Genomic DNA, 288,358 nt, shown 5'->3' on the forward strand with positions numbered 1-288,358 from the left:
CTTCTTTTTGTGTTAAACTAGTTATATTAGGTGGTAAACTTTGATTTTTTTCCCTGTTGAAAGATCCCTGGAATGGACGGTTTGCTGGTGAACATGGATGAAAAGTGCCCATTTAATATCTCAGCCTTTTCTTTGTCCTCTATAATTATCTTGTTGTTATCGTTTTTTAAGGGGCCAATACCATATGATTTTTTCATTTTGGCATTGATGTACTGTATGTTTTAGAACCCTCCTGTTAGTTTTTTTTCTATTTTGTTGGTCACATGACTTTCTGCCTATATAATCCAGCTCCGCCCTTCTTGCCTTGCTGGACTTCAGTGTTTCATTTACTCTTAAGCTAGCCAGGTGCCTTGTACCTAACTCTGTAGTTTGCTTGGTCCTTGGACCACTAGTACTTTTTGTTTGTTTGTCTTTGCTCTGCTACAATTTCTGCTAGGAGGTGTCCATCTATATCCCAGTCCTTAGTTCTTGTAGGGACCCCTCCCTTATATCTATAGGTCTGCGTTCAGACTAGCCGAGGACTTTGGCGGGTCTGTTCACAAGGAACAGGTCCCCCGCTGCATCGAAGGGAATCAGCTTAGTCTTATTGTAGGGACAGTTTTCCTTTCTTTCCTTAGTGCTTGTAGCAGTTCATAACAGTATGTATAAAATTTTTGGGGATTTATTTTAATGTCGCTGGCGATTTGTTGCTCTGTAGATAATTTTGCTAGCTTGATTTCTTTTTTACATTTCATATTTAGGTCTTTATACTCCTAAAATGCTATTTCTGTATTTTCGGCCTTCAAGATTTTGAATGCCCTTTGTTTTTGTCCTATTAAACTTTGTACTGTCTTATTTATCCATAATGGTTTCTTTTTATTCCTGGACATTTTATTACCAGAGGGTATAAATTTTCTTCCAGATTCTAGTAATATTTCCTTAAACATGCCCCATTTACGTTCGGTATCCCTAGTTACCATGACATGGTCCCAGTCTACACGATTAAGCTCTTCCCTTAATTTGTTGAAATCAGCTTTCCTAAAGTTTCAAGTTTTTGCATTTCCTTTTTGAAATGTTTTATTGAATATTACATTGAAACTTACCATATTATGGTCGCTGTTTCCCAAATGCTCCCGGACCTGTAGATCTGAAACAGTATCTGGTCTATTTGACAGAACCAGATCCAGCAGATTACCTCCCCTGGTCGGTTCATCTACCAGCTGAGAGAGGTAGTTGTCCTGAACTGTGGATAAGAACTTGCAGCTTTTAGCACAACTCGACGATTCTATGTCCCATTGGATATCTGGATAGTTAAAATCCCCCATAATAAGGATCCTATTATTATTTGCTGCCTTTTAATTTGTTCCAGAATTTGTCCTCTACCAATTCAGCTATATTAGGAGGCTTGTAACAAACTCGAATTAAAAGCTTTCCATTATGGCCATCCCCATGTACATTTACCCAGACTGACTCTACATTGTCGCAGCTCCCCCCAATGTTGTCATTGAGCACAGGTTTTAAGTTGGATCTTACAAAAATACACACCCCTCCACCTTTTTTGTCTTTCCTGTCCTTTCTAAATGTAGTGTATCCCTCCATGTTTGTCACCCAGTCATGGCTTTCATCCAGCCAGGTTTCCGTAATACCCAACACATCATATTCCGTGACCGACATGAGAGTCTCCAGTTCAGCCACTTTGTTTGCGAGACTTCTTGCATTTGCCAGCAAACATTTAATACCATTAGCACATTTGTTACTCCTACTCAGCTCCCTACTTTCCTTGCGAATCCTAGCCCCCCCCTAGATCCTCTATAACCCCTGCTTTCCCACTCTCTCTGTCTACTCGATCTATCCCCTTATTAGCACGAATACCCTCCCCCCAGATATAAGTTTAAAAGCTCCTCCATCCGTCTGACCATTTTTTCCCCCAGTATAGCTGCACCCTCCCCATTGAGATGCAGCCTGCCCTACTGTAGAGCCTGTAGCCAACAGCGAAGTCGGCCCAGTTCTCCATGAACCCAAATCCTTCCTTCTTGCACCAATTTCTGAGCCACGTATTTATCTCCCTAAGCTCCCGCTGTCTATCTAGTGATGCTCGTGGCACCGACTGTATTTCTGAAAACACCATCTTGGAGGTCCTGGCCTTCAGCTTCTCTCCTAGTTCCCTGTAATCATTTTTAAGGACCTTTCACCTCCCTCTAACTTTGTCATTGGTACCAATGTGTACCATGACCGCTGGGTTTTCCCCAGCCCCACCCAGCAATCTGTCTATCCGATCCGCAATATGTCAATAAGAACAAGGAAAACCATTGCATGAAAAAGTGTATCTGAACTTTTACACTTACCACATCTATATGCTATAAATGTATGTATATATATCTATATATATATATAGATATATATACATATATATATATATATCTATATATACACTGCTCAAAAAAATAAAAATAACACATCCTAGATCTGAATGAATGAAATATTCTCATCGAATACTTTGTTCTGTACAAAGTTGAATGTGCTGACAACAAAATCACACAAAAATCATGAATAAAAATCAAATTTATCAACCAATGGAGGCCTGGATTTGGAGTCACCCCCAAAATTAAAGTGGAAAAACACACTACAGGCTGATCCAACCATGATGTAATGTCCTTTAAACCAAGTCAAAATGAGGCTCAGTATTGTGTGTGGCCTCCACGTGCCTGTATGACCTCCCTACAACGCCTGGGCATGCTCCTGATGAGGTTGCGGATGGTCTCCTGTGGGAACTCCTCCCAGACCTGGACTAAAGCATCCGCCAACTCCTGGACAGTCTGTGGTGCAATGTGACTTGGTGGATGGAGCGAGACATGATGTCACAGATGTGCTCAATCGGATTCAGGTCTGGGGAACGGGCGGGCCAGTCCATGGCTTCAATGCCTTCATCTCGCAGGAACTGCTGACACACTCCAGACACATGAGGTCTGGCATTGTCCTGCATTAGGAGAAACCCAGGGCCAACCGCACCAGCATATTGTCTCACAAGGGGTCTGAGGATCTCATCTTGGTACCTAATGGCAGTCAGGCTACCTCTGGCGAGCACACGGAGGGCTGTGCGGCCCTCCAAAGAAATGCCACCCCATACCATTACTGACCCACTGCCAAACCGATCATGCTGAAGGATGTTGCAGGCAGCAGATCGCTCTCCACGGCATCTCCAGACTCTGTCACATGTGCTCAGTGTGAACCTGCTTTCATCTGTGAATAGCACAGAACGCCAGTGGAGACTTTGCCAATCCTGGTGTTCTGTGGCAAATGCCAAGCTCCTGCACGGTGTTGGGCTGTGAGCACAACCCCCATCTGTGGACGTCGGGCCCTCATACCACCCTCATGGAGTCGGTTTCTAACCATTTGTACAGACACATGCACATTTGTGGCCTGCTGGAGGACCTTTTGCAGGGCTCTGGCCGTGCTCCTCCTGTTCCTCCTTGCACAAAGGCAGAGGTAACGGTCCTGCTGCTGGGTTGTTGCCCTCCTACGGCCCCCTCCACGTCTCCTGGTGTACTGGCCTGTCTCCTGGTAGCGCCTCCAGCCTCTGGACAGTACGCTGACAGACACAGCAAACCTTCTTTCCACAGCTCGCATTGATGTGCCATCCTGGATGAGCTGCACTACCTGAGCAACTTCTGTGGGTTGTAGAGTCCGTCTCATGCTACCACGATTGTGAAAGCACAACCAACATTCAAAAGTGACAAAAACATCAGCCAGAAAGCATTGATACTGAGATGTGGTCTGTCGTCCCCACCTGCAGAACCACTCCTTTATTGAGTGTGTCTTGATAATTGCCTAGAATTTCCATCTATTGTCTATTCCATTTGCACAACAGCATGTGAAATTGATTGTCAATCAGTGTTGCTTCCTAAGTGGACAGTTTGATTTCACAGAAGTTTGATTTACTTGGACTTATATTCTGTTGTTCCCTTTATTTTTTTGAGCAGTGTATACATTTATATATATAAATATATATAGTACTGTGCAAAAGTTTGAGGCAAATGTGGAAATAGGCTACAAAATAAGCATGCTTTCAAAAATAAGTGCTATTACTTTACTTTTGTCAATTAACAAAATGGAAACTAAATGAACAAAAGAGAAATCTAAATCAAATCGATATTTTATGTTGTCCACCCTTTGCTTTCTAAGCAGGATCAATTCTTCTAAATTGGCAGGGAGGCTGTTCCAAACATCTTGGAAAACGAACCACAGAAAGTCTGTGGATGTACGCTGCTGAAATCCTTTTAACAGACTCAATGATGTTGAGATCAGGGCTGTGTGGAGACCATATCATCACTTCCAATATAGTCTTCATTGGCATAGGCATTGTTTTGGGTTGTTGTCCTACTGCAGAATAACTTTGCAGCCAATCAGACACCTTCCTGGTGGTATTGTGGCATCAACCTGGATTTCTCTTTATTGAGGACACCATTAAGGCTGCACCAAATTCCAAACTCTATTTGCTGAAATGCAGCACTAGACTTGCAAGGAACCTCCACCATACTTCACTCCTTCTGACACTCTTTATTATACCACTCTCTGGCCCTTCAGCAAACAAACTGCCTTCTGTTACAGCCAAATATTTCACATTATGACTCATTAGTCGAGAGCACCTGCTGATATATTTCAGCTCTCTTATGTTTTTGTGCATAGTTGAATTGCTTGGCTTTGTTTCCATGTCAATGGTATAATTGTTAGCCACAATTCTATCATGAAGACCACTTCTGGATAGACTTCTCCGAACAGTAGATGGAAGTAGCTGGATCCCACTGGTTACTTCTAGTTCTGAGCTGACGGCACTGCTGGAAATCTTCCAATTTCGAATGGAAGTAAGCATGATGTGCCTTTCATCTGCTGCATTAAGTTTTCATTGCCGACCACTGCGTCCTCAACATTACCCATTTCTTGTGTCATCAATGCTATGAAATACAGGCAGATGCTTAGCCTTCATGAAATACCATCAGGGAGGTGTCTGATTGACTCCAAATATCTTCTGCAGCAGGACAACGACCTGAAACATACAACCAATAACAGTAAAGAAGCAATCCCACTAAATGTTTCATTCAATATGTAGGCATGTAGTGTAGTGTATTAATATGCTCACCTACCACTGCTCTCTCCAGTGTCCAGCGCTGTTCTCCTCCTCTTATCAGTGATGTCACCACAATTGCAACTAGCCGCTCACTCTATACTCTATGCATGAGCCAGAAGTCTCTTTTAGGCTACGGCTCCGCTATCAGTATTTTGTCAGTATTCAGTCAGTAATTTTTCTCAGGAGTGGGAGCAAAAACCAGGTGAGGAACAATCAGAGAAAAGGTATAATAGAAACAAGTCACCAATTCTGCATTTATCACCCACTCCTGGTTTTGTCTCCCACTCCTGAGAAAAAATACTGACCAAATACTGATAGTGGGGCCGTGGTCTTATAGAAACAAGTCACCAATTCTGCATTTATCACCCACTCCTGGTTTTGTCTCCCACTCCTGAGAAAAAATACTGACCAAATACTGATAGTGGGGACCTGGCCTTACAATGACAGCCCATGGAGCTTCATTTTGACACGATAAAGTGATGATATGGTCCCAACAAAGCCCTGATCCCAGCATCGAGTGTGTGGGATTACATTAAGAGACCCAAGGGTTTGTGTAACCCTACATCAACAGAAGAAAAGAAGTTGAGCCTGAAATTAAATGAATATATTTTCTCCAAGGCTTAAACAAAAGGAAGGACATTTTATAACTAATGAATATTTCAAGTAGTCAGACATTAAAATCCCCATTTCATAAAATGTCATGTTGCTTCAGTGATTAATGTACAGTCAGGTAATTTTATTGCCTCTTACATTTTCATTGACTGTCAAATGAATGTATTGGTTTTGGGAAATGTAATACGTTTGTACAATATTACAGAGGCGTAATGTAACTGTTATTCAATATTCTGTATATAAAGTGACTAAAATGTCATTTTTATGTTTTAAAGTTACAAGTATAGGTGTGATTGGGGACATGGTGGAATAAAGAACTGGTGTTGTATATGGAACATATTAGGTTACTTACAATTAGAGCAGGTGTCTAGCATAAATTAAAACTTTCACACTATAAATACGTGTTGCCTACACAAAGGTATTTCCTGAAAAAAAAAAAACCTAACAAGCCAGTGAATGTCAATGGGAACCTACTTTCATTATAAAATAGTAACTGGTAGGTGTCAACACACTTAATAATTTATTTCATAGTAACCGATTAATAACCACGAATGTGCCTTTTAACACCAGTCATTAAGGAGCTTTAGCCCTCAGCGATGATTAAAACACTGATTAAGTGAATAACAAGGGAAAATGCCACAGGTGACGGCTGTATATGACAGCTGACACCTTGTTGCATCGGTCTCAATCATGGCCGCTTAACCCCGTAGATGTCGTCGTCAATCATGACAGCGGCAACTAGATGGTAAAATAGGGAGATGGCTCCCTCTTAACCATATTAGCACCTCGACATCTTGGGTGCCAATAGTTCGCACGGCAACCTGAGATCATGTCATGACCTTGGGTTACGGGGGCCTGGGCCCTGCCATCAGCAGGGTCTAACAGGCTGTGTCAGTGGGAAGCTGATAAGTCTTATGCACTGCAGAACATGAGTACTGCAATGTATAAGATTAATGATCAAAGTAAAAATGTTTATGTCTCATAATGGGACTAAGTAAAAAAAAAAAGAAAAAAAGAGGCAAGACAAAATCGCGGAAAGCTGTGTCACCACTAAAAATGCAGCTTTTATGGAAAAATAAACAAAAAAAATGTACACATAATTGATATCGCCACATTCAAAACAATACTTCGCTATGAAACTTTCACACTGTTCATTCCATACAGCAAACATGTTAAAAAAACAATAAAACAAAAAAAGTATAGCTTTTTTATTACGTCACAAAAAAATGAATAAAAAGCAATCAAAAAGTTGTATAAAATGAAATAGTAAAAATAAAATGGTATCAATGGAAACATCATTGAAAACAAGCTATTGTATGGTTCTGCCAGTGAAAACATAAATAAGTTACAGCTCTCAGAGTATGGGGATGCAAAAATAAATATATTTTTGTAGAATGTTTTTAATGTGATGATTCCCACCATGTGTTCAAACGATAGTGTATAACCACATACAAGATACTGCCATGTACCTTTCTCCTATAACCCCTTGTGTGAATTAAATCTTTGAGATTAAAGCAACATTTTAGATCAAAATATATAAACCTACAAATAGATGCACAACCAAGGATTATCAGAAAATATAAACATATTTTATTGAAACAGAAATTAAAAACAAAAAAACAAGGGATAAAAAAATGCACATTTTTTCATTAATCATGTATTAATAGCGACTTTGATGCATACGCTCTCCGCCAGTCTGTTCCACCTGTGTGGATTTTTTATCCCTTGTTTCTTTGTTTTTAATTTCTGTTTCAATAAAATGTTTATATTTTCTGATAAACCTTGCTCGTGCATCTATTTGTAGGTTTATATATATTCCCTCTGTGACTCAACATTTATGTGACTGGTTGTTGCTTTGTTTCTAACATTTTAGATGAAAAACCTAACATGCCGTTTATAAATATCTATCTTGAACCCGTAACGACATTTGTAATTTTCTTTATTTTTAAATTTGATACTGTTCTCCCTATCCTGCGAATCCTCATATGTGCATTTTTTTTATTTTACTTTCTGTGATGTTTTGTTTGACGCGAGTCTAACGAGTCATCACAGGAAGACGGCACTACATTCTCCCTTCGATCACCCCGCCTGGCAAAGTTTCTTTCATTGCTCAACTGATGACATCCGGAACCAATAGCGCTGATAGAAGAGGTGGCAGAAGTGCCACCTTCTGTCACCACTGACCCCCAGCTTGTTTCTCTGAAACCTGAAGTCATCAGGCAGCGATGATAGAAGCAGGGTGACACCGGCACTGCCCACTGATTTGTATCAGGGCGGTGATAGAAGCAGGGTGCCACTGGCCACTGACTTGTATCAGGGCGGTGATAGAAGCAGGGTGACACCAACACCGCCCACTGATTTGGGTCAGGGCTGTGATAGAAACAGTGTGAGTGGCAGCAGCGTTGCCCCACAGCTTCTATCACTGGCAATGAAACTGAAACATGAAAGCGCCACCTACTGATGATGTTCTGTTTTAGGCGGGGTGATAGAAGGGAAAAGGGAGTGCCCTTCTCATGATGACTTCTTGTTTGGGACTCCCCTCAAATGAAATGTCACAGGAAGTAAAATGAAAAAAAAAGAAGAAGCACAAATAACGATTAACATGATGGGAATAAGCATAGGGAATTTTAAAATGAAGCTAATTACAAAAGTAGTTAGGGGTTAAAAAATATATATTTATAAAAGGGCATATTAGGTATTGGACAGTCCCTTTACATTTTTCAATTTCACGGCTCCATCTTATAAAATTGTGTGACGTATTTTGTGGATACAAAATGCTCACCACACCACATGCAATTTCCTTTCCAAGCACTGCCCTATGGCAAACATTTGTGAGAAATTGTGGAGTTCATTTTTTTCTTTTTACCTCTCATGAAAATTACTAATTTGGGGCTAAAACATAATTTTACTGGAAAAAATACATTTTTCATTTTCACCTACAAATGTTATAAAGTTTTGAGAAGCACTCATAGGTACGAAATGATCCGGTCACACCTAGATGAATTCCTTGAGTGATCTAGTTTCCAAAATGGGGTAACTTTCTGCTGTTCTTCTGTTTTGCAACCTCAGGGGTTCTGCATATCAGACATGGTGTCTGTAGTCTATTCCAGCCCAATTTATGCTCCAAAAATCAAATAAGCCTTCTTCCTTTCAGAGCCCTGCTGTGTGCCCAAACTGCAGTTTTTGACCACATATGGTGACGCACCCCTGGGCCTGTGTCGCACAGCGTTGCGCATGCAAGAGCTTAACCGGAGCCGGATCTGTTGAGGGTTGTAGTCTCGTGGCGGTGACCCGGTCCGTGCCCAGGGAGTCAGACTAAGTGGCGTTGTATTAGCGGTAGATGTTGGACGACTACGCCACCCGTTGAATGCAGCGAAGGAGCTGCCGCTGCAGGGCAGACCGCTGAGGCCGGTGGTAGGATTGTGCAGCGTGATAGTATCACCCCCAACGGGAGGGGTATGGCCTCAGGGCAGCCGACGTGGATGATGGGGGTAGCAGGAATCACTCAGAGACGATGCGGTGTAGTTCAGGGTCTTTACTGGTGATAAAGATAGACCCTCCCGGAGTACTGGCTAGCGATCGGGGCCTGGTCAGTCCTTGAGCAGATGGGATCTCCCCTGGCCAGGCGGAGTTGTAGGCCTCCCAAACTGACTGTACTCTTCTGGCTACCTTGCTAGAGGCGGGTATAAGTAGCCCACGTCCCTGAGTGTACCTTGCGGTGCTCACCCGTATGGCCGGTGACTTGGGGCCTTCTAGTGGCGTCCGCTCCACGACGGCGGTGCTGGTCCCACGCGTGTGACCGTGCCTTCGGGTTTCTTGGCCAGAGGACCTGAAATCCCCTGCCGGGCGGTTTCTGCTGCTGGGTAAAGATTAGTCCCCACAGCCTCGGACTCCGGGTCCGGTGATAGCTTCTCAGTCAGGGCGAGCTCTGCAGCTGCCAGCCCCTGACTCCTTATAGCACTGCTCCCACAGAGCTCCTGATGTTCTTTTCCTATATCTGCTGCTCTTCTCTGTCTCTACTTCTTCTCTACTCACTAACCCTGCCTCAGCCCTAGGTTTATATAGGGGAAGTTCTTCCCCTCCCAGGACTGGGCAGGAGGTGTGGCATGCATAGGATCCCTGACCAAGAGACCTCCCACCTGCTCTCAGACGTAATATCTCTATCACTGTGGCAACCAGACCCCTGGGGTGTCACAATGGCATATTGTCACGTTCGGTAGAAATTGTAAAATAAATCTTGGGGTGAATTTTCTTCTACCTCTAGTGAAAAATTTAAATAAAAAAAAAGCAATATTTTAGTGGAGAATAAAATATTTTTTTCATTCTAATTTCCGTTAAAGGGGTTGTCCCACAAACAGTTTAACTAATAGATCTTGGAATAATAAGTTCCACAATTAAATGTGTTACCATTTTTTCTTGTGTTGAGAACATCTTGTAAATGTGCCACTGCTATATACTGTTCTTTGCTGTGTCCAAACATGCAAAGCTGCTCCAGTTTATGTTCAGCACATACTACAGCTCCTGGTCTGGGAGTGAGTATACAGACGAAACAGCAGCTACTGCTTTCTGAGGTAGCACACTTCCCTGCCTGAGATAATAGGAAACAAGTGTTTCTGTCACATCTACAGTCCTATGTACCTTGTATACTTCTGGTGGTGACCTACAACCCACAACTTGACGTACTGAGATAAACTGCTAAAAAAAACTTCACCACATCCTACACAAGGATGACCGGCTAAAAACAATACTCAAAGGCCATCCCTTGCTGTGCTACAGGCAACCTCCTGTAAGAAACATCATTATCTGAAGTTCAATGCCCTCGATACACCAAGAGGAATTTATCCTTGCAATGTGAAGAGCTGCAAAACCGGTGCTCATGTAGGGACCAAAGACATCATACAGATTCCCAACACACAGCAGGAATATAAGATTCCCGAGACATTCACATGTTCCTCTTCCAATGTGGTGTACTTAATTCTGTGCACTATATGTCCTATTGGAGATCTCTATGTGTGAGAAACAGGACAGAAACTGAGAGCAAGGATGAGGTCTCATCGCCACAAGATTACAGATTAAAAAAAAAAAAAAACATTTACCGGTGGCCAAACATTTCTGCGATCCATGATACAACATCAACAATATTAACCCCTTTACCCCCCAGGGTGGTTTGCATGTTAATGACCAGGCCAATTTTTACAATTCTAAGCACTGTCACTTTATGAGGTAATTACTCTGAAACGCTTCAACGGATCCCACTGATTCTGAGACTGTTTTTTTGTGACACATTGTACTTCATGATAGTGGTAAAATTTCTTTGATATCACTTGCGTTTATTTGTGAAAAAATTGGAAATTTGGCGGAAATGTTGAAAATTTCACAATTTTCAAAATTTGAATTATTATTCCATTAAGTCAGAGAGATATGTTACACAAAATAGTTAATAAATAACATTTCCCACATGTCTACTTTACATCAGCACAATTTTGGAACCAAAATTTATTTTTATTAGTGCGCTATAAGGGTTAAAAGTTGACCAACGATTTCTCATTTTTCCAACAAAATTTACAAAAACATTTTTTTAGGGACCACATCACACTTGAAGTGACTTTGAGGGGCCTTTATGACAGAAAATATGCAAAAGTGACACCATTCTAAAAACTGCACCCCTCAAGGTGCTCAAAACCACATTTAAGAAGTTTATTAACCCTTCACGTGCTTCACAGGAATTTTTGGAATGGGGAAGAAAAAAATGAACATTTAACTTTTTTCACAAAAATGTTACTTTAGACCCCAATTTTTTTATTTTTGCAGGGGTAACAGGAAAAAATGGACCACAAAATTTGTTGAGCAATTTCCCCTGAGCACGCAGATACCCCATACGTGGAGAAAAAACACTGTTTGGGCGCACAGCAGGGCTTAGAAGGGAAGGAGCGCCATTTGACTTTTTGAATGTAAAATTTGCTTGAATAATTAGCGGACACCATGTTGCGTTTGGAGAGCCCCTGATGTGCCTAAACAGTGGAAACCCCCCACAAGTGACACCATTTTGGAAACTAGACCCCTCAGGGAAATTATCTAGATGTATGGTGAGCACCTTGAACCCTCAGGTCCTTCACAGAAGTTTATAACATGGAGCTGTGAAAATAAAATTTTCACATTTTTCCCACTAAAATGTTTTTCAGCCCCCAGTTTTGCATTTTCATAAGGGTAACAGGAGACATTGCACCATGCAACTTGTTGAGCAATCTCTCCTGAGTAAGCCGATACCCTATATGTGGAGGAAAACCACTGTTTGGGTACACGGCAGGGTTCGGAAGGGAAGGAGCGCCATTTGACTTTTTGAATGTAAAATTTGCTTGAATAATCTAGATGTGTGGTGAGCACCCTTAACCCCCAGGTGCGTCACAGAAGTTTAGAACATGAAGCCATGAAAATAAAAAAATCTAACTTTTTCCACAAAAATGATCTTTTTGCCCAAATTTTTTAGTTTCACAAGGGTAAGAGGAGAAAATGGAATCTAAAAACTGTTGTGCAATTTCTCCTGAGTACGCCAATACCCCATATGTGGGGAAAATACACTGTTTGGGCGCACCTCAGGGTTCAGAAGGGAAGGAGCACTGTGTGACTTTTTGAACACAAAATTGGCTGGAATCAAGAGCGGACGCCATGTTGCATTTCGTGAGCCCCTGATGTGCCGAAATAGTGGAAACCCCCACAATTGACTCCATTTTGGAAACTAGGCCCCTCAAGGATTTATCAAGGGGTATAGTGTACATTTTGAAACCAAAGGTACGACAGAATTTGATAACATTAGGTCATCATATTGAATAAGTTGTCATTAGTCTTGAGCGCAAGTGCTCGCTACTTGAGTTTGCATCGGGTACTCGGGTATGCACCAAGTATCACGGGTGCTCGAGTGACATGCTCGAGTCCCTGCCCCGCATGTTTCACGGTTGTTAGACACCCCAAAAAAAACATGCGGGTATCGCTCGTGCATGGCAGGCGATCCCAGCAACGTTTTTTTGGCCGTGAAGCATATGGGGCAGAGATTCGAGCATGTCACTCGAACACACGCGATGCTCAGTGCATACCCGAGCACCCGATGCAAACTCAAGTAGCGAGCACTTGCGCTCAACACTGGTCGCCATATTGCCATCATTTTTTTTTTTACTTTTGAAAAAATCCCAACCCCAACTCTAATACAACCCTAACCCCAACCCTAGAGTTTATTTTTTTACATCGTTCCTCGTGTGGTATAAGTAATTAGATGACTTTATTCTTCCGGTTGGTGCGATTACAGCGATACCAGATTCATATCGGGTTTTTATGATTGACAGCTGTCACACACTAAAAGACGCTTTTTTTGCAAAGACTAGTTTTTGCATCACCATATTTCGAGAGCCATAATTTTTCCATATTTTGGCCGACAGAGTCATGTGATGATTTGTTTTTTGCGGGACAAGTTGATGTTTTTATTGGTACCATTTTCGGGCACGTAACATTTTTTGATCGCTTTCTATTCTGATTTTTGGGAGGCAGAATAAACAAAAACCAACAATTCAGGATTTTTAAAAAAAAATTTTTATGCTGTTCCGCGTGTGGTAAAATTGATAATGCAGCATTATTCTTCGGGTCAGTACGTTTACAGCGGTACCGCATTTATATTGTTTTTTTTATGTTTTGGCGCTTTTACACAATAAAAACGATTTTCTAGAAAAAATAATTTTTTTATCTCGCTTTATTCTGAGAGCTATAACTTTTTTAATTTTCGGAGCTGTGTGGCAGCTTGTTTTTTGCGGGACAAGATGATGTTTTCAGCAGTACCATTTTTATTTCTATTCGTCTTTTTGATCGCGTTTTATTCCATTTTTTGTTTGGCGGTATGATGATAAAAACTAAGCAAAAAAACATGCTTTATTTATTTCTTTTACCATGTTCACTAAAGGGGTTAACTAGTGGGACAGTTTTATAGGTCAGGTCGTTCCGGACGTGGCGATACCAAATATGTGTACTTTTATTGGTTTATTTTTTTTTTTCATAATAAATAAATATTATGGGTTCAATATATTTTTATTTTTTGGAGATTATTTTTTTCATTTTTTAAAATATTTTTACAATTTTTTTTTTCACTTTTCTACTTTTTTTTTTCACTCTTACACATTGTCCCACTATGGGACTTTCACATTTTTCAGCTTGATCGGCTGCATGGCATAGAGAGCAGCAGCTCCCTATGCCATGAAACCTGTCAGCGCTGCACACAGGGGAGACATTACTTTGGTCGCTCACTGCGCATGACCAAAGTAAAGTCCTGCCTCCTGGAGACCCGGATGTTGTCATGATGACATCGGGTCATCATGGCAACATCCGGAAGCCGCCGCAGACATCGCTGGACGCCGGCAGGAGAGGTGAGTATAACGATCATCTCCCCCCTTGCCACCGCAATGCTGCGATCGACTGCACATAGCACCGGGTGTCTGCTGTGACAATCACACAATCGCTTGTGTGCAGGTGCGATCGCAGCAAGCGTAATAATACGTAGCTGGTCCATAAGTCCCAGGGCACAGCTACATACTATTACTGACAAGGTCGGAAAGGGGTTAAAGTTGTCATGTTAAAAGGCAACTTTTAATCACACAAACATTGAAGGGTTTGGGAATACAAACTTATTACAGTCTTTGATTCCCTCCACACAGGACTAAATCTCTGGAAGCTTTTTGATTTACTACAAAATCTGAATAATCTGCTCCAGAGACAGTGAGGGCACCAGGCCTCTGATCTTACATGGATATTTGGACCATAAAACTTTCACACTACTAATCTAATCTAATTAATGATTAGTGATGAGCGAGCATACTCGCAAGTACTCGGTACTCGCCCGAGCATCTTAGTACTCAAGATGCTCAGAGCTCGCCGAGTACTTGCGAGATGCTCGGGCGGATGCTCGGGTCCCCTCCCTGCATGTTTGGCGCTCTTTAGAGTGCCAATCAACATGCAGGGATTGCCTGCCACTCATTGTAATGCCGCAGCCATAGTGGTTGTCAGTACAACTGTTAGGTCTTCCCGATTTTGGTTGTTTTTTAAAGACTCTGCCGATAACCCCAAAAAGGCCATTTGCACCACCTGCCAGGCCATCATTAGCAGGGGTGGCAAAACTAGCAGCCTGACCACCGCCAACATAATCAGGCACATGGCAGCAAAGCACCCAACTTTGTGGGCTGAACACCAGGGTCCAGGAACAGTGTCTGCGGGTGGGACCATTGGTTCTTCCGCTGTTGTGCATGCAAGCCAATCCCCTGTCCATGGTGCATGCGAAGATGCCTCCTGCCCTGCACCTGTCGTTGCACACTCTCAAGTAGCAGCATCAGGAAGCACGTCCACGTCCTTGTCCCAGTGCAGCGTTCAGTTGTCCATACCCCAGTCCTCGGAACGCAAGCGTAAATACGCAGCCAACGCCCCACAGGCCACGCTACTAAATTCTCACATTTCACGACTACTTGCGCTCGAAATGTTGCCTTTTAGGCTCGTGGAGACGGAAGCATTCCGCAACCTGATGGCGGCGGCAGTCCCTCGGTACTCGGTACCCAGCCGCCACTATTTCTCCCGGTGTGCTGTCCCCGCATTACACAAGCACATGTCCCAAAACATTAGCCTTGCCCTCAACAACGCAGTTAGCGGGAAAGTCCACCTAACCATGGATACGTGGACAAGTGCTTGTGGGCAGGGACGATACATCTCGCTGACGGCACACACTGGGTTAACATAGTGGAAGCCGGGACCCAGTCGGACCTTGGGACAGAACACGTCCTCCCGACGCCAAGGATTGTGGGCCCTAGGTCAATCAGGGTTGCCCCCACGGTCTACAGCTCCTGCACCTCATCCTCTTCAGCCTCCTACTCTTCAGCCTGCATCTCTGAAATGAGCACATCAGTCACAAGCTGGAAGCACTGCCTCGGCCAAGCGGCAACAGGCTGTGCTGAAGCTAATATGCTTAGGTGACAAACCACACAATGCTGAAGAGTTGTGGACAGCTCTGAGTCGAGCAGGCAGATCTGTGGCTCACACCGCTGAACCTACAGCCAGGCATGGTCATGTGTGACAATGGCCGGAATCTGGTGGCGGCTCTGAGTCGAGCTCACACGCGTACCATGCCTGTCCCATGTGCTTAACCTCGTGGTTCAGCAGTTTCTCAAATCCTACCCAGAGCTGCCGGATCTGCTTGTTAAAGTACGCCGCCTTTGTGCCCATTTTAGAAAGTCACCTACAGCTTCCGCCACCCTTGCCGTGTTTCAGCAGCGTTTGAAGCTTCCGACTCACAGACTGATGTGTGATGTCCCCACGTGTTGGAACTCTACACTGCAGATGTTGGGAAGGAATTGTGAGCAGAAGTGGGCAGTTGTTGAGTACCAGCATCAATAAGGCCGTCGCTATTCAGTTCAGACTCCACACATAAGACCTGAGGAGTGGACATGGATGTCAGACATATGTACCATCCTCCAAAACTTTGAGGACTCCACCAAGATGCTGAGCGGTGATGACGCCATAATTAGCATCACCATCCCACTTCTCTGTCTTCTGAAATGCTCTCTGCTCACAATCAAAGAGGATGCATTGCAGGCGGAGCACGATGAGATGGAGCAAGGAACCATACAGGGTGATTACACACAGCCCATCCTCATCTTATCCCAACGTGGATTGGGTGACAATGAGGAAGAGTAAGAGGAAGAACAGGAGCTAGTTTCATGCGCTATAGACGGTACTACCTGCACAGCTGCCATGCCGTCTGTTCAGCGTGGATGGCCAGAGGACAGAGAGGAGGAGGAGGAGAGCATGGTCAGTCATCCTCTTGGTGAGGACACGGAACTCTTGCCTGTTAGCAGTCTGGCACGCATGGCTGAGTTATTAAAAAAATTCCCATCTAAAAACGCTGGCGGCAGAGGTCACAGTTCGCTGGACAACCAAGGAGTACAGGTGAGAGAGACACAACTTCAATCCAGCAGAGGCAGGGGAACTGTCAAAGTTCTAGGAGAATTTTCTCAGCCCTTCCCATCGCACAGGCCCTGAGGCGCGGGGTAATCTCACAAGGAGTGCAAAGTTTGGGAAGATGCTGAAGGAGTACCTTGCCGACCGTACCAACGTCCTCCGTGATTCCTCTGTGCCTCATAATTATTGGGTATCCAAGCTGGATACGTGGATTGAACTGGCTCTCTATGCCTTGGAGGACCTGGCCGACCACCAGCGTTTTATCAGAACGGGGTTTTAGTGCCGCTAGTGGAATTATAACTGATAAGCACACCCACCTGTCAACTGAAAATGCTGACAGGCTGACTCTTATAAAAATGAACAAGGGCTTGATTTGGCCAGACTTCTCAACACCACCGAATGATAGCAGAGTAATATAAACTCAAATCCAGTGTCTTTTTTTGGGAGGTGTATTCCCATGCACCTTTTCACACCCACACATGGGTATACGCTTCCTGATTTTGGCTATTTGCTCTTGTCCTCCTTCTCCTCATCCTCCACCACCATATCACGAGGGTGAACGTGGTTCGTGATGCAACACCCACATAATCATAGTGTTTATGATGCCCGTAAAAATTTGTTCATGTATACCCCCCAGGGGTAAATTTTTGTCAGCCCATACACGTAGTACATGGGCATTACAAGTATAGGAGGCCCGCTCCTTTCTAATGGGAACATTTTTTTATGAGGCCCTCCTCCACGTCTCTTCCACGGGGCATTGGAGTGCCTCCAAATTTTTGGCAACCCTTGTATTCACTGCATAGGCAAACATAATGGGAGACCCACTTCCTAATAATGGGAACATTGTTTTCAGGAGGCCCTCTAACCTCCACGTCTCTTCCAAGGGGCATTGGAGTGCCTCCAAATTTTTGGCAACCCTTGCATTCACTGCATAGGCAAACACAATGGGAGACCTACTTCCTAATAATGGAAACATTGTTTTCAGGAGGCCCTCCTCTAAGTCTCTTCAAAGGGGTATTGGGGTGCATCCAAATTTTCAAAGTGATATTGGGGTGCGTCCAAATTTTGCGCAGCCCTGCATACGCAATAACAGTATAGGAGACCCACTCTTTAGTAATGGGAACAATAAAACATAACCAGCTGATGGCTCTCTAAGAATAGTGAGGGCCGACTGCTGGCCCTTTAAGAATAGTAAAGGCCGCCTGATGGCCCTATAAAAATAGGCTTTTTGACTTTCAGAGTCCCTCCTTCATAAATGAAACACGATGTGTCTGATGGTATCTCACACACCACATGGCCAGATAAGGTTGTAAAATGTTAAAATGAAAATTCCTGGTGAATGCACTTGTCATGGTTGAAAGCAATGCAAAAGTGAAAAAACGCATCAAAAACGCTACGTGCGAACATAGCCCAAGGTGTGGAGGAGCATTTTTGTTTTTGGTTATTTATTTTGCTTTATATACAAGTCATTACCCTGGAAAGGATGTTCCTTAACATATTTCCCAGGAAAATCCATTTTTGTTTTGTTTTGGTATGTTTTATTGTGAGTCCGTAAAAGTGGCGTAATACCTCTGACAACGTTGTTGACAGAAGTGACTTGGGAGTCAGAAATGCTTCCAGGGGTCTTCCCCATGTAATTTGAGCACTGTTCCTATCGATTTAGGCAATTTTTAGGCCTTCTGCAGACCGCAGGGGGGAGCCGCCTGAAAAATGCTCGAGTTTCCCATAGACTTACAGTACAGACCAAAAGTTTGGACACACCTTCTCATTTAAAGATTTTTCTGTATTTTCATGACTATGAAAATTGTACATTCACACTGAAGGCATCAAAACTATGAATTAACACATGTGGAATTATATACTTAACAAAAAAGTATGAAACAAGTGAAAATATGCCTTATATTATAGGTTCTTCAAAGTAGCCACCTTTTGCTTTGATGACTGCTTTGCACACTCTTGGCATTCTCTTGATGAGCTTCAAGAGGTAGTCACCGGAAATGGTCTTCCAACAATCTTGAAGGAGTTCCCAGAGATGCTTAGCACTTGTTGGCCCTTTTGCCTTCACTCTGCGGTCCAGCTCACCCCAAACCATCTCAATTGGGTTCAGGTCTGGTGACTGTGGAGGCCAAGTCATCTGGCGTAGCACCCCATCACTCTCTTTCTTGGTCAGATAGCCCTTACACAGCCAGGAGGTGTGTTAGGGGTCATTGTCCTGTTGAAAAATAAATGATGGTCCAACTAAACGCAAACTGGATGGAATAGCATGCCGCTGCAAGATGCTGTGGTAGCCATGCTGGTTCAGTATGCCTTCAATTTTGAATAAATGCCCAACAGTGTCACCAGCAAAGCACCCCCACACCATCACACCTCCTCCTCCATGCTTCACGGCGGGAACCAGGCATGTAGAGTCCATCCGTTCACCTATTCATGGTTGTTGGAATCAAAGATCTCAAATTTGGACTCCTCAGACCAAAGCACAGATTTCCACTAGTCTAATGTCCATTCCTTGTGTTCTTTAGCCCAAACAAGTCTCTTCTGCTTGTTGCCTGTCCTTAGCAGTGGTTTCCTAGCAGCTATTTTACCATGAAGGCCTGCTGCACAAAGTCTCCTCTTAACAGTTGTTGTAGAGATGGGTCTGCTGCTAGAACTGTGTGTGGCATTGACCTGGTCTCTAATCTGAGCTGCTGTTAACCTGCGATTTCTGAGGCTGGTGACTCGGATAAACTTATCCTCAGAAGCAGAGGTGACTCTTGGTCTTCCTTTCCTGGGGCGGTCCTCATGTGAGCCAGTTTCTTTGTAGCGCTTGATGGTTTTTGCAACTGCACTTGGGGACACTTTCAAAGTTTGCCCAATTTTTCGGACTGACTGACCTTCATTTCTTAAAGTAATCATGGGCACTTGTTTTTCTTTACTTAGAACTTGTATTATGGCAAGAAAAAAGCAGCTAACAGTCTATTCAGTAGGACTATCAGCTGTGTATCCACCTGACTTCTGCACAACACAACTGATGGTCCCAACCCCATTTATAAGGCAAGAAATCCCACTTATTAAACCTGACAGGGCACACCTGTGAAGTGAAAACCATTTCCCGTGACTACCTCTTGAAGCTCATCAAGAGAATGCCAAGAGTGTGCAAAGCAGTCATCAAAGCAAAAGGTGGCTACTTTGAAGAACCTAGAATATAAGACATATTTTCAGTTGTTTCACACTTTTTTGTTAAGTATATAATTCCACATGTGTTAATTCATAGTTTTGATGCCTTCAGTGTGAATGTACAATTTTCATAGTCATGAAAAATCTTTAAATGAGAAGGTGTGTCCAAACTTTTGGTCTGTACTGTACATTGGGCTCGTTGCTCGGGTCAAGCACCCAAGTATTCCAATGTGCTCGACCCGAGCATCGAGCACTCGAGCATTTTAGTGCTCACTCATCACTATTAACGATTCATTCTTTGAGCTCAGTTTGTTTCTTTATTTAAGAGTCCATTTATTATGTCAGGTCTCTGCACTTTTTGTGTTGAGGAAGAGACATAAGAAGGCTTGAAAGCTTAATTTATATTTTTGTTAGCCATTAAAAGGTATCATAACTACAAGATTATTATCTTGCTTTTATCACTGAGAGCAAGCTACAGTCCTATGAGCTCATCATAAATTAAGTCAGTGATGTAGGAGCTGAGCTTATGTGACACTGTCTTGATTCATGATGAGTTCATAGGACTGATGAGGCAGCAGAAACACTCACTCCTGTGATAAAAAAAGGAAATGTGTTACCTGAGGTAATGAAATGTGTTATTTCAGAAAGTAGCAGCTGTGAGCCCCTGTGTTTTGTCAGTATACTCACTTATCATAAGAGCCTTATGCTTCCTCGCCACCTGGCCAGGAGATGTGGTACTGCTCGGCATGGTCAGACACAGCCATTGCACAGTACACAAGAGCACACTTATAAGATTATCTCAGCATAGCATTTTTTTTTATTTGCATCCAATTGTAAAACTTAATTATTATTCCAAGATCAATTAATTAAAATGTACTTTGTTCATGGGACAATGCCTTTAAAGGGAACTGTGCTTTTAAGTAACTTTTTAGAATAAGCTGTTCTGTGTGTTCATTGGGAATAACATTATTTCTACCCATTATGTGACATATCCTACATACTTACCAGTTTTCCGTTTTGAATGCTCTACCTGTAACTTGCAATCTACTATTTGCTAAGAGGGGGGACAAGAGCTGCAATGATCTCTCCTACATACAGCATAGCAGACAGGTGGGTTCCTGCTCTTCGTTCACTTATTAGCTCACAGACACGAACTGCAGTAACATGTAGGACAATAAACAGCAGAGCTGAGCTGTCTTAATCTGTATCAAACTCTGCTGTTAGGTAAAACACTTGTTACAGAGCTCTGCACGATGTTCTTCTGTCTACCTCTGTATGTTCCCTTCCCGTTCTCATCCCTTCTCTATATAGGATAATGAGGTGTGTCACACGACACCTGCAGCCTTCTCCTCTGAGCAGGACAGACTTGAGCTGCTTTCTCACAGTGGATGGTGAGTTCAGGAGCTGGGGGTGCAGGAATAGTGTCTGGTAAGTGGGGAAAGAGGATGATTTCTCATATAAGATACATTACAAAGTTTCTTATAATTGTCAGTACTAGTGATCTATGTAAAGGTTGATGGAAGCACAGTTCCATTTTTATTATGCAGCACCTGAAGGATTAGCAAATTTACTGACTGCAGGTAAGAATAATTTGAGTTTTTAAAATGGTACCACATCTTTGGGTATTCTAATATATAGGCCCCTCAAAATCAGCTATGCCTGATTACAACTAACAGTTTTTCAGCTTCTATCTCCCAGGCAGCCAGTGTGGGGAGTATGGTCAGTACAGCTGAACTGACAGCACTATGAGAAACAACCTTTAGATGCATTTCTTAATGAGACAACACTAAGCGCTGATGTACTGTGTTAGTTGTAATCAAGCACAGCTATTCAGTGAGATCAGGAGACCATTGTAAGTCATTACATGTCTCGCACTGGTAACTCCCCCTTTCATTCAAAATAATCTCTGGAGGCAGACTCTCAGGGAGACTTATGTCCAGCCCAGCTCACTTACATATTGAGAAAAACGTGTATTTCTCTGGAATAAGACATAGGATCGCAAATATGAAGTATCATTTTATTCAAGTTTCTAAGACCTGCATGCCTAAATAGACTGCTTCGGTGGATTGAGCCTCTTGGCAGATTCTCCCATTGATCCTTTTGGTAGCTTTATCTTTTTTTTTTTTTTAATAAAATTTCAGATATTTTCATAAAAAAATGCAAAACACATCGACTTGAATTTACTGCTAACAAATAGTACAATATGTCACAAAAAAAAACTATTTCAGAATCACTTGGATATGTTGAAGTTTTCCAGAGTTACTACCGCATAACGTGACAATTCAGATTTTAAAAATGTGACTTGGTATTTAACCTGTTCAGGACTGGGCCATTTACCACGGTTCCTGACCAGGCACATTTTCGAGTATTTTCGTACAAGCAGTTTAAAATGTGTGTTTTTCCCATTTAATTATATTTTTACAACCACAATGGGCCACTAAAGTACATTTAAAAACGTGTTCTCTATTTTATAACAATTATTTTTAAATATATATGACAAGTTTCTTTTTATGGGGGGTGGGGGTGGGGATAGTAACAGTGATTTTGTTTTGACAGTAACTTTTTTTAATTTATTTTCTGCTATTTTTATATATTTATTAATTTATTTTATACAATGTGCCACCATAGGTTCTTTGAGGGGCATTTCAAAGTTTAAATATTTCTATTTTCATCCTACTTTCCTTGTAACTCAGGTTGGTATATTAGCCCCTGTTACAGAGGAAATGCAGCCTCTTGGCTGCATAGTAGAGCTGACTGGGTCTTCTATGATCCAGGAGCTCCTTCAGCCTCCATATACACAGGGATCATATAACAACAGTCTATGAAGGAAGCGTCATCAGCGCTTCCTATTACTGAATACACAGTTCATGTTCAGTGCTAGTTATACAGCGATAGAGAATACTACAGTAAATATACCATCTGCGCCTTCTCTATATGGATTCCGCAGCTAAATGACATTTTGGAATGTCACTCTAGAGTAGGATGTGGACCGCCCGGCATTTAAAAGTCTGTAGGCGACCTGGAAGCAGTTAAGATCAAAATTGGCTCAGTCACGTAGGTGTTAAATAATTTGATAAAGTATAGCGTCATTATAATTATAAACCCAATTAAACTATTAAAAACAATAACATGGCAATGCACAAGTAGGTAAATAAGTTGTGATTAACAGGTTTCAAGACATTTCAGCAGGTTATAGATAGTGTGCAAGGAGATGTGAGAAGAGCGTTTCAACGACAACTGGTTACTATTCCTTTTATCAATTGGGTGTATGACTGATTTGATAGAGTCAAAATATGAAAGAACACATCCACAACTTGTCACACCTATTAATGTATTTATATTTTTCTAGGAGGAGTAACAGGGGATAGGGAAAAACAATTGTAAGAGTTTCAAGGTTTTCTTTTTTAGATTATGGGGAATACAATTTACTAAAAAGACAAGTGAAGAGAGCCGACAGGCCCTTTTTACATTGAAGAAAATTGCAAAACTGCAAAAGTCAGTATATTACACCACCACGTGCATGGGTCATGTTTTGTCTTGTTGTCTAGTATCATTGACTTGCCTAATGTAGAACCAATTTTAAAAAAAAATTTAAGGAAACGTAACCCAAAGCAAAAACTGCAGAGATGAAAGTAAACAACAAAGTGGAAGCAAATATTTATTTGATATGTGTCATACACCTTTAAACTTCTCAATTGCAGTGGATTAAGTTTGCTTTAAGTTACTTGAAGGGGAGAACCTTCAAACCATATCACAAAAAAAGATATAGAATTTATAGCCTGATCTCAATTTCTCATTCATTATACCTCAAGTAATAGGGATACATACATTTAAATATGAAATTCATCTGATTCTTACAAAGGAATACACTGAAGTTTGTTATTTGACAGAAAAGCCCTTGTGTTAAAAACAAAATCCATTCAGTTTTACTTTATTCCACCCAGCTTAGATTTAGGCATTGTGCAATAAACGCAAACATGTCAGAGACTTCCTCAATCACTTTGGCAGTAGGCTTCCCTGCCCCATGGCCAGCTTTGGTGTCCACATGAATGAGAAGAGGATTGGTTTGCTTCGCACTGCGACCCACGATGTACTGTAGAGTAGCTATAAATTTTAGAGAGTGTAATGGAACAACTCGGTCATCATGGTCAGCCGTGAGCAGCAACATGGCTGGATATTGCTTCCCATCTCCTTCAGGCACCTTAATGTTATGAAGTGGTGAGTATCTGTAATGAAAGTTCAGAAATGACAAGAAATATATTAAAACACAGGTTATACAAGCTGACCTACAATATTCTGGCTTCACCGATACATACTTGCACCCAAATATGTGGCCAACGAAAGGAGACTATGGAATATCAGAACTGCTGGCCGATGGCGTCCTACAGTGCTCTATAACAGCCGCTGACCGTATTATTATTATTTATTTATATAGCGCCATTGATTCCATGGTGCTGTACATGAGGAGGGGTTACATACAAAATACAGATATCACTTACAGTAAACAAACTAACAATGATAGACTGATACAGAGGGAAGAGGATCCTGCCCTTGGGGGCTTACATTCTACAGGAACGGGGAAGGAGACAGTAGGTTGGGGGGGTTGCAGCAGCTCCGGTGTTGTTGAGGTGGCAGCAAGCAAGGTCATGGCAGGCTGTAAGCTTGTTTGAAGAGATGGGTTTTCAGGTTCCGTCTGAAGGATCCAAGTGTGGCAGATAATCGGACGTGTTGAGCTACAGAATTTCATAGGATGGGGGATATTCGGGAGAAATCTTGGAGGCGATTGGGCGAGGAATGAATTAATGTGGAGGAGAGAAGGAGGTCTTGGGAGGACCAGAAATTACGTAAGGGAATATATCGGGAGATTAGTTCAGAGATGTACGGAGGAGAGAGGTTATGGATGGCCTTGTGGGTCAGAGTTAGTGGTTTGAACTTGATACGCTGGGCAATTGGGAGCCAGTGAAGGGATTTGCAAAGGGGGTTAGCAGAGGAGTAGCGAAGCGAGAGATGGACCAGTCACGCAGCAGAGTTAAGTATGGACTGGAGGGGTGTGAGAGTGTTAGCAGGTAGGCCACAGAGGAGAATGATGCAGTGGTCGAGGCGGGAGATGATGAGAGCATGCACAAGCAGTTTAGTAGATTGAGGGTTGAGGAAAGGACGGATTCTGGAAATATTTTTGAGCTGGAGGTGACAGGAAGTGGCGAGAGCTTGGATGTGGGGTTTGAAGGACAGGGCAGAGTCAAGGGTTACTCCGAGGCAGCAGATTGCCGGCACAGGGGAAAATGTGATGTAATTTATTGGGATAGAAAGATCAGGTGGGGAAGATATGCGAGATAGGGGAAAGATGATGAGTTCCGTTTTGTCCACATTGAGCTTGAGGAAGCAGGAGGAGAAGGAGGATATGGCTGCTAGAGATGCTGGTATTCTGGACAGCAGAGAGGTTACGTCAGGGCCAGAGAGGTAGATCTGGGTGTCATCAGCATACAGATGGTACTGGAAGCCATGGGATTTTATGAGCTGTCCCAGGCCAAAGGTATAGATTGAGAAGAGTAGGGGTCCTAGGACTGAGCCTTGAGGGGCTCCAACAGAGAGGGGGCGAGGTGAGGAGATAGTGTGGGAGTGGGAGACGCTAAATGTGCGGTTAGAAAGGTATGAGGAGATCCAAGATAGGGCAAGGTCTTTGACGCCGAAGGAAGAGAGGATCTGTAGTAGGAGGCAGTGGTCAACTGTATCGAAAGCAGAGGACAGGTCAAGAAGAAGGAGTACAGAGAATTGTTTGTTAGCTTTGGCTGTAAGTAAGTCATTGGTGATTTTGGTAAGGGCAGTTTCAGTGGAATGGTGGGGGCGGAATATGGATTGTCTTATCGAAGAGAGAGTTAGATGAGAAGTGGGAGGAAAGTTCAGCGTGAACGTGTTGCTCAAGTAGCTTGGAGGCAAATGGGAGCAGCGATATGAGGCGGTAGCTGGACAAGTCGGTTGGGTCGAGGGATGGTTTTTTGAGGATGGGCGTGATTGTGGCATGTTTGAAGGCAGTGGGGAAGGTACCAGAAGTTAGTGATAGGTTGAAGAGATGGGTTAGGGATGGGATGAGTGTGGGGGTGAGGTTGGGGAGGAGGTGGGATGGGGTCGAGTGCACAAGTGGTGAGGTGTGATTTGGAGAGGAGACGAGTAAAGTCTCTTTCCGTGATGTTGGGAAGGGAGGTTATGGGGGAAGGGCAATGGTGTGGAAAACAAAGGGGTTGTGGTGGTCGGACAGTAAAGACTTGCAGTGTTTGGTCAATCTTGTTTTTGATTTGTGTGGCAAACTCCTCAGCAGAGATGACGGAGGTCAGAGGGGGCAGTGGAGGGCGGAGGAGAGAGTTAAAAGTGTTGAATAGCGGTTTGGGGTTGTAGGATAGGGAAGATATGAGGGACTGTAGCAGAGAGAAGACTAACAGAACATTTCTGCAATTTCTTTCAATATGAAAGATGAGGTTTAACAAAAAAGAAAAATCAGTAAGTCCGTCATGTTCTCAGCACTTGTTATCAGTCTGTACTAAACAAGGCCATCGAGCTATTTCTCACTGATACCTTCCTTCTACAGAAGAGAATTAAATGACAAACGATGTTGATTTTTTCAAGAAGCACTTTTATCATCCTGTCAACAAAATAACTTAAAAAGATCTTTTTAATAAGACTCTGAATAATAAAACATACATCAATCATCGCTTTTTATATCTGCTTGCCATTTTAATCTAACTTTAGATTATGTACATCTATCAATCTATACACATTATATATTTATTTGAAACTTTATTTCCTTGTTAAACATGGAGCATCCCAGTCCTTCCAGAAAATAATGGATCATATTCTAAATTAATTTGCAAAAGGAATAAAAGTTAGCTAAAACCTTAAAACATTTTTAACCATGTGACGTGAACTGTAACTCTCATAATCATAGAAAATTACAGAAGGGACAAAAAATAGCTGACTATATAATTTGCATAACAGAAACCATTTCTATGGGTGGATACATATGAGCACCCTTATCCACCTATCCAGACAAGGATTTATTTGTGAGTTACAACCAGTATCCTCTCACTTCCCCAGTTAAGAGGAGGCCTGTCTTGGCACATAGACAGGTGAGACACAACTGGGACCATCCATATAAAAGTTACTCCTTTTTGATCAAAAAATATTAACCAAACACATTAAGTTTTTAAAGTGTAGTAATAGTGGAATTCATGTATTCATTCACTGCAATGTGGTGATATATAGTGTATGTATATGTTTACATGGGAAATGTCTGCAATCAGCACAGATCACCTGTATAGCAAGACCACTTCTAGGACAACCCTTTCTCAATCTGAATGTTTGGCACTGATAAAATAAAAACACTTATATTCACCTCCCATGCCAGCACCTTTCTAGAGGTGTCTGTCCTCACGTTCCTGAGGCTCATGTGAGGTTGTTATGACACGCGAGTCCTGTGTCCAATCAGCGCTGGTGTCACTGTCCCCGCCTTACAATGTATTGAACATCAATATGAAGTCAGGGCTGCGGCTGCTCTCTCACTTCCTCTTGATGTTCGATTTGTCTGGAGACAGTGACGCTAGAGATGATTGGGTGCCAGGCTCACGTGTCATAACAACTGCACAAGAGTTCCGGGAACCAAGTGCTGAACCCGCTGGAACGGCGCCAGCATGGGAGGTGAGTCTAAGTGTTTTTATTTTATTGGTGAAAAACATTTAGATCGAGAAGGGGTTGTCCTAGTAGTAGACAACCCCTTTAGGTGTTTTTCCACTTCTTCGATCATTCGTGTGATCACATGTCTTGTCTCCTTACATCTACATTACAAATGATGGATAGATGCCGGTTTAAACGAGGTCATGTGCTGCGGACAAACAATCTGTCTACATAAAAGGATGATCAAAGATAAATGAGTGAATTATTGTTTGATTGCCGCACAGATTTATACTGGAAAATTATTGTGAACAATTGTTTTAACAAAAGTTCATTTAGATGATTATTGCCCAGTGTAAAAAAAACTAAGGGGCTGATTCATCAAAACTTTTATGTCATGAAAGCTGCCGTAAAACGCCTTGAAAAGTTGCTTAATTTTTGCACAATGCGGAGTTGTGCAAAATTTTGTGACTTTTGACATTTTCACACCAGTTTGAAGCAGATCTGCAAAATTGAGCGGAGCTGGGGAGTACCCGGAATGGGCCAGAGCATGGCTACACACGTCTGTGAAATTCATCAATAGTGACGGTGCCCCTGACTGGAGCAGCAGTTCTGGCGAGGCATGCCACTTAGACGATGGCCATCGTAATGAATCATCCCCTAAGACTTAATCAAATTATTGTTTGCAAATAGAGAAGATTTGGGCAGGGTCATATCTTTCCGGAAGTGGCAGATTTGCAAACACACATCAGCAAATCATCTAAAAAGTTGCAGAAAGTCATCTAAACAGCTTCAAGCCTCTCTGACTATACAAAAGATCATCCATCGTTCATGTCAACTAAGCTTACACAATAAGTAACTGGGCAAAATGCCATTAGTGGAATAATAAAAATTGGCAAGCAGCTACCATCCAAGTCTAACATCAATGTTTAGCTCACATCTCCAAAACCACCTGGATGATCTCCATACCAATTATATAATGGTCTGGGGACTCTCAAACTCTTTGGACAACACAGACCCCATGTCTCCATAAAAAAACAGGGTATTCCACAGTGAGAACATCTTACTGACAGTTAACGTCTCAGGAACTAAGAAATGTATTTATGTCCTGTACCAGAATAAGAAATAAGAGTATCTGCCCATCTGTCTGCCATCAGAAACTGAACACGAAAAAGGAAACAAAATACAAATCTACATCCAGGTTTTGATAGGGCAAAGAAAAGCCCCTGAAATCATAGTTGCTAACTACCTGCCTGTTCTGCACTGTGACAATCTTTTCTGGCTCAGAGTGGTCACGGACCGCTCCTGCAGAGATTCTCCTGCTCCCTGTGACATCACGTTGACAAAGCACTTCTTTCTCTTTCGCTATGCTCTGTTGACGGGGCGTTACTGCATACATAATGCTGATCAACAGTCAATTCCATGCTGCCTAACTGCAGTAAGCTGGATGTCAATCATCATCACATCAACTGTGATGCCCCTCACCTCTTTCTTTTCTGCTCTTTCGATGTGAAGTCAAAGGAATCCGGAGAGTCACTGCCTGAACTGGCAGAGATCGCCACCGGGCAGAACAGGCAGTTAGTCAGCAACTACCTGCTGGTAAGTTCTTGGCCCCATTGAAAAAAACCCCAAAAAAGTCCCATATAACCACTTTAAGTTTAAAGGTGTTGGTTACTCTTAAAAGTGAATGGTCAACTTTGATAATTTTCAGGTCATAAATGGCTCTTATGAAAGGGTTGTGGTACAGTTTGGAACATGCAAAAGTATCTCATATTGAAAGGATGAAAGGATTGTCTGAAACATGGATAAAATCTATGAAGAAGTGACAAATGGAATCCTAACACTGTATAATGTACTCGCTGTGACTCCACTATTTCTACATTCCTGGCACTCACCATCTGATCGCTCATATGCAATTTGTATACTTGCGATTGTGTGTCGTGTCGAAAACTTTTTTTTTTTTGTTTCTTTCAACTGAAACCATTATTACACGTCCTGGACCACACTATCTTGCTATGTTTACTCCTGTCTCTTTCTGTATTGTTCCATTTTGTATCACAATTGGAGAACACACTACATTGCATGCAACATATCCACCAAAGCTTTTCCATCTGCAACATGGAAATAACAGGACTTGTATAAGAGAAAAGATTCAATGATAACTTACTTTACTATCTAAAATAAAATATTTAGCAAGTCTAGAAAGAAATGTAAAATTCTTACTTGTATAGCCATTCAAAGTGTTCTTTATTGTCGGAGCACCCAAAGTCTGTGGTCCATGCATGACCAATAGTGAACTTGTGGAACTTCAACATATCCATCACACCAACTTGGGCAATGGCGCATCCAAAAAGCTCTGGTCTCTGATTAGCACACGCAGCTATAAAATAATATTAACACATATTTTATACATTTAGATGCCTCATAAATCATGCATTGAGGTAAATGCAGCAGATTAGCACTTCCCATCAGAAAATCCCCATCTCATTATCTGTACTATACCTTCCAGATTCATGTTCAGGAAATTGAGGAGTGCAAATGTATTGGGATCTTTTCCAACTCAATACTGAATGTAATTTGCAGCTTTCCTAAAACTTACTACCTCGTCCACAAAAAAACCCCAAAGTAAACAACAAATTCAACTACTGCTGAGTTGCAATAATGAAACATCTATAAAATATAGTAATATAAGTGGGACACATGCAGACAATTTATCTGTACAGATAACTAGCACAATATAAAGTGGTATTTCAATCTTCATGGCATTTGCTATGAAATAGATGTGATAGATCTTAGACCTGCACCTATGTAGACTTCTGGGTCCCTCAAAACCCATCCCACCTTGTATCTGTTGGGTGAAGCTTAAAAAAAATAAATAAATAAAAAGTAAGAAAGAATAGAGAAGTGGGAACACATCTGTGTAGCTTTTTCCATTCTGTTCTTTGGGAGAGGGACCCCAGTTCTCAAGATAAGTGTGACTCCCAGATGTGGGGACAATGAGGTACTGCCTCCCAAAGAACAGAATGGAGAGCAACACACGTGTACCTTTCCCATTACCTCTTCATTCCTTCCCTTCCTGGATACAGTGCCTGGCAATAGTTTTACCAAGCAGGATGGGGGTTGAAGAGATATCCATCTTTTAGATATTTGTGGCATATGCTATGCATAAATGACTATAATCGAAATACCCCTGTGGCTCACTAGTTAGCATTGTTGCTTTTCAGTGCTGGGGTCCTGGGTTCAAATCCCACCAATGACAACAAGTGCAAGCAGTTTGTATGTTCTCCCCGTGTTTGTGTGGGTTTCCTCCGGGTTCTCCGGTTTCCTCTCATACTCCAAAGACATACTGACAGGGAATCTAGATTGTGAGGTCTATAAAATGCTTTGGAAATTAATGGCGCCATATAAGCAAGTATAATAAATAATGTTCAATTTACAAGCAACAACATTTTATGTAGAGATATATAAATAAAGAGGCTGTATTGTACTAGATCTGGCGTTACGTTCCCAAAAAATGTAATATCTGTCTGATGAGGATTTAGGTGTTTCCAGCTTAACCCTTTGATTGATATCCATTCCTGGAGGAGAACATATTGGATTGCTTTACTTGCTGTTACTATACAGTGGATATAAAAAGTCTACATGCCAGGTTCTTGTCATGTAAAAAAATCAAATCAAGAAGAATAATATCAGAACTTTTTCTACTTTTAAGCTAAGTGCCCACGATGCAGAAATGCTCCGGATTTTTCCTGAGCGTTTCTGCATCTCCCTGGCAGAAAAAACACATGCGGATTGTACACGCGTTCTTCCTGCCAGGGACAAGCTGGAAATGAAGCATTTTGATCATGCGATTTCACATGCGGTTGTCAAGAACTTTCCAAGCGATTTTAGCATCACTTGGAAAGTGCTTGACAACTTGGTCACACTATATAAATCCATGCAACCGGCATGTTAAGTTAGTTAAAAAAAAAGAATAAAAATGGTAAAAAATAAAAAAAACATTATACCCACCTTCCGATTGCGCCCGATCTCCTTCTCCAATGCGTCCGGTCTTCCCGGTGTCTCGCGGTTGTGTAAAAGGACCTTCCATGACGTCATTTAGTCATGTGACAGGTCACGCGACCGCCGACGTCAGCAGTCGCTTGACCCATCACATGACTAAATGACGTCATGGCAGGTCCTTTAAGACCATCGCGAGCTGCCGGGGAGCCAGGACGCATTGCTATGGAGACCAGAGGCCATCAGAAGGTGAGTATAATGTATATATTTTTTTTAATTCTTTTTTTTTACAGGTACTATGGTACCGGGTCTGGAGGAGAGAGTCTCCTCTTCTCCAGACCCAGGTACCATCCGCACAATGAATCGCTTAATATCCGCATGTGCACATGTAGTCATGTGGATATTAAGCGATTCAATGCAAGTCAATGGCAGTGAAAACGCTGCGATTACGCAAAATAATTGGTAGTGCTGCGGATTTTTCAGCAATGATAATACGCAGCGGAAATGTTATCATTGGGGAACATTGCAGACCTTCTACCAAGCGATTTTTAAGCGTTTCTGCAGCGGAATTGCCGCTGCGGAAACGCTTAAAAAAAGCATAGTGGGCACACAGCCTTAATGTCACCCATAATCTGTACAAATCCATTGAGAAACACACAAATCATTTTGAGGGGCAAAATAAAAATAAAATAATGTGGTTGCATAAGTGTGAACACTTTTATAATTGGGGATGTGGTTGTGTACGGAATTAGCCAATATCATTTAAACTCGTGTTAGATAGTAGTCAGTACACAGCTGCCATCATTTACAGTGATTCGGATTAACCCCATATAAAATTTAGATGTTCTAGTATGATTTTCCTGACATTTTCTTAGTTGCAATTTACATCAAAAGCCATTGTCTGTAAATATGCTTGTGACAACGATCTCCAGTATTCTTCACATGACTGGCTTGTGGGATTGTAAGAAAAGGCTTCCGCCTTGAAACCTAAGAAAAAGATCCAAGTCTGGCCATGTTTTGCCAAAGCTTACATTAAGTCTTCCAAAAACATATGAGAAAAAGTGTTATGATCTGATGAGACCGAGGCTGAACTTTATAGCCATAATTACAAAAGGTATGTCTGGTGCAAAGCTAACACTGCCCATCACCAAAAGAACACCACACCAACAGTGAAGCATGGTGGAGGCAGCATTATGTTTTGGGGATTATTTATGGCCATTGAAACTTAGCTGGAACTCGAACTTTAGTCAATGTGAAGGGAATTATGAACAGTTCCAAATATCAATTTTGCATCAAAATCTTTAGACCTCTGCAAAAAAGCTGAAGATGAATTCCACCTTACAGCATGACAGTGATCCTAAGCATATCTCCAAATCAACAAAAGAATGGCTTTGCCAGAAGAAATGGGTTTTGAAATGGCCCAGCCAGAGTAGGCAAGGATTGGCAATTCTAGATGTTCCATTCTGATAGACTCCTACTCAAACAGACTGAATACTGTTATAAGGTAAAACACTACTACAAGAAATTATTGGTTTAAGGGTGCGCATATTTATCACCAAAAAATAATTCTTTTTTTTTCAATTGAATTGTACAGATTATGGGTGACACAAAGTGGAATAAGTTCTGAAATGATTCTACTTGGTATGACTTTTATACATTACAAAAATCATGCATTTTAACAGGACTGTAGACTTTTTATATTTTTTCCATTTGTATGTGACTGAAGAGAAAATTATCTAATAGAGAATCATGGGCAATTTGTAATTTGTGTTTTGTACAATGAATTGTTATATATTTCAACAGTCGCAGTTTTTATTTTTTAAATTTCTGATTATGTGAAAATGGACTTGTATTTATGAGAAATAATTCTATGGATGCTAATAATTATCAGAAGAATGAAATATTAGCACAGCTTTTATAGCTTTTACATATTAGGAATGTATATATCCAGGCCAGATTTCAGATGAAAGGAAAAGGGCAATGCCTACCCTTGTACATATATTACTGATAAAGGACAGAACAATGAAAATGAAACCACAAGGGAGCACAAGGATCCTTGAGCTTGTCTCCTAGTAATAAAGATAGAAAAATCTTTGCAGTAAATGTCAGATCTGGAAACATGTGTAGGTCAGCTGCTAAGATGGCAAGTAATTCTGTCCTACAGAAAATATAGGTCTTTTCCCAATAGAATTAGCCCATTTCTAAGTATGAAGTAGTGTTCCCTTATAGAAAAAAAAAGTGTGTATATGTGTATACACACACATATTTTAGCTGTACTCTTATAGAAACACACCCACATTTTTTTGCCTAAAGGTACAGCTAGTTTATGTATATAAACAGCATATATTTATACATATATAGTTTGTAAATTTTACATATCTATACAATAATATACAGCCAAACCATAAGAGTTTTCTAATGCGTTACGTCCCTGATGACCATTTTTACTTTGTTCTGAAGAAGCATCTAACAATCTAACCGAACGTGCTCGAGTGGAGTAAATAACGCTTTTTCCATGTGGAGCAAGGAAAAACAGCTGTGAACCCTAGTGGATTAATACAAGATACACATGTGATCTTAAAGTGACATCAAAGCGTCCAATGATTCCCAATGCAATAGAAATAAAGTACTCATACAGACATTGTATTATAGGAAGAGAGCTATAGTGGATACAGGAAGCTAATATAATCCTAACAGCATAGGTTAATCAAAAGTAAAGTACATACCAACTAAAAGGCCACCATTTGATCCTCCATTGATAGTAATTTTCTCTGCACAGGAGTAGCCTTTCTTCACTAGATATTGAGCCGCACACTGGAAATCATCAAAACAATTCTGTTTCCTACCCATTATAGCAGCTTTAAAGGGAAAAAAAGAAAAGAGCGTAAGTAAAGCCTTACATGAATGTTATAATTTAATCCTATTGACTTTAATGCAGTTTAGTCTAGGTTATAATTTAGGAGATCAATGAGGAGATCAGACTCTGTCATTAAATGTTTCATGCTGAGAAAAGTGCTCTAAGCTATTGTGGGGGCGTATTCTTTTTTCCCCTGCATGTTGCTGCTTGCTGATGATTGGTGAAGGTCTTGCAGGGGTAGATGTACATATCCTCAGTGATAAATGTCTGTTAGATTTTCAACACAGACACTATGGGAGGCAAACAATGCAACATTTTTATTGGAACCCAACGGTAAAAAGTGATTTTTAGCCCAAAGCACATGCATTTAATGTCTCTAAAGTACTCCATAATTCATATTCTTTCTATAGTAAAAAGTAACACTAACCTTTATGCCAGGTTTCGCCATACTCTCCTCCACCTCGGATATTTGCAATAGCAAGAATGCCACCTAAATGTCTTACGAATATCAACCTGGAAACACTGGAAGTAGACAGACAAAATAATATGTGGACAAATTCAGAACAGACCTTTATTACATTTGATTTTTTTCTAATGTTTTACCATCTTTAAAAGCAAGTATTGTGAAATAATCCTGCAACTGACATCAAATGTCTTCAACATACATAAAAAAATATAAAGATTTAGGCTACATTCACACAACTGCATGACACATTCATGTGCTGTCCATATGTTTTCTCGGACACCACACAGCCCATAGAGTTTTATGGATCTACACATAAATCAGTGAAAAAAATGGATCCATGCATGAGATCCGTGAGACTCGGAGCAGCTCCTATACTGATCTATGTTTGGGGATCAGACTCGGCCATCAACACTATGGGAAGCTGTGTAACAAGGCTTCCGTTTTGTCTCCTTGTCTCATGACATCTATTGCTTAGTGTTATATTTGAATAAAAACATGACCTTTCAGGGGTCTTTTGTATTGGCTTTAAAGCAAGTACACCTCTTTAGTGAAAAAATAATGGATGCAATATGGATGAGACAATAGTGAAAATTCCTCCCAGATGGTAACATTAGGATGTGTGAATGTAGTATTCTCATTTACAAGATGGGATCCATACCATCCTCTCCACATGTTTAGTATTTCCATAAGGAAAAAAAACAGAAGACACCAATCTGTACTGTGTTGTTTTAAGTGATGCCAAGAGATCACAAAAAAGAACCTGAAGAGAGTTTCCATATATATAACCAAATCTTTACAGTCAGAATCTACACTCTACAAGGGCATAGATACTGCCGCCATGACTTGTTTAAAGGCTATCTGTACTCTTAAAATATAAAGCTCATCAGATTTTAAATTAGATGTGACTCATAATAAATTACATTTTCTAATACACATTTTGACTTGTTTTTCTAATTCTCTTGAACTCAAAGAAAACTACACAAGTGATGGCGCTGTAACCACTCCCCCTCCGCCTTGACTGACATCTCTGCAGGGTGTGTGTGCAGAGCAGGATGTCAATCACACTGTCGCGAGCGCTAATTGATACAGGCCCAATGACTGGAAGCGACCGGCTGCAGGGAGAATATAACTTAATTTTCTCCCTGTAGCAACTCTTAGACTGCCGAACATGTTTAAATCGGTATATACTTGCAGATATCACTATGTCTAAGTAAATATGTTTTATTTCTTTTTGCTGACAGCTTTGCTTTAAAATGCTTTTTTTCTCCACTAAATACATCAAAATGTATGATCACTCTGGGGGCCTGAATTATGGGATTCATACCGATCCTGAGAACAGTAGTCCTCAAAGCCCTGTGTGGAGCAGTAATGCACATGTAAGACCACCACTCTATTCATTGCTACAGTACAGACTGAATGGCTATTTTTGTGCGTCCCATAAATGTGAATTGAGCGGTTAGTCACGCATGCACACAACGGCTTCATTCACAAAGGGAACACGGGATCTTACATTAGAAGCATGATTCCAGCGATGCAATAGAAAAAAACAAAAAACGCTGGAGTGGTGCTTTAAGTTTTGAGGTCAGGTTACAGAAATGGAAGTGTTCTATATAGATGAGTCTTCCTTTAAGTTTTATCTTTTGTAGTACAAAATGGCACAATAACAAAACAAAAAAACATATCTGACAGATGCTGTGTCAGCCATCTGTCCCCAGTCTCCTTAACAAATCTATACATTTTCTGTACACCTTTTTTTTTTTTTACTGGATATCCCAACATACAGTACACATCTGTTAAGTGACTCTAACAGATGACACTCATTGGCCATATGTCCCTATAGGCTCAGATGTTAAAAAAAAATTACACATTTAAAATAGACGTGTTTATACTAGTTGGCATGAAAATGTTTTTGTATCATGAGAAATCAGAGTACCTAACAAAATGCAGGCCAATAAAGATGGACACATCTATAACGCTTGATTCCCTATGGTTGTGCAGCAAAGGAACTGATCAAAACTATCAATATATTCTTCATACTGGCATTCTGACTTTAATCTCATTCAGAACACATTCTCCCTTGCATCCGTGCACTATCTGTATCCGGGACACTGATAAATCAATGTAAAACTCTTACCTGTAACTTGGGGTGATAGATATGTTGAAACCACCATAGCCATACAAAAAGGCAGGGTGAGAACCATCCAAATTAATGCCCTTTTTATGAACAATAAACATTGGTATTTGGGTCCCATCTTTGCTAGTGTAAAAAGCCTAGAAGAAAAATAGAATATTACACTTTAAAGGGATTGTCACTACTTTGATATTCATGACCTTTCCTTAAGATTGGTACTCAAGGTGTCTGACACCTGGCATCCCCATTGATCATCAGTTGTCAGCCCAAGCCAGACGTAGACAGGGCATGGAGCGGAGCAGCTTGGCTCCGTACACTGTTTTGTGGCTAGGGCCACGGTTCTTGCACTCCTCTCACTGTGGCACAATTGGAGGTAGAGCAGGTACACTGGGAAGACTTTACTCACCCCTATTCAAACTTGGTAGATTTATACATAAAACATGCTATAAGGATCAAAGAAATCTTTACAGCACTGATCAGCATCTGTTAGGCAATTATAATAGTATTTTTATAAGTCTATTTTATAAGTCTATAATAGTAATTTTGCAAATTACATTTCGAGCATTATAAGGAAAAGAAAGAGTTTGGTCACTTTTTAAGACATAAAAGTAGATTAAAAACCACAAAAAAAACCAAAACAAAACAAAGCAAAACAAAACTGTAAAATGATTAATGCACTAAAAACAAACCCGATGTTAAAGTGTACTTCATGTGGCTCTCAAATAGGAGTACCATTAGATTCAGAGATATTGCTAAGACTAGCATTTCATACACTAGTCTAAACTCAAAAGGCCGGCTTCATCATTTGTGTTTTTTTAAAGTCATATTTCTTTTTCTAACTTGAGGCATTCATTCATTGACGAATTTTTGCCCACAAGGGTCATAAGTTTTGTGCAAAGTAAAAAAAAATGATCTTTTTTCTTTCTTTGACTGCTTTTACGGATTTTTAGAGCAAAATGTTGAATGTTTTGCTAAATGTTGCAAAAACCGTTCAAAAATTTCTTTGAAAAGTCGCAAATCAGGTGAAAACTTCTGGAAACCCTAAACCATGCCCACAGTAGAGAACCAAAAGAAAAAAAAACAAAAACAAAAAAAATAATGAATACATATAAAATAGACTGCAAAAAATGTGCAAACGTAAAGATGAATTTGGTACAAACAAAAGAAAGAAGCAAAACATTAAAGACTTGGCAAAAAAACCCAGATGCTAATGTAATAATGAATGGGGCTCAAAGTGCACTGGGATTATTAGGTATCTAATTTATTAAGATGTGCAATCCTCATCTATCGCTATCGGTGTGCCACAAAGTGAAATTTACACCTCCTAAGCCTCAGCCATTTTTGCAGAAAACAGTTGGGTATATGGACAAAGTAAAAGTCAAGCATAGGGTTATCTGTTCACACCCAATACAAAAGAAATATTTCAATGTATCTAATATTTAGAAGTATTGTCTTGATACATAAGCCCAGCTGTAATTATTACAGAGATAGCCAAAATAGGAACAAAGAAAAAAATGTGGCACTCGCCCCGTGGCTAAAAGTTTTTCCTTTATTATATACCAGGTGGAGGATAGAGACAGAAAAAAGAGCGATAGCCGTTTCACGCTCCCAAACGCTTCATCCAGGCTCTGTTATCAGCTACACCAAATCCCCATTATGTCCTTTTTTTGCCAGGTGGATGGAAGCATTTAAAAAACAATTACATAGTAACACACAATTTACATAAATAAACTTCCTGTCCGGGATCGAACCCCAGGCTCCAACACGCCAGGCGGGGAAACTCTCCACTATACTAACAAAAATTACGAATCCATTAAAATTCAAATGTTTTCATGTATTTTTTAGAAAGGGACTTCGATCGTTTCTATCATTTAACCCTAATGGTCCCAAAGCTTCCAATCTTAGAATTATTTCCAGCTTGCTTTTGTATTAATAAATGTCTGCCTCCCCCAGAGAGCATTATAGAAAACTAGGAGGAAAAAACAGTGCAAAAAGGTCTTATCTGGGAGAAATAAAAGTGTTTAAAAAGGTTATGCTAACCTGATTTAGTTGTGTATATACAATACTTCCATGACATGTAGATCCAGCTGCTGAAGATCAAACCGAGGAAACACAGATAAACGGGATTTGTGGATGATCCGCGCTGCTGGTCAATAATATTATAGATCCAAGTCCAGACAAGTGGTAATAGTGGTTAGTGTGGATAGTGTCATTGATAATGTCCACCTCCACATCGAGGAACCGTGATGGGGACGCCTATAGCCCCAGTTTTTGTTAACTTTTTTTGGCGGAATTTGAAGATCAGATGATCTATCATAATCCATTTTTGAAGCGCTTAAAATTATACCTTTGATATTCAGATGATGTGTTCATTATTTGGGCAGGCTCTGAGATACAATTCTTCGAATCCGTTAACTATATAAATGATAATAATGTGAATATGCTTTTTACTTACAAAATGGTAAAAGGCAAAATTTAATTTCTTAATGTAGAGGTGGACATTATCAATGACACTATCCAAACCAGGGAGTTCCGCAAATCTACTGCAACAAAGTCTTTACTGAGGTATAACAGCTACCATCAACAGTATGTTAAAAATTCCTTACCATAAGGGCAATTTTTGAGACTCAGACGTATTAATGATAGAGCTGATGAATTTATCAAACAGGCTACTGAGTTACAAGACAGATTTAAACAAAAAGGGTTATCCTGAAAAAGTAATCAATGAGGTATTTGAAAAAGGCGAAACATATGGAGCAATGCTCATTATTACTATATCGTAAAAAAAAACTAAGGATAAAAAGTTTGTGATTTCATATAAAATACAAACAGATCTGTCCTCTGAAAAAACTGGCATATATTAATAAATGACCAGACACTGGTTGAGGTTGTGTTTAGAAAACCAATCATATCCTTTAGGAGATGTACTGATTTAAGGGATATTTTGATAAAGGGGAAATTTTCATCGAAAACTAATACGAATTATTTAAATGAAACATTACAGAGAGGGAATCACAAATGTGGTCACTGTAAGTATTGTATGCAGTTAATCAATGGTTCGCATCTCCAAATTGGACATTCATGGGTTACGTAAAACAATTCATGACCTATAAAACCAATTGTGCAGTTATTTGAGACTGCGGTTTTCACTATATTGGTAAAACAATTCGCCCTATGTTCAAACCTTTTAATGAACATGTGAGATCTTTGGAAACAGGTGTGGGTTCACCATGCATAATACAACATATGCTACAAGTTCATAAAGGCAATGCACAAGCAATGCGATTTGCAGGAATAGCACGGGTCGACCCCCTGCCATCTTGGAGAAATAGACACAATTTATTAATACAAAAGCAAACCGGAACTAATTCTAAGATTGGAAGCTTTGGGACCATAAGGGTTAAATGATAGAAACGATCTAAGTTCCTTTCTAAAAAATATATGAAAACATTTGAATTGTAATGCATTTGTGATTTGTGTTAGTATAGTGGAGAGTTTCCCGCCTGACGTGTGGGAGATTGGGGTTCGATTCAAAGACAGGGAACTTATTTATTTATGTAAATAGTATGTTACTATGTAATTGTTTTTTATATGTCTCCACCCACCTGGTGAAACAGGATATAATGGGGGTTCGGTGTATCAGATAACAGAGCCTGGGTGAAGCGCTTGGCAGCGTCAAACGGCCGCCGCTCTTTTTTCTGGCAGCATCCTCCACCTGGTAAGTGATAAAGGAATAACTTTTTAACCACGGGGGGAGTGCCACAGTTTTATCTTTGTTCCCATTTTGGATGTTGCCTGTGTCCTGTTGAGCACCACACGTGGCGACCTATCCTCTTTTCATTTATTACAGAGATACATTGCTACATTTTAGAGTTTACCGTATTCCTTCCTATCTACCCTGAAGAACAAAAGCCCTCAGCTTTGATTGCTCTTCATGATAGCGATAAGTTTGGACACTGCACGTTTCTTCATCTGACCTCGGTTATCCTAAATACAATATGAGCTTTCCTGTATTCCATTTAAAACTTAAAGTTGCAGATATTACTTTGCTGTATACAGATAAAGTAACAGATCAATTACTCTTTAGCAACATGATATGAGGCTTTTAAGAAGACTCAATGCAGAGATCTCTTGACAACAAATCCAATAGTGTACAGCACTAGTGCATTTGAGCAAGCAGTTTGTTAAATTGATAATAAGCCATAATGGGAAAAGATTCCATTGAAAAGGACTGAATGGACTTTGTAGGAATAGTTGAACTCCGAATATTAAGAGTATGCAATAGAATAGATGGACACACAGCGGAGGGTTATAGTTACTGTTTAGACCATTCAGAGAAAAGAATCTGGAAGGTTTGCACAAGCTCAGTTCCCTAAAGACATTGTTAAACCTCAGACTATAAATATATATACAGTGGGGGAAATAATTATTTGAGCCCTTGCTGTTTTTTAAGTTTACCTGACACTGACAAAGACATGAACAGTCTATAATTTTAAGGGTAGGTTAATTTTATCATTGAGAGATAGAATATCCCCCCAAAAATCAAGAAAATCACATTGTATAAATTAGATAATTTTTCTTGCATTTTGCAGTGAGAAATAAGTATTTGATCCCCTACAAACCATTATGAGTTCTGACTCCTACAGACCAGTTAGACGCTCCTAATCCACTCATTACCTGCATTAAAGCCAGCTGTCTTACATAGTCACCTGTATAAAAGACTCCTGTCCACAGACTCAATTAATCAGTCAGACTCTAACCTCCACAACATGGGCAAGACCAAAGAGCTTTCTAAGGTGTCAGGGACAATCATAGACCTGAACATAGCTGGAATGGGCTACAAAACCATAAGTAAGACGCTGGGTGAGAAGGAGACAATTGTTGGTGTAATAGTAAGAAAATGGAAGAAATACAAATTGACTGTCAATCGACATCGATCTGGGGCACCATGCAAAATCTCGCCTCGTTGGGTATCCTTAACCGCTTCCCGACCGCCCACTGTATATAAACGTCGGTACTGCTTGGGCTCTGTGCAGCGCCGACGTTTATAAATGGTCGGTGGTCCCACAGCGCTCAGGACCCCCAGGGTCATGCAGGCGCTGCGGTTCAGATCAGTAGCAGTGACAGGGGGCATCATCGGGACCTGACTGGATCAGGTCCCAATGATGTTAACCCTTTGCTATTTTCTAGATGCCGCGATCAATAGCGATTGCGGCATTTAGAAGATAGTGAGAGGAGAGGGGGTCGTCTCCGACGGCCCCCTGATATCTGAGAGGACCTGCCGTTGTCATGGCAGCCAGAGGTCACATGACCACCCCCGGGTCTGCTATGTACGGAGTCCTGCTAGGCTCAGCCTGCAGCTGAGTCTAGCAGGAGATAATGACAGTTTTATACTGTCAGCAGAGCTCTCATGCTGTTAGAACTCTCCTGTTAGGTTTTTTCTATCTTGCTGGTCACATGACCTTTTTTGCCTATTTAATCCTGCTTCCCCCTCCTGGCTTTGCTGGACTTCATTGTAATTTCTACTCTTAAGTTAGCCTGGTGCTTAGTTACCTTTCTCAGTCAGTTTTCCTAGTTCTTCGGACCTTTATGTTCTATGTTGTGTGTTTGTATTTTTCTGCTACAATTTCTGCTAGGAGGTGTCCTACTTTATCCCAGTCCCTAGTTCTTGTAGGGATCCCTCCCTTGCATCTATATGTCTGCGTACAGACTAGCCGAGGACTTTAGCGGGTCTGATCGCAGGATCAGGTTCCCCGTTACATCGTAAGTATTTAGATTGGTTCTATTGTAGGGACAGATCTCCTTTCTTTCCTTAGTGCTTGTAGCAGATCATAACAGTAAGTCCAGCCCAAATATATCTCTAAGGAAAAACCTCCAGTTTCCATCATGGTGTCGGTTCAGGATTTGGCTCAACGCCTGCAGGGACTCTCTCTGGAGGTGGCCGAGCTCCAACAACACGTGAGTAGCTGTTCTGGAGCACATTTTGTGGAGCCAAAGGTACGTTTGCCTGATTTATTTTTTGGTGATCAATAAGAATTTTTTTCCTTTAAAAATGCTTGTTTGTTGTATTTTCGTTTGAGACCCAGATCCTCTGGTGATGAATCACAGATCATAGGGTTCATAATGTCACTTTTGCGCAAAGAACCTCAGGGATGGGGCTTTTCTCTTCAACCTAGTGATCCGTGCTTTAGATCAGTGGATAGTTTTTTTTCTGCTTTGGGTTTGTTGTATGATGATCCTGATCGTGTCTCATCAGCTGAGACTGAATTAAGACGTTTGAGGCAGGGATCAGGTAATGTGGAAAAATATTGTTCTCACTTCCGTCGGTGGTCTGCCCAGGTGGGGTGGAACGATTCTGCTTTGAAAAGTTTGTTTCTTGCAGGGCTAGGTGAAAGGGTTAAAGATTTGCTGATTGCTTATCCCACACCTGGAAACTTGCAGGAGGCAATGCAATTAGCTATACGGGTGGACAGGAGACTGCGTGCAAGGGTTAATGAGAGTAAATCCTCTGCCATGTCAGCTCCGAGTCTTGAGAGGGTCTGTACTGACACTGGAGAGCCGATGGAGATTGGGGCGATGACACCCCGCTCTCAGGAAAAATACCGCAGATATTCTGAAGGTTTGTGCTTCTACTGTGGGAAATCTGACCATTTTATTAAGAACTGTGTGCTGCGTATGAACAAAGAAAAAAAAAAGGTCAGTTATGCCCGTATTGCCTGTTTAAATTCTAAGGGGGTATTTCTTTCTGCGACTACTGCTGCTCAGGAAGAATTAATTGAATTTCGGATATTTGTGGATTGTGGTTCTACTCTGAATGTGATTGATGGGGGATTCTTGGAAAAACTTAAATTAAAACCCAAACCTTTGTCATCCCCTATTGCTGTGGTTTCTGTCGATGGCTCCCCCTTGAAGATTGTTACTCACAAGGTCTGTGAATTTCCCCTCACTATTAATGGTATTCACCAAGAAAATTTGGATTTGGTGGTATTAAATAATTTGCCTTCTCCAGTGATTTTGGGGTTACCTTGGTTGAAATTGCACAATCCTGTACTGGATTGGTCTACCAACGAAATTAAGTCCTGGAGCCCTAAGTGTTATGACAAGTGTTGTAACGGACGTATTGCTGCGGTGGAAAAAGGGGAATTACCTGTACCTATTCAGGATTTTTGTAGAGTTTTTTCTGAGGAGGAGTCACAAGTTTTGCCTCCCCATAGAGACTATGATTGTAGCATTGAATTTGTCCCTGGAGCGACTCTTCCTAAAAGTCGTTTATTTAATCTAACTATTCCTGAGAGAAAGGCTTTGGAGGAATACATACAGACAAGCTTGGCCGCCGGTCACATTAGGCCTTCCAAGTCTCCTGTGGCTGTTGGATTTTTTTTTGTAAAAAAAAAAAAAGGACGGCGGTTTACGTCCTTGTCTGGATTTTCGGGAGATTAATAAAATTACTGTACGCAATCCTTACCCACTGCCATTGATTCCTGATTTGTTTAACCAGTTAGTGGGGGCCAAGTGGTTCTCTAAAATTGATCTCCGGGGGGCATACAATTTGTTGCGCATGAAGGAGGGTGATGAATGGAAGACTGCTTTTAACACTCCTGTGGGTCATTTTTGCTCCAGCATTTTTTCAGAATCTTATTAATGACATCCTTAGACCTTTGATCGGCAAAAATGTGGTTGTGTATTTGGATGACATTTTGATTTATTCACCGGATCTGGAGTCTCATTGGCGGAGCGTACGTGAGGTATTACAGTTATTAATTGACAATTCGCTTTTTGCTAAGCTAGAGAAATGTGAGTTCGCTGTACAGAGAATTAGTTTTTTGGGCTACATTATCTCCAGCGAGGGCTTTGAGATGGACCCTGTGAAGGTTCAGGCGGTTCAGGAATGGCCTAGGCCTATTGGTTTGAAATCGATACAGAGGTTTTTGGGTTTCGCCAATTATTACAGAAATTTCATTAAAATTTTTTCTATTATTGTCAAACCACTGACCGATCTCACCAGGAAAGGTGCTAATACGGTTCAGTGGACTACTGAGGCCATTGAAGCTTTTGTGTTTCTAAAGGAGAGGTTCAGCTCTGCTCCCATCCTTATGCAGCCTGATGTGACTAAGCCGTTTTTGGTTGAGGTTGATGCTTCTTCGGTGGGGGTCGGTGCGGTGTTGTCTCAGAAAAACAAGGATGGAGTACATCCCTGTGCTTTTTTTTCAAAAAATGTTTCTGAGACTGAACTTAATTACGATATTGGTAATCGGGAATTGCTGGCTATTAAACTCGCATTTGAACACTGGCGTCATCTCTTGGAGGGTGCTGAATTTCCCATTCAGGTTTTCACTGATCATAAAAATCTGATCTATCTTGATGCTGCCAAGCGCTTGAATGCCTGTCAGGCTAGGTGGGAACTTTTTTTTTTGCGGTTTAATTTTTCCGTTACTTACATCCCGGGTACCAAGAATGTTAAAGCTGATGCTTTGTCTCGCAGCTTTTCTCCCATGGTTGGTGCTGAGGAGGAAGGGAGCATTTTACAAGAAGGTGTTGTGATTGCTGCATTGGACTTCGTTTTGGAAGATGAGATTCTTAAAGCACAGGAGAATGCCCCATCTAACACTCCCCATGGGAGGTTGTTTGTGCCTAGGACCTTTAGGAGAGATTTGTTTGTTGAGTGTCATGAGTCTCGGTTGGCAGGTCATCCAGGAATTTCTGAGACCAAGAGACTTGTGGGTCGCAGTTTTTGGTGGCCTGGATGACAGAAGGAAGTCATTAAGTGGGTGCGTCAATGTACGGTGTGTGCTAGATCTAAGTCTTCTCATACTCCTGCAGCGGGGTTGCTTTGCCCTTTGGAGGTTCCTAGTGCACCTTGGACACATCTGGCTATGGACTTTATTACTGACCTTCCCTCCTCTGAGGGTTTCACAGTCATCTGGGTGGTTGTGGACCGTTTTAGCAAGATGTGTCACTTGGTTCCTTTCATCAAACTGCCCTGCGCTAAGACACTCGCTAAGGCCTTTGTCAAGGAAATTGTCAGACTACATGGCATTCCTACTGACATTGTTTGGGATAGGGGACCTCAGTTCGTGGCTTGTTTTTGGCGTGCTTTTTGTGACAGGTTGGGAGTTCATTTGTCGTTTTCATCCGGATATCATCCTGAGTCTAATGGCCAGACAGAAAGGAATAATCAGGATGTTGAGCAGTTCTTGCGTTGTTTTGTGGCAGACAATCAGGAGGAGTGGTCTGAATTTCTGCCACTTGCGGAGTTTGCTCTTAACAACCATACATCCTCTTCTGCTGGTTGTTCGCCCTTTTTTTGTTGTTCTGGGAGACATCCGTCTTTTGGGTCATTCTCCAAATTGGTATCGGCTGTGCCTGAGGAGGAGAGTTTTTCCGGTGATTTGGAGAGAGTTTGGACGGATGTGCGTGGTAATCTTCAGGAGGCTAACAAAAAATCTAAGAGGTATTTTGATAGGAAACGGCAAGAGGTTTTGTTTGCTATTGGTGACATGGTTTGGTTGTCCTCTAAGAATCTGCGGTTGAGGATTCCTTCTAAAAAATTGGGTGCCAAGTTTGTAGGGCCCTTTAAGGTGCTTCAGGTAGTTCACCAATCTGCTGTTAGGTTGGAGGTTCCTACCTCCTGGAAGATTAATCCGGTGTTTCATGTTTCTCTGTTGAAAAGAGCTTATGTGTCGGATGGAGACGCCTCTGCCACTGTTCCTCCGGTGGTGGAGGACGGGGAATACGAAATTTCCCACATCCTAAATGGTATAGAGGGAGTTTGCAGTATCTCGTCGCTTGGAAGGGTTTCGGACCCGAGGATAACTCATGGGTGAGGGCGGATGATGTTTCTGCTTCCAGACTTGTCAGAGCGTTTCACAAGAGGTTTCCTGATAAGCCTGGGCCTAGGGGATCCGGAGGATCCTCTTAGAAGAGGGGGTACTGTTAGAACTCTCCTGTTAGTTTTTTTCTATCTTGCTGGTCACATGACCTTTTTTGCCCATTTAATCCTGCTCCGCCCTCCTGGCTTTGCTGGACTTCATTGTAATTTCTACTCTTAAGATAGCCTGGTGCTTAGTTACCTTTCTCAGTCAGTTTTCCTAGGTCTTCGGACCTTTATGTTCTATGTTGTGTGTTTGTCTTTTTCTGCTACAATTTCTGCTAGGAGGTGTCCTACTTTATCCCAGTCCCTAGTTCTTGTAGGGATCCCTCCCTTGCATCTATAGGTCTGCGTACAGACTAGCCGAGGACTTTAGCGGGTCTGATCGCAGGATCAGGTTCCCCGTTACATCGTAGGGATTTAGATTAGTTCTATTGTAGGGACAGATCTCCTTTCTTTCCTTAGTGCTTGTAGCAGATCATAACACATTCAATGCAATACATGTCTATTGCATTGCATGAGAACAGTGATTAGAAAATAAAAATTAATGTCCCATACAGAGACTAAGTAACAATGTAAAAAAAAGTCTAAAAAATGTTTTCAAACTGTTAAAAAAAAAATCACAAAATAAATAAAATATTAAACCAATAAATCCGTATATTTATGCAAAAACAAAAAAAAGTACACATATTTGGTATCGCCGCATGAGAAACAACCCGATCTATAAAACTGTCACACTAATTAACTCCTTCTGTGCACACCGTAATAAAAATAAATAAAAAACGGAGCAAAAAACTATGCTTTTTCATCATATCGCCAAACAAAAAGTGGAATAAAATGCGATCAAAAAGCAAAATGGAAATAAAAATGGTACCGCTACAGCTCCATCAGCCGAAAAATAAAAAAGTTATAGCTCTCAGAATAAAGCGATGCAAAAAAATTATTTTTTCTATAAAATTGTTTTACTGTGTAAAAGCACCAAAACATAAAAAAATATATATATATACACGGTAAGTGTAGTATCGCTGTAAACGTACTGACCCTAAGAATAATGCTGCCTTATCACTTTTACCACACGCAGAACGGCATAAAAAAAAACAATTCCTGAATTGTTGGTTTTTGTTAATTTTACCTCCCAAAAAACAGAATAGAAAGCGATCAAAAAATGTCACGCACCCAAACATGGTACCAATAAAAATGTCAACTCGTCCTGCAAAAAACAAGCCGTCACATGACTCTGTCGGCCGAAATATGGAAAAATTATAGCTCTCAAAATATGGCAATGCAAAAACTAGATTTTGCAAAAAAAAGTGTCTTTTAGTGTGTGACAGCTGTCAGTCATAAAAACCCGATATAAATCTGGTATCTCTGTAATCGCACCGACCTGAAGAATAAAGTAATCTCATCACTTATACCACACGAAGAACGGCGTAAAAAATAAATAAAACCAATTCTTCACCTGCTATTGATTTGTTTATTATGTCTCCCAAAGACCACATTAAGGCTCTGCTCACATTTATCCTGTGCTCTGCGCTGAGCACTTACACCGGGGTTTCCGTGTAAATCTCTGAAATACGTGATTCAGGCGAAACCCATGACGGAAGTTTCTCTGTAATGAAGCAGATATAGGTACTGTGGATGCCGTCTGGCCTGTGATCCCACGGTGTCCGTTTTTTTAGGCGTGCATAAAAGTGCGGTTGGCCACAGTTTTGTGCACTTCTGAAAAAAAGGACACCGCTAAACAGAGGCCAGACGGAGTCCAGAGTAACTCTGCTGCCTCATTACAGTGAATGGATCCCACAGGGGTTTCATCTGAATTACATCACTTGGAAATTTAGATGGAAACCCCGATGTAAGTGCTCAGCATAGAGCGCCGGATAAACAATGTGTAAAATGTTCCCAATAAAAGCTTCAACTCAGGTCCATTATCTGTTAAAAATATAAGGGACTTCCAAGTTACTGGTAGCAGAAAGGCTCTGGAAAAGCGAAATGGCCCTTGCCCCCCAAAAGAAATTCAGAAAATTTTGTGCTCCCAAATCCAAATGCCTATTCTACAATAATTTGTTCTCCAATTGTCAAATAGCGCTCCGTCCCTCCCAGATCTCGCCGTATGGCTAAGCGGTACGGTACAGCCACATATGGGGTATTGCCACGTTTAGAAGAAATTGTGTGACACATTTCGGCACCATTTTTACCCATTGCCCTGTGTGAAAATGTAAAATCCGAGGGTAAAATTTTTTTTGTGGTAAAAATATAATTATGTTTTCTTCAACTGCCCAATGGTATAAATTTAAAAAATAAAAAATACTCACTACTTCCCTAGATGAATTCCTTGAGAGGTGTAGTTTACAAAATGGGGTCACTTGTGAGGGTTTCTGCTGTTTCGGCATGTCAGCGACTCTTCAAATGTGACATGGTGTTTGCAACCTATCCCAGCCAACATAGCGCTCCTTTCTCTTCCGAACCCTGCCCTACACCAAAGCAGTGGTTTTCCCCCACATATGGGGTATCGGCGTACTCAGCAAAAATTGCACAACAAATTTCATGGTACAATTTCTCCTTTTATCCTTATGATAATGCAAAATTAGGGGATGAAAAACATTTTTTGTGGGAAAAATGTGAAAATTTTATTTTTATGCCTCAATATTATAAACTTCTGTGAAGCACCTGGGGGTGCAAGGTACTCACCACACATCTAGATAAGTTCCCTAAGAGGTCTAGTTTCCAAAATGGTGGCAGTTGTGGGGGGGTTCCACTGTTTAGGCACATCAGGGGCTCCCCAAATGCAACATGGCGTCCGCTAATTATTCAAGCAAATTTTACATTCAAAAAGTCAAATGGCGCTCCTTCCCTTCCAAACTCTGCCGTGCGCTCAAACAGTGATTTTCCTCCACATATGGGGTATCAGAGTGTTCAGGAGAAATTGCACTACAAATTGTGTAGTCCATTTTTTCCTGTTACCCTTGTGAAATTAAAAAAATTGGGTCTAAAGTAACATTTTTGTGAAACAAAGTTAAATGTTCATTGTTTTCTTCCACATTTCAAAAATTCCCGTGAAACACCTGACGGGTTAATAAACTTCTTGAATGTGGTTTTGAGCCCCTTGAGGGGTGCAGTTTTTAGAATGGTGTCACTTTTGCGTATTTTCTGTCATAAAGGCCCCTCAAAGTCACTTCAAATAATATGTGGTCCCTAAAAAAATGGTTTTGTAAATTTTGTTGGAAAAATGAGAAATCGCTGGTCAACTTTTAACCCTTAGAACTTCCTAACAAAAAAAATGTTGGTTCCAAATTTGTGCTGATGTAAAGTAGACATGTGGGAAATGTTATTTATTAACTATTTTGTGTGACATATCTCTCTGATTTAAGGGCATGAAAATTCAAAGTTTGAAAAGTGCAAAACTTTCAAAATTTTTGCCAAATTTTCGATTTTTTCACAAATAAATGCAAGTGATATCGAAGAAATTTTACCACTATCATGAAGTACAATATGTCAAGAAAAAACAATCTCAGAATCAGGGGAATCCATTGAAGCGTTCCAGAGTAATTACTTCATAAAGTGACAGTGGTCAGAATTGAAAAAATTGGCCTGGTCACGAAGGCTAAAACAGGCTCTGGCACGAAGTGGTTAATCATGAGGAAGGTGAGAGATCAGCCTAAAACTGTAAGGGGGGGAACTTGTTAATCATCTCAAGGCAGCTGGGACCACAATCACAAAGAAAACCATTGGTAACACATTACGCCTTAAAGGTTTAAAATTCTGCAGTGCCCGCAAGGTCTCCCTGCTCAAGAAGGCACATGTGCAGGCCCGTCTGAAGTTTGCCAATGAACACCTGGATGATTCTGTGAGTTATTGGGAGAAGGTGCTGTGGTCAGATGAGACAAAAATTGAGCTCTTTGTCATTAACTCAACTTGCTGTGTTTGTAGGAAGAAGAAGGATGAGTACAACCCTAAGAACATCGTCCCAACCGTGAAACATTGTGGGGGAAACATTATACTTTGGGGGTGCATTTCTGCAAAGGAGACATAACGACTGCACCGTACTGAAGGTAAGATGGATGGGGTCATGTATCGCAAGATTTTGGCCAACAACCTCCTTCCCTCAGTAAGAGCATTGCAGATGGGTCATGGCTGGGTCTTACAGCAAGACAATGACCCAAAACATACAGCCAAGGCAACAAAGGAGTGTCTCAAAAAGAAGCACAGTAAGGTCATAGCGTGGCCTAGCCAGTCTCCAGACATTAATCCCATAGAAAACTTATGGAGGGAGTTGAAGCTCCTAGTTGCCAAGCGATAGCCTCAAAATCTTAATGATTTAGAGATGATCTGCAAAGAGGAGTGGACCAAAATTCCTCCCGACATGTGCGCAACCCTCATCATCAACTACAAACAACGTCTGACTGCTGTGCTTGCCAACAAGGATTTTGCCACCAAGTATTGAGTGTTGTTGGCCAGAGGGATCAAATACTTATTTCTCACTGCAAAATGCAAAAAAAGTTATCTAATTTATACAATGTGATTTTCTTGATTTTTTTTTGGGATATTCTATCTCTCAATGTTAAAATTAACCTAACCTTAAAATTATAGACCATTCATTTCTTTGTCAGTGGGCAAACTTACAAAGACAGCAAGGGATGAAATACTTATTTCCCCCACTGTACACACATATATATATATATATGTACATAAATAACTACAAGTATATATAAATGAACAAGTGTACTCGAACACCTCTTAAAAGGGAATCTGTCAGCAGTTTTTTGCTATGTAATCTAAGGACAGCATGATGTACAGTTAGGTCCATATATATTTGGACAGAGACAACATTTTTCTAATTTTGGTTCTAGACATTACCACAATGAATTTTAAACAAAACAATTCAGATGCAGTTGAAGTTCAGACTTTCAGCTTTCATTTGAGGGTATCCACATTAAAATTGGATGAAGGGTTTAGGAGTTTCAGCTCCTTAACATGTGCCACTCTGTTTTTAAAGGGACCAAAAGTAATTGGACAGATTAAATAAAATTCATTGTGGTAATGTCTAGAACCAAAATTAGAAAAATGTTGTCTCTGTCCAAATATATATGGACCTAACTAGGTGTTAAACCACAGAATTTCTACGATGTTTCACTTATCAAGCTGTGTGCTGTTGTAGTTGTTGTAATGAAGGTTTTATCACTAGTACATTATCATTGATGTAACTAGCTGGCCACATGAGCCCGTCCCCTCTTGTGATAAGCAGCTCATTGTCTATGGACTATGTACATACAGAGCCTGGTGTGGGTGGAGTTAGCTTTCTCAGCTCTGCTGCATTGCTAAATCTAAACTCTGATTGTGTGAGAACCGCTGCACCCAGTAAGCTAAGTGATACATCGTTGGATTCAGGGACTCTTTGCCTACGTCATACTGCCCTCTGATAAGGTAGTAAAAAGCTGCTAACAGATTCCCTTTAATCACTAAATTTAGGTTTTTAATTCAGTCCCATTGTCACAGGTGTATAAAATCCAGCCATTATAGACATACAGTTTGTCTTTACTAATATTTGTGAGAGAATGGGTCATCCTAAAAAGCTCACTGATACCAGTATGGTAATGTAACAGGATGTCACTGTTGTAGCAAGACAGTTCATGACATTTCTTTGCTTCTAAATATTCCAAAGTGGAAGTGTTTAGAAACCAGATCAACTCATCCATGTAGTAGCACACCATGTAAAAGTTACAGAGTGGTGGTTGCCACTTTTGTACAGTGAAAAATACGTCTCCAGTACTCTGCTGACTCAATAATTGCAAAATATCCGCATTAAATCAGCAGAAAAACTATGCATTGGGAGCTTCATGGCATGTGTTTCCATGGCCAAGCAGCTGCATGCAAGTCTTAAATTACCAATTACAATGCCAAGTATCGGATGGAGTGGAATATGTCACCACTGGACTCTGGAGCAGTGGAAAGGAGTTCTGCGCTATGATGAATCACGTTTCTCTAGTTCCTTAGTTCCGGTGAAGGGAAGCTCCAACATGCCTAGACATTTTGACCAATTGTATGCCTGCAACTTTGTGTGAACAGTTTACAAATGCCTTTTTCTTTTCCCCCAGTGCACAAAGCAATGTCCATAAAGACATAATTGGGTGAGTTTTGTGTGAAAGAACTTGACTGACCACAAACGCCATTGAACACCTCTGGAATGAAGTAGAATACAGAATGTGAGCCAAGTCCTCTCTCTCAACATAAGTGTCGGACCTCAGAAATGACCTCTTCTTGATGAATGGGAAAAAATTCTCAGACATCTTATACCTAAAGACTGGCGCTTTGAGAGGTTCTTCCACCTTCCAAAATCTGCACAATCTAGGTTCTCAGTCTCTAGTATAAGATCTGCTAATATACAGTTATGGGTACTACTCAACTTCTAAGACGTCAGCAGACTATTCACGTTGGAACAGATTAGATTTTGATAAATAATGTAACGGGAGAATAAAGATCAATTTAATGCACCTTATCTGACTTTATTTTAATTTTGCTAGTACAATAATTAATAGATGCCAAGATGTTATTACACATTCCCCAGTGTACAGCATAACAATTAATGACACAACTGACTACTTAACACTCTATATCACAAGAACAGAACAATCTGAAAATACAATGAAGAAAAGCACAATAGAGCAAATGATAACAAAATAACACAGGGCATAATTCTATCTGGCTTTCAAGAAAACTAACAACATCTTATATTGAAAAATATATGCACTGTTAATGACTTGGGTGTGAAAAATCCTGCAAGTCACAAGGAGCTAATTATACTGAAAGAAAATCTCAGGAGAGTCTAAAAAAAACTGTGTGTCCGTGATCTGCTCTTGTTCAAGATCACTTGCCACACATTGAGGAAAACCTGCATTTGCTTTGTCCTTGCATGTAACAGAAGTCCTGAGAAAACCCAAGATAGAACATGTCATCAAAGAGCACATCTACGTATTTCAATATATTCTACTATTAACTATTGAACAGATCTTTTTCAGGAGTGTCAATAAAAGAATATTTATTGCTACTTTTTTGTCTTAAAATTATCTTATAACCACCCTAAGTAAAATGTGGAGTACACTGGTATATATATTAAAAAATATGCACATTAAGGTGTGGTTGACTATCATATGGCAGCATATGTTTACATACACAACATGTGCATAATTACATAAAAAGTCACTTATAGCGTCCAACACAATAGATAAGTTGCATGGAATGATTGGCATGATTCCTAGTAAGATGGAAAGTTGTTTAGTAGAAAAAACTGAGGGCATTTATTATATTTTTTGAAAGTTGTTATATATGTTTATTTATTTTATGCACTTATATAGCGCCATTAATTCCACAGCACTTTACAGACATTATCATCGCTGTGCCCATTGGGGCTCACAATCTAGATTCCCTATCAGAATGTATTTGGCGTGTGGGAGCAAACCAGAGGAAACCCACGCAAACAAGCGGAGAACATACAAGCTCCATGCAGATGTTGACCTTGGTGTAGTTTTCATAAAATACCTGTTTTGTCTAATGTAGATATAGCAGAGCTAAGTCTTCTGCTCTGTATATAACCCAATTCACACCTCTGACTGGCAGCTTCCTGTGTACACTGTACATTGGGAGCAAGTTACCACTCAGTGGTGAGCGTGGTGTTACACAGATTAGCCTGACTGCTGGTCATGTGATCTGTAGTTCTGTAGTGTTAATCTCCTGCTGATAAAACATTGCATTGATATTACAACACACAGGCTCAGGGTGGATAAAAATCAATGTTTTTTTTTTAAAAAAATAAAAAAAAAATCGGATTTTTTTCAATAAACTGCTTTTTGAGGAAAATATTTTACCATCCAAAGGTTCTTCCATCATGAGATAAAGCTGAGTTGTTTAACTCAGTAGAATAAAGGCTGTATATGTGTAACATTCACAATGCCATGCTCTTCCAGAGGTTTCTGTAGGATTAGTGGGCAGTTTCTCTCCTATATTATCACAGACGCTCGCTTTACTTACGCAGTTCTCAAAACTGAATTTGACTCCGCAGAGGTCCCAGCCTCTTCTTCACGGCAAAAATGTTACAACATGAACAGAGTTGAGAAAAAGACCTTAATCCTATTGTTCTACAAACCTATGAATACAGAATCAACCCCTTCAGTGCCAAGTCCAAGAAGTTAGACAATATGTTTCTGATTGTTTGGAGTGGAATAGATCTGCACAACACAAGAAGAATGTGAATCTAAGTGTGAGGAGGAGGAAGGGCAAGCAGACAAGAAAATGAAAGTGAAACTTTGAGCACAATACTGCAGCATAGCCACAGACAGACAAGTCTGGATCTGTTTGTGTGTATGATCTGAGGTTTATTACATTCTTTCCTTATAATGGCAGCAGGCCGTAAAAGAGACCCAGTTTGGGAATATTTTAATGAAGCTCCTTCGCCTATCGGTAAGGCAGGCATGCGTGCAAAATGCAAACGATGCAACAAAGAGATGCAAGGCCTGGTGGCGCGAATGAGGCAACATCATGAGAAGTGCGGTGATGAAGATGACCAAAGAAACACATCTGAACAGGCAGGATCTGTTGGGACCCAATAAAGCAGGAAAGCTTGTTTTTCTTTTCCAGATTATGAATAGGAACAAAGAAGAAGATGATGATGAAGATGACGACGAGTGAGCTACAGAGGACAGCAGGGACAGTAGTATTTAAGTTTTTCATGTGTCGGCTGGGCTGACAGTCTAAGTTTCTTAAAATATATATATATTTTGTTTAGCCAAATTAGTTAACAAACATGGATGTTTGTTTAAGCAAATAACGTATGCTGTAATGTTGTTATTGTTTCAGTTGAATAAATCTATTTAAATTGTTATTAAGGTCAGGATTATTTTTCTCCTTCCTAAGTACAACAGAACAGTGGTGTCCAAATATGAATGATTAACCCATTAAACTGGGGAGAAAAAAGTAATATAAAAAGTGATTCTAAAAATCTTCATCTACTTGCATGTTAAAGTAGCAAGAACTAGTTTAGGTAGAAACTTTGATTTAAATCACTGATTTAAATCAAGCCTTACTGACTAGTGATTTAAATCGTGATTTAAATCAGTTAGATTTAAATCAAATCCACCCTGCACAGGCTTATAAGTGACACATCCCTGGAATCGGGGTCTAGTGGAATATATCGTGCTACTTTCACATTAAATAGCAAAAACCTGTTGACAGATTTCCTTTAACTTATGACAAATGAACAGAAGCTGCTTTAAGATGGGCTCCCTAGGAAGAAGCAAGTTGCCCAATAGCATTAGGAAACTGATGATGATGATGATGGGTGCTGCCAGTTTATATAGAAATAATGTAGCTTTAGGTTTACTTTGAACAAACCTTGGCTATAGAAGAAATTGCTTTCAGCATCAAAATTGTTGTGATGGTAAGTTTCCAATTAAACAAAAATAAAGTAGTACATTTGATGCTGCAAATTAATTAACTTTCTGCAATGAATAACAGATGTTTAAAGTTTCCATGCATTGCTTAAATACATTGTCTCCAAATACGAGTCCCAGCGGGCATTAAAGAACAGATTGCTGAATGCTGCACAATGCTCAACTCCCAGTAATTAGACTACACAGGGAAGCCCAGCAAATGAATTGAAGAAGATGTTATTGTTCCATCATTGTTCTACCAAAACTGGTTACATCAGCTTTACATAGACATCCACTCAAGTCATAAAATACTTCAGTGTTGGCAACAGATGCAAGAAACAAAAACAAAATGGAGAAACATTGTTTATATCATGGCAGAATATTAATTTGTGCATGGCCATTTTCCATGGCCATACTGATATGAGATTTGTGTGATACACAGCTTGCGCATATGGCATCCAAAGAAATCAATGGGCCAATACTGTAACTCTGATAATGCATCGTGGTACGCAAAGTAAGTCACATGGTATTCATGAAGAAAAATTAAATGTGGCATGGCTCTATTGTTTTCTTGAGAATTTACCTGCTTGTGTACATGGCGGGGTGAATTATGCCCTAGGCCTCATGCAGATGTCAGTTTTTCGTGCATGAGTTCTATCCGTTTTTGATTTTCATGCATACAGCAGAGGATTATCTTCTGCCATATTCATCAACATAGCAGCATTTCCAGTTTCACAACACTGAGCTGTCTGAAGCAAGCCAACAAACACAGCTCAGCTTCGCTTATGTCACCTCTTCTAAGCCTAGTTATTACATCTCCGTTGTGGAGGAGTGCAGGACAGTTGAGCTCTGCTGAAAACCAGCCAAAAGAGCAATAATTTAAAAACAAACAGGGAGCTATACTGCTCTAGATGACAGAAGATAAAATTGGACTGGCAGAGTTGTGTACAGGGCCATACAGTGCATAGAACCGCACAGTGTATTGTTATGGCAGAATACATTATGTCAAAGATGGAAGCAGAGCAAAACTATGCTGGCAGGAAGCGCACCAAGAGAAACTGCACTGCATGTGATCAATCATGAGCAGAGAAACTACAGCAGCACAGATCTAATTGTAAATGGAGGTAAATGGAGCCTGGAATGGTATTCTTTGGGGGTTAATATGTGCAAAATGGGGCAGATTTAAAAATAAGTTATACTGGCACAAATGAATAAATTTTTGTGTATATTATTATAAGACAACATTGTTATTTTGAGAATAACCTTTAATGAATGATTAGTGACCTTTATTTTTCACTTTATACGTGCTGAGAGAATACAAAAAGTTGTAATGGTGGACGCAGCCTTTAGAATCATTTCATACATAGCATATTTACTAAAGAGTTTTATGCAGTATATCTACATCAAAGTCTGCTCATGTTACATGGTGATTTTGCTGTGAATTTTGCTTTGTAACAGAAATAACCCTTTCCATTGCATAGGGTAAAATTTGTACAATAGCAGCATAAAGATTTGACATGCTACAGATTTTAAAATACAGAACTCATAATTCCTGAACTTAATTTTTTTGCAGTTTGTAGAGGAGACATTATCTACACAACTGATGCTATATTAGTAGAGATGAGCAAAGTTTTTGAAATTCGCCGGCTTCACTGAACTTACCAAATAATTTGATTCGTGGTGAATAAATTTGTGCAAATTTAAATATTGGAAAGCTTGTAATCAGTAGCAAAATACACTTGAGGGAGAGAGAGAACCCCACTGACCATAAAAGCTTACACTCTATAGAAGAGAGAGAGGACCACACTGACTATAAGAGCTTACACTCCAGAGGAGAGAAAGAGGACCCCGCTGACCATAAGAGCTTATACTCTCCAGGAGAGAGAGGACCTCACTGACCATAAGAGCTTACACTCCAGAGGAGGGAGAGAGGACCCCACTGACCATAAAAGCTTACAATCTACATGAGAGAGAGGACCCTGCTGACCATAAGAGCTTATACTCTCCAGGAGAGAGAGGACCTCACTGACCATAAGAGCTTACACTCCAGAGGAGGGAGAGAGGACCCCACTGACCATAATAGCTTACACTCTACAGGAGAGAAAGTGGACCCCACTGACCATAAGAGCTTACACTCTACAGGAAAGAGAGGACACCGCTTACCATAAGAGCTTAGACTCTACAGGAGAGAGAGAGGACCTCGCTGACCATAAGAGCTTACACTCCAGAGGAGGGAGAGAGGACCCCACTGACATTTAACAGCTTCCAATCTACAGGAGAGAGAGGACCCCGCTGACCATAAGTGCTTACAATTTACAGGTGAGAAAGAGCGAGAGAGCGAGTGAGAGATAGAGCGGACCACACTGACCATAAGAGCTTACACGCTACAGAATACAGGACCCCACTGACTATAAGAGCTTACACTCTACAAGAGAGAGAGAGCACCCCGCTGACCATAAGAGCTTACACTCCACTCCAGAGGAGGGAGAGAGGACCCCACTGACCATAATAGCTTGCAATCCACATGAGAGAGAGGACCCCCCTGGCCATAAGAGCTTACAATCTGCAGGAGAGAGGACCCCGCTGACCATAAGTGCTTACAATTTACAGGTGAGAAAGAGAGAGAGTGAGAGCGAGAGGGGAGCTTACACTCTATAGAAAAGAGACTTACCCCAGTGACTCTGGAGTTAGAAAGTGACTCCATCATTTAAATTGTGCTCTACTGGGAACCACTGATCTGTGATGGCCCAGGTATTGACCACCACTGTACAAGGTATGATAATCCATAAGATGGCCTAGATGCAGGGCATTATGGGGAGGGCCGCATAGCAATGTAAAATGACATTTACTTATTTGTTGATGCTTCAGCAGTGTGGGAAATGGTGCCGGACAAGTTTTTTTTTTTGCAAAACATGAATCAAATCACAAAATTTTCAAATTCACGTGAAACGGCGAATTTCAGGAAATTCGACTCGACCCTCCACGAAAATATCTCTATGTATTATGCTTATTTCTGGGTGGAAAAACTGCACCAAATATGCAACTTGTGAATTTAGTCTTAGTATTAAGGAAAAAGAAGGAGATTATTTTTTATCAAATTGTAATTAAAATGAAGAAATACAATTTTGAGCATCCCAGGAGATCATACATTTTCCTTCTCCTCCTTTTCACAATTCCGTGTCTGACTGTAAGAAAATGGACTGTAGCTGAACATCCCAGTTTATTAACTCTGTAAAGATCTGGTCTAGTGTGGCTTTAATGACCAAAATATCTTTTTTTTCTTTTCATCGGTGAATTCCAATAATTCTATTATTTGTCAAAATATTTTGCCAATGGCAACATTTTGGGGTATATAATAATAGGTACTGAGCTAATTCTTTTTGATGTTGTAAGCTTTACACTTTTCATATTCTTCACAAATGAAGAATAACCTTTATTCTGCGAGTCAGTATAAAATTAAGGCAATACCAAATTTATATAGTTTTATGGTTTATTACTATTGTACAATAAATGTTCTTTTTGAAAAAAAAATTTCTGTTTTTGTGTCACCATATTTGGAGAGCCAAGACTTTAACCCCTTAAGGATTGTGGGTTTTTCAGTTTTAGCGTTTTCGTTTTTTGTTCCCCTTCTTCCCAGAGCCATAACTTTTTATTTTTCCATCAATATGGCGGTGTGAGGGCTTATTTTTTGCAGGACGAGTTGTACTTTTGAACGACATCACTGGTTTTACCATATCGTGTACTGGAAAATGGGAAAAAAATTCCAAGTGCGGTGAAATTGCAAAAATAGTGCAATTCCACAATTGTTTTTTTTTTTTTTACCATGCTCACTAAATGCCATTATGATTCCCCAGGTCATTATGAGTTTGTAGATACCAAACATGTATAGGTTCTTTATTATTTAAGTGGTGAAAAGAAAATCCAAAAGTTCGTAAAAAAAAATAAATAAAAAATGGCGCCATTTTCCGAGACCCATTGCGTCTCCATTTTTCGGGATCTGGGGTCGGGTGAGAGCTTATTTTTTGCGCATCGGGCTGACGTTTTTATTGATCCCATTTTGGGGTTGATACGATGTTTTGATCGCCTGTTATTGCATTTTATTGAAATGTTGCGGCGACCAAAAAAACGTAATTCTGGCGTTTTGATTTTTTTTCCCCGTTACGCTATTTACCGATTGGATTAATTCTTTTTATATTTTGATAGATCGGGCGATTCTGAACACGGCGATACAAAATGTGTGTATTTTTTTTTTTGAATTGTCGTATTTTGTTAAGGGGGTTGATTTGAACTTTTATATTTTTTTATATTTAAAAACTAAATTACTTATTACTTGTAACAAAAATGCTCATCTGTTATGAGCGCCGACCACCGGGCGGAGCTCATAGTAGTTCGGCAATGACAACCACAGGGGTCTCCTGCAGACCCTGGGTTGTCATGCCTACCCATCAGCGGCCATGTGACACGGGCGCCGATGGGCAGAGGTAAGACGTGCATCCGATTTGCGTGAGTTAAATGCCGCTGTCAGAGATTGACAGCGGCATTTAACAGGTTAGCCTGTTTGGTAGGCAATCCCCGCATGTGTTGTGTCTGTCTACCGCTGGAAAACATGCAGCTGCAGGAGACAAACATATTAGCCGAGCACGCTGAAAATACTCGGATAAGACCGAGCATGCTCTGATAACACGTTTTTCGAGCACATTCGCTCAACACTACTCATGATCTCTCTCACTCTTTAGCCGGACTCAGAAAATGCTCACCTATTATCAGTACGAGGCTAGGGTCACAAGACCATATATTCTCTCATCTGATAGAACTGGGTCGATTATGGTAATGACACTCCAATCAAACTCTGATCCGAATTTGCTCAGACTGTCATGTCAGCATAGTGTGATCTGACTCTCTCGAATGAGAAAAGTGCAGCAGATTGTGAGGAGCAGATGGAGAACAACATTTCTCAATCTTCTCCATTGTGAGAGTCAGTGGAAATCGGACTGCACACCAATATGCTACACTAACTGCTTTTGTATTTTTTCCCCTACTTCCTGTGCGATGACACTTTGATTGAGAATCCCAGTGCATACTGGGTTACTCAAACGAAAGCTTCATCGGGGGGAATTTTTTTATGCATGGTTCACCGTACGATAAAAGTGATAAGACCGATTTATTCTTCAGGTCAGTATGAATTATAGCGATACCAGATTTATATATAGTTTTTTTTATGCTTTGCCACTTTTACACACTAAAATATATTTTACAAAAATAATTTGTTTTGCATCGCCATATTCTGAGAGCTGTAACTTTTGGATTTGTTTTTTCCAAATGAGCTGTTTTTTGTGAGATGATTTGGCGTTTTCATTTCTATCATTTTTTTTTTTTTACATACGTCTTTTTGATCACTTTTTACAAAAAAATTTGGTGTCAATATGATGAAAAAGCGATTTTTTTTGGTGTGTTTTTTAATGTTTTTTTTTTATATATACTGTTTGCCAAACACAATATATAACATGACAGTTTTATAGCGCTGGTCATTTTGGATGTGGCGATACCAATTATGTGTACTTTTTTGTTTTCGTTTATTTTTTGTTTGAACACAAACGTTGCGTTTTTGTGGCGAAACGGGTTTTCGTGATTTGTGTGTACTTTTTTTTACATATTTTAATATTTTTTTTTACTTTGTCCCACTGTGGGACATGAATATTTTTTACTTTGATCGTTGGTCCCATGCATTGCAGTACGCATATACTGCTGTACCTGAGACATTTAATTTTTTCACTGACTCTGCCTGTGAGAGCCTGCTTATAGCTGGGTCTAACAGGCCACCATACCCTGAGGTTATCAAACGACCTCAGGGTGACATGGCAACTATCGGCACCTGCTGTTACGATTGCAGGGGCAGACAGTGTTCAAGGCGGTCTTTTAACCCTCTTTTAACCACTTAGATGCTGCTGTCGGGATTGACAGTGGGATTTAAGGGGTAAATCGGCCCCGATCAGTTCCAAAATCGGTCGGGCTGATGCTGCAGGGTGTCAGCGGACATACACAATTATCTAAGGGATTTTCGCCTGTGGGGAGGCGATTCACTTATTTCTTACCGCCGTCTTAAAATGACGATGAGGAATAAGGCCCCTTAACGGCCACCGTTTCAATCCGTATCGGCGGTCGTTAAGGGGTTAAAATAAAGTTATGCTATAATACAGTTTGTTTCATTCGCATTTTAACAACCACTTAAAAAAGAAAGTTTTAGTAAATGTGCTTTCCGCAAACCTCAGTATTTCATTGTATTTCAAACTTTCATTGTCTATCTGGTGATCTTCACAACTTAATTCCTCTAACAACAAAGCATAAACACCACAAAATATTTATAGTCACTATGAAAAAAGATAATAGAGCATTGATAAAAAATGTGAAGCATGCCAAACCCAGCAGCAATGTCAACAGTTGCTTCAGGATAACAAATCCGCAAAGTGAGTTTGAACACTCACAAAATTCCTTAAGAATAATTCAGCTTTAGCTTGGAGGCTCATTAATCTTCCAGCTATTTTACCTTTATTAGGAAGATGTTGCTCGTGCTGCAAGCCTGTCATAGCACAGTAAAATCCAGCACAACCAACACACAGCATAAAGACCAATCTACAGTATCTCCGATAAAGAAAGGATACCAGGCTTCTAGCTGGAGAATATAGGTGTGAGAGCTGCCATGTGGTAATTGGCCACGCTAAAATATCGGCAGAATTAGACAATTTAGCTGACAAATTCAGTCTGGCCATGTTTATACTTCAGGTGGTTTCTCTTCCACTACATATGTGAACTGATAAAAAATATAATATACTGCTGCTAACATCATGCTACAGTACAGAAATGAGTAATTACAAGTGCTTCGCACTAAATTAGAATATCATCAAAAAGTTAATTTATTTCAGTTTTTCAATACAAAAAATTAAACTCATATTATATAGAGTCATTACAAACAGAGTGATCTATTTCAAGTGTTTATTTCTGTTACTGTTGAAGATTATGGCTTACAGCCAATGAAAACACAAAAATCACTATCTTAGTAAATTAAAATAATTAACAAAAAACACCTGCAAAGGCTTCCTCAGTGTTTAACAAGGTCCCTTAGTCTGTTTCAGTAGGCTCCACAATCATGGGGAAGACTGTTGACTTGACAGATGTCCAGAAGGCAGTCATTGACACACTCCACAAGGAGGGTAAGCCACAAAAGGTCATTTCTAAAAAAGCTGGCTGTTCACAGAGTGCTGTATCCAAGCATATTAACGGAAAGTTGAGTGGAAGGAAAAAGTGTGGTAGAAAAAGGTGTACAAGCAACCGGGATAACCGCAGCCTTGAAAGGATTGTTAAGAAAAGGCCATTCAAAAATTTGGGGGAGATTCACAAGGAGTGGACTGCTGCTGGAGTCATTGCTTCAAGAGCCACCACACACAGACGTATCCAGGACATGGGCTACAAGTGTCGCATTCCATGTGTCAAGCCACTCATGACCAATAGACAACGCCAGAAGCGTCTTACCTGGGCCAAGGAGAAAAAGACCTGGACTGTTGCTCAGTGGTCCAAGGTGTTGTTTTCAGATGAAAGTAAATTTTGCATTTAATTTGGAAATCAAGGTCCCAGAGTCTGGAGGAAGAGTGGAGAGGCCACAATCCAAGCTGCTTGAGGTCTAGTGTGAAGTTTCCACAATCAGTGATGGTTTGGGGAGCCATGTCATCTGCTGCTGTAGGTTCACCAGGAAATTTTAGAACACTTGATGCTTCCCTCTGCTGACCAGCTTTTTGGATGGAAATTTCAATCTCCAGCAGCACTTGGCACCTGTGCACACTGCCAAACTGCTTGATTGGCCAGCAAACTCGCCTGACCTTAACCCCATAGAGAATCTATGGGGTATTGTCAAGAGGAAGATGAGAGACACCAGACCCAACAATGCAGACGAGCTGAAGGCTGCTATCAAAGCAACCTGGGCTTCCATAACACCTCAGCAGTGCCACAGGCTGATCGCCTCCATGTCATGCCTCATTGATGCAGTAATTGATGCAAAAGGAGCCCGACCAAGTATTGAGGGCATTTACTGAACATACATTTCAGTAGGCCAACATTTCGGATTTGAAAAATATTTTTCAAGCTGTTGTTATAAAGTATTCTAATTTACTGAGATAATGACTTTTGTGTTTTCATTTGCTGTAAGCCATAATCATGAACATTAACAGAAATAAACACTTGAAATAGATCACTCTGTTTGTAATGACTCTATATAATCTATGAGTTTCACTTTTTGTATTGAAGAACTGAATTAAATTAACTTTTTGATGATATTCTAAGTTAGTGAGAAGCACCTGTATGTCATCTGAATATTAATCAAAGATTAAAACCGAAAGATAAACGTCTTCATTTAATCTTTCTGTTTTAGTGCCTAGAACAAAATTAATTAAAGCAAACCTTACAGGTCCCTCAAACCACCACCATGTATTTATACTTATGTTAATACCTTTCATAACAAGCCCTTTGTCCTATACATTTGATACCGCTATAAGGCAAAAAAAAACCTCCGTTTGCGATATGCTAATTAGTGTCATAGTAGTCGAGGGGGCGTCTGTTTCTCTAGACTAGTCATCCCACAAGGCAGGTTATCATGCTGCTGTGAGTGTCCCCACCGTCTCTTTGCAAATCTAATGCATGTGCGTGACTTTCATTACTTTTCAAGTCAGTGCGCAATAAAGCAGGGGGACTGTTCCCCAACTTCATTGGTGCACCATGCATGACCAGGGAGCATAGCCATGCTTTCAGTGTTGTTCTTCTGGGTATGGTCTTCGGCTCCTACGTATAATGGCAGATTATGTAGGGACGTAGTCCTTCCCATACATGCGTACACCAGCTTCACTGCGCATTGACATGACAAAAGTTGTGCGCATGCGTGAGATGTGCCAAGAGACGGCGGTGCGTCGGTGACGCTTATGGGTGTGAAAACACGATTAGTGGGATGACTAATCTGACACTAATTAGCATATTACAATGGAATTACAAAATAGTTTTTTGCCATCTAGTGCAATCAAATATACATTATAAATTGCTAGTAGAAATAGTATTAATATAAGAATTAATACATGGTGGTGGCTTGGGGGGGGGGGGCAGTGGATTTGTAAGGTTACCTTTAATATAGTTTTTAGCATGATTGTGTGCAAGTATCATAATCAGAGTATTGACTGTGGAAGTGAAATGCAAAAAAAGAAAAATAATCCAAATGACCTCTAAAGCTAGCCAGTTTTTCCTAGATGTTTGTTTTGATGACACATTCTTGTTGTAGAATGCAAACGTATCAGTATTTAAAGGGAAAGTAGTACAGAAGAGGCAACTTGGAGAGCGGTCATCACATCTAATGCAGGGTTGGCGCAGTCTCAGGAGATTACGCTTCGGCGTATCCTTTAGTACAGTTGACAAATCCAGAAGAAGAACATCACAAGCAGTGGAAATGTTTATATAAAAATAACAGTATTTTGTCCTACTCAATAATACTGTAATAATGAAAAGCTTATCTCAGCTGCAACGTGACAGTACTTTGGTTTCAATACACTGGCTTAAATGGAAACTGCTCTTGAAAAAACATTGTATACACACAGTGGTTCACACATTTCCGTCTTTTCAGAGAGCACGGTTCAGCTTCAAAACTGGGCACAGATTCACTTGCCCCACATTGAACATTTCAAAGAAACCGCTTTTATTCAGACAAGTAAAATGAAAGAATGAATGGCTATATTCACACAATAGTATTCATCTTCTGGAGCTGTCAATAACCTTAAAGGGCGAGACCATTACATGTAATGTTTACTGAAAGAAAATGTCCTTTGTGTATTACAAACATGGAATCCAATTATATGTAAGGATGATTTAAAGGAACACCATCACCAAAGGAAAATAAAAAAAATGATAAATTTAACACAGTGCACATAAACTCATTGCAAGAGAGTGATCAAAACTAATGTGAATAGTAGATGTAGTGCAACTGCTTCATCAACCCACTTTTAGTTAAAATTTCCGTTGGGTAAATCAAAGCACCTTCCTAGTCAATAATCCTGAAATGGCAAGATACAACTAATAGAACACCTGGTTTCTCCAAATTCAACACAAAATGCCGGTTTTAATCCCTTCTCGACATATGACATATATTTATGCCATATGTTATGTCTCAGACATTGATGTGCACTCCAGCGCTGAGCCCGCATCATCCCCCGCACACGATAGTTGATTTAATCAGCTGTAATGTGCCTTTAACAGCCGCGTGTGGATCGGAGCTTCACTCGTTGCTGTTAACCTGTTAAATCCTGCTGTCAATCTCTGCAGAAGACCCCCGTGCCTGTCATTACTATACTATACTCAGGTGAACGCTGTCTCGTGGCCAGGGTTCAAAGGAGATCGTGATATTTGCTATATATAGCAGTGCTGATGCGCTGCTATGTATAGCACAGGCAATCGATCGATCGCAGCTTCAAGTCTTCTAAGGAGACTACTGAATACAGTAAAAAGTGAAAAAAAAAGTTTTAAAAAATATTATATATATATATATATATATATATATATATATATATATATATATATATATATATATATATATATATATATATATACACACACACACACACACATACAGTACAGACCAAAAGTTTGGACACACCTCATTTAAAGATTTTTCTGTATTTTCATGACTATGGAACACTCAAATAACACATCCTAGATCTGAATGAATGAAATATTCTCATTGAATACTTTGTTCTGTACAAAGTTGAATGTGCTGACAACAAAATCACACAAAAATCATCAATGGAAATCAAATTTATTAACCAATGGAGGCCTGGATTTGGAGTCACCCCCAAAATTAAAGTGGATAAACAAACTATAGGCTGATCCAACTTTGATGTAATGTCCTTTAAACAAGTCAAAATGAGGCTCAGTATTGTGTGTGGCCTCCACGTGCCTGTATGACCTCCCTACAACGCCTAGGCATGCTCCTGATGAGGTTGCAGATTGTCTCCTGTGGAATTTCCTCCCAGACCTGGACTAAAGCATCCACCAACTCCAGGACAGTCTGTGGTGCAACGTGACGTTGGAGGATGGAGCGAGACATGATGTCCCAGATGTGCTAAATCAGATTCAGGTCTGGGGAAAGGGCGGGCCAGTCCATAGCTTCAATGCCTTCATCTTGCAGGAACTGATGACACACTCCAGCTGCATGAGGTCTGGCATTGTCCTGCATTAGGAGGAACCCAGGGCCAACCGCACCAGCATATGGTCTCACAAGGGGTCTGAAGATCTCATCTCGGTACCTAATGGCAGTCAGGCTACCTCTGGCGAGCACATGGAGGGCTGTGCGGCCCTCCAAAGAAATGCCACCCTACACCATTACTGACCTACTGCCAAACCGGTCATTCTGAAGGATGTTGCAGGCAGCAGACCGCTCTCCACAGCGTCTCCAGACACTGTCACCTCTGTCACATGTGCTCAGTGTGAACCTGCTTTCATCTGTGAAGAGCACAGGGCGCCAGTGGCGACTTTGCCAATCCTGGTGTTCTGTGGCAAATGCCAAGCAACCTGCACGGTGTTGGGCTGTGAGCACAACCCCCATCTGTGGACGTCGGGCCCTCATACCACCCTCATGGAGTTGGTTTCTAACCGTTTGTGCAGACACATGCATATTTGTGGCCTGCTGGAGGTCATTTTGCAGGGCTCAGGCAGTGCTTCTCCTGTTCCTCCTAGCACAAAGAAGGAGGTAGCGGTCCTGCTGCTGGGTTGTTGCCCTCTACAGCCCCCTCCACGTCTCCTGGTGTACTGGCCTGTCTCCTGGTAGCGCCTCCAGCCTCTGGACACTACGCTGACAGACACAGCAAACTTTCTTGCCACAGCTCGCATTGATGTGCCATCCTGGATGAGCTGCACTACCTGAGCAACTTCTGTGGGTTGTAGAGTCCGTCTCATGCTACCACGAGTGTGAAAGCACAGCCAACATTCAAAAGTGACCAAAACATCAGCCAGAAAGCATTGGTACTGAGATGTGGTCTGTGGTCCCACCTGCAGAACCACTCCTTTATTGAGTGTGTCTTGATAATTGCCAATAATTTCCATCTATTGTCTACTCCATTTGCACAACAGCATGTGAAATTGATTGTCAATCAGTGTTGCTTCCTAAGTGCACAGTTTGATTTCACAGAAGTTTGATTTACTTGGAGTTATATTCTGTTGTTTAAGTGTTCCCTTTATTTTTTTGAGCAGTGTATATATATATATATATATATATATATTACACAAATTTGGTATCACTGAGTGCAGAAATGTCTGATCTATCAAAATATATAGTAAATTAATCAAATTGGTAAGTGGCGTAACAAGAAAAAAATTGAAACGCTAGAATTTATTTTTTTTGGCCACCGGAACATTACAATAAAATGCAATAAGAAGAGATCAAAACATTCTATCTAGCCCAAAATGGTATCAATGAAAACATCAGCCCTCACCCACCCTGATAATTAATCATTAGTTACATTAGTAAATCAGGTGTTCTTCAGAAAAAAACACATCAAATACCTGGACTGGCTAGGAGTTTGTTAAAGGGCTTGTCCACTACTAGGACAACCCTTTCTTGAACTAAATGCTTGGCTCCGATAAAATAAAAAAATATATATATTCACCTCCTGTGCTGGGGCCATTCCCGCAGTGTCAGCACTCATGGTCCCGGGGTTCCCGTGCTGCTGTTGTGACACGTGACGTCAGCACCCTATCAGCTCTGGTGTCACTGTCCCCGCCTATGTATGGATTGAACATGAAGAGGAAGTCCAGGCTGCAACTGATCTTGGACTTCCTCTTCATGTTCCATCCGTATGTAGGCGGGGGCAGTGACATCAGCGCCGGCGTCATGTGTCACAACAGCAGCCCCGGGATCACAAGTACTGACACCACGGGAACGGCGCCAGTACGGAAGCGGAGTATAGTTTTTTTATTTTTTTTGGGCCAAGCATTTAGTTCAAGAAGGGGTTGTCCTTGTAGTGGACAACCCCTTTAACCCTAGAACGCATACCTGGGGTCTCGCAGGCCCGCCCTGTTAATTGTTTTCTATTTTCTGCAAGATTTCTTTAGTTAGAATTTTGAAACTCTAGGTATTCCTCAGGTATATAGTTGTTTGCCATTTCCAGTTGGTCATTTATTTATTATTTGCACAAGGGCCTAAAAGGCCCCAGGTATGTGAAAATGTAGATTTTTATGGTCATGCGTTCTAGGGTTAACTGTAACATTTAATTGCATGTTAGAAGAATAAGTAAGTCAAGAGAGTGGTTCAAAAAGATCAGAGTAGAGATCATTGCCTTGCATGAACAAAGAAAAGGATACAAAATGACAGCAATAGCATTGTTTGGGGTACAGATTTTGGCAGTTAAGACCCCTCAGAAGAATACTCTAGTTACTCAAGGTGTCTTGTAATTTCCCAAGAACAATATGCCGTTCAAGGTCTTGGTCCTGCATGGCGTTACACTCCTAGGTGACGCACGTGGTTTGTGGACCCACTGTGCCACAGACCAGACTTACCTTGGAGGGGCGTAACTAAGTAGTTACCTTGGTGTTCGCTGGAACCTCTGGTGGGGAGGTCACGCTTGTGTGGCAGGTAGCTACCAGGACACTCTAAGGCGCATCCGGCAGTACCAGCTGACCCCAAAGGGCAGAGATGTACTTCAGATTCTCAATACAGCAGGGCGGCCACTTGGGACAAGAACAGACTGAGCCAACAGGACGGCCACTGAGACCGGCTCACACTGTGCAGACGGGACGGCCACTGGGACAGATACACACTGTGCGGATGGAATGGCCACTTGGGACAAGTTCTGACACATTGGTCTCGGGATAGCAAGCGGGTACCACCGATGCGGCCACGGGGTACAGATACCGCAGATGTGGTTTCAGGTTCAGGGTTCTAGCTGGGTACTCAGCCCCCAGGGTGGCAGACAGGTGCCGCAGATGCAGTTACAGGAATCTGACACTGCCGAAGCGGTCACAGGAACAATGACAACTGTACAGGACTAAAAGGGACAGGAGACGGGAAACTATAACAGATTAGGGATGAGGGACCTGGCAACATACAGTTGCACAGCAGACCACCTAACTGAACTATAGGGGTTGCTCAGGCACCTCCCAATTGAGGAAGGTGCCTTAAATACAAGATGTCTCCCAGCTATTGGCTGGGAGACACCCTGCAAGTGTTTAACATTAACTAAATGCCTCCCAGATTTTGCTGGGAGCATTTACCATGTGCGCACGCAGACCCTTTAAGAGCAGGGGAGCGTGCGCGTACTAAGCACGTCACCGGGGCAGAGTGCGGCATGCATACAAGGAAGAAGGAGGCAGGGGCCGGAGCACGCCAGGGACCGAGCCGAAAGCCGGGGTGGTGAGTAACTAAGCGTCCCTGCACGGAGGGAGAAGGGGACAGAATGCAGGGACACCGATAGTACGCTACACATGGTTAAGTATCAGAATATATAGATATACATACATACATACATACACACATTAATTATACAGTTGTGTATACATAGATGAAAAGGGAAGAGCACGCATGAGCTGGCACAGCAATAACACAGGAGTGCTGGATAAGCTCCACAACTCTCAGGCAAGCATGTAGCAGGAGGAAGAGATGGCACTTATCCCACAATGCAGGAGCCTGAGCACGAACAGCAGAGTACTCTAGGGAAATCACATGATCACCGTACCTAGCTGGGGAGCGAACATGCTCCTAAGGTGCTACTCCCTCCATAGCCAGAATCCATACTCCAAGCACATACCAACAGAGAGTGGATAATGAATCCGTACAAGAGAAGGCAAACATTAGGGAAACCTAGGGGTTTGGAGGTTACATGAAACCAAATCAAAAATGAATTATGTGCAAAGCAAAGTGTTATAACTTTCACTGCTGGACAGAATTCTGGAAAAAAGTAAGTATAGTTGCTCAGTAACCAGTTCACTCTCTTCTTTAATTCTTTTTGCTAATATTAGGAGAGATGGGTGGGAAAATAAAGAAAATATGTGTCTGTTTTTTCACATTGTATTTATTTATTTTTTTATAACCACAAATGACCACTAAAATACATTTTAAAATGTGTTCCCCTTTCTGTAACAATTATTTTTATGTATCTTAACAGCAGTTTGGACTGGAATCGGCTTTTTCTTTTTTCCTACCTTTTCCTTGTTCATGTATTTATTTTCCATTTATTTCACATATTGTGCCCTGCGAAATGTTATAAAATACCTTGGATTGAAGAGCATATCAACATTTAAAGCACCACTCCAGCATTTTTTTTTCAGTGCTGGAGTGGTCCTGCGATGGAATCTAGTGAGCGCAGCTTCTGACTGGCCAGAGATCAGAACCTACATCGCAAGCTCTCAAAACAAGTCTATGAGAGCCAGAAAGAGGCTCTCAGACTTGTACTGAAAAGTGACCGCTGCGCAGCTCCATGAAACACTGGAGTTGCTGGCAGATTACTTTTCGCCAGACACCGACGAGAGCAACGCTGGAAACGATGAAGGCGGCGGCAGGTAGGTAAGAGGCAAGGGACTTACATATAAAGCACCACTGCTGTGATGCAATAAAAAGAAAACACTGGTGTTTTAATTCCTTTTTTATTTTACTTGATTTCCCCTGTAACTGGGGCTTGTATATTAGCTCCAGTTACAGAAGAAATTCATCCTCTTGGCTGCATAGCAAAGTTGATTGGGTCTTCTATGACCCAGCAGTTCCTGCCTCCCTATATCTACACTGCTCAAAAAATAAAGGGAACACTCAAATAACACATCCTAGATCTGAATGAATGAAATTTTCTCATTGAATACTTTGTTCTGTACAAAGTTGAATGTGCTGACAACAAAATCACACAAAAATCATCAATGGAAATCAAATTTATTAACCAATGAAGGCCTGGATTTGGAGTCACCCCCAAAAATTAAAGTGGAAAAACAAACTACAGGCTGATCCAACTTTGATGTAATGTCCTTAAAACAAGTCAAAATGAGGCTCAGTATTGTGTGTGGCCTCCACGTGCCTCTATGACCTCCCTACAATGCCTGGGCATGCTCCTGATGAGGTTGCGGATGGTCTCCTGTGGGATCTCCTCCCAGACCTGGACTAAAGCATCTGCCAACTCCTGGACAGTCTGTGGTGCAACGTGACGTTGGTGGATGGAGCGAGACATGATGTCCCAGATGTGCTCAATCGGATTCAGGTCTGGGGAACGGGCGGGCCAGTCCATAGCTTCAATGCCTTCATCTTGCAGGAACTGCTGACACACTCCAGCCACATGAGGTCTCGCATTGTCCTGCATTAGGAGGAACCCAGGGCCAACCGCACCAGCATATGGTCTCACAAGGGGTCTGAGGATCTCATCTCGGTACCTAATGGCAGTCAGGCTACCTCTGGCGAGCACATGGAGGGCTGTGCGGCCCTCCAAAGAAATGCCACCCCACACCATTACTGACCCACTGCCAAACCAGTCATGCTGAAGGATGTTGCAGGCAGCAGATCGCTCTCCACGGCGTCTCCAGACTCTGTCACGTCTGTCACATGTGCTCAGTGTGAACCTGCTTTCATCTGTGAAGAGCACAGGGCGCCAGTGGCGACTTTGCCAATCCTGGTGTTCTGTGGCAAATGCCAAGCATCCTGCACGGTGTTGGGTTGTGAGCACAACCCCCATCTGTGGACGTCGGGCCCTCATACCACCCTCATGGAGTCGGTTTCTAACCGTTTGTGCAGATACATGCACATTTGGGGCCTGCTGGAGGTCATTTTGTAGGGCTCTGGCAGTGCTCCTCCTGTTCCTCCTTGCACAAAGGCAGAGGTAGCGGTCCTGCTGCTGGGTTGTTGCCCTCCTACAGCCCCCTCCACATCTCCTGGTGTACTGGCCTGTCTCCTGGTAGCGCCTCCAGCCTCTGGACACTACACTGACAGACACAGCAAACCTTCTTGCCACAGCTCGCATTGATGTGCCATCCTGGATGAGCTGCACTACGTGAGCAACTTCTGTGGGTTGTAGAGTCCGTCTCATGCTACCACGAGTGTGAAAGCACAACCAACATTCAAAAGCGACCAAAACATAAGCCAGAAAGCATTGGTACTGAGATGTGGTCTGTGGTCCCCACCTGCAGAACCACTCCTTTATTGAGGGTGTCTTGATAATTGCCAATAATTTCCATCTATTGTCTATTCCATTCGCACAACCGCATGTGAAATTGATTGTCAATCAGTGTTGCTTCCTAAGTGGACAGTTTGATTTCACAGAAGTTTGATTTCCTTGGAGTTATATTCTGTTGTTTAAGTGTTCCCTTTATTTTTTTGAGCAGTGTAGTTATCATAACCGCTTAGTCAAGAGGAGGAAACACTAACAGCGATTTCTATTACCATATACACAGCTTGCTTGCGATCCAGAAGGCAGATACAGTAATAAACCATCTCTTCCTTCTCTATAGAGAGTCTGTGTCAGGCAGCCGGCAGTGACATTTTAGTTTAGAAGTCACTGCAGAGTAGAACGTGGACCACCTGGACATTTATCGTCTATATCAGAAAGTAGTTAAATACCTCAACACAACTAATATAACAAGTGGTTTTCCACATTTAATACAAAATGCCACTTTTTAGCAAATACTACAGTCTCAGAATTAATCAACCACTTCATGACAAGCTTCTTTGGAACCTAAAGAGCACCCTTCGGTATTATGACCTTCTGTGTAGTCAGACACTGTTTCTGACAGTGATCCTGAAGAATGTTAGTCTATTTCTCATGGACAATGTCCTCCAATTCACTAATATAATTGGGTTTGCGTGCTGCATCCATTTTCTTTAAATCCCACTAATGACTTTCAATAAGGTTCAAGTCAGGCAGCTGTAATAGTCACTCCTGAATCTTCCAGGACATTTTCTGAAACCAAGCCTTGGTGGACGTTGAGGTATGCTTGGGATCATTGTCCTGCGGGAAGGTCCAATTATGCCCAAGCTTCAGCTTCCCCACAGGAGTCTCAACATTTTCTTAAAGGATGTCCTGATACTTGACTGAATCCATCTTGTTCTCCACATGTTGAAGGCTTTTAGTTCCAGAGGAAGTAAAGCAGCCTCAGAGCATCAACAAGCAAGACCCACTGTTGGCAAGGTGTTCTTTTCAGCGAATGATCCATTCTTCCTCTTCCAGAAGTAACGCTGATCCATAGGCCTGAAAAGTTCCAATTTTTTTTTCATTGCTCCACAGAATAGAATCCTTAAACTTCTTGCAAGGCTTTTCTTGTTATTAGGGGTCAGTAGAGCTGTATGTCTTGGTGTTTGGAGTGAAATATTCAGCTGAAACTTAGGTGCCAGTTGCCACCAAATTTTTCTGGAAGCCTTTTGCAGGCACTCAATGGTTTTGAGCACTTGCCTCTTCAGGAATTTGGTTGCAGAAGGTGATATCTTGCTTCTTGCTACGTCCAGTGTAGTCAGTGTTCATGTAACTGTGAACTAAGCTTGCAACTGTATCTGTAGGAACATGCAATGCTTTTGCTATCTTTTTGTATCTTTTTTTTGTTCATGCAAGGCAATGATCTCTACTCTTAAAGGGGTTGTTCAATATCATACAACACCTTTTGAATCCATATGTTTTCCCCCAAGTAAAATAATAAACCTTATACTCACCTCTGGTGACGGCACCATTCCAGCAGTGTTGGCACTGGCTCTCTCGGGGATTGCGTGACATAACAATATCACACAATCCCTGCAGTCAATCAGCGTTGACTTCACTTTCCTCTTTATATTTCTGCAGTACTTGTTTACATAGACAATTAGATATCTTTTTCCTAACCATACTGCCCGTGATAACCTACTTGTAACAGCACAAATCAGTTTCAAGATATCCAGTAACTTCAGTATGTATGACCCAATAACTATTATGTACCAATTATTAAATAGGCTTTTTGTAGTTAAGGCTTAAAAGGGAATGTGTCACCAGGGTTTTGCCACCTGATCTGAGTGCAGCATAATGAAGAGTCAGATACACTGATTCTAACGACATGTTAATTACTGGGGTTCTTACTGTAGTTTAGATAATCTCCTGCTGATAAAACAGAGCTTTTAACACTAGAGGATTAGTACACCTGCTCCCATGTAATCCTCCATATTCATGAGCTCGGTATACCCCTGCCCCCACCACTGATTGGTAGATTTCTGCCTATGTGCAGACTACAAAGAAAGCTTTCAATCAGTGAGGTTGGTATTATACAGAGAGAAATGGTAAATCTGCAGCAGATAAAACAGTAATTTTATCAAAATTTTAGCATGAAGCCCAGTAATTAAGATCTCTGCCCCTATATTATGCTTTCAGATCAGGTAGCAAAAACCTGGTGACAGATTTCCTTTAAAGGCGTTGTACAGGACTAGAAAACCATGACTCATCCTAGAACAGCACCACACTTGTCCACAGGTGGTGTGTGGTAAGGCAGCTCTATCCCATATAATTCAAAAGAGCAAAGCAGCAATTTCATACACGATCTATAGACAGGTGACAAATATTGACCAATAAATTACATAGATGAAAGATGCATGATCATTGGGGGCCTGACCACTAGGAACCCCTGCAATAATAAGAACTGGGGAGTCCTTATCTCCCTGTGTGAATCCTGTGGATATAAGTAGTTGCACTTTGATTACTGAGAAAGACCCTCACCTTGTTGGTGGGCTGCAGGGACATTTCTACTAGATAAGTGAATTGCTGGGAACAATTCTGAACCTATATTAGAATTCCAAGTTAAGATACTGTAACTTTTATTGTGGAAATAATGTGCACTGTCACTTTTTTTTAAAACTACAGAAATCTATCTCTCCAGAGTGGCAGGATTGAAGCTTTCTCTATATAAACAAATATATATATTTATATGATCCACTGAGATACTGGAGTGCTTGCAGAACTACTTTCATCTTACTGCAGACTCTTGCTAGCATGGGTTACAAGCCACAGCGGAAGCAATTTTTCTTTGACATTCATTCATTGATCTATTAACTCTCAGTCTACTCCTAAGCTGATAGATGTCGTTATATAACCATCACCACACTGTGTTCCTCAGGAATGACAGGACATGAGAGAGTGGCATATCCAAGTAAAATGAAGTAGCTGTGCAGGATATGCAGTCAGTTGTCTGCCTACTTCGAGACAGATTATGCCCCTCTTACCATGATGCCCATTAATCAGAGAAGGGCTGCAGAACCTTCAAAGATCTGAAAGTTAGAAAGTAGACACAATATTCTATGCAAATATACAAAGTGTTTTCGATTTTAATCACCTGCACTGTCTGGTAGTCCGCTGGATTAAATCCTTTGACAGTCACTTCCCGGAAAACCCTTGGCTCTTGTGTGCCTTTGGTCAGGTCATAGTGATAAATAATACCTAAAACAAGAGTTCCGGAACGTCAACTGAGTACACATAGATCATGAGAGGAACAATGGATCTGAAAGCACTATGGTCAGTAATGAATGACAAAAGCTGTGCACCGCTACAAAACAGCCTAGGGTACATTTATGCAGTGAATAATTTATAAGCACTTACTCAGAAGAAAATGAAGCCCTTTATAAAGACTCCTCAATTATTCCTTATAAAGGTTTCAGGCTGAAGACGGTAATTGAACAATGTAAATATTTGCACGTTGTAAAATTAAAACTAACGTAACCATACAAAATAGAAGGTCCGGCAATCACATTTATCATAAATACAAGGCTTAACTTTTGTAAATGGTCACACAAGAAAGAAACAATGACTGACGTCCCATAAACCTGGTTGTTAAAAGCACAGTAAAGTCAAACAGAATATTCTATTTTCAGAACTGGAAGAAATGCGAATAGGAATACAGTGGCATGTTAAAGTTTGGGCACCCTTGGTCAAAATTACTGTTATTATGAATACTTAAGCAAGTTGAAGATGAAATGATCTCTAAAAGGCCTAAAGTTAAAGACACATTTGTATTTTAGCCCAAAAAATATATATATTGTAATATTTTTCATTTTAATAACTACAAAAAGGGAAATGGGCCGATGCAAAAGTTTGAGCGCCCTTGGAGATTTGTGTGCTCAGATAACTTTGACCAATGGTTCAGACCTTAATTAGCTTGTTAGAGCTTGTTCACTATCATCGATAGGAAAGGCCGGTGATGCAAATTTCCCAGCTTTATAAAAACCCAGCCCCCTCTAACCTTGAACCTAAAAACAGCAGCCATGGGTTCTTCTAAGCAGCTGCCTAGCACTCTGAAAATGATGGAGGCCCACAAAGCAGGAGAAGGCTAAAAGAAGATAGCAAAGTGTTTTCAAGTTGCCCTTTCCTCAGATCAAAATGTAAGTAAGAAATAGCAGTTAACAGGCACAGTGGAGGTCAAGAAAGCTATAGAGGCAAATAAGAACCCTCACTTGACTGCAAAAGACCTTCAGAAAGGTTTAGCAGACTCTGGAGTTGTGGTACAATGTTCTACTGTTCAGAGACACCTGAGCAAATATGGCCTTCATGGAAGAGTCATCAGAAGAAAACCTCTCCTGCATCCTTCCCATAAAATTCAGAGTCAGAAGTACGCCACAAAACATCTAAACAAGCCTGATACATTTTAGAAACAAGTCCTGTGGACAGATGAGGTTAAAATAGAACGCTGTGGCCACAATGATCAAAGGTCTGTGTGGAGAAAAAAGGGCACAGAATTACAGGAAAAGAAGATCTCAACAACAACAGCGTTTTTGTAAAAATAATGGAGTTTTTTTTAGATAAATCCAGGAGTGGAATAAGAAGTAATGTCTTCATATTTCCATTCCCCTTAAATTCACTTCTGGATTTGGTTCAAACAAATTGTACAAAAAACTGCAAGCATGATTTTAGCCTGAAGGAAGTATATTCCCTCTGAACTCTTCTACCATCTACGTCTTTGAAGCAGCATCTAAGATTTTTTTTTACCTAGAGTCAAAATTAATGGATAGAAATAAAATGAAATCTATATGAAGCCGTTATAGTGTACGATGCCAGCTCTAATAAAGAAAATATAGATGAGTGCTGCTATTTTATTCCTTTTTGAGTAACAACAACAAAATTAAAAATCCTATAAAACTGCAATGGACTATAACACTGCACAGCCTACAGTAAGTATTAAAAACTAGTACAGAGCATCTTTACAAAGAACTCTGCTGTGTGATGGAGAAATGTATGAAACTGTTGACAACAGGGCACTACTATTCCACAGTCTGACTAGGTATGTCCAAACTTTTAGATATATTCTGAAAGCCTGAGCTAGTTGCTAACACTGAAGCTTTATTCAGATGCTTCATGAAAGGTAGTATTAAAAGGAATCAGTCAGTAGAATCATCCCTTCTAGGCCATCTATAAGGGCACATAGATCATAGAAAGTTCATTAAAGTAATACCTTGATATCTGCAATCTGATGTCTTATTCCAGAGAAATCAATGTATTTCTTAAATGTAAATGAGAGAATTTGCACACAACCAAAACCAAGCAACAGTCTTAGATAAATCCACCAAATGCCTCCTCAAACAACAACTCTCCACAAACTCCTCAACCATGTAGCAATGAAGCTAACTCTGGTAATGCCCGCTTGCGCTTCTGTCCCTCTCCAGAGCTTCTCACGTAGATCAGGTGTCACGGGTTTACCGTGACAAAGAGGAGACAAAATACCTCGTTGTCTGATTTCTCTTACTCCTGCACTGATTAGAGGCACTTCACCTTCATATTAAATGGTGCAGGTTCCTTCTAGCAGTGCAGGGGTTAATCTGTTTCAGTTGCAAGCTCCAGGAAGCTTGTGCTGATGCTCTCAGCTTTTCAGTGTTGGCCACTCCCCTCTCCTGTTTATACTGGCCTCTGGCAAGCAGGGCAACTAAGGCTCTGTAAGAAGCATTTCAAGCTCCTGAAGTGGCCTAGCCAGTCTCCAGACCTGAACCCAAAGGAAAATCTTTGGAGGGAGCTGAAACTCAATGTTGCCCAGCGACAGCCCCGAAACCTGAAAGATCTGGAGAAGATCAGCATGGAGGAGTGGGCCAAAATCCCTGCTGCAGTGTGTGCAAACTTTGTCAAGAACTACAGGAAACATCTGACATCTGTAATTGCAAACAAAGGTTTCTGTACCAAATATTAAGTTCTGTTTTTCTATTGTATCAAACACTTATGTCATGCAATAAAATGCAAATGAATTATGTAAAAATCATTCAATGTGATTTTCTGAATTTTTTTTTAAGATGTATCTCACAGGTGAAGTGTACCTACAATAAAAATTACAGACCTCTCAATTCTCTGTAGGTAGGAAAACTTCCAAAATCGGCAGTGTATCAAATACTTATTTTCCCCACTGCATCTCACATCGGTAACTCCCCTTTTCATTTAAAATAAGCTCTGGAGGCAGATTCTCATGCAGATGAATGTTCGCCCCATAGTCATAACTGCTCATTATTAACAAAACATGGGTTTCTCTGGAATAAGACATTAGATTACAGATATCAAGGCATCAGTTTATTAAACCTTTATGACCTGCATGCCCATAAAGAAGTAGGGTTGATCCTACTGACAGATTCCCTTTAAACACCGTGCCTTTAATACTCTTGTAGATGTCGGGATAGTGACAGAAGACATGTCACTTTTTAAAAGGGTTGTTCACTACTGGAAAACATCTGCTTAATCAATTCAGGACTCCATAGAGAATAAAAACAGTCTATACTAGCCTTTTCACAATGACGTAATATTGTTGTGTCACATGACCACAGTAGCCAATCAGCAGCCGCTTTGACAAAATATAAATGAGCTGCAGCTGATCAATCACATGACACATCGTCACATCACCGTCAAGAATAGCATTGCTGACTTCACTGTGAGGAGAGAGGCTAGATTTGTTTTCTATTGGACCCGGGATTGATTAAGCAGGGGTTGTCCAATGGTGGAAAACCTCTTTATCTCAACTCTAAATGACATTTGCCTAGGAATACAGTCTCCTTTTGTTTCGCTACTCTGCTACGCCTTTTGCACTGGTGACAAAGGGAAGTCTTCTATTGAATCAGAACAAATGTACCAATCAGCCAGAACCTTAAAACAATCCACCGAATATGGTTTAAGTCCTGTTATGAAAACAAACGCTCTGATTAAAGCATGGACTATACAAATCCCAAGCCCACTGCAAGTAACCTATAGTATCTGGCACCAATATGTTAGCAGAATAGCAGCAGTCCAGTGATTTTTTTTATTCATCCTACAGTTAGTCCCCCAATATACTTACACAATTTAGGTGTTCCTTTCTGTTATAAGGTTTTATGTTATTTAAAGAGGATCACCATCTTAGTCACAGTTTTGCATGGACTGTACCACTGAAGTTCTCAACATGGGAGACAGAAACACCTATCACAGTTGCTGATGATAACTGCAAAGCTCGTGTAACACAATTATAATATAAAAAAATGACTGTTCAGCCTCCAGACTGTATAATTCTATATATGTCAGCTTATTTAGGAAAATATGGAGGGGTGAGGGGATGATAATCACAGAGTTACCACAGCAAACAGTTATTGGCTCTAGCCTATCATTGGATGCTGTTCTGATACATCATGGGATTTATACCCAAGACCCCAGGTTAAGGGCTAACCACTGAGCCACCATACTGCCTGGCTTCATAAAGTATTGTAAGTAAAAGATAGGTCTTCAAAGGACCACCAATCAGCCTTAGGGGGCCTTTCCACCCATGCTGGTTCACAGGATGCGCCACTGTTCTGTCACCACAAGTACTGTTATGTAAGCCATAATAGCTTAGTTCTTATCTAAGGTGTTCAGATCCTTATGCTTGCCATTTTTCCTACTCCTGAGAAATCAACTTCAAGAGGTCAGAGCAATACTCCTTACCCACCCCGCAACTACATATATGATCATGTTGCTCTATGAAAGACAATGTAATTCATGCCTTTACTTATGCAATCTGTTGCTCCCTCACTGAAAAAAAACTAACTGTTTTAATTCACATATAAATGAGCCTTATGGGCTCAGGGAGTGTGAAAGCACTTCCCAGGCCGGCCTCTGCCTTCTCACCTCTATACTCCTGATTCCATTGATCCCTGATTGCTGATCACTTACTATGACATCAAATCAGTGAGCGATCAGCCAAGCAAAGGAAGGTGAGGTTGGGTGGGAACTAAAGCCAAGGAGGCAAAGGCTTTTTATAATAAAACAAATTCTACAGCACTTAATAATTAATAAGAGACATGTACAGACAATATCAGACATCATAAAATAACATATAGTTCAACACATGCCAAGAGGTAAGTGAAGGTTCTGCTCGCACGCTTACAGTCTATGAGGAAATAGAGGTGACACAAAAGTGTAGGTAGATTTGTAGATAGAAGAAACACAAGAAGTTTAGTCTTAGAGGTGCTCTGACATGCCCAAAGCACTTAAGCCTCATTTGCATATGGATTCAAATAGCAATTTTTCAGTGAGGATGCAACAGATTGCATCAGTAAAGGTATGGATGACATTATCATTCAGAGAGCAAGATGATCATATAAACAGTTTGGGTGGTGCTGGAATCATTCTGACAGATTCCCTTTAAGAACTTGCCATCTTTATATCTTACCCTTTGACAGGTGTCACTGTAGCAAGATAAATGTTATTCACTTCACCTGTTGCTGGTATTAATGTTATAGCTGATTGGTGTATACTGAAAGGGGTTTTCCCACAAATAAAAGTTGATTTTAATCAATAGATCTTGGAATAATAATAATTTCCACAATTGGATGTGTTTAAATAAAATGTTCCTGTGCTGAGATAATCTTATAAATGCACCCCTGCTGTGTCCTATGTAATGACTGTGTCTCACCGTACAGGAACATGGTCTGATCATACTATATCTCCTGGGCAGGGGGGGAAGCAAAAGAGTATACAGACAGGACAGCATGGGGTAAAGCATTTCCCTGCATAGATCCAGCAGATCCAAACATCAAATAGATGCACAATGTAAAGGGAACAGTTAAAATCCCCAAAAATATGAGAAAAAAAGGCAGCATTAAATATATTTGTGGCTCTCAGAAAGCCTTGAATGCTTATTTTTTATGGATGCTAGACTTTTCACAAATTTCTAGGATTCCATATAGTAAAGTAGTAAAAGAAGTTTGCACACGACAATAAATAAAAGAACAACTACTCACCAGGTGATAAAAATGAAGTGAACTGGTAGAAGATCTCAGAGTCTTTCTTCTGGCCGCTATACCCAACAACACTGCCAACATCCAGAGGGAACGTTTTAATGTGGCTGCCTGAAGGAAGGTCATGCAGTTGTAACACATTTTTCACATCATGGAGGTAGCACAGTACCAGAAACTTGGAATGAACACAGGATACCCATTCTAAGAAAAGAGAAAATGCATAGCTTTAATGTGTTACCAAATCTATTTTGAAACCGAAAACGTAGCTATCTTGCTGAGATTCTATCAAGAACAAATATGATTATTCTGTGGGTCATGTAAACTTTCAAGTCATGCACATTTTTTATTCTAATCTGACAGGTTAATGGAACTTTCAAAAATATGGTAAAAACAACACTCATCCTCAGAGGAGATCTGGGAATGGAGCCCTAGTGATGCCAGCAAAAAAACAACCACTGACCCTCAAACTTTTTAAAGTACATATGTTTTTCCACACGGATAACCCTATTAAAATGTTTGAGCTTTTCTTTACCTCTTGGGGAATTTTCATTCAGTCACTTAGACCAGTGTCCCCCAACTCCAGTCCTCAAGGCCCAACAACAGGTCATGTTTTCAGGATTTCCTTAGTATTGTACAGTTGATAATTACATCACCTGAGCAATACTAAGGAAATCCTGAAAACATGACCTGTTGGTGGGCCTTGAGGACTGGAGTTGGGGAACCCTGACTTAGATTCTATACATTTGAGCCTGATAAATAATTCTTTGCAATTTTGAGCCTCTACATAACTCAAATGGCTCAATATTGGGGACCTCAATGGAGTAATTTTAAATTCTAGAGAAATGAGATGGAATGCTTTCCCCTAAAACATGTCATATCATATAAGGTAAGTCTGTCTGATCCTCTGAACAGTTATACAAGCAACAACACAATATGTGAACCCAAGTCCATTTGTTGTAATAGCACTAAAGTGTACCCTATCAAAGCCTAAAAAATAATTAAGCATTACGGTTAGCTATGTTGAGAGAGACTTTACGTATAATAGTAATAATCTCTTTACAGAAGTGTCCAAATAGTTCCTATTTTTCACACTCAGTACCAACTGGTGACTGACTCCTATGACCCATAACTTGTGCATAAAGAAATGTAAAAGCTTCCAATGGATTCTTACAAAAATCATTGCTTTAGCTGGAAAACTTCTTTAACCTATTTTCAGGATAGCTGTGAGTTGTATGTGTGGAGTATGTGAACTGAATTGGGGTCAGTTCATACTCAATGTGTAATCCAAGGGCAATTTGAGTTAGTGAAAATAGATTAAAATTCAGCAAGACTTCTTATCATTAAAGGCAGGATTACAATGAAGGATAACTCAGCTATATACATGTGGTAAAGGATCCATCAATCACAATAAGCAATGTCACAGCGAAACCCTTCCTTTTACAATGACCTATGCACAGGCTCATTCAATACAAAAGATAGGGTCAGGGTTTGACCATTCTGGCTTTGCACATGTGTTGTTTCCTGAAACATAGAACGTTAAGAGTCTAAAAACGCCCCAGTGGCCAGTGTGAAATTTGCAAGATTTTTTGATCCTATTTTCCAGGATTTCACACGTAAAGCCCCTATGGAGTTACTGACATGAGGGAAAAATGTAATTTGATCGTAGCCTTGAACAAACCAATTTAGTACAACCCCTTTAAAAAGACAAAATTGCGATTTGGGCAATAGGTAAAGTAGCAACCCAATTTTTACACAATTTGCTGTTTTTTTTTTAACAATCTTTAATGCTTATTCACCTACTGTGTTAAAAAAAATAACTTTTTATTGCAACAGTATTATTACAGTAAATAACACAATAAATCCAATATATATAGTAAATAATCTTTTCATAAGACACCCTAACTTATAAGGGTAAATGCTGGATCCCCACACAGTACAAGGCAAGGCGATGTGATGCAGCAATTCAGATGTGGTTTCATAAAGGGCAATCTCCTTGTCAGGAATAATCAAATCTATTTATCTGTACTGGGATTTATGAAAAGGCAAGAATGAAAAGTTTACAATAGCATCTCAGCAATCAGAATGAATACACCACAAAAGGCCAAATGTGTGAAGCAGCCATTAATAAAAGGTACACATCCTTATCTGCTGTTATGATCCTTTCTCTTTGAGACTTCACTGTGACCTGATTTCTGCAAAGCAAGATTTTTATTGTGATGAATACGGAGTAGATCAGGAGATTGCACAGTGAAAATAGGACCATGCAAAGCCGTCACATCAGAACACGAATACTATTCATCTAAAGAAACCTTTTAAACTAAATACAACTGATCTCATGTAGTTTTACAGTGAAATGTAACTAAAAGTAAAAATAAAAAAGTCGTGTCACAGATTTCTGAAAATCCACAAAACTTCAAGGATTATGGGACTGCTCCTCTACTAGAGCTATCAGGGCATCTTTGTTTAAAGAGGATCTTTCAACAAACTTTTCATGTTGAACTGGGCAAGTGATGTAATTGATAGTGTCATATATATATATATAGACACACATGCATACATACATACTGGTACATCTCACTAACTTAGAATATCATCAAAAAGTTAATTTATTTCAGTTCTTCAATACAAAAAGTGAAACTCATATTATAGAAGAGTCATTACAAACAGAGTGATCTATTTCAAGTGTTTATTTCTGTTAATGTTGATGATTATGGCTTACAGCCAATGAAAACACAAAAGTCATTATCTCAGTAAATTAGAATACTTTATAACAACAGCTTGAAAAATTATTTTAAAATCAGAAATGTTGGCCTACTGAAATGTATGTTCAGTAAATGCACTCAATACTTGGTCGGGCTCGTTTTGCAAAAATTACTGCATCAATGCGGCGTGGCATGTAGGTGATCAGCCTGTGGCACTGCTGAGGTGTTATGGAAGCCCAGGTTGCTTTGATAGCTGCCTTCAGCTCGTCTGCATTGTTGGGTCTGGTGTCTCTCATCTTCCTCTTGACAATACCCCATAGATCTTCTATGGGGTTAAGGTCAGGAAAGTTTGCTGGCCAATCAAGCACAGTGATACTGTTGTTTTTAAACCAGGTAGTGGTACTTTTGGCAGTGTAGACAGGTGCCAAGTCCTGCTGGAGAAGGAAATTTCCATCTCCAAAAAGCTTGTCGGCAGAGGGAGACATGACGTGCTCTAAAATTTCCTGGTAGACGGCTGCGCTGACTTTGGTCTTGATAAAACACAGTGGACCTACACCAGCAGATGACTTGGCTCCCCAAACCATCCCTGATTGTGGAAACTTCACACTAGACCTCAAGCAGCTTGGATTGTGGCCTCTCAACGCTTCCTCCAGACTCTGGGACCTTGTGGAGTGTGTCAATGACTGCCTTCTGGACATCTGTCAAGTCAGCAGTCTTTCCCATGATTGTGGAGCCTACTTTAAATGCTTAGGAAGCCTTTGCAGGTGTTTTTTGTGAAAGAAGCAGTAGTCATGCTTGCACACTACCAGTATTTCTTACACGACTGTGCAATTTTTTATCAGCAAAAATTGCTTAAGAAAAAAAAAACACGAAGAACGATTTACTATTGACAGAGGCTGAAATAACTCATGTTTGGCTTGTTAAAATGTATTAAGGTTTTGTTCACATAGATGCTGCGACAAAAAACGCACTTTGGAAACAACTGACTACACAATCTTAAGAATATAGGCTTTAGCTGTAAAACAGTAAAAAATGGAATGCAAGCTAACAAAAAAAATATCTGCACATGTACAAACAGCTATAAATGCCCACCCTCATTACCCATTTTGGAACTGATATTTTTAATTAACATAATGTTAAAGAGGGTCACAGATCCTATGGTGTATTAATACATTGCTCAAAAAAATAAAGGGAACACTCAAATAACACATCCTAGATCTGAATGAATGAAATATTCTCATTGAATACTTTAGTCTGTACAAAGTTGAATGTGCTGACAACAAAATCACACAAAAATCTTCAATGGAAATCAAATTTATTAACCAATGGAGGCCTGGATTTGGAGTCACCCCCAAAACTAAAGTGGAAAAACACACTACAGGCTGATCCAACTTTGATGTAATGTCCTTAAAACAAGTCAAAATGAGGCTCAGTATTGTGTGTGGCCTCCACGTGCCTGTATGACCTCCCTACAACACCTGGGCATGTTGCGGATGGTCTCCTGTGGGATCTCCTCCCAGACCTGGACTAAAGCATCCGCCAACTCCTGGACAGTCTGTGGTGCAACATGATGTTGGTGGATGGAGCGAGACATGATGTCCCAGATGTGCTCAATCGGATTCAGGTCTGGGGAACGGGTGGGCCAGTCCATAGCTTCAATGCCTTCATCTTGCAGGAACTGGTGACACACTCCAGCCACATGAGGTCTGGCATTGTCCTGTATTAGGAGGAACCCAGGGCCAACCGCATCAGCATATGGTCTCACAAGGGGACAGAGAATCTCATCTCGGTACCTAATGGCAGTCAGGCCCCCCAAAGAAATGCCACCCCACACCATTACTGACCCACTGCCAGAGGACGTCAGGCCCTCATACCACCCTCATGGAGTCGGTTTCTAACCGTTTGTTCAGACACATGCACATTTGTGGCCTGCTGGAGGTCATTTTGCAGGGCTCTGGCAGTGCTTCTCCTATTCCTCCTTGCACAAAGACGGAGGGTAGCGGTCCTGCTGCTGGGTTGTTGCCCTCCTACGGCCCCCTCCACGTCTCCTGGTGTACTGGCCTGTGCCCTGGTAGCGCCTCCAGCCTCTGGACACTATGCTGACAGACACAGCAAACCTTCTTGCCACAGCTCACATTGATGTGCCATTCTGGATGAGCTGTACTACCTGAGCAACTTCTGTGGGTTGTAGAGTCCGTCTCATGCTACCACGAGTGTGAAAGCACAACCAACATTCAATTTAATGACACCACTAGGAGTATTAATCAGAACAGTGCTTAGGATGCCAATGGGTAGTAGGAGAATCGCAGTGCTTTGACAACATCTGCGTGACAGCATGGCAAATCAGGGATATTCATGGGCGGAGCCGATTTTTTTGCGCGAACAAGGCGGAACCCCCAACACAAACGTGAAATGCCGAACAAATACGCTCAACACTAGTAGTGAGCGGTAATTCTAACAGCTCCCTGCTCTAATAATTCCAAGGGAGCAACTGCTGGGAAAATATAACTTCATGTTCTCTATGTAGTTGTGCTTCCAGTAAGTTCATGTACACACAGCTGCGACTTTTCAAGCTACGTAGGTTGTTGTATGTGGCGATTCATACCCATACAAGGAAGCCTGGCTAAAAGAAGTTATCAAAATCTCGCTACAGAGGTGCCTTGGAGTTTGGGCTTGTAACTTCAAGAGATTATATTGCTCCATATAAGTTATTAATCAGATTTCATATATTTTTAATGTACACTAAAGGGCCTTTTCTTACAATTCTTTAGATCAGTTTTCTTTAAAAATTAGTTGCTTGTACACATTAGGGATGCTCCAGGCACAGTATCATACACATAGACATTACACATCAGAAAACTTTACATTACCATGGCTTTTCCTCTGAACTCAATTTCTTAAGAACACTAAATTTAGCCCAAGTCTCTGCTGAATTAATTAACCCCAACTGCTTCTGATTGCTGTGGAAAGGCTGATTCACCATAGTAAGAATACAAATGATTAGTCCCTTGATTAACCTTGAAACAAAGCTGGTAATGAGGTGAAAATTGTTGTACCCTGCAGTAAACAGCAGAAAATTAGAAAAAAAAGTTCATTTTTATATTTCTGCTGGATGTCCATGGAAAGTGTCACACTATCCTCCATGGTAATTAAAATGCCTATTTATAGAGCCAGAGTAGGAAACCAGTTCCAGGTAAGCATACTAAGAGCACATGTTAATATACCATATCTGCATTCATAGACGATTGTAAAAAGATGGTTGATTAGGCTGTAAAACGGGAATAGTCTGCCAGTATACTCTCCAACTACACTCTTCCCTCTAGAGAATGTCTGGTTCTTACAGTTTTGTCTTTAATTCTTAACTAAACATGATTTAGCAAAGGTAACCATGGCACATGTATAAGAAATACACCAGGTGCAGTGAACGTTTCATGTTCCTTTGCAGTTAAAAAGTTACCTGCCACTTGCCAAGCATATGTAATTTATGTGGCATATGTAAATGCCACTGTTCTCCTGAATCTGGCATTTTCTATATTTTTGTCCCTGCGCCTCTCCATTCCTGAGACATGGCTCCATCTTCACTGGATATAAATAAAGGCCCCGATTCATTAAGAATGGTGTTTCAGATGACAGTCTTAATAAAGGGGCATTCAGGAATAAGATGCATATAATTCATTAAAGGGGTGGTCCTAAAATGTCCTTTCTAAATATCTATCTTTATATCCTAGTCACTTTTGTAATTAGCTTTATTGTACAATGCCCTACACTTCTCCCTATTTCGCTAGTCCCTAAATATGCTTTTTTACTTCACTTCCTGCTACCTTTAGTTTGAGGAGTCTCAAGCAGAAGATCACAGTAGGATGGGGATGCACTCACTTCTCTGAAGCGTCTATCACCCTTCCTGGAACAGGACGTCATTAGGGGGCAGCAATACAGTTACTTACTACAGTTTCTTGCATTGCCGCCCTCTGCAGATGTCCTGGTTCCATGGTATAGAAGCTGTGGGAGATGCGAGTGCAGCGCCGGCAATATGTTTCTGTTGTGGTATTGGGATCATGGGTTTTCTCTGCGCTGCTGAAATTACGATAAAGGATCCACGAGGACAACCGGTAAAGTGTAAATGTACATGTGGTTGTCCTGAAAAAGGAGTCTGATGACTTTGAAACGCGTTGACAATAACCACTTATTTATTTGTGGACTCGTGAATCTTTAACCAGAATTTCAGCAGTGCAGAGAAAACCACTATCCCAATACCACAACAAGTTCTGAATCCTCGTGGATACCGCAGCAGCTGATATAAGTAGAATATAGTGGTTGTGTCACACACAACCCCACCAGGTTAGCACCTCCTGTATTTCTACAATTTCAATTAACGTGGATAAGACCCTATTAGTGCTTCACGTTTCTGCTCAGCAATCTGCTTCTATCTCCACCATCACTGCTTCTAACTGTAAAACCATCGACGCCCCACAGCTTTTAGCACGGTCCTAAATCAATCATCAGTGGGCGGCGCTCGTGTCTCTCACTGCTTCTATCACTGCCCCCTGATGATAAAAGCATAGTGCCAACCTCTCCCGCAGCCTGTATCACCATGGACCACAAACATTTCCAGAGGACGGCGATCCAAGAAACTGTAGTAGGTAACTGCAGCGCCGCACCCCGGAATGACGCCTTCTTCCAGGAGGGTAGATATATGCTGCAGGGAAGTGACTTCAGCCCTGGCCTCCTGTGATGTCCTGTTTTAGACTAGTCTCCAATGAAAAGTCATAGGAAGTGAAGTAAAAGAAACACATTTAGGGATTACCTAGATTGGGAGAAGAGGTGCACACCACTTAATTAAGTGTATCTCATGAGAGGCATGAACCTCACCAGAAATGCTACTACAGTGGCGTACAGGAGTAACATTTCTGGCGTACGGAATGCAGCCACTTTAAATGAATTTGTCGGACAGGCCTTGCTACATTTTGTCTTGGCTCCACTACAGCTCCGTCCAATTTGGTAGAACAACCAGAAACTGGAGTGTAAACACTAAAAGTCGCATCATTTTTTAAAACTCTGTGTTGCGCAAAAATGCTGTGACATTAGAAGTTGTTTTACGCCAGAATTCCGGTATAAGCAAAATGATAAATAAACGCCATAGTCTTTTTAAACTAACTAGCTGTGGCCCTCTCGAAGACTCCCTTGGAGCAGAAATGACTAGATTTACATAGAGGGAAGAGGGGCCCATATCTTGGGAATGAAGAGGAGTAGGAACAAAAGCAATACTGTACACAGAAAATTAGCACAATTTACAACAGGTAAAAAAAAAATATTTATGAAAAGTGACAAGTCCACTTTTAAAAGCAGTCTGGAATACTGTCCAAAAGAAATTAAAATGAAGATAAAAACCCAATATAATTTTTTTTCTTATCAATGTAATTGTTTATTTTAGAACCCCACAAGACAGAAGTTTGTGCTGCTGTGAAAGTTTGAATAATCTGACTGGCTGGTAGTGCCCCACTGCTTCACATATAACTAAACAGCATTTCTCTTGGGACTCAACTTTTTTGGTTTTATAAACACATTTTTTATTCAATCTCAAGAATATTTTTAGAGAACTCCATTTGAACAAATTGCACATTCCGGCGTGTTGAGTAGGTACAGTTTAATAGTTTTCAAACTTTCTAAAAAGGATAAAAATATATAGAAAGAAATTAAAAAGAGAATAAGGTAAACTAAGAAAAATAAGATTCCACTAGCATATGTAGGTATAATCATACAGTTAATACTGGTCTTATTTATAGCTAAAAATATATTTAAAAAGGCGGAGTAAAACTTTTCAATTGATCAGCTTTTCCCATTTAAAAACAGATGAAATGTATCTGCCTTGAACTAAGGCAATGGTTCTCGAACAACAGTTAAAAAAAAACAGGTCAACAGTCTTAGGCTGCGTTCACACATTGCGTATTTCCCTGCGTTTTTTTACCTGCGTTTTTTTAAGCAGGTAAAAAAAGCACCTCCATTCACACACTGCGTAAAAAAGAGCAGCAAAAAACGCAGTGTGAAAATGAAGGGTGACATGTGTAATGTCACACTTCATTTCAGTGTGACATGTGTACTGTCTGTGTCTAGTGTCCTGTGTGTCTATGTGTCATGTGTGTGTCCCTAGCAGTGTATGTACAGACTATGGATACTCACCTACCCGATGGATGGGAGACGCGTCTGCTCCGTCCAGCGCTTGCAGCATCTGCCATGAAGCGATCAGCAGACTGTCAGCTGACCGGCTTGTAATCAGCTGACCGGAAGCCGGTTACAAGCCGGTTAGCTAACAGCTGATCGGCTCACCGGCAGATGCTGGAAGCGCGGGATTGGAGCAGACCGGACCGGACGCCTCTCCCCTGACATCGGGTAGGTGAGTATCCATCCTGCGCCTCTGTAAAAAGCGATGGAATTACGCAGTGTGTGAACACCGCTGCGTAATTCCATCGCTTATAATGGGCACAATAGAGAGAAAGCGCAGGACGCAGCTGCGTAAAGAATTGACATGCCAATTCTTTACGCAGCTGCGCTTTCCCGCTGCGTAAAATTACACAGTGTCTGAACGGCAAAGTGAATTTCCCATTCACTTTGCTGGCAGACACAAGGCACATTGCGTATTTTCAAAAAGCGCGCGCGAAAATACGCAATGTGTGAACGCAGCCTTAGGCTATGTGCGCACGTTCAGTCTTTGATTGCAGAAATTTCTGCAAGGTTTCTGCATCTCTTGGCAGCAAAAACACTGTGGCAAAAATGCGTGTTTTGCAGTGATTTTGCTGAGTTTTTGGTGCATTTTTTAATGCGTTTTTGAACAGCAATGAATGCTTTTTGGTGCTAAATAAAGATATTTGAAAAAAAAAAAAAGTGAGACATCACTTTAACCCTTCTATCACCGTCGGACCTGGGGTGAGCATATTAATTTAAATGATTAAATAATATGTCTGTTTTATTTCATATAAAGTGTTTTATTCTAAGTGTGTGTGTTTATTTAACTCTTTACTGACAGGTTTAGTAATGAGGGTGTATGGCTGACACCTCGTCATTACTAAAGCTAGGGTTAGGTGTCAGCGACACCTAATCCCATTACTCTTAATGTCGCACTTGTTTCATCAGTACATGCAGATCCATCACATGAAATTACATTTCAATTGGTTAAAATTTGCAGCGGAGACTAGCGTCTTCGCTACAGAAATTGACATGCTGTGGATGAGCTTGTGTATGTGCCCACGATCAGGAAATGCTGCGGGTTTGACGCTGCATATTTATGCAGTGTGAAACCCGCAGCGGCCACATGTTACAGCATAGTGGATGGTATTTTTAGAAATCCCATGTCCACTATGCGTGCATCTGAGGCTGCTGATCACCCGCGGACACGGACATGTGGCGCGTCTTTAAGGTCCGCAGCATGTCAATTTCTCTTGCGGAGTCGCTAGTCTTTGCAACAGAAATTTGACCACTAGAATAAATGTATTGACTGCGGTAAGACCGCATGGTTCAGTGAACACGTGGATTTACCTGCATTCAATAGAATGCAGCAAAAATATTCCGCGTTCAATTGTGGGTACATAGCCTAAAATTAAAAGAATGGCATGGGCTTCCACGTCATTTTCATAACCAGCAGAGGGAATCCAACCACTGGGGGCTGATATTATTAGCCGGGGAAGGGGTCATTAGCCAAAAGTGTTCCCTGGCTATTAATAACAGCCCACAGCTGTTTGCTTAGACTTTACTGGCTAGATTACAGGAAAAAATCCAGAAAAAAATTGACGTAGGGTCCTCCAATAAAATCTAACCAGCAAAGGCTAGGAGGACAGCTGTGGGCTGACATTAATAGACAGAGAAGGGGGCATGGATCCTGACCCCCTCCAAGGCTAATAATAGCTCTCAGCAGCCCCAGAAATAGCGAATCCATAAGATGTGCCACGTCTGGCGGTTAGCTTCCGCTCTTCCCACTTTCCCTGGTGAGGTGGCAAGTGGGGTAATAGGGTTGGGGTTCATGTCAGCCTTGTATGGCAGCTGACATGAAGCTCAGGTTAGTAATGGAGTGTGTCTATAAGACGCCACCATTACTAACCCCGTCGTAAAGGTTTGGAAATAAAGACATGGCAAGAATAAAGTCTTATTTCAAATAAAATTCCACATGGTTTTAATAATTTATTTAAAAATAAAAAACACCGTTATACTCACCTAACGTCCATTCCGCTGAAGTCATTGCGACCTGTAAAAAAACAAAAATAAAAAAACAACCACATACCTCACCTGTCCTATGTGATGACATAATCCAGAGTCTCTCACAAAGATCTGGGTCACTTCTAGAGCAGTCACATCAGCCATAGGCTGAGGGGAGGAGTAGTCTCCCGTGGTCAATTTTTTGTGCGTTTTTGACAAATATTTTCACACCTGCGTTTTTGCTGCGGATTTGACTGATTCAATTGAAGTCAATGGGTGAAAAATGCTGCAAAAACGCACAAAGAATTGACATGCTGCAGACTTAAATGCAATGCAAATCCTGACAGGAAAATTCCTGATCATGTGCACAGCACTTCAGGATTGTCAATGCATTAGGTGGCACAAGGATTCCGTAGCATTTTTGGTCCATTTCCGCATGGAAAAAATGAAACGAAAACGCACCAAAAACACACAGTGTGCACACAGCCTTACATATGCTTCATGCTTTTTTTTTTTCAAAGCAAAAATGTGCCCGAAACTGAAATGATTGTCAAAGCATGTTTATAAAGCAAATAATGAGAAAAGAGAAGATAAACCAAATATAATGAAATTAGAATAAAAACAATCCCACACATGAATTTTCCCTTATGCTACGTAAAAGATTCCAGATTGACTTATCGATTTCTGGCCAGGTTTGCTGTCTGTAGTTTTATTAGTTTTATTGCGAAGCCTAAAAGGTTGAACACAGCTTATCATATGCATTTGTATTCCGATAGCAATTACACCGATTCAACTTTGCTAATTGGAACATCTTGTGTAGCTTTTGACGTGTAATGGAAATTTTGTTCTGCATGCAAATTCATTTTCTATTATATATTCGAAGATTAGTGCGGTCTATAACACATGTAGAGTACATACTAGGTATGCTATATAGGTGGCCAGTTATTTCTGTATTTCCTAAAAACCATTCACTTTTTTGGTTTATTCTCGACTCTTTTAAGATTGGACAGTAAAAGGTGGCTATTAGAGCAAAAGTGGGCCAAAATATTTTGGCAGAAATGGAAAAGCGGTCTGGTGAGAGCGCTAGGGCACAGAATCCACAGGGGCAAGGGCAGTAAAAAAGAAACCTTTTATTGCAAAGTACTGTGCCGCAGCCTTGTATTGCGCAAGCGACGATGAGTCACTGAGACTTCTGCTCCTCTGGCAGTACGCAGCCAACCGGGGCCGGAAGGAAACAAAGCGCGCTCCATGGGAGCGGCGCTTTGCGCATGTGCTGGAGGGATGGCAAAGCAAGGCACATCACAGGGCCCTGTGACGTGCAGGGGAGGAGGGGAATATGGTAATTTAGCACAGAGGCGGCGATTTAAGGGAATAGTAAATAGATAGGAGGAGTTTGCTTTTCCTCTGGAAAACAGACTTTATAAAAGCAGATTTCTCTGCAATCAGACCTCTGCTATGGGCCATACAGGTAAGCATAGATTTACTTTTCTATACCCTGTATGGCCATAGTAGAGGTTTGATATCGCCCAGGGGGATGACAGATTCCCTTTAATGAATGGGGCTGCTGGAGTAAGAGATGGGCGCCACTTTAAGCACCACTCCAGCGTTTTTGTTTTATTTTATTGCAGCACTGGAGTGGTGCAACTAGTCTAAGTTCCCTGGCCCTAGTCTTATACTCACCAGCTGCCATCTTCTTGTGTTATTGGCACCGCTCTGGTCGGTCTCCAGCAGTTTGTGATCTGCCAGATTGCTACAGTATTTGCGAAGTCCCAACTTAATGTAAGTCTAGGAGAGCCAGAATGTGGCCAGAATGAGGAACTCATAGACCTGCGTTGAGAACTTGTGACTGTTACCTCTGACTTTTGGGCAGTCAGAAGCTGCGGTCACTAGATGGTAGCGCGGAACCGGAGAGGCGACGGGAAATGCTGAAGACAGCGGGTAGTAAGTATAAGACTAAGGTCAGGAAACTTAAGTTAGTAGCACCACTCCAGTGCTGGAATAGAAATTAAAAAATACTGGAGTGATGCCTTAATGAATTAGGCGCATCTTACAAGTGCCATGCGCCTCCAGCAGAAATGTATGCCAGTTAGGGATTTGTATACATTTCTGGTGTAAGTTACGCCACTAAAGTGGCATAACAAGTCATGAATTTGTCAGGTAGGCAGAGCCACGCCTCATCCATGCTTTGTCCAAATTAGTGTAACTGGCAATGACTGTCATGAAAAAGAAAAAAAATAATATTCTGCGTACCTTCTGAGTTGCGCAACAATTTTACGGTTTATTAAGGCGTTTTATGTCAGTATTCTGGCATAAACACCTTAATAAATCAGTCCCTTAGTTTGTCTCTGTGCTTTACTATTCACTGAACATCAATAGCCAAAGCTAATCATGACAAGCCATCGAAAAAACGCCACCTTCTAAGATTCGTCCTGTCATATGGCTAAAGTCTGAGCATCCAATTTGGAAAGTCTTATTATCAGGAGAGTACATAAGTTTTAATACTTAATAATAAGAAAATAACAATCCTTATTTATGTAGTGCAAACATAACCCACGGTGCTTTACAGTTCCCATTAATCATGATATATCGTTAAATAGCCAATAGCTCATTTGATCTATAATTTTATTCATGTAAAATATTCAGTATGCAGTTAATTAACGACATTGGAACTCCAATCAATAATGATTGCTTCCTCGGTTCACATGTTTGTGTGGCCAAAATCCGATTGTGGTTACAGTATAAGGTAGATTTAGCATACACTTACCTAGTACGTCCTTTTCATGCTGTGGCACAAGTTCTCTCCAGTTGGATTCACCAGGATCACTGAAGTCTATATTGATCAGCTTGTAGTTCGGGGCATTGCGGTTAGTTTTAAATGTGAAGACAGTTCCTTCATTTGTTACGTATTCATATTCGGCATCAAAATTATCTATTAGTTTTACCCACGGAAGAATTCCTGTAAGAAAACAATAATACTAGTTATTCAGGATGTTCAGGAGAGATGAAGAAAGGAAGTGAATTGCATTAGGTGTGCCATTCTTATCTACCGCCACTTGAAGACTTGTCTATGCTGCAAGCAGAAGTGCAAGCAGAAGTGAGCCATGACCAAGGCAAGGATGCCCAGAATGTAAACTACAGCCCTTTATACACAGAGGAATTATCAGTGTCTAAAAAGGCAACCTCTAGAAATGAAAATGCCTTGCAGCGGCTCTTCTTGGTGTTCCTTATGTTCCAGGTAAATTCAAGCGAATGTATGCTTCGAGATGCCATAAGAGAGTGTATAATGAGTCTCTATACACTGACATTGTTCTTTCACATCAAAGTTGCTCTTATATGCCAGTAAGTAAGCTGAATAACAAGCACAGAAAGTTTTTTGGAACAGTAAGGACCTGAACTTTTGACAACTGTGTAGGGAAAAAAAAAATTAAAAATGAAATAAAAAATATAAACCAAAAATACAGTAGCAAGCCTTTACTTATTTGCAATATTAATAAAACTGAAATATACAAACATTCTATAAATAGAAGATCTAAACCAGGGATGTCAAACTCAAACACACAGAGGGCCAAAGTTAAAAACTTGAACAAAGGTGCGGGCCAACCAATATACAGAATAATAGGCTCCACAAATTCCTCCAGTGTAATGGGCCCCACAAAGTCCTCCATACAGAATAATGGGTCTCACATAGTCCTCCATACAGAATAATGGGCCTCACATAGTTCTCCATACAGTATAATGGGCCTCACATAGTCCTCCATACAGAATAATGGGCCTCACATAGTCCTCCATACAGAATAATGGGCCCCACATAGCCCTCCATACAGAATAATGGGCCCCACAAAGTCCTCCATACAGAATAATGGGCCTCACATAGCCCTCCATACAGAATAATGGGCCCCACATAGTCCTCCGTACAGAATAATGGGCCCCACATAGCCCTCCATACAGAATAATGGGCCCCACATAGTCCTCCATACAGAATAATGGGCCCCACATAGTCCTCCATACAGAATAATGGGCCCCACATAGTCCTCCATACAGAATAATGGGCCCCACATAGTCCTCCATACAGAATAATGGGCCCCACATAGTCCTCCGTACAGAATAATGGGCCCCACATAGGGGTGGCGGTTCTGGTGTGCAGGCCAAATAAAACCACCCTGCAGGGCAGATTTGGCCCACAGGCCAGAGTTTGACATGTATGATCTAAACCATTCATTCACCTTCTAATTTGATACACAAGGCCATGAAACTGTAATAGAAAGTGAATGTATGTAAATGAACATTGATCTTGCCAACTTGATACCAGACTAGTATAAAATATATAAAATAAATAAAAATAAAATGCAACACAGCATGTTAGTTACAAGGAAATTTGTCAGCAAGGAATGGAAACATGATCTATTAATACACTGCAGGTTTACCATGAAATTACCATTTCAATCAATTCAAATACCGGAAGATGGAAATTATGTTCAAATTGGGAAATCTCTGGACAGAGATCAAAAGTTTATTTTTTCTGCCAATTAAGTGGTCATGGTTGGTATTTTAGAGCCAATTAAAAGACTACAAAATTTGCCTTTGTAAGAAAGTAAATATTCAATGAAAGTTCTGTAAACTGCAATGTTTAATTTTGAAAACAGAACAAGAAAATAATAGTTACTTACCTGTGGGCATTGTATATTAGTTTATATACATTGTGCTGATAACGGCAATAACAGAAGGGGGGACGACAATTTAAAAGCGTCCCCTATGTTAATACTGCCCCACTTAAAGAGAAAAAAAAAACACAACCCTGAATGCAGAGGAGAGATGTGTGCAGCTGGGCAATGCAAGTCATGAAACAGACTTGTTGCCCATCACTGGTCTAAATAAATAAGGAAAAAAAATTGAATAGTAAGAAAAATATAAAAATAAACAAAAAAGTCCAAATAGCATTCCAATTTTGTCCAGCCATTTTAGTGAAAATGCAGAGCGAGTTGTCAATCAAAGTGCCAGGGTGGGCCTAAAAGCCACTGTGTACTGAGCAATGACTGAAGCCACTCCGGCAAGTCTCTATGACTGAAAGCCAGCAGCTCCCAAGGGAAATAACGTTTTTTCCTTTCGGTAGCTACTATTTTGGCTGGATAACACTGGAGCACTATTAAAATATGCAGGTAAACCCTATATCTGCACGCTAATAGCATTTGGGGACTTGACAGGCTCTCCTTAACAGGAGGAGTACTGGTCCTTTTTTTTTGACTGTCTAGACTCCATTCAGAAAAAAAGTCAGTAATTTTCAGACTAATGCCTGTAAAATAAATCTGGTGGGCTCACTATGTCACCCCATTGCATCCACCTTCCCCATTGGGTATCATGGGATATCCTAAAAATGGCCAAACAATCATGATACAGCACTGTGGAAGAGCTAAGGTACATGCTGGATGCTACTTGCTTACAGTTCATTTTGTCTAAGATGTAAATTTCTTATTGTAGAGTTCCAAATGAAAAGGTCATTAAAATCAGAGCGCAAAATGTAAAATTTTCAAGCATAGTCTATATCAGGGGTCCCCAACCTCTCGTACCTTAAGGCCACGTTCAGTATTTGGCCAGCATTTCACATCAGTATTTCTAAGCTGTGAAGAATATGAAGGGATTTAATGTCATGCCAATCAACTGTATCATATCCAGTCCGAGATTACAATCCTCCTTCAAAATGTGAACCTGAAACAAGACACTTGGCTCAGCAAGTGGTCCAGTCTCATCAGCTTCAAAAGGAAAAAAAACTCCCACCCCCCACTTAGCTTGTACCTCTGATGACCTCTGCCGCACACTGTGTAACTGCTTCATTCACATTCCCCAGTCAGATGGGAATTTCATAAGGAGATTATTGAGCTATCATACGTCCTATCTGTATACCGGTTACATTTACGAGACCTTGGGAATGGGCCAAACACCTGCCAGGGTCTCGATCCGTTGTAGCACCCCAGGGTGGGGAGATATGTAGAACGGCTTGTAGAAGCCAGGTAGCAAAGCAGTGTTTGGTCTCCAAGCGTAACGGGGGCCACGCCAGATCTGATCGCACCAAAACCACCACCCTAAGACCTTCCGTTGAGAAGTTATGATCCATCATAGGTTTTGGAGCTTCAGCTACCAAGAGCCCTGGGGAGTATGAAAAAGAGTGACCGACCAAGGGGTTAAATGCTCATGTGAGGCCGTGTGGCGCTTTCTCTTCTTTTCTTGCTATTCACTTCTGAGTAGGCAGGGGGGGGGAAGGTCACAACATGTATCGGGTTGGAAGGAACTGGAAACAGCTGGCACCCCATAATCCCCATGTGGTCTAGCTCCAAGGCCGTACATCAAGCCAGAAAGGACATGTTTCATCTGCACTACCACCTGAATTTGCATATCTGACCATTGTATATGTATAACCATTGTGTATATAGTGTTTCGTCTAGTGTGTCCTTAAGGCAAGGCGATGAAATATATAATTTAACCTTGGATTCTTCAAGTATCTAATACACAAATCCACACGTCTGTGTTCTCGCCTTAACTTCACATGGTACCGGGGCTGATTTACTGCCCGATATATCCCGTTAACGGACCGGGCTTATATCTAACGAGGAACTGGTGGCAGTCCTACCGGGCTGGCAGGACTCTGTTTCACTGGTGCTAGTGAAAGGGGCCTCTCAGCCTGTCAGGGTTGTGAACGAGTGTTGTGCCAAGCCAGCGTGGGCCACCCTCTCACTCCCTGTGCCCTTGTGGATAGGGAGTGTTTGTGTAAAACTGTGCCACGCTGACCTTACGTATTCCCAAGGGGTTGGTGAAAGTGGGGAGACCGTACCGCATGATACCTCCGATGTAATAGCAACATCAGGCGGGGCTGAGAGGTGCAGTTTATCACATAAGCCAAAACCAGGAGTGGAACAATCAGAGGAAAAATCTAATAGAAACATGTGCACAACTTCTGTATTTTTCACCCACTCCTGGTTTTGGCTTACAAATACTGATAGTGTGAATGAGGCCTAAGAATCACATTCAGCTCTGAATGATAATCACAAGCCACAGTATCTGCGAAGAAAGCGTAGCTGCCCCTTGTGTGCCTTTTTGAAAGTTAGAATACCCCCTCTCACACCCAGAGTAGCTCCTTGTAAAGTAATAACACTTCAAAAGTCTTATAAAGTAATAATGGCCTAGGCCTCCCTTACAATGTTGATGTGACTAGCTGGCATGCACTTGCTAGTCTGACTCTGCCCCCTTCCTGTGAAAAGCAGCTCACTGTCAATAGACAATCAATAAAGGAAGAGCCTGGTGGGGGCGGGGAAGGTTTCTCAGCTCTGCTTCATGCTAAACCTAAGAACTCTGATTGTATGACAACTGCTGCACTCAGTAAACTAAGTGAGTCATCGTTGGATTCAAGGTCTCTTTTCCTACATCATGCTGCTGTCAAACGAGGTAGCAAAATCATGGAGACAGATTCCCTTTAAGAAGAAAGCCGCTAGCCAGAGGTTGGGGACCCCTCATCTATATAGTAATAATGCAATACAAATATTGAACTACATACAGAATCTATTAAAGGGAATGTGTCACCCCCCTGGGCAATATCAGACCTCTACTATGAGCATACAGGTGATAGAAAAGTAAATCTATACTTACCTGTATGGCCCATAGCAGAGGTCTGATTGCAGAGAAATCTGCTTTTATAAAGTCTGTTTTCCCCCGGACGCCAAGCAAACCCCTCCTATCTGTTTACTATTCCCCTAAATCGCCGCCTCTGTGCTAAATTACCATATTCCCCCCCTCCCCTGCACGTCACAGGGCCCTGTGACAGACCCTGTAACGTGCCCTGCTCTGCCTCCCCTCCCGTGCATGCGCAGAGCGCTGCTCCCATGGAGCTCGCTTTGTTTCCCTCCGGCCCCGTTTAGCTGCGTACTGCACCGCAGTCTTGTATTGCGCAAGCGACGGTGAGTCACTGAGACTTCCGCTCCGCTGGCAGTACTATAGATTTCCTTTTCTATACCCTGTATGGCCATAGTAGAGGTCTGATATCGTCCAGGGGGGGGGGTGACAGATTCCCTTTAAAAAAGTGTGTCACTTTCTTGGTAATACAGAAATAAAAGCAATGATAATAGTTCAAAGCCATGGTGAATGACAGAAAAATAGGTATACTAGGAGACATGATGCCATAAAGGCAGATCTTTAAAGAGGTCATTTGATGTTGACAGAACATTCTGAGTGTTCCTGACACTCAGTTGGGAAAATGTCAAATCATTTCAGCAGCGCTCTGACACATAAGTCTTGTTGACCTCCAGGTGCCCATTTCAATGGCTCATAAAAAGCACAAACTGAAAATATGGAAATTGTCCAGGAGAGATGAAACTGTTCTGCAATTCCAGTACAGGTGACAATTTATGGCCTCGTATTAAAACATGAAATGCTGCAGTGTCATAAGCTCACTTAACATGTAGCTATCACAAGAATAAATTATGTCTAACCAGCATATTTTGGGTAATTCTCCTTCCCTTTGCTACTTTTTAAAATTTCTTACTTTTTCTACCCTTGCTGAGTGGGCAATGTAAAAGTAAGTAACAGCTGTGCTGTGTGCTACAAGGCATTCAGATATCTCCCACCCATGGAATTTTTTCCCCTCTCATGTTCAAGTCTATTGAAATCCTAAATGGAGAAACTGCAGCTTCATCCCCCTCCTCCCCATTTTCTACTAATGTTTACACTATTTATTCATTTTTTTAAGAAGATTTCTGCACATTTGTAAAGAACCTATAGGCAGGAAGGTGAGGAAAGTTGTTCACTAAAATAATATATTACAGTTTCTTTTCGACATGTACTACTATAAATTATTAAAGAATATTCTCCAAAATAAGAAGTAACAGGAATATTCCACTCTTCGAACAGCTTCCATAAGACGGCCTAACTGCAGTGTAGTCAATTAAGGGCTGACAGTAGCTTCACTTACTTTGCTTTCGATATAATTATATTCCCAGTCGCCTGAAGTTTTTTATTTTATGTATTCAGTTTATTGGTTAGAAAAAAAAGGCTACAGAATCCAAATTTAGAGGATGAAAATGCAAAAAATATAATTTGTTTTACAAACATTTTTATAGAAAAAGTCAGTTCAGTACAATGATGTGAAAATACCACAATTCCATAATAGGTGAAAGAAGAAAAGAGAAGGATAGAAAGTGAATAACAAAGAAGGACAGAGTAATATAAGGAAAATAACCTATTGCCTAAAGAGGCCACTAAAAGAGGACGACATGGCTTAAAGAGTAACTATTGGTTTTCATTTTTCCTAAATCAGTAGTACACATGAAAATCTAGCAACTTTGTTATATATCTTATCAGGAAAATATATTTATCTGCAAGGGCTGATCATTCATTTTCACAATTCTCAAATAAGGGGTAAAATCTGTCTTCAGTAAATACAGACATTCCCATTACCGAGATAGAATCTCCTATGTAGAGGGAATAGAAGAAAAGCAGGAAGAAGCTAGGGGCAGAACTTTCCTCTCCTCCTCTCCTCTACCCTCACATCTAAATAAAATCTCATCACAGCTGGTAATACCCTATTGGTTTAGGGAGGAGTTGCTACGGATTTCCTATGAGATCCCACTGGCTGGACACTTGGGGGGCAGCAAAATTAAGGCCTGGCTGTCCCACCACTTCTATTGACCCAAAATAGGGACAGATGTTGCCAACTGTCGCTCTGGTGTCATGTGTCCGAGTGGGGAGGTCAGGGCCTGTCCTCAAAGCTCCCCTGATCCCTTTGCCAAAGTAGTTCAAACAGATGCCAGTGCGTATGTCCTGGGTGCTGTGCTCAGCCAGGTAAATGGGAAGGGGAAAGAACATCCAGTGATGTTCCTCAACAGCAAGCTCTTTCCCCGGGAAGTGGCAAACGTCACTGTGGAGGAGTGTCTCGTCATAGTGTGGACCCCTTCGGAAGCTGCAACCCTATCTATACTGATGTAACTTCACCATAGTGACTGACCACAACCCTCTCAGCTGGCTGCACCAAGTGACCGGTGACCATGGTAAACTATTGCGGTGGAGCTTGGCTCTACAGCAGTACGATTTTACCATTCAGCACAAGAAGGGTAGCAAACATGCCAACACTGATGAACTGTCCTGTCAGGGGGATGCAGGAGAGATGGATTTGGGAGACTATCTGTAACTCGGTCTCCCATGTCATCTCTAAAAGTGGGGGAGGTATCATAGATGTAATTGTAAAATCTACGCCATCTCATAGTTCGTGTCATAGTAAACATTAAAGCAAGGCTAGCACACTATTAACCTCTACAGGACCCTTCTTCGGCAAGGACCCCCCTGCTTCAAACAGGTAATTAAAGTTGGTTAACTGATGGATTGCAGACACAAGTTCCAGGCACAGCTTGCAGAAGAATGTGGAGGCAACAGATTGATGGCCTTTGAAGATGCCCTAAGACCCTAGCCTCCCTGTTTACAGAGAACTGCAAACAGACTGCTTTGCTCCCATTCCAGTTATGAATATTGTTTTTTGTTTTTTTTATGAATGGCATAGATCCTATAGTTATGGTAGATATATTTCCGGCGTCATGACCAACGTAAAGAATTGAGTTACATCATTGGGAGCTCGCCGCATCAGTCCCAAATTAAAATCTGACAGATGGTTAACATTATACATGCCAGGTTTCCTACCTATTGAAAGTTAAAGTCATATTAGGAAGCACGACATTAATATCTCCTACTTTTGACCTCCAGAGGTGAAGATATCCTGAAAGTTGGAGATCTCTTAATTTTTGGGACCCTAGCCACATCCTATGACCAGCCCCCATATCTCACCAAGGAGAGGTGTATAGGTGTGTTTTTTATCTAATAAAATCAGAGGTTGGAGCTTTTGTCATTGTCAGTCCTGGAAGAAATAGATGTTATGCGCTTTGCCGAGGGACCCAGCAAGACTGGCACTAAACCAGCAAAGGCACAGCACAGCCACAGATGCACTTGGCACAAGCTGCCCAGCTAGGCGAGCTCTTGAGAGGGCCGGGAATGCTCCTCACCCAGCTCCCAGTAAATGGAAGGGGGCTTTGGCAGAGCCCTTACCAGGCCTACTATCGCCGGACAGCTGGCATATGGTGACGCGGCTGGAGCCTAGTCGAGGACCAGGTGAGTACCTCTGCAAGAACCGCAGGAAGTGAAACCAGAAGAGAAAATGAAAAGATAGCAACACTAATGCTAGCACCACTCACCACCACAGCACATTGCAACTGCAATAAACAGCAAAGGACTGTGCACGGAGCAGGATTAACCCCTTTCCGACGTGGTCAGTAATAGTACGCACCCCGTCGGAAAGGCCGGATCAGCGGGGGCTCCGGCGCTGAGCCCGCACTGCACCTGGCACATGTCAGCTGATTTATACAGCTGACATGTGCTCACAACAGCCGCGGGTGGAATTGCGATCCACCCGCGGCTGTTAACTAGTTAAATGCCGCTGTCAATCTCTGACAGCGGCATTTAACAGCGCCGCACCAGAAGCGCGTCACTTACCCGGCCCATCGGTGACCCTGTCACGTGATCGTGGGTCACTGATGGGTGGGCATGATAACCCTTGGTTTGCAGCAGACCCCAGTGGTTGTCATGTAAAGATTGCTATGAGCGCCACCTAGTGGTCAGCGCTCATGGCACAGGATTTCTGCTACATAGAGGTAATCTGCTCTTCGCCTCTATCTAGCACAGGCGATCGGACAGTTGCTGCTTCTAGCCTCTTATGGAGACTATAGAAGCAAGCAAAAAGTGTAAAACAAATGTTTTAAAAAATATTAAAAAAATAAAAAAAAAATATAAAAGTTTAAATCACCCCCCTTTTTCCCCATTCAAAATAAAATAATAAAAAATAAACCGCACATAGACATATTTGGTATCGCGTTCAGAATCGCCCGATCTATGTAAAAAAATAACTAATCCGATCGGTAAACGGTGTAACGAGAAAAAAATTCCAAATGCCAGAATTTCGGGGTTTTTTGGTCGCCACAACATTGCAGTAAAATGCAATAACGGGCGATCAAAACATCGGATCTACCCCAAAATGATATCAATAAAAATGTCAGCCCAGCGTGCAAAAAATAAGCCCTCACCCGGTACCAGATCCCGAAAAATGGAGACGCTATGGGTCTCAGAAAATGGCGCCATTTTTTTTTAGCAAACTTTGGAATTTGTTTTCACCACTTAAAAAAGAATCTATACATGTTTGGTGTCTACGAACTCGTAATGACCTGGAGAATAATAATGGCAGGTCAGTTTTAGCATTCAGTGAACGTGGAAAGAAAAAAAAACAACAACTGTGGAATTGCATTTTTTTTGCAATTTCACCGCACTTGGAATTTTTTTTCTGTTTTCCAGAACACGATATGGTAAAACTAGTAATGTCGTTTAAAAGTAAAACTCGTCCCGCAAAAAATAAGCCCTCACATGGCCATATTGTCCAAAAAATAAAAAGGCTATGGCTCTGGGAAGAAGGGGAGAAAAAACGAAAACTCAAAAACGGAAAATGCTCCAGTCATGAAGGGGTTAAATAGCCCACCGAATGATCAAGTGTTGAATACCTCCCAATCATTCCCACACAGCCGCTCCTTGCTAGTTTGAACAGCAGAATGGAAAACCTCCCACCACTGCACACTCTGCACAGACAGAGCAGCGTCTTGCGCTGCCTGGTAACCAGAGAAATCAGCGAGAGACACAGCGTCCCGCATCCTCACACATCCTACAATACCAGAACGCGATTGTCCCAATCTTTTGGAACATCTCCGTGCACGCGTAGTAGCTCCGCCTCCAGGGTCAGGACAATGGCGGCACCTGCGACCAGAGTAGCGTAGCACTGGACCTGCTCATTTCCCAGGTGGGAGCACAGAATCATGTTTCCTAACAATAGTGCGCTGTGGTTCTGTACAGTTTCCCTAAAAAGGAGTGCTTCCCTCCACTATGATCCGTGCCATTTACGTGTCACTAATTTAGTACTTTCTTTTGTGATTCCCTTTTATTTTATGTGATTGTATATAATGTAATGTATTTTTACCATTCTTTAACAGCTTTGAATGTGATTGTGACAAGTTTTTATAGCATATGGAAAATAACTTTTTGTTACAAGGGGTTAGCAGAAGCTAATAAGCATTTACTACTCTAGCATGAAAAAGAAGACCTTACACACAGTCAATCTTTAAGGGCTTCCAGACCACGGTCACCCATAGACTTTAAACGTCCAGGTGGTCCTGTTCCTACTTTGCAGGTTTGCTCTAAAACGTCACTGCATCGGAGAGCAGCTACACAAGACCAGAAGAAAGGAATCTAGCTAAAGTGCTGTGTACACAGTGAAAGGAAGTACTGATGACGCTCCTCCTCCATACACAGTGATCATGTGAACATTATGTATTTAGAGGAAAACCAAAGAAATAAGCCAGAGTATAACTTGGCAAACGTGCAATGTGTAAGACCATGTTCACACTGTGGCCATTTCAAAGACAAAACCAAAGAAAAATGGACAAAATGAGCAATAAAAGGTACTTGGTTAACACTATTCTGATCAAAAAGTGTAAAAGCCATCCCACCGCAACAAGGTGTACCCATTCAGGATGGTCCTATCCTGTCTCTGGGATTAAAACCTTACCATGTGTCAGCCGATCTCAATGTGGATAAGGGCAGAGCAGGACAGGGGCCCAAGTACTAAGCCACCTGTCCATGAGAAGCTATATAGATAAAATGCCTGCTTTGAAACAGCATAAGACCATCCCGACTGCGTACACCTTGTCACAGCTGGATGGCCTTTATGCTTTTTGATCAAAATAGTGTTAACCAAGTACCCAATGTCATTTACATGTACTGTTACTATTTACTTTCTATACAGTATATGCTCATTTTGTTTTTTCTTTGGTTTTGTACGTATATGGAGAGAACAGGAGCTACTGGGTCATAGGAGACGCAGATAGTTCTGCTGTGCAGGCAAGAGGCAGCATGTTCCTTGTAATGTTAGCTAATATATCAGCCACAGATACAAGGGAATACGTTGAAAAAAAAAAATATCCGAACAAGAGAAATTTGTATAGCTCTTTAAACTGCATGTACAAAAAAAAAAAGGTTAACAATATACATGGTTATTTTTTATCATTTTTTATCAACAAACTAATTTTCGGATTAAGTCAACTGAAAGCTAGGAAGCTAGGAGATATCTGATGAGTGTCATTTACAGACTTCAAATCACTGCATTGCAGAGACCATGCTGGATTGAGTTTGTCCAAGATGGAGAAAAAATAAATGATCAACAGTTTGTTCTTTTCTAGTATAGACCATTATCTAAATTTCTAAATGCACAGTAAGGCTATGTGCACACGGTGCAGAAATGCTCAGGATTTTTTCCTGAGCGTTTCTGCATCTCCCTGGCAGAAAAAAACGCATGCGGATCGTACATGCATTTTCCTGCCAGGAACATGCGGAAATGAAGCGGTTACCCACTGACATTTCCGCATGCGAATTGACAAGCGCTTTCCAAGCGATTAGCATCACTTGGAAAGTGCAAACAGCATGGATTTATATAGTGTGACCGAGAGAGTGGTTAAAAATAAAAAAATAAATTGCTGCCCTTCTACCATGCGATTTTAATGCGTTTCCGCAGCTGCAAAAACGCTGCGGAAACGCATTAAAAACGCATCGTGTGCACACAGCCTTACAACCACTTGGAATTTTAATGAAGTTAACCAATACCCCAACCCCTTCAAAAGTAACCACATGGTGTTGAAATATGATTAATTAAAATAAAAAAAGTTCTCTTAGTTCAAAATTAAATTATGTAAACATACATTCACACTGAAGGCATCAAAACTATGAATTAACACATGTGGAATTATATACTTAACAAAAAAGTGTGAAACAACTGAAAATATGTCTTATATTCTAGGTTCTTCAAAGTAGTCACCTTTTGCTTTGATGACTGCTTTGCACACTCTTGGCATTCTCTTGATGAGCTTCAAGAGGTAGTCACCGGAAATGGTTTTCACTTCACAGGTGTGCCCTGTCAGGTTTAATAAGTGGGATTTCTTGCCTTATAAATGGGGTTGGGACCATCAGTTGTGTTGTGCAGAAGTCAGGTGGATACACAGCTAATAGTCCTACTGAATAGACTGTTAGAATTTGTATTATGGCAAGAAAAAAACAGCTAAGTAAAGAAAAACGAGTGGCCATCATTACTTTAAGAAATGAAGGTCAGTCAGTGTGAAAAATTGGGAAAACTTTGAAAGTGTCCCCAAGTACAGTTGCAAAAACCATCAAGCGCTACAAAGAAACTGGCTCACATGAGGACCGCCCCAGGAAAGGTAGATCAAGAGTCACCTCTGCTTCTGAGGATAAGTTTATCCGAGTCACCAGCCTCAGAAATCGCAGGTTAACAGCAGCTCAGATTAGAGACCAGGTCAATGCCACACAGAGTTCTAGCAGTAGACACATCTCTACAACAACTGTTAAGATGAGACTTTGTGCAGCAGGCCTTCATGGTAAAATAGCTGCTAGGAAACCACTGCTAAGGACAGGCAACAAGCAGAAGAGACTTGTTTGGGCTAAAGAACACAAGGAATGGACATTAGACAAGTGGAAATCTGTGCTTTGGTCTGAGGAGTCCAAATTTGAGATCTTTGGTTCCAACAACCGTGAAAAGGTGAACGGATGGACTCTACATGCCTGGTTCCCGCCGTGAAGCATGGAGGAGGAGGTGTGATGGTGTGGGGGTGCTTTGCTGGTGACACTGTTGGAGATTTATTCAAAATTGAAGGCATACTTAACCAGCATGGCTACCACAGCATCTTGCAGCGGCATGCTATTCCATCCGGTTTGCGATTAGTTGGACCATCATTTATTTTTCAACAGGACAATGACCCCAAACACACCTCCAGGCTGTGTAAGGGCTATTTGACCAAGAAGGAGAGTGATGGGGTGCTACGCCAGATGACCTGGCCTCCATAGTCACAAGACCTGAACCCAATCGAGATGGTTTGGGGTGAGCTGGACCGCAGAGTGAAGGCAAAAGGGCCAACAAGGGCTAAGCATCTCTGGGAACTCCTTCAAGATTGTTGGAAGACCATTTCCCGTGACTACCTCTTGAAGCTCATCAAGAGAATGCCAAGAGTGTGCAAAGCAGTCATCAAAGGAAAAGGTGGCTACTTTGAAGAACCTAGAATATAAGACATATTTTCAGTTGTTTCACACTTTTTTGTTAAGTATATAATTCCAAATGTGTTAATTCATAGGTTTGATGCCTTCAGTGTGAATGTACAATTTTCATAGTCATGAAAATACAGAAAAATCTTTAAATGAGAAGGTGTGTCCAAACTTTTGGTCTGTACTGTATATATATATATATATATATATATATATATATATATATATATATAAATGTAGATAATAAATATATATATATATATTATGTTAATTTATTTTTCTTTTACAAAAAATGAAAAAAGGAGCATGTAAGATCATTTACCACTAACATTAGCTTTCCACGAGTCACAATTCAATTTGCAGATAAACATAACTACTAACTGAAAGGCAACAGACGTAAGCTATTGCTCAATAGCGAAGCAGCACTACATCGAGTATATCAGTCTTATTTTTAATACGTACCTATAATAAAAGGAATTTTATTCTAACATTAATGAGAACTATAGATTTTTAATTCCTTCATTGTGAGATTAACATTCTTGCCGGTTGATGTTTTGGCTTTCTATACGTTTTTCCTTAGAATCATGCAATGTAGGGCTATGTAAGAAAAACACTTTCCCAACACATACGAGCAAATTTTAAGACCACTTGTATCTGGGCAATAAAAATTCTGAAAAATATTTCATAGGACTATAAAAAAAACACAGATAAAATAACTGCAATATCAAGATTGAAATGGATAAAACATTTTTTCTAAGCTTTCTAAATTTCACAAATAGGGACTGGAAAAAATAGAAACTTAATAAACAAAGGAAATGGCAACTGAACTGCATAACGTTAAATAAATGGGCAGATTAAATTTCGAGAGAAACCACATAACGATCAATGTAGGGGATTAACAAACATTATTGGTATATTAAAGCAATGTAAAGGTCAAAATTACAATAGCATTAGCAAATTGTTTGTGAAGTCTAATGTCTTCCTTCTTTCTTTTCCTGCCCTGCTGACAAAGCAGAATTGAATACTGGCCATTAATACTGTTCCAGCAGCTGAAAGAGGTCATTAAAAATGGAGCTGTCCAGCAAGTGCTAGTTCTAATAAATCAGTATTATAGCCGAAAAGAAAATGAAAACTGGAACTCCATATCGATAACGAAAAGACCATAAACCGTAAACTGAATTTCTGAACAAGAAAACACATCTTAAGTCAAATTGTGCAGGTGCAGATTGCTGCTGGCACGTCAGATAAGCAAGAATTTTGCTATAACATGACAATGATAAAAAACTGGGAACAGCACAGACTCCGAATTGTGTCACAACCCACATCATGTTTAGCACTGATAGGAAGTCAACCGAGGACAACATCTACAGAGGCTTGGTATATTCTTCCTCTACTCATGTGGATTTCCTACCGAGGAATACTAGATATAATGTATAAAAACTACGATAGCAATATGGTCAGCACTATAGGTAGGTTAATGGTACTGCATGGTAGGATATATATCTAATGAATATGAAGTACTTAACCATAACACTCAATTTGTATTTATAGTGATTTTTTATTTCAGCTTTTGCATATACAGTAGCGGCCATCCGGGACCTTGGTCACAGCCATTTGAGGGAGGAGCTGTCGCAAAAAATGCTGATGTGATGCTTGTCTGATGTGTATTCTGTGCTTGGGTGACGGGTCAGATGTGTGCGCTGTGCTTGGGTGACGGGTCAGATGTGTGCGCTGTGCTCGGGTGACGGGTCAGATGTGTGCGCTGTGCTCGGGTGACGGGTCAGATGTGTGCGCTGTGCTCGGGTGACGGGTCAGATGTGTGCGCTGTGCTCGGGTGACGGGTCAGATGTGTGCGCTGTGCTCGGGTGACGGGTCAGATGTGTGCGCTGTGCTCGGGTGGCGGGTCAGATGTGTGCGCTGTGCTCGGGTGGCGGGTCAGATGTGTGCGCTGTGCTCGGGTGGCGGGTCAGATGTGTGCGCTGTGCTCGGGTGACGGGTCAGATGTGTGCGCTGTGCTCGGGTGGCGGGTCAGATGTGTGCGCTGTGCTCGGGTGGCGGGTCAGATGTGTGCGCTGTGCTCGGGTGGCGGGTCAGATGTGTGCGCTGTGCTCGGGTGGCGGGTCAGATGTGTGCGCTGTGCTCGGGTGGCGGGTCAGATGTGTGCGCTGTGCTCGGGTGGCGGGTCAGATGTGTGCGCTGTGCTCGGGTGGCGGGTCAGATGTGTGCGCTGTGCTCGGGTGGCGGGTCAGATGTGTGCGCTGTGCTCGGGTGGCGGGTCAGATGTGTGCGCTGTGCTCGGGTGGCGGGTCAGATGTGTGCGCTGTGCTCGGGTGGCGGGTCAGATGTGTGCGCTGTGCTCGGGTGGCGGGTCAGATGTGTGCGCTGTGCTCGGGTGGCGGGTCAGATGTGTGCGCTGTGCTCGGGTGGCGGGTCAGATGTGTGCGCTGTGCTCGGGTGGCGGGTCAGATGTGTGCGCTGTGCTCGGGTGGCGGGTCAGATGTGTGCGCTGTGCTCGGGTGGCGGGTCAGATGTGTGCGCTGTGCTCGGGTGGCGGGTCAGATGTGTGCGCTGTGCTCGGGTGGCGGGTCAGATGTGTGCGCTGTGCTCGGGTGGCGGGTCAGATGTGTGCGCTGTGCTCGGGTGGCGGGTCAGATGTGTGCGCTGTGCTCGGGTGGCGGGTCAGATGTGTGCGCTGTGCTCGGGTGGCGGGTCAGATGTGTGCGCTGTGCTCGGGTGGCGGGTCAGATGTGTGCGCTGTGCTCGGGTGGCGGGTCAGATGTGTGCGCGGTGCTCGGGTGGCGGGTCAGATGTGTGCGCGGTGCTCGGGTGGCGGGTCAGATGTGTGCGCTGTGCTCGGGTGGCGGGTCAGATGTGTGCGCTGTGCTCGGGTGGCGGGTCAGATGTGTGCGCTGTGCTCGGGTGGCGGGTCAGATGTGTGCGCTGTGCTCGGGTGGCGGGTCAGATGTGTGCGCTGTGCTCGGGTGGCGGGTCAGATGTGTGCGCTGTGCTCGGGTGGCGGGTCAGATGTGTGCGCTGTGCTCGGGTGGCGGGTCAGATGTGTGCGCTGTGCTCGGGTGGCGGGTCAGATGTGTGCGCTGTGCTCGGGTGGCGGGTCAGATGTGTGCGCTGTGCTCGGGTGGCGGGTCAGATGTGTGCGCTGTGCTCGGGTGGCGGGTCAGATGTGTGCGCTGTGCTCGGGTGGCGGGTCAGATGTGTGCGCTGTGCTCGGGTGGCGGGTCAGATGTGTGCGCTGTGCTCGGGTGGCGGGTCAGATGTGTGCGCTGTGCTCGGGTGGCGGGTCAGATGTGTGCGCTGTGCTCGGGTGGCGGGTCAGATGTGTGCGCTGTGCTCGGGTGGCGGGTCAGATGTGTGCGCTGTGCTCGGGTGGCGGGTCAGATGTGTGCGCTGTGCTCGGGTGGCGGGTCAGATGTGTGCGCTGTGCTCGGGTGGCGGGTCAGATGTGTGCGCTGTGCTCGGGTGGCGGGTCAGATGTGTGCGCTGTGCTCGGGTGGCGGGTCAGATGTGTGCGCTGTGCTCGGGTGGCGGGTCAGATGTGTGCGCTGTGCTCGGGTGGCGGGTCAGATGTGTGCGCTGTGCTCGGGTGGCGGGTCAGATGTGTGCGCTGTGCTCGGGTGGCGGGTCAGATGTGTGCGCTGTGCTCGGGTGGCGGGTCAGATGTGTGCGCTGTGCTCGGGTGGCGGGTCAGATGTGTGCGCTGTGCTCGGGTGGCGGGTCAGATGTGTGCGCTGTGCTCGGGTGGCGGGTCAGATGTGTGCGCTGTGCTCGGGTGGCGGGTCAGATGTGTGCGCTGTGCTCGGGTGGCGGGTCAGATGTGTGCGCTGTGCTCGGGTGGCGGGTCAGATGTGTGCGCTGTGCTCGGGTGGCGGGTCAGATGTGTGCGCTGTGCTCGGGTGGCGGGTCAGATGTGTGCGCTGTGCTCGGGTGGCGGGTCAGATGTGTGCGCTGTGCTCGGGTGGCGGGTCAGATGTGTGCGCTGTGCTCGGGTGGCGGGTCAGATGTGTGCGCTGTGCTCGGGTGACGGGTCAGATGTGTGCGCTGTGCTCGGGTGACGGGTCAGATGTGTGCGCTGTGCTCGGGTGACGGGTCAGATGTGTGCGCTGTGCTCGGGTGCCGGGTCAGATGTGTGCGCTGTGCTCGGGTGCCGGGTCAGATGTGTGCGCTGTGCTCGGGTGCCGGGTCAGATGTGTGCGCTGTGCTCGGGTGCCGGGTCAGATGTGTGCGCTGTGCTCGGGTGCCGGGTCAGATGTGTGCGCTGTGCTCGGGTGCCGGGTCAGATGTGTGCGCTGTGCTCGGGTGCCGGGTCAGATGTGTGCGCTGTGCTCGGGTGCCGGGTCAGATGTGTGCGCTGTGCTCGGGTGCCGGGTCAGATGTGTGCGCTGTGCTCGGGTGCCGGGTCAGATGTGTGCGCTGTGCTTGGGTGCCGGGTCAGATGTGTGCGCTGTGCTTGGGTGACGGGTCAGATGTGTGCGCTGTGCTTGGGTGACGGGTCAGATGTGTGCGCTGTGCTTGGGTGACGGGTCAGATGTGTGCGCTGTGCTTGGGTGACGGGTCAGATGTGTGCGCTGTGCTTGGGTGACGGGTCAGATGTGTGCGCTGTGCTTGGGTGACGGGTCAGATGTGTGCGCTGTGCTTGGGTGACGGGTCAGATGTGTGCGCTGTGCTTGGGTGACGGGTCAGATGTGTGCGCTGTGCTTGGGTGACGGGTCAGATGTGTGCGCTGTGCTGCGCTGTGCTTGGGTGACGGGTCAGATGTGTGCGCTGTGCTTGGGTGACGGGTCAGATGTGTGCGCTGTGCTTGGCTGACGGGTCAGATGTGTGCGCTGTGCTTGGGTGACGGGTCAGATGTGTGCGCTGTGCTTGGGTGACGGGTCAGATGTGTGCGCTGTGCTTGGGTGACGGGTCAGATGTGTGCGCTGTGCTTGGGTGACGGGTCAGATGTGTGCGCTGTGCTTGGGTGACGGGTCAGATGTGTGCGCTGTGCTTGGGTGACGGGTCAGATGTGTGCACTGTGCTTGGGTGACGGGTCAGATGTGTGCACTGTGCTTGGGTGACGGGTCAGATGTGTGCGCTGTGCTTGGGTGACGGGTCAGATGTGTGCGCTGTGCTTGGGTGACGGGTCAGATGTGTGCGCTGTGGTTGGGTGACGGGACAGATGTGTGCGCTGTGCTTGGGTGACGGGACAGATGTGTGCGCTGTGCTTGGGTGACGGGTCAGATGTGTGCACTCGGCTTGCGTGACGGGTCAGATGTGTGCACTCGGCTTGCGTGACGCGTCTCCTGCGCGCACTCGGCTTGCGTGACGCGTCTCCTGAGCGCACTCGGCTTGTGTGACGTGTCTCCTGCGCGCACTTGGCTTGTGTGACTCGTCTCCTGCGCGCACTCGGCTTGTGTGATTCGTCTCCTGCGCACACTCGGCTTGTGTGACGCGTCTCATGTCTGCGGTGAGTGTGTGTGAAGTGTCTCCTGTGTGTTGTGTGAAGTATTTTTAGGAAAATGTGCTTGTATGACTGGTCTTATTTGGGCGCTATGCTTTTGTGCTGTGCAGAAGTGTGTGCTGTGTTTTTGTGATATGTCTCATTAGTGCACTGTGCTTGTAAAGGGGACCTATACACAATTTTCGCATAGGGGCACTTTGCGCTCAGTGTTCACACACAACGTCGTATATTGAACAATAAACATATTTCAGTAAAAATGTATAGAAAATAATAGACTGTACTCAATTACATGTGCTGTATGAATTCAGAGGCAGCAAATTCTCAAGAATTCTTACCATTTAACTCAGCAAACGTGCATTACATTCCACATTTTAAATTTAAAATTAATGAATGTTACTTTGTAATGGAGTCTAAGTGAATAATTTATGGTGGTTTTGTGTATTTTTTCATGATTTCAATTGGTTTTCAGTGAATAAAAGAAACCAACTCAATCCCAAAAATCTCTTCCCAACAGGCACCTAGTAAGTGAAAAATTCATAATGTAACGTTATCAGAAGGGCTGGGATCCAATTTTCTCCTTTAATGGATTTCAATTACCGTATTGACAAGATATGACCGTACCAAAGGAAATGGTTTAATGGTAAATGCAAACTCTCTCAACGAGTACAATGTTCCCCAAATTCTCTCTTCTCCCAAGAAATGGCAACTAAATAAAGATAAACGAGATCAGCGTACCTAATGCCAAGCACCAGGAAATGGCTGGAGATACTGAATTTTACAATCCACAGCATGCGGATTACGGCAGTGGATTCCACACTAACAGCCAAGTATTAGCATTACTAAATTACAATAAAGCACATCTGTGGTGGAAATCATTATTGCTCATGTCTACTGCAGATTTTCTAAAAACAATGCGCCATGTGAACATGGCTTTAGGATAAATAGCAATATGGAAGTTCACAGTTCTAATTTATAATTAAAAATATATTAGCTTTATTTAATAGTAGACTGCACACTTCATTTAATTTAAAAGGGGCTAGGAAGAAAATAGACAAGTTGAATTACTGCAGTCCTTTACTTCTTCCTTGCTGGGAGAGGCAGACTGTTGTGAATTTAACCTGGATAAATTAGCCAAGCAGGACATAAAAAAACATCTATGCATTTGCAATATTACATGAAAGCAGGCTTGTAAAAGAGTAGAGAAGATGAGGCTATAACACGGCTGACATTGAGCACAACCTCCTGGTAGTAAATTAGGAAGAAGACTTTGCAAAACTAAATTTGTGCTTTGAAAAGCACTGTACATCTAAAGGATTTGTGACATTTTATTTGTCACTAAAAAGTACACTTGGAGGACTAAAAGCAAAAACGTAACTAGTCCGGTTCCGTCCCAAAGACTTGGCTCCTTCCAAAGAATTGAAATGCAAACTATGCAATGTGTGCATATCATGTGTAAACTAAGCCAGAATTATTTTGTTTTGATTTAAAAGGAATATGTCATCAGATTTTTGCTACCAAATCTGAAAGCAGTATGATGTGGGGTTGGAGACCCTGATTCCAGCGATGTATCACTTACTGGGCTACTTGCTGTAGCTTTGATGAAATCACATTTTTTTGTCAGAAAGAGATTATCACTAGAGGACTAGTAAACCTGCTGCCATATAGTCTTTTACATTCATGAGCTCTTTATAACCCACCCCCACCATTGATTGGCAGCTTTCTGCCTATGAGAGGGGTTATTCACAGCTCGCAGTAAGAATTGAAAAACAGTGATTTCAGCAAAAATGCAGCAAGAAGCCCAGTAACTAACACATCACTGGAGTCAGGGGTTCTTCCCTAACATCATGCTGCTCTGAGATGTAGTAGCAAAAACCTGTTGACAGTTTTCTTTTAAGTCCAGACAGTGCAGCTGACTTCACAAGATCAAACCAAGGTCAAATGTGGTGGCGAATGGCCGCACTATCTATTACCAAAATGTAGCAATGCAAAGCGGCATAAGGGTGTGGTTCGCAGCGGCGTTCAGCTACACCATTTGGTCTTGCCCTTCACTTCAAATATCTAGTCGCTGATATGTATATGTACTCTGTTCACGCATTACCTGTATTTCAGTGTTTATAAGTAAAATCTTAAGGGTTATAGACAAAACTACTTTATAGCTACTACATATTTATCTTATTTTTCCTTTTCAAATAACAATAACTCTAAGAACATGTCTGGAAGAACAGTACTCACCAGTAATACCATTTGGTTGCTTGTGTAAATCACAATACCACAAGCGGTTGACTGGATCACAGCCTTCTCGGATAGACAATATTACGTACTGGCCATCATCTGAAACCTGTAGGAATTGATAATAGTGAGCAAGATGACAAGACCATATCTATTCAATTAGGAAAATCACTCATGCCAAAGAATTTACATTTTGGGGGATGCAGTATTTTACACTGTACACTAGGTAACCGTGCAGATGCGCAGTCTTATATGCAGATATGGCAGATTGCACTTCCTACAACCATTCTCATCATTTTGCAAAGCATCTAATATGGATGTACATCAAGTGTCATTTAGAGTGGTAGTGTTACTGCACCAGACAATGAATGACCGTTTTGTTGAAGCCTATTGGTAACACTACACTAAAGAATTGACGTGTCTGATTAGCAATTGGATTCCCAGCGTACAGACAATCACCAACACTGAAAGATTTTTGTTACCGCAAGTAGGGTTAAAGGGAATCTGTCACCAGGTTTATGCTAACCCATATGAGAGCAGCATGACGTAGGGGCAGAGACCTAGATTCTAGTGATGTATCACTTACTGGGCTGCCTGATGCAGTTTTGACTAAAAATGGTTCTAGCTAGCAGTTCTCTGAATGCTGAGCTCTGTATAACCCCGCCAATACCACTGATTGACAGCTTTCTTTGTACATTCTGCATAGACAGAAAGCTGCCAATCAGTGGTGATGGCTGGATCACACAGAGATCATGAATATGGAGATATACCTGGCAGCAGGTTTACTAGTCCTAGTGATAATCTCCTGCCGATAAAAGAGTGATTTCAAAAAACTACACTAAGCAGCCCAGTAAGGTGACACATCGCTGGAATCCGGGTCTCTGTCTCTTCATTATAGGGGTCTCAGACTAGGTAGAAAATTTTTTTTTTTTGCACAGCTAGCATGCATACATTTTGAAGAATATTTTAATGAAAAAAAGCACAGAACTAAGAAAATAAAAAAAATTTTTTCTTTTTTTTTTATAAATCTGAGTATATGTGTTAATATACTCACCTACCTCCGCCTTTCCAGAAGCGAGCACCGTTCTGCTCCTCTTCTCAGGGATGTCACCGGATCATTCTATGCGTGACCCAGAAGTCTCTTTTACAGTGTAAGTCTATGGAGCCTTGTCCTGACACTTCATAGGTTTACACCGTAAAAGCCACTGTGCTCCGGTTGACCTGGAAAAGTCAGAAGAGCGGTGACATCACTGGGAAGTGAAGAAGAATGGTGCTGTATCCCGGAGAATGTGGTGGTAGGAGAGTATATTAACACATATACACTAAAGGGCTATGTGCTTCAACATGCAACAAATCATTAATAGGCATGTTCACATGTACTGTGTTTGCAGTGGAAATTTTCTGCAGTAAATGTAGAGAAAGCTGCAGGGAAATCTGAACTAAATTGTGCAAATTTGCAGCTGCACATTGGGTAAAAAAACTCAATTCTTCCATCCACTGATGCTTGTATGGTAGCCCTAGCCTGGTCCTCTACTGTTCGCTGGAGGCCGGTGGACAGCGATTCCTGAATGAAGAAGTCTTCCCATGGAAAGTGACTAGTGTTTTTATATTATTATTTTAAACTCTGAGTAAAGCACTTTATTTTTTATATTCTGGGTTTGAGGATTTGTCTGTATTCCATAGAAAATTATGCAAGGATTGGGGTTTGTTGCAAATTTTGATTTCCTAAATGAAAATCAGCAACATAACCGTAACACACATTGACATGCTGTGATGTTGAAAAGCCACACTGCAAGGCAATTTCTGCAGCAAGTGGTTGAGATTTGTTTAGATCTCATCAGCTTTGCTGCTACTAATGATTTGTATCCATTTTCTCTGTCCACAATTGAAATTCTGAATGAACCTAATGTTACAAAAAATAAGCAAGTGCTCAATAGATCCCTTAAGTTATGTTTACATGTTGAGGGTTTGACGGCAGACTTTGCGCCAAAATCTGTGTGAAAACTGAAAACAATCCACAATCCATGCATTTGGATGGGATCTCTGCAGCCCTGTTCACATGCTACTGAAAATTTCCATAGAATAATCGGCAAGAATAAGTGACTTGTGCCCACATGAATCCCACATGGAGAATTAATAATTCTTGTTATTGCTGATTGCCCCTGTAATGGGTGGTATATTTGCCCCAGTTACAGTGGAAATACAGCCTCCTGTCTGTACACTAGAGATGACTGATACCCAGCAGCTCCTGTTCCCTCCCTACAGCTGGTGATACACATCTTAGCTGGGACTGGGGAAGAGAGCAGACAGTGCTTCCTAATCTACAGTATATTCACTGCGCTTGTTAAAGGGAATATGTCAGTAGGATCTACCCTTCTAAGCCATTTATATGGGCATGCATGTCATAGGAACCTGATAAAGTGATACCTTGAGATTTGAGGTCTTATCACAGAGATATCAACATTTTTCTTACAAGTAAGTGAGTTGTGAGCCGGACACTGATCTGTATGAGAATCTGCCTCCAGGGTTTATTTCATATAAAAGTAGGCATTACCAGTGTGATGAGTAAGGACTGCTCTGTGCTCTCCTGATCTCACTGCAGAGCTGTGTGTGGCTATAGCTACCTTATCTGCAGGTTGTGCTCTTCTGATCTCCCTGCAGAGCTGTGTGTGGCTATAGCTACCTCATCAGCAGGTTGTGCTCTTCTGATCTCCCTGCAGAGCTGTGTGTGGCTATAGCTACCTCATCAGCAGGTTGTGCTCTTCTGATCTCCCTGCAGAGCTGTGTGTGGCTATAGCTACCTCATCAGCAGGTTGTGCTCTTCTGATCTCCCTGCAGAGCTGCGTGTGGCTATAGCTACCTCATCAGCAGGTTGTGCTCTTCTGATCTCCCTGCAGAGCTGTGTGTGGCTATAGCTACCTTATCTGCAGGTTGTGCTCTTCTGATCTCCCTGCAGAGCTGTGTGTGGCTATAGCTACCTCATCAGCAGGTTGTGCTCTTCTGATCTCCCTGCAGAGCTGTGTGTGGCTATAGCTACCTCATCAGCAGGTTGTGCTCTTCTGATCTCCCTGCAGAGCTGTGTGTGGCTATAGCTACCTCATCAGCAGGTTGTGCTCTTCTGATCTCCCTGCAGAGCTGCGTGTGGCTATAGCTACCTCATCAGCAGGTTGTGCTCTTCTGATCTCCCTGCAGAGCTGTGTGTGGCTATAGCTACCTCATCAGCAGGTTGTGCTCTTCTGATCTCACTGCAGAGCTGTGTGTGGCTATAGCTACCTCATCAGCAGGTTGTGCTCTTCTGATCTCCCTGCAGAGCTGTGTGTGGCTATAGCTACCTCATCAGCAGGTTGTGCTCTTCTGATCTCCCTGCAGAGCTGTGTGTGGCTATAGCTACCTCATCAGCAGGCTGTGCTCTTCTGATCTCACTGCAGAGCTGTGTGTGGCTATAGCTACCTCATCAGCAGGTTGTGCTCTTCTGATCTCCCTGCAGAGCTGTGTGTGGCTATAGCTACCTCATCAGCAGGTTGTGCTCTTCTGACCTCCCTGCAGAGCTGTGTGTGGCTATAGCTACCTCATCAGCAGATTGTGCTCTTCTGATCTCACTGCAGAGCTGTGTGTGGCTATAGCTACCTCATCAGCAGGTTGTGCTCTTCTGATCTCACTGCAGAGCTGTGTGTGGCTATAGCTACCTCATCAGCAGGTTGTGCTCTTCTGATCTCAATGCAGAGCTGTGTGTGGCTATAGCTACCTCATCAGCAGGTTGTGCTCTTCTGATCTCACTGCAGAGCTGTGTGTGGCTATAGCTACCTTATCTGCAGGTTCTCTCAGCTTTCATCAGCCAGTGTTGCAGTATTGTTGCAATACAGCAGAGCTGTGAGAGCTGCAGCAAATATGTTTGTAAGAAGACAGAGTACAGTACTATTATGTTAGTTGCATATCTCACACTGGTAATGCCCCCCTTGGATTTATAAGCAGCTCTGCTGGCAGATTCTCATACAGATCAGTATCCTGCCTATGGTCAGCTCATTTACATATAAGAAAAACATAGATATCTCTGAAATAAAACATCAGATTGCAGATCTCAAGGTATCATTTTGTTCAGGTTCCTGTGAACTACATGCCCATATAGACGGCTTAGGAGGGTTGCTCATACTGACAGATGCCCTTTAAGATCTGTGTATATACGGTAATGATTAGGAAGGCTCAGAGTAAAATTCTCCTTGCCTTCTCTGTAGGGAGTTTGGATGTGTCTGACAACCGGCTACATGCACCCGTATGATCTCCTGCAAACTGCTTTCTCTGCATTGATGTTTTAGAATGTCAGTGCAGAGTAAAAGTAAGGACTGCCGGGACAATTAAAATCTATGAGCATCCCAGAATTAAGTAAAGGGGTTATCCAATTCAGGACAACTCATTCTTAAAAGGGTTTGTCCACTACTGGACAAACACTGCTGAATCACTTCAGTACCTCATATTAAATAAAAACAATCAATACTTCCATCCTACAGAGCTGTTCCCATGATGTCGCTGCTTCTATACACTGTTGTGTCACATGACCGCTGCAGCCAATCAGCGGCAGTATGAAATATTGTCTCCCTTAGTTCATCTTAGTCGCCATACTGAGAATGCTAACAAACCATAGCATATGTAGCCCTATTACAATCCTACTATATACTTTCCCCCCTTTCTATTGGACCACTGTTTAGAAAAGTGCAGTCTGCTCCACAATTTTATAGTTTTTTTTATTATAATAATTCCGATTTATACCACCTTTTTGTCCTTGGGCTTTAAAAGCAACCTTATCTATATGTTTGATGAATATGTCGGAAATTTTACCATTACCCATTGAAGAAGCCAAACATATGCAACATGTACCGAGCCTACAAGAAGCTTAAAATATGCAAAACCTGATAGACTGCGTATAAGTATAAATGTGGGTATTGGGTATTCCACTATTACTTACTTGACAGTTTAATATACAAGAAACAAAAGGTGTGCTTAGCTTGGCACCATATTATTCCTCTAAGCTGTAAGTGTATTGATATTATATATGCAGTAAACCAGGCAAGAAAAGTCTTTCACCTAATAGAGCTTACTGAATAATATACACCGAACTCATTATGCTACACATAATGCAAAGTGAAAAGGCCCGGAATGGGGCAGAAAGCAAATAAGATATTCCGCATCACACAGAAACACACATTTTTATTAGTCTTTCACAAGCCATGTCTGAACATGAGTGATAATTCCAATTTCCCGAGAAAGAGATCTTTTTTATCTGCCTGATGACAGAGATATGCAACATATATCTGAAGGTTTCATACGTAAGGAATGATGCGTACTGCTCAATAAACTGGAAATGTAGAGCAGAAAAGAAGATTATTTATTTTTTTTACCTGCTATAAATTGTTTCAATGCCTCAGGATTTCTAATCGGGATAGAAAAATAGTTGAGATAGTACTAGGTCAAACTGACGCAGGTATTCCCGGAGGATGCAACTTGGTAAAGGCCAATTAGGCATATATTCATCACCACAAATGCCTTAACCACTGGGAATTCCATATAGTTGAGACAATCGGGCCAGAAACCAGACTCAACGTTATTAAATCCCCTAATATGATTTTTTACCACTTAACCCATTAAACAGAAACTATACTGCTCGTATAGCTGAGGAGGATACGTGACTGAGCTTTGCAATTTCCTGTATGTTGAAATCTGGTGGAGTGGCATGGTTTGTGACCATGCTGTTTATATACACATGCCTGCATCATCAGGGTCAATTAGTATGTCTGTCCGGTTAAGTAGATAAACACTGCCGCCCATGTTCTGTCATGACATATACAGCCATAACCTTCAACGACTGACTAGTGGCAGTAAAAACAGCTATGTTCATTGACAAGCTGCACGCAAAGCAAAATCTCGTAAAATACAATGCTCCCAAAAAAATTACAGGAACACTTAAATTTTACATTGAATCTCGATGAACAAAAGGCTCAATTTAAAAGTCCTGCTGAAAAATACCAGCCTTGATGAGGGGGTCACAAACTGTTAGAGCAATCTCACGTTGCGCCAAAATTTGGCAGTTTTTCAAACTTCTTATGGCAGAATTATGGTGACAAAGCTTTGATGAATTGGGCCAAAATTTTACTGAAATAAATTGTGTGATTCGCTGAGAACAAAATGATGCACAAACAGTAAGTAGAGACGAAAATCAACAACCAATTGAGAGCTTTATATCAAGTCCTCCAGAAAATCAAAGTAAAAAAATTGAACTCATGGGTGGATCTAACTTGTCGGAATTTCATAAAGCCAACTCACATTGTGACCCAGTAGTATGTATGACCTCAACATCCCTGTATGCATTGCCGACAAAATGTAGGCATGCTCCTGAAGAGACAGCGTATGGTCTTCTCCCAGACCTAGATTAGGGCATCAGTGAGCTCCTTGTTTGTGTCGATACTTGGTAAGGTCAGATGCACCAATACATTATGTTCCATAGGTTCTCAACTGGATTAAGGTTTTGTGGGATGTCATGTGAGATCTATACTTTGTGAGATGTCATGCGAGATCTATACAACAGTCTGGCCACATGAGGCTAGCATTGCCCTGCACCAGGAGGGAAACTAGGGCACTGCACCAGTATAAGGTCTGACAACGAACAGCTTTTTGGATTTCAGTGCAGTCAGTGTACATTTGACTATCACAAGCAGGTTTTGTGTGACCCTCCGAGGATGTGCCTCCAGACACTATTATTGACCCAATGCCAAACTGGTCATGCTGGATGATGCTGTACGCAGCATAACGTTCACCTTGGCGTCTCCAGACTCTTATAGTTGTCACGTGTGAACATTGCAGACCTGTCCTCAACTGTGATGAGAATGGGGTTGTCTATGGTGATCTGGCAATTGTTATGTTCTTTGGCAAATGACAATTAAGTTGCACAGTGCTGGGCTAGGAGCACAGGTCCCTCTATAGAAAATTCAACCCTTATACCACTTTCATGGAGTTTGTTTTTGACAGTTTGGGCAAAAGTTGCTTGTATTTACAAGCAGCTTGCCATTTTAAACATTTTTCATTTTGAGAATACCGAATAATTTTTTTTTTTTGGGCAGTGTATATAAAGAGGATAAAAAATAAAGAAATCGACTCTTGCAATGTTAGCCTTTGTGAGCAGAAGAAATACAAATCTAAGCAGCTAAAAATTGCAAAAATGTTTAAGTAGAAAAAAAAGCAACACAGCAAAAAAATGAAACAAAACTAAAAGCATTGAAATTAAAGATGTAAAGGGTTTTTTCAAAATGGACCTCAAACGATTCCTGTAACATAAAATAAGCTGCAGCGGTGACATCAAGTCAACAGCGTGCATCACTACTGAGCCAATCACATATCAGCGACTCCAAACTCCATAGACTGGCGGAAAAGTTACTGCAAGTGGAGAAACTGATAGCCATCATGGAAGTTGCAGCTGTCTTTTCACCAAATGTGTAAGGCACCTTTCAATATGTAATCAGAGTGGGTTTGTTCTTATGACTGGTGATGAAATATTGATGGCATAGCCTTGGGACCTGCCTTAAGTCTTGAAAAAAGTGTGAACCCTTCAGCACATCAGTTATGAAAAATAAGGAAAAAGGTTTCTTCTTACCTCAGCTCCCCCCATCCATTTAGGCTCATCTAAGAATTCAGCACATAATATATCTTTGGACTGGTCGGTTCCAATAACATGATAGAAAAGTTTCTGATGAACATTGGTGGATGTTTCCGTACCTTTAGAAAGGGAGTAAACATAATGTCAAATAAAACTGCTAAGAATTAAAACAAATGTATATGTCAGTATGGCTTTATTCAGGGGGTGAACATCAATGCACTGTATTCCTTCCTCTATTCCATTGGGACAGAATATCAAAACTCATGTCAGGGACAGAGTAGTCACATCCGCGCCAGATGGGCCACTAACTATAATGGGGTCCTACGGGTTTCTGTTAGGGTGTCCACCATTAGAGCATGCAGATGTGCACCTACTCTGGACTTTTAGACTCTTTTGCACCCGTTATTAACCAGTTCTGGTCCAGGGTATTTTGGGTGTCCAAGTGTACAGTTTTAAGAAAGCACTTCCGTGATTATTTGTTGAACCATCAATGTGATTTTTGCTGCATTTACATAGTTTTCATTGTTATTGTAGTTTAGAAAAATTTATTTTACAGCAACTTTTTCTGGTAACCATTCAGTGTTAGCCTAAAATAGATTATCTGTGTTTGTCATCATATGCCATTAATTTTGATATAATGCATGTCAATTTTAGGATACCTGAGGCAGTGCTAGCATTAAAACAATGATTGGTGGGTGGTCTTTCTTTGGGGCGTAGAATTATGTATATTTCTATAACTTTTATTTTTATTCCCGCACAAAGACTATTAATAGTCACAGTTTTGGTTAAAGACGTTGTCCACTACTTATACATTGATGCCCTGTCTGCCAATAATCTGTTATTGGTATCGGCGGTGGCCGGAAGTACTTACCTGCTGAGCTTGGCCGTCTAGTTGTAATGGCCAATGCGGGGTACTACACACACGCTTCCCATAGACGGCCAAGCTCATCAAGCAAGTGCTTCCGGCTGCCGTCGACACGGATAACAGCTGATTGTTGGGGGTGCCGGACCTCGGCTGATCAGACATTGATGCCCCATCCTACAAATAGGGCATCAATGTATAAGTAGTGGACAACCTCTTTACGCCAGTAGCAGCCTCCCTCTACTAGCACCCCTGGCGATCACATTAATCAATTAGACCAATCAATTAGAGCAATATAACTAAAACCCCATCCAATTAATTCTGCACTAAGCCTATTATGTTGCAAATCTACATTAAATATCAACCACTAGGCCAATCCACTTGTCCCCATATAACATCACAGGGCAGGAAAAAGGGACACTTTTCATTTCCTTGGCCATTTAATCAGGACTATATACAATAAATGGGACTAAAAAGTACTATAAATGCTTATGACAGCCCATCAACTGCAGAGGAACATTAACAATTTATTGAAGTAGTCCAGAGGAATGAATGATGGGCCAAACAATATAGGTAACAAGCATTTGTTGCCTACGAACATTGTGACTTAGTGTAGAGACAGAACGGCTAACATAACTCACCATCACTTTTGCCTTCTTGTTTAGGATAAGAGTTGTAGAACATCCCAACACCATCGTGGGTCCAAGACATGCAGCTGAATTTCACCCTTTCCAGGACATCTGGGAGCTCCTCCTGGTTGCTGACTTTCATGAATTTGATAGTAACCCAGTCCGAGCCACTGTTACTTAACCCATAAGCAAAATACTCTCCATCTTCTGTAAATGCATAGCCTGGACAAAGGTAACATGGGAAATTATTACCTCAATAGTTTCTGTTTAAAACACAACATGCTCTGGGTGGGGCAAATTTTCTGGAGATTTTCTCTACATTTTTTTAAATATCAGAAAACAATGCATGCATAAAATGTAATTAAAAATGCTTGTTACAAGTTAAAAAACAAAAACAGCCAAGCAAAAAAATAAATAAATGACATTTTAAGGGGGTTGTCTGGGATTGGAATATTGATGATCTGTCGACAAGACGTCATCAACATAAGATTGGTGGGGGTGTGACACAGGGTGACTAAACCGAACGGCTTCACTTCAATGGGAGATAAACAGTACTTTTTTAGCAGCCACTAAGAGATGAACAGGACTGCAGCGTTATGTCCCCCACAGTACTCAATACTGGAGCAGTTTTCAGCTGATCAGTGGGGATTCCACAGGTCAGACCCAGAGATCTTATATTGATAATCTATCATCAATAGGTCTGTCCCTGATAATCGCTAAGGGTATGTGCACACAACATTTTTCCAGATGGCTCTGCTCTGAAAGACACCCGAAAAAGCACCTTCTAAATGCTCACACATAAGCATTGCCATGTAAAAACAACTTGCTACTCATATGTTCAAGCTTTTGACTGTTTCAGGCTTCCAAAGTGGATAAAGAAGTAACCTGAGCATTCTTCACACAGTTCCGCTCTGAAGATGCTCTATACTTCATAATAGAGGTCAATGGGAAAACTCAAAAGACACCCAGAATTCTTTTTGAGGAATGTGGAGAAGCGGCTGGTGTCTCAACAGATCGAGATGTCAGAAAAGACTTGAGATGGTGAAGTAAATGCGGTTTTATTCTCAACACCTTTCAAAGTGCACTCACTTCTTCATCAGCAGAACCACAAGACTGTGCTAAGTTTGACCTTTCAAATGGCGGAGTAGCTGCAGGACCGTTTATTTCTGAGTCCTTCCAAATGTTCTGCTTTCTCACACCACCACCAGGTGAGCAGTTTCCGCATTTTTAAACACCCATTGCCTGGATAATGCCCTATTTGAGGGTCTCTATAACTCCAGTTTTTATTTGGAACCTTTTTGATAATTTTCCCAGTGTTTTTGCTTGAAAACAGTTTCTTCATTAAAGAAAAAAAAAAAAAAAAACGCTGGAGAAATGCTTACCAAAAAAAAAAAAAAGTGAAAAACTGCTCAAAAAATGACCCCCTCCCCCCCCAAAAAAAAAACATAGAAAAAGACACTTTAAAGAGAAAAAAAATGATTGCCGATTGAAAACTTGTTGAGTTTGCTATTTATATGAATGACTACACTAAGGCTACAGCCCCACTATCAGTATTTAGTCAGTATTCGGTCAATATTTTTTCTTAGAAGTGGGAGACAAAACCAGATGAGGAACAATCAGAGAAAAGGTATAATAGAAACAAGTCACCAATTCTGCCTTTATCACCCACTCCTGGGTTTGGTTCCCACTCTTGAGAAAAAATACTGACTGAAAACTGATAGTGGGGCCGTAGCCTAACACGGGAAATGCAAGAGAATCATGTCAGTGTGCTCATCAGCATTCAGCAGTGACATGGAGTGACTGCAGGCTTTACTTCTTAGACCAGAAAACTCCTTTAATTGGTTTGCACTCCACAATTTCATCATAGCCATTTAGATGCGCTGTCAGTGAATGACAGTGGCATTTAAATTATTAACAACTAGCTCCAGTACCTTGCTTTTGTAGGCAGATGCTCGCTGTATAACACAGCTGGTACCTGCTCAGCTCCTGAACCCACTTTATACATAGACCCTGATGCGGACATACTGGTACATCCATATGCACCAAGGGGTTAAAGGAGTTTTACCAGCAAACCCATTTTTCACCTTTCCACAAGACTCATTTCTTTTCTAATGGAAAATTAAATCACTTTTAATCAAGCAATAAATAAGCTAACAACATAAGGCCCCTTTTACAATTTGATGATGATAAATCTACTAAATTGGACTTTAATCACAAAGTCTAAAGAAAATGATCTAACCTCGTAATGCAATAGTCCCATCTTCAGAAAATGTATTAGGATCCAGGAAAACCCGATGATCAGCATCTAGAGAATCTTGAACATACATCACTCTTTGATTCTGAAGGCCAGAATTGTAAAAATAGAAATACCTTAAATATGAAGGGAAAACATTTGTTATTTGCGTTACAGTATACAAATAGATTAAATGCATGAAGTTACCTAAAAAGGTTGTGCTATGATATATTACTCTGTTAGAACACAATGTTGTGACGCCACCTGGTGTTCTTCTAAACTTCAGTTGCTATAAAAAGTCTACACTACCGTGTGAAAATGCCAGGTTTACGACATGTAAAAAATCATACCAAGAAAAATCATTTCAGAACTTTTTCCACCTTTAACCCCTTCAACCCCCAGCCTGTTTTCACCTTCATGACCAGGCCAAATTTTACAATCCTTACCAGTGTCACTTTATGAGGTAATAACTCTGGAACGCTTCAACATATCCTAGTGATTCTGAGACTGTTGTTTCGTGACCTATTGTACTTCAGGATAAAATTTGTTCAATATGACTTACGTTTATTTGTAAAAATATCAGAAATTTGGCGAAAAAAATGAAATTGAAAACTTTCAACTTTTGCCCATTAAACCAAAAGAGTTATGTCACACAAAAATAGTTAATACATAACATTTCCCACATGTCTACTCTACATCTGCATCATATTTGAAACAATATTTTATTGTTAGGAAGTTAGAAGGGTTAAAAGTTTATCAGCAATTTCTCATTTTTCCAACAAAATTTACAAAACCATTTTTAATAGGGACCACATCACATTTGAAGTGACTTTGACGGACCTATACGACAGAAAATACCCAGAAGTGACACCATTCTAAAAACTGCACCCCTCAAAGTGCTCAAAACCACATTCAAAAAGTTTAATAACCCTTCGGGTGCTTCACAGGAATTAATGCAATGTAGAAGGAAAAAATTAACATTTTACTTTTTTTCACAAACATTTTACTTTAACCCAAAATTTTTTATTTTCTCAAGTGTAACAGGAGAAAATGGACCATAAAATTTCTTGTGCAATTTCTCCTGAGTACGCCGATACCCACTATGTGGAGGAAAACTACTGTTTGGGCACACGGCAGGGATCGGAAGGAAAGAGCGCCATTTGACTTCTTGAATGCAAAATTTGCTGGAATCATTAGCGGACGTCATGTCGCGCTTGGAGAGCCCCTGATGTGCCTAAATAGTGGAAACCCCCCACAAGTGACCCCATTTTGGAAACTAGACCCCATAAGGAATTTATCTAGACGTGTGGTGAGCAGTTTGAACTCCCAAGTTCTTCACAGAAGTTTATAACGTTGAAATGTGAAAATGAAAAAATAAATTTTTCCTGCAAAAATGTTGGTTTTGCCCCAAACTTCATTTTCACAAGGATAACAGGAAAAATTGCACAACAAATTGTATGGACCATTTTGATATTGAGTACACCGATACCCTATGGAAAATGGATAGCAAAATTTGTTGTGCAATTTCTCCTGAGTACGCCAATACCCTATATATATTCGAAAACTACTTTTGAGGCGCCTGTGCAAAGCTCAGAAGGGAAGAAGCGCCATATTAGATTTCAGATTTTGCTGGAATGGTTTGAGGGTGCCATGTCACATTGGCAAAGCCCCTGAGGTCAGTTTACAAACTACAGCTCGCCAATACCCTTTTTTTCAGGCACAGTGCAAAACTCAGAACGGAAGGAGCGCCATAATTTAGTGCAGATTTTACGGTTATGGTACTCCCACTGGGAGAGCCCCTGTGGTGCCAGAACAGCAGAACCCCCCATAAGTGACCCCATTTTACAAACTACACCTCTCATTAATTAATCTAAGGGTACAGTGATCATACTGACAGTGAAGAAAAAATAATGACATTGTTACCACAAAAAAATTGTGTTAGCCCCAGATTTTACATTTTCACAAGGGGAAATGGGTAAAAATGGCACCAGAATTTGTCACACAATTTTTCTTTTGGTGAATGTAGAAATACCCCACCTGTGGCTGTACAGTACTGCTTAGCCACACGGCGAAACTCGGAGGGACAGAGCACTTTTTGCCTACTGGAGCAAAGATGTTCCTAGAATAGTTTGCAGACTCCATATAGTGCGAGAGTGCTAGAAGAGCAGAATATCACCTCAAGTGACCCCATTTTGGAAGTTATACCCCTTTGGGAATTTATCTACAGGTGTGGTGAGGATTTTGACTCCATGAGTGTTTTCCAGAAGTGGACGTTGCTGAGTGAAAATTGCAAATCTGCAGCAGTAGTGACCAGTACGTTATGCCTAGCTCGTGCTTTAGGAGACATGCACCCGTAAATTAGACAGGTTCTCATCACTACAAAAATACCAAACAGGTGGACGCTAAATGTGGTTTAGGCACACTATGGGGCTCAGAAGGGAGGGGGGCATTTGGATTTGGGAAAGCAGAATTTGCTGGATTTCATTTGGGGGTTGAGGAGCCATTTTGTTTTTCTAGAGTCTTTGTACTATCAGTAACATGGAAGCCCCTATATTTCTGTTAACGGATGATGGACTTGAGTGAGGGCTTTTTTTGTGGATTGAGTTAAAGCTTCTACAGAGAACAATTTACATGCTTGGGATTACATTTACATCGCTCTATGCTAAGCTTACTGCACATCAGGGTTTCCATCTAAATCTCCGAATGATGCGATTCAGATGAAACCCCCCCCTCCTCTACCTCCGTGGAATCCATCTTATATATAATGGTGGATGTGTCCTTCTGTCCGAAGTCTGCAGTGCATATTGCACTACTGCGCCATTTTACTGAAGACACTGTTTGCGAATTCGCAGACAGTGTCTTCAACAAAATGGTACTGGATATCGCGGGATGCGGACTCCAGCGCTCCGGCACTATTTTATTGAAGAATTCTACTACAACACCATTATCCCTATGGCCGGTGCGTGCGCACTGCCATGTTGACGTTGTAGTACAAAACGTCACTAAAATGGCGCCGGAGTTAGTGCATGCACATACCGCGATCCCTGGTACCATTTTATTGAAGACACTGTATATGCGAATTCTCAGACACAGTGTCTTCAAAAAATGGCGTGGACAGAGTGGTATTCGCACACGCTCACTCCGGCGCCATTTTATTGAAGTATTGTACTACAAAATTAAAGGGAACCTGTCACCAGATATAACGCTTTTAACCTTCAGATATGGGATTAATCTGCAATTTAATAGCATTATTATGCTGCCTGGCACTTGCACGCAACCAAATGCAGAGGGAGAATATTAAGTTTCAGTCATCTAAGAATACAGAGCGGCGGCTTTAACCGCGCCCCCGGCCCGGACTGACAGCTGGTCTCAATGTAGAGCCAGTGTCAGTAAGGGCCTCCATGACTGAAACTGAATGCTGGCGGGGAGAATAAAGTTCATTTTCTTCCTGCTGCATTTGGCTGCGTGCAGGCGCCGGGCAGCACAATAACTTTAATAACCTGAAGATTAGCTGCATATCTGCAAGTTAACAGCGTTATTTCTGGTGACAGGTTCCCTTTAACAAAGCACAAAAATGTACCAATAAAAATGCTCGCCACCTGGGCGTAGAACGGGTTCAATAGGTAGTTCACTATAATGAGGCGTGCAGAATCGCCAGGACGTATCCATTCGTCCAAGGTTGGGAAGTCCTTCCCAAGCAGGACGTATGGATACATTAAGTGCAGGAAGTGGTTAAAGGGAACCTGTCAGCAGGTTTTTGCTACCTCATCAAAGCGCAGCATAATGTAGGGAAAGAGACCCTGAATCCAACAATGTATCACTTAGATTACTGGGTGCAGGAGTTCTGACACAATCAGAGCTTTTAGGCCTCGTTCCCAGTTGCATATATATATATATATATATATATATATACATATACAGTTATATGAAAAAGTTTGGGCACCCCTATTAATCTTAAGGTTAATGTTTTATAAAAATTGGTGTTTTTGCAACAGCTATTTCAGTTTGATATATGTAATAACTGTTGGACACAGTAATGTTTCTGCCTTGAAATGAGGTTTATTGTACTAACAGAAAATGTGCAATCTGCATTCAAACAAAATTTGACAGGTGCATAAGTATGGGCACCCTTATCATTTTCTTGTTTTAAATACTCCTACCTACTTTTTACTGACTTACTAAAGCACTTTTTTGGGTTTTGTAACCTCATTGAGCTTTGAACTTCATAGCCAGGTGTATGCAATCATGAGAAAAGCTACTTAAAGTGGCCACTTGCAAGTTGTTCTCCTGTTTGAATCTCCTCTGAAGAGTGGCATCATGGGCTCCTCAAAACAACTGTCAAATGATCTGAAAACAAAGATTATTCAACATAGTTGTTCAGGGGAAGGATACAAAAAGCTGTCTCAGAGATTTAACCTGTCAGTTTCCACTGTGAGGAACATCGTAAGGAAATGGAAGAACACAGGGACAGTTCTTGTTAAGGCCAGAAGTGGCAGGCCAAGAAAAACATCAGAAAGGCAGAGAAGAAGAATGGTGAGATCAGTCAAGGACAATCCTCAGACCACCTCCAGAGAGCTGCAGCATCAACTTGCTGCAGATGGTGTCACTGTGCATCGGTCAACTATACAACGCACTTTGCACAAAGAGAAGCTGTATGGGAGAGTGATGCGAAAGAAGCCGTTTCTGCAAGCACGCCACAAACAGAGTCGGCTGAGGTATGCAAAAGCACATTTGGAGAAGCCAATTTCTTTTTGGAAGAAGGTCCTGTGGACTGATGAAACCAAGATTGAGTTGTTTGGTCATACAAAAAGGCGTTATGCATGGCGGCAAAAAAACACAGCATTCCAAGAAAAACACTTGCTACCCACAGTAAAATTTGGTGGAGGTTCCATCATGCTTTGGGGCTGTGTGGCCAATGCTGGCACCGGGAATCTTGTTAAAGTTGAGGGACGCATGGATTCCACTCAGTATCAGCAGATTCTTGACAATAATGTTCAAGAATCAGTGACAAAGTTGAAGTTACGCAGGGGATGGATCTTTCAGCAAGACAATGATTCAAAACACCGCTCCAAATCTACTCAGGCATTCATGCAGAGGAACAATTACAATGTTCTGGAATGGCCATCCCAGTCCCCAGACCTGAATATCATTGAACATCTGTGGGATCATTTGAAGAGGGCTGTCCATGCTCGGCGACCATCAAACTTAACTGAACTGGAATTGTTTTGTAAAGAGGAATGGTCAAAAATACCTTCATCCAGGATATCATTAAAAGCTACAGGAAGCGACTAGAGGCTGTTATTTTTGAAAAAGGAGGATCTACTAAATATTAATGTCACTTTTCTGGTGAGGTGCCCATACTTATGCACCTGTCAAATTTTGTTTGAATGCAGATTGCACATTTTCTGTTAGTACAATAAACCTCATTTCAAGGCAGAAACATTACTGTGTCCAACAGTTATTACATATCAAACTGAAATAGATATTGTAAAAACACCAATTTTTATAAAACATTAACCTTAAGATTAATAGGGGTGCCCAAACTTTTTCATATAACTATATATATATAACTATATATATAACTATATATATATATAACTATATATATATATAAATATATATATATAAATATATATATATATATATAACTATATATATATATATATATATATAACTATATATATATATATAACTATATATAACTATATATATATATAACTATATATATATATATATAACTATATATATATATATATATATATAACTATATATATATATATAACTATATATATATATATATATATATATATATATATAACTATATATATATATATATATAACTATATATATATATATATATATATATATATATATAACTATATATATATATATATATATATCTAAAAAAAAAAAAAAATCTCATCCAGGAGAGTGGGACAATTTTTTTCTCACTTGTCATCCATGTGCAATCTGCATGAAGTCCATTTTTTACTCAGCAGTTATTACCGCAATCATTTATAGGATATTTACAGTTTTCTATGCTACAGAATTGTAATGTAACCATAAAAATTGGATGCCACTCTCATGGTCCGTATAATTTTTTTCTCCCACCTATACGATTTTGGAATGAAATCGCAGTTCGCTCTGATTTTTTTCTCATGCTGAATACAGCAGAGAAAAAAAAATGCAGATCTGCAACATTTGTGCGAGCTCAATGCGATTTTTTTCTCGTACTCCACTTGCCGAGTTTATATGATAGTGTGAAAGAGGCCTTAGATGTAGAATGCAGCAGAGCTGAGAGGGCTAACCCCGCCCACACCAGATTCTGTATCTACAATTAACACTGAGCTACTTATCACAGGAGGAGGGGGCATGGCGGACAGGTGTAGTTCTGGTAATGAGAATCACAAAAGTAATAATACCTTCACTATAAGGGCTCGCTCATACGGGCATATGTTCTCTCATGCGAGAGAATCGGGACAATTATGCTAATGACTTCGGTCAGAGTTTGATCCGAGTGTGATCTTAATGTGATACGATTCTCTCGCATGAGAGAAATGCAGAACATGTGCAGTGAAGATGGAGAATTTAGAGGCATTGTGCCACGAGCAAAAATATATTTTAAATCAACAGATCTCAAAATAAAATAAGTTCCACAATTGGATGTATTTAAAAAAAAAAATGTTCCTGTGCTGAGATAATCTTATAAATGTGTCCCTGCTGTGTACTGTTTAATGGCTGTGTCTGACCGTAAAGGAACATGGTCTGATCATACCACATCTCCTGGGCAGGGGAGGAAGCAAAAGAGAGTATACAGGTAACAGAGCAGGGGATCACAGCTGATTCTTTTTGTAAGTAAAACATTTCACTGCCTGTTCTTAAGCAATATTTTACCTCAAAGAAAGAATCAGCTGTGATCTCCTGCTGTAATGTCTGTATACTCTTTTGCATCCTTCCCTGCCCAGGAGATGTCGTATATCTGAACATCTTCCGGCATCGTCAAACACAGCCGTTACACTGGGGCACATTTATAAGATTATGTCGGGACAGTAACATTTTTTGCTGTCAGCGATTGCCAGCGGCATTTAACTAGTTAATAGCCGTGCGTGTAACACGATTCCACCCGTGGCTGTTGTGGGCACATGTCAGCTGTATAAATCAGCTGACATGTGCCCGGATCAGTGTGGGCTCAGCACCGGAGCCCGGGCAGAACAGAGGGTGCCGACATGGTGCGTACTATTATGTACCACGTCGGAAAGGGGTTAAATCTGCCAAAAGCATGTGGGAGAATGTGTTAGGCCACGTGCACATGTTGAGTATTTGGTGAGTTTTTTACATCAGTATTTGTAAGCCAAGGCCAGGAGAAGAACAATCTGAGGAAAAGTAGAATAGAAACACGTGCATCACTTCTGCACTCAAAAAACTCACCAAATACTCAGCGTGTGCACGTGGCCTTATGGTCTGATGAGACCAAGCGAGAACTATTTGTCCATAATTCCAAAAAGTATGTTTAGTGCAAAGCCAACACTGTGCATCACCAAAAGAACACCACACCCACAGTGAAGCATGCTGGAGGCAGAATTATGTTTTGGGCTGTTTTTAGGCAGCTGCAATTGGGACTTTAGTCAATTTTGCAACAAATTCTTCCAGCCTCTGCTAAAAAGTTGAAGTTAAAGAGGATTCAGCTTTCAGCACGACAATGACCCTTAGAATACCTACAAATCAAGAAAATAATGGCTTTTAAAGAAGAAGATTAAAGTTTGCAATGGTCCAGCCAGAACCAAGACCTAAATCATATTGTGCGGCCAGTGCCCTGAACCCGATTTCCTGGTCCTGGTGTAGCCAGAGTCCTGAATGTTGTCCTATGATCCTGGTGCGGCCAGTCCTGTATCTAAAGTCACCTGGTCCCGGTGAGGCCAGTATCCTAAGCCCGAATCCCCGGTGTGGCCAGTGCTTGAACACTTGTCGCTTGGGGGGGGGGGTGTCTGAAGGCCAAAGGAGACGGACATGTGGAGCAGAGCTCCTGCTTATACCCGCGTCCTATCTCGGCTATACCCGGCTGCTTACCGCTTCACCCTCCGGGAGCAACACCGAGTGGACGTCGGGAGCCGGCGGAGACGTCGGGTGTGAGTTCGGAGCTCTTGAGAGGCCGTTGTGGAACACCGCGGAGTCGGAGGCCTGGTCGGGCGGCCTCCTGGATCACTGCTTCCGCCCGCTCTCCCCCCGGAGCGGTCCGTAACTCAGTGAGCTCTACGGTCTCTGGGAGATCAGCGGTAACGGAGGTGACCACGGGGACCGGCACCGGAGTCCTGTGTTCAGAGTCAGTGGTTAGTGAGGGAGTCAGTCGGGAAGGAAGAAAAGACGGCGGCCATCTTACTCGGTCCTTCTCCTCTGGATACGGAGAGCGGGGTTTGCAGCACTCCACTCCCCATTCCTCAATAAGGGCTAGACGGGCCAGAACTGTAATTGCAATTTAACCCCACATGGGTTGGACTTCCACTTTTTTTTTATTTTTTTTATCTGCATCGTGGTTCCATCCCTGTGGAGACAGCTGCGTGGAGTTACCTATGCTATAAGCTATAGTCTCTACGCTACTGCTGTGAGGTTCTTCCCCTGTATTTTCTAATGCAAGTCTGCCACCTGCTGGAGCTTTTGGGAAAAGTAGATAACACCAAGTCATTCCCAATATATAGTAACATGACTTTGTCTGGTGCTTAGCCCACCATGTTAGCCCCAAGATGAGGTGACTCCTACTGCATAGACCTCTAAAAAAGCAGCACGACGCATTTCTACTCACAGAGAACAGTGAAGCTAAGCTAATACTCCAAGACAGAGAACACGCTTAGTACTTTTATATCTTGATCCCATTAATAAAACCAAAAATGACCAGGGGCAGACCTCGTAAAACAGCGTCCCCTACTAAACTGACAGAATTTTTCTCACGAGGAGCGGCACAATCTACATCCAATCTGAGCGAAACCCAACGAGTCTCCTCGCCACCCTCTGGTCGCTCCTCCCGTGAAAGTTCAACTACGGGAGATGACCCAGGGACTGCAGATGCTCCATTAACCAAAAACACGATGCAAGAACTACTGAGCACTCTGCGCAAGTTTTTAAAAGATGACATGAAACAAATGGTGAGTGCCTTGAAAAAAGATGTGAGAAATCTGGAGGACCGTACCTCACGGTTAGAGGACAAAATGGTGGATTTTGCGGATTCTCACAACTCTCTGGTCGATGCATACTACGAACTAAAAGATACCTCAGAATTTCTCAGAAATAAAATAGGAGACCAGGAGGACAGGTCTCGTAGGAATAACGTGAGACTTCGTGGGATTCCTGAAAGCGTTAAAAACTCTGATTTATTCCAATTTTTTCACAATCTTCTGCAGTCCGTACTCCCAGATGCATCAAACTCTGAGTTGGTAGTGGACAGAATTCACAGAGTTCCTAAACCTAAACATGTAAATCCATCACTGCCTAGAGACACTCTGGCAAGGATTCATTTTTTCACCATCAAAGAAAAATCTACCTGCTCCGTTTCAAGGGAATACTATTTTTCAAGATCTGTCAGCCGCCACTTTAGCAAAACGCAAAGAGTTTGCTCCTTGCACAGCAATTTTGAGAAACGTCGACATTCCCTACCGCTGGGGACATCCGGTCAAATTGTTAATCATTAAAGATGATGACGTGGTGGTCTGCCTATCACCGCGACATGCAGAAAAACAACTCGCCAAATGGAAGTTTCTTCCGGAGGGGTTTGTTTCACCTCTCCCCTCAGAGCAACAGTATAAAAAAATTCCAACTGATTGGATCACTGTAAATCGTTGAGGTCTGCAATTTTTCCTTTTTAGGAGTTCACCTCTAATCTCTGAATCTGTACTTGCTGTTTCCTTTTGTTGCCTTCCGGCACGGGAGTACGGTCCTGACAACCTTGGTTGTCCTCTTCTGTTGTGTCCGTACTCTTTGAATACCCCCACTCGATAGCGTATATCCAGATGGTTCGCTATCATTTGAACATTTATTTCATATATGTGTTTTTAGTTGTTCTATTTTATCTTTTCCCTAAATGTGTTTATGTTTGGTTAATGAACCTTCATCCATTGGGTCCCGATTCTCCAAATGCACGATATTGTATTGTTCTATCTCTCTCCCTGTCAGTAATATGTATTGATGTACAAATGCTTTATTCTTTGATCGTATTCGAGAACTTTGAACTCCACCATGGCTATTAAGATCTTATCTCTTAATGTAAGGGGTTTAAACTCCCCCTTTGGAAAGAGATAGGATCATCCAAATGCGAAGTTATCTGTTTCCAGGAGACTCACTTGCTTTCCCAAGACGCACCTAGATTATCCAATATTCACTTCCCCACAATAATTCAGGCTAATGCCCCACATAAAAAAGCGGGTGTTGCGAAACTCATAAAACATACCATATCATACTCCATGTTGTCCCTTTATACTGATCCCAGAGGAAGATACATAGTCCTATTTGGTTAATAAATAATTCCCAATACACGATTGTGACCTTATATAGCCCTAATGATAAGCCCAAAATTTTCTTCTCTAAAGTTCTTAAAAAAATTTGTTCCATCTCTCAGGGGCCATTGATAATTTGCGGAGATTTCAACGCCCCTGTATCTAGAGATTTAGACACGGACTCGGATCGAAATACGCGTCGGGAGGATTTAAAAAGGTATTATATCAGAAGAAGCTCTCCACGATGTTTGGAGATACCATCATGCCAACGAAAGGGATTATACGTACTTTTCCCCTAGATTCTCATCACTTTCTCGAATAGACTATTTTTGGGTAAATAAAACAGCCTTACCATTATGTAAATCCTCACATATAGGTTCGATAACCTGGTCTGATCATGCCCCAATTACATTGGAACTCGTTGATGGCGGCGCTCCGCCCTCTGCGTTTACCTGGCGTTTGAATACTTTTCTTTTAAAATCTACTTATAATAGGGAATATCTCTCAAATGAACTGAAACATTTTTTCGAAATTAATGACAATGGAGAAGTTTCCGATGAGACTTTATGGTTATCGCAAAAAGCATTTATGAGAGGTCTATGTATAAAATTGGCTTCACGAGAAAAGAGACACAGAGAGTGCGAAGTGCAATCGGTCATAAATAAAATTAAATTAAAATTTTGGAGATCAACCAAAAAGAAAACAAGTCCCCGGCAGTTAATAATGCTTTGCTGGAGAGTATAAATGACCTTCGGAAACTCTTATTATTCAACTATGAACATAATCTAAAGCGGGTTAAAGCAAAATACTATGCTTTGGGTGATAGAGCAAGCGCTGTACTAGCCCGTAGAGTGAAAAAACTGACTGCTAAGGGGAGGATTGACCATTTGCTCCAGCCGAACGGGGATAAAATTTATGACCCAATAGAGATTACCAATGCATTTGCGGACTATTATTCTCATCTGTACAATCTGAACACGGACCATACCATCCATCATCCCTCGATTCCACATATAGAACAATTTCTTAAATCTATAGACTTACCGAAAATCTCACAATCCCAACTTGAATATTTGAATTCGCCTATACAGGTTGGTGAAATAAAAAGTGCAATTAAAGCGTCTAAACTACACTCTACTCCAGGGCCAGATGGCTTTGCTAATGAATTTTATAAACTGCTTTCGGAGCAGTTATACCCATACTTGCAGCGTCTATTTTTACACTGGAGAAGCAAGGGTAAAATCAACCCATTATTCTTGGAAGCAACTATTGTTCCCCTCCCAAAACCAGGCAAACCCCCAAATAAACCTGAGAATTTTCGACCTATTTCACTACTGAACTGTGATCTTAAATTGTATTCTAAGATCCTAGCTCAAAGAATTAATACGGTCCTCCCTCAGCTGGTAGCGCCAGATCAAATGGGTTTTGTGCCGGGGAGGCAAACCAGAGACGCCACTCGACGGGTTCTAAACCTGATCCACAGAGCAGAGAAATCTGGGGTCCCCAGTGTGCTAGTTTTGTTAGATGCAGAAAAAGCGTTTGATCGAGTACACTGGGGATACCTCCAAGCAGTCTTGACTAAATTCGGGTTAATTTGACACATACAGAAGGATATAATGGCGTTATACTCCTCCCCGAGTGCGAAGGTATTAGCAGCAGGCTTTAGCTCAGACCAGTTTCATATCTCGAATGGAACCCGCTAGGGGTGCCCGCTGTCGCCTGCAATTTTTGCATTGGTTATGGAACCCTTGGCGCAAGAGATTCGCACTTGTAAAGATATCTTTGGAATAAAAATAGGGTCCGTGGCTCACCCAGTTGGTCTGTATGCAGATGACGTAATTATCTCTGTAACACACCCCAAAACTTCCTCCGAGCACTGCTATCCATTCTTTCTCAGTTCTCAGAAGTATTCCTTTACAAATTGAACTCCGCAAAATCAATGGCCCTTCCAATTGATTGTCCCCCAGGATTAATTTCCAATTTAAAAAAATATCTGCCATTTACTTGGGCTAAAAGCTCTACAGTCATGGCCAAAAGTTTTGAGAATGACACCAGAATTATATTTTAACATGATCTGCTGGCCTCTGGTTTTTATTAGTGTTTGTCTGATGTTTATATCACATACAGAAATATAATTGCAATCATATTATGAGTACCAATAGGTTATATTGACAGTTAGAATGAGTTAATGCAGCAAGTCAATATTTGCAGTGTTGCCCCTTCTTCTTCAAGACCTCTGTAATTCTCCCTGGCATGCTCTCAATCAACTTTTGGACCAAATCCTGACTGATAGCAGTCCATTCTTGCATAATCAATGCTTGCATTTTGCCAGAATTTGTTGGTTTTTGTTTGTCCACCCGTCTCTTGATGATTGACCACAAGTTCTCAATGGGATTAAGATCTGGGTAGTTTCCAGGCCATGGACCCAAAATCTGTATGTTTTGTTCCATGAGCCATTTAGTTATCACCTTTGCTTTATGGCAAGGTGCTCCATCATGCTGGAAAAGGCATTGTTCCATGGAAACTAGTTCTGACGGTATTTATTTTGGAGAATATACCATTTCCTGTTTTTTCCCTTCCCTCCTCCCCTGCTGAGAGGTTCTGCCGCCCTTCCTCTCTTGTTCCCCAGGTTCATGAATCTAGAAGTTTCTTGATATTTTCTCTCAGATGCTTTATTATACTCTAAATGTCACATGTGATGTACCTGATACCCTTCTCCTATGTTATGTTGAAAAACTTTAATAAAAATTTTATTGTTAAAACACTTGTCGCTTGGTCCTGGTGCGGGCATTCCTAAAGATTATACCCTGGTACTGGCGCGGTCAGTTCTGTCCCCAAACCCCAAAGTCCCCTGGTCCCGATGCGGCCAGTGTCTTAACATTGTTCCCTGGTCCTGGTGTGGCCAGTTCTGTCCTTGAAGTCCCCTGGTCCCGATGCGGCCAGTGCCTGAAAATTGTACCCTGGTCCTGATGCGGCCAGTCCTGTCCCTAAAGTCCCCTGGTCCCGGTGCAGCTAGTATCTGAACGTTTCCCTGAACCATATCCTAGATCAGTTTGTATGAATGTAGCCCTAAACAGTGTTAGCTAACCTGTTCACTGGGGTCAGCAGCTGCAGTACCGGGTCCTGCCTAGGAGTGGTACCTGGCGGCTACCTGCAGCTCAATCGGTCTCCACCATCAGGAGCTCCAGTGAACACCTGGTAGCTGCTTAGCTACGCTCCAACCTAGGCAGACCTGGCCCTTTTGCACAGTGGGTTCACAAATCCACATGCTCCAACACTGTGTATGTGTAAATGTAATGCATTGTGTATGAGTTAATATGCTCACCTAACGCTGTCTTCTCTAAGATCCAGCACCATTCTGCTCCCATTCTCAGTGACGTCACCCCTCTGCAGCCTCTCCAGTTCACATTGCACTTTGCATGAACCGGAAGTGGCTGTTATAATGTAAGCCTCTTTTATAATTACGCTACATAGGCTTACATTGCAAGAGACTTCTGGCTTGCATATACAGCATAGAGTGTGCTGGATAGTCTGAAGAATGGTGGCGTCACTGAGAAGAGGAGCAGAACGATGCTGGATCCCAAAGCAGGCAGCGTATGTGAGTATATTAACACCTACACAGTACAATACATGCATACAGTGGGAAAATAAGTATTTGATCTACTGCCAATTTTGCAAGTTTTTCCACCAACAAAGAATGGAGAGGTCTGTAATTTCTATCATAGGTACACTTCAACTGTGAGATATATCTTAAAAAAAATTCAGAAAATCACATTGAATGATTTTTACATAATTAATTTGCATTTTATTGCATGAAATAAGTACTCATCCTTTTTCTTCCTCCAAACACGGCGAGTGGAGTTGACACCAAAAAGTTCTATTTTGGTCTCATCTGACTTCTTCTCCTATGCCTCCTCTGGATCATCTAGGTGGTCACTGGCAGAGTTCAAACGGGCCTGGACATGTGGTGGCGTGAGCAGGGGGACCTTGCGTGCCCTGCAGGATTTTAATTCATGATGGCCTAGTGTGTTACTAACAGTAATGTTTGAGACTGTGGTCCCAGCTTTCTTCAGGTCATTGACCAGGTCCTCCTGTGTAGTTCTGGGCTGATTTCTGACCTTTCTCAGAATCATCCTTACCCCACCAGGCGAGATCCCGCATGGAGCCCCAGACGGAGGAAGATTGACAGTCATCTTGTGTTTCTTCCATTTTCTAATAATTGTGCCAACAGTTGTTGCCTTCTCACCAAACTGCTTGCCTATTGCCTGTAGCCCATCCCAGCCTTGTGCAGGTCTACAATTTTGTCCCTGGTGTCCTTAGACAGCGCTTTGGTCTTGGCCATGGTGGAGAGGTTGGAGTGTGATTGATTGAGTGTGTGAACAGGTATCTTTTATACAGTTAACAAGTTCAAACAGTTGCAATTAATACATGTAATGAGTGCAGAGTAAGAAGGCTTCTTAATGGAAAACTAACAGGTCTGTGAGAGCCAGAATTATTGCTGGTTGGTAGGTGATCAAATACTTATTACATGCAATAAAATGCAATTTAATAATTTAAAAAACATATCATGTGATTTTTTGGGTTTTATTTTTAGATTCTGTCTCTCACAGTTGAAGTGTACGTATGATAAAAATTACAGACCTCTCCATACTTTGTAGGTGGGAAAACTTGCAAAATCGTCAGTGTATCAAATACTTATTTTTCCCACTGTATATACACAGATTTATAGAAAAAAATAATCTTAATAGGAGTGCTTATTTAAATAGTAACGAGACAATAGTTAACATATGTCTGTGGACACTAATGGTTTTACTAAGTTGCCCTATAAGAAATGTGCTTTTATCCATTCTGTGTTATGACTAAGAGCCAAACTGGCCCAAAACGCGTAAGCCTTATGGAATGTTGACCCAGTTGTGAGTTGGCTGAAGTTTTTAAAGAAGCACAATAAAGTATCTACGAATTTTACTACTTTAGATGCTGGATTTCTACTGGTTTAAAACCATGCAGATTTTGGGGTATGTAGAGTATGTTGTAGATTTTTCTGCCCTGTATGACTACAACCTAACAGGGAAAAATACCATGGTAATGTGGTTAACATTGGTTATAATTAAAAATAAAGGTAATCTATTGACAGAAAAGGACTTATTGTTTAAATCAACTTTCTATGCTAAACATTTTTTTTTTAAATGTTTGGCTTTTTTTCTATTTTACAATCTGTATTACAATATTACAAAAATAAAATGATAAATCTTGCTTTTTCAGACTGGCCACTGTGGCTATCCTAGACTCATACTTCCTCTGCTTTTTCAAAAAAATCTACATGTACATTAGGTGTAATAGACTTATCATTGGCATTGATGCGTCTAATGAGCGGGTGCAAACGTCATTGTGAGGGGATGGGGAGCAGGGGAAGCTGTGGCATCACCTATTGTGAATAACGGATACGGAGTTATCAGCGGTGTGTTTTTGCAGACCTGCTTGTGGTGATAATGAGACTTCTGAATAGCCTTCCTGAAAGTGCAGGATGAATGAGTGGATAACCCAGGTTTTGGTATGAAAAAAACAAAACAAAAAATACAAATGGTATAGGTATATATATATATATATTATGGAGAAGTTTCTGGAACAAACACCCCTGGGCAGTCAGCCAATGACTACAGCGGTAAGAGTCACATGAGAGTGGGAGGAGCTTAATCCTGTGAGGTAGTTAAGAATTGAGGAGGCAGTTGGAGGTGAGACATTTTGAGAGAGGAGTGAGAAGAGGAAGCCATTTGGCAGGAAAAGGAGTTTCCTCCCCCTGACTGCTGGGTCGAAAAAGGGCCTAATAAAATAAGGGGAGCTGACAGCCTTCATATTAGGAAAATTCCTATTGCACCTCTAGAAGGAAAAATTACCTCAGAGCAGAAGCTCAGCCATAAGGAGGAACGATTCTGATTTGATGAAACAAATGTCCCACAGAGATCTGCCTGTCTGCATGTAAAAGCCAATCTACACCTGTGAGTGTAACCCTGAACACCAATTCCCTACTGTTTGTATATAATTACTTGCCCCCTTTATCATTAGTAAAGAGACTTCTGTTTAAGTTCATACAGCTTCTTCATGATTGGAGCTCAGTTGTACAAACTACTGTCACCACCATCATCCTGTACTTAGAGGCAGCTACTGTGCAAACATTATATTGTGGAACTTTGTGTGCCAGTAATCTGAGAGGGAAAGAGGCTCATCCTGACAGAAAGCTTGGCCACCGGGAGGCACTGCCAGGAGGGCAACCTGCCGTACACCACATGAGGTTACCACACCTGTTTGACTAGAATTTTCATAGCAAGGCAAAGCAGTGAGTTTTGCCTTAAAGGGGTTTTCTCACGAACGAAAGTTCATTTTAATAACTGTCTGTGTCTGACCGTGTACAGAACATGGTCTGATCATACCACATCTCCTGGGCAGGGGAGGAAGAAAAAGACAATACAGACATTACAGCAGGGGATCGCAGGGGATTCATTTTGTGAGGTAAAATATTTCACTGCCTGTTTTTAAACAATGTTTTACCTCACAAAATGAATCCTCTGTGATCCCCTGATGTAATGTCTGTATTGTCTTAGGCTGTGTGCCCACGATGCGGTTTTTAAGCGTTTCCGCAGCGGCAAAGACGCTGCAGAAATGCTTAAAAAACGCATGGTAGAAGGCCTGCCATGTTCCCCAATGATAATCCGCATGTGCTGTGCACATGCTGCGGAAATTTCCGCTGTGGATTATCATTGCGGAGAAATACGCAGCACTACCAATTATTTTGCGGAAGCGCTGCGTTTTCGCCGCCATTGACTTGCATTAGACCGCATGGATTCTGCATCACTGTATATGTAGATGCGCATTCCATGTGTTCTAATGTGCGGATGGTGCCCAGGTCTAGAGGAGAGGAGACTCTCCTCCGGACCCGGGTACCATAGAAAACTGTAAAAAAAAGAATAAAATAAAAAATAAATATATACTTACCTTCTGGCGGCCCGCGCTGTGCTCCTCCTCGCATGCCGGCAGATCGCGATGGACTGAAGGACCTGCGCTAACGTTATAGTCATGTGACGGGTCACGCGATGCTGACGTCGGCAGGTCCTTCAGTGTACTGCTGCCGGCAAGGGAGAACGGAGTGAGGCAAGACTCCGGGGGTCATCGGAGGGTAAGTATAGATTTATTTTTTTATTTTTAACCATTCTCTCGGGTCACACTATATAAATCCATGCCGTTTGCATGGATTTATATGGTGTGACCAAGTTGACAAGCACTTTCCAAGTGATGCTAAAATCGCTTGGAAATCACTTGACAACCCGCATGCGGAAATGCATGTGAAGAACGCTTCACTTCCGCATGTCCCTGGCAGGAAAACCGTATGTACAATCCGCATGCGTTTTTTTCTGCCAGGGAGATGCATCATGGGCACATAGCCTTATGCTTCCTTCCCTGCCCAGGAGCTGTGGTATGTTCCGTATATGATCAGACACAGACAATTATTAAAATGAACTTTTGTTCGTGTGGAACAAATGGGAGATTTTCTGTTGCCATTCAGCTAAAGTAGGTTACATGTGTGAGCGCCAGTATTGGGTTACCAAGGAGCGCTGCTGTCAAAAAATACCGCAAGAGGCTTTATTTTTTTGGGGAGCCATTAAAAGACAAAAGTATAGATGTGTGAGAGAACAGACGAATAAGTCGGCTGTGTGTTTGAAATAAAATATACCTCTGGGTCAATTTATTCCGGGTTTTCAAGACAATTTTAATAAGCTTAGCTTGAGCATTCTTTTTCAGTTTGTCTGTATGTTGTTTCCAAAGGTGATAAATTTGGTGTATATCTGAGGCAATAAATGCCAAAAACGCCATTATGTCCGTCAAATCAAACTTCTGCAACTTTTTACAGGGTAAATGATCCCTCTAATGGACAAAAAAACACTACTATTTGCCTACAAAGTGGTATAAAATAATTTGTTTTCATAGGTTTATATGGTCAGCAATAAATATATGTTTTAATTACCTTTTCCCTTTCTTGAAATGGCAGCTATATTTGGGAAAATCATACAACTCTGTCATCCGTTCTTTAAATAGACGCCTGATGGGGCATTGTTCAAGAAATGGCATTGTAAGTTTGTTCTGAGCTTCAACAAAGGCCTAGTAAAAAAAAGAAACACCACGTCAGTTTAGAAAACTTCTGAATTATCAGAAGACAGGCACAAAGTTAACATGTAAGGAAGAAATGGGACTGGCGAGAACGCTCGGCAGGTCTTGTAATGTTATGGGCAAGAAATCATCCTTCCGCCTCATAGGTGATGAGAACAGTGATCTCATTTCCAGGTTCTCTCTGTTGTACTCTATGGGGATAGAATCACAGAAATGTCAACACATCTCTAGAATCGGGTAATTCCATGTCAAGCAAACCAATGAATATTACCACAATATTTTTTATTCTTTTGAGAATTTGTTGTTTGGTAATACTGCGCTAGAGAATGCAAATTGTTAAAAAAAAAAATTCTATAAATTTTAGTTTTTTTTTAATTAATTTTCAAAGTTGTGTAAAAATGCAAATTTCTGTGCTGCATGCCTTTACGTTTCTCCTCATAACTCAGACAGGAAACAAGATAGGGAAATGGGAAAAACACCATTCAACTCAGAACAGTACAGGCTTTCAACAGATAGGTCACAAGAGTATCTTTGTTAATATTTTACCCCTATGCAAAATTTGAAAACGCATTTCCGAAAAATCAATATATTAAATTTGCAAAAACATCACATTTGCCTCCTATGCTCCTAGCTACATCTGTACCAAAATTCAAATTGGGCTCTCAATGGGATCATACGTAAATTTTTTTTAAAATAACCCCTATTTAAAGTGTCAATTAGAAAATCTTGAATTCAGATCTGTTCTGCCTGTGGTCTAAAAGAGTAGGGTCTATGTTTTCCAAATAAAAAACTCATGCTTTTTTTTAATATTGTGAGGGTGGGAGGGAAGCTTCGACTGTTTCTTCACACATTGAACAGCTGACTGGACCGTGAGATGAGCTTTATAAACACTCAAATCTTCCCGCTCAGACTGCTCTCCACCAATCCCGTCACATCTCCCAGTTCTGCCCCAGAAGGGGTGTGGAAAATAGCAATAGTTAAAATAAAAAATGAACAAATGAATAAATATCTGAAGGGGAATTAAGGGGGTAATACTGACAGAAGTGAAGTATTATTTTAAAAGTGAGAGAGGCAAAAGAGAACCCATGTCCTCACATGCCTAGACCTGTGCCCTCTTGCTGAGTTAAACAAACAGTAGTCTCTACACAGGCATCAAGTGAGTCAGTGTACTACAAACTGGGTTGGCGTGTTCAGTTTCAGTGCATTTGCGTTAATAGTTTAATGTTTTTCTTTTGGTATTAATACTGACTTTAGTTAAAAGAGTAACTGATACTACACAGTGTAGAGTACTGAAGATTTCCATTTTTATTATTGTGTTGCTATAGAGCAGAGGTCCTCAACCTTTCTGACCTTGAGAGCCAAAATCTAGCTCTGAGCGAGGCTCAGAAGCAAAATCCAGATCTCGCCACCCTCACAGTGACACGAAGAGCCCCCATTACCGGTATGACAGCCAAAGCTTGCCAACAGAAATCACACTGAGGCAGTATACCAAGATCCAAGGGCCTACCTTACTCCCTTTCCAATCTGCAATTCTATGAGGGGCTACTCAAAAAAGTCACCATCTAGGGACCTATTATTCATAGCTGTTTGCTAGACCTGGTGCTAATGCACCAAGCTGGCAGATAGCCGTGAGCCACACATCATGGGCCCATGAACCACATGTGGCTCCAGAGCCACAGGTTGGGGACCTGTGCTGTAGAGCGTACAGTACTGAAAATCTCCATTTTTATTACCCAACATTAACTGTTTTGTTTCTTTCTCACACAGCAATGGCTGTTACTTCTAAACTGGGAATGGCTTTTAGTATATACTGATGCAATCCTTTGGAAAAAAGTAAAACATAAAAGAATAAGAAATCTTATGCCAGTACAAGATTGAATGTTTGATGTAAATCCATCAATCAAAGCGGGTATGAAAATTTGTGACCGTTATAGAAAGCAACTTGCAAAAGAGAAAAATACTAAACAGCAGAAAATGTACAAGAATGTGGAACTTCAAACAAGAATGAGAAGTTATAAATCCTGATTTAACTATAGAGTATTTGAATAAATCACTTTCTAACATCGAAGAATCATCTATTGCAAAAAAAAAAGAATGCTTTTTCCAGGTTATTGCAAAAAAAAAATTAGAAAATGCAGCAAAAAAACTAAGCCAAGAACTGGTAGGTGCAATAGTAGAAGATGAAGGAAAAAAACTACACTGACCCAGAGATCATTCTGCAGCTTAAAGAAAAATTAAATTCACTCTCAGCGGAAGTGAACAGTTCATGATACTAACTACATTACAAAAGAGTCGGACATGCAAAAGAATAGAAAATTAATTTAACATTAGCAATAGAATGGCTAGAAAAACTAAATCTCTAGTTAAAGAAAAAGGTTTCATGTCTTGTCCTGATCCTAACCCAGGCAAAGCATTAGATAAATCTATAGTGGATAAAGTGAAAGATTTTTATAATAGTGATGAAGTGAGCCGAATTATACCTAGCAGGAAAGACTGTGTGTCTATGCAAGTGAACGGTAAGAAAACTCATGTCCAAAAGAGACTGGTTCTTGCCAATTTAAAAGAGACCTACGAATTTAAAAAAAAAAAGAATTAAACTTCTGGAACAATATGATTTTCAAAATTTGCAGACCTGCGACCCAAGACTTGTCCCCTGGCTGGTGGTAGTGGTACACACTGAATATGCATATGTACAGCACACCAGAACACTAAGCTTATGATTGAAGGAGGTATTCAGTTTGGAGAGTCCAAACCTTGACCTTGGTGATTACAAAGATTAAATCCCGCCCAGTAGAAGGGAAAAATTGATGGTAAAAGCTGAGTTTGAAGACTAACTATTAATTGTTTAGACTAGTTAATTTTGTTTCATTTTAAAGCAAGATGGTTTAACTACTATACTCTGTTTAAAAACTTGAAAAAGGACATGTCTAGTGTCGTAATAATAAAAAAAAATTGATACACGTTTAAATATTTAATATTGCTTCTTTTACTTTAGTATTAAACATATGATTAAGATGAGACTATTTAGAAAATCACACTTAAAATATGATCCCAAGGAAAGACCAACTTGAATCCTTGTACAAATGTAACCAAGAACTCAAGTAACATATATGTATTTTTTGAAAATGTCATAACATATTGTTTTTTCAAAATTGCACATCAAAATTTTGAATTTGACTCCTCAAAAACAAAATATCAACAAACATAATCGTGTGACATGTCAAATTAAACTTGTACCGTTCTAAACAAAACTGTGCATCTCCCGTCTCTTTATCTTATTTCTAACCCGAGATATGATAAAAAATGTAACATCATACAAGCCCAAAATTCACTTTTTCAAAACTTTAGAAATCTATAAAAAATTAACTAATGAAGATAAAAATGCAAAACTTTTTTTTTGTAATTCACTAAAATAGCACGTAAAAAAACAAAGAAAAACAAAATCTGAAGACATCGGGTAAAAAAAAATATTCAGATTTGGATCACTTGACATGGAATGACCCAATCTGAAAACATATTCACTCTTTAGAGGGAACCTGTCAGATAAAAAAAAAAATGCTATTAACCTACAGATATGGGGTTAATCTGCAGGTTAGTAGTGTTCTGAACCAGCCCGGCGCCCGCACTTAGACGCCCACTGCCGGGAGGAAATTAACTTTATTCCTCCTGGCAGCATTCGTGTTTCAGTCGCCACTCTGTATATTGAGAGCTGCAGCTGTAACCACACCCACTGCACTGACTGACAGCAAGATCAGTATTAAGGCCGGCCGCCAGTCAGTGCTGGGATACAGGGTTACAGGCAGGTTCAGAACACTTTTAATCTGCAGATTAACCCCTTAACAACCTTGGACGTATAGGTACGTCCAAAGTCGTCTCCCTGCATGTGATGGGGAGACGACTGTATTACCATGTTTTTTAAACTTTTTCATGTTTTAACCCCTTTACCCCCGAGGGTGGTTTGCACGTTAATGACCAGGCCAATTTTTACAATTCTGACCACTGTCACTTTATGAGGTAATTACTCTGGAACGCTTCAACGGATGCCCCTGATTCTGAGATTGCTTTTTCGTGACATATTGTACTTCATGATTGTGGTAAAATTTCTTCGATATCACTTGCGTTTATTTGTGAAAAAAATGGAAATTTGGCGAAAATTTTGCAATTTTCAAAATTTGAATTTTTATGCCCTTAAATCAGAGAGATATGTCACACAAAATAGTTAATAAATAACATTTCCCACATGTTTACTTTACATCAGCACAATTTTGGAACCAAAATTTTTTTTTGTTAGGGTTTTTCCACTTTTTCATTTTTACCAATCAATTTATGAAGCACCTGGGGGTTCCAAGTGCTCACTATGCATCTAGATAGGTGCCTTGGGTGGTCTAGTTTCCAAAATGGGGTCACTTGTGGGGGAGCTCCAATGTTTAGGCACACAGGGGCTCTCCAAACGCAACATGGTGTCCGCTAACAATTTGAGCCGATTTTCCATTCAATTTGTTAGCTGACACCATGTCGCGTTTGGAGAGCCCCTGATGTGCCTAAATAGTGGAAACCCCCCACAAGTGACCCTATTTTGGAAACTAGACCCCTCCAGGATTTTATCAAGGGGTATAGTGAACATTTTGAACCCAGAGGTACGACACAGAATTTGATAACATTAGGTCATCATATTGAATAAGTTGTCATTAGTCTTGAGCGCAAGTGCTCGCTACTTGAGTTTGCATCAGGTACACGGGTATGCACCATGTACTGTGTGTGCTCGAGTGACACGCTCGAGTCCCTGCCCCGCATGCTTCACGGTTATTAGACACCCAAAAAAAAACATGCGGGGATCGCTCGTGCATGGCAGGCAATCCCAGCAAAGTTTTTTTGGCCGCGAAGCATATGGGGCGGAGACTCGAGCATGTCACTCAAATACCCACGATACTCAATGCATACCAGAGCACCCGATGCAAACTCAAGTAGTGAGCACTTGCGCTCAACACTAGTCGCCATATCGTCATCTTTTTTTCTTACTTTTGAAAAAAATCCCAACCCCATCACAACCCTAACCCCAACCCTACCCTAACCCTAACCCGAGAATTTATTTTTTACGCCGTTCCTCGTGCGGTATAAGTGATTAGACGACTTTATTCTTCGGGTCGTGCGACTACAGCGATACCAGAATCATATGGGGTTTTTATGATTGACAGCTGTCACACATTAAAAGACACATTTTTTGTAAAATCTAGTTTTTGCATCGCCATATTTTGAGAGCTATAATTTTTCCAGATTTTGGCAGACAGAGTCATGTGACGGCTTGTTTTTTGCGGGATGAGTTGACGTTTTTATTGGTGCCATTTTCAGGCACGTAACATTTTTTGATCGCTTTCTATTCAGATTTTTGGGAGGCAGAATAAACAAAAACCAACAATTCAGGAATTGTTTTTTTTTTTTTTTTTTTTTTATTCTGTTCCGCGTGTGGTAAAATTGATAAGGCAGCTTTATTCTTTGGGTCAGTACGTTTACAGTGGTACCACATTTATATCGTTTTTCTATGTTTTGCACTTTTACATAATGAAAGCAATTTTATAGAAAAAATTATTTTTTAGCATCGCTTTATTCTGAGAGCTATAACTTTTTTATTTTTCGGCTGATGGAGCTGTACGGCGGCTTGTTTTTTGCGGGACGAGATGACGTTTTCAGCGGTACCATTTTTATTTATATTCGTCTTTTTGATCACGTGTTATTCCATTTTTTGCTTGGCGTTTTTTTTTGTTTTTTTTTTACCGTGTTTACTGAAGGGGTTAACTAGTGGGACAGTTTTATAGGTCACGTCGTTCCGGACGCGGCGATACCAAATATGTGTACTTTTATTGTTTTTTTTTCATAATAATATTTATTGATGGGTACATTATATTTTTATTTTTGGTGGATTATTATTTTTTTTTTTTATATTTTTACAATTTTTTTTTTTTTTCACTTTATAACAGTTTTTTTACTTTGTCCCACTATGGGACTTTCACTTTTTTTTTCTCTGATAGCCTGCATGGCACAGGAATGGAGCACCATCCCTGTGCCATGCAGGCTGTCAACGCTGGACAGGGAGAAAATAGTTTGGAAATGCACTGCGCATGTCCAAAAAATCTTCCTGCTGTCTGGTGACCTGGATGTTGTCATGACAACATCGGGTCGTCATGGCAACATCCAGGAAGCTGCGGCAGACAGCGCTGGACGCCGGAAGAGGAGGTGAGTACACCGATCAACTCCCCTTAGCCACCGCAATGCTGCGATCGACTGCAATCGACTTCGATCGCAGCATTGCGGGGGTTAATGTGCCGGGACCGCTCCCTGCACATAGCCCCGGGTGTCAGCCGTGACAATCAGCTGACACCCGGCGGCGATTGCCAGGGCGTATTAATACGTATCTGGTCCATAAGGCCCAGGGCACAGATACGTACTAATACGCCCTATGTCGTAAAGGGGTTAATGTACAAATAAATGTGAAATTTTAATGATTTTTGCGGTTTCTAGATTTTCCACTTTTTTCCAATTTTTGTAAATACCCTATGTTGCCAAACTTGTCTGTGAGCGGCGCTATCGCTGCTCACTCAGTCTCGATCGCGTGACTCCCGGCTGCAGCCGCCGCTGACATCCGCTGTTGTCACGTCAACTTCCGGACTCCCTTGCATCACCGAGGCGTTACCCAGTCACATGCACTCCCCCTGATTGACTGCACATTACAACCCAATATCCAGAGCGCGCTTTCCCTCTCGCCTCTGCTTTCATTGGCCGCAAGCACGCGCTGGATACTGGGCTATGACGTGGGGTGAAACCCCGCCCACAGCCCATTCAATAAGGGGGAGTGCGTGCGACTGGGTCACACCACGGTGATGCTTTCGAACCGTATGCGCCATTTTAAAAAATTAGGCGTAAAAAATGGCGGGGCCATAGTACTGTGTTTCCCCACAACTTAAAGGGAATCCAGCAGTAGCATCAATCCTCCTAAGCTGTCTTTATGGGAATGTAGCTCATAAGAAGTTGAATAAAATTATATCTTGATATCTGCAATCCGAAGTCTTATTCCAGAGAAATCTAGGTTTTTCTTATGTATAAATGAGCTTTTCAGGACACTGATCTGCAAGAGAATCTGCCTCCAGGGCTTATTATAAATTAAAGGAGCCGTTACCAGTGTCAGATATGTAACTAACACAGAACAGTAGAACTGAACGTTGTCTCCTTACAAACACACTTACTGCAGCTCTCACAGCTCTGCTGTATTGCAAGCCTGTCTGCCTGTGAGATGGAAGCTGAATCACTGAGAGGAACCTTCAGATGTGTCAGGTATAATTACACACAGCTCTGTAGTGAGATCAGGAGAGCAGAGAGCTGCCATTATACATCACACTGGTAACTCCCCCTTTTATTTAAAGGCACTTGTGGTGCTTTTTCTGCCTGTGCGCGGCGCTATCACTGGCCGCTCACAGGCATCACGTGATCCCCGGCTGAAGCCGGCTCTGACGTCACGACAAGTCCAGGCTGCAGTCCCTTTTCCACGTTCCACCAGTGGCTGCTGGGTTGTGGGCGGGGTTACCCCACGAGTCACACCTGGCATCCACCGCGCTCTCTACCTCTCCTCATTCACTGGGAAAACGCACGGTGGATGCTGGGTGTGGTGCACGGGGTAACCCCGCCCACAACCCAGCATCCACCCCGGGGAGCGCGTCACTGATGTCATGCCTCCCTTGAGGTGACATCAGTGACGGGTCACGTGATGCCTCTGAGCGGCCAGCGATAGCGCCACTCAGAGGCAGAAAATGTACCGCAAGGTATTTACAAAACACTTCTGGGCCCCAGGGAGAAACATTAAGGGGGGGGGTCATATAAAGTAGTGGACAACTTCTTTAAAATCATCTCATGCAGATTAGTCTCCGGCCCATAGTCCTACACAGTTTGTTTACATGTAAGAAAAACACAGATTTCTCTGGAATTAGACATCAAATTACAGATATCGAGGCATCATTTAATCCAGCTTCCTATTGACCTAAATGCCCATATAGACGGCTTAGGGAAATTGCTCCTACTGACAGATGCCCTTTAAGGTCTATTTACACTACAAAAATATTATAAACTAGTATTTCTATGAATGCTCGTTTCACGATAATTGTGCTGTCTAAATAGGCTACTAATAACCCGACAAACAAGGAAAACGGAGGTTCGATGTGGTTTGCACAAAAGATCACTGTTCTCGGCAGTGCACCGACCTGCGTAAACAGGATTTGTGCTGCCAAGAATAATGGCAAATTAGTGAACAAGTAGCTGTTTGGCAGTTCTTTAGTGCCACCAGTCAGGTAATGTAAATAGAGCAGCAGGGGTCACTTTGCTATCAGTCTTTTACCTTCACATCATTTTTTAAGTAGTTGTATGCATATATAAGTATGTTTTGTGACCAATAGGACTTCACTTTTTAACCATTTTTACATAAATAGTAATAGTTGCAGATCACTGTGGTTTTGACTGCAGGGACTCTGAACAGAATGGTTACGTCCAGTATGTACTCCATCACTCGTTGCATTGAAATTGCAAAAAAAAGTGCAATTCTACAATTGTTTTTTGTTTATTCACCATGTTCAATATATGGCAAAGCTGACCAATGGCAACATGCATAGTTTTTTTTCATTTAAATGGTGAAAAAAATTCAGAAATTTGCACAAAAAAATAATTACATTTTCAGGATATGGGGTTGTGTGAGGGCTGACGTTTTTACAGATACCAATTTGGGGCAGATACTGATACGATGTTTTGATCACCTTTTCTTACATTTTATTGAAAAAAAAACATAATTCTGGTGTTTCCATTTTTTTTTCCCCACTACAACGTTTACCGGTCAAATCAGTTTATGTTATATTTTGATAGATCGTACGTTTACGAACACAGCGATGCCAAATATGCGTATTTTTTTAATTGTTTGATTTTTAAGGGTGCAAAGGGCAAGTGATTTGAACTTTTGCATTTTTTTTCATATTTTTAAAAACATTTTTTACTGTATTTTAGACTTGAGGCTGCGATTGTCTGATCACTTGTTCTATACAGAGCAAGTGCATCACGATCTCTTATTAATACCAGATAAACGCTCGCTTTCACAGGGGAATCGTCTTCAGCAGAACCCCGGCTGTCATGGCAACCCATCGGTGCCCTGTCATCACGTCATGGGTGCGTTATGGGCGTGAGTGAAATGTCGCTGTCAGAGACTGACAACGGCATTTAACAGTATAACAGCCGCCGGCGGTGCTCCGCTGCACCCGCGGTTGCTAGAAGCAGATGATGGCTTAATAATTCAGCCATCATCTTCCGGGAAAGATGCGGGCTCGGCTTGTGAATTAGAATCAAAGTCAGGGACCCAACATATGATGCAACTGTTCATCATGTCGGGAAGGGGTTAAATAGCTTTAGAGAAAGTCTGAGGTTTTTTACTTAATTTATTTATTTTAATTTTTATTATTTTTTTAACCCCTCTGACCTGTGCATACTTTATATGGTGCAAAAACCTCTTGGGGAATGTGAAGTAAAAGAAATACCTTTGTCTCCTCACTGTCTGGATCTTCCAACCACCTGTATGGATCAGATACCTTAATTCCATGATAGTCATCTATCTGCAAAACACACAAAGACAATATCAACACAACCGTCACATCAGGTAGGGAAGTGAAATAGGAAATATCTCCAAACACGTTGTAATAACCTAAAATAACAGACTAAGGGCTCACACTCATTAGCGTAAATAAACTCAGTCCGATGTTGTTCCTGAAATGCATTCTACCCATTAATGTAAAAATAAAACTTTCTCAGGTAGCGAGCAGTGATGTCAGTGAGGTAACCGGAGTTCATTGGCTATGGAGGGACTGCATGAAATTTTTTGGGGGTCCCCCCTTGTAATAACAGTAAAGGCTATGCAGACAGCTGTGAGCTGGTATTAATAGCCCTGGGAAGCTTCATATTTATTTCACCCTTCCCAGACTATAAACATCTGCCCCCCGCTGTCGGCTTACCCTCAGCTGGCTGGTTAAGAATAATATGGGGGACCCCACGTCATTTTTTCCTTTTATTCTATTTCTATTCTGACAGTTCATGCTGTGAATTTACTGTAGTTGGCTGATGAAATGTCGGGTTTTCTAGGAGATGGGGGGAGTTAAAAAATAAAAAAAAAAAAATCGCACAGCACACGCATGATCCGTGTGCCGTGTGATTTTTTTATCGCACCCATTGATTTGCATTGGCGAATCTCGTCCAATATACGCTGCCACTCGCAGCAAGCAGCAATTTTTTTCTCAGTCTGATCTGAACTGAGAAAAAAAAACTGTAGATGAATACGGAATCATTCAATAACATTAGTCAGAGTGCAATCCGATTTTTTATCGGATTGCACTCGTCCGTTTTAAATGCAGATGAGTATGAGCCCTAATGCACAGTCTGCATGTGACTCAAGCGAGCAGCAGTAAAGTCATAGCTGCAATGAGACTTCTATTGTTTGATATTGGGAAAAAAAATATGCATCAAGTCTTTAAAGAAAATCTGTCGTCAGGTTTTTGCTATGGAATCTGAGAGCAGCAGGATGTAAGGGCAGAGAGCCTGATTCCAGAGATGCATCACGTTTGACTGCTTGCTGTAGTTTTGACATAATCACTGTTTTCCACGCTGTAGATGTAGCAGTTCTCTGAATACTGAGCTCTGCATATCCTCCCCTACACATTATTGGCAACTTCCTGTGTACACTGTGCATAGGCAGAAAGCTGTGAATTAGTGGTATGGGTGAGGTAATACAGATTAGCCTGACTGCCTGGCACGAGACAGGTAGTCCTAGTCCTGATAATTTCCTGCTCATTGAACACTGATTGTATTGAAACTACAGCAAGCTGCTAAGCAAGTGACACATCCCGGGAATCAGGGTCTCTGCCCCTACATTATGCTGCTCTCAGATTAAATAGTAAAAACCTACTGACAGATTCCATTTAATTAGTGCAAAAATTATCACAAGGTAGGAAAGTCTGCAATAGTTTTATACAGTCTTTCTTTCCTTGCTATGCATTTTTGCCTTTAAAGGGGTTGGATTCAATTTTATTTCAGCATACTCTCACATACCGTATATGGAAAATAACACACCAATACTCACCCTCCGCTGCCGTATTCCATGACATGCTGTGGTATTCGTTGACATGCTGTAGCAATGTCATAACTGCTAAAGTGCATCTGACAGCTACAATCACTGGGCTCAGCACTGACGCTGATGGTGACACTAGTTGATGAGCCCAGTGATTGTCAGCAGTGGTCACGAGTTGTAGTCATTACAAGACTGGGGCGGAGACAGAGTCCGTGCTGGACCCGGGTACGGTGAACATTTGTGTGTTTTTCATTTTATATGTCTACAAGCCAGTGCTGAAATAAAATGAACCTAGACAACCTTTTGGATGTAACTTACAAGTCATGGTAAGTTGCAGTGTAGCCTGAGTGTAACGATATAATCGTATGGGACAGATATTGCAGATATGGGGATAATCTGCTGGCTAAAAGCATTATTAACCTGCCCGACCCCTGCATGCAGCCTAACACTTTGGGGAGAAAATGAACTTTATTCCCCCTTGCAGCATCCAGTTTCAGTGATGGGGCTGCACTGCCGCTGGTTGAGTCACTGCTCTGAGTATACAGAGCGGCGGCCATAACCGCTCTCCGGTGCTCACTGGCAGCCGATCCCCAATGGAAACGATTAAAAACCACTGAGAAAAGGCCAGAAACAAGGAGCAATGCCTGAGGAGTCTTCCACTTAAAAAACAGAGGTTTTTGAGAGCCAGAAAAAAAGAGTAGGCTCTGTGTAGATGTTCAAGAGAAAATACCTGTCAGACCCCTAATCACTTCTACGATAAGACCACTGTGCTGAGCTTATGATCACTGTTTTGAGACTTATTTTTTCCGCTTCAGGTTTTGAAAAACGCCGGGTGGGAAAAGCAAGAACACAGCATTTCTGAGGCTTCTCCTGATGGGAGACGCCCCAAAATGGGCACTGTCCAATGGAAAGGATGACAAAAAATTGCTTCAGGAAAAATACTCTTCCAAAACTCCTCCAATAGCCCCAATGAAGGAGCATTCACATCAGGAAGTCGTTTCCGCTAGATAACTTGTCATTTTTGACCGCCTCAAAATACTCCAGAGCACATGCCCTAATTGTGGAGCCAGCACTAATGACTGGGCATCCCCTGGAAGGTGCCAGGACAGATGATGACTGGGCAACCCCTGGAAGGTGCCAGGGCAGATGATGACTGGGCATCCCCTGGAAGGTGCCAGGGCAGATGATGACTGGGCATTCCCTGGAAGGTGCCAGGGGAGATGATGACTGGGCATTCCCTGGAAGGTGCTGACACTTATTCCACATCGGATCACACCCCATAGGGAGTGGTGGCAAACCTGTGTGATTGCTGCATTGTGGGCTAAGGCTCTATCCACACCGGCACCATGGCTACCGACATGTATTACTAGCCGGCCCCATCTCCAGCATGTCTATAGTGATAGGACACCGGGCCACAAGGAAGTGACTGAGCACTTTCCGGCACCGTGCAGCGTGTCCCAGCACACGGGATCACCAGCACACGTGCCCGGCGCTCTGCACTCACTGCGCTCTCATCTCGGGCCACTTCCGGGTAGCTGAAGGTCTGGAGCGGCTGCATCTTCTCCAGGGGCGAGGATCACACAAAGACGACGCTGCCACACACAAGCCTGGGGGAAGATGTCACTCCGGAGCCGGCGCCTCCTCCCGGCCTGTCTGGGAAGAGCTGTGGTCGCATCACAATGACGAAGAGTCAGTCATTCATCACGGCCGCCGGCCGTCATCAGCGAGGGCCGGGGAGTGAGGAGGAGCAGCGGGGCCGCGGACGTGCAGGGGGCCGGCGGTGTCCTCACCAGAGCCGCGACCACAAGCGTCTCCCCCGACGTTATAGACTGACTGACTGACTGACACACACACACACACACACACACACACACACACACACACACACACACACACACTCTATACATATACTTCTGTGGGAATGTATGTATAACGTATGTACACACACATAAAATGACCATAGACATTGCTTACATTATACAAGATACATGTCACTACTACATGATACATATTGTTACACACGGACATTACACACTTCATAGATATGTGTGAAAACAGATGAACATTACACGATACATGTATTAAACACAGACAGATGACACACGATACATATAAATGTTATAGACTGACATTACACTTCATAGAATTGACACACACAGAGGTTACACACGCGATACATGTAAATGTTACAGACAATACACGCTGTACATAGAAGTGTTACACACAGACAAGCATTACACACTATACATATAGATGATACACAGACGGATATTGCACACACGATATATATAAATATTACACACACAGATGTTACACACGATATACAGTACAGACCAAAAGTTTGGACACACCTTCTCATTTAAAGATTTTTCTGTATTTTCATGACTGAAAATTGTACATTCACACTGAAGGCATCAAAACTATGAATTAACACATGTGGAATTATATACTTAACAAAAAAGTGTGAAACAACTGAAAATATGTCTTATATTCTAGATTCTTGAAAGTAGCCACCTTTTGCTTTGATGACTGCTTTGCACACTCTTGGCATTCTCTTGATGAGCTTCAAGAGGTAGTCACCGGAAATGGTTTTCACTTCACAGGTGTGCCCTGTCAGGTTTAATAAGTGGGATTTCTTGCCTTATAAATGGGGTTGGGACCATCAGTTGTGTTGTGCAGAAGTCAGATGGATACACTGCTGATAGTCCTACTGAATAGACTGTTAGAATTTGTATTATGGCAAGAACCAAGCAGCTAAGTAAAGAAAAACGAGTGGCCATCATTACTTTAAGAAATGAAGGTCAGTCAGTCCGAAAAATTGGGCAAACTTTGAAAGTGTCCCCAAGTGCAGTTGCAAAAACCATCAAGCACTACAAAGAAACTGGCTCACATGAGGACCGCCCCAGGAAAGGAAGACCAAGAGTCACCTCTGCTTCTGAGGATAAGTTTATCCGAGTCACCAGCCTCAGAAATCGCAGGTTAACAGCAGCTCAGATTAGAGACCAGGTCAATGCCACACAGAGTTCTAGCAGCAGACACATCTCTTCAACAATTGTTAAGAGGAGACTTTGTGCAGCAGGCCTTCATGGTAAAATAGCTGCTAAGAAACCACTGCTAAGGACAGGCAACAAGCAGAAGATACAAGTTTGGGCTAAAGAACACAAGGAATGGACATTAGACCAGTGGAAATCTGTGCTTTGGTCTGATGAGTCCAAATTTGAGATCTTTGGTTCCAACCACCGTGTCTTTGTGCGACGCAGAAAAGGTGAATGGATGGACTCTACATGCCTGGTTCCCATCGTGAAGCCTGGAGGAGGAGGTGTGATGGTGTGGGGGTGCTTTGCTGGTGACACTGTTGGGGATTTATTCAAAATTGAAGGCATACTGAGCCAGCATGGCTACCACAGCATCTTGCAGCGGCATGCTATTCCATCCGGTTTGCGTTTAGTTGGACCATCATTTATTTTTCAACAGGACAATGACCACAAACACACCTCCAGGCTGTGTAAGGGCTATTTGACCAAGAAGGAGAGTGATGGGGTGCTCCGCCAGATGACCTGGCCTCCACAGTCACCAGACCTGAACCCAATCGAGATGGTTTGGGGTGAGCTGGACCGCAGAGTGAAGGCAAAAGGGCCAACAAGTGCTAAGCATCTCTGGGAACTCCTTCAAGATTGTTGGAAGACCATTTCCGATGACTACCTCTTGAAGCTCATCAAGATAATGCCAAGAGTGTGCAAAGCAGTCATCAAAGCAAAAGGTGGCAACTTTGAAGAACCTAGAATATAAGACATATTTTCAGTTGTTTCACACTTTTTTGTTAAGTATATAATTTCACATGTGTTAATTCATAGTTTTGATGCCTTCAGTATGAATGTACAATTTTCAAAGTCATGAAAATACAGAAAAATCTTTAAATGAGAAGGTGTGTCCAAACTTTTGGTCTGAACTGTATATATAAATTTTAGCCACATATAAATGTTACACACAGACGGATATTACTCACACAATATATATAAATGTTAAACACGGACATTACGCAAACGATCTATATAAATTTTACACACAGACTGATATTACACAAACAATACATATGAATGTTAAACACTGATATTACACACGCGATACATATAAATGTTACACACTCACAGATATTACACACACAAAACATATATATGATACACGGACGGATATTACACACATGATATACAGTCATGGCCGAAAATGTTGGCACCCTTGAAATTGTTTCAGAAAATGAAGTATTTCTCCCAATAATATTGCAATTACACATGTTTTCTTACATATTTGTTTATTTCCTTTGTGTGTATTGGAAAAACACAAAAAAAACTGAGAAAAGAAGGCAAGTTGGACATAATTTCACACTAAACCCAAAAAATGGGCTGGACAAAATTGTCGGCACCTTTCCAAAATTGTGAGTAAACAACTTTGTTTCAAGCAAGTGATGCTCGGTCAAACTCACCTGTGGCAAGTAACAGGTGTGGGCAATATGAACGTTACACTTGAAACCAGATAAAAAGGGGAGAAGTTGACTGAATCTTTGCATTGTGTGTCTGTTTGTGCCTCACTAAGCATGAAGACTTGAAAGAGAAGAGAACTGTCTGAGGACTTGAGAACCAAAATTGTTGAACAAAATCAATAATCTCAAGGTTGCAAGTCCATCTCCAGATATCTTGATGTTCCTTTGTCCACAGTGCGCAACATAATCAAGAAGCTTACAACCCATGCACTGTAGCTAATCTCCCCGAATGTGGACGACAGAGAAAAATTAATGAATGGTTGCAACACAGGATTGTCTGGATGGTGGATAAGCAGCCCCAATCAAGTTCCAAAGAAATTCAAGCTGTCCTGCAGACTCAGGGTGCATCAGTGTCAGTGCGAACTATCTGTCGATATTCTGAATGAAATGCTATGACAGGAGACCCAGGAGGACCCCACTGCTTACACAGAGTCATGAAAAGCTAGACTGCGATTTCCCAAAATGTACGTGAGTAACCTAAAATCCTTCCGGGAAAGCATCTTTGTGGGCAGATGAGGCCAAGATAGAGCTTTTTGGTAAAGTACATCATTCTACTGTTTACCAAAAATGGAATGAGGTCTACAAAGAAAAGCAGCCCTTGCGTGCAGTCAAATATGGTGGAGGTTCAAAGATGGTTTGGGATTATTTTGCTGCCTCTGGCACTGGGTGCTTTGTGTTCAAGGCATCATAATATCTGAAGATTACCAACTGATTTTGCGTGGTAATGTAGTGCCCAGTGTCAGAAAGCTCGGTTTGCGTCCTAGGTCATGGGTCTTCCAGGAGGAGAATAACCCCAAACATGCTTCAAGAAGCACCTAGAAATGGATGGAAACAAAGCGCTGGAGAGTTCTGAAGTGGCAGCAATGAGTCCGGATCTAAATCCCATTGATCACCTGTGGAGAGATCTTAGAATTGCTGTTGGGAGAAGGCACCCTTCAAATATGAGAGACCTGGAGCACTTTACAAAAGAAGAGTTGTCCAAAATCCCAGTTGAGAGGTGTAAGAAACTTCTTGATGGTTATAGGAAGCGACTGATTGCGGTTATTTATTCCAAAGGGTGTGCAACCAAATATTAAATTGAAATTGCCAACAATTTTGACCGGCCCATTTTTGAGATTTTGTGTGAAATTATGTCCAATTTGCCTTTTTTTCTCTTTTTTTTTTTTTTTCCAATACACTCACAAGAAATAAACATGTGTAGAAGAAAAGATGTGTAATTGCAATAATTTTCTGGGAGAAATACTTCATTTTCTGGAACAATTTCAAGGGTGTAAACACTTTCGGCCATGACTGTATATAAATGTTACACACACGGACATTAAACACACGATACATATAAATGTTACACACAGACGGACATTACACACGCGATACATATAGATAATACACAGGCGGACATTACATGCACGATCTATATAAATGTTGTGGTTTTTTTTTCACTTTTTCATTTTTGCGAATCAATTTGTGAAGCACCTGAGGGTTCCAAGTGCTCACTATGCATCTAGATAGGTGCCTTGGGGGGTCTAGTTTCCAAAATGGGGTCACTTGTGGGGGAGCTCCAATGTTTGGGCACACAGGGGCTCTCCAAACGCAACATGGCGTCCGCTAACAATTTGAGCCGATTTTCCATTCAATTCGTTAGCGGACACCATGTCGCGTTTGGAGAGCCCGTGATGTGCCTAAACAGTGGAGCGTCCCCATTTTGGAAACTATACCCCTCAAGGATTTTATTAAGGTGTATAGTGAACATTTTGAACCCAGAGGTACGGCACAGAATTTGTTTACATTAGGTCATCATATTGAATAAGTTGTCATTATTCTTGAGCGCAAGTGCTCGCTACTTGAGTTTGCATCGGGTACTCAGGTATGCACCATGTACAGCGTGTGCTCGAGTGACATGCTCGAGTCCCTGCTCCGCATGTTTCACGGTTATTAGACACCCCAAAAAAAACATGCGGGGATCGCTCGTGCATGGCAGGCAATCCCGTAAAGTTTTTTTGGCCGCGAAGCATATGGGGCAGAGACTCGAGCATGTCACTCAAATACCCACGATACTCAATGCATACCAGAGCACCCGATGCAAACTCAAGTAGCGAGCACTTGCTCTCAACACTAGTCGCCATATCGTCATCTTTTTTTCTTACTTTTGAAATAAATCTCAACCCCAGCCCTAACCCTAGCACAACCCTAACCCTAGCACAACCCTAGCCCTAGCACAACCCTAACCCCAGCACAACCCTAGCCCCAGCACAACCCTAGCCCCAGCACAACCCTAGCCCCAGCACAACCCTAGCCCCAAACCCAGCCCTAACCCTAGCCCAATCCTAAGAGTTTATTTTTGATGCCGTTCCTTGTGCGGTATAAGTGATTAGACGACTTTATTCTTCAGGTCGGTGTGATTACAGCAATGCCAGAATCATATGGGGTTTTTATGACTGACAGCTGTCACACACTAAAAGACGCATTTTTTGTAAAATCTAGTTTTTGTATCGCCATATTTTGAGAGCTATAATTTTTCCAGATTTTGGCAGACAGTCATGTGACGGCTCATTTTTTGCGGGATGACTTGACGTTGTTATTGGTGCCATTTTCAGGCACGTGACATTTTTTGATCGCTTTCTATTCCGATTTTTGGGAGGCAGAATAAACAAAAAACAACAATTTAGGAATTGTTTTTTTTTTGTTTTTTTTTTAATTCTGTTCCGCGTGTGGTAAAATTGATGAGGTAGCTTTATTCTTCGGGTCAGTACGTTTACAGCGGTAACACATTTGTATCATTTTTCTATGTTTTGGCGCTTATACACAATAAAAGCTATTTTATAGAAAAAAATATTTTTTAGCATCGCTTTATTCTGAGAGCTATAACTTTTTTATTTTTCGGCTGATGGAGCTGTATGGTGGCTTGTTTTTTGCGGGACGAGATGACGTTTTCAGCGGTACCATTTTTATTTATATGCGTCTTTTTGATCGCGTGTTATTCCACTTTTTGTTTGGCGGTATGGTGATAAAGCATTGTTTTTTGCTTCGGTTTTTTTTTTACCGTGTTCACTGAAGGGGTTAACTAGTGGGACAGTTTTATAGGTCAGGTTGTTCCGGACGCGGCGATACCAATTATGTGTACTTTTATTGTTTTTTTTTTTTTTTCTTATAATAATATTTATTGATGGGTACATTATATTTTTATTTTTGGTGGATTATTTTTTTTATTTTTTTTTTATATTTTTGCAATTTTTTTTTTTTTTTTTTTTTCTCCACTTTCAGACAGTTTTTACACTTTATTACTTTGTCCCACTCTGGGACTTTCACTTTTTTTTCTCTGATCGCCTGCATGGCACAGGAATGCAGCACCATCCCTATGCCATGCAGGCTGTCAGCGGTGCACAGTGTGAAGATTGTTTGGAGATGCACTGCGCATGTCCAAACAATCTTCCTGCTGTCTGGTGACCCGGATGTTGTCATGACGACATCGGGTCGTCATGGCAACACCCGGGAAGCCTTTGCAGACTGCGTTGGAAGCCGGAAGAGGAGGTGAGTATCGGCGATCACCTCCCCTTGCCCCCGCAATGCCGCGATCGACTTCGATCGCAGCATCGCAGGGGTTAATGTGCTGGGAGCGGTGCAGGACCGCTCCCTGCACATAGTACCGGGTGTCAGCTGTGACAATCAGCTGACACCCGGCGGCGATCGCGCCCGCACAGCCTGTGTGCGCGCGCGATCGCGATGACGTAGTAATACGGGTCTGGCTCTTAAGTCCCAGGGCACAGACGCGTATTAGTACGTCAGATGTTATTAAGGGGTTAAGGCATTTTTATAACTTACTGCAAAGTCAAAAGTTTACATACACTAACGTTACTATGCCTTTAAACAATTCTGGACTGCCCATATGATGACGTCATGTGTTTGGAAGCTTCTGTTTTTTTGGCAACATCTGAGTTAATTAGAGACACACCTGTGGATTTATTTTATTGCACACCTGAAACACACTGCTTCTTTGTGTAGCATCAAGGGGAAATCTAAAGAAATCAGCCAAGATATCAGGAAAAGAATTGTGGACTTGCACAAGTCTGGCTCATCCTTGGGTACAATTTCAAGATACCTGAAGTTGCCTCCTTCATGTGTACAAACAATTATACGCAAGTACAAACAAGATGGGAATGTCCAGCCATCATACCGCTCAGGAAGGAGACGGGTTCTGTGTCATAGAGGACCGTGCTTTGGTCCGACGTGCATCTGAACCCAAGGACTAAAGCAAAAGACCTTGTGAAGATGATGGCGGAAGCTGGTAAGATTGTGTCAATAACCACAGTGAAACGAGTACTGTATCAACATGGACCAAAAGGCCACTCTGTCAGGAAGAAGCCATTACTCCAAAAGAAACATAAAAAAGCCAGATTAATGTTTGCAAATGCACACAGGAACAAAGACCTTAATTTTTGGAGACATGTCCTGTGGTCTGATTAAACTAAATTGAACTTTTTGGGCATAATGACCATCGTTATGTTTGGAGGAAAAAGGGAGAAGCTTGGAAGCCTAAGAACACCATCCCAACTGTGAAATACGGGGATGGCAGCATCATGTTGTGGGGTTGTTTTGCTGCAGGAGGGACTGGTGCACTTCACAAAACAGATGGCATCATGAAAAAAGATTATGTCGCAATACTGGAGCAACATCTCAAGACATCAGCCAGGAAGTTAAAGCTTGGGCGGAAATGGGTCTTCCAAATGCACAATGACCCGAAGCATACTGCCAAAATGGCAACAAAGTGGCTTAAGTCAATGTTTTGGAGTGGCCATCACAAAGCCCTGATCTCAGTCCTATTGAAAATGTATGGGAAAGCTGAAAAGGCAGGTGCGAGCAAGGTGACCTACAAACCTAGATCAGTTACACCAGTTTTGTCAGGAGGAATGGTCCCAAATTCCGACCAACTATTGTGAGAAGTTTGTGGAAGGAAATCCCAAACGTTTGACCCAAGTCAATCAGTTTAAGGGCAATGGTACCAAATACTAATTAAATGTATGTAAACTTTTGACTTTGCAGTAAGTAATAAAAATACCTTAAAACATTATCTCTATCATTATTCTGGCATTTGGCAAATATTAAAAATTATGGTAATCCTAATTGACCTAAAACGGGAAAGGTTTATTCTGATTTCATGTCAGATATTGAGAAAAACATGCATGTGTCTTTTTATATAGTGTACAGTGGGTACGGAAAGTATTCAGACCCCTTTAAATTTTTCATTCTTTGTTTCATTGCAGCCATTCGGTAAATTCTAAAAAGTTCAGAAATGTAGAATTTTTGCAAATTTATTAAAAAAAACAAGACTGAAATATCACATAGTCCTAAGTATTCATACCCTTTGCACAGTGTTGAGTAGAAGCACCGTTTTGAGCTAGTACAGCCATGAGTCTTGTTGGGAATGATGCGACAAGTTTTTCACACCTGGATTTGGGGATCCTCTGCTATTCTTCCTTGCAGATCCTCTCCAGTTTCGTCAGGTTAGATGGTGAACATTGGTGGACAGCCATTTTCAGGTCTCTCCTGAGATACTCAATTGGGTTTAGGTCAGGGCTCTGGCTGGGCCAGTCAAGAATGGTCACAGAGTTGTTCTGAAGCCACTTTTAGCTGTGTGCTTAGGGTCATTGTCTTGTTGGAAGGTGAACCTTCTGCCAAGTCTGAGGCCGAGAGCACTCTAGAAGAGGTTTTCATCCAGGATATCTCTGTACTTGGCCGCATTCATGTTTCCTTCAATTGCAACCAGTCGTCCTGTCCCTGCAGCTGAAAAACACCCCCATAGCATGATGCTGCCACCACTATGTTTCACTGTTGGGATTGTATTGGGCAGGTGATGAGCATGCCTGGTTTTCTCCACACATACCGCTTAGAATTATCACCAAAAAGTTCTATCTTTGTCTCATCAGACCAGAGAATCTTATTTCTCATAGTTTGGGAGTCATTCATGTGTTTTTGAGCAAACTCTATGAGGGCTTTCATATGTCTTGCACTGAGGAGAGTCTTCCGTCGGGCCACTCTGCCATAAAGGCCTGACTGGTGGAGGGCTGCAGTGATAGTTGACTTTGTGGAACTTTCTCCCATCTCCCTACTGCATCTCTGGTGCTCAGTCACAGTGATCTTGGGGTTCTTCTTTACCTCTCTCACCAAGGCTCTTCTCCCACGATTGCTCAGATTGGCTGGACAGCCAGGTCTAGGAAGACTTCTGGTGGTCCCAAACTTCTTCCATTTAAGGATTATGGAGGCCACTGTGCTCTTAGGAACCTTGAGTAATGCAGAAATTCTTTTATAACCTTGGCCAGATCTGTGCCTTGCCACAATTTTGTCTCTGAGCTCCTTGGGCAGTTCTTTTGAGCTCATGATTCTCATTTGGTCTGACATGCACTGTGAGCTGTGAGGTCTTAAATAGACAGGTGTGTACCTTTCCAAATCAAGTCCTATCAGTTTAATTAAACACGACTGGACTCCAATGAAGGAGTAGAACCATTTCAAGGAGGATCACAAGGAAATGGACAGCATGTGACTTAAATATGAGTGGCTGAGTAAAGGGTCTGAATACTTATGACCATGTGATATTTCAGTTTTTCTTTTTTAATACATTTTCAAAAATTTCTACATTTCTGTTTTTTTCAGTCAAGATGGGGTGCAGAGTGTACTTTAATGAGAAAAAAATGAACTTTTTAGAATTTACCAAATGGCTGCAATGAAACAAAGAGTGAAAAATTTAAAGGGGTCTGAATACTTTCCGTACCCACTATATGTAAACTTCTGGTTTCAACTGTAGATGTTACACATAGACTGATATTACTCACGTGATACATATAAATGTTACACACATGGACATTACACACACGATACATATAAATGTTACCCATAGACCGGTATTACACGCGCGATATATATAAATGTTATACAGACGGACATTACACACATGATATATATAAATGTTACACACACAGGCGTTACACATGCAATACATATGCACTACATGTGTGTTTAACATGAACATGACGTACAGAAATAACACAGATGATACACACGCATATTATATAAACATATGAGGACATGCATACTGACCCCCTGGAGACACAGCCATTCTCACTTAATTTTTTTTGTTTTTCCTGCCTCGCCTTTGTAGCATCGGCGTCTCTGCCCCCTGACAGGCAGAGACGCCGTCCCCCTTACCGCTGCGCTCCTGGCCCGGCGTCTTCTGTCTCTCCTGCTGCTGCCGGCGCGCAGCTTCCCGAGCACTGTGCTTAGGGCGCGCACTCCCTCCCTCTTGGGGCTGTGCTCGCCGTCCTAAGGAGTCCCCGGCCAATGGCCGGAGGACTTCTCATATAAAAGGCACCTCCTCCAAAATTGAGGTGTCCGTGCAAGGTTGTAGCTCTGTTTACTTACTCTGCTTCAGCCCTCAGGTCCCGCTGCCAGCATGACTACCAGTCTAGCCCGCCAGCCTGACTACCAGTCCAGCCCGCCAGCCTGACTACCAGTCCAGCCCGCCAGCCTGACTATCAGTCCAGCCCGCCAGCCTGACTACCAGTCCGCCAGCCTGACTACCAGTCCGCCAGCCTGACTACCAGTCCAGCCCGACAGTCTGCTCACAGCCCAGCCCGTCAGTCTGTCTATGGGCCTGGCCAGTCTGCTTATCCGGAGTCTTTACCTGCCGTGCCTACCTGCCCGTCTACCTGCCTGCCGTGCTCATCTGCTGTACCGGTCAGTCCCTGCCTTCTGACCCGTGGGAGTCACCTGCTCTCATACAAGGACTGGCCCAGAGTAGCACCTGGTCCCTCTGCTCGGTCCTTCCCTGGTTCACGGAGTCGACTGAGCCGCCATGCGACCTTGGTCAGTCCGAGTTGATGCCTAGTTACGCCCCTCTGGTCCCTCCTTGCACCGCAGCATAGAGGTTCCACCACCCGGATCCGTAACAGCCTTCCAATAGCTCTAATTTTTTTTCCTTCCACATAGATGTATGAGGGCTTGTTTTTGCGGTACAGGTTGTATTTTTCAAAGACACCATTCATTTTACTGTAGATTGTACCCAAAAATGGGGGGCGGAAATCTTAGTGTGGTGAAATAAAGAAAAAAATGTTGTTTTACGAGTTTTCTATTTACAGTGGATTAAAATGATCTGGTAACTTTATTCTACAGGTCAGTATGGTGATGCCAAGCTCCTATACGTTTTATTGCTTTACTGCTTAAAAATTTTTGCAAAAAAATTTGCACTTATTTTCAAATCCATAGCCTTTTTTTTACTTTTTGGTCGATAGTCTTGAATGAGGGCTTGTATTTTGCAGTACAAGCTGTAGTTTCTCTTGGTACCATTTTTGGTTCATATGACTTTCTGATCTGATTCTTTAATTATTTTTTAAGTGATGTAACAAAAGAAAAACACATTTTGCCATTTTGTTTTCAGTTTCAGCATTCTCCATATGGCATAAATAGTTGTAAATTTGGTTGTATAACCAGAATGGACCCCATTATAGGTCAGTGCATCAGAAGAATACACAGCATCCTGGCTTCTTGCATCTGCATATCTTAACCTGTTTCTTTAAAATAATTCATATTACTCTGCATGGGGGGGGGGGGGGTAAAAAATGTGAATGAATAGGCCATGGTGCAGCAATAAAAAAAGCAAAGATCATTAAAATAAACCTGAATATGTGAACCGAACCTGTAGGCTTCTGTGCCATTTATTTCTGATCTCACCATTTGTAGGAGAAATCCACAGTAACAACGCCCTCTTGTGGTTTCCTGGAAGAATATCTTGTGTTAATGACATTTTATGTTGTTAGACACACTTATGGATTTTGTGTCTATTGCTTATAGTTATCTGCTATCAGAATACAGTTAGACATTATAGTTGGGCTTCCCAAATATCCTGATAGAGAAGATGATAATCGGTGAACAAGTGTTTATGGGAACCCTCGTTACCATTTACTTGCCCATGTAAAGATGCCAGCAGTCACCCAAGAAACTAGCAAAACCCTCGTTAACCAAGTGACTTAATTTGCATGCTGGGAATAAAAATAATATGGGCAGCATATATTCCCATATAAATAAGGGACATGAAACCGATAAAGTACTACATATGGGTACAGAATGATCATATTAGTGATCCTTTTGTCCCCCAAATTGCTCTTCTGCTTATGTAAACAGTCTAGTAAACAATTGTGGCACCCCAGGGGTCTGGTTACCACAGTAATAGCAATATTACGTCTGAGAGCAGGTGGGAGGTCTCCTGGTCAGGAACCCTAAGCATGCAACACTTCCTGCCCAGTCCTGGGAGGGGAAGAACTTCCCCTATATAAACTGGGGCTGAGGCGGGGTTAGGAGAGAAGAAGAGGAGTCCCAGACAGAGACACAGTCTGGTCTGGAGTGGAGCAGATACAGGGAGAGCAAGATCAGGAGCTATGTGGGAGCAGTGATAAAAGGGGTCAGAGACTGGAAGCTATAGAGCTCGTCCTGACTGAAGAGATCTCACCGGACACGGAGTCCGAGGCAGTGGGGACTGATCCATACCCAGCAGCAGAAACCGACCGGCAGGGGATTTCAGGTCCTCTGGCCAAGAAACCCGAAGGCACGGTCACACGCAAGGGACCAGCACCGCCGTTGTGGAGCGGAGGCTACCAGAAGGCCCCGAGTCACCGGCCATACGAGTGAGCACCACACGGTACACTCAGGGACGTGGGCTACTTTTACCCGCTTCTAGCAAGGTAGCCAGGGAGAGTACAATAAGTCGGGGAGGCCTACAACTCCGCCTGGCCGGGGGAGATCCTATCTGCTCACAGACTGACCAGGCCCCGATCGCTAGCCAGTACTCCCGGGAGGGTCTACCTTTGCCACCAGTAAAGACCCTGAACTACACCGCACCGTCTCTGAGTGGTTCCTGGTGCCTGCGTGCAATTCTGCTATCCCCATCATCCACGTCCGCTGCCCTGAGGCCATACCCCTCCCGTTGGGGGTTATACTATCCACGCTGCACAACTGTACCACCGGCCTCAGCGGTCTGCCCTGCAGCGGCGGCTTCATAACCGCATTCAACGGGTGACGTAGTCGAACACTATAACATCTTCTACTAAATTCTGCCACTTGGTTTGACACCCTGGGCACGGACCGGATCGTCGCCACGAGGACTACTACCCCTATCAGATCCGGCTCCGGGTAGTCCCCGCGTGCGCAACGCTACACAACAGGGGCCCAGGGGGCGCGTCAACTTTGGCGTAGTCGGCAGGATTCCGTGCCCGCAACCACCCGGTACTGCGTGCCTGAAAAAAAAAAAAAAAAAACTGTTAAACTTACCTGTGGTGAGGATTCCCGCCATCCGTGGAGTTTTCCCGCCATCCGACGCCATCTTCTGCCTTCTTCCCGCCATCCGTGGAGTTTTCCCCCCATTGGACGCCATCTTGAGGACGCCGCGCGGGAAGAAGAGGGGCGTGGTCTCCGAAAGCGCGCGAGAACTGAAGCTCCGCCTCACGTCCGGACGTTGCGTAAGGTCCTGGAAGGAGCCCAGCAGACGCCGACGTCACAGGAGCGCGACGGAAGGTCCTCAACCCTGACGATCGACTGCGGAGCCGCGGCCTACGGAAGAGGATCATCGCAAGGTAGGCCACGGTCCACTAGGGGGGAGGAGGATGTCGGATACAGAGGAGAGCTTCACAGCCACCGCCAGCGCCACCGCTGCTGCGGTCATGCCTTTCACTATGCCCTATATCCCGGGGGCAGCCTGGCTACCCCAGTACTCAGGGGAGTCACATACCCTAAATGACTTCAGAGAAAGGCTGGATAGCCTCTTCCAGGTGTACCCCCTCACAGAGGAGCAAAAAGAGAGCATCCTGGTGGCTCAATTAACAGGGGCAGCCCAAAGGGAGGTAAAGTCCTGGCCACTCGGGAGGAGGAGGACTGTCGCAGAGATACTAGCCCGGCTGAAGGACACCTTTGATACCCGTACCTCAGCCGAGATCAAGCTTAGATTCTACGGGTGCAAGCAGCGAGCACATGAGAATATAAGGGACTTTGCACTAACTACAAGAGGCCCTGAGAGCCATTAAGCAGGCCGACCCTGACGGCGTGGGAAACGAAGACAAGCTGTTGACTGAACAATTTATAGAGGGTCTACATTGCAATGCCCACCGAACCCAGTTGCGGGCAATGGCCTTACAGGACCCTCATCTGGACTTTGCACAGTTCAAGGACAGAGCCATCCGGGTGCTCCGAGAACCGGCACCAGGTGGCGCTGTGACCCACAGACGCCCTACTACCACTTACCACCAGGAGACGGCGCCCTTGTCGGCAGGGCCTGTGGGAGCTGATGCGCAGGCTTTAAACAATGACCCGGCTACAGACCTGCACCATCAGGTCCAAGAGCTAACTAAAAGCGTTGCTGCGCTAACCCGAACTGTGCAGTCTTTACAGGTTTCTACTCCAGGGAAGATCCAGCTGGCATCCGGACCGGAGGACATCCCGTGGCGCCGACCAAGGAGGACCCCACCGGCCAGAGGAAAACCCAGCGACCGATACAACAAGGACGGACAACCCATCTGCCGCCGCTGCAATCAACCCGGACATATGGCAAGGTACTGTCCTTTAAACTGGCACAACCTGGGGGTAGAGGGCCAACCCCTAGGAATAAGATCACCAGGCCCATCGAACTGGCGTGACAAATACGTGGGAGGACGTCCAGTCTTGCCTGTGGTACTGGATGGCATTCCTATGAGTGCCCTACTGGACACCGGGTCACAGGTCACCACCATCCCGTACGTGCTCTTCAAGCAGTACTGGAATGACTCGGATATAACCCGCTACCCTGACGACGACTTGAGTATCATCGCCAGCAATGGTCAGCCCGTGCCACAGATCGGATTTAAAGAGATGACCATTAAAATCGGTAAAGTCGAACTGGCAGCACAGGGACTGATCATTGTGGACATTGACAAGCGCGAGAGTCACCCAAAGATAACTCTAGGAACTAATGTGATTGAAAATTGTCTTGCAGAGGTGATTCTCATTTTACAGCAGGTTGCCAAGAACGCCAGTTCCGGCCAGCAGCGAGTGCTCCAAAAAGAGATCCGGGCACTGATGCGACGGCAACAGGTGGAACTCTCCGGTGGTGAGATTGGTAGCGTGAGAATGTGTGACCCTTTCCCTATTGCCATGCCCCCGAAAAGTGAAATGATGATTTGGTGCCGGGCAGCTATTGGTCTGAGAGGTAGAGATTACCAGGCAATGGTGGAACCAGTCTACTCAGACAGTAGGCCCACCATTTTGACAGCACGGGGGGTGGTCGATGTACGCCATGGGAGGGTGCCCGTTCGCATCATAAATATCGGGGAGAGAGAAGTACACCTGCCCCGGTATGCCACGCTAGCCAAATTGTTCACCATAAACCAGAATTCTGTACAGGCCGTGGAACCCTTGCCTCCATCTCAACCAGAGGAAGGTAACGGCTCTAAGCAACAAATGGAGGACTGGTGTCAGCAACTACATTTGGGTACTGACTCCACTCCCTCACACCAGAAACAGGGAGTCTATCGGGTGGTTCAAGAGTACGAGAGAGTGTTTAGTAAACACCCGTTAGACTTCGGGCGAGTAAAGGAGGTAGAACACCACATCCCCACGGGAGACCATCCTCCCATAAAGGAGAGATACCGACCCGTACCCCCTGCACACTACCAACACGCCAAGGGGATGCTTAGAGACATGAAGGAGGCTGGGGTAATCAGGGATAGCTGTAGTCCCTGGGCAGCTCCACTAGTCTTGGTTAAAAAAAAAGACAACACCATGAGAATGTGTGTAGACTACCGGAAAATCAACCGTATCACACACAAAGATGCGTACCCCTTACCAAGGATAGAGGAGTCTTTGGCTGCTTTAAAATCTGCTAACTTCTTCTCCACTTTGGATCTCACTAGCGGGTACTGGCAGGTTCCTGTAGCAGAGGCGGACCGGGAGAAGACCGCATTCACCACCCCGATGGGACTTAGCGAGTTTACCTGCATGCCGTTCGGACTCTGCAACGCACCAGGAACCTTCCAACGATTGATGGAATGCTGTCTGGGACACCGGAACTTTGAGACGGTCCTGCTGTACCTGGACGATGTTATAGTTTATTCCAAAACCTACGAGGACCACCTGAAACACCTGGCGGAAGTGTTTGAAGCCCTGGCAAACTACGGTCTGAAGGTGAAACCGTCGAAGTGTCACCTGCTAAAACCAAAAGTGCAGTACCTGGGACACGTGGTGAGTGCTGACGGAGTGGCTCCCGACCCTGATAAGATCACCGCGATTAAGGAATGGCCAAGACCCTCCAGCGTAAGGGAAGTACGGCAGTTCCTCGGGTTGGTAGGCTACTACCGAAGATTCATTCCCGGTTTCACCAAAAAGGCAGCTCCTATGCAGGACCTCCTGATAGGCCAGTCCAGGAAGGCCAAGAACCAGAAGCCGCCCTTCAGAATGGAGAAGCTGGAAGAAGAGTCCTTCCGCCAGCTGAAGATGGCCCTCACGGGGGATGAAATCCTGGCATACCCTGATTACAGCCAGCCCTTTATCCTCTACACCGACGCAAGTAACATCGGGCTAGGAGCCGTACTGTCCCAGATCCAGCAGGGGAGAGAACGGGTAATTGCTTACGCCAGCCGAAAACTGCGACCCACCGAAAGAAACCCTGAGAATTACAGCTCATTCAAGCTAGAGTTCCTGGCAGTGGTGTGGGCAGTCACCGAACGCTTTAAGCACTACCTCGCCTCTTCCCGGTTCACCGTGTACACGGATAACAACCCGTTGACACACCTGGACACTGCAAGACTCGGTGCCCTGGAGCAGAGATGGATGGCCCGCCTGTCCAACTATGAATTCACGATCAAATACCGGGCAGGACGCTCCAATACCAACGCGGATGCCTTGTCCAGAATGCCAAACCTACCGGACGTAGGGGAAGATCCAGAGGAACTGGAAAAAGTTGAACTCCCCGCGTTCCACCGTCATGGGACTACCCAGTATTCCCACCGTGTAAGGGGTAAGCAATCCGCTACGTTCAACCCCTTACCTCATTACAACTGGGCGGAAACGCAAGACAGTGACCCCGCCGTCCGACTGGTGAAGGAGATGCTGACTCAGCCAGATGCTCGCCTTGACCCAGACGCTCCGGAGGAAACCAAGCAACTGTGGGCTGAGAAGAGTCGACTGTTCCTTTACAAGGGGAAGTTGTGCCGTAGAATGGTTAACTCCCGGACGCATGAACTGATCTGGCAAGTAGTGGTGCCAAGAAGAGACGCGGCTATGGTACTGGAGGCATACCACGACGGAGCTGGGCACTTCGGATGGAAGAAGCTGGAGTTCCTGCTGCGCGGGCGGTTCCACTGGGTTGGCATGAGAGGAACCATCGAGAGGTGGTGCAGAGACTGTGGCCCATGCAACCTAAGAAGGAAGGACCGTGCCAGTCAGAAGACTCCCCTGCAGTCCATCGTCACCAGGCAGCCGTTGGAACTGGTAGCCTTGGATCATGTAAAACTGACCCCCAGCAGAAGTGGCTATGTCTATGCGTTAACCATCGTGGATCACTACTCCCGGTTCTTGGTTGTAGTCCCCGTCAAGGACTTAACGGCTCAAACAGCAGCTAGAGCCTTTCAGCAGCACTTCTGCCGTCCACACGGACACCCAGAGCAGGTGCTGACGGACCAGGGACCTGCCTTTGAAGCGGAAGTCTTCCAGGAGTTCTGCACTCTGTATGGCTGCCGGAAGATAAGAACAACACCCTATCATCCGCAAACCAATGGACTCTGCGAGAAGATGAACCAGGTGGTGATAGACCTTCTGAAAACGTTGCCCCTGGAAGAACGCAGTCTGTGGCCTGAGAAACTGCCTGATCTGGTGGACCTATACAACCACATCCCTGTAGGTTCTACCAACTGTACCCCGGCTTACCTAATGAGAGCAAGACCTGGTAAGCTGCCTGTTGATCTGGATATGGGAGTCCTGACACCCGAGGACACTTCACCAGAAGCAGACTGGGACACAGAGAGGCAGCAGCAGTACCGGAAAGTACAGGAGAGCGTTGAGCGAAGTCTCTGTCAAGCAAGAGAAAGACAGGAGAAGACTTACAACCAGTATGCTCCCGCTGTTCCCCTGGTACCTGGAGAGCAGGTCTTGAAAAGGAAGAGACGGCTCCACAAGTTGGACGACCAGTGGGAGAAGGACCCGTACACCGTACTGCCATCAAGCCATGAAAACCCAAAAATCTGCACAATCAGTAAGGATGGAGGAGAAACCACAGCCATTGTCTCCCGAGATCACCTGAAGAAGTGTCCCGAGCAGCTACGAAACCCTGAAGAAGATCAAGAAAACCCTCGACCCGCAGAGGAAAGGGAAGAAATGGTCAGTACTGTACTCGGAGACTTCCCTCGGTCTTGGACACAAGTAAATGGCGCTGTTGTGGTACCCGTCCTCACCTTCCTCCAGCCAGCATCCCAAGTGCCTACGGAAAAACAGGTAGAGCTGGAAGAGCAGCCGGTCCAGGAGGCAGAAGACCCCACACAAGCAGACCAGGAGAATCGACCCTCTGCTTATAGTGAGCCTGCCGTGCCCCTAGTGAGCCAAAGAACCCGTAGACAGCTGCCCAGCTTACCTTTGACAGCTCCTACACCCTGTAGCTTAGGACCGGTCAGTAAGCTCCGTAGGTCTACTAGGGCCACTAGAGGCCAGTTGCCAGTACGTTGGAGGATCTAAAGTGTTCAGACTGTTTTATTGGTATTTACCTGTTTACTGTTGCTTGTAAATAATTATGTTTTTCCAGTTATTTTATAGGTGTCTTTTGTGGATTAACCGGAATTCTTTGTATATATGTTTGGAGCGTAACCCAGGAATGGACTAAGACTGCTAAAGACTCGGGGTAGGACAGACCCCCACCTGGTTACGGCTCCCTGTTCTTTGGTGAAATGGACACCCTTATTGCTTCAAAAACTGCACCCGGTTGCGGACACGCTGTGACCGCCCTAACGTGTTTTCCCTTATTGTATTGTTCCTGTTTATACCCTGTTATGTTTTCAAAAATATGTTTAGTCCCGGAGTACTAAATTTTACTAGGGGGGAATGTGGCACCCCAGGGGTCTGGTTACCACAGTAATAGCAATATTACGTCTGAGAGCAGGTGGGAGGTCTCCTGGTCAGGAACCCTAAGCATGCAACACTTCCTGCCCAGTCCTGGGAGGGGAAGAACTTCCCCTATATAAACTGGGGCTGAGGCGGGGTTAGGAGAGAAGAAGAGGAGTCCCAGACAGAGACACAGTCTGGTCTGGAGTGGAGCAGATACAGGGAGAGCAAGATCAGGAGCTATGTGGGAGCAGTGATAAAAGGGGTCAGAGACTGGAAGCTATAGAGCTCGTCCTGACTGAAGAGATCTCACCGGACACGGAGTCCGGGCAGTGGGGACTGATCCATACCCAGCAGCAGAAACCGACCGGCAGGGGATTTCAGGTCCTCTGGCCAAGAAACCCGAAGGCACGGTCACACGCAAGGGACCAGCACCGCCGTTGTGGAGCGGAGGCTACCAGAAGGCCCCGAGTCACCGGCCATACGGGTGAGCACCACACGGTACACTCAGGGACGTGGGCTACTTTTACCCGCTTCTAGCAAGGTAGCCAGGGAGAGTACAATAAGTCGGGGAGGCCTACAACTCCGCCTGGCCGGGGGAGATCCTATCTGCTCACAGACTGACCAGGCCCCGATCGCTAGCCAGTACTCCCGGGAGGGTCTACCTTTGCCACCAGTAAAGACCCTGAACTACACCGCACCGTCTCTGAGTGGTTCCTGGTGCCTGTGTGCAATTCTGCTATCCCCATCATCCACGTCCGCTGCCCTGAGGCCATACCCCTCCCGTTGGGGGTTATACTATCCACGCTGCACAACTGTACCACCGGCCTCAGCGGTCTGCCCTGCAGCGGCGGCTTCATAACCGCATTCAACGGGTGGCGTAGTCGAACACTATAACATCTTCTACTAAATTCTGCCACTTGGTTTGACACCCTGGGCACGGACCGGATCGTCGCCACGAGGACTACTACCCCTATCAGATCCGGCTCCGGGTAGTCCCCGCGTGCGCAACGCTACACAACAGGGGCCCAGGGGGCGCGTCACAATCACTCATCCACCTGAATAAATTAAATTGGCACTTGTTAATACCCCGAAATTGGCCAGTGTAAATGGGCCATTACTAATCCCTTTAGTAACCACCAAACATTTTTAGGTCCGTCATTATTATATAGCTGGCATACTGCTGTAATTGCCAGGGTGGTTCTGGCACTAATTCCGACCATTTAATCCTCTAGATACAGTGCACCAACATGATTCCAGATGCAATGGTGATAAGTGTTTAATAATCGCCCACTAGTGTTGAACGAGCAGTGAAATGCTCAGTACTTGAATCGAACATGTCGGACGTGGTCAACTCGAATAGCGAGCGTAATGGAAGTGAATGGCAAATGTGAGCATTTTTCCAGAGGACGCCTGGCTTAGATAATTCACTTACGGGGATCTGAGCACCACGCAATACTTGGCACTGCTCGCTACTGAATCGAGCACCCTAGTGCCCAATCGAATATCGAGCAGTGCTGAGCACACTCGCGCTCACCCATCACTGTCACCCACGTCTCCCACTATGGAAGCCCATTGGGCACTGCTAATAGTACAATCTAATAGGCTGAAGGTCAGTTGACAGTTGTAATAACATCTGTAAATCAGAAGTATTGCAGTCTATCATACCATTGATTAGAAAGTTTTAAGTCTCTAACTCAGACTAAATAAAAAAATTTTTTTTAGAAAAATAAAAGGAAATAAAGAGAAAAAAAACTTTTTTCATGATTAAATTGCATTAATACTGGAAACAGAATAATAAAAAATTATACATATTTAATATTGTCACATCCGTAACAACCTGAATTATAAAAGTCTTATGTGACATAACTTACTTGGTGAATTCCATGAAAAATAAATGTCCTAAGCCACAATTGCTTTTTTTTGGTCACCTTGCCTTATAAAAGTGAGCTAAAAAGAGATCAAAAGTTTAAATAGACTCAAAAATGACTCCAAGAAAAAATACAGTTCATCCTGCAAAAAAAGCCAGGCCTTACACAGCCCTGTAAACCTCTCCAAAACTGATGGACGCAAAAAGACCCCAAAGTGTAATCCTTACAGTATTGATATAAAATTTTTTTATTTTATTGTAAAAATTAAATTTTATAAATAAACTACATATTTGGTATCACTAGTGCTCGGTTGGGCATGATGCAGCACTAAGCTTGCATTTAAAAATACTGGAACATGAGTGGAACCAAATTTAATGCAGTACATCAGATGAATATGTCAAAGCATCCTGGCTTCAAGTATCTGCATATCTTGCCTCTTTTTGTAAAATTATCCATATTGATCTACAAGGCGGGGGGGGGGGAATAAAAAAGGTGAATAACTAAGATGTGATACTGTAACAAAAAAAGCAAAACACAAACATTCATTAAAATAAACCTGAATATGTTGGCGCTATATAAATAAAAAGATTATTATTGTTATTATGTGAATCCAACCTCCAGGAATCTGCTCCAGTTATTAGTGATGTCACCATTCGTAGGAGAAACCGACTATAACAGGGCCCTCTTGTGGTTTCTTGGAAGAATATCTTGTGTCAATGACATTCAATATAAACTGCTCAAAAAATAAAGGGAACACTCAAATAACACATTCTAGATCTGAATGAATGAAATATTCTCATTGAATACTTCTGTACAAAATTGAATGTGCTGACAGCAAAAGCACACAAAAATCATCAATGGAAATCAAATTTATTAACCAATGGAGGCCTGGATTTGGAGTCACCCCAAAATTAAAGTGGAAAACACACTACAGGCTGATCCAACTTTGATGCAATGTCCTTAAAACAAGTCAAAATGAGGCTCAGTATTGTCTGTGGCCTCCACAGGGCTGTGCGGCCCTCCAAAGAAATGCCACCCCACACCATTACTGACCCACTGCCAAACCGGTCATGCTGAAGGATGTTGTAGGCAGCAGATCGCTCTCCACGGCGTCTCCAGACTCTGTCACGTCTGTCACATGTGCTCAGTGTGAACCTGCTTTCATCTGTGAAGAGCACAGGGCGCCAGTGGCGACTTTGCCAATACTGGTTGTAATGCACACGCCCGGACTGACTGGCGTGTGCGTGTTTAGTGTTTCCACTGTGCCGTGAACCGGAGAGTGCCTGGAGGGGCGTAACTAAGTATCTGCCCGATCCGACCAAGGTCGCACGACGGCATACGACGCCAGTGCACCAGGGAGGAACCGAGCAGAGGGACCAGGGTCTACTCCAGGTCAGACTCCGGACACGGCTGTTGACCCACACCGGGGAATACAGGAACAGGCAGACTAGAGCGCAGGCTGGGTAGGATCCAGTACAGACTGGGAGACAAATTCGGAGCCGCAGATGCGGTAAACAAACAGAGTAAAGCGAAACCGCAGGTGCGGTAGTCTAGGCTGAGCAGAGCAGAACCGCAGACATGGTAGACAAGGCAGAGCAGAGCAGAACCGCAGACGCGGTAGACAAGACTGAGCAGAGCAAAACCGCAGACGCGGTAGACAAGGCTGAGCAGAGCAAAACCGCATACGCGGTAGACAAAGCTGAGCAAAGTGAAACCGCATACGCGGTAGACAAAGCTGAGCAAAGCGAAACCGCAGACGCTGTGGACAGGGTTGAGCAAAGCGAAACCGCAGATGCGGTGGACAGGGCTGAGCAAAGCGAAACCGCAGACGCGGTGGACAGGGCTGAGCAAAGCGAAACCGCAGACGCGGTGGACAGGGCTGAGCAAAGCGAAACCGCAGACGCGGTGGACAGGGCTGAACAAAGCGAAACCGCTGACGCGGTGGACAGGGCTGAGCAAAGCGAAACCACAGACGCGGTGGACAGGGCTGAGCAGGCAAGAACCGCCGAAGCGGCAAGCAAGGCAGAGCGGAGGGGACAGGGCTCTGTTCACACGGAACAGACTGGAAGGGAAAGGCAGAACCAGGTACACACAGGATACTTGCAATGAAGTAGCGAGTGGACTCTAAACTCACAAACGGGAGTACAGAGACAACGAGTAGGAGATAGGTACGGGATCTGATTCTGCAAGAAAAGGGAAGGTACGGACATGGAGAAAAACAGGTAACAGGCTAGGAGAGTATACAGACAAGAACAGGCAAGATACAGGAACAGGTCTAGGTATGCGGCCCCTAGAAGGCGGAAAAAACAGGCTAGGAGCGTGTTCACACTGGCCTGGAAATACAGCCTCCAGGATAGGCAGAAGACAACAGGCTAGAGAGCGTGTACAGACTGCAGGTTAGAGTACACAGGTAGGACACAGTACAGACACGGGAACAGATACTACAAGACAGGTAACATACACAGGACCTGGCATGTCAGAGACAAGAAGCCAACTGACAGGGCAAGATGCTCAGGCATGGGTTAATTGGAGCAGCTGGTTTAAATACCAGGTGACAGACAGCAATAGGCTGAGGACGCACAAGGGGTGTGCCTGCAGCAAGTACAAAAAGCAGGAAGTGATCGGGCGCCGCCCTTAAGCAGCAGAAACAGAAGCAAACAGACAGCATGGAGGGAAGCCAGAGAGACATTCTGGATTGGAGATCAAGTGCGCTCTCTTGCACAGTGGGAGATGGACCACTATGCAAGGACGCCGCCAGGTATGTTACACTGGTGTTCTGTGGCAAATGCTAAGCGTCCTGCACGGTGTTGGACTGTGAGCACAACTCTCGTCTGTGGATGTCGGGCCCTCATACCACCCTCATGGAGTCGGTTTCTTACCGTTTGTGCAGACAAATGCACATTTGTGGTCTGCTGGAGGTAATTTTGCAGGGCTCTGGCAGTGCTCCTCCTGTTCCTCCTTGCACAAAGGCGGAGGCAGCGGTCCTGCTGCTGGGTAGTTGCCCTCCTACGGCCCCCTCCGCGTCTCCTGGTGTACTGGCCTGTCTCCTGGTAGCACCTCCAGCCTCTGGACACTACGCTGACAGGCACAGCAAACCTTCTTGCCACAGTTCGCATTGATGTGCCATCCTGGGTGAGCTGCACTACCTGAGCAACTTCTGTGAGTTGTAGAGTCCGTCTCATGCTACCACGAGTGTGAAAGCACAACCAACATTTAAAAGTGACCAAAACATCAGCCAGAAAGCATTGGTACTGAGATGTGGTCTGTGGTCCCCACCTGCATAACCACTCCTTTATTGAGTGTGTCTTGATAATTGCCAATAATTTCCATCTATTGTCTATTCCATTTGCACAACAGCATGTGAAATTGATTGTCAATCAGTGTTGCTTCCTAAGTGGACAGTTTGATTTCACAGAAGTTTGACTTACTTGGAGTTATATTCTGTTGTTTAAATGTTCCCTTTCTTTTTTTGAGCAGTGTAGTTAGATACACTTGTGAATTTTGTCTCTATTACCTTTAGTTATCTGCAGTCAGAATAAAATAAAACATTATAGTTGGGATTTTTAAAGGTCATTATAACCAAGAGTATAAAATTACCATGTCACATGTCACCCGCCTGGTAAACGTCGTAACAATAAAAAAAGGCAAACAGATTACCCCCTAAAAAATGGTTTAAAAAGTGATCGAAAAGGCTCTGGTATCTGAGAATGGTACCAATAAAAACTACAGCATGTTCTTCATAAAACAAGTCCTCATACATCAATAAAAAAATAAAAGCTATGTGACTCAATGCTATGTAACAATACAAAAAATATATATAAAAAAAAAGATTTTATTGCGCAAAAATAATAAACATATGCATAATTGATCTCACCATGTGCAACAATCTAAGCTGTAACTTTATTATATTATCTATCCTACATGGTTAACACTGGCAAAAGTACAAAACCGATAGACTTAATAGATTAAAAAATCAAAAGTATACCAAAGAAAACTACAACTTGTCACGCAAAAAACCAAGCCCTCACACAGCTGTGTCAATGAAAACTACAAAGTTTATGGCTTTAACTTGTATATATATTTATATACATACCTTTGTAAATTCTGCTTATATTGTCTCCCACAGGGGAGTATTATAGTCCCTTTTCTAGAGTAGAAGTCCTGCCCCTAATAATACATTATACCGCCCACTTGTTAAAAGCCCGATAATTATAATACACCTGTGCTCATTTCAGCTATGTCATAATGTGCTGACCTCAAAGGCATGGATTATAATAGATAATCATCAGTGGTCTCAAAGCCATGCAGTTCTTCCAAATATTCCTCCTCTCCTGGCTCAGCAGCCTGATGCAACGTCTTTACACTCAGCGCCGCCAGTTATTATATTCTAATACCAATGCCTCACTCCACAGTATTTCACACTCATCATATTTATTTAGTCAACATATCCCTATTTTTAGGCAATCAAAATACATCCTCTCGAACACTTTTTATCAAAATACAACCATATAATACAATCCTGCTATTAGTTGTGTGGTTTAATGCGGTCTTTATAATTTACACCGCCAACCACAGAGTTCTAGTACCTCTTCATTTTCTACCTGACAGCATTTAGGAATTAGTATTTATTATATGCTTTATTTATTTTTTATTTTCGTAATTATTAATTTTAAATGTATTTTGTTTTCTGTTATGTTTTAAGCACATTCGTAATGACCACATGGTTTCGAGTCTATTTTTTCTCTTTATTTCATTTTATTACCGTTTTTTGTTTTTTTACCGACTACACATTACTCGCGCCCAGTTGGACGTTTCTTTGAATATTGGCATCCCTTTGTTGTATTGATCTTCATATGTGGTTAGGTAGTTCAGTTTTGAGAAGAGATTCGGTACGACCCTGAAACACTTTTATAAAAGCTGCTTACAGTAAGGGGAAAGTGTGTGTGTTCTGCTCTGCTGGTGAAGAATTCACAAGATATTGAAACAAGGGAGGACTGGCACCGCTTTAATAATCAGATACAATAAAGAATGGGCTCATATGCCATATACCAAAAAATGATCGAGCAGAAAACAAAGAATTGTATTTCTAGCACCAGTAAGGCCATGATCTCAAGATAGAGGCCTTTGTAAGAGGCAAATGAAGTGTACAAAAATACCTGTATTGTTTACAAAGTGCACAAGGAATAGCAAAAACATTTAAAAAGTCAGAAAAAATGGGGAAAGGTTTGACCATCTGCATAGGGTCATAGAATTCACAAGATACAGATAAATAAAAATAGGTTGCAGTTTATTCCCAACGTGTTTCTAGGTTCGAATGGACCTCTTCCTCAGGGGATCACAAGATCTTTTTAACAGTAGCAGGGTTAACCAGAACGTCTTATCTCCTACTTTTCCTCAATCTACATGCAGAAGATCATCTTCTATTTGCAGACTTTACTGAAGCAGTTCAATAATCTAACAACATTTATTGGAGTTGTGACATACACAACCCAATCAGATATGCAACCCCCTCGCTCTCTGATTTCACTATATAAATATGTTATTATCCTATGTCCAATTGTCTCCCTTTTTCTTTCTACAACTGCATCAAAATGGCACACACACTTCATTAATTTTGTTCAATATAAAAATGCTTTTAGTTTTTGTCTTTAATCTGTTTTGTGACTTTTTTGTATGCAAAGTCGCCTGGTCCACTAAAATTTCATTTCTGGGACCCATCAGCCCTTCCACTGTATGATTACGGGGAGCAAATGGATTGCCATGGCATCTGGGGGCCTGATTAAGGTGTCCGTCACTGCCATCTTGTTACTCTTGTGAAGTCCAGCTCTATGCATAGCATCATAAAAGACCTTCATTTTCATTATATACTGCAATTCTCACACCACTGTTGCAGGATATCCTGGGGCTAGGGCCTCCTTTCCCTATCCCTCAAGCTAGGAGGCACCCTAGTCTATCCCTGCTCCCTGGATTACTTCTGATGGTGAAGAAGTATTGGTGTCCCTTCCCCCACCCAGAGAAGTGGGGAGTTGAAGTGTATAAGAATACACAAACCAGACAAACACAAAAAGCCGTACAGGGATAAAAGAAAATACCAATTCTACAAATATGCACTCGCAAACAACAGAGTGGAACACCGGGGAGTTAAGGAAGAAAAAATCAAATAGGAGAGGATGAAGATATGCACACCAACAAATCACCAAGCAACAGACTTCAAAACTACACTCCAAACACCTCCTAAAGCAGCCAACACCTCCAATTCCAGAATCAGGCAGTATGAACTAACGCTGGGAATCTCTAAGTGCCAGAGGCGAGTATATATAGCAGAGGGGAGTGGCCAACACTGAGCAGCTGAGACCAACAAAGTAGGAAAGCTTCAGGATCTCTAAACTGAACAGATAAACTGTTACGGATCCGGGTGGTGGAACCTCTGTGCTGCGGTGCAAGGAAGGACCAGAGGGGCATGAATAAGTATCTACTCAGCCTGACCAAGGTCGCACGGTGGGTCAGTCGACTCCGTGAACAAGGGAGGGACCGAGCAGAGGGACCAGGTGCCATTCTGGGACCGACCTTGTATGAGAGTAGGTGACTCCCACGGGTCAGAAGGCAGGAACTGACCGGTACAGCGGAAGAGCACGGCAGGCAGGCTGACGGGTGGTCCAGGTAGTCAGGCTGGCTGATTCGGCTGACAGCCAGACAGGTGCTCCGGGTAGGCAAGCTGGTGGGCACAACAGATAACAGGCAAGTGCTTCCAGGTAAGCAGGCAGGCGGGCACGGCAGGTAAAGACAGGCAAGTGGGCACGGCAGGTAACAGGCAGATGCTTCCAGGTAGGCAGGCACGGCAGGTAACAGGCAAGTGCTTCCAGGTAAGCAGGAGGAGGCTGGAAGACGCCGGAGCAGGACCACGGCGGTAAGGGGGGCGGCGTCTCTGCCTGGCAGAGGGCAGAGACGCCGATGTTACTGTACCCCCCCTTTATGCCCCCCCTTTTTCAGGCCAGCAAGAAATTCTTTAAGGAGAAGAGGGGCATGGATGTTCTCCCTGGGTTCCCAAGACCTCTCCTCCGGGCCAAACCCCTTCCAATCCACCAGAAAAAAGTTTTTTCCTCTTACCCTTTTGGTGGCCAAAATGTTCTCTACCTCATAGACGTCCTCAGCGGAGACTGGAACTGGGGTGGTACCTGGATCATCAGAAAAAGAATTAAGAACAACTGGTTTGAGGAGAAATACGTGGAAGGAGTTGGGAATCCGTAAGGTGGCCGGGAGTTTTAGCTTGTAAGCCATGGGATTAATTTGCTTGAGAACCTCAAATGATGAACCGTTGACCCAACTTATACAATGGTATTTTGAGCCGAACATGTTTGGAGGAGAGCCAGACCCTGTCTCCCTGATGGAATAGAGGCGGATCCAGACTTCTCTTATCGGCATGTTTCTTCATCCGTTCAGAGGACTGAAGAAGTGCGGATCTAGTGTCTTCCCAAATAGTAGAAAATTCGCTGACCAGAGACTCCGCGGCAGGATTGTCCACAGAAGCGGAGACGGGAAACGGGATACGGGGGTATTGACCGTAGACCACAAAGAACGGGGATTTGGAAGAAGACTCACTCTCATGGTTGTTATAGGAGAACTCAGCCCATGGTAGGAGCTCAACCCAATCGTTATGGTGAGCATTGATGAAATGCCGGAGAAAGCTGGTAAGGACCTGGTTGATACGTTCCACTTGACCATTGGACTGAGGATGATAAGCGGAGGAGAAATCCAGGGTGACATCCAACAGCTTACACATAGCTCTCCAGAAGTGCGAAGTGAACTGGACCCCGCGATCAGACACAATGTGGAGGGGTAGGCCGTAGAGACGAAAGATGTGAAGGATGAAGTCCTTAGCCAGCACAGATGCAGACGGGAGACCAGGCAGAGGGATGAAGTGGGCCATTTTAGAAAAGCGGTCAGCGACCACCCAAATGACAGTACAACCAGCAGAAACAGGGAGATCCGTAATAAAGTCCATAGCAATGTGTTGCCACTGAGCGGAAGGTACGGGAGAGGCAGGAGACGGTCAGCTGGAAGATGCCTGGGAACTTTGTTACGGGCACAGGAGGAACAAGCCGAGACGAAATCCGCAACATGATGAGCAGGAAGGTCTTCCTCTGGCCAGCATGGCCGGCTAGTTTGGATGAATGGCCCCAGAGAAGAACCTTCTTATGATCTGGAACAGCTACAAAAGTCTTACCGGGTGGAAGACGAGACAGGTCAAACGGGTCCACAGTCATTACTCTGGAGGGGTCGATGATATGCAGAGGCTCCTCCTCTTGGTCGGAGGACAGGAATGAGCGGGATAGAGCGTCGGCTTTAACGTTCTTGTCCGCAGGGCGGTAATGTAGAGAAAAGCAGAATCGGGCAAAGAACAGAGACCACCGGGCCTGACGCGGATTGAGTCTCTGGGCATTTTGGAGATAGGCCAGGTTTTTGTGATCTGTGTAAATGATCACCGGGTGCAGAGCCCCTTCCAGCAGGTAGTGCCACTCCTCCAGCACCAATTTGATGGCAAGCAGCTCACGATCTCCTATGGAGTAGTTGCGCTCAGATGAGGAGAAGAGCTTGGAGAAGAAGCCGCAGGCTGCCATTCTCCCGGACGGGGATTTCTGGGTGAGCACCGCTCCAGCTCCAGAGGAGGAAGCATCAACCTCCAGGAAGAATTGCTTGTTGCAATCCGGACGGTGCAGCACAGGGGCGGAAGAGAAGGCTTGTTTTAGGGAAACTAAGGCCTCCTCCGCTTCGGGGGTCCATTCCTTGGGGTTTGCTCCCTTACGGTGAGCACGGAGATGGGAGCGGTCCGAGAGGAGAAATAAGGAATGAAGAGGCGGTAATAATTTGCTACCCCAGTAATCGCTGAATCGCCCTCAACCCCTCCGGTTGGGGCCATTTTAAGTCGGCAGAAACCTTCTCGGGATCCATCCGAAGACCAGTCTCTGAGATAATATATCCCAGGAACGGAAGGGAGGTCTGCTCGAAGAGACATTTTTCAAATTTTGCGTAGAGAAGATTCTGCCAGAGCCTTAGCAGAACCTGGCGAACATTCCTCTGGTGTGAGGGCAGATCCGGAGAGAAGACCAAGATATCGTCCAGGTACACCACTACGCAAGAATACATGAGATCACGGAAAATGTCGTTAACTAGCTCTTGGAAGATGGCTGGGGCATTACAGAGACCAAAGGGCATCACGCGGTATTCATAGTGACCGTCCCAGGTGTTGAATACCGTCTTCCACTCGTCTCCCTGGCGGATCCAGACCAAATTGTACGCCCCACGTAGATCGAGCTTGGTGAAGACCCTTGCGCCTTTAAGGCGGTCGAACAGCTCCGAGATGAGAGGCAGGTGGTACTTATTCTTGATGGTAATTTTGTTAAGCCCCCTGTAATCGATACACGGCGGTAGCGAGCCGGCTTTCTTTTTAACGAAGAAGAATCCTGCTCCAGCCGGGGAAGTAGACTTCTGAATGAATCCCCTAGCAAGATTCTCCTCGATGTACTCAGACATGACCCGAGTCTCAGCCAGAGACAAGGGGTAGATACGCCCGCGGGGAGGTGAAGCGCCAGGTACCAGGTCGATGGGGCAATCATACGGCCTATGAGATGGTAGTGTCTCGGCTTCCTTATTGTCGAAGACGTCCGCATAAGACCAGTAGGGTGCTGGCAGACCAGGTAGATTAGCCGGAGTAGACGGAGGTCGAGCCGGGCGAACCGGAACCAGGCAGGTGTCATGGCAATCCTGCCTCCAATGGAGCACCTCACCAGATCGCCAATTCAGGACGGGTTCATGTTTCTGTAGCCAGGGTAGACCTAGCAAAAGGGAGTGAGAGAGTCCGGATAGCACATGGAAGGAGATCCTCTCCGAGTGCAGCATTCCCACCTGAAGTGTTACAGGCTCAGTGACGAGCAAGATGGTCACTGGAAGGAGTCCCCCATCCACGGAAGTGACTGCCAATGGTTCGGCCAGATGTTTGGTGGGAATCTGATACTGCTCCACAAGGGACTGAGAAATGAGATTCCCAGCGGCTCCGGAATCCAGGTGGGCGGTCTCAAAGAAGAGGGTCACACCACTGGAGATAGAAACGGATAGAGTCAAGGACGGAGAGGATTTACTCTTGCCTAGGACGGCCTCTCCGAGCGGTCCTAGACACTGGAGTTTCCCGGCTTCACATGACATGAACGGATCAGATGCTCCTTACTGCCACAGTAGAAACAGCTCCCCTCGGCTCGGCGCGTTTCTTGGTGAGACTTGACCATCTTGGTCTGGTCAATCTGCATGGTTTCGGGCGAGCGTGCCCGGGGAATTGCTGGTTGGGAGGCAGGTTTCTGGAAAACAGGAGCAAGACGAGGAAATCTTCTCTCCCGGGTAGTCTCCTTAACTCGCTCCAAGAAACGGATGTCAATCCGGGTAGCTAATGACACCAGGTCGTCCAGGGTGGAAAGGATGTCACGACCTGCTAGCTCATCCTTGATTCGTCCGGAAAGACCCTCCCAGAAGGTGGATACCAGGGCCTCATTGTTCCAGGCAAGCTCAGATGCGAGGGTACGGAACTGTATGGCATACTGGCCCACAGTGAGACTCCCTTGGCGGAGACGGAGCAGTGAGGAGGCAGTAGAAGTCTTCCATCCGGGCTCATCGAAGACCTTCCGGAAGGCAGTGAGGAAAGCCGGAAGATTGGACACCAGGTGATCCCCTCTCTCCCATAGGGGGTTTAGCCATGCCAATGCTTCCCTGGTGAGGTGAGACATGATGAACGCTACCTTGGCCCGGTCTGAGGGAAACTGATGTGCCTGGAGTTCGAAGTGCAGCGTGCACTAGTTTAGAAAACCCTGACATAAGACGGGGTCACCACCAAAACGTGGAGGCGCAGAGACCCGGGGTCCAGAGCTGGATGCCATGGCACTAGTAGACTGAGGCGCCGCCGGAGCGGGTGCCGCTCGGCTCGAGACGGACACTGGTGGGATGGACAGCGTGTCCAAGCAGGAGTTGACAGACCGCAGGTTGGTCTGGATAGTTTCCTGTTGGGATCTCTGACGAGAAACCTCCTGGTACAGGTAAGAAAGCAAAGGAGCCTGGGAGACACCGGTTCCATGGCCCGTGCAAACTGTTACGGATCTGAGTTGTGGAACCTCTGTGCTGCGGTGCAAGGAGGGACCAGAGGGGCATGACAAAGTATCTACTTGGCCTGACCAAGGTTGCACGGTGGCTCAGTCGACTCCGTGAACCAGGGAGGGACCGAGTAGAGGGACCAGGTACCACTCTGGGACCGACCTTGTATGAGAGCAGGTGACTCCCACGGGTCAGAAGGCAGGAACTGACCTGTACAGCGGAAGAGCCCGGCAGGCAGGCTGACGAGTGGTCCAGGTAGTCAGGCAGGCTGATTCGGCTGATAGCCAGACAGGTGCTCCGGGTAGGCAAACTGGTGGGCACAACAGATAACAGGCAGGTGCTTCCCGGTAATCAGGCAGGCGGGCACGGCAGGTAAAGGCAGGCAAGTGGGCATGGCAGGTAACATGCAGGTGCTTCCAGGTAAGCAGGCTGGCTGGCATGGCAGGTAACAGACAGGTGCTTCCAGGTAAGCAGGCTGGCGGGCACGGCAGGTAACAGGCAGGTGCTTCCAGGTAAGCAGGCGGGAAGAGCCCATAACAGACTGGCGGACTGGACTGTAGGCAGACTGTCGGGTTGGAAAGTAGTCAGACTGGCTTACTGGACTGAAGATCAGACTGGCGGACAGGACTGACTTGCAGAGGACCTGAGGGCTGAAGCAAAGTAAGTATCACAGACCAACAGGAGGTGCCTTATATAGGGAAAGTCCTCCGGCCATTGGCTGGGGACTTTTTAGGATGGCGCGCGTGGCCCCTTTAAGAGGGAGGGAGAGCGCGCCCTAAGCACAGAGCCAGGGATGCTGCGTGCACCAGCAGCAGCTGCAGGGAGGCCGGAAGACGCCGGAGCAAGACCGCGGCAGTAAGGGAGACAACGTCTCTGCCTGGCAGGGGGCAGAGACGCCGATGCTACATAAACCCCTGCACCACCCGCCAGGAGAAAACCTGCACTGTTTAATATGATGGTGAAGTGCTTCTAACCAGTGCAGGAGTACGTGATACCAGACACCGCGGTTTTCTGGCCCCTCTCTGTCTCGTTATTCCCCTGACCGCAATATTGTTGACATTTCAACTCCTGTATCTTGTTCATCTGTGATCAGGCTTCAGCTCTCCTTATCTTGGCCTTTTCTCTGAGCACTGAACACCTTGTACTTCTGGGCACTCCAGGGAGGTTGCAGTTCTTGAATATGACAGAGCAATGTCAAGGGACCGGGAAGGTTCCCGGTCCCTTCACATTGGATTCTTCTCTAATCTTTGGCAGTTAATGTGTGTTGTTTTTTCTCAGTGTGTTTGTTTGCGACCCTGTTGCCTTTTTGCTACAAAACTATTGCTGGTTCTGTGATAACGCTCCGATATCGTAGCGCCGTCGTATTCACTTTGTTTGCTGCTCTGCTCCTCCCGGTGTCAGTTTGTCTCATTGAGCTGCCTCTTGCAGCATTTCCAACACTGCCTCATCCTCCTGTCATTTCTTTCCATTGGACTAAACCAAGATAGTATTTATCATCTCTATCCTGGCTTGGGCAAATCCTATTTTGGAGCATGGAGGTCCAGAGGCCCATGGATTAGGAAAGTTCCTGGAGTTGTTCCAAGCGGTGTTCGAGGTACCAGGTCACATCTCCTCTGCGGCCTCCCTTTTGACTCTAAGACAAGGTGCCAAAACCCTGACCCAGTATGCGTTCTGTTTCCATACCCTGGCTGTGGAGCTGGCTTGGAATGAAGAATCCCTGGTGGCGACCTTCTGGCAGGGTTTATCTGGTCATATTAAGGAAGAATTGGCAGGCAGAGATCTAAGATCTGGATGCCCTTATACACCTGGCTACTAGGATTGATCTCCGTTTCCATGAACGGACTATGGAATAAGCATGGACAAGTATCTATACTTTCTATACAAGAGAGACAGCAAAGGTATAAAGAGAACAAGTGCATGTACTGTGAAGGCAAAGGGCATTATGTTCATTAGTGCCCAGTGACGCCAGGAAACTCCAGCACGTAGGGTTGGTAGGAGAAATGACTAGGTGAGAAAAATTGCTTTCCAAAACTATTGACCGAGGTCACCCTGACCTGGAGAGAGAGGTTTCTCTTCGCTACAGCCCATTTAGACTCTGGATAAGCTGCCAACTTCATCCATTAGGACTTAGTTGTTCAGCTTCCTACACAACAGCTAGACTATCCCCTGGCTATTGCCTCCATTGATGGACAATCCTTGGCAGAGCCAATCCAATATATCTCGCCATGTCAGACTCGGGCCATGTCAGAGTACATCAAAGAAAACTTAGCCAAGGGATTCATCCATAAGCCCTCTTCTGTCGATGCTGGGTTCTTTGTGACAAAGGAGAATGGTTCCCTTAGTCCTGTATCGACTATCGGGGCCTTAACAAAATCACTATTAGGAACAAGATCCTCTGCCTTTGATTTCTCAAGTATTTGACAGAATTTGAGGGGAAAAGATTTTCACCAAATTGGATTTATAAGAGGCTTATAACTTGATCCGTATCGGCAAGGGTGACGAATGGAAGACAGTGTTTAATACCCGTGATGGTCACTTGCGGTGTTTCAGGAATTTGTTAACGATTTCTCTCGGGACCTCCTCTATATTTCAGTGGTTGTGTATTTGGATAGTATCCTGATTTTTCCCCCTGATCTACCTGCCCATAGAAGATATGTCCGTCAGGTTCTGCAGCGTCTACGGGAGAACAATTTTGAAAATATTAAAAATCTCTGAAGTCTCTCTCACCGAACCCCTCTTTCCCCCTCCCCTATCCCATTTTCTGCAAGGATGCAAAAACCTGCTTCTATGTAAAATGGCAGTAAATACAAAAGCGACAAACTTAATTATCCAGGTTAATTACCATGTGAAAGAGAGCTCCTGAACCAAGACTAGAAAGGTATAGGAAACATCTTGTTAAGCCTCAAAGGGAATATATCACACTCCTTAGAATAGCCGGGTCATTTACATCTGCACATTCCTTTAATCTCCAGGCCTCTGCCAGCTACTGAGGCACCAAAGAAAACTACGGAATAGGGGAATTTCTATAATTCCGATCGTGATGGGACATATAGTTTTAGCAACAGGGCTAATTGGGGAACAGTATGCATATTTTTCATATCTGTGATCCCTGCTAGTGAGCTGTAACTCAACAGTACAGAGATAACTGACAGCAGTCATGTCATGTTTCATCTCTAAGGAAAGATAAAATCCCAATAAAAAACATGGCATCACTTGCTAACTTCTGCGATCAACCAGCAAGGAGTTATTGCAGAAATTATGGATTTAATAAAACCATGAGACCAGCCCACAATCCGGCCGACATGAGGTCATCACAGGAGGAGTGTGTGGGCAGGGCCCAATTCGGCATAAAATATCAAGCCAAATATTGATCTGCTTTCGTGCAGAGAGATACATATTTTCGTGTAAGCAGGGGCCACGTTCACAAAAGGTTAAACTGAATCGTCTCTGCGATCGGTATAGTAAGTTCTTCTGTTAATCCCTTTTATTTTCTGTAACTGTATATGCTGTATTGTTTTGTCCCCTTTGTAAAATCTTTTGTATATATTTTTTTTATAAACACTATCTCCCATTGGATTAAATATAAAATGTAATAGTTATGTTACTTTTGCTCTGTAATCGTGTCTCCCCTGAAGCCACACGCTACCTACAGTATAAGGCGTCCAATTGGCCGGAACTGATTAGTGGTGGCAGCTAATAATCTTTCCTGGGTTATCGTGAAGCTAGCAGTGATCGTACGAGGGTGTATACATATATTCCATGTGTTGGAATATGGAGGTGTGTTTGCCATATGCTCACTGTTAGCCTTACGATACTAATCGGATAGCTAATAAGTGAGAACAGCCTGCGGCTTCCTCGGTTGATCGTCGGCCAATTGTGTAATTGTCCGGACGATAGGGGGCAGCAGAGAGCTGTTCACTCAAGAGATCACAGTGGGTTGTCTCTGTGATCGGGATCGTGTGAATCCCTGACAAATTTGTTTGCCAATTTGTTCAAATATGTCTTTGAAAAATCATCTTTGCCTTTCCTCGGCTACATTGTTAACAGCCAGGGTCTCAAAATGGATCATCAGACGGTTTCTACTGTTCTGTCCTCGCTTTGTCCCCAAGGCTTGCTTGCCATCCAGTGGTTCATTGGTTTGAACAACTTCTGCAGACAATTTATTCTGCATTTCTCGTTGCTCATGGGACCCTTCTCTGCTTTAGACCAGATTCTGGCATTAGCCCCCTTCTTGGTTGAGTCGGCATTGTCGGCCTTCCAACACTTGAAATACGCCTTTGTGAGAGCTCCAGTGCTGCACTAACCCGACCATAACAAACAGTTTCTCCTGGAAGTGGATGCCTCCTCTATCAGAGCTGGGCGGTTCTTCTGTAAAGGACTTCTTTGGTGAAGTCGATCACTTGTGTTTTTTTCTCTTAGCTGTTTTTACTGGCTAAGCGAAACTATACTATTGGGGATTGTGAACTACTGGCTCTTGAAGAATGGTGACATCTACTGGAAGGCACCAGCTCTCCAGTAATAATATACACTTACCATACAAATTTGACCTTTCTGAAGACAACCCAATGGTTAAATCCTCGTCAAGCCAGGTGGGCACTCTTCTTCGCCTGTTTCGACTTTGAGTTGCACTTTCATCCTGCGGAGAAGAATATGCCCTGTCTCAATCCTTTGATGTGTCTGATTCTGAGGAGGAATCACAGCACATCATTAACTTGGCTAGGACTGTTGAAGCGGCTCATATTCTTTTAAAAGACATTCTTTTGTAAGAGAAGACCTTTGTTCCTACTGATAGCAGGAGAATTCTGTCCTGGGATGAGAATCCAAGCTGGCCAGCCATATGGTCTTACAAAAGTCTACTGAATTGATTGCTCACTTCTTCTGGTGGCCTTTCCTGGCCAAGGATATTCGGGATTTTTTAACCACCTGTCCACTGCTGGTCTCATTCAGCCTCTACTGGTTGCTTCTGTCCCATGGCAACAAATAGCCAAGGATTTCATCACAGACTTGCCCCTAACTGATGGTTAAAACGGACAGCATACGGACCATCCGTATGCCATCCGATTTTTATGGATACATTACCATTCTGTAGCATGAAACACTGTAAATGGTCCTGTAAATGATTGTAGAATAATAGTTGCAGAGAAAAAAAACGTATTGCATACGGATGTCATATGAATGCTAGGTGTAAAAAAAATTACATTGTACTAGCATAGCACTCGTCCGTTATTTCGGTCCAGATATCGGAACTTTTTTTCACATACAGTACAGACCAAAAGATTGGACACACCTTCTTATTTAAAGATTTTTCTGTATTTTCATGACTATGAAAATTTTACATTCACACTGAAGGCATCAAAACTATGAATTAACACATGTGGAATTATATACTTAACAAAAAAGTGTGAAACAACTGAAAATATGTCTTATATTCTAGGTTCTTCAAAGTAGCCACCTTTTGCTTTGATGACTGCTTTGCACACTCTTGGCATTCTCTTGATGAGCTTCAAGAAGTAGTCACTGGAAATGGTCTTCCAACAATCTTGAAGGAGTTCCCAGAGATGCTTAGCACTTGTTGGCCCTTTTACCTTCACTCTGTGGTCCAGCTCATCCCAAACCATCTCGATTGGGTTCAAGTCTGGTGACTGTGGAGGCCAGGTCATCTGGCATAGCACCCCATCACTCTCCCTCTTGGTCAAATAGTCCTTACACAGCCTGGAGGTGTGTTTGGGGTCATTGTCCTGTTGAAAACTAAATGATGGTCCAACTAAACGCAAACCGGATGGAATAGTATGCTGCTGCAAGATGCTGTGGTAGCCATGCTGGTTCAGTATGCCTTCAATTTTGAATAAATCCCCAACAGTGTCACCAGCAAAGCACCCCCACACCATCACACCTCCTCCTCCATGCTTCACAGTGGAAACCAGGCATGTAGAGTCCATCCGTTCACCTCCACGGTGGTTGGAACCAAAGATCTCAAATTTGGACTCATCAGACCAAAGCACAGATTTCCACTGGTCTGATGTTAATTCCTTGTGTTCTTTAGCCAAAACAAGTATCTTCTGCTTGTTGCCTGTCCTTAGCAGTGGTTTCCTAGCAGCTATTTTACCATGAAGGCCTGCTGCTCAGAGTCTCCTCTTTACAGTTGTTGTAGAGATGTGTCTGCTGCTAGAACTCTGTGTAGCATTGACCTGGTCTCTAATCTGAGCTGCTGTTAACCTGCGATTTCTGAGGCTGGTGACTTGGATAAACTTATCCTCAGAAGCAGAGGTGACTCTTGGTCATCCTTTCCTGGGGCGGTCCTCATGTGAGCCAGTTTCTTTGTAGCGCTTGATGGTTTTTGCAACTGCACTTGGGGACACTTTCAAAGTTTTCCCAATTTTTCGGAATGACTGATCTTCATTTCTTAAAGTAATGATGGCCACTCGTTTTTCTTTACTTAGCTGCTTTTTTCTTGCCATAATACAAATTCTAACAGTCTATTCAGTGGGACTATCAGCTGTGTATCCACCAGACTTCTGCACAACACAACTGTTGGTCCCAACCCCATTTATAAGGCAAGAAATCCCACTTATTAAACCTGACAGGGCACACCTGTGAAGTGAAAACCATTTCCGGTGACTACCTCTTGAAGCTCATCAAGAGAATGCCAAGAGTGTGCAAAGCAGTCATCAAAGCAAAAGGTGGCTACTTTGAAGAACCTAGAATATAAGACATATTTTCAGTTGCTTCACACTTTTTTGTTAAGTATATAATTCCACATGTGTTAATTCATAGCTTTGATGCCTTCAGTGTGAATGTACAATTTTCATAGTCATGAAAATACAAAAAAAATCTTTAAATGAGAAGGTGTGTCCAAACTTTTGGTCTGTACTGTATATGGGTATGAGCCCTTAGGCCACAGCCCCACTATCAGTATTTGGTCAGTATTTTTTCTCAGGAGTGAGAGCCAAAACCAGGAGTTTTGATAAATGCAAAATTGATGCACTTGTTCATGCCGTGGCCATAGAAAGATCACTTACCTATTTTTATCAATATTAGTTTTGGAACAAATGAAAATTGAATTATTTAGAAAGAAAATCATGTTTCCAATTATGTAAGCAATCTAAAATCTGTTCTATTACTGTATTTATTTGTCTTATTCTTTTATGTATTCTGATATAAAATGTGCTTTGGAGCTAGAGCAATAACTAGATCTATTATTCTGTATTCTTATTTCTTATTTGAATATTTATTTTGTATATTTTTTTTACCCGATTTACTTTTTATTTATGTATTTATATACAGCAAAAAAAGATCTGTGCACACAATGAGCAAAAAGCAAAAACTGCGGTGCTTAATAATTTTGCTGTAACTGACTATGCTATCTTCCAGCAGATCTATACATTTTTGATCAAATGCTATCTTATCAGTACTAATATTTATATCACTGCAGAGTTACACGCACATAGATATATTAAAGGGGTTGGCCAGGTTTGGGATAAAAGTCTGTGACCACACATTCTAGAGCCGGCCCCAGAAAATCCTGACAGCATTCAGTGCACACACTGTGAGAATGCACTAGTGTGCAGTAGTGATGAGTGAGCACTAAAATGCTTGGGTGCTCGTTGCGTTGGAATGCTTGACCCGAGCAATGAGCCCAATGTAAGTCTATGAAAAACTCAAGCATTTTTCCGCCCCCCGGGGTCTGCGGAGGGCCTAAAAATTACCCTATTCGATGGGAACAGTGCTCAAATGACATGGGAGCAGGATGGGGAAGACCCCTGAAAGCATTTCTAACTCCCAGGTCACTGCTGTGAACAATGTTGTCAGAGTATTATGCCACTTTTATGGACTCACAATGAAATATACAAAAATGAAGCCAAAATGGATTTTCCTAGAAAAAAATATTAAGGAACATTCTTTCCAGGGTAATGAAAAATAAATAACCAAAACAAAAATGCTCATCCACACCTTGGCCTATGTTCTGCATTTTTGCACTTTTGCATTGCTTTCAACGGCAAAAAATATATTCACTAGTAAATGTCATTTTAACATTTTACTACCTTATCTGGCCATGTGGTGTGTGAGACATGATCAGACACATTCTGTTTCATTTATGAAGGAGGGACTCTGAAAGTCACAAAACCTATTTTTATAGGGCCATCAGGTGGCCCTTACTATTCTTAAAGGTCCAGCAGTCGGCGTCACTATTGTTAGAGGGCCATCAGCTGGCTATGCTTTGTTGTTCCCATTGTTCCCATTATTAAGGAAGGGGTCTCCTATAGTGTTATAGTGTATGCAGTAACTGTAAGGCCTGCCCAAAATTTGGAAAAACCCCAACACACCATTGAAGACACATAGAAGGCCTGATTTAAAAAAATATTCCCATTATTAAGGAGTGGGTCTCCTATAGTTTCATAGCGTATGCAGTAACTCTAAGGCCTAGCCAAAATGTGGAAAAAACCCAATACACCTTTGAAGCCACATAGAGGGCCTAATTTAAAAAAAAATTCCCATTATTAAGGAGCGGGTCTCCTATAGTGGTAATGCCCATGCAGTGACTTCAAGGGCTGTAGGGCTGCCAAAAATTAGGACGCACTCCAATACTCCTTTGAAGAGACATAGAGGAGGGCCTCAGTAAAAAAAATGTTCCTATTATAAAGGAGTGGGTTTCCTATACTGTTATTGAGTATGCAGTGCCTGAAAGGGCTGCCAAAACTTTGGACGCACTCCAATACCCCTTTGAAAAGATGTAGAGGAGGTCCTCATTAAAAAAAATTGTTACCATTGTTAAGGAATGGGTCTCCAATAATGGTAATGCCCGTGCACTTAAGTGCATGGGCTGAAAAGCATTTACCCCTGAAGGGTATACAGTACAGACCAAAAGTTTGGACACACCTTCTCATTTAAATATTTTTCTGTATTTTCATGACTTTAAAAATTGTACAGTCACACTGAAGGCATCAAAACTATGAATTAACACATGTGGAATTATATACTTAACAAAAAAGTGTGAAACAACTGAAAATATGTCTTATATTCTTGGTTCTTCTAAGTAGCCACCTTTTGCTTTGATGACTGCTTTGCACACTCTTGGCATTCTCTTGATGAGCTTCAAGAGGTAGTCACTGGAAATGGTTTTCACTTCACAGGTGTGCCCTGTCAGGTTTAATAAGTGGGATTTCTTGCCTTATAAATGGGGTTGGGACCATCAGTTGTGTTGTGCAGAAGTCAGGTGGATACACAGCTGATAGTCCTACTGAATAGACTGTTAGAATTTGTATTATGGCAAGAAAAAAGCAGCTAAGTAAAGAAAAACGAGTGGCCATCATTACTTTAAGAAATGAAGATCAGTCATTCCGAAAAATTGGGAAAACTTTGAAAGTGTCCCCAAGTGCAGTTGCAAAAACCATCAAGCGCTACAAAGAAACTGGCTCACATGAGGACCGCCCCAGGAAAGGATGACCAAGAGTCACCTCTGCTTCTGAGGATAAGTTTATCCGAGTCACCAGCCTCAGAAATCGCAGGTTAACAGCAGCTCAGATTAGAGACCAGGTCAATGCCACACAGAGTTCTAGCAGCAGACACATCTCTACAACAACTTTTAAGAGGAGACTTTGTGCAGCAGGCCTTCATGGTAAAATAGCTGCTAGGAAACCACTGCTAAAGACAGGCAACAAGCAGAAGAGACTTGTTTGGGCTAAAGAACACAAGGAATGGACATCAGACCAGTGGAAATCTGTGCTTTGGTCTGATTAGTCCAAATTTGAGATCTTTGGTAGAGATGAGCAGTGTTCGACTCGAAATGTTCGCCAATCTCAAATTCGAGTTGTTTTGGGCGGTTTTCGAGCCGTTTGACAAACCCGAACAATTTAAAAAAAATCCAGCTGTTCGAGGTTATGTTCGATAACTGTTCGTGCACCCAAATCGTAACTGGATTTTTTCACAGTAATGCTGATAATCAATGTTAATACACAGTTTGAGTGTACAGCGGGGTGGGGGGAGGGGCATGGGATGGATCTCTGCAGAAATAATGAAGATCTCCATTTTTTTTTCTCTTTCCCGCATTTACAGTGAGGATGTGCAGTCTGTCAGCCTCTCAGCAGTGCACAAACAGAGCAAAGTGCTTTTTTTCACACAAGCAAGGGCATGTGTCTTTGGCTGTGTATGTCACATGTCCTTGCCCTATAAGACCCAGCCATTTTCCCCGTCGCCACCATTTTCTCACTGCTGCAGCTGAGTGTTAGACGGCACTGCTGCTGCTGTTAGCGCTATATTGTGTAACTGAATTGCAGGCGAATTTTCTCTTAAATAGACAGAAAGGTTTAGGGAGTAGGGACTAGTTTGTAATTGCAGCCCTTTTGATGGCTAGGTTACAGCAGTTCCTAGCACTTTTAGCAGGCAGGTCTGTGCTCTTAAATCGACAGATAGGTTGGGAGTAGTGACTAGTTGTAATTCCAGCCCTTTTGAGGGCTAGGTAACATCAGTTCCTATCACTTTTTGCCAGGCTGGTCTGTTTTAGTGCTGTGCAAGTATTTCACAGCATTTGGCTAAATCTAGCTAAGCAAATCCTTTTGGGCCTCTTGCAGTGTGTGTTAGTCAGTGGAGTAGCCTATCTGTGTTGCAAGCTACACCACCTGTGTATGTAATACAAATTTTTTACTGTACTTAGCCAAATAAAACCTTTTGGGCCTGTAGCAGTGTATGGTACTTAATCTATTAGGCCATCTATACCAAGTTCCACCAGCTTTGAAATTAATAATAATTTTTAGCTGCTTCTTGCCTGTAAAATAATTTTGGGCATATTAGCAGTGTGTGGTACTCATTCTATTAGGCCATCTATACTAAGCTCCACCAGCTTTCAAATTACTAATAATTTTTAGCTGCATCTTGCCTGTAAAATAATTTTGGGCATATTAGCAGTGTGTGGTACTCATTCTATTAGGCCATCTATACTAAGCTCCACCAGCTTTCAAATTACTAATAATTTTTAGCTGCATCTTGCCTGGAATATAATTTTGGGCATAGTAGTAGTGTGTGGTACTCATTGTATTAGGCCATCTATACCAAGCTCCACCAGCTTTGAAATGAATAATAATTTTTAGCTGCATCTTGCCTGTAAAATAATTTTGGGCATATTAGCAGTGTGAGGTACTCATTCTATTAGGCCATCTATACTAAGCTCCACCAGCTTTCAAATTACTAATAATTTTTAGCTGCATCTTGCCTGGAAAGTAATTTTGGGCATAGTAGTAGTGTGTGGTACTCATTGTATTAGGCCATCTATACCAAGCTCCACCAGCTTTGAAATTAATAATAATTTTTAGCTGCATCTAGCCCGGAAAATAATTTTGGGTTTAGTAGCAGTGTGTGGTACTCATTGTATTAGGCCATCTATACCAAACTATACCAGCTTTGAAATTAATAATAATTTTTAGCTGCATCAAGCCCGGAAAATAATTTTGGGCTTAGTAGCAGTGTGTGGTACTCATTGTATTAGGCCATCTATACCAAGCTCCACTAGCTTTGAAATTAATAATAATTTTTAGCTGCATCTTGCCTGTAAAATAATTTTGGGCATATTAGCAGTGTGTGGCACTCATTGTATTAGGCCATCTATACCAAGCTCCACCAGCTTTGAAATTAATAATAATTTTTAGCTGCATCTAGCCCGGAAAATAATTTTGAGTAGCTGTGTGTGGTACTCATTGTATTAGGCCATCTATACCAAGCTCCACCAGCTTTGAAATTAATAATAATTTTTAGCTGCATCTAGCCCGGAAAATAATTTTGGGCTTAGTAGCAGTGTGTGGTACTCATTGATTGTATTAGGCAATCTATACCAAGCTCCACCAGCTTTGAAATTAATAATAATTTTTAGCTGCATCTAGCCCGGAAAATAATTTTGGGCATAGTAGCAGTGTGTGGTACTCATTGTATTACGCCATCTATACCAAGCTCCACCAGCTTTGAAATTAATAATAATTTTTAGCTGCATCTTGCCTGGAAAATAATTTTGGGCATAGTAGTAGTGTGTGGTACTCATTGTATTAGGCCATCTATACCAAGCTCCACCAGCTTTGAAATTAATAATAATTTTTAGCTGCATCTTGCCTGTAAAATAATTTTGGGCATATTAGCAGTCTGTGGTACTCATTCTATTAGGCCATCTATACTAAGCTCCACCAGCTTTCAAATTACTAATAATTTTTAGCTGCATCTTGCCTGTAAAATAATTTTGGGCATATTAGCAGTGTGAGGTACTCATTCTATTAGGCCATCTATACTAAGCTCCACCAGCTTTCAAATTACTAATAATTTTTAGCTGCATCTTGCCAGGAAAGTAATTTTGGGCATAGTAGTAGTGTGTGGTACTCATTGTATTAGGCCATCTATACCAAGCTCCACCAGCTTTGAAATTAATAATAATTTTTAGCTGCATCTTGCCTGTAAAATAATTTTGGGCATAGTAGCAGTGTGTGGTACTCATTGTATTAGGCCATCTATACCAAGCTCCACCAGCTTTGAAATTAATAATATTTTTTAGCTGCATCTAGCCCGGAAAATAATTTTGAGCTTAGTAGCAGTGTGTGGTACTCATTGTATTAGGCCATCTATACCAAGCTTTACCAGCTTTGAAATTAATAATAATTTTTAGCTGCATCTAGCCCGGAAAATAATTTTGGGCTTAGTAGCAGTGTGTGGTACTCATTGTATTAGGCCATCTATACCAAGCTCCACTAGCTTTGAAATTAATAATAATTTTTAGCTGCATCTTGCCTGTAAAATAATTTTGGGCATATTAGCAGTGTGTGGTACTCATTGTATTAGGCCATCTATACCAAGCTCCACCAGCTTTGAAATTAATAATAATTTTTAGCTGCATCTAGCCCGGAAAATAATTTTGAGTAGCTGTGTGTGGTACTCATTGTATTAGGCCATCTATACCAAGCTCCACCAGCTTTGAAATTAATAATATTTTGTAGCTGCATCTAGCCCGGAAAATAATTTTGGGCTTAGTAGCAGTGTGTGGTACTCATTGTATTAGGCCATCTATACCAAGCTCTACCAGCTTTGAAATTAATAATAATTTTTAGCTGCATCTAGCCCGGAAAATAATTTTGGGCTTAGTAGCAGTGTGTGGTACTCATTGTATTAGACCATCTATACCAATCTCCACTAGCTTTGAAATTAATATTAATTTTTAGCTGCATCTAGCCCGGAAAATAATTTTGAGTAGCTGTGTGTGGTACTCATTGTATTAGGCAATCTATACCAAGCTCCACCAGCTTTGAAATTAATAATAATTTTTAGCTGCATCTAGCCCGGAAAATAATTTTGGGCATAGTAGCAGTGTGTGGCACTCATTGTATTAGGCCATCTATACCAAGCTCCACCAGCTTTGAAATTAATAATAATTTTAGCTGCATCTAGCCCGGAAAATAATTTTGGGCATAGTAGCAGTGTGTGGTACTCATTGTATTACGCCATCTATACCAAGCTCCACCAGCTTTGAAATTAATAATAATTTTTAGCTGCATCTTGCCTGTAAAATAATTTTGGGCATATTAGCAGTGTGTGGTACTCATTGTATTAGGCCATCTATACCAAGCTCCACCAGCTTTGAAATTAATAATAATTTTTAGCTGCATCTAGCCCGGAAAATAATGTTGGGCATAGTAGCAGTGTGTGGCACTAATTCTATTAGGCCATCTATACCAAGCTCCACCAGCTTTGAAATTAATAATAATTTTTAGCTGCATCTAGCCCGGAAAATAATTTTGGGCATAGTAGCAGTGTGTGGTACTCATTGTATTAGGCCATCTATACCAAGCTCCACCAGCTTTGAAATTAATAATCATTTTTAGCTGCATCTGGCCTGGAAAATAATTTTGGGCATAGTAGCAGTGTGTGGTACTCATTGTATTAGGCCATCTATACCAAGCTCCACCAGCTTTTGAAATTAATAATAATTTTTAGCTACATCTTGCCTGTAAAATAATTTTGGGCATAGTAGCAGTGTGTGGTACTCATTGTATTAGGCCATCTATACCAAGCTCCACCAGCTTTGAAATTAATAATAATTTTTAGCTGCATCTAGCCCAGAAAATAATTTTGGGCATAGTGGCAGTGTGTGGTACTCATTCTATTAGGCCATCTATGCTAAGGTCCACCAGCTTTCAAATTACTAATAATTTTTAGCAGCATCTTGTCTGGAAAATAATTTTGGGCATAGTAGCAGTGTGTGGTACTCATTCTATTAGGCCATCTATGCTAAGCTCCACCAGCTTTCAAATTAATAATAATTTTTGTTCTCTCTGAACGTGTGTTCAGCGCTGCTGGTGGTGTGCTGACAGTTAAGCGCACGAGGCTGTCCACTGACAATGTAGACAGACTCACGTTCATAAAGATGAACAAATCATGGATTCGCAAGGACTTTTCTACCCCTGTATCATCCAGGGGAGAGTAAAAGCTTGAGGATTTGTTAAAATCACCTCACCAACCGTTTTAAGCAACTCTGGGGCAATTGATGCAACTTAAGTGGTGTCTGTGCTCCAAATTTTTGGAAATAATGGAGACTCTTTTTGGAGTCCCCTTGCTGTGTTTTACGTGACGTTGGCATCGTCAATTACAGGTGGGTTGGGTCTCCCCCCCCATTTTAACCGTAAGAAACTACATACACTATGGCTTGGGGTAACACAGATGGTTGAGTCTGAAGAGCTGTTTACTCAGAGGTCAGTGGCTGCTAGTCAGCATAGTAACCCAGCTGCAAAGCAAGCTGCACCGCCTGTGTATCTAATAATGATTTTTTAACTGCCAGTTGTCCACCTCTGTCTCTTATAAATTTTGGCATCCAAATATTTATTAGCCGCCTTGTCCGTTCGATGGCCGTGATGTCTTGGGCACCTTGCCATACTGCGCTCGGCACAATCTCTGACTATTTTTGTGAAAAATTCTCTGAAGCGCTCAGTGTCTAGTTTCATTATTGCCATTAGTTATGCGCTCTTGCGATAACCTAGGTCGTTTCCCCCGGCCTGTATAACTAAGATGACCGCACCTCTTGCCTCTCTCCCTACCTTGATTACCTCCATTAGTACCTGTGGCCATTGCAGGCCTCTAATACCTCTCCAGTTGAAATATGTGTTATGAAACTCAAATTTCCTCCCGCCTGGGCGGACTTTTGCCCTTTTTTCTGCACAATATATATACGAGTGGCATATCACCCACACTGTTGGCTTAGCGTCACCTGTAAAAGAAACAAACCACGTTAGGATAACAAGTCCGGTCTTATGTATGTCGCCAAACACGTGGATCGCCATCTCCCTATCCTCTGAACTTCCGTTTGTGACAGTCCTGCTCTTGCTGCTTCCGTGGCCGCGCCTATGCGGAATGAGTGTGTCCCATAATCTTTGGGGTGGTTCCCTGCCGATGTTATGCATTTATTAAATATAGCTTGGAACTGGTATCTTGATAATGGCGTTCCATCAATGTGTGATAGGAAGAAATTACTTTGTGATCTGATGGTTATATATGTTTTTACTATTGTTACCCGACTCAGCATACCATTTGTGGGTTGTAGAAGTACCCAAGTGCCCCTGCCCGCTGGAACCATTTTCGATTTGCGTATGCGTGAACGTATTGCATTATTGGCTATGGCTGCGTCCTGATGTAATAGCCTCCACTGGTGTTAATTTTGGATTGAGGGACTAATTCACTTATGCATAGCGCCCCGAAGAAAGCGATCACAAATACAGTAAATAGTAGTGTTGCTTCTAATTGTGAGTATCATGTTAATGGTGTTAGGGATATGATGTGAGAAATCAGTTTTAGTGACACGGGACGGGACGTCTACACTCTTGACTTGGCTGACCCCTTTTCCACCCTTTTATGGATTGTCTGATGATGAATCTCTTTGTCACATGTCCCCAATTCAGTAGTTGGAAGTCAAATGCTACTCCGGTCAGCCACCGCTGCGCTGATGCCCCTGATATGCCCCTCATCATTAGCTGGTGAAGAAATTCTATGGTGACTTGTAATCTGGCATGTTCACATTGGTCAACCCATCTGCCTGCTACTAGTCGTGTCCACTGTTCCCATGCCTTACCGTATGCTTGCCACATCGACGGGGCAACTGACGCTCTGATTAATGGCATCAACTATTCTCCACTAGATCCCATAGGGAGGCTGGGCAACTGTTGCCCGATGGGTGGGCGTTGGGGAGGAGCTCTGTGAAAACCTGCCAATTGAATTGTGATAAAGCGTTAGCAGCAGCATTAGACCCCTCAGCATCGTGGCTAGCGCGGACCCATACATTGTGTTTTAGGCACAGGAATGCTAGCCAGCGTAGTAGGCCTAGCACTGGGAGAGACGATGATGCCATATTATTAATGAAGTGCGCTAGGCTGGTGTTTTTTGGTATGAAGAGTATATTTTTGTTAGCCAGGCGTGCGCCCCATATTTGTTTTGCTACCACTATTGGAAACAGTTCCAGGACTGTCTGTTTTTTTGGCAGCACTTGTTCTGCCCAATACGGAGGCCATAAGCTTGTGCACCATTGGTTGTTTAGTATCGCTGCATATCCGCCTGATTCTGCCGCCCCGGTGAATAATCTTAGTTGAATGTTGGACTGTTCTGCTGACATAAATAACGTGTGACCGTTGAATGATTATAATAAGGTTTTCCACACCTCTAAGTCCGCCCGTAGCTGCCTGCTGATTCTGATTGTATGACTCGGTTTAGATGCCCCTTTTGTTGCGGGCGATAAATGAAGAGAAAAAACCCTTCCGACTGGCATCACCCAGCTCGCAAACACGAGGAGTCCTAGTAATACTTGCATCTGCTGTAGTGTTACTTTCCATACTGCGCCAAAAACCTAGATCAGGTGTAATGTTTTGGTATTTTTTCCCATGGGAGGCGGAACAACCTTGCTGTGGTGTCGATTTCGATGCCTAAGAACGATTTTTTTAGTTGTGGGGCCTATGTTTTTGGTTGGGCATAATGGGACTCCAAACCGATGGGAGATGTTTGTGAATTCGTTGAGTAAGGGGCAGCGAAAGTGGATGACCAATCGCCACATGGCAGAAAAAAAAAGGAAAAAATCAGCTCACCCACCTAGAAGATCAACAGCACGGAGCCAGGAGTGCTACCAGACGAACATGAGGAACCAGCTGAACAAATCTTCTAAAATCCACTTTTTATTGGGTCATACAAAATTATTTTAAAAGTCCACCTTGGAGAAGAACAGCAAACGCGTTTCGAACTAAAGGTTCTTAATCATTGCATAGCAAAAAAACAGCGAGGAAGTGGTATTTATATGTCATGTCCTGCTATGCACCTGTTCAAGGCTGAGTTAATCAGAAATATAAACACACATACCATTTTAAAATCATGTAGCATAGAAGCAATGCATATAAATGTAAATAATCCAAAAGAAGAAGAAAAGAAGAAAAAAGGAACATATATATAATAATAATCTATAAATGATCATTCATAATGATAAATCAAATCATGTCTGATGTTTAAACCCGCAGGTACACGTGTATTTAAAGTATAAATCCACCAACTTTCTCTATTAAGGAGCTTTCTCCTATAATCATCCACCAAATCTCCACCAATCGCCACGGCCCACTGAGGGGACACGGAGGGGACACCACAGTCAGTGAATCCTTCCTTATTTAGTATAGAGTCTACCAATACTTTGGGCGTATTAGCCCAGCTGCGAAGCAAGCTGCACCGCCTGTGTATCTAATAATAATTTGTAACTGCATCTAGCCTAGGCAGACTGTGGGGACCCCCAACCAAACCCAGACCCTCTGCATCTAACCCAGCCAATCATTTGATAGTATTGCTAGTAGCAGAGTCGCATGGGCTCTAAACCTTGCATAGCCTGTGCATTTTTTCAGATCGATGAGGATGACCCAACTCGTGTTATCTGTAACATTTGTCACCAAAAGCTAAGTAGAGGCCAAAAAATCCATAGTTTGAGTACTTCATGCATGAACCGTCACACGGATATGAAGCATAAGTTGCAGTGCGAAGCTCACTGTGCTACAATGCGGCCTAGCGGCCACCAGCTGCCCCGCCTGTGTCATTCTGGGGAGACTAAAAGCTTGAGGATTTTGGAAAATCACCTCACCAACCATTTTAAGCAACTCTGGGACAATTGATGCCACTTAAGTGGTGTCTGTGCCACAATTTTGGGAAAAAAATGGAGACTCCTTTTGGAGTCCCCTTGCTGTGTTTTACATGACGTTGCCATCGTCAATTCCAGGTGGGTCGGGTCTCCCCCCCCCCTTTTAACCGTAAGAAACTGCATGCACTATGGCTTGGGGTAACACAGATGGTTGAGTCTGAAGAGCTGTTTACTCATACTATAGCCTGGGAATCAGAGGTCTGCTTCAAAGCTTCAGTATCTGCTAGTCAGCAGAGTAGCCTCCGCCTGTAGATCTAATTACAATTTTTTTTTTCAAATTCAATTTTTTTTTTTTTTGTGTTGAAAAAGTACAAGAAAATACAATATACATAGTAAAAGGGGTAGTATAACTATAAATCTATTCATAATGACAGTACATTGGGGGGTACAGGGAGGGTTTTTTCATCAATATCCAGATCAAGCATGTATTTTTCCATACGAAAGATAGAGAGAGAGGGAGCGGACCACGGCAGACCACCAATCAATAGAGTGCGATTATGATCATTGTTGTGCTGACATCACGGATAACTTTAGTTTGGGGCTAGATGGTAGGCGTCAGAGTTTTGCAAATCAATCCAATCCCTCCATATCACACAGTATCTATCAACATCAGCCGGTCAGATGCTCCATCCTATTAAGGAGGGAGATCTCTGCAAACCATTCCTCCACAGTGGATGGGTCTCTGCTTTTCCAGTGTCGTGGAATGACATTCTTAGCCGCCTGTATTAGGCCGCCTATTGATGACCTTTTATAACTACTTTTACTTATTGGTAACATTGATAAAAGCAGGGCTTCTGGCGTATTAGGGATAGTCAAACCAGTTATTTTCTCAATCATGGGAACCACCTTTGCCCAAAATGCATTTATTATAGGGCATGCCCACCATGTGTGACATTGTCCCTTCCCCCTCCCCACATCTCCAACATCTATCTGAGACCACTGGATACCATCTATGAAGGACTGCTGGTACCTGGTACCATCTAGAGATAATTTTGAAGGAGGTTTCCTGAGCTTTGGACCCTATTGAGGTTTTATGTGTTAGGAAGAAACATTTATCCCATTGTGAGTCAGAGAAGGACTTCCCCAGTTCCCTTTCCCATGCACCGCAGAATCCTGGCCTATTGTCAGTTACCTGGGCAATGAGGAGATTATACAGTAGGGAGATGGAGTGTGTAGCGGGTGACAATGATAGGCTCAATTTTTCAAAGTTTGTGAGATCTCTATGAAGATGTGTGCTTTTCCTCACAGTTGAATAGAAGTGTTGTAACTGGCTATATTCAAAATTAGCCTTCGGGGAAGTGGCTCTTCCCTGTAACAAGTCATTGAGGGGGAGCAGCGAAGTATTGGAGATGACATGAGAAAATAATATCAGATGGGATTTATTTGAACCGAGAAATCTATTTGCAAATAGTCCTGGTGGGAAATCTGGATTATCTGAAATCGGGAGCAAGGGGCCCTGGGGGTCGATTGAGGATAAGCTTTTTTTTCAGGATCTCAAAGCCAAAGCAGTGGCATAAGTACTATATGACATGAGGCCAAGAGAGGGGACAATTAAATGGGCGCACCATGGGAGAGTGGTAAGAGCTTTAGGATAAATGGATTGAGCTATTTTGACCCACAATTTCCCCTCCGAATGATGGAAGAAGTCCAGGATTCTAGCGTGTACTGCTGCCATGTAATACCTTCTACAATCCGGAAGGCTAAGGCCCCCCTTTTGTTTGTGTCTGATCAGAACGTCCCCCCAAATGCGTGGACGCCCACTTGCCCAGATAAATCTGCAAAAGCTACTGCGTAGTCTTTTCCAAAAATTTGAGGGAATTACCACAGGAATGGTTTGGAAGAGGTATAAAAGTTTAGGTAGAACGTTCATTTTTAGTATATTTATTCTGCCGAACCAGGAAAAATCCTTCACCGGCCAAGAAGTAAGATCTCTATGGAGTTGTTCAATAAAGGGCCCAAAATTAAGATAAAATAGACGGGAGAGGTCTCTATGAATACAAATTCCTAAGTATTTGATACCCTGTGAGGGCCAGGCAAAGGGAAAGTTGGACTGGATGGAATCCTGTATGGATTTGGGGAGGGAGACATCGAGGGCCTCAGACTTCTCTGCATTGATTTTAAAATTTGACCATGTACCAAAGTGATCTATTTCAGCCATAACAGCAGTGATGGATATATGTGGTTGAGTGATATATACTAGGACATCATCAGCAAATGCAGAGCACTTGTACTTGGTGCCTCCCACCTCAATCCCCCTAATATTGGGGTTATCGTGAATTGATGAGAGCAGGTGCTCCATCACTAGGATGTATAAGAGGGGGACAGAGGACATCCCTGCCTTGTCCCATTGGTGATTATGAAAGGTGATGATAATGTTCCATTTATCTTCAGCCTAGCTGACGGATTGCAATACAGGGCCATTATTTTGGCTATAAAAGGGTCCCCTACCCCAATCTTTTTAAGAGAATAATATATGGCGTACCCGGAGACTCTATGGAATGCTTTCTCAGCATCCAACGAGAGTATCTAATTACAAATTTTTAACTGCATCTAGCCCAAGCAATACTTTGCGCCTAGTAGCAGTGTCTGCTAGTCAGCGGATTAACCCAGCTGTTAAGCAAGCTACACCACCTGTAGTTTGGACACTTAATTTTTTCAAAGGAAATGGTTCGGGCCCCCGGGACACTCAGTGAAGAGCATCGGGGAGGCATCCCAAGGCACAGGGGCTGGGACTGGCGGTAGGACGCCTTGCGGTGGACCGCCAAGCTCGATCCTTATAAAAGCTTTTTAACTTCAGCAGCTTTAGTGGACGCTACTGGAGCTGGAATTACCACGGCTGCTGGCATGAGACTTGCCCTCCAATAGATCCTTGTAAAAGGATTTAAAGTGTACTCATTCAAATTAGAGAGACAATTTAAATTAAAAAGATTAGACCTGCCTCCACCGCAGGGGGGCTTGCTCGACCCACCAGCGGACAGGCACCAGTATTGGGAGAGGGGGGCTGGCCGTCAGGGTCCACTGCGGCTCTGGCACAAACCCGGCGACACGGAGGTCGCACGGGCATGAACGGACTGGCCGTGTCGGCTTCGCACTTTTTTGGTTTTAGAAGGGCATGACATGCCTATATCTGTGTCTCCCCCTCCTTTTACTCCTCCACGTCTTTTCTTTTCGCATGACTATATGTACTTGTCACTTTTCCATGTATTAGTTGTGTCTTCTGAGCAGTTTGTCAGCTTTTGGACACCTTTGAAGTGTTTTCTATATGTTTTCTATGTGTTTCTATGTGTTTTTGTTTGCCTGCCATTGGTTTTAACGGTGTTCGAAGGTGTTCAATGAACAGTTCGACGAACAGTTCGGTGAACATACGGGTGTTCGACGAACCGAACTCGAACACTACGGGGGTGGCTCAACACTAGTCTTGAGGGGCAATCCTACTGGTGAATATTTGGATGATCTGAAATTGTTGGCATCTGAGGGCCTGACAAGTGGGGTTATCAGTAAGAAAGAATTTGATTTTATCTGCCCTAAATTCCCGATAATGGCCACTTTCTATAGCCTCCCCAAGGTGCATAAGGGGACTAGTCCTTTGAAAGGACATCCTATAGTGGCAGGGGTGGACAGTCTTACCCAAAATTTGGGTGTTTACCTTGATAAAATCTTGAGACCATTTGTTATTAGCCTTAATTCACACATTAGAGATACGAGTGACCTATTGAGAAAACTGGACGGCATATCTTTCCCACCTTTCCCACCCCAACGGCAAACATGGTGGAGGCGTAGGTTTTCTCTTGTCAGATACCTGCGCTTTCACCCAAATATCACTGCCACCCTCTGTTACACTCCCCTCTTTTGAGGTGCACTGTGTGCGCATCTATTCCCCCTCTGACCTCCAACTGGCCGTCATTTACCGACCCCCAGGGCTAGCCACTACTTTCTTAGACCACTTCACAACCTGGCTGCTTCACTTCCTTTCCACTGACATCCCCACTATCATAATGGGTGACTTCAACATCCCCATTGACACTTCCCACTCGTCTGTCTCTAAGCTCCTATCCCTCACTTCCTCCTTCGGCCTTGCTCAATGGTCTTCGGCAGCTTCTCATAAAGATGGCCACACACTGGACCTCATCTTCACCCACCTTTGTTCCCTATCTAACCTCTCTAACTCACCACTCCCTGTCTCTGACCATAACCTCCTCACATTCTCTACCCTCTCCTCTCCAAGTACACAATCCCCACTCCACAAACTTACACACGCTCGCAGAAACCTCAAACACCTTGACCTACACTCACTCTCTGAATCCCTTCTCCCTCTTACAGACATAAATTCCTTACACAATGCAGATGTTGATGCCGCTTCATATAACACCACAATAGCTGCAGCTCTCGACTCGATTGCCCCTCTCAAACATACCAAATCTCGCACAATCAACAGGCAACCTTGGCACACCAAACTTACTAAAGAACTGCGACGGGCCTCCAGGGTTGCGGAGAGGAGATGGAAAAGGTCTCACTCCACCGAGCACTTCATCGCATTCAAACAATCCCTCACTATCTTCAAGTCCGGGCTCACTACAGCAAAACAAACTTACTTCTCATCTCTCATATCCTCCCTGTCTCACAACCCTAAACAGCTATTTAACACTTTCAATTCTCTCCTTCATCTCCCAGCACCTCCTCCCTCTTCTCTCATCTCAGCCGAAGACTTTGCCTCATTCTTCAAGCAGAAGATTGACACCATCAGATAAAGCTTTTGCCTAAAGCCCGCACAACCCCTCCTCATATCTACTCAACCTTCCTCCTCCAAACCCCACTTCTCCACCATTACAGAAGGTCAAGGTTCCTCTTTACTCTCCAAATCACACCTCACCACCTGCGAACTTGACCCAATCCCATCCCACCTCATCCCTAACCTTACCACAGTCTTCATCCCAACCCTAACCCACCTCTTCAACCTGTCACTAACAACCGGTGTCTTCCCCTCATGTTTCAAACTTGCCGCAATCACACCCATCCTCAAAAAGCCCTCCCTTGACCCATCCTCTCTGACAAGCTACCGCCCCATATCACTTCTCCCCTTTGCCTCAAAACTACTAGAACAACATGTCCACCTTGAACTGTCCACCCACCTCTCCTCCTGTTCCCTCTTCGACCGCCTGCAATCTGGCTTCCGACCGCATTACTCGACTGAAACTGCCCTGACCAAAGTCACCAACGACCTACTAACTACCAAATCCAAGCGACACTACTCCATCCTTCTCCTTCTGGACCTGTCATCTGCCTTCGACACAGTGGACCATTCCCTCTTACTACAGATTCTCTCATCTCTTGGCATCACGGACTAGGCCCTATCTTGGATCTCCTCATACTTAACAGACAGGACATTCAGCGTCTCCCACTCACGCACCACCTCCTCATCTCGCCCCCTATCTATCGGTGTCCCCCAAGGTTCAGTTCTAGGACCTCTGCTCTTCTCCATCTACACCTTTGGCCTGGGACAGCTCATAGAGTCTCACGGCTTTCAGTATCACCTGTATGCTGATAACACACAGATCTACCTCTCTGGACCCGATATCTCCTCCCTACTAACCAAAATCCCACAATGTCTGTCCGCCATCTCATCCTTCTTCTCTGCCAGATTTCTAAAACTCAACATCGATAAAACAGAGTTCATCATCTTTCCACCCTCTCATTCATATCCCCAATCTGACCTATCCATCAACGTCAATGGCTGTTCACTCTCCCCAGTCCCACAAGCTCGCTGCCTTGGGGTAACCCTGGACTCTGATCTCTCCTTCAAACAACATGTCCAAGCCCTTTCCACTTCCTGCCGACTTCAACTCAAAAATATCTCCCAGATCCATGCATTCCTCAGCAAAGACTCTGCAAAAACACTAGTGCATGCCCTCATCATCCCCCGCCTCGACTACTGCAACCTCCTGCTCTGTGGCCTCCCTTCCAACACTCTTGCACCCCTCCAATCTATCCTAAACTTTGCTGCTCGACTAATCCACCTGTCCCCCCGCTATTCCCCAGCCTCCCCCCTCTGTCAATCCCTTCACTGGCTCCCCATTGCCCAGAGAATCCAGTTCAAAATCCTAACCACGGCATACAAAGCCATCCACAACCTGTCTCCCCCATACATCTGTGACCTAGTCTCCCGGTACTTACCTGCACGCAACCTCCGATCCTCACAAGATCTCCTTCTCTACTCCCCTCTTATCTCCTCTTCCCACAATCGCATACAAGATTTCTCCCGTGCATCGCCCCTATTCTGGAACTCTGTACCCCCACACATCAGACTCTCGCCTACCATGGAAGCCTTCAAAAGAAACCTGAAGACCTACCTCTTCCGACAAGCCTACACCGCTCCACCACATTACTGCATGACCTCCTCTACCCTCACCTACTGTATCCTCACCCATCCCTTGTAGACTGTGAGCCCTCGCGGGCAGGGTCCTCGCTCCTCCTGTACCAGTCGCTGACTTGTTTTGTTAAGATTATGTAAATGTTTTTGCTATGTATATCCCTATCACATGTAAAGCGCCATGGAATAAATGGCGCTATAATAATAAATAATAATAATAATATCTGTGGATCCTGATGTAATGTTGGCTAGTATTGACGTGGAATCCCTGTATTCATCAATTCCCCATGAAAAGGGCCTGGAGGCAGTGGAATACTTTTTGCGTAGCAGAGGATGTCATTTCGCCGACCATAATGAATTTATTAAAAAGTCTATCGAGTTTTGTCTGAACAGAAATGTTTTTCTATTTAACAACCAGTACAGTCATGGCCAAAAGTATTGAGAATGAGACAAATAGTAATATTTCCAAAGTTTACTGCTTCATTTTTTGTAATGCCAATTTGCATATACTCCTGAATGTCAAAGAGTGATCAGCTTAACAGCAATTACTGTACTTGCAAAGTCAATATATGCCCAGAAAATGAACTTTAACCCCCAAAACACATTTCAACATCATTGCAGTCCTGCCTTAAAAGGAGCAGTTAACATTGTTTTAGTGATTGATCCATTAACACAGGTGTGGGTGTTAATGAGGACAGGGCTGGCGATCAATCAGTCATGATTAAGTAAGAATGACATCACTGGACACTTTAAAAGGAGGCTGGTTCTTGGTATCATTGTTTCTCTTCAGTTAACCATGGTTATCTCTAAAGAAACACGTGCAGCCATCATTGCACTGCACAAAAATGGCCTAACAGGGAAGAGTATCGCAGCTACAAAGATTGCACCTCAGTCAACAATCTATCGCATCATCAAGAACTTCAAGGAGAGAGCTTCCATTGTTGTCAAAAAGGCTCCAGGGCGCCCAAGAAAGACCAGCAAGCGCTAGGACCGTATCTTAAAACTGTTTCAGCTGCGGGATCGGACTACCAGCAGTGCCGAGCTTGCTCAGGAATGGCAGCAGGCTGGTGTGAGTGCTTCTACACGCACTGTGAGGCGGAGACTCTTTGAGCAAGGGCTGGTTTCACGGAGGGCAGCAAAGAAGCCACTTCTCTCCAGAAAAAACATCAGGGACCGACTGATATTTTGCAAAAGGTACAGGGAGTGGACTGCTGAGGACTGGGGCAAAGTCATTTTCTCTGATGAATCCCCTTTTCGATTGTTTGGGACATCTGGAAAACAGCTTATTCGGAGAAGAAGAGGTGAGCGCTACCACCAGTCTTGTCTCATGCCAACTGTAAAGCATCCTGAAACCATTCATGTGTGGGGTTGCTTCTCAGCCAAGGGAATCGGCTCACTCACAGTCTTGCCTAAAAACACAGCCATGAATAAAGAATGGTACCAGAATGTCCTCCAAGAGCAACTTCTCCCAACCGTCCAAGAGCAGTTTGGCGCCCAGCAATGCCTTTTCCAGCATGATGGAGCACCTTGCCATAAAGCAAAGGTGATAACTAAATGGCTCATGGAACAAAACATAGAGATTTTGGGTCCATGGCCTGGAAACTCCCCAGATCTTAATCCCATTGAGAACTTGTGGTCAATCATCAAGAGACGGGTGGACAAACAAAAACCAACAAATTCTGGCAAAATGCAGGCATTGATTATGCAAGAATGGACTGCTATCAGTCAGGATTTGGTCCAAAAGTTGATTGAGAGCATGCCAGGGAGAATTACAGAGGTCTTGAAGAAGAAGGGGCAACACTGCAAATATTGACTTGCTGCATTAACTCATTCTAACTGTCAATATAACCTATTGGTACTCATAATATGATTGCAATTATATTTCTGTATGTGATATAAACATCAGACAAACACTAATAAAAACCAGAGGCCAGCAGATCATGTGAAAATATAATTTTGGTGTCATTCTCAAAACTTTTGGCCATGACTGTACTTCCACCAGCTCAGGGGAACTGCGATGGGGAGTCCCTGTGCCCCATCGTATGCCAATCTTTACCTGGGCTGGTGGGAGGAAACAACTGTGTTTGGGGAACATCCTGTGGAAGGTAGTGAGAGGATAGCCCTATGGATACGGTATATCGATGATATCCTAATTTTTTGGAAGGGAGACTCCATACAATTCGATACTTTTGTGAAGGCGCTCAACAAAAATAGTCTTAATTTGCGGTTTACATGTGAAATAGGTATTAATACCTTGCCTTTTCTGGATATTTTGTTATGTAAGAAAGAGGATAGTAGTATCTCTACCTCAACATATCGGAAGAAAACAGCTACAAATTCATTACTGAAATGGGAGAGCAATCACCCCTTGCCCTTGAAGAAAGGGATCCCTAAGGGCCAGTATCTGAGGGTTCGTAGAAACTGTTCAGATAATGCAGTTTTTGATCAGCAGGCCTCTGAATTACAGGATAGATTTATTGAAAGAGGGTACCCCAAAAAAGTTCTAGCCAAGGCCTATGAGGAAACTCTGGCGAAGGATTGTATGACTCTTCTTTATCCATCTCCAAAGGATCAGGGAATAAATGACACATGTAGAGTGATTACTACCTACTCAAACAAGGCACATGAGGTCAGAAAAATTCTCCAGAAGCACCGGAAGATCCTTCAGATGGATGAAGACATAGGGAGCTATGTTAAGTCTACCCCACAGATTACATACCGTTGGGGTAGATCCCTTCGAGATAGGCTTGTACATAGCCACTATGTTTGTGGAGCGGGTACTGAATGGCTTAGATCAACTGGCAAGGGGTGCTTTAAATGTAGTGGATGTGTGGCATGTAAGGTGATCACACAGAGTAAAACTTTTGAGAGCAAAGTGACTGGAGAAATACACCATATTAATTCCTTCATAAATTGTAGATCTAAAGGGATTATTTACAAAGCCACATGTTAATGTAATATGGAATATGTGGGTAAAACGAAAAGAGAACTCAGGAGGCATATAGGTGAACATTTGTGTGATATTGTTAATAAAAAGGACACACCCTTAGCTAAACATGTTAACACCATGCATGAGGGAAAAGTTGATTCAGTTAGGTTTATAGGTATTGATAAGGTCAAGTTTCCCCAAAGAGGTGGGAATTGGGATAAGGCTCTACTTCAAAGAGAGGCCAAATGGATACACTATCTATGTACGCTGGCACCTAGTGGACTTAATGAACAAATCTCGTATAAATGTTTCCTATTGGTCGAAGGACTATCTAGGGAAAGGAGTGTAGGGACAGCTGACGTTGAGTGGGGGCGCCACTGCGCAGGTCTAGGGTGCCAACCTCCGCTGTCAGGTAGGGATTGGGGTCTAGGGCCAGTGTAGAAAAGATTATGTGTGCCATGCCGTACCCTTTTGGCCTCTTTTATGGGGCTTTTTTTCGCCAGGGTTTCCTTCATTCAATTTTAGAAATATACTATTTATTTGTCTACCCTATGCTGTGTGTTGTTCTCTCTACCTCGTATTTAAGATGCTGACCCTTTCTTTTGGGCAATGTTCCAAATGGCTTATTGCGGACAAATATGTGTTGGTCTTAGCCTCCTACTTATGCCTGCTTAACTGTCTGGTGAAGATAGCCCTATGGTGGGATGCCATGCTTAACCCTTAAGGGGTGGGACGATGGATGCTTTCTTTTTTTAAAAAAAAGTTGAATTGCTATAAATAATTCGGTCCCATTATCTGATATGTTGCTGCATGATTATAGTGGCGAATATATCTGAAAATGGAGGTGAGGAGGTATATTATACCTCCCAGTTGTTGTGACTGTGGTAGTGGATTACTTTGTTCTTTCCTCACTCCCCAACCACCGCTGTGTGGAGTCCAGTTTGGGATCGGCGGTTTTGGTCTTTTTGAAGCGCTAGTGTGAGTGCCTAAGATGCGCTTCATTGATGTATACATGCGTTCCAGTAACCGGAAACATGAAGGACGTCACCAGATGTGACGTCGGCGGGATCCCGTATGCGTTCCACCCGCTGGTTTGCGTTCCAGATACCGGATATGCCAGCCCACGTGACTGGAAGTGACGTAGCGGCGTGTTGTTCAGCGCGGCAGTTTAAAGGAGACACGGTGTCGGAGGTGACAGGTGGAACCCTGGGTCTTTTGAGAGGTGGATAAGGGCTGCTTGAAATGGTGAAGACCCTCAGCCCCTTTTTCAGTCTCCCCTGATGAACCTATTTTAGGAGGAAATGCATTGGGAGCAGGATACCTCCAATATGTTTTGTTCATGAATAATAGGATGACATTACACCAGGATGAATCAAGCCATGATGCACTTTAGGATTGGGTGAGATTGTTTCATTTTGCTTGGTATAACAACAACCCGAAGGATTCTTTCAGTGAGGCTTTGTTGATTTTCCCTAACAGAGTCCACAGAGGTCATGTTGAATTTTACTGTATAGTCCATGGTACCTTTTTTGTTAAAGGGCATGTGGGATTTCATTGTATACCTAATTTTTTGAGCGCATACATGGTATCTCTATATGATTGTTATTAAAAATGTCAACCAACACTAGTAAGGGTAATATTTAATTGTATGATCCTCAATGCTCTGGATGAATTGAGGTTGACTTTTCTAAACCCTACATACTTGGTATTTGGCATTTTGAGGTGTGGTTTGCATGTATACACAATTATAAACTATTGATTGTAATTCAGAAGACCCAGGGTTCAACATTTGGCCCATTAAGGGTTTTTTTACTTAAAGAAAAATTTTAATATATATCTAATAAATGTTATATTTTAACTATCTTGCTTAAAATTTGCTTTTACTATATGTTTTTATTCTAACTATGTTAGGCTTTTTCCATTGGACATTTTCACATGATATCTGATTGGCAGTCCCATTTCATATGGTTTAGTGAGATATGCTATTTAATGAAGACCGTGGCCTTTAGCCATTAGGCTAACAATAACTAAGAACCACTAGGTTTGAAACACGTCTGCTGGCCTGACCCCCTGTCGGGTTGTGACATCATGCTACATGTTGGATTGTTTTTATATTAATTGTTTTCATTAAAAACTTGGATTTTAAAGAGTTACCTGACACTGGATTCACTCCTCCTCTCTATGATTGTCTCCCGGCGGCTCAGCTGGTATCCGTGCTCCAGGAACTCCAGAGAGTGAGCTGATGCTTTTATTTTCTTCTTCTCTTGCATAGCAGACCCTCTCCTTTCTAATGGGAACATGTTGTACTCATTACTGTGGCCCAGCTCTATGTGTTTTTAAATTGTTATTGGGGTTTTTCCCCAATTGTGGCAGCCCTTGCAGTCACTGCATGGGCATTGCCACAATAGGAGACCCAATCCTTTATAATGGGAACATTCCTCTATGTCTCTTCAAAGAGGTATTGAGGTGCATCCACATTTTTGGCAGCCCTTGCAGTCACTTCATACCCAATAACAGTATAGGAGACAGACTCTTTAATAATGGGAACAACAAAGCATAGCCGACTGCTGGCCCTTTAAGAATAGTAGTGTTTGTGACTTTCAGAGCCCCTCCTCCATAAATGAAACAGGATGTGTTTGATGTTGTCTCACACACTACATGGCCAGATAAGGTAGTAAAATGTTAAAATGACATTTCCCAATGAATGCATTTTTCACATTTGAAAGCAATGCAAAAGTGCAAAAACACATCAAAAACGCTACGTGTGAACATAACCCAAGGTGTGGAGGAGCATTTTTTTATATTTATTTTGCCTTATATACAGGTCTTTACCCTGGAAAGGATGTTCCTTTACCCCTTTCTGATGTATGACCTAATAGTACGTCTTGGTGACCTGGGCCGATTGGACCAATGACGTACTATTAGGTCATATGGCGATCGAGCTCGCACACAAGCGGTGCGATCACTGCTGGTACTATGTGCAGGGAGTGGTCCCGCACTGCTTCTGGCACATTAAACCCCTCAATGCTGCGATCGAAGTCGATCACAGCATTGTAGTGGCAAGGGGAGGTGATCGCAATACTCACCTCCTCCTCTGGCCTCCAGCGCTGTCTGCCGCGGCTTCCCGGATGTTGCCACCAGACAGCAGGAAGATTCTTTGGTCATGTGCAGTGCATGGCCAAACTATCTTCTCCCTGTGCAGCACTGACAGCCTGTACAGCACAGGAATGCTGCTGCATTCCTGTACTATACAGGCGATCAGAATAAAAAAAGTGAAAGTCCCATAGTGGGACACAGAATAAAAGTCCAAAAAGTGTTAAAAAAAATGAAAAAAAAATAAAAAATTGTAAAAATATAAAAAAAAAAATAATAATAATCCACCAAAAATAAAAATATAATGTACCCATCAATAAATATTATTATGAAAAAAAACAAAAAAAACAATAGAAGTACACATATTTGGTATCGCCGCGTCCAGAACGACCTGACCTATAAAACTGTCCCACTAGTCAACCCCTTTAGTGAACACGGTAAAAAATAAAAAATAAAAAACGAAGCAAAAAACAATGCTTTATCATCATACTGCCAAACAAAAAATGAAATAACACGCTATCAAAAAGACAAATATAAATAAAAATGGTACCGCTGAAAATGTCATCTTGTCCTGCAAAAAACAAGCCACCATACAACTCCATCAGCCGAAAAATAAAAAAGTTATAGCTCTCAGAATAAAGCGATGCAAAAAAATATTTTTTTCTATAAAATAGCTTTTATTGTGTAAAAGCGCCAAAGCATAGAAAAACGATATAAATGTGGTACCACTGTAAACGTACTGACCCGAAGAATAACGCTGCCTTATCAATTTTACTACACGCGGAACAGCATGAAAAAAAACCATAAAAAAATTCTGGAATTGCTGGTTTTTGTTTATTCTGCCTCCCAAAAATCGGAATAGAAAGCAATCAAAAAATGTCAAGTGCCTGAAAATGGCACCAATAAAAACATCAAGTCACCCCGCAAAAAACAAGCCGTCATATGACTGTCGGCCAAAATATGGAAAAATTATAACTCTCAAAATATGGTGATGCAAAAGCTAGATTTTGCAAAAAAAAGCGTCTTTTAGTGTGTGACAGCTGTCAATCATAAAAACCCGATATGATTCTGGTATCGCTGTAATCGCACCGACCCGAAGAATAAAGTCGTCTAATCACTTATACCGCATGAGGAACGCCGTAAAAAATAAACTCTAGGGTTAGGGTTGTGTTAGGGTTAGGGTTGTGTTAGGGTTAGGGTTGGGCTAGGGTTAGGGTTGGGCTAGGGATTTTTTTCAAAAGTAAAAAAAAAAGATGATGATATGGCGACTAGTGTTGAGTCCAAGTGCTTGCTACTTGAGTTTGCATCGGGTGCTCGAGCATGCACTGAGTATCGCAGGTGCTCGAGTGACATGCTCGAGTCTCTGCCCCATATGATTCACGGTCAAAAAAACCTTGCGGGGATTGCCTGCCATGCACGAGCGATCCCCGCATGTTTTTTTTGGGGTGTCTAATAACCATGAAACATGTGGGCGGGGACTTGAGCATGTCACTCAAGCACCCGTGATACATGGTGCATACCCGTGTACCTGATGCAAACTCAAGTAGCGAGCACTTGCGCTCAAGACTAATGACAACTTATTCAATATGATGACCTAATGTTATCAAATTCTGTGTCGTACCTCTGGATTCAAAATGTTCACTATACCTCTTGATAAAATCCTTGAGGGGTGTAGTTTCCAAAATGGGGTCACTTGTGGGGGGGGGATTCCACTGTTTAGGCATATCAGGGGCTCTCCAAACGCGACATGCGTCCGCTCTCAATTCCAGCCAATTTTGCGTTCAAAAAGTGACACAATGCTCCTTCCCTTCTGAACTCTGCCGTGCGCCCAAACACTGTATTTTCCCCACATATGGGGTATTGGCGTACTCAGGAGAAATTGCACGACAGTTTTTGGGGTCCACTTTCTTCTCTTACCCTTGTGAAAATAAAAAAATTGGGGCATTATTTTTGTGGAAAAAGTTTGATTTTTTTATTTTCACGGCTCCATATTATATACTTATGCAAAGCACTTGAGGATTTAGGGTGCTCACCACACATTTAGATAAGTTCCCTGAGGGGTCTAGTTTCCAAAATGGTGTCACTTGTGGGGTTTTCCACTGTTTAGGCACCTTAGGGGCACTTCCGCTAAGTATTCAAGTAAATTTTACATTCAAAAAGTCAAATGGCGCTCCTTCCCTTCTGAACCCTGCCGTGCGCCCAAACAGTGGTTTAACCCCACATATGTGGTATCTGCTTACTCAGTAGAAATTGCACAATAAAGTGCATGGTGCAATTTCTTCTGTTACCCTTATGAAAATGAAAAATTGGGGGCTGAAAAACATTTTTGTGGGAAAAATGTGAAAATTTTATTTTTACGGCTCAATGTTCTAAACTCCTGTGAAGCACCTGGGGGTTCAAGGTGCTCACCACACATCTAGATAAGTTCCCTGAGGGGTTTAGTTTCCAAAATGGGGTCACTTGTGGGGGGTTTCCACTGTTTAGGCACATCAGAGGCTCTCCAAACGCAACATGGCGTCCGTTAATTATTCAGGCAAATTTTACAATCAAAAAGTCAAATGGCGCTCCTTCCCTTCTGAACCCTGCCGTGTGCCCAAACAGTGGTCTTCCCCCACATATGGGGTATCTGCTTACTCAGGAGAAATTGCACAACAAACTGCATGGTGCAATTTCTCCTGTTACCCTTATGAAAATGCAAAATTGGGGGCTGAAAAACATTTTTGTTGCAAAAATGTGAAAATTTTATTTTTACGGCTTAATGTTCTAAACTTCTTTGAAGCACCGGGGGGGTTCAAGGTGCTCAACACACATCTAGATAAGTTCCATGAGGGGTCTAGTTTCCAAAATGGTGTCTATTGTGGGGGGTTTCCACTGTTTAGGCCCATCAGGGGCTCTCAAAATGCAACATGGCGTCCGCTAATTATTCAAGCAAATTTTACATTCAAAAAGTCAAATGGCGCTCCTTCTCTTCCGAGCTCTGCCGTGCGCCCAAACAGTGTTTTTTTCCCACGTATGGGGTATCTACATGCTCAGGGGAAATTGCAAAACAAACTTTGGGGTCCATTTTTTCCTATTACCCCTGCGAAAATAAAAAAAATTGGGTCTAAAGTTACATTTTTGTGAAAAAAGCTAAATGTTAATTTTTTTCTTCCACATTCCAAAAATTCCTGTGAAGCACCTGAAGGGTTAATAAAGTTCTTGATTGTGATTTTGAGCACCTTGAGGGGTGCAGTTTTTAGAATGGTGTCACTTTTGGGTATTTTCTGTCATAATGACACCTCAAAGTGACTTCAAATGTGATGTGGTCCCTAAAAAAATGGTTTTGTAAATTTTGTTGGAAAAATGAGAAAATTGTGCTGATATAAAGTAGACATGTGGGAAATGTTATTTATTAACTATTTTGTGTGACATATCTCTCCTATTTAAAGGCATAAAAATTAAAATCTTGAATATTGCAAAATTTTCAACATTTTTGCCAAATTTCAGTTTTTTTCACAAATAAACACAAGTGATATCGAAGAAATGTTACCACAATTATGAAGTACAATATGTCACGAAAAAAACAGTCTCAGAATCAGCGGGATCCGTTGAAGTGTTCCAGAGTAATTACCTCATAAAGTGACAGTGGTCAGAATTGTAAAAATTGCAAACCACCCTCGGGGATAAAGGGGTTAACATTTTTCCCAGGAAAATCCATTTTGGTTTAGTTTTTGTATGTTTTATTGTGAGCCGATAAAAGTGGCGTAACACTCTGACAACAATGTTGACAGCAGTAACCTGGGAGTCAGAGATGCTTCCAGGGGTCTTCCCCATGCTGTTCCCATGTCATTTGAGCACTGTTCCCATTGATTTGGACAATTTTTAGGCCCTCTGCAGACTGCCGGGTGGGAAGGGGGTGGCGCCGGAAAAATGCTCGAGTTTCCCATAGACTTACGTTGGGCTCGTTGTTTGGACTGAGCACTCGAGCATTTCATTTTGCTCGACCCGAGCAACGAGTACCCGAGCATTTTAGTGCCTGCTCATCACTAATTATAATGTATTAATGTATGTAAAGTGCTCTGGAATTAATGGCACTACTCCTGCAAAATCCTCACAGATTAGTATATTAATTCTTTCAAACTCTACATGCTTGGACGATAATGCACAAGAAGGCGCCCCTCTTTTTTTTGCTTCTGTCCATCAATTAAAATGACACTGGACTAGTCTACACTCGCCCTATAGTCCCCTACCAGCTCTTCTCTGAAATGCAGAAGTGATTCAGAGAAAAATATTTGGTTGAAATCCTGGTTTGAGCAACATGAATCGTGTGACAGGTTCCCTTTAAACTTTTTCTAGCCCAGACCCCCTGGGAAGCAGGAATGAACCAATCCACCAGCCCAGACAATCTGGGAAAATGCCAATAATCGGTCTACTGTCCTAGGTATTTAGGGAAGCAGGCTTTGACCCCTCCAAAAATCTAATTTACCAGGAAAGTCTAACATTAGTTTGAAAATATATTCATCAAATACATGTGAATGTATATCAGTTTATCACAACTGGCTAGTAGTGATGAGCGAGCACTAAAATGCTCAGGTACTCATTTCTCGGGTCTAGCAAATTGGAATGCTCGAGTGCTCTGTCCGAGTAACAAGCCCAATGTAAGTCCATGGGAAACTCGAGAATTTTTCTGGTGGCCTTCCCCCCCCGGTGGTCTGCAGAGGGCCTAAAAATTGCCCAAATCGATGGGAACAGTGCTCAAATGATATGGGAACAGCATGGGGAAGACCCCTGGAAGCATCTCTGACTCCCAGGTCACTGCTGTCAACAACGTTGTCAGAGCATTACTCCACTTTTAGTGACTCACAATAAAACATACAAAAACGAAGCCAAAATGGATTTTCTTGGGAAAAATGTTAAGGAACATCCTTTCCAGGGTAATGACTTGTATATAAGGCAAAATAAATAACCAAAAACATAAATGCTTCTCCACACCTTGGGGTATGTTCACACGTAGCATTTTTGATTCGTTTTTGTACTTTTGCATTGCTTTCAAATGTGAAAAATGCATTAACCAGGAAATGTTATTTTAACATTTTACTACATTATCTGTCCATGTGGTGTGTCAGACATCATCAGACACATCCTGTTTAATTTATGAAGGAGGGACTCTCAAAGTCACAGACACTATTTTTATAGGGCCATCAAGCGGCAATTACTATTCTTAAAGGTCTAGCAGTCGGCTATGCTTTGTTGTTCCCATTATTAAAGAGTGTGTCTCCTATACTGTTATTGGGTATGAAGTGACTGCAAGGGCTGCCAAAAATTTGGACGCACCCCAATACCCCTTTGAAGAGACATAGAGGAGGGTCTCAGTAAAAAAAATGTTCCCTTTATAAAGGAGTTGGGTCTCCTATAGTGGTAATGCCCATGCAGTGACTGCAAGGGCTCCTAAAATTTGGGGAAAACCCCAATACTAATTTAAAGACACATAGAGCTGGGTCACAGCAATGACATGTTCCCATTAGAAAGGAGCGGATCTGCTATACAGTTATAGGGTATGCAGTGAGTCCAACGGTTGCCAAAATTTAGGAAATACCCCAATAACAATTTAAAGACACATAGAGATGGGCCACAGTATCGACATGTTCCCATTAGAAAGGAGTGGGTCTCCCATACTGTTTGCCTATGCAGTGAACAACTGCCAAAAATTTGGAGGAACTCCAATGTCCCTTGCAAGAGACGTAGAGGTCGGAGGGCCTCCTGAAAACAATGTTCCCTTTATTAGGAAGTGGGTCTCCCATACTGTTTGCCTATGCAGTGAATGCAACAGCTGCCAAAAATTTGGAAGAACTCCAATGTCCCTTGCAAGAGATGTAGAGGTCGGAGGGCCTCCTGAAAACAATGTTCCCATTTTTAGGAAGTAGGTCTCCCATACTGTTTGCCTATGCAGTGAATGCAACAGCTGCCAAAAATTTGGAGGAACTCCAATGTCCCTTGCAAGAGACATATAGGTCGGAGGGCCACCTGAAAACAATGTTCCCACTTTTAGGAAGTGGGTCTCACATACTGTTTGCCTATGCAGTGAATACAGCGGCTGCCAAAAATTTGTAGGAACTCCAATGTCCCTTGCAAGAGACATAGATATGGTGATATGTTAGATATTGTGTTGATATGGTGGTGGAGGATGAGGATGAGGAGAAGGAAGAGGACAAGATCAAATAGACAAAATCAGGAAGCTTATACCCATGTCTGGGTGTGAAGACACAGGTGCATGCGAATAGATTTAGACCTCCCAAAAAAAAGACACTGTATTTGAGTTTATGCTAAGCTGCTATCATTCGGTGGTGTTGAGAAGTCTGACCCAATCCAGCCCTTGTTCATTTTTATATTAGTCAGCCTGTCAGCATTTTCAGTTGACAGGCAGATGCGCCTATCGATTATAATTCCACCAGTGGCACTAGAAACCCGCTCTGACAAAACACTAGCTGCAGGGCAGGCCAAGACCTCCAAGGCTTAGAGAGCCAATTCATGCCATGTGTCCAGCTTGGATACCCAATAATTATAAAGCACAGAGGAATCACAGAGGACGTTGGTACGGTCGGCAAGGTACTCCCTCGGCATTTTCCGAAATTTTTCCCTCTTTGGGAGAGTACCCCACGCCTCAGGGACAGTGCGATGGGAGGGTCTGAGAAAACTGTCCCAGAACTTTGACAGTGTTCCCCTGCCTCTGCTGGATTGCATTTGTGTTTCTCTCACCTGTACTACTTGGTTGTTCAACTAAGTGTGACCTCTGCCGCCAGCGTTTTCAGATGGGAATTTTTTTAATAATTTCGCAACAAGGGCATTCTGGTACTGCCCCATTTTATTAGGTCTTTCCAGCAAGGGAATAAGAGACAGAAAGTTCTCCTTGTAGCATGGGTCTAGAAGTGTCACCAACCAGTAATGAATGTCACCCAAAATTTGGACAACGTGAGGGTCAAAAGAAAGGCAGCGTAACATAAACTCAGCCATGTGTGCCAGACTGCAAAGAGGCAAGACTTCCGTCTGCTCACCAAGAGGATGACTGACCATGCTCTCCTCCTCCTACTCCTCCTCTTCCTCCTCCTCCCTGTCCTCAGGCCATCCACGCTGAACAGATGGTATGACAGTTGTGCAGGTAGTAACATCTATAGCGCAGGAAACTAGCTCCTGTTCTTCCTCCTCCTCCTCATTGTCACCCAATCCACGTTGGGATGAGATGAGGCTGGGCTGTGGGGAATCAGCCTGTATGGTTCCTTGCTCCATCTCATCGTGCTCAGCCTGCAATGCATCCTCTTTAATTGTGAGTGGAGTGCGTTTCAGAAGACAGAGAAGCAGGATGGTGACGGTAATTATGGCATCATCACTGCTCACCATCTTGGTGGACTCCTCAAAGTTTTGGAGTATGGTACAGATGTCTGACATCCATGTCCACTCCTGAGGTCTTATGTGTGGAGTCTGACCTAAATACTGACGGCCGTGTTGATGCTGTTAGCCAACAACTGCCCTCTTCTGCTCACAAATCCTTCCCAACATCTGCAATGTAGAGTACCAATGTGTGGGGACGTCACACAACAGTCGGTGAGCTGGAAGGTGCAAACGCTGCTGAAGCACGGCAAGGGTGGCGGAAGCTGTTGCTGACTTTCTAAAATGGGCACACACGCGGCGTACTTTGACAAGCAGATGCTACAGATCTGAGTAGGTTTTGTGAAACTGTTGAACCACGAGGTTAAGAATATGGGCCAGGCATGGAACTTGAGTGAGCTCGCCTCGCTTCCGAGCCACCACTAGGTTCCCGCCATTGTCACACAGAAGCATGCCTGGCTGTAGGTTCAGCGTGTCAGCCACCACAGATCTGCCTGTTCTTTCAGAGCTGTCCACAAATCTTCAGCTGTATGCGGTTTGTCACCTAAGCATATTAGCTTCAGTACAGCCTGTTGCCACTTGGCTGAGGCAGTTCTGCAGTGCTTACAGCTTCTCACTAATGTACTCATTTCAGAGATGGAGGCTGAAGAGGAGGAGGAGGAGGTGCAAGAGCTGTAGAATGTGGGGGAAACCCTGATTGACCCAGGGCCCGCAATCCTCGGCGTCGGGAGGATGTCTTCCGTCCCAAAGTCCGACTGGGTCCCGGCTTCCACTATATTAACCCAGTGTGCCATCAGCGAGATGTACCGTTCCTGCCCACAAGCACTTGTTCACATGTCCGTGGTTAGGTGGACTTTCCCAGTAGCTGCGTTGATGAGGGCACGGCTAATGTTGTGTGACATGTGCTTGTGTAATGAGGGGACGGCACACTGGGAGAAATAGTGGCGGCTGGGGACCGAGTACTGAGGGACAGCAGCTGCCATCAGGTTGCGGAAAGCTTCCGTCTCCACGAGCCTAAAAGGCAACATTTCGAGCGTAAGCAGTTGTGAAATGTGTGAATTTAGTAGCGTGGCCTGTGTGGCGTTGGCTGCGTATTTGCGCTTGCATTCCAAGGACTGGGGTAGGGAAAACTAAATGCTGCGCTGGGACAAGGACGTGGACATGCTTGCTGATGGTGCTAGTTGAAAGTGTGCGCCAACACGTGCAGGGCGGGAGGCATCTTTGCATGTTCCATGGACAGGGGATTGGCATGCACTCACAACAGCGGAAGAAGCAGTGGTGTCACCCACAGACACTGTTTCTGGACCCTGGGGTTCTGACCACTTTGTAGGGTGCTTTGCTGCCATGTCCCTGATCATGCTGGTGATGGTCAGGCTGCTAGGTTTGCTACCCCTGCTGATGCTGGCCTGGCAGGTGGTGCAAATGGCCTTTTTGGGGTTATCTGCAGAGTCTTTAAAAAACAACCAGACTCGAGAGACCTAACAGTTGTACTGGCAACTTCCGTTGTGTTGGTGTTACAGGGAACGCTTTCCCGCCTTGTGTCTGCGGCCACCACACTGCTTCTTCCTGCCTGTTGTGGTGCTCTGCCTCCCTCCCCCTGTGTGCTGCTGTCCTCTCTCTGCATGTCCCCCTGCCAGGTTGGGTCAGTTACTATATCGTTGACCACCTCGTCTTCCACTTCCACTCCCTGGTCCTCCTCCTGACTTTCTGGCAATTGTGTCTCATCATCATAATCATCCACATTTTGCGACAGTAATTGCATTTTCCCACCATTGCCTTCGTGTGACCGTGAGTGCTCAAATATTTGGGCATCGCTGCACACATTCTACTCTTTTGAAGCTGGTCGGGTGAGAGGCCCAAATCTACAAATGGAAAAGTGAACAGCTCTTCTGAGTGTCCAAGTGTGGGATCAGTTGTCTCCGGGCACTCAGCATGGTGGGAGGAAGGAGGATCAGGGTGAGGAATATGCGGTCCAGACTCACGGCTATTCAGACTTTACCGTGTGGAAGACAGGGTGGTACTGGTGGTAGCAATGTGACTGGAAGGATTATCTGCTATCCAACCAACAACCTTTTGACATTGCTCTGGGTTCAATAGTGGTGTGCTGGGGTCCCCTAGCAATTGGGACAGGAAGGTCAGGTGACAAGATGTGGGTGTTTGTTGTGGCACAATTTCAGTTTGTCCACAGCCTCGGCCTCTGCATGCACCATCACCATCACGTCCACTTCCCCGTCCCTTGCCACACACCTTGCCCATTTTAAATGGAGGACAATATTTTCCACGTTCACCAGAAATGGCTGATTTTGGAGTTATATGTGATACGTCTGACAGAGAACCATGGTTTTAAATAGCAGGCCTGTAATTTACTAATATTATTCTTCACAGAGACCTAGTGAGAATAGCTTGACCGACACACTGCAATGAAATGGAAGGCAGAAATGGCTGATTTTGGAACACTATTATATGTGATATGTCTGACAGAGAACCATGGTTTTAAATAGCAGGCCTGTAATTTGCTAACATTATTCTTCACAGAGACCTAGTGTGAATAGCTTGACCGAAACACTGCAATGAAATGGAAGGCAGAAATGGCTGATTTTGGAACACTATTATATGTGATATGTCTGACAGAGGACCATGGTTTTAAATAGCAGGCCTGTGATTTACTAATATTATTCTACACAGAGACCTAGTGTTAGTGTAAATAGCTTGACCGACACACTGCACCAGAATGGAAAAGGAGGCCAATATTTTCCAGGTTCAGTTCAAATTTCTGGATTTTTATCGCTGAAATATGGAACAGATCTGGCTTTATTCTGCAGTGAGAACAAGCAAATGGAGCAGAAAAATGGTGTACTCTGGATTGCTTTTTAAGCAAATAACCAGGATTAAGATAAAAAAATTGCCCTGGCCCCTGATACCTGGGGCTATGTCTGCAAATATTTGTCACAGCAGGATCACTCAGAAGTTGAACATGCAATGGACCCTCTTGTGCTGTATCATGCACTGCAGTCTGTCACATACACTGCCTGCCTATCTCCTGCTATCATCTCCACCACTGAACTATGCACCTGGATTAGTCCTCAGAAGGACTGTTAGTTCAAATGGATATATAGATATATGTTGTGGAATACCTATACTAACTCTAAACAAGCAAATCTCTCCCTGACTCAACAGCAGCTCTCCCTACACTCCCTGATTCCGGAGTGACTGTCACGAGCATAGCGGCGCCAGGTCTTATATAGACCTGATGACACTGTGCGGCCAGCCAATCACTGTAATGCCCACAACCAACAGGGCTATGTCATTACAGTGCGTGGCAGGCAATCCCTGAATGTTCATTGGCTCTTTAAAGTGAGCCAAACATGCAGGGCGGGAATCCGAGTTCCCGCCCGAGCAACCCGGAAATACTTGGCGAGCTTGTCGAGCACCGTGATGCTTTGGCGAGTACCAAGCAGTGGCGAGCACGTTCACTCATCACTACTGGCTAGCCTTTGCTTGTTAAGTGAAAATCACTAGCACGTCTTCACACTTCTTCTCTGGTTACATATTGATCTTAAGAAAAAGTGACCTTCAGTTAATTGCTTAAAAATGGGAAGGCAGCATGTTTTCATCCTGAGCAGGTAAAGATTTTATTTACTGTTTGACAAAGTATAATGTGCAAGGACATCACTTTATCAAGAAAGCATAATTTTAGAGTAGGCCATAAACTTTATGAATTAGATGAGAAGACATAAGCCATGTACCCTAGTTAAGAAATGAGAAAGCAAACAGGATAAGGTTGTCAATGGTTAATTAGTAACTTGCCTTACAAAATGTCCAAAAACACAATTATGACAAGTAAATGACCAAAATGTTATTGCATTATAAATATATCTTCCTAACTATGTGTGGAGGCTTTACAGGATAGTTTATCTTTAGATTCTGAAGGTATTTATCTGATGATATGCCAGTAAAGTAACAGACATTGTTTAAAGGTGGGCGCAGTGTAGAAATATGAATATAATCCTATTTTATATAATATATGATAGAAGAATTCTCTCATGTCATATAATTATGTTGCATTCTTTATAAGATCAAAAATAAAAATATGTGACTCATAATAATATTACATGCTTGGATAAAAAAATTATAAACTCGTCCCTAAAACGGCTTATTGTAATTAAAACGACGGCTTCACGTACACATTACTGCAAAATTAATTCTCGATGGGACGGCCAGAGATAGTCAAGTACAGCAAAGACAAAAGACATCAGAAGCCTCTGCAGCAACCTATAGTATATTGCCAGCGAAAGAAGTGAGTGAACTGCCGTGAAGTAAATACCATTGACTTTGATAATATTATGTTTATGGATAGCTTTTACCCCTCACCAACATATGACGTACTGGTACTTCATATGTCAGTTGCCTGACTTTGATGACGGTTGATTTGATCAGCTGTCATGTGCCTCTAACAGCCATGGGTGGAGCGGAGTTACACCCGTGGCTATTAACCTGTTAAATGCCGCTGTCAATCTCTGACAGTGGCATTTAACATGCGCCAGCAGGCGGGGCGCAACATTCCAGGTGGCCACCTGTGCATGATGATGATGTGACATGATTGCGTGGTGCCAATGGGATGTAATGACAGCTAAGGGTCTGCAGAAGACCATCGTGCATTTCATGATGATCCTCCTGTGAATGCTGGCATTCATAGAAGATCGTTACTTCCTCTATACATAGCAGTGCTGGTGCACTGCTGCGTATAGCACAAGTGATCAGATTATCACAGCTTCAAGTCCCCTAAGGGCACTATTAAATACAGTAAAAAGTAAAAAAAATGTTTTAAAAATATGAAACAAATAAAAAAACACAAGTTCAAATGTTCCACTTTTGCCCCATTAAAAATAAAGCAATTAACCCCTTTCTGATGTGAGGCATAATAATATGTCCCTGTGCCCTGCGACTTAATGACCAGGTACTTATTATTACGCTTCGGCGATCGCACCCACACAGAGGCTGTGCGGGTGCAGTTGACGCGCCCCCTGGGCCAGTGTTGTTTGGGGGATACCCGGAGCCGGATCAGATGGGGGTTGTAGTCTCCGAGTGGCGGCGACCCGGTCCGTGCCCAGGGTGTCAAACTCAGTGTGTGGCAGTCTTTACAGATGTTGTTAGTGTTCTTAGTGTCGACTACGCCACCCGTTGATTTGCGGTCAATACGGCCGCCGCTGCAGCAGGGTCCACTGAGGCTGGTGGTGTGTGTGCAGCTTCCGGTAGTATAACCCCCAACGGGAGGGGTATAGCCTCAGGGGGTCAGGTGTAGAGGATGGTGGTAGTGGTGGTGCAGTGTGGATGGTAAGAAGACTCAGAGTCGGGCTGTGCAGTTCAGGGTTTTTACTTACTGCTGTTCTGTTGGTCACTCTGGCCTTGAGTGACCGCCCGAGCCGTGCTGCGTCCACCAGGTCCTGGACTCGGCCAACCCCCAAGCAATTCTGGAGCGTGGTCCTGAGCTCCCTTTCTGACTGTCCTCTCTACTGGCCTTTCTCACCAGGGGTCCACTTATATCTGGCTCCCTCGGGCCTCTTGGTGGGTGCACCTCTTCGGGGTTCCCTGACCCTATACCTGGTGTGCCTTCTTAGTGGACTTAGTGAGGGGCTGCTCCACATGAAATGTCGCAGCCTCCGGTTCTTAGCTGAGGGTTGTTTCTTTCCTCCACTAATTTGGGATCCGGTTCCCTTGCGTGCCAACCCTTCACCCTTCTGGTCTAATTCTGGGTTCTTGGGGTTCCTTCTTCTCCCCCTCTGGGTCCTTCTCTTCTCCTCTCTCTCTTCTCTCTGCAGGCGCTCCTGGACCTCTCTCAGGACTGACCGACTCTCTACAGAAGACTGACCGACCGACCCTCTACAGAAGACTGACCGACTCTCTACAGAAGACTGACCCTGATCTAAGATGGTTCCCACCTTATATACTCCCTCTATGTGTGAGCTCAGGTGACCAGCACCCAATGAGCTCCTAGCCTTACCCAGACTGCTCCCCCTATCTGCCCCTACACTACTGGGATGTTCCACCCCTCTCCCACTCCAGCCAGGGACAGACACTGTCGTACCTGCACATATACCTAGTGGGAGTACCATCGATCTGTCCCCCGGAAATGGGATGTATGTAGTGTATGCAGCTAACTGAGCTCAGTTCCACACTCCATCCTTACCCGGGAGTGGAATACCACACCTCTGGCTTGAGGTGCAATACCCCTGTAGCAGCCGAATCCTCAGGGTGCTACATTCCCCCCTGGTAAATCACAGCACGTCCTCGGGCTGTAAGAAAACAAAACATCCACAAACATACAAATTTTCATAACAACATAAACATATAAAACATTATATATATATCATCAGCATAAACTTTTTCTTGTTCCTTCGGCCACGGTGCAACTTGTGACCGGGTAAAGTGCGACAGTCTCTGGTAGAAAAACAACAGTTTCCTATAAAACCGGTAGGGGGCGCCTTAAAAAGCGCAACTATATACAAGGGGAATATGGCCGCTCTCAGTCCTCGGCCAGGTATTAGGAAAGGAATGACCGCTCTCAGTCCTCGGTCAGTGGGACTAGGGACACACTGGTTAACAGTTCAATTTGCTGGTCCCAACGGGGACTATATTTTAACTAGCAGCAGTAACAGTTCTTATACCCTGACGGGTAACTATGTACAGTCTCTTTACCGTACTTTAATGACGGCGTCCTCCTGCTCCTTCTTTGTCTTCAGACCCGTCCGGGTCCTCTTGCTCCTCCTCACACCGCAGCTCCTCCTCCGTCAGGCGATGCACATGGAGGGCGTAGGGTCCTTTGGCACACTTGTGCCGGGTGAACGTGACCTCGTCCCCTACGTACAGGTCACGACCTCTGTGTCCCTCCGGCAGATGACTTTCAACGTCTCTGCGGGTAACAAAGACGTCGCCGGGGGTATGATGGTCTCTTATGAAGCCCCACCCATGCTGCAGGTTGAATTTAATCACAGTCCCGATGGTACGGGGACCATGAGCTGCACGGGGGTTCCTCCTGGTCCGGCTCTTCTGCCCTGCGCTCTGTTCCTGCAGCCGCTGCTCACGGATCCGCCTCTCTTTCCGCTCTTGCTCGAAGGCTGCCAACTGCTGGCGGCAGCACCCCACTCGCTCTGCTGCGGCTGCCCGCGTTTCTTGAGTGAACCCCATGAGGTCTCCTCCGGTGGGTTCCCACTCGAATTGTGCTTCTTCTAGCGGGAGCGGGGTTCTCCTGACGGGCTTCGGAGCCGGAATCAGGGGCTCGCACAGGGGCCTTGCTCTTTGGAGTTCCAGTTGGTAGTACTCCTGGGGCCATACAAAGGGCTGCCCATCCGGGCACGTGTGCTGGGCAAATAGATCTTTGCCCAGGTGCGGCACTCGAGATGTTGAGGGCGCGTTGATGGTAGCGGCGCCCGGGTGGACCAGGCCTTGCGACCAGGCTTGGGGCACCCTAAAGGTAAAGGGCACCGTAAGGACGGCGGCGCCCGGGGTTACTCGGCCTTGCGACCAGGCCAGTGGCTCCGCGGAGGTAGGGGGCGCTGTTGGAATTGCGGCGCCCGGAGGTACTAGACCTTGCGACCAGGCCGATGGTATTTCCTGCTTCGCCGCGCTCAGGGTTGAGGCGCGTGACGTCACAGGGGTCGCGGCCGCGGCTTCTGCTTGAGGCCTAGTCTGGCACGGTGACGATGCAGCGACGGGCACGGCAGGGGGAATTTCGGGCTCTGCGACGGGGAGCTGGGACAGGTACACGGTTTCTCGGCTCGGGGTAGAGACGTCCCCTTTACCTGCCTCCGTCCGTTCAGCTCCCTTCTCGGCGCCGTCTCCGGCCTTCATTCCTCCTGCGCCATCCTCAGAGGCGGTCTGTCTCCTCGTCTCGGGTGGCGTGCTCCGCTGACGGGTTCCGGTCTGCTGGGCCATCTCACGGCTCCACTCCGTCAGCGTGTCTTGCTGCACCTGGGCCATCCTCCGTGCGAGGCCCTCCAGCGCGGTCTGTGCACACTCCCGGTCTCGGGGGAGCTGTGCTAGGATCTCCACTAAGCCTAGTGGGGTTGTTGCTTGCAGCAGGCTCCTGACCACTGGGTCGGTGCTGCCTGTCTCTCCCTCCATCTCCGGGTACGCTTTCTCTGGACTCCTCTCCAGACTTCTTGTCTCCGGGTGCGCTCTCTCCAGACTTCTCCAGGCTGCACCCATCTTCGCTCCTTTGTTCTGTCTCCGCCCACATTGAGGGTGGTCCCGGGGCAACTTAGTGATTGTCAGTTCCAGGGGCAGTTCTCTCACGCTGATGGACACTTCCAGCATCACAGTCTCTGTTGGTGGGCGCGGTTTCCGCTTTTGGCGCCATTCTTCGACCTGGCCCACGATGGGAGGTGGCCTTTTGCCACCCTCTGGCACGCCCATAATGGCGTCCGCTCTTCCAAGGCGGGAAATCTTTGGAAATGGCGGGAATCGTCTCCCAGTGGCGGGAAACTCCATGGATGGCGGGAAAAAGCTGCAAATGGCGGACAACCGGCGGGAAACGACCTGTGATGGGGTCCGTTGGCGGGGACCCTCCGGAACCGGCGGGAGACTTCTTTTTGAGGTAACGGTGAACTTTTATTCAGGCACGCAGTACCCGGTTGTTGCGGGCACGTGATCCTGCCGACTACGCCAAAGTTGACGCGCCCCCTGGGCCAGTGTTGTTTGGGGGATACCCGGAGCCGGATCAGATGGGGGTTGTAGTCTCCGAGTGGCGGCGACCCGGTCCGTGCCCAGGGTGTCAAACTCAGTGTGTGGCAGTCTTTACAGATGTTGTTAGTGTTCTTAGTGTCGACTACGCCACCCGTTGATTTGCGGTCAATACGGCCGCCGCTGCAGCAGGGTCCGCTGAGGCTGGTGGTGTGTGTGCAGCTTCCGGTAGTATAACCCCCAACGGGAGGGGTATAGCCTCAGGGGGTCAGGTGTAGAGGATGGTGGTAGTGGTGGTGCAGTGTGGATGGTAAGAAGACTCAGAGTCGGGCTGTGCAGTTCAGGGTTTTTACTTACTGCTGTTCTGTTGGTCACTCTGGCCTTGAGTGACCGCCCGAGCCGTGCTGCGTCCACCAGGTCCTGGACTCGGCCAACCCCCAAGCAATTCTGGAGCGTGGTCCTGAGCTCCCTTTCTGACTGTCCTCTCTACTGGCCTTTCTCACCAGGGGTCCACTTATATCTGGCTCCCTCGGGCCTCTTGGTGGGTGCACCTCTTCGGGGTTCCCTGACCCTATACCTGGTGTGCCTTCTTAGTGGACTTAGTGAGGGGCTGCTCCACATGAAATGTCGCAGCCTCCGGTTCTTAGCTGAGGGTTGTTTCTTTCCTCCACTAATTTGGGATCCGGTTCCCTTGCGTGCCAACCCTTCACCCTTCTGGTCTAATTCTGGGTTCTTGGGGTTCCTTCTTCTCCCCCTCTGGGTCCTTCTCTTCTCCTCTCTCTCTTCTCTCTGCAGGCGCTCCTGGACCTCTCTCAGGACTGACCGACTCTCTACAGAAGACTGACCGACCGACCCTCTACAGAAGACTGACCGACTCTCTACAGAAGACTGACCCTGATCTAAGATGGTTCCCACCTTATATACTCCCTCTATGTGTGAGCTCAGGTGACCAGCACCCAATGAGCTCCTAGCCTTACCCAGACTGCTCCCCCTATCTGCCCCTACACTACTGGGATGTTCCACCCCCCCTCCCACTCCAGCCAGGGACAGACACTGTCGTACCTGCACATATACCTAGTGGGAGTACCATCGATCTGTCCCCCGGAAATGGGATGTATGTAGTGTATGCAGCTAACTGAGCTCAGTTCCACACTCCATCCTTACCCGGGAGTGGAATACCACACCTCTGGCTTGAGGTGCAATACCCCTGTAGCAGCCGAATCCTCAGGGTGCTACACAATCACCTCTGTGTGTCAGCTGATTCTGACATCTGACACCCAGCACTCAGTGCCAGGAGTGGTCCGCACCGCTCCTGGCACATTAACCCCCAAAATGCTGCGATCAAAGTCGATTGCAGCATTTTGGGAGCAGGCAGAGGAAAGATAGTCCCTCTTACCTTGGATCCGTCTTCGCAGGGTCCCGATTGTTGCCATGGTGACCCGATGTCATGACGACATCTGGTCACCAGGCACCAGTAAGTTAGTTAGCTCATGCGCAGTGCATGATCTATCTAACTTGTGTCTGGGCAGCGCTGACAACCCGCATAGCATAGAGATGCTGCTGCATCCCTATGTTATACTAGCAATCAGCCTGAAAAAAATTAAAGTCCCATAGTGGCACAAAGTAAAAAAGTGAAAGAAAGTGAAAAAAAATTAGTAAAAATATAAAAATATTTTTTTTTCTATAAAATAGTTTTTATTGTGTAAAAGCGCCAAAACATAAAAAAACTATATAAATGTAGTATCACTGTAAATGTACTGACCCGAAGAATAAAGCTGCCCTAACAATTTTACCACACGCGGAACGGCATAAAAAAACAAACAAAAAACATTTCCTGAATTGTTGGTTTTTGTTTATTCTGCCTCCCAAAAATCGGAATAGCAAGCAATTAAAAAATGTCACATGCCCAAAAATGGTACCAATAAAAACAACAACTTGTCCCGCAAAAAACAAGCCCTAACATGACTCTGTCGGCCTAAATATGGAAAAATTATAGCTCTCAAAATATGGCAATGCAAAAACTAGTCTTTGCAAACAAAAGCATCTTTTAGTGTGTGACAGCTCCCAAACATAAAAACCCGATAAAAATCTGGTATCGCTGTAATCGCACCGACTCAAAGAATCAAGTCGTCTAATCAATAAAATTAAAAAAAAAATAAAACCAATTCTTCACCTACTGCTTATTTGTTCATTCTGCCTCCCAAAGATCACAGAATGGCTCGGCTCACATTTATCCTGCGCTCTGCGCTGAGCGCTTACACGGGGATTTCCGTGTAAATTTCTGAAATATATGATTCAGATGAAACCCCCGGTGGAAGATTCCCTCTACTGAGGCAGATGGAGGCACTGTGGATGTCGTCTGGCCTGTGATCCCACAGTGTCTGTCTTTTTATTAGGTGTGCATAAAAGTGCTGTCGGCCACAGTTTTGTGAACCTCGGAAAAAAAAAGACACCGCTAAACAGAGGCCATACGGAGTCCAGAGTAACTCTGTTGCCTCATTATAGTGAATGGATCCCTTGGAATAGGGTTAGGGCTGTATTAGGGTTGTGTTAGGGCTAGGATTAGGGTTAGCATTGTGTTAGAATTAGTATTAGGTTTAGTGTTATTTTAGGGTTAGGATTAGGGTTGTGTTGGGGGTTAGGGTTGTGTTGGGGTTAGGGTTGTGCTGAGGTTAGGGTTGTGTTAGGGTTAGGGTTGGGTTAGTATTTGGGTTTCAGTTAGGATTAGGGTTGTGTTACGGTTGGGGTTGTTATTAGGGTTACGGTTAGGATTAGGGTTAGGGTTGTATTAGGGTTGGGATTAGGTTTGTGTTAAGGTTCTGTTGGGGTTGGGATTTTTTCAGAAGTAGAGAAAAAAAAATTATGACGATATGGCGACTAGTGGTGAGTGCAAGTGCTCACTACTTGAATTTGCATCGGGTGCTCGGGTATGTCGAGTGATATGCTCAAGTCTCCGCCCCATATGTTTCACGGCTGTTAAACAGCCAAAAAAAACACACGGGGATTGTCTGCCATACACAAGCAATCCCCACATGTTTTTTTGGGTGTCTAAGTACCGTGAAACTTGCGGGGCGGGGACTCGAGCATGTCACTTGAGCTACCGCGATACTTGGTGCATACCCAAGTACCCGATGCAAACTCAAGTAGCGAGCACTTGCACTCAAGACTAATGACAACATATTCAATATGATGACCTAATGTCAACAAATTTTGTGTCGTACCTCTTGGTTTTAATAATGTTCACTATACCCCTTAATAAAATCCTTGAGTGGTTTAGTTTCCAAAATGGAGTCACTTGTAGGGGGGTTTCCACTGTTTAGGCACATCGGGGTCTCACCAAACGCGACATGGGGCCACTCTCGATTCCAGACAATTTTGCGTTCAAAAAATTAAACAGTTCTTCTTCCCTTCTGAACCCTGTTGTGCGTCCAAACAGTAGCTTTTCCCCATATATGGGGAATAGAGATGAGCGTTGTTCGACTCGAACTGTTCGGCAATCTCAAATTCGAGCTGTTTTGGGCGGTGTTCGAGCCGTTCGGCGAACACGAACGATTTGAGAAAAATTCGGCTGTTCGAGGTTATGTTCGATAACTGTTCGTGCACCAAAATCATAACTGGATTTTTTCTCAGTAATGATGAAAATTAATGTTAATACGCAGTTTGAGTGTACAGCGGGGCGGGGGGAGGGGCAGGGGATGGATCTCTGCAGAAATAATGAAGATCTCCATTTTTTTTTCTCTTTCCCGCATTTACAGTGGGGAGGTGCAATCTGTCAGCCTATCAGCAGCGCACACATGGAGCGAAGTGCTTTTTTTCACACAAGCAAGGGCATGTGTCATTGGCAGTGTATGTCACATGTCCTTGCCCTATAAGACCAAGCCATTTTCCCCGTCACCACCATTTTCTCACTGCTGCAGCTGCGTGTTAGACGGCACCGCTGTTGCTGTGTGCGCTATACCTTGTTAATTTCAAGCCAATTTTCGCACAAATCTACAGATAGCTTGGGAGTAGGGAATAGTTGTGATTGCAGTCCTTTTAAGGACTAGGTTACAGCATTTCCTATGACTTTTATCAGGCAGGTCTGTGCTCTTAAATAGATAGGTTGTGGGAGTAAAGACTAATTGTAATTGCAGTCCTTTTCAGGACTAGGTTACATCAGTTCCTATCAGTTTTTGCCAGGCAGGTCTGTGCCAGTGCTGTGCAAGTTTTTTTCACAGCATTTGGCTGAATCTAGCAAAGCTAATCCTTTTTGGCCTATTGCAGAGTGTGTTAGTCAGTGGAGTAGCCTATCTGTGTTGCAAGATATACCACCTGTGTATAGAATACCAATTTTTTTACTGCACCTAGTGAAGTAAAATCTTTTGGGCATAGCATCATTCTATTAGTCCATCTATACTGACCTCCATCAGTTTGCAAATTGAATATAATTTTTTTCTGCATCTAGCTCTGAAAAAATATTTGGGCTTCTAGCTGTGTGTGGGACTTTCTCTATTAGTCCATCTATACTGACCTCCATCAGGTTGCAAATTGAATATAATTTTTTTCTGCATCTAGCTCTGAAAAAATATTTGGGCTTCTAGCAGTGTGTGGGACTTGTTCTATTAGTCCATCTATACTGGCCTCCATCAGGTTGCAAACTGAATATAATTTTTTTCTGCATCTAGCTCTGAAAAAATATTTGGCCTTCTAGCAGTGTGTGGGACTTGTTCTATTAGTCCATCTATACTGACCTCCATCACGTTGCAAATTCAAAATAATTTTTTGTCTGCATCTAGCTCTGAAAAAATATTTGGCCTTCTAGCAGTGTGTGGGACTTTCTCTATTAGTCCATCTATACTGACCTCCATCAGGTTGCAAATTAAAAATAATTTTTTGTCTGCATCTAGCTCTGAAAAAAATATTTGGCCTTCTAGTAGTGTGTGGGACTTTCTCTATTAGTCCATCTATACTGACCTCCATCAGGTTGCAAACTGAATATATTTTTTTCCTGCATCTACCACTGAAAAAATATTTGGGCTTCTAGCTGTGTGTGGGACTTGTTCTATTAGTCCATCTATACTGACCTCCATCAGGTTGCAAACTGAATATAATTTTTTTATGCATCTACCTCTGAAAAAATATTTGGGCTTCTAGCTGTGTGTGGGACTTGTTCTATTAGTCCATCTATACTGACCTCCATCAGGTTGCAAACTGAATATAATTTTTTTCTGCATCTAGCTCTGAAAAAATATTTGGCCTTCTAGCAGTGTGTGGGACTTGTTCTATTAGTCCACCTATACTGACCTCCATCAGGTTGCAAATTCAAAATAATTTTTTGTCTGCATCTAGCTCTGAAAAAATATTTGGCCTTCTAGCAGTGTGTGGGACTTTCTCTATTAGTCCATCTATACTGACCTCCATCAGGTTGCAAATTAAAAATAATTTTTATCTGCATCTACCTCTGAAAAAATATTTGGGCTTCTAGCTGTGTGTGGGACTTGTTCTATTAGTCCATCTATACTGACCTCCATCAGGTTGCAAACTGAATATAATTTTTTTCTGCATCTAGCTCTGAAAAAATATTTGGCCTTCTAGCAGTGTGTGGGACTTTCTCTATTAGTCCATCTATACTGACCTCCATCAGGTTGCAAATTAAAAATAATTTTTATCTGCATCTAGCTCTGAAAAAATATTTGGCCTTCTAGCAGTGTGTGGGACTTTCTCTATTAGTCCATCTATACTGACCTCCATCAGGTTGCAAATTAAAAATAATTTTTTGTCTGCATCTAGCTCTGAAAAAAATATTTGGCCTTCTAGTAGTGTGTGGGACTTTCTCTATTAGTCCATCTATACTGACCTCCATCAGGTTGCAAACTGAATATATTTTTTTCCTGCATCTACCACTGAAAAAATATTTGGGCTTCTAGCTGTGTGTGGGACTTGTTCTATTAGTCCATCTATACTGACCTCCATCAGGTTGCAAACTGAATATAATTTTTTTATGCATCTACCTCTGAAAAAATATTTGGGCTTCTAGCTGTGTGTGGGACTTGTTCTATTAGTCCATCTATACTGACCTCCATCAGGTTGCAAACTGAATATAATTTTTTTCTGCATCTAGCTCTGAAAAAATATTTGGCCTTCTAGCAGTGTGTGGGACTTGTTCTATTAGTCCACCTATACTGACCTCCATCAGGTTGCAAATTCAAAATAATTTTTTGTCTGCATCTAGCTCTGAAAAAATATTTGGCCTTCTAGCAGTGTGTGGGACTTTTTCTATTAGTCCATCTATACTGACCTCCATCAGGTTGCAAATTAAAAATAATTTTTATCTGCATCTACCTCTGAAAAAATATTTGGGCTTCTAGCTGTGTGTGGGACTTGTTCTATTAGTCCATCTATACTGACCTCCATCAGGTTGCAAACTGAATATAATTTTTTTCTGCATCTAGCTCTGAAAAAATATTTGGCCTTCTAGCAGTGTGTGGGACTTTCTCTATTAGTCCATCTATACTGACCTCCATCAGGTTGCAAATTAAAAATAATTTTTATCTGCATCTAGCTCTGAAAAAATATTTGGCCTTCTAGCAGTGTGTGGGACTTGTTCTATTAGTCCATCTATACTGACCTCCATCACGTTGCAAATTCAAAATAATTTTTTGTCTGCATCTAGCTCTGAAAAAATATTTGGCCTTCTAGCAATGTGTGGGACTTTCTCTATTAGTCCATCTATACTGACCTCCATCAGGTTGCAAATTAAAAATAATTTTTATCTGCATCTACCTCTGAAAAAATATTTGGGCTTCTAGCTGTGTGTGGGACTTGTTCTATTAGTCCATCTATACTGACCTCCATCAGGTTGCAAACTGAATATAATTTTTTTCTGCATCTAGCTCTGAAAAAATATTTGGCCTTCTAGCAGTGTGTGGGACTTTCTCTATTAGTCCATCTATACTGACCTCCATCAGGTTGCAAATTAAAAATAATTTTTATCTGCATCTAGCTCTGAAAAAATATTTGGCCTTCTATCAGTGTGTGGGACTTTCTCTATTAGTCCATCTATACTGACCTCCATCAGGTTGCAAATTAAAAATAATTTTTTGTCTGCATCTAGCTCTGAAAAAATATTTGGCCTTCTAGCAGTGTGTGGGACTTTCTCTATTAGTCCATCTATACTGACCTCCATCAGGTTGCAAACTGAATATATTTTTTTTCTGCATCTACCTCTGAAAAAATATTTGGGCTTCTAGCTGTGTGTGGCACTTGTTCTATTAGTCCACCTATACTGACCTCCATCAGGTTGCAAATTCAAAATAATTTTTTGTCTGCATCTAGCTCTGAAAAAATATTTGGCCTTCTAGCAGTGTGTGGGACTTTCTCTATTAGTCCATCTATACTGACCTCCATCAGGTTGCAAATTGAATATAATTTTTTTCTGCATCTAACCCAGCCAATAGTTTTGGCCTAATACCACAGTTTGGCCACTCAGCTCTGCTCGGTTCCCATCCATTGTTTTTTTGTGCAAACAACTCCAGAGTTGTGAATTAGTTAACCACCAAAATGAGTGGAAAAAGGCCTGCTGCTGGTGGAAAGGGGAATAGGCGTGTTGGGAAGGGGAAAAAAGGTTGTGTCCGTGGGGTAGGTGTTAAAGCAACAGTAACATCTGCAGAAGAAAGACCATCTTCCAGCCAAACTAAAATGTCTACTTCTTTTAGCGGACAATGTGATAAGATCCCTTTCTTACGGCCACGCTAATCGCTACAAATTCCAGATGAGGCACAAAAACAGCAGGTGCTTCAACGGATATCAAGTGTTCCTTTAAGTGGGCTCTCCTCTACATCAACTTCAACATCACAAATACTCCAGTCCTCAAAGGTGTCACCCCAATCGCACTTGCTTCCTCACAGCTCCCAAATCTCCAGCTGCCCGTCTGAGTATGAGGTAGAGCAGATGGTTGAGTCTGCAGAGCTGTTTACTCATACTATAGCCTGGGAATCAGAGGTCGACTCCAACGCTTCTGTGAATCCAGACGAGGAAATGATCTGCACTGATGCCCAGAATCTTTATGAGTCGGATCCAGGACCAGACGCAGAAGGTTCTGACCATAATGTAGACCCTCATTCCCAAACTGTAACTCCTGTTGGTGGAGACAATGAGGAAGACGATGATGAGACTCAAATACCTGATTGGAGCGACAACTTTAGTTTTTTGTCAGGGCAGGAACAGGTTGGCTCTGAGGACGACGGGTGTGATAACGCACAGGATGATGATGATGAGGTTGGAGATCCCACTTACTGTCAACCCACAGTCAGCCAAGAGATGAGGTCAGCAGAGGAGGTGGAGGAGGATGCTAGTGACGACGAGGTCAGGTTGCGCCTTCCTGGACAGAGACGTAGTATTGGAAGCACGTCAACAACTGCATCCTCAAACACAACTCTGCCTCTCACCACAAGTCGTGGTGGCTCTTCAGGTCGCATGGGTGCTAAGCCTTGCATAGCCTGGGCATTTTTTCAGATCGATAAAGATGACCCAACTCGTGTTATCTGTAACATTTGTCAGCAAAAGCTAAGTAGAGGCCAAAAAATACATAGTTTGAGTACTTCATGCATGATCCGGCACATGGACATGAAGCATAAGTTGCAGTGGGAAGCTCACTGTGCTACAATGCGGCCTAGCCGGCCGGGCCAACCACCGTCTGCCATATCTTGTGCATCCGCGGCCTCTTCATCCTCTGTGACTGGGGGGACAGCAGTCACACCTGTTTTGGGGCACAGACCTGCCAACTCTTTACCCGCAACAGCCAGCGTGATTGGCAGGTCATCATTTTCTTTGGAGGTGGTAACACCAGCTGGTGTTGAGCAGATTGAAGACAGATTGAGCAGGGGAGATGAGGAGGAGGGAAGTGGTGGCTAGGCTGTAGCAATTTGCCTGCACAGAAACACAGGTCTCAGCAGGTGCCTTCTTATAGCAGCTACCCCACACCTGTGCACGGGCTCCAAGTGGAGGAGTTGGGTGTGCAGGAGATGGGAGAGGCAGCCGCGTTGAAGGGGATGAAAAGACCACAAAATTGCATGTGGCACAATACTCACTGCCCCACGGCCTAATCTGCACCAATGGGACATACCGGTACCCGAGGAACCTACTTTAAAAGACGTTTTCATTGCAGTGGTACATTGTAAATTCTCTCCATCTGCTTTCAGTGTACATTTTGGTGGTCTTAAAGATGAGATAGCAAGTATACGACACAAACTGCAGAAAATAGAGCAGGGGCAGTGGAATGCAGAGTCAGCGCCATAGAGGACCAGATAGCCGATACAAGAAATGAGAACAGGCTTGCAGAACAGAAAATATCAGCACTACTGGCAGAAACAGATGATCTGGCAGAAACCAGGGGAGGAGTCCTGAGGAGATAATTTGCATATTCCCACTGCATTTTGGGGTAAGTGAAGAGTCTCCGCGAGCCCAAAGAACACTGGAGTTTGGCTGTTGGAGCTGAAAAGAGGACATTGGTAAACCAGGGGAGGAGTCTTGAGGAGATAATTTGCATATTCCCACTGCATTTTGGGGTAAGTGAAGAGTCTCCGCGAGCTCAAAGAACACTGGAGTTTGGCTGTTGGAGCTGAAAAGAGGACATCGGTAAACCAGGGGAGGAGTCCTGAGGAGATAATTTGCATATTCCCACTGCATTTTGGGGTAAGTGAAGAGTCTCCGCGAGCCCAAAGAACACTGGAGTTTGGCTGTTGGAGCTGAAAAGAGGACATCGGTAAACCAGGGGAGGAGTCCTGAGGAGATAATTTGCATATTCCCACTGCATTTTGGGGTAAGTGAAGAGTCTCCGCGAGCTCAAAGAACACTGGAGTTTGGCTGTTGGAGCTGAAAAGAGGACATCGGTAAACCAGGGGAGGAGTCCTGAGGAGATAATTTGCATATTCCCACTGCATTTTGGGGTAAGTGAAGAGTCTCCGCGAGCTCAAAGAACACTGGAGTTTGGCTGTTGGAGCTGAAAAGAGGACATCGGTAAACCAGGGGAGGAGTCCTGAGGAGATAATTTGCATATTCCCACTGCATTTTGGGGTAAGTGAAGAGTCTCCGCGAGCTCAAAGAACACTGGAGTTTGGCTGTTGGAGCTGAAAAGAGGACATCGGTAAACCAGGGGAGGAGTCCTGAGGAGATAATTTGCATATTCCCACTGCATTTTGGGGTAAGTGAAGAGTCTCCGCGAGCCCAAAGAACACTGGAGTTTGGCTGTTGGAGCTGAAAAGAGGACATCGGTAAACCAGGGGAGGAGTCCTGAGGAGATAATTTGCATATTCCCACTGCATTTTGGGGTAAGTGAAGAGTCTCCGCGAGCTCAAAGAACACTGGAGTTTGGCTGTTGGAGCTGAAAAGAGGACATCGGTAAACCAGGGGAGGAGTCCTGAGGAGATAATTTGCATATTCCCACTGCATTTTGGGGTAAGTGAAGAGTCTCCGCGAGCTCAAAGAACACTGGAGTTTGGCTGTTGGAGCTGAAAAGAGGACATCGGTAAACCAGGGGAGGAGTCCTGAGGAGATAATTTGCATATTCCCACTGCATTTTGGGGTAAGTGAAGAGTCTCCGCGAGCTCAAAGAACACTGGAGTTTGGCTGTTGGAGCTGAAAAGAGGACATCGGTAAACCAGGGGAGGAGTCCTGAGGAGATAATTTGCATATTCCCACTGCATTTTGGGGTAAGTGAAGAGTCTCCGCGAGCTCAAAGAACACTGGAGTTTGGCTGTTGGAGCTGAAAAGAGGACATCGGTAAACCAGGGGAGGAGTCCTGAGGAGATAATTTGCATATTCCCACTGCATTTTGGGGTAAGTGAAGAGTCTCCGCGAGCTCAAAGAACACTGGAGTTTGGCTGTTGGAGCTGAAAAGAGGACATCGGTAAACCAGGGGAGGAGTCCTGAGGAGATAATTTGCATATTCCCACTGCATTTTGGGGTAAGTGAAGAGTCTCCGCGAGCTCAAAGAACACTGGAGTTTGGCTGTTGGAGCTGAAAAGAGGACATCGGTAAACCAGGGGAGGAGTCCTGAGGAGATAATTTGCATATTCCCACTGCATTTTGGGGTAAGTGAAGAGTCTCCGCGAGCTCAAAGAACACTGGAGTTTGGCTGTTGGAGCTGAAAAGAGGACATCGGTAAACCAGGGGAGGAGTCCTGAGGAGATAATTTGCATATTCCCACTGCATTTTGGGGTAAGTGAAGAGTCTCCGCGAGCTCAAAGAACACTGGAGTTTGGCTGTTGGAGCTGAAAAGAGGACATCGGTAAACCAGGGGAGGAGTCCTGAGGAGATAATTTGCATATTCCCACTGCATTTTGGGGTAAGTGAAGAGTCTCCGCGAGCTCAAAGAACACTGGAGTTTGGCTGTTGGAGCTGAAAAGAGGACATCGGTAAACCAGGGGAGGAGTCCTGAGGAGATAATTTGCATATTCCCACTGCATTTTGGGGTAAGTGAAGAGTCTCCGCGAGCTCAAAGAACACTGGAGTTTGGCTGTTGGAGCTGAAAAGAGGACATCGGTAAACCAGGGGAGGAGTCCTGAGGAGATAATTTGCATATTCCCACTGCATTTTGGGGTAAGTGAAGAGTCTCCGCGAGCTCAAAGAACACTGGAGTTTGGCTGTTGGAGCTGAAAAGAGGACATCGGTAAACCAGGGGAGGAGTCCTGAGGAGATAATTTGCATATTCCCACTGCATTTTGGGGTAAGTGAAGAGTCTCCGCGAGCTCAAAGAACACTGGAGTTTGGCTGTTGGAGCTGAAAAGAGGACATCGGTAAACCAGGGGAGGAGTCCTGAGGAGATAATTTGCATATTCCCACTGCATTTTGGGGTAAGTGAAGAGTCTCCGCGAGCTCAAAGAACACTGGAGTTTGGCTGTTGGAGCTGAAAAGAGGACATCGGTAAACCAGGGGAGGAGTCCTGAGGAGATAATTTGCATATTCCCACTGCATTTTGGGGTAAGTGAAGAGTCTCCGCGAGCTCAAAGAACACTGGAGTTTGGCTGTTGGAGCTGAAAAGAGGACATCGGTAAACCAGGGGAGGAGTCCTGAGGAGATAATTTGCATATTCCCACTGCATTTTGGGGTAAGTGAAGAGTCTCCGCGAGCTCAAAGAACACTGGAGTTTGGCTGTTGGAGCTGAAAAGAGGACATCGGTAAACCAGGGGAGGAGTCCTGAGGAGATAATTTGCATATTCCCACTGCATTTTGGGGTAAGTGAAGAGTCTCCGCGAGCTCAAAGAACACTGGAGTTTGGCTGTTGGAGCTGAAAAGAGGACATCGGTAAACCAGGGGAGGAGTCCTGAGGAGATAATTTGCATTATCTGTTGGAGCTGAAAAGAGGACATCGGTAAACCAGGGGAGGAGTCCTGAGGAGATAATTTGCATATTCCCACTGCATTTTGGGGTAAGTGAAGAGTCTCCGCGAGCTCAAAGAACACTGGAGTTTGGCTGTTGGAGCTGAAAAGAGGACATCGGTAAACCAGGGGAGGAGTCCTGAGGAGATAATTTGCATATTCCCACTGCATTTTGGGGTAAGTGAAGAGTCTCCGCGAGCTCAAAGAACACTGGAGTTTGGCTGTTGGAGCTGAAAAGAGGACATCGGTAAACCAGGGGAGGAGTCCTGAGGAGATAATTTGCATATTCCCACTGCATTTTGGGGTAAGTGAAGAGTCTCCGCGAGCCCAAAGAACACTGGAGTTTGGCTGTTGGAGCTGAAAAGAGGACATCGGTAAACCAGGGGAGGAGTCCTGAGGAGATAATTTGCATATTCCCACTGCATTTTGGGGTAAGTGAAGAGTCTCCGCGAGCTCAAAGAACACTGGAGTTTGGCTGTTGGAGCTGAAAAGAGGACATCGGTAAACCAGGGGAGGAGTCCTGAGGAGATAATTTGCATATTCCCACTGCATTTTGGGGTAAGTGAAGAGTCTCCGCGAGCTCAAAGAACACTGGAGTTTGGCTGTTGGAGCTGAAAAGAGGACATCGGTAAACCAGGGGAGGAGTCCTGAGGAGATAATTTGCATATTCCCACTGCATTTTGGGGTAAGTGAAGAGTCTCCGCGAGCTCAAAGAACACTGGAGTTTGGCTGTTGGAGCTGAAAAGAGGACATCGGTAAACCAGGGGAGGAGTCCTGAGGAGATAATTTGCATATTCCCACTGCATTTTGGGGTAAGTGAAGAGTCTCCGCGAGCTCAAAGAACACTGGAGTTTGGCTGTTGGAGCTGAAAAGAGGACATCGGTAAACCAGGGGAGGAGTCCTGAGGAGATAATTTGCATATTCCCACTGCATTTTGGGGTAAGTGAAGAGTCTCCGCGAGCTCAAAGAACACTGGAGTTTGGCTGTTGGAGCTGAAAAGAGGACATCGGTAAACCAGGGGAGGAGTCCTGAGGAGATAATTTGCATATTCCCACTGCATTTTGGGGTAAGTGAAGAGTCTCCGCGAGCTCAAAGAACACTGGAGTTTGGCTGTTGGAGCTGAAAAGAGGACATCGGTAAACCAGGGGAGGAGTCCTGAGGAGATAATTTGCATATTCCCACTGCATTTTGGGGTAAGTGAAGAGTCTCCGCGAGCTCAAAGAACACTGGAGTTTGGCTGTTGGAGCTGAAAAGAGGACATCGGTAAACCAGGGGAGGAGTCCTGAGGAGATAATTTGCATATTCCCACTGCATTTTGGGGTAAGTGAAGAGTCTCCGCGAGCTCAAAGAACACTGGAGTTTGGCTGTTGGAGCTGAAAAGAGGACATCGGTAAACCAGGGGAGGAGTCCTGAGGAGATAATTTGCATATTCCCACTGCATTTTGGGGTAAGTGAAGAGTCTCCGCGAGCTCAAAGAACACTGGAGTTTGGCTGTTGGAGCTGAAAAGAGGACATCGGTAAACCAGGGGAGGAGTCCTGAGGAGATAATTTGCATATTCCCACTGCATTTTGGGGTAAGTGAAGAGTCTCCGCGAGCTCAAAGAACACTGGAGTTTGGCTGTTGGAGCTGAAAAGAGGACATCGGTAAACCAGGGGAGGAGTCCTGAGGAGATAATTTGCATATTCCCACTGCATTTTGGGGTAAGTGAAGAGTCTCCGCGAGCTCAAAGAACACTGGAGTTTGGCTGTTGGAGCTGAAAAGAGGACATCGGTAAACCAGGGGAGGAGTCCTGAGGAGATAATTTGCATATTCCCACTGCATTTTGGGGTAAGTGAAGAGTCTCCGCGAGCTCAAAGAACACTGGAGTTTGGCTGTTGGAGCTGAAAAGAGGACATCGGTAAACCAGGGGAGGAGTCCTGAGGAGATAATTTGCATATTCCCACTGCATTTTGGGGTAAGTGAAGAGTCTCCGCGAGCTCAAAGAACACTGGAGTTTGGCTGTTGGAGCTGAAAAGAGGACATCGGTAAACCAGGGGAGGAGTCCTGAGGAGATAATTTGCATATTCCCACTGCATTTTGGGGTAAGTGAAGAGTCTCCGCGAGCTCAAAGAACACTGGAGTTTGGCTGTTGGAGCTGAAAAGAGGACATCGGTAAACCAGGGGAGGAGTCCTGAGGAGATAATTTGCATATTCCCACTGCATTTTGGGGTAAGTGAAGAGTCTCCGCGAGCTCAAAGAACACTGGAGTTTGGCTGTTGGAGCTGAAAAGAGGACATCGGTAAACCAGGGGAGGAGTCCTGAGGAGATAATTTGCATATTCCCACTGCATTTTGGGGTAAGTGAAGAGTCTCCGCGAGCTCAAAGAACACTGGAGTTTGGCTGTTGGAGCTGAAAAGAGGACATCGGTAAACCAGGGGAGGAGTCCTGAGGAGATAATTTGCATATTCCCACTGCATTTTGGGGTAAGTGAAGAGTCTCCGCGAGCTCAAAGAACACTGGAGTTTGGCTGTTGGAGCTGAAAAGAGGACATCGGTAAACCAGGGGAGGAGTCCTGAGGAGATAATTTGCATATTCCCACTGCATTTTGGGGTAAGTGAAGAGTCTCCGCGAGCTCAAAGAACACTGGAGTTTGGCTGTTGGAGCTGAAAAGAGGACATCGGTAAACCAGGGGAGGAGTCCTGAGGAGATAATTTGCATATTCCCACTGCATTTTGGGGTAAGTGAAGAGTCTCCGCGAGCTCAAAGAACACTGGAGTTTGGCTGTTGGAGCTGAAAAGAGGACATCGGTAAACCAGGGGAGGAGTCCTGAGGAGATAATTTGCATATTCCCACTGCATTTTGGGGTAAGTGAAGAGTCTCCGCGAGCTCAAAGAACACTGGAGTTTGGCTGTTGGAGCTGAAAAGAGGACATCGGTAAACCAGGGGAGGAGTCCTGAGGAGATAATTTGCATATTCCCACTGCATTTTGGGGTAAGTGAAGAGTCTCCGCGAGCTCAAAGAACACTGGAGTTTGGCTGTTGGAGCTGAAAAGAGGACATCGGTAAACCAGGGGAGGAGTCCTGAGGAGATAATTTGCATATTCCCACTGCATTTTGGGGTAAGTGAAGAGTCTCCGCGAGCTCAAAGAACACTGGAGTTTGGCTGTTGGAGCTGAAAAGAGGACATCGGTAAACCAGGGGAGGAGTCCTGAGGAGATAATTTGCATATTCCCACTGCATTTTGGGGTAAGTGAAGAGTCTCCGCGAGCTCAAAGAACACTGGAGTTTGGCTGTTGGAGCTGAAAAGAGGACATCGGTAAACCAGGGGAGGAGTCCTGAGGAGATAATTTGCATATTCCCACTGCATTTTGGGGTAAGTGAAGAGTCTCCGCGAGCTCAAAGAACACTGGAGTTTGGCTGTTGGAGCTGAAAAGAGGACATCGGTAAACCAGGGGAGGAGTCCTGAGGAGATAATTTGCATATTCCCACTGCATTTTGGGGTAAGTGAAGAGTCTCCGCGAGCTCAAAGAACACTGGAGTTTGGCTGTTGGAGCTGAAAAGAGGACATCGGTAAACCGCGCGCCTACCGGCGCGCGCATTTTGAAGCTTTTTTCTTAAGCTTTTTTCACTGTTTTCAGAACATTAACAATAAGAACATGGAAGAGTCCAGGAGCCATTTGGTGAGCTGCATATCCTGCTACATGTTCACAGACTTGCCAGTGGAAAAGCCAAACTTCACATGCCAGAAATGCAAGCTTGTGTCCCTGTTGGAGGAAAAGTTGCGAAATCTAGAAGAGAGGTTAACTACCTTGAAAATCATTAAGGAAGGTGAAGAGTTCTTAGACAGAGCAGAATTATCTCTTCATGATTCAGAAAGAGAAGAAATTCGAACTGCACCTGACGAAACAGAGGAATGGAAGCATGTGACCCACAGAAGCAGGAGGATCGAGAGGCAGTCAGCACCCATACTGCTCAGGAACCAGTACCAGGCTCTCACGCAGGAGAACCATGAAGAAATACAGCAAAATAAGACTTTGCCAGCAATGAATAACCTTGTAAGCCCTCAGAATCCTCCTGGATGGAGAAAGAAGAATGTTGTGAAGAAAAAACGGAGAGTGGTGGTCATGGGGGATTCCCTGTTAAGAGGAACAGAGGCCGCTATCTGCAGACCAGACATAACCTCAAGAGAAATGTGCTGTCTTCCAGGAGCAAAAATTAAAGATGTGTCTGACAGGATATCAAGACTCTTCAGACCTACAGATCACTACCCATTCCTGCTAATACATGTGGGGACAAATGACACTGCAAGAAAGGACCTGGAAACCATCTGCAGTGACTTTGAAGACTTAGGCAAGAAAGTGAAAGAATTGGGAGCGCAGGTGGTCTTCTCATCCATCCTCCCAGTGGATGGCCATGGAACAATGAGGTGGAATAAGATTCTACAGGTGAACAACTGGCTACGTCGATGGTGCCGTCAACAAGGATTTGGATTTCTGGATCACGGAATGAATTACCTATATGATGGACTACTTGCTAGAGATGGGGTGCACCTTACGAAGACTGGAAAACATGTATTTGGAAGTCGCCTTGCTACACTCATCAGAAGAGCTTTAAACTAGAACAATGTGGGAAGGGAAGCAAAAGGCCAGAAAAAGCCATACAGCTGACAAATACTATTGAGATCTCTGCTACTGGAAGTGGAAAGGAAGACCAAAGACAAAACAATTTAAATAATAAAAATATGGGAGGAAGAGAAACCAATCACAAACTAAAATGTTTTTATACAAATGCACAAAGCATGGGCAACAAACAAGGAGAATTGGAACTACTAATGCAGGAAAAGGAATATGATGTCATTGGAATCACTGAAACTTGGTGGGACGATACACATGATTGGAATAAAAGGCTAAAAGGATACAACTTATTTGCAAGAAACAGACTTGATAAACGAGGAGGAGGTGTTGCATTGTATGTTAGAAAAGCGTATATCTGCACAGAGATTGAAGCTTCAGAGACTGGGAGTTCTGTGGAAACTGTTTGGGTAAGAATACAAGGAGAGAACAACGGAAAGGACACCATTGTAGGCATTTACTACAGGCCACCTGGGCAAGCTGAAGATATGGATGAACTCTTTATGTATCAAATGACCAAGTTCTCCAAAAAATATGACGTAGTGGTCATGGGAGATTTCAACTATCCAGACATTTGTTGGGAATCTCTCTCAAGTAAAACTAACAGGTCAAGCAAATTCTTATCCTCTCTTGCTGACAACTTTATCTTCCAAAAGGTAGGGGAGAAAACAAGGGGATCTGCTACTTTGGATCTAATCCTTATAAACAGGGAGGAAATGGTTGAGGAGGTAAAGGTGGCTGGGACCCTAGGAGGCAGCGATCATGCTATTATAGAATTTTGGATAACTAGAGGAGGAAGACATGTGAAGACTCAGACTTCAAGGTTAGATTTTAGAAAGGCAGATTTTAAGAGACTCAGAAAGAGAATAGGAGGGATCCAATGGCTGGATGTCCTTAAGGACAAAAATGTCCAGGAAGGATGGGAAATTTTTAAAAATGAGATTCTCAAAGCACAATCGTTAACAATCCCGAAAAGTAGGAAGAATGGGAAGCATTTAAGGAAACCAGGATGGATGAACACAGAACTTAAACACATGCTAAAAAGAAAGAAAGAAATGTTTATTAAATGGAAAGAGGGAGGCATATCTAAAGAAGATTATAATGCAGTCTGCAGATCCTGCAGGGCACGTATCAGGTTAGCTAAAGCTGACAATGAATTAAGGCTTGCAAGAGATGTCAAAAGCAATAAAAAAGGATTTTGGGGGTATGTCAAAAGTAAAAGAAAAGTCAAAGATGCTATAGGATTTTTACAGGATGAAAATGGAGAAATGGTAAGAGAGGATGTTGAGAAGGCCGAACTTTTTAATTCTTATTTTGCATCTGTTTTCTCTCAGAAAGAAAATGTAACATCGACTGATCTTCACTGTCCTTTTAAAGGAATAGAGGAATCCAAGTTATCTGTAAACAGAAAGATTGTGAGGGAATATTTAGCTAACATAAATGAGTTCAAGTCTCCAGGTCCAGATGAATTACACCCCAGAGTACTGAAGGAGATCGTAGAAGAAATTTTAGAACCACTCTCCATAATCTTTGAAAATTCTTGGAGAACAGGAGAAGTCCCAGAAGACTGGAGAAGAGCAAATGTTGTTCCTATCTTCAAAAAGGGGAAGAAGGTGGACCCAGGGAACTATAGGCCGGTGAGTCTGACTTCTATACCAGGAAAGATATTTGAACAAATTATTAAACAACATGTATGTAAGTACATGGATAAGAATGAAGTGATTAACCAGAGTCAGCATGGGTTTGTAACTAACAAGTCATGTCAGACTAACTTAATTTCCTTCTATGACAGAATCACTGACTGGGTGGATCAGGGAAATGCTGTAGATATAGTATATCTTGACTTCAGCAAAGCATTTGACAAAGTATCTCACACCATCCTTATTGAAAAAATGACCAAGTATGCAATGGACCAGGCAACTGTTAGGTGGATTCATAACTGGCTTAGTGATCGGACTCAAAGGGTGGTTGTAAATGGCTTCACAACCAGCTGGATGAATGTCTCAAGTGGGGTACCACAGGGCTCCGTCCTGGGACCTGTATTGTTCAACATCTTTATCAATGATTTAGATGAAGGAATTGAGGGTAAACTGATTAAATTTGCTGATGACACAAAGCTAGGAGGGATAGCTAATACTAGAGAAGAGAGAGAGAGGATTCAAAAAGACCTAAATAAACTGGAGCAGTGGGCAGCAACCAACAGAATGGTTTTTAACAGGGAAAAATGCAAAGTACTACATCTGGGCAATAAAAATGAAAAAAGCATATACAGAATGGGAGGAATAGAGCTAAGCAACAGTACATGTGAAAAAGACTTAGGTATACTAATAGATCATAGACTGAACATGAGTCAACAGTGTGATGCAGCAGCAAAAAAGGCAAATACAATTCTGGGATGTATTAACAGAAGCATACAGTCTAGATCACGTGAAGTCATTATCGGTCTTTACTCCTCTTTGGTCAGACCTCATCTGGAATACTGTGTACAGTTTTGGGCACCACATTTTAAAAACGACATAGACAAACTGGAGCAAGTTCAGAGAAGAGCGACCAGAATGGTGACTGGTCTGCAAACCATGTCCTATGAGGAACGGTTGCAGGATTTGGGAATGTTTAGCTTGCAAAAAAGAAGACTGAGAGGAGACGTAATAGCTGTCTACAAATATGTCAAGGGCTGTCACATTGTAGAAGGATCATCTTTATTCTCATTTGCACAAGGAAAGACTAGAAGCAATGGGATGAAACTAAATGGGAGGAGACACAGATTAGATATTAGAAAAAACTTTTTGACAGTTAGGGTGATTAATGAGTGGAACAGGCTGCCACGAGAGGTGGTGAGTTCCCCTTCAATGGACGTCTTCAAACAGAGGCTGGACAGACATCTGTCTGAGATGATCTAGTGAATCCTGCTTTGAGCAGGGGGTTGGACCAGATGACCCAGGAGGTCCCTTCCAACTCTACCATTCTATGATTCTATGATTCTATGATTCTATGAGCGCTGTCCGACATCGATAGCACCACCTTTGGATCAAGGCAACCTAACATGTCCGCCTGCATCTTCCTCACAGACCGGCAGTTTGCCGGGGACACCCTTATCAACCCTGTCTAAGCACAATAGCCAGCCCTCGGTCCCTCAGATGTGGACAAGTAAAAGACCATTTCCTCCTAGCCATGAGAAAGCTAAGAGGTTGAATTTCACCATCTGCAAGCTCTTGGCTACAGAAATGCTGCCTTTCCGCCTGGTGGACACAGAGGATTTTTGAGACCTTATGTCCGTCGCAGTGCCCCAGTACCAGATGCCCAGTCGGCACTACTTCTCAAAGAAAGGTGTGCCTGCGCTCCACCAGCATGTCGCACACAACATCACCGCTTCTTTGAGAAACTCTGTGTGTGACAGGGTGCATTTCACCACAGACACTTGGACGAGTAGGCATGGACAGGGGCGTTACATGTCGCTGACTGGGCACTGGGTAACTATGGTGACAGCAGGACAAGGGGCTGCTGTCCAAGTCTTGCCGTCCCCACGAGTTGTGCGTCAATCCTCTTTATCTCAAAGTTCCTCCACTGCTTCTGCCTCCTCAACCTCCTCTCGGTCCTCCACCTGCACCCAAAGCCTGTCTGGTCATGCCACAAGCTTTCTAACTGCGCAGAAGGGATCCTGCACACCTCCTTACTATGCTGGCAGTAGGGTTCAACGTCATCAGACGGTTTTTACTTTGAAATGTCTGGGAAATGTGAGTCACACAGCTGAGGAGTTGTGGTCAGCTCTGGAGAACCAATTTCATGAATGGTTGTCTCCACTGGACCTGAAACCAGGGAAGGCCATGTGCGACAATGCTGCAAACCTGGGTGCGGCCCTTCGCCTGGGCAATGTCACACACGTGCCTTGTATGGCTCACGTGTTGAACCTGGTTGTCCAGCAATTTTTAGTCCACTATCCCGGACTAGATGGCCTTCTGCAGAGGGCACGGTCGCTGTGTGCTCACTTCCGCCATTCGCATCCCGCAGCTCAGCGACTTACATCTCTACAGAAGTCGTTGGGCCTGCCACTTCACCGGCTAAAATGCGATGTGCCTGCCCGGTGGAATTCAACTCTGCACATGTTGCAGCGACTGTGGCAGCACCGACAAGCCCTGGTGCAATACGTTCTGACGTATAGCCTGGGCCAACGAGATCCAGAGGTGGGGCAAATCACGCTGGAGGAGTGGTCTCAGATCAGGGACCTATGCACCCTTCTGCACAGTTTTGAAATGGCGACGAAGATGTTTAGTGCTGACGATGCCATTATCAGCATGACTATTCCGGTGATTTACATGCTGGAGCACATGTTAAACCGAATTCGGAGTCAGGTGGTGGCACAAGAGGAGGTGGAGGAAGTAGAGGAGGAGGAGTTGTATGCGGAAGGGCTAACATCTGCAAGGTCCAGACGGTCGGCAGCACCAAGGCGGCAGGCATGTGAGGGTGGGGGAGATGGTTTTACCAGGGCGCATGGTAGCAGCCAAACTAGTGAGGAAGGTGCAGGAGCCCAGGAAGAAGTGGAGGACGAACTGATGGAAGACTCATCAGATGAGGGAGACCTTGATCACATTTCTGTTGTGCGAGGTTGGGGGGAGAGGACAGAGGAAGGAAGCATGATTGTTACCTCGCCACCAACACAACAGGGACTTGGTGCTCCTGGATGCGCAACACACATGAGTGCCTTCTTGCTGCACTACCTGCAACATGACCCTCGAATTGTGAGAATTAGAAATAATCCTGACTACTGGGTTGCCACACTGTTAGATCCCTGGTACAAAAGTAAATTTGCAGAAATTATTCCTGCCATAGAAAGGGATGCACGCATGCAGGAGTATCAGCAGAGACTGTTGCAGAATCTTACATGTGCTTTTCCACAAAACACCAGTGGTGCACATAGTGAATCTCACAGTTCCAACTTGCCAACCGTGGGACCGTTGAGTGTTCAGCACTCAAACCGTAACAGAACCACAGTATCTGCTGGTAACATCAATTTTGCGGAATCATTTCACCACTTTTTTAGCCCATCCTTTGCAAGGCCACAGGAGACAAAAGAAGTCTGACACATAGTCAACGCCTAGAGAAGATGGTAGAGGAGTATCTCCAAGTAAACATTGAAGCCATGACTATGTCACTGGACCCTTGATCTTTTTGGGCTTCCAATCTGGATAAATGGCCGGAGCTAGCCACTTACGCCTTGGAGATCTTGTCATGCCCTGCAGCCAGCATTCTGTCTGAACGTGTGTTCAGCGCTGCTGGTGGTGTGCTGACACATAAGCACACGCGGCTCTCCACTGATAATGTAGACAGACTCACGTTCATAAAGATGAACAAATCATGGATCCGAAACGACTTTTCTACCCCTGTGTCATCCTGGGGAGAGTAAAAGCTTGATGATTGGTGTAGCGTCGGCGTCCCTGCCCTCTGCTAGGCAGGGACGCTGTTCCCCTCACCTCTCTACTCCGAGCCCGGCGTCCTCCTCCCGCTCTGCTGGCAGCGCGCGCTCCTTCCCGGCCACTGTGCTTAGGGCGCACGCACGCGCGCTCCCTCCCTCTTAAAGGGGCCGCGCGCGCCGTCCTAAGGAGTCCCCGGCCAATGGCCGGAGGACTTCACCATATATAAGGCACCTCCTCCAAAATGGAGGTGCCTGAGCAATGTTGTTGCACTGTTCACTACTCTGCTTCAGCCCTCAGGTCCCGTTGCCAGTTACCTGCCAGATACCTGCCAGATTCCTGCCAGCCTGCTGTCTTATTCCTGCCTGATATTCTGCTACCTGCCTGCTAGCCTGAGGTCCGACGGTCTGCCTTACTACTCCTGTCAGTCTGTCTAAGGACCAGCTTGCCCGCTCACCTGGGAGCGCACATCAACTACCTGCCTGATTGCCTGAGGTCCGACGGTCTGCCTTCCAACTCTTGTCAGTCTGTCTGTGGACCAGCTTGCCCGCTCACCTGGGAGCGCACATCTGCTACCTGCCTGCTAGCCTACCTGGAGGCTCTGCCGTCACGTGCTGTGACCACCTGCCTGTCCAGTGACTCCTGCCCGCTCATCTGGGAGCGCTCATCTGCTGCCTGTCTGCTAGCCTACCTGGAGGCTCTGCCGTCACGTGCTGTGACCACCCGCCTGTCCAGAGACTTCTGCCCGCTCACCTGGGAGCGCTCATCTGCCGCCTGTCTGTTGGTCTTCCTGGAGGCTCCGCCGTCACATGCTGTGACCACCCGTTTATCCAGAGACTCTCGCCTGCTCACCTGGGAGCTCACGTCTACCATCAGCCGCCACAGGTCGTACCAACCCTTTACCCAGAGACTGCCCCGGACACTTGCCGTGACCATCTGCCCGTTCTCCCAGAGACTGCCCCGGTCACTTGCCGTGACCATCTGCCCGTTCACCCAGAGACTGCCCCGGTCACTTGCCGTGACCATCTGCCCGTTCACCCAGAGACTGCCCCGGTCACTTGCCGTGACCATCTGCCCGTTCATCCAGAGACTGCCCCGGTCACTTGCCGTGACCTCCTACCCGTTCTTCTAGAGACTGTCCCGGTCACCTGCTGTGACTGCCTGCCTGGTCGCCACCCGCTCCCTTACAAGGACCGCCCCCTTGTATAGTAGCCCAGAGGTTCCGCCTCCCAGACCCGTTACAGTTTGCTCGGGCCATGGAACCCGGTGGCACCCAAGCTCCCTCGCTCTCGGACCTCTGTCATGAACTGTCCCGTCAGAGGTCCCAACAGGAGTCCATCCTGGGTCACCTGCGGAATGTCAATTCTCGTCTGGACACTCTGACTGCTCCACCAGCAACCACCGCCAGTGCCATGACTCGCAACCCGGCAGCTCCGCTGTCCACCAATACCATGGTATCCTACCCCGGACCCCGGCTTTCTGCACCTCCTCGCTTCAGAGGCGACTCCGCCCAGGCTCGGGGCTTCATAAATCAGTGCACCCTGCACTTTGAACCCCTGTCCCACCAGTTTAACTCCGACCGGGCCAAAATTGCCTTCATCATGTCCCATCTCACCGGGGAGGCCCTGGCCTGGCTAAATCCTCTATGGGAGAGAGGAGACCCCCTGGTGTCCGACTTGCCTGCCTTTCTCATGGCTTTCCGGAAAGTCTTCGACGAACCCGGACGGAAGACCTCATCCGCATCATCTCTGCTACGCCTCCGTCAGGGAAGTTTCACCGTGGGCCAATATGCCATACGGTTCCGTACCCTTGCCTCGGAGCTGGCCTGGGATAACGACGCTCTGGTATCCGTCTTCTGGGAGGGTCTGTCCGGCCGTATTAAAGATGAACTTGCCGGTCGGGACATTCCTACCACTCTCGATGACCTAATAACTCTTGCCACCCGGATTGACCTACGGTTCCAGGAGCGTGCCAAAGAGGTCACCCGTGAGAGGAGGGTTCCACGTCTAGCTCCTACTTTTCAGAAATCCGTCTCTCCCCAGGTACACTCTCCTGAGCCTATGCAGGTCGACCAGACCAAGATGGTCAAAACCCGTCAGGACTTACGCCGTGCCGAAGGGAGCTGCTTCTACTGTGGCAGTAAGAAGCACCGGATCCGTACCTGCCCGGAGAGGTCGGGAAACGCCTGTGTCTAGGCTCGCTCAGAGAGGTCAACCTAGACAAGAATAAATCCTCTCCATCTCTGCTACTGTCAGTCTCTATTATCTGCGGGGAGAATCGTTATTTCGAACTAGCCCAACTTGACTCTGGAGCGGCCGGGAATCTTATCTCACAGTCCCTGGTAGAAAAATACCGCATTCCCACCAAACCTCTGGCTGTACCAATATCTGTCGCTGCTGTGGATGGGGGCCTCTTACCACGTCCCATCCAACTCATCACCGAATCCGTAACTCTGCAGGTGGGAATGCTGCATGCTGAGAGCATCTCTTTTCATGTTCTGCCTGGACTCTCTCACGCCCTCTTACTAGGTCTACCTTGGCTCCAGAGACATGCACCCGTGCTTGACTGGCAGACCGGAGAAGTCCTTCGCTGGGGACAGGACTGTCATAAGACTTGTTTGGTTCCTGTTCATCCCGTCCGTCCTTCTCCTACCCCAACTAATCTACCTGGACTTCCGATTCCCTATTGGTCATTTGCTGATGTCTTTAATAAAAAGGAGGCAGAGACATTACCCCCTCATAGACCATACAACTGTCCTATCGACCTGTTACCCGGTACTACTCCTCCCCGTGGGCGTATTTATCCATTGTCCGCTGCTGAGACCCGGTTGATGTCCGAATATATTGAGGAGAATTTGGCCAGGGGATTCATCCGGAAATCTACCTCCCCGGCGGGAGCAGGCTTCTTCTTCGTAAAAAAGAAGGACGGCTCTCTCCGTCCCTGTATAGACTATAGAGGCCTTAACCAGATCACGGTGAAGAATAAGTACCCCCTTCCGCTCATTCCAGAATTATTTGATCGCCTGAGGGGGGCTAGAGTCTTCACCAAACTGGACCTCCGTGGGGCGTACAACCTGGTCCGTATCCGTCAAGGGGATGAATGGAAGACTGCATTCAACACCCGGGACGGCCACTATGAATATCTGGTAATGCCCTTTGGTCTCTGTAACGCTCCTGCCGTCTTTCAAGAGTTGGTCAATGACATCTTCCGGGACCTTCTCTACTCCTGCGTTGTGGTGTACCTGGACGACATCTTGGTCTTCTCTCCGGATCTCCAGACTCACCGGAGGGACGTTCGTCAGGTCCTGCTCAGGCTCAGGCAGAATCACCTCTTCGCTAAATATGAGAAGTGCCTCTTTGAGCAGACCTCGCTTCCGTTTTTGGGCTACATTATTTCTCAGACCGGCCTACGAATGGATCCAGAGAGACTGTCTGCCATCGAGAAATGGCCCCGACCGGAGGGGTTGAAGGCCATTCAGCGGTTCCTGGGCTTCGCCAACTACTACCGCCTCTTCATACCGCACTTCTCTTCCCGGACTGCCCCAATTTCCGCGCTCACCCGTAAGGGTACTAATCCCAAACAGTGGCCGCCCGAAGCATAGGAGGCCTTTCTTTCCCTAAAACAGGCCTTCTCTTCCGCCCCGGTGCTGCATCGTCCAAATGGCAACAAGCAGTTCTTTCTGGAGGTTGACGCCTCCTCCTCTGGAGCCGGAGCTGTACTTACTCAAAAATCTTCTTCCGGGAGGATGGTAACTTGCGGCTTCTTCTCTAAACTCTTCTCCTCCTCAGAGCGCAATTATTCCATAGGAGACCGAGAGTTATTGGCCATCAAGCTGGCATTGGAGGAGTGGCGTTACCTACTCGAGGGGGCTCTTCATCCGGTAATAATTTACACTGACCACAAGAACTTGGCTTATCTCCAGCATGCCCAGAGACTTAATCCACGCCAAGCCCGGTGGTCCTTGTTTTTTGCTCGCTTTGATTTTGTTCTACATTTTCGCCCGGCTGACAAGAACATCAAAGCAGACGCCTTGTCCCGATCCTTTCTGGTATCTGATCTCGAGGAAGAACCTAAACATATCATCGATCCCGCCAGAGTAATGCAGGTGGCTCCCGTGAGTCTAAATCGTCTCCCTCCCGGTAAGACGTTCGTATCGGTACCTGATCGGGAGAAGATCCTACACTGGGGTCATTCGTCTAAACTAGCTGGCCACGCCGGTCAGAAAAAGACCCTCCAGCTTATTTCCCGGCACTACTGGTGGCCTAACCTGCGCAAGGATGTAATAGACTTTGTTTCTGCCTGTGTGTCCTGTGCCCGCAACAAAGTTCCGAGACACCTGCCAGCCGGTCGCCTTCTTCCTCTGCCAGTACCTGCTGCCCCCTGGCAGCATATAGCGATGGACTTCATAACTGATCTTCCCGTCTCTGCCGGTTGTACGGTCATTTGGGTGGTCGCTGACCGCTTTTCCAAGATGGCTCACTTCATTCCCCTGCCAGGCCTCCCGTCTGCACCCGAGCTGGCTAAAGACTTTATCCGCCACATCTTCCGTCTTCATGGCCTGCCCCGTCACATCGTGTCGGATCGTGGGGTACAGTTCACTTCTCGTTTCTGGAGAGCCACTTGTAAATTGCTAGACGTCACCCTGGACTTCTCCTCCGCTTACCACCCACAGTCTAATGGTCAAGTGGAGCAGATCAATCAGATCCTGACCAGTTACCTCCGGCACTTCGTTAATGCCCACCATTCTGACTGGGTGGATCTCCTGCCATGGGCCGAATTCTCGTACAACAATCACGAGAGCGAATCTTCCTCCAAATCCCCGTTTTTTGTAGTCTTCGGTCAGCATCCTCGGATCCCGTTTCCCGTCTCCACCTCGGTGGACAATCCGGCTGCGGAATCTCTTGTTAACAAATTTTCCTCCACATGGGAGAGTACCCGGTCCGCACTCCTTCTGTCATCCGAGCGTATGAAAAGACATGCTGACAAAAAACGTCTGGATCCTCCTCAATTCCGTCCAGGGGATAAGGTCTGGCTCTCGTCCAAGTATGTCCGGCTCAAGATTCCTTCCTATAAGTTAGGGCCTCGGTTCATCGGTCCTCTGGAGGTCATCAGTCAGATCAACCCGGTGTCCTATAAATTGAAACTCCCGGCCAACTTGCGGATCCCTAACTCCTTCCATGTATCTCTCCTCAAACCTGTGGTACTTAACTCTTTTTCCAAGTCTACAGGCACGCCTCCTGCTCCGGTTTCCGCTGAAAACGAATTTGAGGTAGAGAACATTCTGGCCACCAAAAGGGTAAGAGGGAAGACCTTTTTTCTAGTAGATTGGAAGGGGTTTGGTCCTGAAGAGAGAACGTGGGAGCCCCGGGAGAACATCCATGCCCCTCTCATCCTTGCTAAATTTCTGTCTGGCCTAAAAAAGGTGGGGCCTAAAGGGGGGGGTACTGTAGCGTCGGCGTCCCTGCCCTCTGCTAGGCAGGGACGCTGTTCCCCTCACCTCTCTGCTCCGAGCCCGGCGTCCTCCTCCCGCTCTGCTGGCAGCGCGCGCTCCTTCCCGGCCACTGTGCTTAGGGCGCGCGCGCGCTCCCTCCCTCTTAAAGGGGCCGCGCGCGCCGTCCTAAGGAGTCCCCGGCCAATGGCCGGAGGACTTCACCATATATAAGGCACCTCCTCCAAAATGGAGGTGCCCGAGCAATGTTGTTGCACTGTTCACTACTCTGCTTCAGCCCTCAGGTCCCGTTGCCAGTTACCTGCCAGATACCTGCCAGATTCCTGCCAGCCTGCTGTCTTATTCCTGCCTGATATTCTGCTACCTGCCTGCTAGCCTGAGGTCCGACGGTCTGCCTTACTACTCCTGTCAGTCTGTCTAAGGACCAGCTTGCCCGCTCACCTGGGAGCGCACATCAACTACCTGCCTGATTGCCTGAGGTCCGACGGTCTGCCTTCCAACTCTTGTCCGTCTGTCTATGGACCAGCTTGCCCGCTCACCTGGGAGCGCACATCTGCTACCTGCCTGCTAGCCTACCTGGAGGCTCTGCCGTCACGTGCTGTGACCACCTGCCTGTCCAGTGACTCCTGCCCGCTCACCTGGGAGCGCTCATCTGCTGCCTGTCTGCTAGCCTACCTGGAGGCTCTGCCGTCACGTGCTGTGACCACCCGCCTGTCCAGAGACTTCTGCCCGCTCACCTGGGAGCGCTCATCTGCCGCCTGTCTGTTGGTCTTCCTGGAGGCTCCGCCGTCACATGCTGTGACCACCCGTTTATCCAGAGACTCTCGCCTGCTCACCTGGGAGCTCACGTCTACCATCAGCCGCCACAGGTCGTACCAACCCTTTACCCAGAGACTGACCCGGTCACTTGCCGTGACCATCTGCCCGTTCTCCCAGAGACTGCCCCGGTCATTTGCCGTGACCATCTGCCCGTTCACCCAGAGACTGCCCCGGTCACTTGCCGTGACCATCTGCCCGTTCACCCAGAGACTGCCCCGGTCACTTGCCGTGACCATCTGCCCGTTCATCCAGAGACTGCCCCGGTCACTTGCCGTGACCTCCTACCCGTTCTTCTAGAGACTGTCCCGGTCACCTGCTGTGACTGCCTGCCTGGTCGCCACCCGCTCCCTTACAAGGACCGCCCCCTTGTATAGTAGCCCAGAGGTTCCGCCTCCCAGACCCGTTACAATTGGTTAAAATCACCTCACCAACCGTTTTAAGCTTTCAAATTACTAATCATGTTTATCTGTATCTTGGCTGGAAAATAATTTGGGCTTTGTAGCAGTGTGCAGCACTGATTCTATTAGGCCATCTATAATAAGCTCCACCAGATTTAAAATTACTAATCATGTTTATCTGTATCTTGGCTGGAAAATAATTTGGGCTTTGTAGCAGTGTGCAGTACTGATTCTATTAGGCCATCTATACTAAGCTCCACCAGATTTAAAATTACTAATCATGTTTATCTGTACCTTGGCTGGAAAATAATTTGGGCTTTGTAGCAGTGTGCAGCACTGATTCTATTAGGCCATCTATACTAAGCTCCACCAGATTTAAAATTAATAATAATTTTTAGCTGCATCTAGCCCGGAAAATAATTTTGGGGCTCCGAGATGCGCAAGACACATAAGTGCCTTCTTGCTGCACTACCTGCAACATGACCCTCATATTGTCAGAATTCGAAGTAATCCTGACTACTGGGTTGCCACACTCTTAGATCCCCCAAACTTTTCAATCAACCTTTTCATTTTAATAAAGACCAAAAAAATGGTCATTTTTGAAATTATAAGCATTAGCAGGTTATTAGAAGCTGAAATCAAACAGTTTTCAACTCAAAACTTTATTCTAGGTGATGTTACATTTTCACATAGGACCCCTTGTTCGAAAGGAGCTTCTGAACTCTCGCGTCCATTGAATTTGTCAGGTTTTGGATGGTTTCTGCTTCAATTGTTTTGCATGAGGACAGAATACCCTCCCAGAGCTGTTGCTTAGATGTGAACTGCCTCCCGTCATCATAGACACTCCTTTTGATGATGCTCCAGAGGTTCTGAATGGGGTAGAGGTCAAGGGAGCATGGGGGTCACACCATAAGTTTGTCCCCTTTTATGCCCATATCAGCCAGAGATGCAGATGTTTTATGTGCAGCATGAGATGGTGCATTATCATGCATAAAAATGATCTTGCTGTGGAATACACGGTTCTTCATCTTGAACCATGGCAGAAAGTGCTGTTTGAGAAACTCCACATACATTATGGAGTTCATCTTTACCCCTTCAGGGATCCTAAAGGGGCCGACAATCTCTCTCCCCATGATTCCAGCCCAAAACATTACTCCACCTCCTCCTTGTTGGCGCTGTAGCCGTGTTTGCGTGGGGTGTCCATCAACCAGCCATCCTCCACTCCATCCATCTGGACCATCGAGCGTTGCACGGCACTCATCCGTGAACAAAACAGTTTGGAAATCAGTCTTCATGTAATGTTTGGCCCACTGGAGCCGTTTCTGCTTGTGTGAAGTGGATAGAGGAGGTCGACAGGATGGCGTATGCACAGCTGCAAACCTCTGAAGGACCCTGCATCTTGTTGTTCGGGGGACGTTGGAGGCACCAGCAGCTTCAAAAACTTGTCTGCTGCTATGACAAGGCTTTTTTGCCGCTGCTCTTTTAACCTGATGTAATTGCCTGTAGGAAAGAGTCCTCAATTTGCCCTTATCAGCACGCACACGTGTGTACTGTGAATCAGCTACATACTTCTTGATTGCCAAGATACTTCATCCTGATCATCGCACAATGTTGATTGTAGTCATGCCTTGACCTAAACACTCCACAATTTGTTGCTTCTCAGCAGCCGACACATCCTTTTTCTTTCCCATTTTGGCAGAAAATGTAGGCTGCTTAATAATGTGGGACAGCCTTCTTAAGTAGTCTTGCCTTTCATTGGACACACCTGCCAAACTAATTAGCACAGGTGTCTGCAATTGCTTACAGTGATATAAAGAGCCCTGACACACATCACCATCAATGAGTTTAACTGACAAACAAACAAATTCTTCCCTTATCACTCCTAAACACTTTTTGCATAATAATTTGGAACACAGTGTACATGTGCTTTTCCACAAAACACCAGTGGTTCACGTAGTGAATCTTACAGTTCTAACTTGCCAACCGTGGTCTGTATGGAGTTGTTCAATAAAGGGCCCAAAATTAAGATAACATAGATGGGAGAGGTCTCTATGAATAGGAATTCCTAAGTATTTGATACCCTGTGAGGGCCAGGCAAAGGGAAAGTTAGACTGGATGGAATCCTGTATGGATTTGGGGAGGGAGACATCGAGGGCCTCAGACTTCGCTGCATTGATTTTAAAATTTGACCATGCAACAAAGTGATCTACTTCAGCCATAACAGCATGGATGGATATATGTGATTGAGTGATATATACTAGGACATCATCAGCAAATAGAGAGCACTTGTACTCGGTGCCTCCCACCTCAATCCACCTAATATTGGGGTTATGGCGAATTGATGAGAGCAGGTGCTCCGTCACTAGGATGTATAAGAGAGGGGACAGAGGACATCCCTGCCTTGTCCCATTGGTGATTGTGAAAGGTGATGAAAATGTTCTGATGCACCCCCTGGGCCTTGGGACACCCGGAGCCGGACCCTTTTTGGTGGATGCTGGTGGTTGTAGTCTCCGTGGCAGCGACCCGGTTCCGTGGCTGAGGGCGGTCAAACCAGTGGCGGAACTTTTTATGTGGTTTTCATGTTTTAATGTCCGACTACGCCACCCGTGGATTGCGGTCAGTGTGAACCACCGCTGCAGGGCAGACTGCTGAGGCTGGTGTTGTGGGTGCAGCAGAGCGTAGCATAACTCCCCACGGGAGGAGTATAGCCTCAGGGCAGTGTATGCGGAGGATGGGGGTGATGGTGCAGGGCAGCAGCAGTAACGACACAGAGTCAGTGATGCAGTCCAGGGCCTTTACTCACAGTTCTTATTATCCAGACCACGTCTGCAGGTAACGGCTGCCCACGTCGTACTGTGCTCACCAGGTGAGGGGCTCAGACAACTCCCAGAAAACTTTGGAGCGCTTCACAGGACCCCCCTTGTGTGTCCTTTGTCTGGCCTTTCTTACCAACCCTTCTGTCCGGCTGCCTCGGGCCTCCTCTTGGTAAACTTGGCGCCAGTTTCCCTGCCCCTATGTGGTGCCTTCCTAGCGGGTGTAGCGAGGGGCTGCACCACATAAAATGTCACAGCCTCCGGTTTCTAGCTGAGGGTCGTTTCCTGCCTCCACTAGTTTCGGGGACCGGTCTCCCCCTTTGGCCTGACCCCTCCACGCAGGTGGATTCGGGCGTGCGGTGGCGACTCGCCCGTCCGCACGCCTGGGATCCCTTCGTTCCTCTTTCCTGGAGCCTTCTCCGCTCCTCTTCCTTCCTTCTCCCTCTTCCAGGCCTGGGCCTCTGTTACTAGGCCCGCCTCCGGAGCAGAGCTCATGCAGAGCCCCTGCTCCCTGTCACTTCTGCTCAGGCTTCTCTGCACTGAACTAAGATGGTGCCCACCTTTTATACTCCCTTCTCAATGCACCCAGGAACTGCTTCCTCCCTGCTCCTGCACTACAGGGTTCCCCTTCCTCAGTGTTCCCTCCCCCCACTCCAGCCAGGGACAGGGACTGTCGTGCCCATCTCAGGGGCATATTGGTCGCCCTGCCCCACGGCAATGTGGTGTAATGCATGCAGGTGTCGGGTCCTGATCCACACTCCCTCCTTACCTGAGAGTGAGATATCACACCTCTGGGTGAGGTGCAATACCTCTGTAGCAACCGAGCCCTCAGGGTGCTACAGTTCCATTTATCTTCAGCCTAGGTGACGTATTGCGATACAGGGCCGTGATTTTGGCTATAAAAGGGTCCCCTAGACCCCTACCCCAAGCTTTTTAAGAGAATCATATATGGCGTGCCAGGAGACTCTATGGAATGCTTTCTCAGCATCCAATGAGAGTATCTAATTACAAATTTTTAACTGCATCTAGCCCAGGAAATACTTTGTGCCTAGTAGCACTGTCTGCTAGTCAGCGGATTATCCCGGCTGTTAAGCAAGCTACACCACCTGTAGTTTGGACACTTAATTTTTTCAAAGGAAATGCTTCGGGACCACGGGATACTCAGTGAAGAGCATCAGGAGGCACCCCAAGGCATAGGGGCTGGGACTGGCAGTAGGATGCCTTGCGGTGGACAGCCGAGCTCGATCCTTATGAAAGCTTTTTAACTGCAGCAGCTTTAGTGGACGCTACTGGAGCTGGAATTACGCGGCTGCTGGCATGAGACTTGCCCTCCAATAGATCCTTGTAAATGGATTTAAAGTGTACTCATTCAAATTAGAGAGACAATGTAAATTAAAAAGCTTAGAGCTGCCTCCACCACAGGGGGGCTCGCTCGACCCACCAGCGGACAGGCACCAGTATTGGGAGAGGGGGGCTGGCCGTCAGGGTTCACCGCGGCTCTGGCACAAACCCGGTGACATGGAGGTGGCACGGGCAGGAGCGGACTGGCCGTGTCGGCTTCTCACTTTTTGGATTTTAGAAGGGCATGACATGCCTATATCTGTGTCTCCCCCTCCTTTTACTCCTCCACCTCTTTTCTTTTCGCATGACTATATGTACTTGTCACTTTTCCATGTGTTAGTTGTGTCTTCTGAGCAGTTTGTCAGCTTTTGGACACCTTTGAAGGTGTTTTCTATGTGTTTCTATGTGTTTTTGTTTGCCTGCCATTGGTTTTAACGGTGTTCGAAGGTGTTCGACGAACAGTTCGACGAACAGTTCGGCGAACACACGGGTGTTCGACGAACCGAACCGAACTCGAACACTACGGGGGTGGCTCAACACTAATGGGGAATTGGCTTACTCAGGAGAAATTGCACAACAAATGGTTTGGTGCAATTTCTCCTGTCACCCTTATGAAAACACAACATTTGGGGTTGAAAAACATTTTTTGTGTGAAAAATGTGGAAATTTTATTTTTACAGCTCAATGTTACAAATTTCTGTAAAGCACCTGGGGGTCCAAGGTGCTCACCACACATCTAGATGTTAACTGAGGGGTCTAGTTTCCAAAATGGTGTCACTTGTGGGGGGTTTCCACTGTTTAGGCACATCAGAGGCTTCCCAAACGCAACATGGCATCCGCTAATACCCAGGAGAAATTGCACAACAAATGGTATGGTGCAATTTCTACCCTTATGAAAATGCAAAATTGGAGGCTGAAAAACATTTTTGTGGGAAAAATGTGAAAATTTTATTTTTACGGCTCAATGTCATAAACTTCAGTGCAGCACCAGGGCATTCAAGGTGCTCACCACACATCTAGATAAGTCCCCTGAGGGGTCTAGTTTCCAAAATGGTGTCACTTGTGGGTGGGTTTCCACTGTTTAGGCACATCAGGGGCTCCCCAAATGCGATATGGCGTCTGCTAATTATTCAAGCAAATTTTACATTCAAAAAGTCAAATGGCGCTCCTTCCTTTTCGAGCCCTGCCGTGTGCCCAAACAGTGGTTTTCCCCTACATATGGGGTATCGGCATGCTCAGGAGACATTGCACAACAAATTTTTGTGGTCCATTTTTTCCTGTTACCCTTGAAAAAATAAAACAAATTGGGTGTAAAGTAACATTTTTTTGTGAAAAAAAAGTAAAATGTTCATTGTTTTCTTCCACATTCCAAAAATTCCTGTGAAGCACCTGAAGGGTTAATAAATTTCTTGAATGTGGTTTTGAGCACTTTGAGGGGTTCAGTTTTTAGAATTATGTCACTTTGGGGTATTTTCTGTTATATAGACCCCTCAAAGTGACATCAAATGTGATGTGATCCCCAAAAAAATGGTTTCAAAATTGTGTTGATGAAAAGTAGACATGTGGGAAATGTTATTTATTAACCATTTTGTGTGATCTATTTCTCTGATTTAAGGGCATGAAAATTCAAATTTTGAAAATTGCAAAATTTTCAAAATTTTTGCCAAATTTCTGATTTTTTCACAAATAAATGTAAGTCATATCGAATAAATGTTACCACTATCATCAAGAACAATATGTCACGAATAAGCAATCTCAGAATCAGTGGGATCCATTGACGCATTCCAGAGTTATTACCTCATAAAGTAACAGTGGTCAGAATTGTAAAAATTGGCCTGGTCATTAATGTGCAAACAGCCTTCGCAGGTAAAGGAATTAAAAACAAATAAAAAATACACATATTTGGAATCGCTGCATTCGTAAAAGTCCGATCTATCAAAATATAAAATACTTTAATCAGTTCGATAAACAGCATAATAAGAAAAAAAATCGAAACACCAGAATTCCAGAATTCCGTTTTTTGCCAATAAAATGCAATAAGAGGAGATTAAAACATCATATCTACCCCAAAGTAAAAATGTCAGCTCAAGTCACCAAAAAAGCCCTTTCACAGCTCCATATCCCGAAAAACTAAAATGTTTGGGCCTCGGAAAGTGGTGACACAAGCAAATTTTTTTTCCTTTACAAATTTCCTATTTTTTTTCACCATTTAAAGAAAAAAATAAACGATGTATGTTTATTATCTCCGTAATTGTACTGACTTGGAGAATCATACTGCCAGGTAAATTTTACCGTATAGAGAACATGTTAGATAAAAAAAAAACAGTTGTGAAATTGCATTTTTTTTTTTTGCAATTTTATTGCACTTGGAATTTTTTCCACACTTTCCAGTGCATCACATGATAAAAAGTAAAAATAAAAAGTAGAACTTGTCCCACAAAAAAACAACCCCTCATACTGCTATATTAAAAAAAAAGTTACGGCTCTTAGAAGAAGGAGAGGAAAAAGTAAAAAAGAAAAAAAAAAGAAAAATGACGACGACGTGAAAGGGTTAACCTGCAGTCTTGGGAAATATTACCCTTAAAGGATATTCATATGTTTGGCGGAACATTGCTTTAACAAGTGCATGCATTTTGGGCTAAAAATTACTTTTGCAATAGGGTTTCAGTGAAAACTTTGAACCATTTGCCTTTTTCCACCTTAATACAAAATACCAGTGATTAATATTATCTGTCCGCTGTCTCTAACATCATGTCATCCCTCTATCTGAAACTGAATCTCTCCAAAACTGAACTTCTCGTGTTACCTCCCTTACCCTACCTATATCTGATATTGCAATTTTCTTGGTTCAACCATGACTCAGGCAGCACGCTCGCTGTCTTGGGGTAATATTTGACACAGAACTAATTTTCATACTATATACCCAATCACTCACTTTCTCATGTTATCTATACCTTAGAAACATTCAAGCTTTTCTCACAGCAAAATTGCAAATTTCTGTCGCTCTTATTCACATCTTCTTAACTACTGCAACTCTATAGTAATTGGTCTCCCTCTTAGTAAACTATCTCTGCAATCCATCTGGAATGCGGCAGCCAGAGTCATATTTCTATACAGCTGTTACACCAATGCCTTAACCCTGTGCCACTCTTTGCACTGGTTTCCCATCCACTTCAGAGTAGACTCATTACTTACCACAAAGCTCTGCACAGGTGTGCTCCGCCATATGTCTCCTCCCTTATCTCTGTGTATGACCCTACCTGTGCTCTCCATTCTGCAACTGATCTATGACTAACGTCCTTCATGAACCTCCCACTTCTGTATCCAAGACTTCTCTCAAGCTGCACCAGTTCTCTGGAATGCACTGTTCCAGACAACCCAATTGATAACTAGCCCTCACATTTTTAAGTGTGTTCTAAAAACACTTCTTTTTAGCCTATAACCTCACTAATCTAACTCTTTCCTGTTCCCACTTCCTAAATTTTCTTCTGAATCTGGTCCCTGCTAATTTATCTGTTCCACATCCTCCATGCATGCAATAGCACTTTGTCTCTGTGTGAGGGTGTGTGGAGATTGTCTACCCACTCCCCTATAGAACTGTACTGTTTTAATAACTGTGTATGCTTTAGTCATCTGAAAAAAACTGTTGTTTTCAGGTACGGCCATTAGATGGCAGCAGAGGTTTGTACTTGTATTATCTTACCCTCATGGTAGTTGGGGGCACATACAGGGTTAACCTAGGTTGGGCTGCCCTCAGTGACAAGGGGAAACTGAGGGATCTCTGGGAGGTTAGTTTCAGCCATCTTAGTTAGTTGTTCCGTGACAGTGATTAGTAAGGACGTGTCAGGAGGACACAAGAACCAGTACAACAGAAGGGTGTGTGTGGGAGCCAGTGTAAAAGGAAGCAAGTGTTCTCAGCAAAACTACAGTGCGACAGTGTTGTCCGGACACAGGCAAGTTGGGGGACCTACAGTGAGGAAGAGATTATAAACACTTCGGCCAACATGATAAGAATCACGGGTAGGAGGTGTGGAAGAAACACAGCTCACACCCCATAGTCGTGAGATTTTGCCTACTCAAAGATAAATATGTAAACGCTAGAAAGAACTGAGTATAAGGCATATAAAAAAGCTTTATTAGTTATATCAATTCATAGTGAAGAGTACAATACAAATATGTGCAAATTGCGGAACGAGACCATATACAGGAATTACCCAAGGGATACCCGCAATCACAATGCAGCAAAAGTTGACAATCGACTAAGCCCAATGTCCTAGTGAGACAAGGGGGCGAAAATAGCCCTATGCATAGCAGGGTAACACCATGGAGGGAGAGCAATCACAGAGTAGATGTGAAGACTGATGACAGAAGAAAAAATATATAAAGTCATATAGGCAATTTGAGACGTTATAATATTAATAAATAGCCAAACTATATAGTATGTAAATGGAAGTAACTCACCAGTACAGTCACCAGGGATTGCTCTGGAGGGGGGCGGACAAGGCAGGAGCGGGCAAATGTGGAACCTGCAGACCTCAACGCGCGTTTCGCGGGGTTTGCTTTGTCAAGAGGCGTCATGGTTGAAAACACCAGCATCTTTTTAAATATGCCCCCAAATTGGTCACATGTCCAATCATGTGTCCGGAAGAAAATGGCCGCCAACCGGATGACGTATACGGCGCATACGTGGGGATCATCAGAACCTCCCGCCCCCAACGCGTCCGTCATGACGCCGACGCGGCCCCGGAAGTGCCAGTGAGACAACGTCCGGAGCAGCGCCGACACCATAGAGACAGACGCGCGGGGACACAGGAGGGTGGGTAGCCCCGCGCATGCGCACCGTCTGACCAGGAAGCCGCACATAATTTCCAATGTGACCCTAAGCACGTATATGATGTACAATCGCATCACATAGAGATCAGTATCTCTTAAGGCAGATATAAATAAGCATGTTAAAAACTAGAAAGATCACAGATATATATAAATATAATGATGTGCGAAGAATAGGGGTATCAATAACAAGGAAGAAAACAGGCGGCCTAATGGGCAGTGTCCATAAATATCAGTCAGTCGTTCCATTTCTTTTTATTCTCATGTGGAGCAGGAGGAATTTCACCAATATAAGAACTTCAAGGCAGGTATGGAATCCATGAGGGAAAGACACTAAGTGCAGAATATAAGTAAGGTAAAAGTTAAAATCAAGAATAAAAATGAATGATAAGCAGACCACAGAAGCTCACCACACCACTGAGAATGTACAAAGCAGGGGCTACAGGAGAGCATATAATCAATGCCAAAACTATTGGGTTATATCTCGTGCCCGGAAAGAACAGCCTCGCATGAATCATGTGTAGATGTGTCCCTCCTGGAATGCGAGATGAATGGTAGAGAAGACCGTGGTGCCAGGGTGTCAAGAGTGATGATCCATCTCGCCTCCTTTTGTGCCAGGAGGCGTTTGCCATTCCCACCCCGGGAGCCCAGACACACCCTATCAGTTGTGAACGGCCTTGAAGTGCCGTGGTAGTGTCTTCAGCTCCCGGGGATCCGTGGCTGTTCGAGCTGAGCCAATGTCCCGAACGTGTTCCCGAACCCTGATTCGAAGCTCCCTAGTTGTTAAATCAATTGGCACCCACATGTGGCAAAATAAACCACATGAGTGGTGCTGCAGGAAATGTAATGACGAATGTCAAATTGGCGGGAGCCATCAGAGTTGGGGAATGACGTACAGCGAAGGACATTGGCTCACGCGGCACAATGACCACATGGGAATGAACCCACCGTGGGACCACGGGATCCGAAGAAGTTGGGCCGAGGAGGGACATAGTGGCTAGTAACCAGAATGTCCCCCAACGTGGTGTCATGAGTGGAAAATCACCTATGCGCTCCCGAAGGGAGGGCTCCGTGTTAAGTATACTCCAATGCCGAGAGAGGATCCGCCGCATTGTTCCTGTTAGAACTCTCCTGTTAGGTTTTTTTAGTTTGCTGGTCACATGACCATTTTTGCCTATTTAATCCGGCTCCGCCCTCCTGGTCTTGCTGGACTTCATTGTATTTACTACTCTTGAGCTAGCTTGGTGCTCTGTTGCCGTTCTCTGTTAGTTTTGCTAGGTCTTCTGACCTCTATGCTTTTTGTTGTGTGTTTGTCTTTGACTGCTACTATTTCTGCTAGGAGGTGTCCAACTTATCCCAGTCCCTAGTTCTTGTAGGGATCCCTCCCTCACATCTATAGGTCTTCGTTCAGACTAGCCGAGGACTTTAGCGGGTCTGATCGCAGGATCAGGTTCCCCGTTACATCGTAGGGATCTAGTTTAGTTCTATTGTAGGGACAGTTCTCCTGTCTTTCCTTAGTCCCTGTAGCAGATCATAACAGTAAGTCCAGCCCTAAAAGAAAAAAAAAAATTTTCTCTAAGGAAAGACCTCCAGTTTTCCATCATGGTCTCGGTTCAAGATTTGGCTCAACGCTTGCAGGGACTCTCTCTGGAGCTGGCCAAGCTCCAACAACACGTGAGTAGCTGTTCTGGAGCACATTTTGTGGAACCAAAGGTACGTCTGCCTGATTTATTTTTTGGCGAACAACAAGATTTTTTTTCTTTTAAAAATGCTTGTTTATTGTATTTTCGTTTGAGACCCGGATCCTCTGGTGATGAATCACAGCGCATAGGGTTCATAATGTCACTTTTGCGCAAAGATCCTCAGGGATGGGCCTTCTCTCTCCTACCTAGTGATCCGTGCTTTAGATCAGTGGATAGTTTTTTTTCTGCTTTGGGTTTGTTGTATGATGATCCTGATCGTGTCTCATCTGCTGAGTCTGAATTGAGACGTTTGAGGCAGGGATCAGGTAATGTGGAAAAATATTGTTCTCACTTCCGTCGGTGGTCTGCCCAGGTGGGGTGGAACGATTCAGCTTTGAAAATCTTGTTTCTTGCAGGGCTAGGTGAAAGGGTTAAGGATTTACTGATTGCTTATCCCACACCTGGAAACTTGCAGGAGGCTATGCAGTTAGCTATACGGGTGGACAGGAGACTGCGTGCAAGGGTTAATGAGAGCAAATCCTCTGCTATGTCAGCTCCGAGTCTTGAGAGGGTCTGTGCTGACAATGGAGAGCCGATGGAGATTGGGGCGATGCCACCCCGCTCTCAGGAAAAAGATCGCAGGCTTTCTGAAGGCTTGTGCTTCTATTGCGGAAATTCTGGTCATTTTATTAAGAACTGTGTGCTTCGTTTGAAGAAAGAAAAAAAAATGGTCAGTTATGCCCGTATTGCCTGTTTAAATTCTAAGGGAGTATTCCTATCTGCCACTACTGCTGCTCAGGATGAATTAATTGAATTTCGGGTATTTGTGGATTGTGGTTCTACTCTGAATGTGATTGATGGGGGATTCTTGGAAAAACTTAGATTAGAACCTAAAACTTTGTCATCCCCTATTGCTGTGGTTTCTGTTGATGGCTCTCCCTTGAAGAGTGTTACTCATAAGGTCTGTGAATTTCCCTTCACTATTAATGGTATTCACCAAGAAAATTTGGATTTGGTGGTATTGGATAATTTGCCTTCTCCAGTAATATTGGGGTTACCCTGGTTAAAATTGCACAATCCTGTACTGGACTGGTCTACCAATGAAATTAAGTCCTGGAGCCCTAAGTGTTATGACAAGTGTTGTAACGGACGTATTGCTGCTGTGGATAAAGGGGAATTGCCTGTACCTATTCAGGATTTTTGGAGAGTTTTTTCTGAGGAGGAGTCACAAATTTTGCCTCCCCATAGAGACTATGATTGTACCATTGAATTTGTCCCTGGAGCGACTCTTCCTAAAAGTCGTTTATTTAATCTTACTATTCCTGAGAGAAAGGCTTTGGAGGAATACATACAGAAAAGCTTGGCCGCCGGTCACATTAGGCCTTCCAAGTCTCCTGTGGCTGTTGGATTTTTTTTTGTAAAAAAAAAAGATGGCGGTTTACGTCCTTGTCTGGACTTTTGTGAGATTAATAAAATTACTGTACGCAATCCTTACCCACTGCCATTGATTCCTGATTTATTTAACCATTTAGTGGGGGCCAAGTGGTTCTCTAAAATTGATCTCCGGGGGGCATACAATTTGTTGCGCATGAAGGAGGGTGATGAATGGAAGACTGCTTTTAACACTCCTGTGGGTCATTTTGAGAATCTGGTTATGCCTTTTGGTCTTACCAATGCTCCAGCATTTTTTCAGAATCTTATTAATGACATCCTTAGACCTTTAATCGGCAAAAATGTGGTTGTGTATTTGGATGACATTCTGATTTATTCGCCTGATCTGGAGTCTCATTGGCGGAGCGTACGTGAGGTATTACAGTTATTAATGGACAATTCGCTTTTTGCTAAGCTGGAGAAATGTGAGTTCGCTGTACAGAGAATTAGTTTTTTGGGCTACATTATCTCCAGTGAAGGTTTTGAGATGGACCCGGTTAAAGTTCAAGCTGTGCAGGAATGGCCTAGGCCTATTGGTTTGAAATCGATACAGAGGTTTTTGGGCTTCGCCAATTATTACAGAAAATTCATAAAAAAATTTTCTATTATTGTCAAACCGCTGACCGATCTCACCAGGAAAGGTGCTAATGCGGTTCAGTGGACTTCTGAGGCCATTGAAGCTTTTGTGTTTCTAAAGGAGAGGTTCACCTCTGCTCCCATCCTTATGCAGCCTGATGTGACTAAGCCGTTTTTGGTTGAGGTTGATGCTTCTTCGGTGGGGGTCGGTGCGGTGTTGTCTCAGGAAAACAAGGATGGAGTACATCCCTGTGCCTTTTTTTCAAAAAAATTTTCTGAGACTGAACTTAATTACGATATTGGTAATCGGGAATTGCTGGCGATTAAACTCGCATTTGAACACTGGCGTCACCTCTTGGAAGGTGCTGAATTTCCCATTCAGGTTTTCACTGATCATAAAAATCTGATCTATCTTGATGCTGCCAAGCGCTTGAATGCCCGTCAGGCTAGGTGGGCACTTTTTTTCTCGCGGTTTAATTTTTCTGTTACTTACATCCCGGGTACCAAGAATGTTAAAGCGGATGCTTTGTCTCGCAGCTTTTCTCCCATGGTCGGTGTTGAGGAGGAAGAGGAGAGCATTTTACAAGAAGGTGTTGTGATTGCTGCTTTGGACTCCGTTTTGGAGGATGAGATTCTTAAAGCTCAGGAGAATGCCCCATCTAACACTCCCCATGGGAGGTTGTTTGTGCCTAGGACCTTTAGGAGAGATTTGTTTGTTGAGTGTCATGAGTCTCGGTTGGCAGGTCATCCAGGAATTTCTGAGACCAAGAGACTTGTGGGTCGCAGTTTTTGGTGGCCTGGATGGCAGAAGGAAGTCATTAAGTGGGTGCGCCAATGTACTGTGTGTGCTAGATCCAAGTCTTCGCATGCTCCTGCTGCGGGGTTGCTTTGCCCTCTGGAGGTTCCTAGTGCACCTTGGACACATCTGGCTATGGACTTTATTACTGACCTTCCCCCCTCTGAAGGTTTCACGGTCATCTGGGTGGTCGTGGACCGTTTTAGCAAGATGTGTCACTTGGTTCCCTTCATCAAACTGCCTTGCGCTAAGACACTCGCTAAGGCCTTTGTCAAGGAAATTGTCAGACTACATGGTGTTCCTATTGACATTGTTTCTGATAGGGGACCTCAGTTCGTGGCTCGTTTTTGGTGTGCCTTTTGTGACAGGTTGGGAGTTCATTTGTCGTTTTCATCTGGATATCATCCTGAGTCTAATGGCCAGACAGAAAGGAAGAACCAGGATGTTGAGCAGTTCTTGCGTTGTTTTGTGGCAGACAATCAAGAGGGGTGGTCTGAGTTTCTGCCACTTGCTGAATTTGCTCTTAACAACCATACATCCTCTTCTGCTGGGTGTTCGCCTTTTTATTGTTGTTCTGGGAGACATCCGTCTTTTGGGTCATTCTCCAAATTGGTTTCGGCTGTGCCTGAGGAGGAGAGTTTTTCCGGTGATTTGGAGAGAGTTTGGACGGATGTGCGTGGTAATCTTCAGGAGGCTAACAAAAAATCTAAGAGGTACTTTAATAGGAAACGGCAAGAGGTGACATGCTTTGGTTGTCCTCTAAGAATCTGCGATTGAGGATTACTTCTAAAAAATTGGGTCCCAAGTTCGTAGGGCCCTTTAAGGTGCTTCAGATAGTTAACCAATCTGCTGTTAGGTTGGAGGTTCCTACGTCCTGGAAGATTAACCCGGTGTTTCATGTTTCTCTGTTGAAAAAAGCTGATGTGTCTGATGGTGACGCCTCTGCCACTGTTCCTCCGGTGGTGGAGGACGGGGAATATGAAATTTCCCGCATCCTAAATTCTAGACGGTATAGAGGGAGTTTGCAGTATCTCGTCGCTTGGAAGGGTTTCGGACCTGAGGATAACTCATGGGTGAGGGCGGATGATGTTTCTGCTTCCAGACTTGTCAGAGCGTTTCACAGGAGGTTTCCTGGTAAGCCTGGGCCTAGGGGATCCGGAGGATCCTCTTAGAAGAGGGGGTACTGTTAGAACTGTTAGGTTTTTTTTAGTTTGCTGGTCACATGACCATTTTTGCCTATTTAATCTGGCTCCGCCCTCCTGGTCTTGCTGGACTTCATTGTATTTACTACTCTTGAGCTAGCTTGGTGCTCTGTTGCCGTTCTCTGTTAGTTTTGCTTGGTCTTCTGACCTCTATGCTTTTTGTTGTGTGTTTGTCTTTGACTGCTACTATTTCTGCTAGGAGGTGTCCAACTTATCCCAGTCCCTAGTTCTTGTAGGGATCCCTCCCTCACATCTATAGGTCTTCGTTCAGACTAGCCGAGGACTTTAGCGGGTCTGATCGCAGGATCAGGTTCCCCGTTACATCGTAGGGATCTAGTTTAGTTCTATTGTAGGGACAGTTCTCCTGTCTTTCCTTAGTCCCTGTAGCAGATCATAACAGTTCCCCACTTGAATGTGGATATGTAGCAGATCCTCTCCGGTGTCCCATGTTTGAGCACCATAGAGGGTTGGATGAGATGGTCCCTGGGGGTATCTCGGGCCCTCCTATAGCCACGGCCGATGCACCGATTGCTATAGCCACGTTGTTTAAAGCGTTCAGCCAGATCTGCGGCCTGTTTCTCAAAGTTAGAGTTAGTTGAGCAGATCCGCCTCATCCTGAGGAACCGTCCGACCGGAACGGCTCTGATGGTAGAAGGATCATGAGCCGATATAGCATGTATCAGGGAATTTACTGCAGTAGGCTTCCTATACACATCAGTCTGGATCCGACAGTCAGGATCCACCTCAAGGGTGACATCCAAAAAGTCGATCCATTTAGAGTGATGGGTATAGGTAAGCCTAATCGCATATGCATTAGAATTCAATCGTGACATAAAATCATCAAGCTCCTCCACCGTCCCCTGCCAGAAAAATAGGATGTCATCTATATATCTCATCCATGACACGACCCGGTCCGCGCCCCATATTCCCTCGTCGCGAAAGATCTCCCTCTCCCAGGCGCCCAGGAAGAGGTTGGCGTACGAGGGGGCACAGGCCGCACCCATCGCCGTGCCACGCCTTTGGAGATATACTGTATCTTTGAAAAGAAAATAGTTATGGCAGAGGACGAAATTGGAGGAGCTCAAGGATAAATTCCCTGGACGGGCCGTCCAGGTCGGAGTCCCCCAGGAAGAGGTGGGCTGCAGACTGGCCCAAATCATGGCTGATGCATGTGTACAAGCTCTCGACGTCGGCCATGACTAGAAGGGTGCCATCTGTCACAAGGACGCCGTCAACCCGCGTGAGGACGTCCGTCGTGTCCTTAACATATGATGGAAGAGTACTTACAAGAGGGCAAAGGTGGCAGTCTATATATTGACAAATGGGGCCACATAGCCCCTCCAGTCTTGACACGATCGGACGTCCTGGTGGGTTGAGGGCGTCCTTGTGGATTTTGGGCAAAAGATAGAAAGTGGCCGTCTTAGGAAAATGGACCGTTAATGCCTCCACGGTCCGTTGATCAATGATGTCATGGTCACAGGCACGACCAAGAATGCCCTGGAGTGTGGCAGAGAAGGAGGTCATGGGATTGTATGATAGTTTGGTATAGGTGTGGGTATCTCTTAATTGGCGCATTGCCTCTCTCTCATACATAGAGCAGGGCCAGAGTACGATATTCCCTCCCTTGTCTGCCGGTTTAATAACAACGTCCGGTAAAGATTGTGAGCAAGAGATGTTTGAGGAACCTTTCTAAGAGAGGTGGCGGGAATGGCTCTAGTGCTGGATAGGCCCGGGTGCTACAGTCAGATGGACGGAGACAGCGAGGTCTGGGCATGAATAGGAAGAAGATAGTGGGAGAAGCTCCCTTACTTCTGTTCCTGATGAAAGATTGCTTTGAGTGCAGTTCCACGGCAAAACACATCGACCCAGGTGGCGCTGCATTAGTAATATGGAGGTCCTCTGCCTGAACTGTGAATTGTAACGTTTGCCACAAGTATTGTGCCGTCACCAGTAACCCCCAAGAACGTGCCTCTGTTTGGTGCTGAAGTGAATAAGTGTAATTCCTGCTATCCTTTGTATGCTGATTATTTGACAAGTAAAATAGACTTGGTTTTTATCAAACTGTCCGGTCTCCTCCTTCTGACGGCTAAAAGAGTCGGCACTAGGGTCGGCGGGTCAGAAGTATGGAGGCTCCCTCCACAGAATCACCACAGCACACACACACCCAGGGACAAGCACATCCCCATATTTCTGTAGCCGGCTGAGGTGAAGAGAAAGTCACTGAAACAGACGTGCCACTCGCCCATGACTAACACGCCGCCTCCCGTTACATCTGTACTTTTACAGACACTGGCTGATGACTGGTTCATGCAGCGTTATTTGAATATCCCTATTTATTTATTACATTGATGGCGGGACCATACACTTTTTACCCATTGTGTCCCCCCGCTCATCTCTTGACAGATTGTAAGCTTGCGAGCAGAGCCCTCTCTCCTCCCGTAACTGTTGAATTATGTATTACTCTGTAATGTCTTTATTGCCTGTACCTGTGCCAGCTTAATTGTAAAGTGCTACGGAACATGTTGGTGCTATATAAATAAAATATTATTCTACACATCACATAATAGACTGCGGAATTAAGTAACAGTGAATTCGTCAGTGATCCATAGGCAATGTTGATATTGCACGTCTGCATCCATATGTCCCTCTTTCTTCATTCCCCAATGAGTTTGGCTTTTTTCCTTGCTACTTTTCTTCTTCATGAATGTCCCTGTTTGTTTCTTTCTTTCTCAATGAACTACAAACAAACAGTTTCTTTGTGTCTACACAGTATTCAATATCACTTTTTGTTTCAACTTCTGGCTATTTTAATATTTTGAAGTGAGTTGTTCAACCATGTCATTGGTCACCTTCTCCTCCCCTAGGGTTAGAAATGATCTGCCTTGAAACATATAAAATAAACAAGGTCCTTTCTCTCCTCTTTTTGTTATGCACATCATAATAATGGCTGTCTACCTGCAATAAGGCATAGAGGCTCAGTTTTCAGGACTTGAAAGGGTCATCTGCATCTTCAAGCCTAATTAGGTTGTCTCAAAAAAGCTGAGGTTACTGAGAGGCCACATCTCTCTACATACCTGGGAAAACTGTTCCGGTGCACAGAGGTGATCAAAGCAGAAAAAATTAACAACCACAAATATAATGAATACTTAACTGCTGATGTATTTTTTTGTAGGATGGGTGTAATTAAATCATTTAAGTATGTAACATTTTATTTTCATTCATAATCCACATTATTATCTTAAGTGATTTATTATATTTAGCTACTATCTGTTTGCATAATGTGGTCAATATATTACTGTTTAGATGCAAATGATCAACAACTAAACAGTGATGTGTATACAATTTATTTAACCAGCACTCATTTCATGGATAATAGTTTTATACACATGTTTATTAGGTTAAAGACTTTGTCCAGGACTGAACTATTGATGACCTTTCTGTTGGATAGGTCATTAATTTGAGATAGATGGGGTACAATACTTGGCACATCCACCAATCAGTTGAGTATCTGCTTTGGTAGTTGCTGGAAGTAATCAATGTATTGGTCAGAATACAGAAGCCCTGTACTGTACATTGCTTAATAGTCACTGTTGAGTATTTCGCTTTGTCTCACATTCAAATGAATGGGAGATAGAATAAATCACGATTCTCTATAGCAGCTGCTCAAATAAATGGAAGATGAGCACAGTACTCAGCAGCCACCACTATAGTGTTCTCACCGTATTCTGCTTAGTTTCAGTTGCTGCAGGAGATATTTTCAGAAAATTAGTATTGGGTATCAGACCCCCACCAATTTCACATTGGTAACTTATCTCATTGATAGGTCATCAGTATATCAGACCTGAACAGGGGTTATCCGGAACTATTTTATTTTTTACAATATGCCTCAGAACTAACTGACAGGTAGTTGCCAACTATCTGCCCGTTGTTGCCGGCACCAATCTCTGCCGGCAAAGAGCGGTTGCAGACCACTCCTGCTGGCGATTCAGTGGCTTCCACTGATATCACGCCAATAGAGCAGAGGCTTCTCATTTGCTTTGCTCTGTTGATGGGGTGTGACTGCTAATATCATGCTGATTGACAGCCGGCTCCCCGCTGCCTAACTATGGGAAGCCAGCTGTCACGCCCAGTTGACTGAGAAGCCTGGAAGAGGAATAGCTGCTCTATTGGCATGGAGTATCTGAATCGCTGGCAGTAGTGGTTGGTGACTACTTTAAGCTGGTTCCGGATAAAACAATAAAATAGGTAGGTAGTTAGCAATTACGTGCCTGTTAGTTTTTAGGCCGGTAGTAAAAAAAAAATCCTGGGCAACCTCTTTAAGTAGTTAAGTCCCATGCATTAAAAGTACAATATATATATATATATATATATATATATATATATATATATATATATATATATATATATATATATATATATATATAATCAGGGTGGTTGTTCCCATTGATAGTAAAAATAACCCTATCCTTTGTATACACAGTAATGTTCCAAATCCTCACCCTCACAAAGTATGAGGCTCAGCTCACTGCTGTGTTGAAGTTCCTATCAACAATTTATGTTTAAATGGACGGGAGAAATTGTGTACCCATCAAGATGATGGAAACCATAAAAGTATGATCCACCCGATGCAGTTTAGCAGCTTTTAGAATGAAAGGAATCCATGAAGCAGCTGTGAACATAGCTGTGAACATAGCATATTAGCAGAGGTGTGCATATACAGACTAGGTGATGCCTTCACATGTACCGTATTTTTTAGACTATATGACGCACTTTTTTCCTCCAAAATTTTGGAGGAAAGTGGGGGGTGCGTCTTATAGGCCAGATGTACAGTCCGGCTGTGGATGGTGAGGGGTGTGGAGGGTGCGGCAGCTGCAAAGGAGTGGGTCATAGGAGGCAGGAGCCGGCGGCTGCGGCTGACACTGTTCCCTCTGTTAAAGGAAATCAATATTCACTGCTCCCCACGCACATGGAGAGCACTGAATATTCATTTTCCTTAATAGCACGCACAGTGACAGCCGCAGTCGCCTGCTCCTGCAGCTGCTGGGCAATTATGTGTGCCCGGTATTAAAGAAAATTAATATTCATTGCCCATGGGAGTGGAGAGCAGTGAATATTCATTCTCTTTTATAGCAGGCACACATGATCGCCCAGCAGCTGCAGGAGAGGCGGCTGCGGCTGACACTGTGTGTGCTATTAAGGAGAATGAATATTCAGTGCTCCCCACGTCCATAGTCGGGCCTAGGGAGCAGTCAATATTCCGGCAGCTGACCTCAGCAGTGACGTCATGTGCTGCTCTCACGCTGAGATCAGCAGCTGGCATCAGAACAGGAAATAGTGCTTGAGCAGAGAGAAGGTGACTAGAATCGTTTAATTTTTTTTACGTGTGCAGCGTGATGGGGATGGGGGTGCCATGTATACCAGGATGGGGATAGGGGTGCCATGCATACCAGGATGGGTGTGGGGGTGCCATGCATACCAGGATGAGGGTGGGGGTGCCATGCATACCAGGATGGGGGACCATGTATACCAAGATGAGGGGCATATACAGTACAGACCAAAAGTTTGGACTCACCTTCTCATTTAAAGATTTTTCTGTATTTTCATGACTATGAAAATTGTACATTCACACTGAAGGCATCAAAACTATGAATTAACACATGTGGAATTATATACTTAACAAAAAAGTGTGAAACAACTGAAAATATGTCTTATATTCTAGGTTCTTCAAAGTAGCCACCTTTTGCTTTGATGACTGCTTTGCACACTCTTGGCATTCTCTTGATGAGCTTCAAGAGGTAGTCACCGGAAATGGTCTTCCAACAATCTTGATGGAGTTCCCAGAGATGCTTAGCACTTGTTGGCCCTTTTGCCTTCACTTTGCGGTCCAGCTCACCCCAAACCATCTCGATTGGGTTCAGGTCTGGCGACTGTGGAGGCCAGGTCATCTGGCGTAGCACCCCATCACTCTCCTTCTTGGTCAAATAGCCCTTACACAGCCTGGAGGTGTGTTTGGGGGTCATTGTCCTGTTGAAAAATAAATGATGGTCCAACTAAATGCAAACCGGATGGAA

At 43.6% G+C, this 288,358-nt stretch overlaps 1 protein-coding gene across 1 annotated transcript; it reads right to left on the reverse strand.

Annotated features, from left to right (window-relative positions):
* Nucleotides 1-23,494: 23,494 nt before the first annotated feature.
* On the reverse strand, nt 23,495-160,124 carry PREP (prolyl endopeptidase). The gene is made up of 15 exons (XM_073675775.1): nt 159,843-160,124; nt 156,759-156,833; nt 147,056-147,189; nt 128,564-128,694; nt 126,337-126,546; nt 124,831-124,952; nt 117,195-117,300; nt 96,105-96,296; nt 82,458-82,655; nt 76,580-76,683; nt 36,968-37,104; nt 34,795-34,889; nt 34,237-34,368; nt 29,735-29,891; nt 23,495-24,075 (listed from the first exon to the last, which is right to left on the reverse strand). The coding sequence occupies exons 1-15, from the start codon at nt 159,894-159,896 to the stop codon at nt 23,781-23,783; spliced, it is 2,142 nt and encodes a 713-aa protein (XP_073531876.1). The 5' UTR covers nt 159,897-160,124; the 3' UTR covers nt 23,495-23,780.
* Nucleotides 160,125-288,358: the final 128,234 nt, after the last annotated feature.

This window comes from Phyllobates terribilis, unplaced genomic scaffold (genome assembly GCF_046119375.1).
Source record: "Phyllobates terribilis strain yellow unplaced genomic scaffold, ASM4611937v1 Scaffold_3__8_contigs__length_932513732, whole genome shotgun sequence".
In the NCBI taxonomy this organism is placed as follows: domain Eukaryota; kingdom Metazoa; phylum Chordata; class Amphibia; order Anura; family Dendrobatidae; genus Phyllobates; species Phyllobates terribilis.

What these genes read in the sequence shown, in the direction of transcription:
- PREP (XM_073675775.1), bottom strand. Translation starts at nt 159,896, where the DNA reads ATGCAGCCGCTCCAGACCTTCAGCTACCCGGAAGTGGCCCGAGATGAG. An exon ending in CATTTCAAGAAAGGGAAAAG is followed by an intron (nt 128,695 to 147,055) that starts GTAATTAAAACA and finishes TTCATATTTAAG; the next exon opens with GTATTTCTATTTTTACAATT. An exon ending in GCAACCAAATGGTATTACTG is followed by an intron (nt 96,297 to 117,194) that starts GTGAGTACTGTT and finishes GTTTTCTTACAG; the next exon opens with GAATTCTTCCGTGGGTAAAA.